The 217,500-nt window shown below is 36.7% G+C and overlaps 2 protein-coding genes across 9 annotated transcripts; one reads left to right on the top strand and one right to left on the bottom strand.

The window, feature by feature from the left end:
* The first annotated feature begins 23,630 nt into the window (after positions 1 to 23,630).
* Positions 23,631 to 63,185, top strand: CD36 (CD36 molecule (CD36 blood group)). 8 transcript variants are annotated; one of them, XM_083807594.1, is made up of 15 exons: positions 24,362 to 24,529; positions 25,607 to 25,650; positions 37,381 to 37,640; positions 46,540 to 46,700; positions 48,926 to 49,070; positions 51,229 to 51,408; positions 51,552 to 51,643; positions 52,077 to 52,123; positions 54,573 to 54,642; positions 56,320 to 56,507; positions 57,220 to 57,338; positions 58,635 to 58,708; positions 59,494 to 59,548; positions 59,742 to 59,906; positions 60,627 to 63,185. In XM_083807594.1, the coding sequence occupies exons 3-14, from the start codon at positions 37,521 to 37,523 to the stop codon at positions 59,904 to 59,906; spliced, it is 1,416 nt and encodes a 471-aa protein (XP_083663720.1). In that variant the 5' UTR covers positions 24,362 to 24,529; positions 25,607 to 25,650; positions 37,381 to 37,520; the 3' UTR covers positions 60,627 to 63,185. The 8 variants fall into 8 exon arrangements, with proteins under 8 accessions (XP_083663723.1, XP_083663720.1, XP_083663721.1 ...); XM_083807596.1 differs by lacking the exon at positions 24,362 to 24,529 and adding an exon at positions 30,098 to 30,218 and having other exon boundaries at positions 25,614 to 25,650; XM_083807597.1 differs by lacking the exons at positions 24,362 to 24,529; positions 25,607 to 25,650 and adding an exon at positions 23,631 to 23,762.
* A 20,511-nt stretch (positions 63,186 to 83,696) lies between these two features.
* SEMA3C (semaphorin 3C) lies at positions 83,697 to 207,215 on the bottom strand. The gene is made up of 18 exons (XM_083807555.1): positions 206,825 to 207,215; positions 203,604 to 203,744; positions 139,576 to 139,736; positions 137,159 to 137,221; positions 132,170 to 132,289; positions 128,209 to 128,299; positions 123,951 to 124,070; positions 122,597 to 122,739; positions 120,462 to 120,576; positions 117,821 to 117,890; positions 114,820 to 114,964; positions 109,718 to 109,940; positions 100,027 to 100,115; positions 97,808 to 97,849; positions 96,409 to 96,566; positions 93,336 to 93,403; positions 90,041 to 90,171; positions 83,697 to 88,094 (listed from the first exon to the last, which is right to left on the bottom strand). The coding sequence occupies exons 2-18, from the start codon at positions 203,704 to 203,706 to the stop codon at positions 87,681 to 87,683; spliced, it is 2,256 nt and encodes a 751-aa protein (XP_083663681.1). The 5' UTR covers positions 203,707 to 203,744; positions 206,825 to 207,215; the 3' UTR covers positions 83,697 to 87,680.
* Positions 207,216 to 217,500: the final 10,285 nt, after the last annotated feature.

Below are 217,500 nucleotides of genomic sequence, written 5' to 3'. Positions count from 1 at the left end.
AATAAATTGTTAAGAATTATTTTCATTTTAATGTTTCAGATAACTATCCATGAAATTACTCTTTTAATAGTAACTGGTCTAGAGTTTTGAAACATTTCTAACATCTCTAACAGATACTGGAGTGTGTAAGGATATGATTTTCTATCCGTTAAGTTGCCAAGTTTAATTGAAAGAATATTCATTTCTGTGGCTTTGAATTTCTCTTCTGTCACATTATACCTGCACTATTACCACTGTGATTTGACAAAAATGAAACAAACAAGTAATAAGTAATCAAACAAGCAAAAACTTATTTTCAGTTGTTAAGTGTATGCTCTGAAGTTATGCTTTCCAAGCTTTATTTACTGTTACTGCTGCAGGATGTTGACCTTTCAGTTTACAGAATGGTGCTAACAGGAGCTGCTAAGATAACAGTACTCTGTAATGTGGCAAGATACATCTGGATATACCTCCCTACATTCCTTAGGAGCCCTCTGACCAAGTAGCCACTTATCCTTTTACTGCTCAGAAAAAAAAAAAAAAAAAAGACTATCTGCCCAACACAACCTGCAACTTTTCAGTTCCCATTGATTTTTGGCTGTTGCTTATTTCCCACAAAAGACCCTGCATAAATGGATCAGACAGACCCAGTAAAAGTTGTTCTCTTTAGAAGTGGACTCTATTGTGTCAGGAAAATCTTAAACTTTTCTGGGGCATCACAAAGTGTGGGGAAGGGATTATACTATTATTAGTTTTTTTTAGGAGCTTTCTGAAAACTGAGACAGTGACAGCTAGGCACCTCTGATATGATTCTTATCTTTTGGCAGTTCATAGTATTATTTGACAGCACTCCTACACACATACACACACAAACAAACAAAAAAACAAAACAAAACAAAACAAAACAACAACAACAACAAAAAACAAAAAAAAAACAGTGATCAACATGAAATTTATAGTTTGAAAGAACTTATTCGTGTGACCTCTATCTATAATGCAAGCAAGAAATCCAGGTCAGGAAATCCAAATATGAAACGATCCAGAAGGAAATATTAGCAGCAGTTTGCCAAAGCTGAAAAATAGGAGTCTTGTCCTGACCTTTGAATTCATGTTATAATGTTATTATTTTACCGGCTCTAGCAAATTTATTCCAAATCTGCTCTGTATCAGAGTACCTTCTGTGTACGTTCTGTGTACTAAAGGAATAAGAACACCAATGAGGCTGCCAGAGGCCCACAGGACTGAAGCAGAGCAACAGAGTGTATTTAATTTTCCTTAACACGCGTATATATATGTAATAAACACAGAGTACTCATTTGCATCTATTTTCTCCCTGGTGCTTTCTAACTGTAAGAGTCAATATGGAATTAAATCCAGCTGGCGACGGGTCATGAGTGGTGCCCCCAGGGAGTATTGGGGCCCATCCTCTTTAATATCTTTATTGATGAATAGGAGGGAATTGAGTGCACCCTCAGTAAGTTTGCAGATAACAGCAAGCTGGGGAAAGTATCAATCTGCCTGAGGGTAGGAAGGCCTTGCAGAAGGATCTGGACAGGATGGGTCAATGAGCAGAGGCCAATGGGATGAGGTTCAACGTGGCTAAGTTCTGGATCCTGCATTTTGGTCACAACAACCCCAAGCAACACTACAGGCTTGGGGAAGAGTGGCTGAAAAGCTGTGCAGAGGAAAAGGATCTGGGGGTGCTGATTGATGTTCATCTGAACATGAGCCAGCAGTGTGCCCAGGTGGCCAAGAAGGCCAATGGCATCCTGGCTTGTATCAGGAACAGTGTAGCCAGCAGGACCAGGGAGGTGATCATCCCCCTTTACTCAGCTCTGGTGAGGCCACACCTTGAGTACTGTGTTCAGTTTTAGACCCCTCAGTACAAGAAGGACATCGAGGCCCTAGAGCGTGTCCAGAGAAGAGCTATGAGGGAGGTGATGGAGTCACTATTCCAGGGGGTGTTGTAAGGAGAGGTTGGACATGGTGCTTAGGGACATGGTTTAATGGGTGATATTGGTGGTCGGGGGATGGTTGGACCAGATGATCTTGGAGATCTTTTCCAACCTTTATGATTCTATGATTCTAATTTGAGAAATGTATTACCCTCTAGATGGATTGAATAAGGGGGCACAAATTCAGATTGTAATTTCTTTACTGCTTAGCATTTCGCTCTTTGTAGTAAACTATTGCTATCCCCTGGTCTCACAGATAGTATTTGAGAGGAGCAGTCACTCTGGTATCCCTGTTTTTCCTACAGCTATAGCTCAGATAAAACTCAGGCATGTTACTGGAGCACAGGTCCTTTCCCTGATTGCTCAGTGATTAGTTTCTACTTCATGACTACTTAAAAATGTGATTATCCTTCAAGATGCAGGAAAGCTGTAATTTAGAGGCAGTTCAAAACTGCAGTGAAACAATGGGGACAAAGTGTTTGTACAAATATTGGCACAAATATTGTTCCCAGCAGCACTACACAAAATGCAGCTGGCTGGCTGGCAGTTCTGTGCTGCTCTGAGGGGTACAGTTAGAGACTTCTTGAAGAAAACCTGTATCTACCAAATACTGAAAAGAAAACAAGCTGTTTTAATGACTACAACAACCACTTCTGTTTTCTTTAAAGACAGTACCACTTTGTGAGGAGAATTTCAGACAAGAGTTCTTTTAGCATAATTCTTATTTTAGATTAAAGTGTGATCTTGTAATTGCTGAATAACACATTTCAAAACCTCTGACTCAGCAGTAAATTCATGTTTCTTTCTCCACAGTTCTTCCTGCAAACAGTAGTACTTACTGGCTATAACCCACTGCAGCCAGGGGAAAATTTACGGGCAAATCTCAATCTCCATGCCTATGGACAGCCTTTCCTAATTGCAGGAAGTCATAGAAGAAGGTTATCATGCTTGGAGGACTGAAGAACTGTAATTTTTAAATTCGCACATTTGTTACTAAATCAGTCACTCAAGAAAATTTGATTTAGGGTATTTCAGTCCATGTAGCAGCACTGAATACCCGTTATAATGTAAAGGGTTCTTCCTGGTTGTGTCCCACTACTGCCAACAAAACATCCAAAGACAAACCTCTGAGTACTCTTGTCTATACATGTCACTTTGCAAGGCAAGCAGTGCACTGGATTAATAATTTAGAGGAACTGGTATGTTGTTCATAACAACTGATAATTTTCTGCTGTAATGAAACACTGGGAAAATGCTGATCATATAAAATGAAATGCTCTCCACTTAGCTAGCAAGTAGGTGAGTGGCTGGGCTTGCTGAGCAGGGAGTGTTCAGGCTGTTCAACTTGCTGACTTCCCTTCTCTCAGCCTAGCTTTTATTTGCAGCAGTTCCTGTCCATTTCACCTACAGGAGATTTTATTTTATTTTATTTTATTTTCAGAAATTTACTATATATACATATTAATTTTATGTATGTATATTTGAGCAAAAATTTTAAGCAAAAATCATTTTTTTCAGTATCATGTTAAATAAACCATAAAATTCCATACCATACGTGTGGTTGTTGACAAAAAATAACATACCAGTTTCTTTCCTTTTTGTTCTTGATGAATATAAAACATATTTCACACACATTACTGGGCAGATACACACTATATGACTCTCATAAAATATTCAATAAAAGAATATAAATAATATTTTTCCTCATAAATGATTTCACTTATCTTTCCTTGATCAATAATGAAATGTCATTTATATGATTAAGCAATAAATGTTATGTAAAAATAACAAGCAGTATTCCAAGTGCACCTTATTCTGTGCCAGTTCTGCTATTTATGATAAGCTTAGTTAAATATTAAAAAGGACTTATTTGAAATTCTCATTGCTAGTTTATTTTTTCTGACCTGAGTTAAAACACAGCAACAGCTAACGTTCTCTTTTCCACTGCAGGATTTAAAAATGCCTATTTTGTCTTCATGCAACAGTGTTTAGTGTAACCACAATCAAAACAAAGGCTGATTAAAACTTTTCTTTTTTTTTTTTTTTAATAGACACTTCCCATGTCACCTCTGTGGGGTGTGTAGGGGTGACTGGTTTCACAGCAAAGCATGGAGTTTGAAGATTTGTCATTGATTACGGTACCAACTCTCTGGGCTTTGGACCAAGAGATCGTGGTAGAAGCTGAGGCACCCTGGTAAGACTAAGCTGTGATTAACCAACCAGCTGACCCCTGCCATGTTGCAAGACAATTCAATATGACTGCTCAGCACAGTAATGTGGGCTTCACTAAAATATATTTGGATTTCACTAAAACTTTTGTATCTTTAAATGTAAATTGCTGGATTGGAGTAGAAGTGAAAGTGAGTAGCATGTGGAGTTGGCATTTCTTTGGCTATAAACCAGCACTGAAGCACACTGCTGAAGGTGCATTAATGAATGATAATTGGTGCAGTTTGGGGCCATCTCACTCAAGAAACTGGAGAGAATCCATCCAACTGTTAAAATGATTAGCGGCCTAGAGAATATGACTTGTGAGGAGAGATTGAGGGCTTTTTTAGTCTAGCAAAGAGGAGGCTAACAGGCAATATAACAACAGCTTAAAACTACTAGAGTGAATTGTAAAGCAAATGCCAAACTTTTCTTGATGGTAGCAGATGGTATAACGAGAGAAAAGAGTCACCAAGTGAACATTTTCAAACACTAGGAAAAGCTTCTTAGTGGGTGGTGGGATAATGCAGCACTGTGTTGACTCTGTGGAGATTCCCTCCTTGGAGATTTTCAAGGCATGGCTAGTCAAAGCCACAAGTGATGTAAAATAACATTGGTTAAACTCTTGCTTCAAGCAGGAAGTTGGACCTGAGGCCTCCAGACACACCCCTTCCAGCTAACATTCTGTGATTAGCTTTTGTTGTAGATCTAAATTCCACTCAAATTTAGGTGAAAGCATTTTTACTTAGTTTATCTAACAACTTTACCAGTGAAGAAAAGGAGTAGGCAGTATATCCTCTGACTTGCATCTAACATCATCTTGCTACCATCTTACTTATTTTGCAACGTGATCTGAAAACACACTATATACTACACTCAAATGCATGCAACAGATAGTAGTGAGAAGGTACTATAAGTTCATAGCTATTTTGAGCTCATCATAAAACAGCATTGGGAACCTCTTCCTATTTCAGTCTATGACAGCCCTACGTGCCTGATGCTTGTGATAAAAAATAAAGTCCAAGATGCACTAGATAGAGTGATATGATTATGATTTTTTCTGCTTGTTTCCAGTAAACAGATATTGAGCCATACACTTCATGATCAAGCAACACAATTAAGTATGGTTACGTAGTACCTGTTGCCCAAATCTCTTCTGTGTCTAAGTAACCCTGTATGTTCTGTCAAAGCTATGAATGAAAAATGTTTCTCATCTGGTATCATGCCACTGTAGTTAAGGAGGTGGACAGTACTGCCAGTAATAATTAAGCTAAAAAGAGCTTACAATATATAAAATTAGCAACTCAACCCTGTTCTCTATGTCAGACTCTTTTTTAAGCTCTATTGTAAATTCTCTAACTTACACTCCCAGTTATTTGACTTCATTTTAACTTTTATTATAAAACCTTGTGCTGTGCAGATAACACAGTTTATTTGGACAACAAAAAAATACAGTTTATTTTTACTATATCAAACTTTGACTCTGGCTCATGTAATTGCATTTCATCTGATTAGTTGTTGCTGAGTCGGTGAAATCCCAAATTCCAACAGATTTAACAGATTATTATTATTATTATTATTTTTTAGCAACCACATGGTGATACCTTGGATATTTTCAGATCCGATACTTAGCTTGGAAAAAAGATTCTGCCCTTAATATGAGCTGTGGTAGATCTACAATTTGATCAATAATGAGCGATGAAGACATGTTTAAAATGAACTGTCAGAACATGGGTAACCTTCGAGCAGACTTCTAGAAACCCCATAATGGTTCTGCTTGACACTGAAGAAACCCTATAAGTATCTGTGTTATCTTTCAAACCCGCCTAAAAGGATGGAGTTAAATTGCCTGTTCAGCTGCTTGAAGCCATGCTTAGATATTTGGCGTAAACATTAGATACGCATTTACAGTAATTAAGTAGAACCTATATTCTTACCATCCTATGTGCTCCCCCTGTTTCATTTGTACGGCTTCATGGTTCACTGTATTAGGGATCATGTCTAGCTGGAAAATAAAAACAGGAGTAAATGTTTTGTTTTTAATGCCACCACAGAAGGGATAGGTCAAGAGCTGAGACCAGTTACCTGCTAATAGATAAGAAATGTTTAAAATAACACAACCGGTGAAGGAATAAATGTTCAGGTCTTCTTTCTATATGTATGTTCTGCAAGGGATTTCCATTCAAAGAGAGACTTCAAGGCCCTCCTCCCCGTGCAGAAGCCTTTTGCTGCCCAGTTAAAGCTCATTTTTCAGTTCTGAATTGCAACAGTCAGTATGCTGAACAGCTGTTGAAGGGACACTCATCACTCAGGAATGGTGTTCAAGCTGACCATCTGACGCAAACAGTCTTACCACTTAATTAACAAATGTGTGGCCATCACCATCTAAATGATTGTAACATACGACGGGATTTAACCACTTGCCTCTGAGACTGATCCTTCATGCCACGGCCTACTTATGCCTGTCATCCCTTAGACTTTGTATTTAGAAGTAAACAATCTTAATATATTCCCTTCAAATAAACTGTTTGTTTTTAAAAGCTCTTAGAATTTCTCTACTGAACCGTCGGCTGAATATATGACACTAATTAATTAGGCAGGCTCTTTTTAAAGATCTCACAGTAGGTTACAAAAGCTTTTAAGAAATTCATCCTTAGAACATTACTGTGTTTTGGGGGAGAGCTTTTCCTTTTCCTTTTCCTTTTCCTTTTCCTTTTCCTTTTCCTTTTCCTTTTCCTTTTCCTTTTCCTTTTCCTTTTCCTTTTCCTTTTCCTTTTCCTTTTCCTTTTCCTCTTTTCCTTTTCTTTTTTCTTTTTTTTTTTCTTCTTCTTAAGAATATTAAACTTTCAGAATAAATCCCTTGTCCAAAACCAAGAGAAAACTTCTTACTGAGTCCAAATTTAGAGTTCCACTGGAAGCAATGAACATAACTGTTTGGTGTTTGTATCAATAAAAATAATAATTATTATTATTATTATTATATATGTATATAAAAAAAAGCTTTCCCAGAGATCTTAACTGAACTGACTTCAATATGTGGGTGGAACTTATTCAAAAACTAGATGCTTAAAGACGTGCAGAAATTCATTTAAGTCTTTCTCTGAGGGCTGTAGTCTTGCTTTGTGAATAAAGAAAACTAGAATTATGCAATGCACAAAGCTGTAGGATTACACAAAGAACAAAGGTAATCCTTTCTTAGGGTGATTCTTTCATCAAGCCGTGAGTTCAGAAGAGTTTTGAGTGAATACGTAACTGTATATTGGGAGTGTGTTCCTTCTAAAACACAACACTGACTGCAAGGTGATCTTCTGCAAATGTGTGTTTAGGGATTTAGAAATGTTTAACTTCCTTGTACACTGTCAGCAATGTAGTGTAGGACAAATTTTCTGGATATGCAAACACTTATATATCTCCTGAAATGAGATGCATTTTCTTTGGTTAAACAAGAACACTGACTGGGGTGTGGGGTCTCCTAAAATATTTCTTATATTTTGCTCTGCTCTGTAGCCTATGGCATGACTATCATAGCCAAGGAACGTACCTAGTAGCCACATGTATACGTTATTTGGGAAGCTGTGCTTCTTTTACTGTTATACAAACAAAACTAGTTATGTTTGGTGAGAGCAGTCACCCTGAAATGAACACTATTCCACGTTACTTAGCCCTTATTCAGAACTGAAATATATGAAATGTGGCCTCAACCAGCTATAGGAAGTGAGATGGGATTTATTCCTTCCATGGGAAGAGCTCCCAGACCTAAGACTGAACAACTGAGGAAAGGAGGAAACATTGAGGTAAAGTGACGGGGTCTTGTAGATCTCTATTTCACCACTATTTCATTCAGCCAAAGCTCAGATATGACAGTGTATAGCTCTAAGTTCTGCTTAGTTTTACTTAGTTCTCATACATGTTTGCTCGAGGGTGGGAAAGAAGCAAGAAAGGAGGAAGAAGTAATAGTGGATAAGTGTTCAGTTCACTGGGGAAATACAGTGAGAACTTTAAACCACAGTAACCAACTATCATAATTTTATCTGAAGGAAACCAAACCAACAGAAAACTACTCTTCACCTTTGAGAGGGTTATAAATACTATAGTAAAAAGAATCAGGGTAAAAAATTCTACTGAACTACAGTAATGATCTGAAATTTTAAAAAGTCAATATAGTGTAACATTGATGAAGGAGAATTTAAATATCACAGTATGACTCCACAATCTGAGTTTTTTGTGACAACAATCTGAGGAAGTTAAAAAATATTCCAGGATGTTTTAAAAATGGGGTTGTATTACAAAGAAAAAAAATATATTATATATACCATTATATACGTATATATATAAAATATATATATATTTAGGTAGTGTTAGAGAAGCTATAAGACTGTAAACAGGATAAGAACAACCAAGAGAAACTGGAGAAAGTCCAGAGGAGAGACTAAGACTGATAAGAGAATGCATGATTACTATGGAAAGACTGAATGCACTTTGTTCAATCAAATATACTAAGAAAGGCATAAAAGTATGGTATTATGCAACATCATAAAGTGTCTTTTCATCAGGTTCTCTCCATGTCAACTGAATGGAAGAGAAAGGAAAAGGGTCTGGAACACAAGTCTTATGAGGAGCAGCTGAGGAAAATGAGGTTGTTTAGTCTGGAAAAGAGGAGGTTCAGGGGAGACCTTATTGCTCTCTACAACTACCTGAAAGGAAGGTGTGGGGAGCTGGGGGTCGGCCTCTTCTAGCAGCTAACTACTGATAGGACTAGAGGGAATGGCCTCAAGTTGCGCCAGAGGAGGTTTAGGTTGGAAATGAGGAGACATTTCTCCTCAGAAAGAGTTGTCAGGAATTGGAACGGGTTGCCCAGGGAATGGTGGAGTCACTCACTGTCCCCGGGGGTGTTTAAGGAAAGGTTGGTGCTTAGGAACATGGTTTAGTGGGTGACATTGGTGGTAGGGGGATGGTTGGATCAAATGATCTTGAAGGTCTTTTCCAACCTTAATGATTTTATGATTCTAACTATTAGAAAAGAAAATTCAGGGTCAATATTCACAGTCAGTGAATATTGTGGAATGTCCTTCCCTGGAGCTTTTTCTGATGCTTCATTTCTGTTTAAAAATGGTAATTTCCAATAAAAAAAGTAACTGATATTTAGAAAATATTTAGGAAAATGGGGATGAAAATTGAAATAAATTACTATTAATTGCTAGTTTACAAATTGCTTTTTAATGAAATCACTACTTATAAATAACAAAATGTATGTACAAGTAAAAGAAGCACCTAAGACTACTATAATTCATTGGTTTTGCAAGATACTGCAAAAATAAAAAATAAAAAATAAAAAATTAACGTTTCTAGGAGACAGATTTTTATTTTATTTTATTTTATTTTATTTTATTTTATTTTATTTTATTTTATTTTATTTTATTTTATTTTATTTTATTTTATATTTTATTTTATTTTATTTTATTTTATTTTATTTTCAGTCCTCATCAATGATAAAAGCCTGAGAAAGAAGAACTGAACACAAGAGGGAAATTCATGATAGAGTAGAGGTTATTGATAAAAAGACTTCTGCAAGTCATGGGCTGTTGTCCTAAGATGGATGAGGAAGAACATCAGAGGACAACAATTTCTCAGCAAATGAAGAGAATTTACATTACACGTGTTTAGATTAGAATCATAGAATACCCCAAGTTGGAAGGGACCCACAAGGATCATCGAGTCCAACTCCTGGCACCACACAGGTCTACCCAAAAATTCAGACCATATGACTAAGAGCACAGTCCAAACACTTCTTAAACTCCGACAGGCTTGGTGCCATGACTACGTCCCTGGGGAGCCTGTTCCACTGTGGGACAAAAATTGATTCCAGTGAAAGAAATTGAGCTGGAAGCTGGAAACCACCATTTGCTTTGGAAGTGGCAAAAAATAAATGGAGCTACCAAAGGTGCAGTCTAGTTTTCTCAGCTTATACACTTGCACTGGACCTACTTTAAAGCATCTATTGATAACAGTCAATAACAGGTATGTATGGGGGGTGACCATGACCAGAAAGGGACTGAGTACCTGAGTTTACATCCATTTATTAGATAGACTAGGGCCTGTTCATGCTAAGATCTGAGCTGTGTAGTCTGAAATTGTAGGCCTTTTGGTGGTCTACAGCTTCCCCACGAAGGGAGTGGAGGGGCAGGTGCTGATCTCTGCTCTCTGGAGACAGCAACAGGACTCAAGGGAACAGCATGGAGCTGCAACAAGGGAGGTTCAGGCTGGTTGTTAAGAAAAGATTCTTCTCCAAGAGGGTTGAGAGGCACTGGAACAGGCTCACCAGGGCAGTGGTCATGGCACCAAAAAGCTTCAAAAAGCTTTTGGACAATGCTCCCAGACATATGGTCTGATTTTTGGTTGGTGTTGTGTAGAGCCAGGAGTTGGACTCGATGATCCTTGAGGCTCCCTTCCAACTCAGGATATTCTATATTCTAATTATGAAGGCTCTACAGAATCAGGAGGAAGAAATTTGAGTGCTGAAACTGTGAGATCTCTGAGGATTTGATTGGAAAAATGGCAAAGCACAAATATTTATATATAAATATAAATATATATATATATATATAGCCTTTTTATGTTAATGCAGATTCTTTTCTCTACAGACTGTGTATTCACTGGAAGTGCACTGTATACCCACTTATTTAATGTCCTCCTCCAAGGGTAGAAATTGGGGCAATCTTAAATATCCACATAACTGTTTGAAAATAAAAGACCATGAAATAGCCCAGCAAGTTCTCAGCATGAGTTGGGAACAATTTTTTCTTTCAAATAGCTGAGCAAGTGACTGCTTGGGCATTACAATTTGCCTCCATTGAAAAGGAGCATACTGCCTGAGAACACAGAGCTAAAAAGCTATCAGCATAACAACTCATCAAAAAACATTGCACTGCTTACTCAGGCGAGGTCACTATCTTATTGCTATTTTATTGCTTTATGAGCTTTAAAATGATAGACAAGACAGCTTAAATCGGTGATTTGTGAAAGAGGCTGGAACAGCAGAGTGTATATAGAAGACCGTAAAACAGTTCTCCACCAACTCAGGAAACTGCTGGATTTAGTCTCATGGCATAATAAAATGTTAGAAAAACTATCAATTACCTAACTGACATTCTTAAATGCATAATAACAAACCACTTAAAGGAAGAGAGTTAAGAATCACAATAAAAGAGCACTATAACTGCATTGTGACCTCTTTAAAAACTATGTGGGAGAGCAGTGAGATAAGCATGATCACAATTATGACTTGCTTTCAAACTAATAATTCAGGCTTTCTTTGTGATGGGTATTTAAACTATTCTTACAGAGATAATTAAATCTACAATTACCACATCCACAGTGAGTACTCATATAATTTATACAGACACCTCTACAAGTGTTTATGAGGAAAAGAACTTATGATGGCTTAGTGTTGAGTTTGGTTTAGGTAGTCTGTAAACACACAAATCCAGGACCTTTCAGGATCACTTAGCCTGTAACAAGCAGGTATGTGTTTATCTTGGGCAGGGCACTTGTGTTTCCAAGCAGGTGAAGCAGTATAGCTTCTGACATCCCAACATATTCCAACAGGCCAGTAGTTTGCCACATATCCTTATATATGAGAGTGTAGAAGTGATATTCTTCTTCCCTGTACAGCTGCATAAAGAGTATCTCTAGGTGACACTGGAATGAAAACTGAATAACTCATTTTATTGCCTTTGTCCATTGGTGTTTAATTTGTTGTTGAGAATAAGTGCCAGCAGGGGCGTGTACCTATCTGTGTCTGTAAGTGTTACATACAGCTACCAGCCACGTGTGTGTGCTTTCTGCCATGGCCCAACTGGCTGAAGGCCAAACACTACGAATATCTCAATCCCTAAAACTAATTTCTGCTTGATTTTAAGCATATATTCCTTTTACAATTGAGCTAGGATATCTAAATGATCAACTCTGTTAAGGATTTCCTTGAATGTGTCTGCAAGTAATTTCGTATTTAAGTGACAGTTGACTAGTGGTTTTCCTGTCACGAGTCTTAGTCATAATGCACAGACTATCTGTGCCTTTTTTGATACTTCCCCTTTCAATGTGTTCTTTGATCATTTACCCTACATTTTTGGTCATTTTTGTAGGCAAATTTACTATTATTTGCTTCTAAAGCTTAATCTCAAATCTGGTTTCTGAAGAACCTCACTCCCCCTTGGTATTGTTGGTGTAGCTTTTCTCTCTTATATATACTAATATTTTGGAAGAAGAGTTCAGTTCCTGCATACTTTAAGAAAAAAATGGACCTTGTGTTCCAGCTCTAAGAAGGAACTTTGTGTGGCAAACAAGCACATTCTAGCACTGGAGTAAATGAAAAATGAAAGAGGAATGATATGTTGATGTCCTTATACAGGCAAAAAGTTCCCAGTGGCTTTTGTCTTTGTTGAAGACACAGAGTAAGACCTCCAAAACTTATTGCCAAACGTTAGTGTTTCATCCTTAAATACACACACAGCCCTCATTGTCTGATCTAGTCCCTTTCACTCTAGGTATACATTCAGCCTCAGCGTTAGCGTGTGGAAGAAAATTACCCCAAGATTTGGGGCCCAAATCCAGAAATTTAGCAGATGCAATGAGATTACATTAGTCTCTTCAGCTCCTCCTGCAGTGTATAGAAAAGAGAAGATATCTGAATTGCTTCTCCAGATTCCTAACTTTCTCCAAGGAGCAGAAAGGGAGATTAATTTATCTAGGCTGGTGATACCTAAATTACTTTAAACAACTATTTAGAGATCATAGGCATCCTAAAAAAAAACAACCAACCAACCAACCAGAAACCTTTTTTCACTTGCCTGAAATGCTAGGACCTCTAGGAGTGTGTGATACTGACACAAAAGGGATCAGAACCAAGTGAAGACTACTGAGGTCAAGTGGCATTAACTGTCCTGTATCCACAGTGCTTAGTGCTGGACCTAGTTGGAGCAGTTCAAAACAGCCAAGAAGTGAACTAAGTAGTGCTAAACATAGACAGTCAGTGCTCACATTCACTATTCAGAGGAAAGACCATTCATTATTCAGAATTAAGTGAAGGATATCTGTATTAATTAAAATTTTTATTTGAAATGGGGGTGATCTTGACTACAATCCCTGTTAGGAGGAACCTAAGTGGAGCTCATGGTTAAACTACCTATGTTTAATGAGACGTGTTTCTTGTAAGAGACATCAGATTAGATATGTAGGTACACCTACATTCCCTTTTTTGCTGCTTTTCTTCTAACCTGTACTTCCTGCCTTTCTTCTAACCTGTACTTGCTGCTTTTCTTCCTTCTGTAGTTTATGCAGCTGTCCCCTTGTCTCTGCTTTATACCAAGGGGATGCAGATCATGCTATGAACTACATGAGATGTTATAAACATGAATTTGGAACATTCCAACACTTAAATACCTTTGAAGGTATGGAGTCAAGCAACTTGAAAATGTCGCTAAAGAGATCCATGGAAAAGCTGGAATTTAATCGTGTTACTGACGGTATAGGGAAGCCTAATTTTCTGTTCCCTTTCCTCCTCAAACTGAGATAATTCTGTACCTGTTTATGTAACTCACACTGGCACTCTTTTCCCTCTTTAGCTCTTCTTCCAGTGTTTGACCCTTCAGTCGTTTGTCTGATATTTCTGGGCTCAGAGTAAGAATCAAAAAACTGGGAACCAGGGAGCTCAAAGGCAGCAACTAGAAGATAGTCTAATGGGAAAAGACCAGAGGATATTTTGCTTAGCCATGGCTTCTGGTGTTCTTGTCACCACATTCTATTATTAATGCCCATACTACATTTATAGCATCTCTCCCATCAGGGACTGATACAGCAGGCAGTTATGTTGGCTTGATATCCTGAGATCCTTCTTGGAAGTTAAAAATGACGGAAACATGACTATGTGAACAAAGGGAGATTCACTGGGGTCAGTGAAAATAAGTAGCAAAATATCATTCCAGTAAGGAGGCAAAGAGGACAAGTAGATTATTATTGTAATACAAAAGAGAATAAAGAAAATATTAGGACAGTTATGCAGAAAAAAAAAAAAAAAAGAAAAAAACACTGGAGAAAGCCAGATTCCTGTGAAGACAGAAAACATGAATACCAGATTACGGAAAGAGAAGCTGTCAGTCTTATGGGAGAAGGATGTTTTTAAAATCACATAGAAGCTCTTTTGACTTTAAAAGGTTAAAGAATGGCTAAGAATAGCTAAAAGGGAAACAAAAGAAATAAATGAAATTGATGGGGATTAGTTGTAAATATTAATGGTTCATTTGAAGGTTAATGGAATATTTCCTGAATATTTCAGTTATTTTTTTAGGATTTTTCCCTTTTCCTTTTAAGAGAATCTTCATAGGAAATCAAATTTTGAATTAATCACAAAAGCAACTCTCTTAGAGCCTTGAGATTCTTGACTAATTGCATTTTTAAGTCCTCTGAAAAATACTATGGGAGTGAAAGTCCTCACTCTACTGTTAAGCATCCCAGTGTAGCTGTTCTGCAATTCCAGAATCAAATGAGAAATCCAGACAAGTAACATGCTCAACTTTCATTCAACCGTGTTCATAGAGAAACTCTTTGTGACTCCTTTAATTAATCCACTTGTCATTTTGAGGATACTTGTTACAGTCCTTAGAGATAGAGCTTCCTGATCTACTACATACATGAAAAGAGGCACACCTACACACCAAATCAATGTTGGAGTGCCAAACTGCCACCAGCAATCATAACATCTGCCCATAATGCCTACTCTGCCAACTATTTCTATCTCATTTTTTTTTTTTAGTCAAACTACTTCTCAGGCTGTCCTGAAGTGAAATGAGTTGAAATGACAGAAGGATATCTGTAGAAGATGTAAGTTCTGTACAGCTTGAAAAGTGTGCAGAAGAGCCAAAAAACATTTCATAAAGGTAATCTTGTTATCAACTTTCTTCCAGAACTGCTCTTCTGTTCTGCTGAACTGCGACATTTTTTTCAAACTGAAGTAACTGCATACACAGGATTTGCCATGTCTGCTTTTGCTTACTTCTTGAAAGAAAACTCTGAGGTATGACTTCCCTTAACAAAGGGGGAGCTTTTATTAACTCTTCCCTGGTACTTACCTACTTCCTTGAGTTATGCTAGAAGAAAGTTCACATCATCTCTCAGCTTCAATTAAGGACATTTTTTGAGTGCTATGTAAGACTGACATATGACTACTCGGTTAGATGTCGGTCTATTTTGCATATGCATTTGAATATGGATCTAGAAGACTGGATATTCAAAAATATGGTCAGCTTCCTAATCAAATTAAAATAATTTCACAATTGAGATAAAGATCATTTCAACTTAAGCTATTTAAACATTAGGTAAGAAGCTAAGAAGAAGTGTAAGTAGTTCCAAAGGCAATTCTTCATAGACTGACATAAAACAAGATTATAAGTAATATTTTGAAACAGTCAGGTTGCAGAGCAGGTTGTAGGACTGGGATAGACTCCTAAAGAAACGTGATGAAATTAAGCACAGGTGCCAGGTCATTCTTGTGCTCTTGGCAAATGTCCTTTTTTATTTTATTTTGTGTGTGCGTGTGTGTCTGTGTGTGTCTGTGTAGGAGACTGATAGCTAAGGATGTAATCTTGGCAACTGGAGATCGAAGTGCATATTCTTTCTCAGCCTGCCCCATTTCACTCCTCTGTGGTCTGAAACACCTTGCTGTTGAACAGCAGGGGAGAAGCTAGGCCTTAACCTTCATATAGCTGAAGTCAAAATGTTCTGAAGGCAAGAATCCAAGATTTTAGAATAGCTGTTAAAATGTTCACCTTGGCAGAAGAAGATATGATTACCAACAGGAGATGACTGCCTACTTTTACCAACTTAACAAACTTTTGCATTGCTGTGGGCTCCCCTTTCATGCATACTTGTTTCCTCCTCTGTCAAGTGATTTGTGCAGCCCTTCCCTTTAAGATGTTTGCTCATACAGCTGTCTTCTTTGGCTGTAAAACCATTGTGCTTCCTTGTAATGGTTGGAGATTCTTGTATTTTTTAATGGAAGTTTTATGAACATCCATGCTTGTGTATTTATGTTACTCTAATAGTGGTAAAGTGCAGAATTTTCCAGTTGATTTTGGAAATTCACAATGCTGAGCCTTTCTGCAGTGCCTTCTCTTTCTTACCACCCTTCTACCTGCCTCTCTGGCCTGCTGCCCAATAACACCTCTTACAGTTTGAAACATGCCCTGTATTGCCAGGGGTGCTGGTACAGTTTCTCAGCAAATGGCCCATCTCCACCAGGAAACTGAGAGGCTTTGCAGATATCAGCAACCAGAAAAGGTCTGCTTTGTGTTTTTAATTTCACCTCTGACGTTGTGATTTTGTTTTTTCTGCATGCTCTCAGCTGTTGGTAGAATTGCTAAAATCATCATATGTCAACAATATTATCTTAATCTACTCCCTGTATAATTTAGTGTAAATTCTAAACAATGGTTTAATCCTCTGATGTTTTGATTTATCTCTAAGACCTGAAGTATAAAATGTAAATGCTCCAGGGTTTTTCTGCATTAAATTTTAACAGCTTCTACCCCACATAAATAAAAATAAGTTAAAAAAACTTTACAATGACATGGAATACTGTACAGTAGTATCCCCATTTTCTGTCTCAGATAGCGTTTTTTTTTGGTTAATCATTTGCCATCATGTTTTCCCAGACTCTCTTTCAAGTCTGAAAGACTTTGAACACTTTTTATTGTATTGTTTCTCAGATAAACTCCCTTTGCCAGAAAGGATTTTAGGACTTTGCCTTACAATCGATCTTTTAAATAATTAAGGCAAGGATTTATCTAAATGTATTAATTTAACATGCTGACTGAACTGGAGAACTCCTAACACGATACTCACGGCACCAGATACTGGACTTACTGTTGTGAATTGAGGTTTCTGCCCCAGCCAACAAGAAGATATTTTCCTGTGTTTTGGGGACAAAAGGATATATTGGTATATTTGACAAAAAGAGAGTGGGTTTATTACACCAGTTTGGGTCTATACTTAAACATGCTTTATGGACTTAGATTTTGTTTTATGTAATTTAACATAAAAATCATAATCTAGACACTCAAATAACAATTTGAACTTCAACAATGGCTCACAGCTCTCACTGAAGTAAAAAATTCTTTAGCTTCTCTTTATAAATCACTCCTGAATACAGAACAGTTCAACTATAGATCCTGTAACTGAGCTTTCAGCTTTCTTTAAAAGTAAGCAAAATATGGAGAATAGAAAAATAACAGTTCTCACCTCCACCTCCAATCTCTTTAACTCATCGATATTCAGAGGTGGCCCCAGCTATAGGTAATAATAATAAAAAAACCACAACAGAAAAAACTGAGTTGGAGCACCCTATTTAACATTAAGATTTCATGCTGACAATGAGAGAAAAAGTATTAAGTCAGTTCTTGTTCCTATCTGCTGAGCCTTGGTTACTTCAGTGCTTTCTTCATCACAGTTATCAGGAAAGCCATCATTTAAAGAGATGTGTGGAGGAGTGAGGGAAGGAAGGATAGGGTTTGTAGTCAACAGTCAGAACTGCCATTTTAGTACTACTCTTATGTTTTGTTGAAGGCATAACTTGAGAAATGACGAGAAGTGGTTTACACAATATGGAAAACTTGGAGTGTAGTAACATTTAATGCTGTTGAACAGTTCAGCCTTGCCTTAATTAAACAAACAGAACAGGAAAATTTGAAAAATAATGACGGTAGTACAGGTGTCCCCTGCTGTTCACCGAAAAAAAAAAAATACTTCTAGAAGCTCTCATGGCATGAGAAAACAAATGTATTTTCAAAATTTTGTTTGTTCCTTTACCCCTTAAAAACACGAGGATTTACAATGCAAATGTGCACATATCTATTTATCACACATGGATGTAAGTCAATGTTTTCAAGACAGTTGCAGACATTTTTATGATCATCAAAATTAGTATTAACTGGCTTGTGATAACTAATACAATTGCTTAATTAAGTCATAAGTAAATACTTGAAAACAACTTTATTACTATTTAAGTTTGTTTGATTTTTTTTTTTTCCCCACATTCAAGCATAGCTTACAATGAAGATGTTTGATTTCAGCTACTGTGTTTATAAGTTTCTTTTTCCATCAGCTGTGATGGAACTATTCTTTTGAAATAGGACTATGTCAAATCACATACATAGTTTGAAGTAATTGCTGATTTAGGCAGCAATTGTGTGTGACAGAATTTATAATTGTTAGATGGGTGACAAGATGCTAGAAATGGGTGATGCATTAAAAAATAAATAAAAAATTGAGAAATCCTCCCTCACATTTAATGACTGAGACAAGGTCAGGCCTGTCTGCTTTGTGATTAAGTGTTGTGTTTCTTGTTTTGTTCACTTACTGACTTCTCTATGCAGAGAAACTGTGCAATATAGCAACAGAATGTTTTTTCTCATAAGTAGTGTTTTTAAATTGGATTTCATTTACTTAGTTCAGAACATTTTAAAAGAATAGCTGTTTCTGTAGATGCTGTTGTAAATAGCTGTAAACTCCAGAACATTTTCTTAAGTTTTCAGCTTGATTAGCAGAAAATCAAGGTTAGAAGAATCAGAAATACCGATCCATCAAAACAAGGCTGTTTATAGAACTGCTATGATAATAATTTCCTGCATTTGTGTGAAGTGAAATCTGCAAGAAAAGGAATTTCTTTTACAAGGACATTCAGAAGGTGTGTCCAAAAGCCTTGTGAGTCAAAAAAAAAGAAAAAAAAAAAAAAAGATGAGATAAACACCCCATGGAAATGTAACAGATCTCTAGTGAAAACAGAGGAGGGAATACATCTCCAGGCACTTATGGAAGTAAAATTGTATTTTAAGTAAACATCTGTACATTATTTAAGAATTTCTAAGACAACCCTGATTCATGCCATTTCTCCTTATTACTATTATTATTTTTTTTTTTTTTTTGAAAGGTGAGTGAATTGAGAATAGCCCTGCAGAGAGGGACTTGGTGGACAAAAAATTGAACATGAGCCAGAAATGTGCACTTGCAGCCCAGAAATCCAACCATATCCTGTGCTGCATCAAAAGCAGCGTGGCAGCAGGTTGAGGGAGTTGATTCTCCCCTTCTGCTGTGTTGTTTTGAGACCCCACCTGGAGCCCGCCGTTCAGCTCTGGGGCCCCCAGCACAAGAAGGCAATGGACATATTAGAGTGAGTCCAGAGCAGGGCCAAGAGGATGATCGGAGGGCTGGAGCAACTCTCTTGTGAAGACAGGCTGAGGGATTTGTGATTCTTCAGCCTGGAGAAGAGAAGGCTCCAGGGAGACCTTATAGTGGCCTTCCAGTACCTAAAGCAGTCCCATAGGAAAGCTGGGGAGGGACTTTTTGTCAGGGAATAAAGTGAGAAGACAAGGGATAACAGCTTTAAACTAAAAGAGGGAAGATTTAGATTAGATATTAGGAAGAAATTCTTTACTCTGAGGATAGTGAGGCACTGGAACATGTTGCCCCATCCCCTGGAAGTGTGAAAGACCAGGCCAGGTGGGGCTGGATGCCCATGACAGGAGGGCAGAAACTAGGTGATCTTTAAGGTCCTTACCATCTCAAACCATTCTATGACTCTATGGAAAAAAAAAAAAAAAGTAAAGTTGGATTCCTTTATGCATATAGTTTTCAAATTATTACAACTCTGTTAGAGTTAGAGAAAAGAGGAACTCTAGCTTAAAATGATAATTTTCTCTAAATAATTATATAAAAATAATAGGTTTTAATATTTAAAACATACTTTTAGAGTTTCCCCAAATGCTGATAACGTTTTACAAAATTGGAAATTTTCAAAACAAACACCTCCAGGCCCCAGGAATTAGAGTGCTGAAGTTAAGAGACTGCTTTCGCTACAAGAACAAAAATACATTTTTCTCTCTGTTTTTTTTTTTTTTCCTATTGCTATAATAACCAGAAACTTACTTTATTTTTCAGAAATGAAATCAGAGATAGTAACAACTCATAGTAACAACTGATCCTATAAACAAGAGTTTAGCCATGCCAAATGTATAGTAAAACAATGAGCCAATTGGGTAATACTGATTTCATAAAAGTCAATTACCTGAAGTATTTCTGTTGGTTTACTGTTTCATATATTCACAGTGCTCTCTATCTCTCTCTCTCTGCTTAGTTTTTCATTTTCTTTGTTATTTTTAGTATCTCTTAAATCTTTACTTTTCTCCTAATTTCCTTCCACATCTCAGTCATGCTTGAGGATTGCTGGTCTATTTTCTTTCTCGTCCCTTGAGGCTGTTCAAATACTACTTCTTCAGCCTCATTCTCCCTTATTAACATCAGAATTTCCTTTACCCTTTTACATACTCTTTATAGCTAAAATTTTCCTCCCAGCTTTCCTACAATTAGGTATTGTTTACATGTGCTTGGAACAAAATGATTAAAATGAAAAGAGAAGCCAAGTATCTTTGGGCTACTGGCCTCTGAATAGTCATTTTTGGCACTTACTTAAGTATGACTTGTGCAATGTCAAGCTCTGTCTCAATCCCAATATGTTTCTTGCTCTTGACTTTCCGGCTTCACATCAGCTGCTGTTCTTCCCACAATTTCTGCCAGAGCCATTAGAGACTAAAACGGTAGTTCCAAGTCCTCACAAAGTGCAAGAAGCATTCTTGTGACATTTTATTCAGTATCTTCCCAGTTTAACAAGTATCAGTGTGCATTACCACTGTCCAGTAGAGCAGATAGTCTTTGAGCACAAGATATACAGATTTCCATTCTTCACACTGGTGTCCACATTCTGACAATGATAATCATGCAAATAGCACAGGATTTTGAACAGAAGTTGTTATTTGGGCTTCTCGTTAATTAGAAAGCCTGCATATTCCGTAAAGGAAAAGGTCATTGAGCTGTTTAAACTTTTAAACTTTGAAAAAACAAAACAAATCAAAACAAAAACAACCAATGTTTATTCAAGTTTTAAATAGATACAAATTCTTAATGCTTGTCAATTCACAGGGGAATGCTGCCTCAAGGAAACAAGGACATTACAGACACTTGTGTATTTCCTTAAGGAAAACTTTATTTCAGAAATGTAACAACGAGATCTGTGGTTCTTATAGCTTTTATATATGTTGTGTTAAAGGGTAAAAAACGTTTGGTAGGAGGTAAACTCGCCTGCATTCCAGCCTGTCCTCAGATATCAGAGGGACTGAGTTGGCTGGGCTTAGATTCTGAATGATGCCTAGTTTGGCCCTGTAAGTCTGGTTGCATTCAACACATTGAACTATCATGGATGCAAAAACAGCACAATGCACCTCCAGACTAGTAGATTAATGACTGATGCATTTTACTGAAGCAACACAGGAGTAGAGGTTCTTTTGGATTGCTGGTTATAAATACACTGTCTGCAAAGTATGTGCAAATACCAAGAATATGACTAATACAGCCAACTACAAATTGCTTTTTTTTTTTTTTTTTTTTTTTTTCCAGTTTTGGGCAATGCTACTCTGTTGTTTTGGGAAACACGTTACTTGCAACTAAAAGAGATCTGATTTTCCAGGGGACTAATAACAATTTTCATAAATCAACTACCTAAATTTGAAGGTATCTAGCATCACTTTTACTTTTGAAAAGAACATTTTTAGGATGTATGTACATTAGTATATTGCAGTGTTTGGTTTACAGAAATAAAGCTGAGATAGTGATTTTAGTCATGCAGAGATTTAATATGAACACAAATGGACTTTATCACAGAAAAATTGAAGAATAGCACAGAACTTCTGGAGCCTGATTTTCTACTTCTGTATATATACTCTTTTAACTGCCTTAATTCACTTATGTAAATTCTTATTAATTCTTATGGCTTGGTGCTTGTTCTGACTCTTTATGGCACCAAATACATCCAGACCCAGCTGGAAAAGAGGACAATTGCTGGTCACCTGTTCTGGGCTCATAGGCAGCAGGTCTAGGCAACCAGCCTAGGGAAAATTAGTACTCTGACATTTTATTTCAATACACGGGAGTGTCCAGTCTCACCACCAAGGCTCCACACTGTTGCCAGCTCTCCCAGCTTCCCTGTGAACTCTATGAGGACTTACTGTGAATGCTCAGTTGTCTGGGTAAATCTTTCAGGGATGAGTTTTAGTTGAACAAGGAACTACATCGCCTTGCTGCTTCTAAATTCAGACTACCATGTAACTCTCGAACATGCAAAGAAAATGTCAGAAGTGTAAAAGTTTCTGTTTACATCTTTACCTATGACTTTTGAGACTGTCAAGGACTCTATTAATAAAAATTAATAAATTACAATGTGAATTATACAAGAAGTATCAAAATAGTACTTAGATGAGGCATAGTTCTAAAGTTGGGAATCTGTTCATGAACAAATTTCATCAGAAGAAAAGGCTACGTAGAAATACAGTAGCCACATTAAAGAAGGCTGTAGCACCTGTGAAAAATTGATTTAAGCAATACACTAAGTGTGGCACATGCCAAAGAAATAGGTCTATATTACTGCCCCATTCTTCAAGTGAGAAACCTGAATGGTATGAAAAGTATAGCATGGCAAAGCCTGTGTGGAGACCCATAACACAGTTTCAAAGGCTTCTGTAGGCACAAACCTGACTAGTGACATGTGTTTCAGTGTGAGGCACACACACGGCATTTTCCAAGGAGAAGGCAGTACTTTTCAGGGTGTTTGCATGATGGAAAATGGCAATAGGCAAGGTTGCAAGAGGCAAGAGAGCTCAGCTACAGACCAAATCTCTGGAGACATGCTTTGAATTTGAAACAATGCACCTTTATACATGTTCATGTATATATGCAGGAATGCATAATGCTTAAATTTTGTTGGGTTAGGAATTTCTCTGTTGCATTAAGGTGCAATGCTGCTATGGTGATTGCAGCCTTCACACCCAAAACTTCTAAAGGTACTGTAGTGACGTGGTGAACATTGATCCCACAAGAGATGGGCAGGCAGCTTGATAGCAAGGTTTAGGTAAGGGGGATGAAGTGTGTGTTAGAATCTGGCAGCTGAATAAAGGAGTTGTGAAGGAAAGACTGGTGAAAACCTAGTTAGAAAGCCACTAACCAAGCAGAGTGCAGGATGGAAGAAATGGTTGCCAGAAGCTGGAGGGAATGAGCACTTATGTGTCTGTAATCCTGTGGCTGCTATTACCCAGAAAGGCTTGGGAGTGTCAGGCTGAATCCTCTCCAATACCATTTTGGGAATCTGATAAGTGACTATTGTTACTTTTTGCCCCAAACAGAGAAGCCTGAGTATAATTAGACAGAGGGTGTGCACTCCACCACAAACATGCCTGGGGTGCTTCATGTTGTGATGGCATGTTTACAATTCTGTAATCTTTATCCTATGTAATTTTAAGAATTGTTTTTAAATGCCTAACACTAACGAGTGCCCCAACTTCTCAAAGCATAAGACAGAGGGGAAGGATACACTCCCTTTCCTTTTTAGCTGTTGTGGGATGGAAGGACACAGCACTGTTTTTGGTAGTCCAAAATTTCTACTCCTGCACTGAATCTGTTTCCACATTCAGAGAAGTCCAAGCTGTTCCCAGCCTCTTCTTCAATCCTGCCTCGGTTCTGGCGCAGGTAAGTGGAGTGTAAAGTTCCTTTTCCTTACCTGGCACATCTGCATCTTTGTGTATGTGTATCAAGAATCATTTTCTTAGGAGTTGGAGGACTTCAAAAAGAGTGCTGAATGACAGCTGAGCAGGGAAAAAGTTGTGGGCAGGAACATCATGAGTTTTATTATTCTGAGGCCTTAGGAAGGAACACAAACAAGAACACATTACAGGATTAAGACACCAATCACTGATCATTATTTATAATTAACCTTTTATTATAAGATTTATCTGTGTACTAAAGAGCACTGATAAAACTGTCTTTCAGTTGCAATCAGCTTTTGATTAAGTGATAGTGTGGGGAGACATATACCAGGACTTCAGGCAGAGGGAAGGGAAGTAAGAGAAGAGAGGAAAAAAAAGTAACATGAGAGATTTGGTAAAATATCATAGAATATCTCTATAATATAAATGCTAATGACAAGGGACAAGGTCGGAATTGATGCAAAGCTGTAAATTCTGGAAGTGGGGAAAGAAAAACTAGAAGATGATTTGGTGAGGGAGGAGACAGATGAGAGGAGATTCTTGATGGAGGAATGAGTGCCGAGATGATAGGGTGGAAGGTGGGAGAGATAGGCAGGGAGCTGGAGGAGGGAGGAGATTATCTGGGAAGGAAACAAGTAAAAGGAATCACATATAGAAAGGAAGACAGAGGGGAAGTCTGGCAACAAACTGGAAGCTGCAGCTGTAAAAGCCACACAGGAAGCCACCAACAGGACTCCAAAAAGACCAAAGGTAGAAAAACAGCATTTACATAAGTGAATAGGTCAGAAAATATCCATGAATGGAAATTTCTGGAATATTTTTTTCCCTTCCTTTCTCTTTTTTCTTCATTTTCTGACTAACTAGAGATAGAGCATCATAGAAAACAAGGTAAAGAGAAGAGTTTTATGCCATTGGGTGCCTCTTGAGGTACTACACGTGGCAAGTAGCTTTATAGTTCTTGTCATACTAACTCACCTCAGGGTGCTGTTAACCCTCTGGAACAGCTTTTGTTTTAATTATGAAGTCCATCGCGGACAGGCTGCCCACTGTTGCTATTTGCTGTAACTGTCTGGAAGGAGGTGCCTCAATCTGTTGTTCAAATCCCAAAATTACTAAAAACCTTAACAATTCATCACTGCTATGATAAAAGGATCTTGCAAGGATCCAAAAAGGAAGGCAGAAGGAAGCAATAACACTGTCACTTGACTTATATGTTCTTTTAGACAACAAAGCTCTGTATCAAAGCCTGCGAAAGTCATTAGAAAATCCCATTAATTCGAACAGCTGCATGCATGGCTGCGATCCCTCATTCTGACCTGTCTCTGTGCTTTATGTAACCAAGTATAATAAGCCCAAATCTGAAGAGTTCTATCTAGTATGAAACTCCTTACCTGGCTTCCACAGTCTTGTGAGGATTAACTAGAATTTAGACTGAGTTTGCAAAGAGTTATTGCAAAGACCAAAGTCAATTAGGCTTGTTCTGGATTGTCAACAGGGACCTGATACATTGCCTCGAAGTGTTGGGTTATTGCAGAGGGTAAGGAGCTCAGAGGCAGAGGCTGATGTTAAAAGGACTTTTTGGAGCTTGTCTTTCTTGCAAAGCAGAAGGGTGAAAGAGTGTTAATTTTGGCTCAGAAATCGTACCACTTTCTTATCACTTGAGACAGTAAGGAGTTTAGAAGGTCTCTGCAACTTTCTTTTTCCCTTTCTGGCTGATCATCAATGTACTCACAGGGCAGCCTAGGTTGCTATCGGGTTGCTACAGCATTTTTTTTTTTTTCCTGTGGATAAGGAGCTAAGTTAGCTGGCTCTTCTGCAACTCTGCAGCTCCTGGTGGCAAGGGTTGTGAGAGCAGGTCTCCCTCCATACAGGTATGTAAACCTACTCTTGAACTAAATGCAGTTTATCAGCACAGAGCTGGGCATTGTATTAGTATCTTGTGAGCATGCTATTGCATCCTATACTCTTATATATTAGAATTATTAAGATCAAAGACAGATATAATTCAGCCTCTATTTCTTGCTTGTTTAAAATTATATGAAGAGCCTATTTACAAAAATTTAGCAAGAGTAAATATAATATTAATCAAAATATTTAATTGTATATTAATATATTGCTAATTACAAGTTACAATTAAAAGGAAAATTGTCAAAGATTAAACTTTATTAGAAGTATATATAATATTTGCCTATGAATCATTGCTTTGTACATAAAAGTCTGTGATACAAAGGACTATATGTATTTATTATACAAATATAAAAGAAAAGAAATATCAAGTGTATGGCTGATCTTAAGTGCATACATTTTATATGTGTTATGAATCGACATGAAAATACTGACATAATTATTAAATACAGGAATAGGCAGTAAATTTACATGTCTGTGTAGATTTAAAATTATAATTCATGACCAGTAAAGATGCTGATGTAACATATCTTAAATTCATTTTGACATGAAGTCCTGAGATCAGCTCAGTAAATATAGAATAATCATAAAACCTTAGAATCATTTAGGTTGGAAAAACCTTCAAGATAAGGTAAATACTAATAACTTGTGCTATTTTAATGATCTGATTCTTTCATAGATGATGTAATCACTATGATATTAACTTAGGTTTAAAAGAAAATAAATTTGGTAAAAATGCCTTATTTATATAAGAAGTGTAGTCTGTAGTTGTCCAGTATTGGGGATTTTTTTTCTGTTCTCAAGTTATACTTCATAAATATTTATATTATGGGCACAGCCATGAAAATGGTCAGAAAAGTAGTTTTTTGGTTTTTTTTTTCCAAGTTAAGTTATTACATTTTGGAACTGCGTTTTGTGTAACTGATAGTTATATGCATATTTCTGTAATGTGGTTTCATCTGAAAGTATAATGTCAGATCTTAGCATTGGAAAAGTATGTAATTGGAGAAGTTCAGGGTATCTGTTAGCTGAGTGTTTCATTCACTGTTAAAGTACAGAAATCACCACTAGAACTTTTTCTACTGATCTGTTCTTCATAGTTGTTAATGTTTCCTAACATGCAATAACTCTTCATATATTTTCCTAATCTCTCTAGATCTTTAACTGCTGCCAAGGTATCTCTTGTAGCAAAGACAATTTTATATTTTCATTTTTTGTGTGTGTGCTTGTGATCTATGTTATATATTTGGATTGTTATAATTAAATATCTTTTCAAGTAAGATATAAAAAAGTTGAAAGATCTTTCATTGCCATGCTCACAAAAGTAGCACATTAATACTTCAAGCAGAAAATAAACAAACAAACAAAAAACCCCACCTCCTTTACTATAAGGAAACATATTAAAAGTTTCTGTTGTATAAAGTTATATAATTGTCCACAGGGAAAGTTTATAAAAGGTAAAAAACTCCTTGACAGTTGGAGAACATTTTCTTGAAAACAGTCTGAGTACTGCTTCTTTACGCAGACTGGTAGGCAAGACCCAGAACTGCTGCTGCCAGCTGAAGTGGAAAATCTGGTTTTCTGAGAGTGTTTCCATTGGTTCTGCACTGGCATTGCTGTAGTCTCTGAGATTTCTCCTTGAGGGACAAAGCTTGATAAGGAAGGGCTTTGTTCTGGACTTTGTCCAAATGACTTTCTGTGTTGCCCTTTCTTTTGGAAGAGTTCCACCTCCCTGGCAGAGGTCTGGATCTCCTGATACTATCCCAATTACTGGTTCTGATTCTCAAAGTGGGACTGGGGAATTGTCCCAGGACATGGGACTGTTTAAATAAAGCTTTCTTCTATTGTTGGCCTGAGGGTTAGCAGGCTTGCCTTTTTTTTTTTTTTTTTTTTTTTTTCTCTCCCCTGGATATGGGCTCGTAATACGGCTTTAATGCCTTGTGTTTGTGGCAGAAGTAAAGTCCTGGGAAAGATTTGTGTGGTGCTCAGATCAAGGATATCTCTCCAGGTCTGGAATATGTCAACTGAAAAAAAAGGATGTCAATTTGACAGGTCTCCATCACTAGAGAAGTCACCAAAAAAATGACCTTAAAATTACCTCTTCATTCATTGGAAGTAACTTCTAAGTATGTTGTCCTTGACTATTACACAGTCAAAATTATAGTGTAGCTGGAAGGGCAAAAGCTAGTATAAGGACTACCCAGTCATTCATCGGAGTCACTGCCACTGCCTGTTTGGGATGATTCATTATGGTGACTATTTCCCAATCAGGTATTGCAGCAGTGAAGGAGTTTTGAATTACTCCATTATTCTGTGACTTCTAAGCCAAGGAGCAGAGTTTTGAAAAAAGTGGAACATGTCCAAGTGGGGACAAGATTTATTAAATTTCTCTTGACTTTCAAAAGATACCTGCTTTCAAAAATTTTCTCCCTTACAATAGAAGCCTCCTCTTGGTGCCCTCCTTAGGTTTCAGAGCGAAAAGTCTCTAGCAATAACAGGATGACATGGTCCTTCGGCTAACAGACCCTGTGCTGCTTCAGACTCACTCAGAAGGTTGAGTTATTATATTACATTTTCTGTATTGGTTCAGTTCTAAAAACTTCCTTCCTGCTTACATTCTGAATGACTCACATGAACCGGTGGGAGTGGAAGAGTAAAAGTTGGCTTTATCATTACCTCTCTTATGCTTCCTTCACCTGATTCTCCTGCTAAAATCACTTAAAGATATTTTTAACTGTAACTTTGAGGACTGAGAAAAGCAGCAGTGTATGCATGCTAAGAAGAGAGCAGAATATGTATTTCTGGGTAAAATGAACTGAAATAGCTGCTGGGTTTTCTATCACTCATTTTGCCCTTAAAGAACTTAGTTACAGTTTTATAGAGACACACATCATTGGCAGGAGCCAAATATATCACACTGTTTCCACTGTACTGCTGCCAAGCTGGCGTGAGTATTAATACCTTCTTAAAATGGTATTTAACATGCCTTCCATATCATCAGGATACATTGAGAATCACAAGGGACAATATCTTAGGTCCTAACACTTTCCACAGAGCTGGGAAAACTGCAGTTAGGACACACTAGTGTATAGCTACATAGCAGTTTAGAATGTTTTTTCCAAGCTCTTGTGATGGGAGATCAGATATTAATGCATCCTTGGGAGGATCTTTTTTTTCATGCGGAAGCAGGCCAAAGGCTACTTGATATCATAGAATGGCTTGGGTTGGAAGGGACCTTGGGGATCATCTAGTTCCAACCCCCATGCCATGGGCAGGGACGCCACCCACTAGATCAGGATGGCCAAGGCCCCATCCAACCTAGCCTTGAACACCTGCAGGGATGGGGCAACCACAGCTTCTCTGGCAATCTGTTCCAGTGCCTCACCACCCTCTGAGTAATGAATTTCTTCCTAGCCTCTATTCTAAATCTATCCTCTTTTAGTTTAAGACTATTCCTGCTTGTCCTATCATTATCTACCCAAAGAAAGAGTCCCTCTCCATCTTTTTTATAAGACTCCTTTAAGTATTGAAAGGCCACAGTGAGGTCTCCCTGGAACCTTCTCTTCAGGCTGAACAGCCCCAGAGCTCTCAGCCTTTCGTCTTTGAAGAGGTGCTCCAGGCTTCTTTGTGGTCCTCCTCTGGACTTGCTCTAACAGCTTCACAACCTTCTTGTGCTGGGGTCCCCAAACCTGGATGCAGTACTCCAGGTGAGGCCTCACGAGGGCAGAGTAGAGGGGGACAATCCTCCCCCTTTCCCTGCTGGTCATGCCTCTTTTGATGCAGCCCAGGACACGGACGGTCTTCTGAGCTGCAAGTGCACATTGCTGATATGAGGTTGGAGTATGCCTTAGGGCATACACTGGAAAACCTTGAAGGACAACACATCTACAGTAAAAGTTTATGATGTGAGGTGGGCGAAAAGCTACAACAGTCTACTTCAGTCTTTTTCAAAACTGCTCACTAATGTCAGGTGGTAAATATTTTGAACTTTTCTCATTACATTTTCTTCTTGTTTTTCAACTAGAACCTTGTATAGCTGGTATAGCACACCGATGAAGGGAGGAACTGAAAACCTTTCTGGGGAGTTTTAAGTGGAATCATTCCAACATTAACCATCTAAAAGTTAGGTGTCTAAGTTGAGTCATCTAGGTTCTCTGGAGTTAAAGATGAAATATCAGTATGTCCAAAGGATATGATGCCTCTTTGCCTAAGATAAGCATTTAAGGTAGACGTTAAAAATCCACTGAAGTTCCCATGCCTCTCCATAGGGAGGACAGGAAAACAATTCATCTTTGTTAAGCTGGATGCCTCCTTTTCACCTGTATAAAGTCATTGCAACAAGTATTTGTAGATAACTTTAAACAAACAAACAAAAAGAATCATCACTATGAAGCTGTCTTTCTTTTCATTTAGGTCCTAAAGAGAGAAGACACTAAAAGCCAAACTGAAAAATCTGAAATATTTTGATATTTCTTTCCTTCAAAATGAAGTCTTTATGCTGCGTACCTCTGATCTCTGCCATGGCTTTTGGAAAGTAAGATGTTACAAAATACCAGTCACAGAGAGAGCACCTGAGACAAAGACAGTGAACATATCATTTAGGAAAAGAAAATTAAGTTCTAAATATTTTTTTTTCTATTGTGTTGGTGTTATATATTCAAGTCCTTTTTAGGCAGTACCTGAATATTGATGATGTTCACTCTAGAAGAGGCTCATAGGCAATAGCAGTGAAGTAAATTGTTGAAGCTGGTCCAGGTGGAAAGCTCACATGCTACTTATGTATTACGTGATTAAGTTATACGCAGAAGGCTTTCATTTCCATAGGAAACCTCATTATCTTTCATAAATACAAAATACTTCATTCTGTTTAAAGGAACATCTCCTAATATCTCCATAAATCTACAAGGGTAAAATTCCCATTCAGATGGTGGCATATTGCACATTTTCTTCTTCAGATGATTCATCTTCCTCGTTGTCTTACTCAGTCAAATTAAGTGCACATGAGAGAGCACAAGTGTGTTGAATTAGAAAGAGCATATTTGGGGATAGGAGACTTTTTTTTTTTGTCATATGAATTCTTAAATCTTTCCCTACTGAGTAAGGTACAACATTTTTTGTAGAACTTCACTTCATGTTAAGGTTAGTTTTTATATTTTTACATGTTTATTATAGATAAATGAAGAAAAGTCCTGTTTTTTTTTTTTCCTGTAATTGTGGAAGTGCAGAATTCAAAGTCATGCCATATCATGTATCAAAGAATTCCTAAAGGAATGTGAAAACATTTATGTGGATACCCCTCAGAAACATAAAGAAAAGTCATCCCCCAACAGGCACAATCTTTCTTAACTTAAAAAAAAAAAAAAAAAGGAAAAAGGGGGTCATTGAGTGTTTAGATTTCATGACATCTATATTTATTCTCATTCACTCTTTCTATATTTAGAAAACAACCCAAAGAGAGTGATTTCCAAAAAGCCTTACTATAAAATCCCTAGAAAAGCCAGGAATTACATTCATCTCATCAGAATTTTCTCATCTGTAGTCTCTTTATTTCTGGAAACAAATATGGATATAGTTCATATGGGGCTGACAAACGCATTTGACCTGTTCTGCTTCCTGTGGTTTTCTGTCTTCATCATGCATGTGACTGTCATTTATATTAGTTCTCTTTCTTGACAATTTCTCTTTGTGTAGGTAGTTTGTCTGTTGTCATATCACTGGGGATTCCAGTGATATACATATTTTTTTCTGTCATTTCTCTGTTTCTCTCTGTCTGTTTTCTCCCCTATAACCTCTGAATTCTGATCTAAAGCCAGAGAAGATAGAAGTATCATTAAGTACTTATGCTTTTTCCTTTTTTTTTTCTGTTTTATAAAACTGAGAAATAACTGACATCTGAAAGTGCACAGCTTCTCCCTTAGCTTCAAATCCCTTTAGCTGTTTCTGCAGTTGAACATGGCTGTCCTCATTTCACCACAGAGCACAGCTTGCCAAAAGTGATTTTGCCTATACATGATGAGTACAGAATATTATGTCACAAAATTAGCTAGTAAAACTCAGCATATATATGTTGCAAACTGAGCCTCATTACATTTGTTTTAGTGCCTTGTAATTTACATTTTAGGTTTCAAAAAAAAAAACACAAAACACCGACAAGAAAAAATGAGCAGTAGATGTTCTCCCTTCTTAATAGTGCATACTGAACCCCATAACCTGCAAATGAAGAAAATAGGCATGGTAGGGAATATCTCCATGGACAGGTGTGAGCAACTGGAATTGCCTTTTCTTAGAAGAGACAAATCAGTAATGAAGAAAGCAGTGTAGCTAAAGAGGAAAGCTGGGAGACTCCTAATGAGCATCCTCATGACAGCATCCTATGAAGACACCTCCAATGGAAATAATTAATAATACTCAGAAAACTAGTTCATGGGAGCCACAGGATGGAGGACTGCTTCTATCCACAGTTAAACCTCACTCTCTAATTAGAAACAGAAGACAATTTTACTGCATTTTTAGGGTGTGAAATTGGAATTAGCTAGGCTCACCAAATTTCCCAGGCCATGAACCTTCTTCAAAGACTGTCCTACAGGTTTCTTTCGAAGGACTAAAGTCACTTTCATTCTTGCCTTCACTACTAGGAGAAAAACTCAAATTCACTAATCTTCATCCCTTTTATACTTAACAGAAGTAGATTAAAAGAGGGGAGCTTCTTCCACAACAGCTTAAGTTTCAAATAAGGCAATATCAAAAACAATAAACAATCAGTCAAAATATGTAAAAAATACCGAACACGTGGATCACAAACTACAGTGCTATACCCTAAAAGTCTGGACCTAAGAATCTATTTTATAAGAATATTTTCTTTCTTGTAATTAAGAAAGCTGCTTGAAATCACTTCCTCTTGCTGCTGCCAAAAGAACCTTTCAGAACAATCCATTCATGTAATTCACCCAGGATGAAAAGGTGAAAAAAAAAAAATCTGATTTGGGCAAACTGCCCAACTGATAATTTTTAATTTTTAGTAGACACTAAATATGGTAGTAGATATCAATGTAAAACTGATTTTTAGATACACTAAGAAAAAGAAGCATGTGGTATTAACTTCATTGACCTTGCAATATAAGAGGAAGTTAGCACTTCATGACAAAATGTTGTAATCCAAATTGTGAGGAAAAAAAAAAAAACCTTTGAAAATATTCTGACATTTCCTGATTTATGTATGTATTTATTTTACTTGAAAATGCACTATCTTGATGATTAAACTGCAAAGGTGTTTATACTGTATTTTGAAACAGAATGATTGCAATAATAAGCCTTTATACAGCAAGGCATGCTGTATAGCAAAGGGTATTTGAAAATGTTCTGTATCTTAAAGAAGCTGTGAGGAACTGGTTAGTGATAACATGCTAATAGAAGCACTTTTAAAGCAAATGGATATTAGAGAAGTGACCACAAACCAAATAAGTAAGTTACCCTTTTGTCTCCTTGACCTTTGACTCACTTGGATCAAAATTTGACAAAGATTGCAGCTGCTAAGTATATTACCATGAGATGTAGGTAGTGGCATTTAGTCAGACTGCAAAAATAGACAGCCCCCCTCAAGCACCAATACAACTTAACTTTTTCTTCTGGCAGGAAGATAAACAGGGAACTGACATCTCTTGGAATATATAAATGCTCCCTTGGCGTTTAGAGGATTTGTCCTTGGTGGGGAGATTTAGCTGCTTGTTTTCTCTTAACTTAATGCAAGTCGTGTGTTAAGTACTTGTACATTCAGCTGAAAAATCAGTTGCCCTTATTCAAGGTGAGTCATATAATACAACATTTAAAAGTGTGTGGGGGGGAAGTTCCTCAGAAAAAAAGACTTTTGAATTCACTTGTTGGAAAAATCTTGAAAGTATTTATTTGTAATATAAAATAAAATGATAGGATTTGGCAACACTGAGTTAAATTGTACATATATTGCTGAAACTCTGCAATGTTAGCAATGGTCCTCTATGATCAGTGTGGCTGAATTTCCCAATATAATTCTGTTTTTTGATATTTAATATTCTTGAAATTACAGTTCGTGGAGTCAGGTGAATATTTAGGAATATTTTGGAATCTTTTAAAAGTGATATTTGTAATATTTACTTTTGCAGATAAAAATTCAGGACTGTAATTGTAAAATGCATAAAACCTTAAAGGAAAAAACAAAACAGAAATAACCTCTTCCTTGCAAATTTTTCTCTTAATAATTTCATGTTTTTTAGTCCCACACTCTGACCTTGGACAGAAGAACTGTAATTATGTTAAATCCCCCCACTGTTTTGGGGCTGAAATTCTCATCAGAATTTTCAAAATCCATTTTCATGTTCATTATGCACATTGCTTCTTCCTCATTTAGTTTCTCTCATTTGGGGCAGCAAATCTGGTTCTATGTCACAATTAAAGAGGTGGATGTCAAACTGTTTAAAAATGACTGTTGGAGCTGGAGAAGTCATTAAGAAAATGCAGATAATGTTTTTCAGTTTTGTGAGGACTTGCTTTAAATTCATACGTTTAAAAAAAAAAAAGTAAAAAAAAAAGTATAGGTAAAGCAGGGAAGAAAAAGTTTAAGAGAACTTTGCATTTTTTCCTTCTATTGTTTATAAATTGTCTTTTCAGATGTTTGAATGGATCATTTCCATTGCTAATATTCTATTAGGTATATTTAAAACAATATTAAATATATGTACCCAATGGTCTAGAATGAGTTATTCTAGAATATTCTCGTTAATCCTATTGTCATGTCTAAGTTTAAATGATATAGTCTATAGACAATATCTAATTTTTATGGTACTTCTGTGTAAGGTAAAATTTTTTTCACTTGAATATGAATTGCCAGATACAACTATATTCTTTCTGGAAATTACTACTTTGGTCTTTATTTTTTTATGTTAAGTTATGATATATAAGAGTAGCTTAATAACATCTGTGTGAAACTGTATAATGTTGTGAGTTCTCTTCTTTGAAATTGTGTAATTGATAATTTGAATTGCATAAATTCAGATATGTCTAGACTGTTATTGCATTGTGTTTGGTGGGAGAAGGGTGAATCTCTTACATTTTACAAAAGCTTGGAAGAGACACAAGTTACTAGCAGCCAGTTGCTTTCTAGCTGTTTATTGCTAGTAATCATGAAGGATACCTAGTCAGTCTAACATAAAAATCCACTGGAACCGCTTATACAAGCTTAGATGGAAACCTATTCCAGTGGAATATGTATTTTTATTGAGTTTGAGAAGTTTCATTACATAAGCCAAAAAAAAATAAAAAATAGCATGACAATGTCTAAAAGCCCTCTTTAAACAATTATGTAATAAATAACTTCCATTTTTAATTTTAAAATGTGTATTTCCACACTTTCTCATTAAAAAAAAAAAGGATGGATAAAAATTCAACCTGAAATATGTATTTTTCAGAATTTTCTTTAATTAAGAATTTCTACTTATGTAGAACAGTCAGATTTTGCCAAACTAAAGACAATGATATGAACATGTCTGCATATGAGAGTTGGTCCTAGTGAAAGTCACTTAAAATTTTTAAGGTCTAACTTGAAATTCTAACTTGAGCATGTTTAGAATTTTGCCATTAACCACATCATCCATCCATCCAGTACATTATAGAGATGTTAATAACTTGCTATTTTTCTATTTTTATAAATCACTCAAGTAATTTTTCAGCTATATTTATGAACAGTGCAACAGGTTGCACAAAAATTTGGGAAAAGGAACTTTTTTCTAAAAAAAAAATAAAAATAAAAAAAATCTTAATGTTACCCCCTTGCAACCACCCAAACCTGTAGTTCAAATAAGGTGCATCTCCTTCTGCAGACAAAAAAAAAAAAAATTACACTTATATAAACATTCTTTTCAGTCTTTAGTGAAATGTAAACACTTTAGCTAAATGTTTTCTTTCCTTGTCCTTTGTAAGTGCTGTAAGTGCTGGTCAGAGTGTAAAGTTTTGATGTGGGAACCCCAGGGAATCACCTGGTAGCAGGTGGATGGACTGGATGACTTTTATAGCCAATGTATTGTCCTGTGATTGCAAGAAGTAGTCACTCAGTCATCCTACCCACAAGTTTCCAAATACAAATGATTAAAATGCCAGCCAAGCTCAAACCTACAGAAATAGTCATTGTTAATGTCAAGGGACCCATGAACTGCTACCCCAAGAGCAGGCAACAGGTAGGTGTCTGGAGCAGATGAAAGGAGCAGACTGGGCACAGGTGCAGACACGATATAATTGTTGTGACAACAGTCACAAGGGGACACAGCCTGCTGACCACGTGCATGGTGTCTTCTTTTTCCCCCATAAAAATTGACCTTATAACTGAATATGGGATTCACAAAAATAAAACATGTGGCTGTTCCTACACTTACTTTACTATTAAGAAATCCAGTAAGTTTTTTAGCCTTTTAATCCTCATGAGTAAGCTGGGAATTCAGGTTGAGTCGTTCTTTCACTACATCCTTCTGTTTTCCTTTGCTCTCTGTGTTTGGCCTTGAATGTGTAATTAACCCTGCAAATAACACCTGCTTTAAAAGTGATTTAGAGATGAGCACAATAATTTGACAAACAAATATTGTTAAGAATAAAAAGGACTATGGGTAATGACACCTAAAATAGAAAAGAGCTGAGTTACTGTTATCTGGAGGTCTAAGGCAAATAAACAAAAAAAATCTGTGGCTGTGTTTAATTCCCAAGCAAGCATAAATTGCAAATTATGAAGCTCTTTGTCTCAGTTATTCATAAACAGTAACAAATAGGACAAAATACCACTGGGAGCTTATGTTTTACTATCTCTCAACACTGGTGTCATTTTGATTTTCTTTATACTGTCTTTCAGTAGGGACCAGATGTCAAAATACTTTACCACATATTACAAGCAACTGTTGTTTCCCAAAGAATAATTGCAAACTTGTTTTTTCCGATACTCAATGACATGTAGGGTATTACAGCCTCCAAAGATCAAAATGTAGACAATGTTTTAAAAAGTCTGACTTTCTGTAGGCAACTGGGATTAATGAAACTTGGTGATGGGGTGTACAACTGAGAGTAAGAATTCAACTTCTACATAGAAAATCCAGTCATGGTTTAGCCATGAAGTTGCTGAAATAACATTTATCCTTTCAGTACTAGAATATGGACTGACAGAGGTCAGGAAAGACAAATTTTTCATAGGTGTCTCTCACTAGAGATTGGCATTACTGCCAAGGTAGAATACATTCACATTCTGGGTAGCTCCCACTAGCAGTGTAAACTCCTGATTTTGCCTGAAGTGGGAGCCATGGGCACTGCAGAGTGTGACAAAAGATGAAGGCTATAACCTCGTGCTTTGGCACAAAGAGATTTCTGAAAATGTATTTGTGTGAAGAAGAGTATCAGCTGAGTAATATTGTGACAGTTTTTTCTAATAAAACAGAGGGGGAAACAAACAAACAAAACCACCAACAACAAAACAACACACTTAATGGTATTTTAGAGAATTCAGGAAAAAAGAGATTACAATATGTAACAAGTGACTATCTTGCCAAGTGTGTATATCATTTTTTTTTTTTTGGCACTGTTTGCCACTGTCTGTTTTTGACCTGTTATCTCCCTACCTGCTTCACCTAATGCACTTTGTATTTTTGACCTTTGGAATGTGATTTTTGTTCACTCTCTCCTTATATTAGCAGCTTCACTCAGGAAGATCAGTGAGTTTGTTGGGACCAAGAAGCAAGAGAAACAAACAAACAAACAAAAAAAACAAACATCGAGGCTTGCAGCAAGGATATTTTTACATTGCCTGTCTGCACCCTGAAGAAGGAGAGGAATGGGCTGTAACCGAAACTGTGGGCTCCTCACTGGGGCTGTCATCGGTGCTGTGCTGGCCATCTTTGGAGGAGTTCTGATACCAGTTGGAGACAACCTTATAGGCAAAGCAATAGAAAAGGTATGAAGTATTTCTTCTTTCAATCCAGATGGTTTGTGGATAGTCAGTATTTCTGAATCTTGTGTTCTGTTTCTGCTTTTTTGCTTTTGTTTTTCTTTTATTATTATTATTATTTAAAAAAAAAAAAAAACTAGTCTTTGTAATGTAAACAATCCAAAATTTCCTAGGACTAGTTGCTGCAGAACTCTTAAAACTATATTAATTACATTACTGTATTTACTTACTTCCTCTCTTTCATGATTTACATGAGAATCTAAAATATTTTTTTCAAGATGGGTTTTTATTAATGTAATTTAGAAGTAATACATATTTTTTATTTTATTGCAATTACGATTATTATTTTATTTTTTATTTTTTCATTTTCCCCCCATGATGATCCACCTATTTTTCTGCATTTTTTTCCCTTATTTTGGAACTCACTCAATGCACTTATGCATTCCCTACTGCACGTAAGTTAAACAAACTTATGATGCAGAATCTAGTTTTAGATTTGTGTGCATTCAGATCATGATCTGTGACTATATAATTCAAACACATCATGGTTCATGAGACTACATGATCTCATCATACACATCTCCTTGGTTCAAGGAGTGTGAAGAGTAATTGAAGCAGTGTTGTAGACCTGGCAGAAACATATCCCTCCCTCCCTCTCTCTCCCTCTCCCTCTCTCCCCTCCCTCTACCCCTCTCCCCCCTTCCTCTCCCACCCTCTCCCTCCCTCCCTCTCTCTCTCTATCCCCCTCTCTGCCCTCCCTCTTCCTCTCTCTCCCTCCCCCCTTTCCTCCTTCCCTCTCTGTCTCTCTCTGTCTTTATAATCTCATTTTGTCTTTAATTAAAAATGAGAAGTTAACTTGCTAAATCTTCAGTGAAAAGGAGTGTATAACCATGGAGTAACGGAAATACCATGGAAGCCATGGGGTATCCACATAGGAGACACAGAGTCTCCTTGGGGTCATTACATTTGACTGCCCTTAATTCATCATCTACATAATTTAAACGAGGAAGTGGAGACCTAAACAATGTTAAACTGTCTCTTGAAGCCTTGCCTAGATTCTAGCATCAATTTGTATAAAAATAAATAAATAAATAAAACCACAACTTCTGCATTTTAATTAATATCACAGTATCACAGATTTCTAGGTTGGAAGAGACCTCAAGATCATCGAGTCCAACCTCTGACCTAACACTAAGTACTCCACTAAACCATATCGCTAAGCTCTACATCTAAACGTCTTTTAAAGACCTCCAGGGATGGTGACTCCACCACCTCCCTGGGCAGCCCATTCCAATGCTTAATAACCCTTTCGGTAAAGAAGTACTTCCTAACATCCAACCTAAAACTCCCCTGTCGCAACTTTCGCCCATTCCCCCTCGTCCTGTCACCAGGCACGTGGGAGAACAGACCAACCCCCACCTCTTTACAGCCTCCTTTAAGGTAACTGTAGAGAGTGATAAGGTCGCCCCTGAGCCTCCTCTTCTCCAGGCTGAACAAGCCCAGCTCCCTCAGCCGCTCCTCGCAAGACTTGTTCTCCAGACCCCTCACCAGCTTGGTCGCCCTTCTCTGGACTCGCTCGAGCACGTCCATGTCCTTCCTGTAGCGAGGGGCCCAAAACTGAACACAGTACTCAAGGTGCGGCCTCACCAGAGCTGAGTACAGGGGCAATATTTGTATATTTCTATTTATATATTATATTATATTCTGCATAACATTTTAATTTTGACAAAGCAGAAGAATTATTCAATTCTTAGTATTGATTGTATTTTTTCATGATATTTTCAGATTCATAGAAAATAAAAATTATTAAAAGAAACATGGGAATATCTCACTAGCTAATGTATCACTCTCCTTCCAATATTTTGAAAAAAAAAAAGTCTATATCCACAAATAATTTTAATTGATTGGCATATTGAGGAAATGGCAGTTTTTTTAGAAAACATGTATTTTTTAAATGTGTATCCCTTTATATTTAAAATTTACTTTGAGTTAATCCAGAACATTTTCTAATGCCATTCAGCGTTTTCAAAGCAAATTATACACACTAGCAATGTTATGTATTCGTCTGCTTACTTATAATAATGAACCAGTTATACAGCATGCTTTGCAAATGTCTACACATTAAATTATACCTGCATCAGTTCCTAGTGGTAAAGTTTTAGACTCTTTATAATTTTGTGCATTGTGATCATGTTTCAGATGCTTATATTTCAAGGCAGCTTGTTTGAAGTATATAAAAAGGAGAATTTGTACCAGTATTCATATGAGTAATACAAGAGTAAATTTGTATAGGTTTTATTTATTTAAGTAAAAGAATGTATTTTTTTTCCTAACCACAAATCAAACTGGATTATTTATTTTCTATTTATCATGATGATTATTCAGTGAGACCATAAGACTGTAAGACAATTCATTTTCTTAACAGATATGTCAAAGTAAACCAGCTGAAATATGTGATCAGTAGATACACAAGAGGGTCTTGAATCTACCTAATTCTTATTTATTTTTGTTGATGAAATGGCTAGCAATAAAAACAAATATTTGCTATTCATTGCAGTTATATTTAATAGAAATATATAGCTGACAGCAAAGGAAACAGGTCTGCTGAGCAGTGAATACTAAAAATGCATTTTTTTCCTGAAATATTTCACTTTTGAAATTGTCATTTTTTAAGGAAATGTTTCATTGAAACAGATCCATTTCAGTGACAGTTTTATCTAGAATTTTTCAAGAACAGAAACTGTAGGATAGAAAGAAAAACAAGCAATAAAACAAACAAAAAATAATAATGAGCAAGACTTTCTTTCAGATATGACCTGTATCGTTCATATTTCCATTTTATCTGATACAAGGCAAAGCCTGAAGTTGGGTTTAATCCACTAGGATGAAAACAAGTGTCAAAATACCAGATTTTTAATAAAAAGGAACAATTATTTGAGACATCACCTTATAAGCCAAATTATGTCTTCACATTCTGCACAATCCAAAGCCTGAAAGAGACTCCACAGTTGTTCTTCTACTTATTCTATTTCAGGGTAAATCCCAGTTCTTTACAGAAGCTGACAGTACAGCAAAACCAAATTTACATTCCTAGCTACAATGAATTTTGCTACAAAAATATTATTGCTAGATTAGAGATAAAAATACTGATTTTTTTTTTCCTGACTGAATATATTTAGGACACTTCATTCTATAATAAGTCAAACTGTCGTAAATTAACTTATCGTCATTTAGTCAAATCACATAATCATCAATTTTCTCTTAAGCAAGTCTGGTTGAACTTCATGGCATTTCACAATAAAGAACAGCTGTAGTATCATCAATACAATCAATAGTTCTTGCCATTCTTGTTCTGCTAGCAGCGGAAGCCTGAGCACATTTCCCTCAAGCATACATTGCTACAGGTGGCCAAACCCTATAAGCCCCATTTCATCTTTATTGCCGTCATTGAAGGATTAGCCTGAGTAAACACTGCAGGTCATACTTTCCTGGAAGACTTCATACTGTTGTTGCAGCACAGAGAAAGCATCTGCAAATGTATATGCAATCTCAGTTGCCCTTAGATATTCGTCAGACAGTCTCAGAGTGTAGGCTGTTATCTCCTAGCAGATAGGTGCTGCTCTCCACCCTTCTCTAAAATGAAGTCCGTATAACATATAATACCAAAATGTCACCTTGTCACGTGTTCCAGTTTATTAACATACATCTGTAGTTCGACACAAAACAGATTATTGTATTTTCCAACTTGACTGCTCTTACTCACATCTCAAATAATTTTTTGGATAAGCTGTTTCAATATTCTCTCTTTCTTACTCTCTCTATTTCTGAATATTTTAAGAGGCCCTTTAAAAATCTGTCACTTGAGGAGCGCACTAAAATGACACCAGCAGCAGCAGCATCTTGGCTGGGATCCATTGAACAAGATTAGTGTTAAAATATTTCAGCTCTGGTACTATACTGGCAAAGGAGATATCCCCCTTAAAAGTTGCTTTGATTTCAGTACCAAAGGACAAAAACTGTAGTTTTCCCAAACACTGCATCTATCCACAGAGTAGGATAGATGACCTCCATTCCATGAAGGTCCTAGAGGTTTAGAAAAGTGACCTTGTTACAGTTAGGAGTGAAGCATGAACTTTTCAGAGCTCGTTACAAAAAAATTTTTTGTTTGAGGCCATCAAAATGTACATTTTTACCTGACTTTACACAATTCTGTTGCACATTGTCATGTCTTATAAGCTAATATTAAAAAAAAAAAAAATAATCAAAAAGAGGAATCAATTCAAAACAACAGATCAGAAAGTTTACATCCAATATTGTTGAAAGGAGATATTTTTTACATGGTCAATTACTGCTATTTGACTTTTTCTCCCTAAGCACAATATTATTACCTTAGACAAAATTCAGTTTATTTTTTCCAGGTCTAACCATTCACAGCCATTGCTAGTTGATTCAATTACCAGAAAAATCTTTATTGCCACTTCTGTGAGAACTTCTGTTGCCTGCCTGAGAGTGTGAACTCAGGAGATTAAGAGAAGACACTTAATATATTAAATTCCCTATTAGTTGATAATAGAGAATATTTTGCCACAATACCTAAGTGCTGCACTATTTCAGTAGAGTCCTCAGGGTTAGTCTCTGTTATTTTTATAAATATAGCTATAAATTTTAGCTATTATTACATTTAGCCATCTCTCTAGATATGTTTTCTATGATTAGCCAGATTATTTCCTCTCAGCTGCTGGAGGCATAGGAAACACTTCTAATTTAAAATTGTTTCTGTGAAAGTCATATGCACCTTCTTTATCTAAACTAATGAACCTAAAGCAACCGCAACTGCTGGCTCCAAGCAGAACATTAGTGATCTGATCATATATATTCCAGCATTATCAGTGATAAGCTTGATTGGCTTCCATAATTTGTTATGACCAAGAAATCTAAAAGGACTAAAAGTTTTGATTCAACAAAGCTTGAATAGCAAGGCTAATACATAAGAGAATCATCATCACTTACAAAGTAATATGTGTCTATTCCTTAACTAACTCAGTTAATTCAGTGGGGGTGGGGGTGAAACTAGATGATATTTAAGGTCCCTTCCAAACCATTCCATGCTTCTATTACTAGGGAGCTGAAAAGTGTTTCACATTATCACTTGCAAATTATTAGTTTCCCAAATTACCCTACCTTTTGTAAAATCATAGTGGACAAAATGTGTCAGTGTTACTACGGTGACCAGTCACAGAGCAGAGTAGTATTTAGGGATGGCCTCACTAGTGATCAGACAGACAAAGCCCCAGGGCTTGTAAGTGTGAGAACATTAGTTTTATTAAATGAAGACATGATTAAGGAGAGAGCTCTAAATTTTCCTCCACTTAAACTCACTATTTGAACTCTTGAAGTATATGGCAGTGAAATACATGCCACCTCCTTTGTTGAGAAATGTTAGTAACAATAATGGCTGACTGCCAACAAAAATAATGGTCTTACTCCCTTCCTCCCCCTCCCTCTTTTGTCCTTCTGCTTCCCTTATTTTAACTGTAGTTCTCATCTGATCCTTCCCCCTACCCACAGCACTGGCAGAAAGGTAACCTGGAAAAAAAAAAAATCTTCTTAAGTCCAGAAAGCAGAAACAGCTTCCTGAGGAATGAGAGACAGCACAAAGGAAGGGAAAAGAGGTTGGGTCAGGTCAGAGGACAGAGGTAGCTGTCTTTCCCCTTTGGCTGCAAAGCTGCAGAACTGTCAGATCAGACTGGCTGTCCCCTCAAAGCTCACCCCCAGGGAGGAAAAAGCACAGAGTAGATGGTGGACTGCAAATCTACATGGTAACTCACTGTTACCTGTCTGCCCCAGTACTTCAGTCCCTGGGGACTCTTCATACAATGCCCAAGGTCCTACTTTCCCATTGGCATTTCCCAGGCATATAATAGGGACATAGTAATCATTCTTGCATAAAAAGTAAGGGAGGGTCACCCCACCTTCGTAGGTGGACAGCAAATTAGTTCTTGATTGATAAGAAAGTACATAGTACAGTACAGTAAGGTGCAGCAAGGAACAGGACATGAAAATGATCATCAATTAGCCTACAGTCTCAGTTGATAAAGGAGGGTATTCCCGGTTGTACTAAAAAGATGGTATAGACTCCTGCATGCTCTTAGATTTCCCTGCATTTTTCCGTCTCTCTTAAATACGTCTAAGGATTGTGACTCCACCATTTCCCTGGGCAGCCCATTACAATGCCTGAGCATGATTTCCATGAAAAAATTCTTTCTGCTATCCAATCTAAATCTCCCTTGGTGCAACTTGAGGGTATTGCCTCACATCCTATCACTTGTCACCTGAGAAAAGAGACAAACACCCTTCTTTCAGGTAGTGGTAGGGTGTGATAAGGTCCCTTCAGCATCCTTTTCTCCAGACTAAACAGCCCCAGTTCCCTCAGCCATGCCTCGTGTCCAGTTTTCTAGTCTTTTCACCAGCTTCATTGCTCTTCTCTGCACGTGCTTGAGCAACTCAGTATCCTTCTTGTAGTGAGGGGCCCAAAACTGAACACTGTACTCAAGGTGCAGTCTTACAGGTGCTGAATACAGGAACAACCACTTCTCTAGTCCAGCTGGCCACACTATTTGTTATACAAACCAGGATGCCGTTGGTTTTCTTGGCTACCTGGGCACACTGCTGTCTTATGTTCAGCTGGCTGTCAGCCAGAACCGCCAAGTCCTTTTCTGCCAGGCAGCTTTCCAGCCAGTCTTCCACAAGCATACACTACTGCATGGGGTTGTTATGACCCAAGTGCAGCACCCAGCATTTAGCCTTGTTGAAGGTTATGTGATTGGCCTCCACCCATTGATCCAGCCTATCCAGATTCCTCTAGATAGCCCTCCTACTCTCAAGCAGATCAACACTCCTGCCTGGCTTGGTGTCATCAGCAAATTTACTGGGGATGCACTCAATCCCTTCATCCAGATCATTGTTAAGGTATTAAACAAAACTGGCCCCAGTACTGAGCTCTGAGGGACACCACTTGTGACCAGCCATCAAGCAGATTTAACTCCATTCACAACTATTCTTTGGGCCCAGCCATCCAGCCATTTTTTTACCCAGTGAACAGTACATCCATCCAAGCCATGAGCAGCCAGTTTTTCTAGGAGAAAATGCTTTGCTAAAAGAGAAATGCTTGCTAGGAGAAATGCTTTGCTAAAGTCCAAGTAAACAACATCCACAGCCTTTTTCTCATCCACTAAGCAGGTGACCTTGTCATAGAAGAAGATCAGGTTAGTCAGATAGGCCCTGTCTTTCATAAACCCTTACTCACCTGGTTGTGCCGTACGTGCTGTGTGATGGCAATTAAGATGACCTGCTCCATGACCTTCCCTGGCATGGAGGTCAGTCTGACAGGCCTGCAATTCTCCAGATCCTCCTCCCTGCCTTTTTTTTTAGATGGGTATCACATTCACCAACTCCCATTCTTTATATCAGCCTGCTTCTCCAAGGTCCTATGAGTAATTCTCTATGAAAACACAAAAGGCGATTTCCAATTCATGGAATCTCTCTTCACAAAGGAAATGGCCTGCTCTACTTAGGATCACAGCTGGGACAGTCCTTGGCCTCTGAAGGTATGCAAAACAAGACTGAAGAGAATTTTATCTGTCAGGTCTGAGTGCAAGCCCTCAAGCTGATAAAACATTTGCTGTGGAAAATTTCCTTCCCCTCTCACACAAATGCACACAAATTATAGCAGATATTCAGACAGCAAGCTCAGCTCTTTACACCACCAACAGCATTTGCTGCTCTACCTTACAAATAGGCTTTCATCCTGTCTGTGCTAGGAGTTCTCTAACACATTTTATTCATTTTTCATGACAGTAGTTCTTAATTGGTATTATCCTTTCTTGGATGGTGCTTGCTAAACAAACTCTAGAGGCAGAAAATTAAGTTAGAAAGAAAATCTAGCAAATCTTGCAACTTAAAATGCCTTTTCTTGCTACATAACTGTCTGGAAGATTCTAGTCTATTGCTTTCTGCATCTCTGTGAGCTATGGAAATTAACTATAATACTGCACAACTCTGCTAAAAAGCATGGTATATGTTGGACCTGGGCAGCCTAGACTTTTCTTCTTATTAAAAAACCTTTTCTAAATTTTTACCACCAGGGGAAAAAGAAAATCTATTTTCCCAAGGATTTGTGAAAATTGTATAGAAACAGGTCGGATGAAGACCAAACAAAACACACGTTCCCCTGACAATATAGGATATGTACCTTCAGACTATCCTTTTCACTGTGAAGTCCCAAGGTAGACATTTATCATAGTACATCTGAGTGCCACGCACATAAAGCTGTTGGTTAGTCTATAATGATTCCCAATGTCCTGTCTGCTCCTTCTCCCTATTTTGTCCTCATTCTCTGACCTGGGAAACCTTCCTAAATAAATGATATTAAAAGCAGAGAGATTTCATAGAAAGTCTTAGTCTTGGTCACAAGAATTTTCTGACAAAAAACAGTCCTGCAAGAGCACTATTCACTTTCTCTGGTGGTGAAATGACTTAGTGCATAAGTAAAGATCAGAGATAGCTCCCATTTCCTCCCCTGGGATACTAGAAAATGCATGAAAATTAGTTTATGGATTCTAAAAACTTCTGGGTATGATTCAGTCATTAACAATTTTTATTCTTAGAAGTAATCCGTAAGTTTAGAGAATGGGAATTACAGTGATGACCAACCACAGCAATAGGAAAGCTTTTCTACTGGCTATGGTAGCAGTTATATCAACTTTGTGATCACTTCTTTTAAGGGGACTCACATTTGCCGTTGCTGCACAGGAATATCAGGCTGCTTTCAAACGTTGGCCAAAATTATGTGCTGTATACCTCATAAAAGTCATCTTTTGTTGTTAATTTTTTTTTTTTTTTTTAGGAAGCTGTTATTGCAAATGGTACCATTGCTTTTGATAATTGGCTTGTGCCAGGAAGCTCAGTTTACAGACAGTTTTGGATCTTTCATGTGCAAAATCCAACAGAGGTGTTAGAAAATGGATCACGTCCAAAACTTGAACAAAGAGGACCTTACACGTACAGGTAACCATAGTTCCTGAATATGTGACATGTCATATCAGAATTTTTGTTAAAGCCAGAAAAAGTTCTGCTGAGTTAAAATTGTTTAAACTGATTTTGGAAAGCCCAGAATCCCATTGTAGTCAGAGTTGTCAAAAATGCCTAAATATTTGCAGCTATGCACTGCAATCACAAACATTTCTTACAGGGTTTCACGTTGGGATACCAGAACAGGTAATCAGATGTGAATCTATTTGTTCTTGTGATAAACTATTGCTCATTAGTAAGATGTTTACCGTAAAAACACACAGGCATGTTGCATTTGTTGCTGTTCAGTGTTTACCAGCCTTTTACTTAGAAAAAATTATGCCAGATACCCCCAAAACATGAGATTGTCCCATCTTACATCGCCCATGTAAGTATAACACTCATATTTATTTTAATAATATGTTTTGTTTTATTGCTCCTTTATTTATTTTATTTTGCTCCGTTTGTTTGTTTTTAATCTATAGCTTTTTCTTTCTCAGATTTCCCTCTGAAAAACTTTTTTTTTTTTTTTTGAATGTATTATCTAAGGCCTAGATGCAACAGTCCATCCCTGTCCAGGAAAGTACCTAGCTGTTACTAGCAGTCTTGTTATGAAATTGCTTTCCTAAAATGATACGACATTTCTTTCTTAATGTCATTGACATGTATATGATATTTGCCAGGTAGTTTTGTATTGCTGTATCTAAACCACAGGCGCCTTAATGCCTAAAAGGTTATTAATTTATCATTGGAATATCTTGGTTCATACAGTACCTGGGAAGACACAGGAGATGGTTATGCAGGAGTCAGGAAACTCAGCAGTTGAGAAATATTGCAGAAGTTGAACTCCCACTAAACAAGCATTTTTTACTCTGGTCATGGTGGTGCATATACTCTCAGGGATAAATCTCTGCTGATAGCCTAGATAAGACTGTTCAAGAAATGATGGCTTCATTTCTTGGGGAAAAAACAAACAAACAACAACAACAAACAGGCTCTTCTCACTGCTGCATTCATGCTCATCTAAGAAGCAAAAGATACCTTACATCCCTTGATCAGAGATATTGGGTGTACCTTAATCACTGCAATGCTGAGTCTCTTTCTCGGTTTCCCTTTGAATGTTTCATTGCTTACTACAGAGTAGAACAACTGTCCTTGAAACTGCAGTTATCCCCAAGACTCTGTTGGGAAGTGGGAAACTTTGTTTAAGCCTTTTGTTTCCAGTTAGAAGTAACGTTACTTAGAAAACAAACCTCCCAACTTCTAGATAGGTGCTCTACACATTAGTCCATTAACTAAAATGGCATGCACACAAACCACTCTTGAGAAGCCAAGATCCAGCTGCTTGTGGGGTAGGTCCCACCCTGCACTGGTTACATCTGTACCATGGAGAAAAGTGCTCTGAAATTTCTGGTCCTCCCATGCCCAGGCTGGATGATCTGATGGAGCACGATGATCCCTTCTGGAACAGAACTGGGATAAACTTTTTAGACCTACAGCATAAACTAATACAACGCTTGCTGGATGCCACCTCCGCAGGGGGGTCAGCAAGAGGATGGGTACATAAAGAGTTGAGCCAAAGCCAGAACTGTAACAGCTCAGAGATTTGTTCCTCAGTGATCCCCTAACAGAAATACAGACACTTACAGGCACGATGGAGAAGGGCTTTTATGTTTCTCAGTGGTGCTGAAAGACTGCTTACAAATCACCGTATTGATGTGAAATATTAATAAAGTAGCTCCCAGTATGGATTTAACCTCTAATCTCTTTTATTAGAACACAGGCCTATCACATCAAATCTTAAGGGCATTTATAAACCATTCCTGAGTCATTCCCTTCTAAGAACATGCAATCATGAAAAAGCTTAGAAAAAAATGTGATGAAACATAACTAATTCAGAAGAGAATACAAAAAGATAAAAGGTCCGTTATTGCTATTAAAAATAAAAAATAAAAATAAATCTTTGTATTTTAGTATCAAGCAAAAAAAATGCATTAGGCATTAAGCAAATGTTTGGAAAAGAAAAATATTTTACATAAAATAGATTTTTTACAAATATTCAAATGAAAAGTTTAGAACCATTTCAGTGATTTTAAAATGTAAAATATTCATCTTCAAAAGTGTCCATCAACATTTCAAAAAAATTCAGTCAGATGTGGTTATGTGTTGACTTGAAAATCAGATTTTAAAATATTCTGTGTTTTATTATTTTGTATTTCAAGGGTGCGATATTTAGCCAAAGAAAATATCACAGAAAACTCTGATGGCACAATATCCTACATGTTGCCTAATGCTGCTCGTTTTGAACCTGATATGTCTGTTGGGACAGAAAATGATACCATCACATGCCTGAACCTCGCTGTTGTTGTAAGTCAAGAAAACAAACCATAATATGCACATTTGAATGTTGAGATATTCAAAAAATAAGGGGAGAAGTAAGCATTAATAACACAGATTCTGAAGACATATTGCATTTACATTGAGGTTTCCTTATACTCCCAGGGTAATCTTAACTGTAAACGAAAATTGACTTGTTCTTGTCAATGGAAGCAAAGTCATCAGCTTGGATGGGATGTATCAAAAGCATCCTTCTAGTCAATTTTAGTGTGGGAATGAATCAAAAGGTTGTGGATGGATTCCTGTTCTACCTGAGGTACAGCATGACCAGTATAATGTGGGTTTTCTATACTCTTTTCATAATATCTTCAGTCCTGCTTTGCAGGGGAGACTGTGTTAAATCAGTGTATGCATGGCCTCACTGCTTCCATGGTGCCCCTCTGCCCCAACGCAACGGCATCACCAGAGCTCTCCAGTCCTCCTGAGACTTTAGTTCTCCTGAGGAAATCACAGGAGACTCCACCTGTACTTCACTCCAGATGTTTTCCTGTTGTCATAGGATTTGAGTGTTTGCCCTTGACCTATGTTTACAGATTTCATATTTGTATTCAGGCCTAGCTGCGTTGCTTGGGTGTCTCATACTAACACTGTGGTGTCTGCATGTGAGCTTTCAGGACTACTGTGAGAGAGAGGGTGGGTGCTAATGGCAGAGTGGAGAGATATTCAGTGTAAAGATGAAAAAAATGTCAATTGCCTCATTCATACCAGATCTATTCTGCCTATGTTCTAATTTAGGCTAGAATTTCCCTTTTAGAAAGATTTTTTTTTTTTTTTCCTCCTGGACTAAGAGTCCTTCATCTCGTGATATTCTTGATATTCTTCTCATGGTATTCACTAACTCTGCTCAGTTGCCACATTTTGGGCCATGTAGCTCTTTACGGATGTAAACATAGGCTCTTGCCTAGAAGCAGCCATGTCAGGGGAAGTAAGAGCAGAGCATCCAAGCCCCGTTTTGGTGTTCAGAACAAAACTTGGATAAGTTTAAATACCCAGAGAGGCTCTGCTTATCTCACTTGACAGTATCAGTAGAGCCCATCTTTGGTATCATAACCTTGTGGTCAAAATACTCACAAGGGAATCAAGAGAGATGTTTTTCACACTTTCTTAACCCTGAGGGGATTGAACCCCCATCTCCTCTATCTCATAACCTTTCCATATCCATGCTTGCCGCTTGCTTTATGTTCAAATTCAGACAGGAATGCATGGACTAAGAGAGATTAAAAAAAAATGAGAGAGAGAGAGAACAAACAAGAGAGCAACTTTGGCTTGGTTGTTTCGACTTTCTGGCTAGCTCTGACTCTTCCACTGTCATTACCATTGCACTGAAGACAAGGAGAGACTACAGTAAAAAGCCTAGGGTAAACACTTGCTCTGAGAGGTACTTTTTCGTTACACAAATTTACTTATCAAAATTGTTACCATTCCCTGCTTCACCACATGGGCCAACATAGATCATTTTTGCTCATTTTCCACAAGATGATCGGTGGCTTTAGGGACTTGACTTTGTGTTTTTGCCTCTGGAAAAGTTCATTACAATCATGGCTGGTAAAATACCACATCATTCTTCATTGAAATAGGAAAAGTTCATCTGTTATGTAGAATTAAAACCGTTTGGAAAGAACATGTTAGTTGCAAAAATGTATTCTTTCTGATTAAAGAAATAATGGAGATCCAGCACTCCATTGGTTTTATGCAGGATAGAATCGTACTGCTGTTAGCATAATTTTATCAATATAGCAAGTCTAAACCACAGCCAATAGGTAACAAGGCATGTATCTTTGTACTTGCATGCTTATGATGTGAGTGAGTCTGCAGTAATGAGATATGAAAAAAAGGAAAATGAAAGTTGTACAGTCCATGTTATATGCACAGAGACTTGAAGTATAAAGACATTAGCTAGTGAACTTGTGGAAACAGTAAAGATAAATTGTCTAGTTTTATATAAGTTATGCTCAGCAACTGTTTCAATAATGAGTTGTAGTTTTAATTAGAAATATAACTTACAGTGAGTAAGGTCTGGAAACAACCTTACTTATCAGCTTTGCCAGAGATTTATTGGAGTTGGTCTGTATTTTTGATCTGCTCATGCAGAATTTTATGCTAAACATTAATTTTATTGCTGTTGTAGGCTGCACCTGCCCTGTATACAAATGCTTTCATACAACTACTATTAAACACTTGGATTAAATCTTCTAAGTCATACATGCTGCAGAACAGAACAGTGAAAGAAATACTATGGGGATACAAAGACCCCTTCTTAAACAAGGTCCCCTTCCCCTTGGACCCAGTTTTGGGAGTCTTCTACCCGGTAAGTGAAACCAATCAGAAGGCAATATTTCAGTTATAATTCTGTGAATTAAAATCAAAACTGAAGCTGCAAGGAAGAAAAATCTGACAAAAATACCTTGGGTCAGTACTTCTAACTGTTATTCCTTCTTGTGTTTGTTACAGTATAATGGGACATATGATGGACTTTACAGAGTGTATACTGGAAAAGAAGATATAAGCAAAACAGCAATAATTGAAAGTTATAAAAACAAAAGGTATAATAGCATTGTATATATGAAAAAAATCATATTTTCAATGTTTGCATATTAAGACCTGGCTCACTGAGAGCTATAGTTAAATGGAAAGTTGTCAACAATTCAAGGAAAGCTAGATCAAGCCCCATGCTGAGCAAAACCATTTCTCTGTTTCAGCTATTTGTGATTCTGTTATGAGCTTGGATTTAAGATAATTTTTTGATTCTTCAATACAAGTAGTTAAATGTCTTCCATACTTAATTAGCTCGATCGCTTTTGCCCTAACCTAATGCATCATATAGTTTATCTGAACATATGAATTAACATCCCTGTCATATGCCTTTGCTAATGAATCATGTTTATACTGGAGCAGTGAGGATTAACACAGGTAGTGAAATGGATTACATAGTACGATATAATTCATGCAGCATGACTTTTTTTTCTTATGTTAAAGGAATCTTTCTTACTGGGAAGGTTACTGTGATTTGGTTAACGGCACAGGTGAGCCTATTAAAGCTTTTTGAAACTTCAACACATTTCTTGATATTGCAAAGGAATAATGAGGTACAACATGTATGTTAATGTTAACTTTTGGGCTTTGAGAGTTCTGTATTCTGCATATTAAATGTCTATATAAATATGAATGTATATATACTGCTGCTACTACACATGCATATATATCTAATATAATATATATTATACACTATTTAAAACACTATTTTTTATACTTATATGCACACTTCAGCTATAGAAGATGCAGAAGACAAGAAAAAAATCTGTCTGTTTCTAATAAATATCCGTATGGCATGGTATAACTAAGATTCTTTTTCTTTGGTACAATGGTTGAAAAATATTATCTTTGCCTTCCAGTAACATATATTCATTTGCACCGTTGAAGGAAAAAAAAAAAAAAACTTTTCTGTCTATTCTCATATATTTATTTTAATTCTTTTTTTTTTTTTTTTCCCTGAGATAGGAAAAGAAATTGAGTTGGCAAGGAAGAAAGCCCTCAGACAAGTGGTAGTAGCAAGTAAAAATGGAAAAAGAAGGGAGATAGATTGGGTTGAATTTTTGAATTTTATTTTGGAATACATATGGAAACAGTTGAGTTGTTTAAAGATATATTTATCCACGGGGATATATTTCTTCTTGGTGACTGAAAATGTCTCTGTGAGAACACTGGAATCTGTTGAGTTGAGGCTGGCAGATATCATGGAGGAGACTTGCAGAGAGCTGCAGGCCTCCAGTGAGCAATTATCAAAACAAACATCTTCCTCCCTTCCTCCCTTCTCTATCTCTCTCTCTTTCTCTCTGCCTTTCTTTTTCTGCCTCTTTCCTTCTTCCCCTTTCTTTCTTTCCTTCTGCCTTTTTGCCTTCTTTTCTTTCTTCCTTCCTTTCTTCTTCCTTTCATTTTCTTTCTTTTTCTTACTGTTTTTTCTTTTTTTTTTTTTCCTCCACATTATGTAGTTTTCCTTAGCATAGATCATTCTCCTTAAAAAAAGCCGTGCTCGTGACAAGTAATTTTGAAGCATTTCAAATACTTCCCAAGAATCTGAGTTTCCAAAAGGTTGTGTATCAGGAAGGATTAGTTATTTTAGTGATTAAGAAGTGATATTTTCTTAGTTTCTGGGACTTACCTTCTTTCTTATGGAGCCCCAAATCTTTTTTTTTTTCTTTTTTTTTTTTTCTTTTTTTCTATCATCAGCTTTTTCTTTGTCTTCCACAGCAGATGGAATGAACACACTCAGGTAACTAGACTAAGTGCTTCAATACAGTGAAAATGGGGAGAATTTCACTGTTAGTAAAGGTCATTACACAGTTTACATGAGCATTCACTGCGACTGCTCAGGAGGGAATGTGTTTAGAGAATGAGCAGGTTTAAAATGTTGTGTAAGTAAATGTGAGAATTCCTTTGTATCTTGTAAACTTTCACAGCAAAGCACGGCATGTTTTCCAAGCAACAGTAAATAACTAGATAGAAAGATTAAACAGTATTCTTGTATGGGGCTTGAAACGAGTCCGTATTTGCAAACACTCCGAGACTGCCAAGATTTACAAATAGAGTGTGTCTCTAGGAAGATCTTGGATTTTCTTTAAGGAAAAGTGCTTCCGTCAGCTGTGGGCAAGTGGCAGTATGTAATTTAGCTTTCTCACTCTTGCCAACTAGATTGAAAGATATCACAGATGTTTTGAATTCCTTGGTTAGGGTTGCTGACTAAGAAACTAAACAGAAATTGTTGCAAGAAGTAACAAATGTACTGGTTAAAGGTTTGTTACAACACCTTGCTTGGAAAAATGGCTGAGACTCCTCTTACTTAACACTAGTTGCATGCAATACAGAAATATGCATCTGAACTGGCAAGCTGCTCTTTTCATAGCAAGTGGGAGAAAAACATCACCAAAGTGCTCTTCCTCTGACTTTCTTTGCTTGTCTACCATAAGCTCCAATTGAGCAGCCTTGGGTGGAAAAAAAAAAAATGTTTAGTGCTGTTTATTAAATAAGTTTTGAAGTCTAAAGCTGCATTTCTTATAAGCGCTGGGTGCCATAACTCCAGGTTAACCAAGCATCTCCAGAAAGCTTTAATTTTTTAGGCTACATAAACCTTGAAGTAGTGGCAGCAGGTATTGGGAATCATATTAAGCAGGAGTGGTATTTTTTTCTGCTGTTTTTAATGGGCTTGATGATATGTAGATTCATGTCTGCGGAAAAAAATAAAATAAAATAAAATAAAATAAATAGCTGCCATCATTTGGCTTGCCTTCAAAATCAATACAAAATCAATCCATGGAGTACCTGTCATTATGCAGTAGCTTATGTAAATATTTTCCCTACAAATGACTCATTGTGTTTACCTTGTTCACAGCTTTATGGGAAAGCACTAAGCACTGAGCTAGAAATTAGTACGTCTTCTAAGTGGAATTACTTTAAAGCACTTAATTTTATTCACAGATGGGGCATCATTTCCTCCATTTGTTAAGAAGGATCAGGTATTGCGCTTCTTCTCCTCTGACATTTGCAGGTACGCCGGTCCCTTCCTTTTGTGCATACGTGTGCTTCTCAAATGCTCTTTTGTTTCAGTAGGCTGCTGCAGTATCTCTGCTGGGGCTTAGGTTGCTGAGGCAGTTCCTCACAACTGCTTCACCTAAACTCAAGTAAATTTGTGAGCTGTGCTTATGATTCAGAGCTTAATTCTATCACTTTCATTTGTGTCAAGTAGCAAGTTATTTATGGTGTGTTTCATTAAAGCAAGTTACAGGTGTGTAATTTAGGAATACCACTGCTTAATTTCACAGAGAGAAACACTGCTATGAGCAGTTACAGACACTGAGGTCCACAGGGTTCAAAGTCTTGAACAATTTCTAGGATCAGGACTCAGCCTCTAACCTGCTTAATTTGGTCTGAGCAGGCAATTTACCCCTCTGCAGGGGCTGTCTGGACCATCTTGGGAATTTCCGCATAACATCATCTATGCAGAACAGGATTTACTGTCAGCCACTAGATGTTCAAAATTGTTTTCCCACAGGATTTTTTTTACATAGTTTATTTTTATGTATTTACAAACAAACCAACCTGCTTAATTCATCCCATACTGATGGCTTTTCAGCCTGCTTCTTCTGCTGTGGTTATCCAGTGTCCCTGAGTTCTCCAGTGAGATAGCTGAAAGCAACATTAAGAGATTTAAAGGGCATCAGAGTGTATTTACTTTGGGAGGTTCGATCCCAGTATTTATTTTGCTGCCTGGAAACAGCTGCTTCTTTTAACTAGGGTTAAAGTGGACCATTTGCTTTGCAGATTGTTTGTTTTCAAAGATCAGTGTTTTTACATGAAGTTAGAGTTCTTTTTCTTGTGAAGCAATTGTATCCCCAAACTGGACAATGTTTCATAACTTATGGAAAAGGGAACTCTACATAGTGGAGAAAAAATAAATTTGAATCAACTGGACAAAGTTTGAGAGATTCCTCAGGCCATCTAATTCTCACAATTAATGAACAATGAAGGGCAATAACAACCTCCGAAACTTCTCAGATGAAACAAGGTCATAGAAAATGGTTCTGACCATGTTGCAAGACCCAGAACCCTTCTTTTGATCGGCTGCGATACAAATTGTTGCTGCCTTGGTTACATTACTTCATACCAACCTTATTTCTTTATCAGTTGATATTGTATCATCAAAAAAAAAAAAAAAGTGGTAAGCTTGAAGTGGTATTCTAAAGCTTGAAGTGGTATTCTGATTCACGTGCAATGGAATAAGTTTATAATAAATATGTCATTTGCACCATAAAGCTTAAATCGGTATCATCAAGTCAGTAAAAACTGTAACCGTATCCACTGATTTTGGTAAGTATCTCTACAGTAGTCAAATGAATTGCAAACATTTCATGATAACAGTTGCTGTAGAAGTGTGTAGAAAAGACCTCTTACTAGTTTACACATTTAGTTTATATTGTTTATTGGTATTAGTATTTTTTTCTGCCTTTTTTGTGTTTTGCTGTGCTCACCTCTGAGCTTGTACATCCCTTTGTGAAAGCACAGAATTGCCTGTGTTACAGGGGAAGGCCCATACAAACTGCTGGGCATGGGCTCTCTGAAGTACTTTTCTTTCAAGAGACAGTCAGAGGATCCTTGGGGAATAAGGCCATGAATTCAGATTTTCAACCTAAGTGACTAAAACATATTTCTCCTCTTTTATATTCAGATCGATCTATGGAGTCTTCCAGGGCAAACAGAATGTGAAGGGAATCCCACTTTACCGTTTCACAGTTCCTCGTGAAGCGTTCGCATCACCAGTTGAAGTTGGAGATAACTACTGCTTCTGTACAGAGGAGGTCATATCCCAGAACTGCACACAAGCTGGAGTCCTAGATATTAGTGCCTGCAAAGGAGGTATAGTGGGGGCATAGTACTGCCAAAGAAGCCATCTAACTGGGGAGAAAGCACGTGTCCTGTAGCTGAGGTGTTGCTCTAGGATCCAGGGCATTAGTGTTTGTCTGCAAATTCTTCCACAGACTGCCTGTGAGAGCTTTCCCTTTTCCGTAGCCTCATTTCCCCCAAATGAGAGCTATAATATTTCTGTATTTTGAATGTCATTATGAAGAAGAAAATCACGATGCTATAGATTGTGTACTGAAATTGCAGGAATGCACATGTAGAGAGGAAAGGAGGGGGATTCTATAGCTACTGTTTAAAGCCAGAAATAGTTACAGTCCTTGTATTTGTGATGGTTCACACCCACAATGTATGTGCATGTGTTTGTGTGTGTGTCTACGCAGCTATATACATATACAGAGACTGAGAGACACCAGTTACTTAACTTAACATCAGTACAATAAAATGCACTCCCAGCTCCACAGTGTAGACACAAACAAAATTTGTAAATACAACTTATTTCACCAGGTAAATTCTCCTGACAGTAAGATCTCAGAAATTCTCAATTTATTTTAAGTTGGAATGAGGGGAGCTATTGACACTTTTTTTCAAGATTGTTTGTGTTTGTATAAAAAATTATGTTTGCATAGAAAATGGATTTAGAAGGTGAGCACTGAAACAAGGCTTAATGATTCAAATGCTTTTTTTCTTTTTTTTCTTTTTCAAATAGGAAGACCCGTGTATATCTCTCTTCCGCATTTTCTTCATGCAAGTGAATCTATACTGAATGATGTTGAAGGCCTGAGCCCAAATGAGAAGGAACATGAGACATTTCTAGATGTAGAGCCTGTAAGTCCAAATATTTAATAAAATTAAATAGTAACTCAGTAAACTTGCGATGTTTAAATTTAATTGCAGTAAAGTAGGTCTTTTACCAGAGGGATGAGCAGAGGACGCAATATTTTTATGCTTGCTTTTTAAGATCTACTCACAAAGGTGTTAAGCTTTTAGCAGGGGAAATTTAGAGCAGAACTTTGTCTTATTCTGACCTTCAAAGTTGGAAAATAAACTTTGATTTTTTCCTCATTGGGAATGCATCATGAAATAGATTCCACAAAGCTTTGAAGTATGCTATAACTTATCTATGGCTTTCAAGTACTTTCTGAAAATTCTTTTCTACGAGATGTCTTCTGTTCCTTCTATACTTACTTATTTTTCATTTTCCATTGTTAATATTTTGTGTATAATTACTATCTCAATTGAATTAAAGTAAATAAATATAGGTTATTTCCAAGAAAATTGTTAAAAAATCTAAAAGTCTGTCACTTGCCTGGCTTTAGAACAGAAGTAATATAGTCTTTATGACTCTGTCCAATAGAGCTCCTAAAAGAATGAATTTATGATAGCTCTGATTTTGTTTGCCTTCAATTTTACATTTACTCTTGTTCTAGTGATTCAGATTAAGATAAACATTCTTAAGTGTGTTAACCAGAATCTTCTGAAGTATGTGGTGAATTCCGAAGTTTCAAAATTTTATTTTCTCTGAATTTAGATGAAAAGACAAAATTCAGGATTTTTCAGCAAAATATTTTTTCTCATGTAATTTAAAAATGAAGCCACATAACTTCAATGAGATCTAAAGTCAAGTCTCATTTGAAATAGAGATATAAACCTAAGTTTCCTAAATCCGAGGTGAAAAGGAGACAAAAAAACAAATAATCTGACCTGTGTTTTGATATTTGTTCTGATAAGAAATGTTTGTTTTCTGCCCTATGCCAATTAAACTTACCCCTCTCATTAAAATAGAACTTTTAGTCAATTTCTGATGAAAGAAAAAAGCTAAAATATACTTTTATATAGAACATATAAATATGACTGGTATAACAATTTTCACTATTATTGTTGCCTTCATTATAAATTTGTAAATTACAAAAGTGACTAAGGTAAAACAATAAAATCATTACTTCTATGAGAAAAAAGAGACCCTTAGAAACGTTCAAAATTCATAAAAATGTAGCTCTTCAAAACATAAAAAGAAAAATAAACCTGAAGTTCCTTTTTTTTTTTTTTACACAGACTGTATTCTAAGCTCATGCAATCAATTCAAAATTTAAATTAATGATTTTTTTTTTTTTCATGTTTTAGACCACTGGTTTTACACTACAGTTTGCCAAAAGGCTGCAAGTAAACCTCCTTGTGAAACCTGCAAAAAAAATTGAGTAAGTGTTGTTTCATTGTTTTGTTTTTAAACACTTTTTTTTTTTTTTCCAGAGGTCTTCCTGGTCTAAAAGAGTGTTGGTAAAAAAGGGAAAAGAACAAATGAAAATACTTGACTAAAGTCTCTTCCTCTCTCTTGCAAAAATTTCAGTCGTGACTTTCCAGAGAATATTAATTTCAGTGAAAGAGCAAGCCTTCTTGTGTAAGGCACTGCCCAACAATTTTAGCACACATTTGATTTCCCCACAACAGCTTACAGTGCAACACGTTCTTAAAAATAACATTGTTACAAAACCCAAATGGAGGCCATAAGGATGAAATAGAAGGGATAATATATTTTCTGCAATAAATCCAATGAGAGAGGTAATTTATGTGTTCCCTGTTACTGGATGGAATTTATGAGAAAGGTTAAGGTTTATCTCACTATTTCTCTTCTCTTCATTGGACGAAATTCACATGTACAGCTCCTGTACACTGGGTACGGGTGAACACCACATAGATTTTCAGACCCTCTCTTCAACACTTGTCTGCGTCCAGCCCTTTGTTCTGACTACCTCTACATGGAAGACTAGACAGAAAGAGATAATTACCTGATTGGTGAAATGGCTGTTCTTAATTGTAGGCTTTTTTCTTTTTTTTTTTTTTTTTTTTTTGATCCAAATCTGCCAAAAGGTACTTCCAGAAGACAGAACTGTTAGTGCAGATGGAAAATTGTTAAGTAGAGACTGGCTTTATGCACAAAACTGAAGGTAACATGCTGTAATTTTTCTTCTTCTTCTCATTTCAGAGCTTTATCAAAAGTTCAAAAACCTTATATCTTCCCCATTCTTTGGCTAAATGAGGTTAGTATAATTTCTGCCTATTAATCTTCACTGTTAAAAAAATACACACGCGCAAAATGACTTAACTTTTTGTGTCTTAATACCCCGAAATTGAACAAATAAGCTCATGTTATGATGTGCACATGACAAGCATGTAAGTAAGTGAGGTCTTGTATGCTTAATGTTCACTGACTTTTTTCTTGCACTGTTTCAGTCTGCTGTTATTGGGGATACAAAAGCAGAAATGTTCAGAAAAAAAGTCTCTGGTCGGGTCCAGATGCTGAGTCTGCTGCAGATGGTGTTGATCATTGCAGGTTCTGTGGTGTTCCTCGCATTCCTGGGTTCTTATTTCATATGCAGATCAAAGAAATTAAAATAAGTAAGTAAACATTAATGGCTCAGTCCTCACCAGTAACTTCTTAAGGTTTAAGTTGTTCAGAATCATTACATATTTAGTTATTGTTATTTTTCAAGTGCTAGTAAAGTTCAGCAGTTATTATGTCAGTTCTGTTGAAAATCGTCTAGATAGCTGTTGTTTTCAAATTCTCTTCCCAGCCTTAATCCTTCAGGATACTCTTAACATACCAGGGAGGGTATTGGGATCTATCTCCAGAAGACCAGCAATTTTTTTATTTTTTTTTTCAAATGAACAATGTAATAATTGTGACTTAATGAAAACAGACATTTTATCCAAAACTGTTAGAACACTTCAGAAGTGTACTCTAATACTTCTTTGGGACAGAGGCCACTCAGCTGCAGATTTCTGCACTTTTCCAGGACATAGCCCTGTTTTGAGGTTCAGAGAATTCACTGTAAATGACATTTCTTATTAAGAGTGTTGGATAGGCTTTCCCACTTTTTTCTCTCAGTCTTGCATAACTATCACATTAGTCAAAACACATCCTGTACACAGCTAGCCTACTAAGGCAAAATACAGTCCTGTCATGGATAGAATAACCAAGTGGTGAATTAATGACATCTAGGGAAACAAGCAGAGATGTAAATGTTATAGTGAAAATATCATGCTGTAGTAAAAATCTGCTTTTAACAAGATGACTTACCTCATAACATGCTGAATTCTGATTTTGTTTCAATACAGGTAACAAAAGACTTCAGACGTAGACAGTGTTTAACTGATGTTTCAGCCAAGCACCATGTTAAAATTCGGTGACAAAAGGCATGATTCAATGCACAGTCAGCCCACGTGCTATGGAATTCAGTGTGCTTTTCCATTTTTAGAAGACCAACTCACTAACCCAAATAAGTTGATGTTTCCAGAGGCCCACACGTATGACATCACTAGAGTGGCCACTGTGGAAATTATTCTTCCAAATAACTGATTACATGAACCTTGTTACAAATTTTAAAAGACATTCAAACAGACTGAAGTTGACATGTAGCTGGAATTTAGTCCACTTTCTGCTATATATGCAACTTGCTACTTTTTTTTTTTTTTTTCTTCTGGGAACTGCAAGACAATTGAAAACCCTTTGCTGATGTTCTAGCTTGGAGCACAGGCTTGGGAATGACAACGTCTGTGAGCTCAAGCCATACTCTAGATACTCTCATTGCAAAGTTTCTTTCTGTTCCTTCAAGGAATGGAAACTGCTGCAGTAGAACTGCTCTCTGTCCTCTATTCAGGGATGCGAATTGTGTTGAATGTGAAGTGTATTATGTAAAGTTACTAACTGTAATACATGAAGTTAATAAATAACTTACTAAAATATATGGTTCATACATTTTATGCAGAGATGGCCCATACACACACCACAGTCATTCATATGTTGATGGCACTAATCAACATTTGACTCTACAGTTGTTTAGTAATCTGAGCTACTCGCTAACTCCCAGCCTCCATTGCTCTTTGTATTGCCTCCTGTGTGCTTCCCTTTCTGGCTGTTGCTCAAATATCAGTCTCTGCTCTGCCTTAGCTCCACTCCACCTAAGGCCTCCCTTAGGGCATGTTCTAATATACCATCTTTAAGACTGAGTGAAAATATTTCAGAACATTTTGGACACAGGAAATACTAAGATAATGGTCAAACATCAGAGCGTTCTACCTTCTTGATATGGAAGAACATAAATTAAAACAGGTAGCCCCAATTCTTCTCTGGTAAGCCATCTGCCACAAGGAAATATGTGCAATCGTGTGGTTAATGAAGTGCATTAACCTTGCTGATGACTGTAGACAGGTAGCTAACATTTCCATCTGTGTAAATGGTTTACTTTTTCACTTAATCTGAATGCCATATCTTAGAAATGAGAGTAAATGGGACAGATATCGAATGTCATGGGGCCTCTCCTTTCTCATGGACTCACTGAATTCAGAACAATAGCCAAAGTTCAGCATTTTATAAAACTTCCCCTTGGATCTTTTTTCCCCTCAAGAGCTGAAAAAAAAAAAAAAAAAAAAAGGAAAATCAAACACAGGTCAGCTTCTCATTGCCTGGTGTTTGGAAAAAGTGTTATAATGGACTTTAAACCAGAAAGGTTTAACTTGCTAGCAAATCTTTGGTCAGGTATCTTTAGCAAGCTGTTTTCACCCTTTGGAAAGAAAGGGAAAAAACGCAAAGACTAAAATGATGTTGTCTTAATCCCTAGTGTTTAATGTTCCTTGTGTAACTATCATTTTACATCAGCGCTGATGAATTACAAAAATCCCCAAAGACTATTCTTGGAGGGAAGTTCTATGTGGTACATTGCTAGTCTTTTTCCAGCCATGGGTTGGAACTCTAAAGTAACAGGGCGGGAGATGTGAAGGAAGCATGACACTCAAGGGAAGTTCTGATCACACTCAGAAAGCTGATTTCTCTTACAATTGAATTTTGCATTGTGCTTGCTAATCAATGGAAAAAAAAAACACACAAACAAACAAACAAAAAACCACTTTTTCTCTTTGCTACATTATTGCTGATGTCATTTTGTAATGCCCTGTTCCCACATTAGCATGGGGACAGTTTGACACAACTGAAGGCATCCCTAGAGTCCTATGGACTGGTCAAAAAAAAAGAGCACAAGTAAATGTATTAAGTCACCTTCTGCTTTGAAGCAAACACAGCTCTGCTGTGCTTCAAGATCTGACACCAAGTTATTATAATAAAACTATTTTGTGTGTGTGTGTGTGTGTGTGTGCTGGAATCTAATGGTGAGATATTTTCACCAAAGGAACAACAACAGCAGTCCTGTTGATTTTGATACAATAGTATTTCAACTTAATTTTCTTTGGCTTGAAGTCCATTGTCAGCACATTGAAGTTTGCTCTATTTGTGTGGTTTAGCGCTGTGATGCTCTAGCATCAGTGATCCAGCAAGTCAGGCCATGATTTTAAATGTCTCAGGGCCCAATTTTGCATACGTACAAATGTACAATGTTCTTATGTATAATCTCATTGATCTAAATGCAAGTTTGGATTTTTAAACTATGTTCAGCACCTAGGCTACACTTGAATTATAATTTTAGTTATTTTGTCCAGAGCATTGGTTCCAGTTATTCTTAACTGATGTTATTAAGGCTAATGTTAATTATTTGCATTTGTTCAGACACGTGTGGGATAAACATTTATTAGGGTTTTAAAGAACTCAATACAAATAAACTAAAGCTCTACCTGTTCTTTCTGAGTTCCATATGTCTAAGTGTAAATAAATTCTTCTGTGTTGGATAATGGACTCCATTTATTTCTGTCCTTGGTATTTTGTGTGTGTTTTATTTTCTTTGAGATTGATTTTATAAATTGATGAATAAATGAGCTTATAGCTAGCCTTTATTATATAACTGTAATTTAGCACGTCCCTGCGGCTTAGAAGTGCATATCACCTTCTGTGTTATACCATGATGTATTATAAATGACAGTGACATTTGTTTATCCTCTGTGTTACAAAAAGAAGGCGGCTTTGGGGGGGAAAGTTTAGCACCAGTATGTCCAAACTGAAGCAATTCTGGGGCCATACCAGGAAACTAAGCTAAGAGAAACCTGCTTTCACACCCCTTGAGCTGGAGATCGTGGCAGTGTGTGGTGGCACATCTGAGAGCACTTCACAACATCCTTTGCTGGCTTTGCTGGCCCAGCTGGTCAGATGGGAGAGGAGCCTGGCTATGCTCACATGCCACGTTCACCACCCATCCCAGGTCATTATGGGTGAAAATCACAGGTGAAAATCAGATCTGACCCAAGATCTACCAGCCCACATACACCCCAGAGCAGGTGTGCCAGCTCTTGATCTCTAATTGTAATTATGCTTTCAAAGCCTTAAAACCTGTTCTTCCTACCAAACCTACCAGTGTCTGTTAAGGTAATATAAACATGACACAACACCCTGAAAAAGAGAAAGCTGATGTTTTGTTTGTCTTTTTAACTGGGAGTCTAGGCAACCACTTGTTTTATTCATGGATGTGCACAGTGTCAGCATTTAATAAGTAAAAGATGTGATAACTATTGAAGTGTACTTTTTTTTTTCAGTAATCACAAAAAAAAAAGAAGAAGAGGCAAATTACTCACCTTTGTCAAATGCAAACTGCATTTATGAATAGATGTCATATATTTTCTTTTCTCTGTCCCTTCTTTGCATACTGGATTTCCCTGGCACTCCATCGTCACACCCACTCTGAGGTGTACCCAAAGCAGCCAACGACCTAGAGCTCAATCAGCCAGTGCCAGGCTGGGGACTTTCTCAGATGTACTATGCAAGAGAAGAAGCTAAATGCTTTGCATTAGGCGCCACCCAAAGGGCATATATTTTTTTTTTCACAAATTCTTGTGCTTCATTTCAGTATAGCCAGTGAAAAATATTACTGGCTAAAACTCATAGTTGCTTTTCCTGCCGGTTGACATCATCCAACATAATTGCATCATTTTAAAAGCAGTGTGAGAAAAATCACATCTTAAGTGTCTACTGAATGCCAGACTATCAGAGGCATCACTAAGACAGAAATTTTAATGCCCATTAATATTCCAGAGTGTTTGTTTAAGTTCATGTTTTCCCCTGAGTTTTGTGAATTTGTGTTTTACAGGATACATGCCTAATGTGACCTGAGCCTTCAGACCTCTATTTCTTGCCCAGCAAGCACTAATGTACCACTAAGGATTTATGGACAAATCAGGATTTACATAGAGCCATCTGCATGCTCTATACCTGACTCAGGTTTTGGATGCACCTAAAACATATTTGCATATTCATTTGCAATAGAATATTTACATGTTAGACTAGGAAAGTTGAATTTTTGTCCCTTCTTAGTCATTTTTTTCCAAATGCAAAGCCCATGTATAAGAATTCTTTTAAAGGTAAATTTCTCCAGTGACACTTTCTTTCATGACAGGAGTTAAAGCATGAATGGCACCTCAAACCAGCAATGGAAGGTATAAGTATGCTGAAGGTGCAAGTATGTCTGTGTACTGATACATAAAGCCAGATTTTTTTTCTGTGTTCTTAGAGCAAATGTGAAAGTACATTCTTCTCTGTGTATTCACTTTACAGATGTAGTTTTTTGTCTTTGCTCTGGTCACACAGTGTGTCCAGTTTGAAGAAGTTAACAAGAAGATAACAAGAAGTTATCACAACAATTAACGCACACACACACATCCCCACACTGACTGTAATGTTGCAGCAACTTCATTTTATTCTGCAGTCTTGATGACTTCAGCCTGTTTATCCTCAGCAGAATAAATTGAAGAATACTGATTACATTCATGGACTCACATTGACAGAAAAAAAAAATCACAAAAGTGGAACCAGGGGCCTATTATTATTAATTATTATTATTATTATTATTATTATTCCTATTAGCAATGTGAAAAAAATGGCAAAGCATAACCTTTAATTCGATAACAAGTCAGTGCAGTTAATTCAGGAAATCTGCCCTAGTTGCCATCTAATCTACCAGGCAGCACTCAGGAACATCACCCACATCACTGAAAGGATGTAGGTACATGCCTCCTGGGTAAGATCATTTGGGATTCAAGTATAATCATGCACACAATGTTTCTAGCAGTATAAGTAAATTAATGAGTATAGGTATCAGCCATAAAGTCAGATATGTGAGTTATGAAAGCACTGATTTTTATGTGAATTATTTTGATTACATTAGCTCAGATTGCAAGCGTGTATTATATTTCAGGTTATGCCTTCAACTGAAGTTGAAGTTGTACAAGAAGGTGTTAATCCACAAAAATGAAGGGGATCTTTGATTTCCTTTGGGTACTGGTTGAGAAATACAGGACTACTTTTATGCTGTATTTAATGCTTACTGGATTAAAACCAGAAGTAATCTAAAAATCAAGGACCAGAATCTCTTGATCTCCCTTTCTAGCCAGGTGCAGTAACAGCAACACAAAAGCTAAATGCACCTTCTTCTTAAGGAAAGAGAAAGATGTAGAGCTTTTTGGAGTTAAAATTTTCTATTACTTTGGACACACTTTTATGAAAACATATGAAGAGTCAGATTTTACCCTGTGCTTCATATGAATTCCTTCCCAGGGCTGAGCACCTCTTGGGCATTGCAGCACAGGCTATCAGAACTAAGTACTTCTGTTCAATACTGCTTCAATCCTCACAAGGGGCTGCTCTGTCTGGAACACATGCGTGAGGAGGCTGGAGGTCCCTGAAGTCTGGCCAAGTGTCACACAAAATAAAGAAAGGTAAGTCTGCACAGAGAGTTTAGCATGGCAAAGCCTCATACCCGTATGGAAAACTTTCAAAAGTATGCTTAGCTCGGCGTCAGCTAAGAGTGCCAGTCCTGCAATCTGCTTCACAGCATCATGAGTGTAAGAGTGGATAGTGGTCCCAGCTGCAGTGGTGGTGGGCAGACAATGTGGAAGACTCCCAAATAGCAGGTAATAGCTGTTATTCTCTGGTATCTAATATAAGTTTATTCATTATTAGCTGAAGATTGAATATTATGAAAATTTTCACATTTGACTAAGATTCAGAACAAGTGGAATAGATGAGTTTAAAACAGCCGTGGTTTCACTACCTTAAACTCATAACTGAGTTTGCATTTCAGCCTCTGTGATGCAGCACACACAGCAGACAGTTAGAGCAACTCTCTGATTAATCATCTCTGAGCTGAGACCTGTTAAATGTTGTTATGATTGTTCAAATCTTTGACAAGTGGTTAAACTTGTGTATTTGTTTTCATCTGAAAGAAAACGGAAATTGTCACTGTAGCACAAAGGATGATGAAAGAGGTTTGCAGACAAAAAGATTTATTTGTGTGGTCCATATGTCATGATGTACAGCAACTGCAACAGAACCTCTTGCATTTGATCAACACAGGGAAAGAATGGGAAAAAGAGAAAGGGGGAGTGGGGTGGAGAATTTTCCAAAGTAGCTGGCCTGGATGAGAAGTGACAGATGTTCCTCCAGATGAGCATCATTTTGGGGACATCCTTTCCAGTGCAACATTACTTGCAAATAGCTAAATAGCTTTTTCAGAGTAACTGCAGTTACATCATGATCTCACCACTGTTTTCTCTCACTCACTGCTCTGATAGAGCTGACATGCATGCTTCAGCCAGGAACAGATTTTGCAGTGCTAATTGGCTGTTAATTCTTATGTCTGTGCATTGCTGGGAAATGTTAAATGTCTATCTGAATAACTCTCATTATTCTCTGTTAGTTCATAATATATGTTTTTAAAGTAAAAATTATGAAGTGAGGAATGAATTGTAGAGGGAGAAAAGAAGGAATGTATGTGGAAATGGCAATGACTTCTGACAAGACCCAACAGAGCAATTTCTGAGTTCCCCTGTGCAAAGCAATGAAGATAAAGAGTATTCGCTAAGATCAGGACAAGAAGAACAGCTACAGACAAAAGCAGGCATGTTCAGGCAGATGGCTACATGCAAGTGCAGTGCTCCATGAGTGGGACTGCAAGGCTGTACCCAAAAAGCTCTGAGCACTGCACAGGCTGGGGAGCCAGAAGCATCATCCCACTAGTGAGTTTGCTTCCCACCAGTCCCCTGTTCACTGCTGATACCCTAGAAAGTGTGTTGTATGCACATGCAAACAAACCAGGGAAAACAGGAATGCTGTGAACATTCTCAGTTGCCTCACTGTATGAAGACAATATATCTAAATATACTTTTTTTTTTATTAAATATATATATATATTTAGCATCTAGTTTAGGAAGGCCTGGGTCTCCCATAGAGTCCATGTCATAATTCTCATCCCTCATGAGTGTTTCAAATATCCCAAAGCATGTAATGTGGGAAGTCTTCCTAGATCATTCTATAATCTCTTTCCATAGATGTGCTCTTCACACCTGAGTCCTTATAAGGAACCTTCTCCAAAGTTCTTTGTGGGCAGAAAAGAGAACTGAATGAAAAGATGTCACAACTAAATAGCTCAGAAGCAGATTTATAATAACTCATCTTGCCAACCTCTTCTAAACTTTTTTACAGACACTTTCTGGATGCTCCAAAATGCACTTAAAAATATATAACCTCTTGCAGCCTGAAACCCTGAATAATAAAAATAAATAGATAAATAAATACTAAATAATAATAAAAAATCCACATTTTACAGTTTTGACTATTGAGTTTTGGGGGGTACATGCACAGAATTACAGAATCACAGAATCACAGAATCAATCACAGAATAGTTGAGGTTGGAAGGGACCTCTGGAGGTCATCTGGTCCAATTCCCCTGCCCAAGTAGGGACACCTTGAGCAGGTCTACTCAGGACCATCTCCAAGTGGCATTTGAAGATCTCTGCCCAGGAAAGTGGTGGAGTCACTGTCCCTGGGAGTGTTCAAGGAAAGGTTTGACCTGGTGCTTAGGGACATGGTTTAGTGGGTGACATTGGTAGTAGGGTGATGGTTGGACCAGATGATCCTGAAGGTCTTTTCCAACCTTAATGATTCTATGATTCTGTGATCTCCAAGGAGAGAGACTCCACAGCCTTTCTGGGCAACCTGTGCCAGTGATCAGTCACCCTCACAACAATGAAATGCTTCTTGATATTCAAATGGAACCTCCTGAGTTTCAGTTTGTGTCCATGACTTCTTGTCCTGTCAGTAGGCACCACTGAAAAGAACCCAGCTTCATTTTCTGTGCCCCCTCCCTTCAGGTATTTGTAGATATTGATGAGATCCCCTGAGCCTCCTCTTTTGAGGCTGAACAGTCCCAGCTCTCTCAGCCTCTCCTCACAGGAGAGGTACTCCTGTCCCTTGGTCACCTTTGTAGTCCTCCATTAGACCCTTTCCAGTATGCCCACGTCTCTCTTGCACTGTGGGGCCCAGGACTGGGCACAACACTCCAGGCATGGCCTCACCAATGCTGAGTTGAGGGGAAGGATCACATCTCTTGACCTGCAGGTGATACTTTTCCCAATGTGATCAAGAATATTCTTAGCCTTCTTAGCAGCAAGGGCACATTGCTGACTCATATTCAACTTGGCGTCCACCAGCACTTCAAGGTTGCTTTCTGTCAAGTGGCTTTCCAACTGGGTGGCCCACAGCATGCCCCGGTGCCTGGAGTTGTTTCTCCCCAAAAGCAGAACTCAGTACTTCTTGTTGAACTTCATGAAATTCTTGTCAGCTCTATCCAGCCTGTTAAGGTCACTATGAATGCCAGTGTGGCCCTCTGGTGAATCAGCCACTCCCCCTGGTTTTGTGTCAACTGTGAATTTACTGAGGGTGCACTCTTACCCCATTGTCCAGATCATTAATGAAGATATTAAGCAGGAGTAGACCTGGTATTGACCCCCGTGGTGCACTGGCCTCCTACTACACTTTGCACCACTGCCCACTAACCTCTAGGCCCAGCTGTTCAGCCAGTTTTCAATCCATCTCCCTGTCTGCTTATCCAGGGAGTGCATCAACAGCTTCTGTGTGAGGATCATAAGGGAGACAGTGCCAAAGGGCTTACTGAAGTTCAGGAAGACAATATCCACTGCTCTCTCCCCATCTATCAGGCAGGTCATTTCATTAAATATGCTTATCGGTTTGGTCAAACGTGACTTTCCTCAGGTGAATCTATGCTGCCTATTCCTGATTATTTTCTTCTCCTACACATGCCTGGAAAAGGTTTCCAGGATTCCATCACCTTCCCAGGGATCAAGGTGAGGCTGACCAGCCTGTAGTTCCCTGAGTCCTCATTCTTGACATTCTTGAAGATTAGAGTGACATTTGCTTTCCCCCGTTCTGTGGGCACTTCTCACACTCGTCATGATCAACCAAAGATTATAGAGATTGGCCTCACACATCTGCCAGCTCCCTCAGCACTTGTGGATGAATCCTATCAGAGCCCAAGGACTTATTTATGTCCAGTTTTCTTAAGTATTATGTGACGCGATCCTTTTCCACCAAGGGTACATCTTCCTTGCTCCAGGCTTTCCCCCTGGTCTCTCAAGGTTACTGAAGACTGGTTGTGCTGATAAAGACAGAGGCAAAGAAGGCAGTCAGTACCTTGACCATTTCATTATCCTGTGTAAATAGGTCTCCTGTTTCATTCAGCAGGGGGGACTGTAGAATAAAACTTGGGAACATAACACACATGCTGCAAGCAGCAGAGGTCAGTGCTTTACAACTCAATGAGTTACTGCTCCCAGTGTAGGAATAAAGTGCAAGCCACAGAGTAATCCCAATAATTCTGAATAATTTTGAACGAGTAATGATATATGTATATATGTATTCTGTTTGCAAGTAAATACTGAGGTAAAAGCAGAAACACTGTTCATTGCTTACCTGTTCCTTCTGTATTTACAAAGGGTACACAAGTCTCTTCCCGGTGTTGTTCTACTCCCAGGAAAGGAAAATGAAAGGGGTAAAGGCTTCAAATTTTTTGCTCTCTCACAAAATTTATTATTGTTCCTTTAGAAAAGTAAGGATGAGACTGGAGATTTCTATTACGAATTTTGTGCTGTCATCACAATATCTTAAAAAGAATATATTATTTAGTTATAAAACTAAAAAAAAAAGTACACTAAAACAAACAAACAAACAAACAAAAAAAAACTAAAATCACCCTTAGATTTATAGATAGCACTGTGCATTTCAACCTCCAGGCCTCGGCCTGCAGTTTGTGAGATGGGCACTAGATGGCAATGCAATATCTAGGCTGGCAGTCCGAATTCTCCAAAACGGGTGTCCAGGGCTACTCACCCTTGCACTTGGATTAAGGTGGATACACTTGGAGATGGTGAGACTTAAACTGGGGGCCCTTTATGCGCACTAATCCGCAGCATAAAATAAGCATTGCATCACCACCTCACACAGCTTGGTAGTGTTGCAACAATTACCTGACTAGTTCATATATGTTAGCATACAGCTTCTAAGAGAACCAGATATAGAGAATGCTTGTTTTACAAAGTTGCATTTCAGCTTCTGAAGAAATAATGAAATATTTGAACTGGGGTCATGTTCTCCCAGGCCTGTGAACAACAATAAATGATGCTCCACTTACTGCTTGACAGCTGCTGCAGGCAGAGCATGGTCCTGGTACCTGCTCAAAGAGCCAGGCTGGCTCCTTCTGATGAAAGACATAACAAAGTATGAAACACCCAATGCTCAGGAACGTCACTCACCACCCCTTGACATCAAAGAAACAACACCCACTTTTCAAGATTCACCTTTTTTAATATCCCCACTCTCCAGCCTGAAAACTCATATTTTCTTATTCCCTCTGCTTCCTGTGCCTGTGAGGACGTGAACATAACCTGCTCAAGCATTTAATTTCAGTTTTACTTACGCTGATGAAATATTTAGAAATGTATCTGTGTAACTGTGTACTTAAAATATTTGCTTAAATACGGTTACAGTATCTGTCCTGGACTTTCAGTTGTAAATCAAGGCTCTAGCCCTTAACCAGTATTATACCTTTATTGTGGGATATGCTTTGGTTTTAGAGAAAAGAGGTCATGTTTCTATTTTACTTTTGTATCTGGGAAGAACACGAATATTACAATGCATGTGGCTAGACAAACAGATATATGTTTAAATAACCTTTAAATATGTTTAAAAATCCATTTTCAAGGTAGTAGTGCTGGCCCTGATGAGAACCAGTACCTCAGCAAGCTTTTTCTAAAAGTTAGATGACAGGTGTAGCTGAAATTATGGTGGTTATGTCGCTATTCACCTGTGGCCATAATTTATGGAAATAAAGCATTTATCCATGTGTGTGTTAATGAGTCTGTTTATTGTCTCTAACTATATAGGAATACCAGAGTTATGAAGACAGAATAGCAGTCGCTTTTATTTAGAAAATCAAGCTTTGCACTTGTTGAGTTGTGGGCTATGATCTCTCATCCCAGTGAGATGATATCCTAATACTCAGGTGGAAGCACTTCTTGTAAGTCTCAAGAGACCCTTTAAAATGATGAATAATCAGTTGATTTTTTTCAAAATCAACTTGAACTATACATACAGATGTTCAGGACTAGACTCTAAGTTACTCTTCAAAGAAATAACAACCAAGACGTTACATCAGAAGTTATCTGTGTTGTAAAACAGACAAAGTGCCAAACGCTGGGCTTGTTCAGGTTTTCCTCTCTGTTTCTATTTGCAAAATACAAGTGTGGATGTCCTGAAGATACAGTTTCTGTTGACCAGAGGAGAATATTTGTTGTCTGTATCTGATCATCACATCAAAATCCATCATGTTATGGAAGTTTCTTATAACAATTTTAGGATTAGGATTTAATCTTAAATGTTACAGTCCTTTGGTATGAAACATTTCTTAAGAACTTTTCATATATATAATTATCAAATTTGTCTTGTCACATGTTTTAAATAAGAAATCTCTACCTTTCACTACTGGATGAATTACTTCCTGGCATACCTGCCTTTTCCTGAAGAACAGAGAGTTTTGAAAAGCTTTACCTGTACAAACTAAACTTGGCATGGAAATGATCCTGTGGGGAGCTGGTACAGTAGTGAAGGCTTTTGTGTTGCTGCATTTTAAATATTGATTTAGAAATTTGTATCCATTATTCAAATTAGCTCTGCAAATATGCTTTGCAGCAAGTCTTGCCTGATTGAAGTTTGGCATGTAGAATCTTGGCTTTCCTTCTGAAGACTAAGCCTTCATGCTGACTGCCTGAAGGGCAGGGAGAGAGTTTACGGGCCTGAGGAGGTAGTGGAGGCGTGTTAAAATGACAGATATGCAACATGTATTAAACCTCCTCCATTACTGGCTTTCCCAAAGTAGATTTCATAGGCAGCTGCTATCACATGATTTCATGTCCAGCTGCTGATTCACCAGGGAGCACATGTAGCTCATATATAAAATACTCTTTTGCTACTTCTGTCCTCGTTGCTCTGCTTCCTCCAGCCCTGAGCAGTGACTGCTGACATTTTCTCCAGACAGGCACTGACAACTAGCAAACAAAACACACAGTACACAAACCTGTAAAAAAACATATTTTGAAGAAGACAGTTGCTGCACACATGGCATGATTACATTATACCCACATAAATAAAAACAAAAAATATAATTGCACCACCTGATAAGGCTGGTGCTCTTCATTACATCATATGCAAACACACTGGATATTGTACACTGCCTCACACCCTCCTCACCCATTTCTTCTGCCTTGATAACCACCCACTGCTTTGTCAATGTCTGCTTTCCATATATGTGCATGACTGTACCTGAAATCCCCAGCTACCTGGAATGGTAAGGTTGGATAACTGGTAGTGATGCAAAAGAAACACATTTGGGAAACAACACGTCCCATGGCACTTCAACTGGGTACTGCCCTGTTCTCTTGATCAACTTTCCCATTGTAAACTCAACAGAATGAAAGTGAGAGCAATAGGGGAAAAACCCTACAAGCATGCATTGGATGCACTCCACCTTTTCCGCCTGTGTGACTCAGCCCTGTATGCAAGATTGGTAATGTCTCTAACTACCCAGCAGGACTTTTGCTTGAAGAACTCCACACTTCATCACAAAAACTTCATGTACAGAGCTTTTCCATTCAGGTTGTTAGTGATTTACTTAATGTATGCCAACAGTGGTGTTGGAGCACTGGCACGGCATGTTGAAAGGGAGAGCTGAAATGCGTGAGAGCGGGTGACCAGGATGCAATTGCAGCCTGATGCACCCTGTGTGAAGGGCACAAGAGTTTTCAGGCGTCATTGGTTTAAGAGCTTTACGGAATTAGGAAAATGATTTGAAAAGATTCACAAATTTCTTGGCAGGATTGAGGCATTTTAATACTTGTGATATCAAAGTATTAAGCCCTTTGACTCATTTTCCAGGCCATGGTCCCCGGTGAAATCAGCTTCTAGTTGTCAAGGTGGGCCTCAGACACACACTTTCCTCAGGCAAAAATCCTGTCTTCCAGAGCTTAAACCTTCACTTACAGGGCTTTCAAAACCCAAATATTCAAAGACATCTGAACTCTGATGTACTGCTTACACGTATGAATCCTAGTCATTTTAAGGGGTGTTAAGTAAGAATTAGTCAGCTGGATCTTGGGCCCAAGGCTCAAGTTGTTCTGGCTGTAAAGAGCACTGAAAATGCAACCCTAGGATGATTGATCATGAGGTCTATCCATACCATCAAACCAAAATGAACAACTAAAAACTATAACCCAAAGCTAGAATATATTGAATGCCATTTAAATAGTACAAGTTTGGATAGCAGATTATGTGTGAGTTAATACAAATGATTAACCAGTCTGCTTTCAAATAGGTTGCCTGCTCCAGCTCCCAAAAATTCACTGGAGATCATTACATTAATACAGTCAATGTTGGTTCAAGACCTTTTTGCCTTAAAGAAAGATTTCTCACAAATAAATAAATAAATAAATAAATAACTTTATCCCATTCTATTTGGAGATTGAATATTGAGAACCAGTAGCTTTTAAGGCGGTAGGCATTAAGTAAAGCTCCAAATAACACCTCTCAATAATTTCTTTTTACTCTTTCTTGTATGCATTTTTCTACTGAAAATAAGTGGTTTGTAGTCAAAGTTAAATAAATGTACCAGCTTTCAACATTTGGAGAAAAAATAAATTGTATGCTTCACATATTGTTTAGCTCTGGTGTGGTCATTTGATTCCTGAGGAATGAACACATTCTGTGTGTGTAGGACAAACTCTTCACCCTAAGAATTCAATATAGCAAACACCAGCTGTTTAAGGTTTTAGCCAATAGAACAGGCAGGAAAAAAAAAAAAAAAAAAAAAGCTAGAAAGCTGTATTTACAGCTGCATTAGCACTTAATACCATGAATTTCTTTCAGACTCAGAAAAAAAATTGACCTTTAAGAGTAGCAAACTTGGACTTCAAATGCAAAACATGGCTTGATTATGAAAGCTTTGATATAAAACAGGTTTTATTCTTATAATGCTTGTCAAGTCCTTGGCTTGGAACTGCAAAGCTCTTTGGTTACTATTCTTTTCCAAGCAGACGATAAATCTGCCTGCTTTGTGTGGCTTAATGTGACAGCATGGCTCGTGCAATTCTTTTAAGCAATGAAAATATGCCTGAGACCACAAGATTGTGTCACAGATAAAGGAGCTCCTTCCTGCATTCTTTTTTTTTTTCTTTTTTTTTTTTTTCACAGTGATGCTGAGGGGATTGAAATGCTCCTGGCCCATGCACATATGGTCACTTATTGATTGGCTCTACAGATCCAGTTACAGCAAATGACATTATGTGTCCTTCTCCCTAGTTAATTAATGAAATCCCCTTGGGCTGCCACAATTTCCATATTGAAGTGGGTGGTTTGTGCATAAGTATAATGACTAGTGCTGAAGCAATCCTTTTAAAAGCAGAGGCATAAGGCCAAAGGCCATTTCCTACAATTAAATTAGATAATTTAAAATCAAGTTTGATCAACTGGGTTACTGTGGTCATAGAGATATGACCTAGGTTACTCTGTAAGAAAAGACATTAAGATTTTACATCGCTTCTGCCTGTAGAGGTCTGGCATCTGGGAAGGGTGGAAAAGGCAGTTCCTGGTAACATCTCCTTGGCAGCACGTAAAGGCTGATGATCCATGTGTATCCTCCAGAGTCAAGTGACTTGGTTCTGACTGCAGCCTTGCCACGGTCCTGCCCTATTACTCCTTCTGCCTCCTATTTGCCTTGCTGACCTACATGGAGGCTGTCACATGTATCTGAACAGTGCCGAGAACAAAGGACTTCTGCTCTTGCCTAGCACCTGTAAATGCGATTTTAGTGCAAGTATGGAGGTGGTTGATACTCTTCAGTCAGAATCCATTGAATTTCATACAGAACTAAGGAAAGAGGAAAAATGAACCTGGTGAATTGCCTGTGTCCGCCCCAGTGCATACCCCTGCATGAGCTGGGACGTATCAAGTCTTTCAGCTGATCCATGGTGTCTATGTCCTTGCTCTTGCTCTCTTCCAGTGCCTGCCACTTTGGTCATCCCAGGAGGCAGCTATACTGAAGTTTATCTCATCTATTGTCCCTACCTTAGCTATTATATTAGCACATTACACCCTCTTGATAACTAATGAACAAAAAGAGATACTTGTGAGTCATGATTCCTCTAAGACGCTTAGGTCTTATTTTGTGATGAAATACACCTGACAAGGGTTTGATTCTAACCCTTTGGCCAAGGAATTGAAAGACATAGCTTATATGGATGTTGTCCCTCAAAATATTTGCTGGGTTTAAGGCTTCCTAGAACTAGAGAGAAACTTTGGGTTTTTATTTTGGAATTAGTATTTCAAGCTTCTATGTGTTTCATGGGATCTAACTTCAGAATTGTCTATTCAGTGTGTTGCATCTGGCTTTAGATGCCTGAATCTGAGTGGTCTCCTGACCAAGTTGATGCCTCATGGCCACAATCAGCTAAGATTCATCTATCCGCATCCAAGCACACCAGTCATCTAAGCCCTTGGAAGTTTTGATGATTTCCACAGCAGATGTTATTCCAATTGCAAAGCATGAGCCTGTAATTATTCTCAGACTATGTGCAACCCCAGGTAAACTCATCCAGAGAAGGAACTTCTCTTTGCGTGGAAAAGAGAAGAAAGGGAAGAGGAAATCTCATGAGCCTTAATAACATAGTGCTCATGATTGTCAATTAGCAGAGAAACCAGCACTCTGCATTCTCTGAGTAGAAGGTGTCCCTGCCCATGGTAGGGGGGTGGAATTTGATGAGCTTTAAGGTCTATTCCAACCCAAACCATTTTATGATTTTATGATTCTATGATTAATACCTTGCTTTTGTACACATACCACTGAAAATTCAATCCAGAGCCTCAGTCTAGTTCTTATAACATGCAGCAGCCCAAAAATGTGGCTTGAGATTTGCTCAACACCTCTCTTGCTAAAGAGGGTGGACTGACAGAAGCAAATACTACATGAATGAATCAAAACATTCTGACAGTTTCTTCTGCAATCGTTTTAAACTTACTCATCCAGAAAGTGTATTAATGTTTATTTGAAAGCCCTTTGACCTTGTGAAGGTATTGTTTTCCTCAATAGACAGGGCAATAAGCAGCTGCAACAATATTTAACTTAACAGAAAAGTGTTTTCTTTGTATCAGTTTCCTTGTGTGTGTGTTTTCTCCAGCCCATGGGCTGCAAAAGACATATATTCATTTCTTTAATTTTCAGATTGGAGTGGAGAGGCATCTTTCTGTTAAACTGCAAACATACAACCACATTCATGGCAATGGCTAAGCTGCAATCGGCTTTCTTGTGGTGCTGAAAGTCATTGTGTGGAGGAAGACATGCTGCTCCTGCAGGATTCTCTGCAGTCAGCTAGCATGTATCAGCAAAGGTCTGGTTTTATCTTCCCCAGACTAGCTATAAAATACCATCAACTGCTTGCTTACAAGCAGACTATGAGGACCGTGTTGGTACACGCTGTCTTCGTTTGCTGTAACTCATTTTTCCAGCAGTTCAAACTCTCTTTTTATCTTTGTGAAAAGGCCAATATGCAATTTGGGGTCAGTGATGATAAGAGAAGTTGAAAATAATTGGAGGTTAAATATCCACTGAGACTTGCATTTTCATTTCAGCTGTTGCTCTGCGTATGTAGCTGTTTGTAGAACAGAGTGGTAGCTCTTTGTAGAATAGAGTGTGAGATCTAGAATGACACATTTATTTTGAATTGCAACCAATTTTCTGACCAGTCAAATGAAAATATAAATTCAGGCTGTACACAAATGTGTCTGCAGCTCTCCCATATTAATTGCATCACATGTTTCTTCAAGTCAATAGACCCAAGTGAGTTGTAAACAAACAAACAGAAAAGTTAGGGAGTTAGGGAGACCAAGATTTGTAGCAGAAAGGAAAATTAAACTACACAACTGATACAAATTCTTATATTAAGAAAGACAAAATAACCTTCAGAGAAACAAACAAACAAACAAAAAAAGGCATATTGTCAAGTAGCAGTACCATATGGCAATGGGGATTTTTAAAATATGTATTAGTTTTAATTTCTGTTCTTAAAAACATCTTAATATTTAGTTATTAGGTCACTGTTAATAGTTTCTGGTCCAGGGATGGACTGTAGAACTGACTCATTTAACAATCTTTAAGCTAAAACTGAGCTTTAAGTACTAACTGATCAACAGTGAGGAGAATATGAGCTATATGCTTGTTAACGTAATACAGAAGTGTATTCTAGCACCATCTAGCCAACTTCAAAGGCAACTTCAAATCAGCAAACAGGTTCCTACTGTCCCATATCATCAAACTGGCAATTAACGTTGTCTGTGTATTGGTGGGTGTGGGTGGACTAAACAGCACAGCTACAGGTCAACCAGGATTGCAGTCATGCACATCTAGTTTGGTTCAGAGCTGTATCCATGCCCGAAAAAATGGGCTCTTTCTATTTAGAGAGAACCTTGAATGAAAGAAGCATTTAGCCATTTTACCTCATTCAGTATGAAGGGAATAATTCACTTATTTGGGAATGTGAGTGTTTTGGTGTATGGGGATGACTGAGAGCAATAACATTATCACAGTCATGACTAAGATTTGTCAAATAATATAAACGCTGCTGTATATATTAATTTCTCTTTTACTGTATAATAATGGAATCTGGAAGGAATCTAATTTCTTTAAATTAATTAAAAATAATTAATTTTCAAAATATATTTTTAAAAATCTTCGTATTACTGTGTTATTTTTCTCTCTTTTTTTTTTTTCTTTTTTAAAAATATTTTCTGAATATTGTCTTATTGCTTTATGTTTGTGATATCCTGACTTTGTATATGGTTACTATAGCTATAGTAACCTAAAATAAATAAAACAGAAACTAAGTGTTCTTATTAATGACTTGGAATGAATTTATAGAGAGGATATAGAGCACCCACAATCAGGTGGTGAGAAAGATTTCAAATGCAAAAGACCCCAGACACAGGAAAAAGGAGGCAAAGAACACTTCTCAGAAAGTCAAATCCCACAAGCCTTATTCAGACCTCACTCTTCGAAGATGAATAACTAACGTCAGTAGGAGTTTTCACCAGAAAACTGGCCTAAGAAACTGAGTAGGGAGTACATTGGACTGGGCTGCAGTTTAGTGTGTCATCAAGGAAATACTTGCTGGATCTTTTCTAAGATACAGGGATGGGAATTGGGCATGTGTTAGACAAGCAGTTTGACATTGCACAAGATGCAGGGTATTTTACACTAAACTGTCGTCTTGACTTGAATTCTGGATCTGTCAAGAATTACATGTTTTCTGCTCCTTTCAAGTAGCTAAATTTCAAGTGCAATATCTGATATATCTGAAGGACTTTCTTGTTGGTGAAATACAGTTGTGCAGCAAGCAGAAAACATTTACAGAAATTCTTCTCCCATTTTACAGTTGAAAGAGGTCACTACCAAGTAAAATGAGCACTCTCCTGGTTATTGCACCACCTCTTCTCATGCTGAGTCTTTCTTTAGGATGTTGATGAGTCCCAAAACCATGCAGCCTAGTTCTTTGTCCTGGTAAATGGACTTACATAATGGCCTAGACACAATGGTTGCTTTGCACAATTCTGGTGATGAAAAGCAGCTGTGAACTGACTTAATCAACCAGTTAAATGGTGTTTATGACTGTTTCAGCTTTCTGGGACAGCACAAAGTAGCTGGAGTGAACCAAAGGAGAGGCCCAGAGTTGCCAGTTTGAGGCAAAGTAAGCAGACTGCATCATCTCCCTTCTCCCCGTACTGACAAGTGAGGCAAAACCTGGTGTAAATGGGACTAGGGAAATGCAGCATCTGGCACAGTGTGACACTGTCTGCCACACTCAACTCTGCCTTCACCAGTCAGTAACAGCATAGTCAACAGCAGTTACTTTAGAGGTTTCCCTCAGAGTGAGATTTATTCTTGGCATTCAAACCTGAGTGCTCTCAATTCAGGAAATCTTGTACCATTTCCAAGATTTCTGCTGGCTGACTTTACAGTTGGCTGGAGGATACAGGGGAAGTTTCTGTTCAGCTTATATGGTTTTCGCCATCGTGTCGTTAGCTCCTTTCAAAATAACAGCTTGCCTTCTTGACAGGAACGAATAAACTGGCAAGGCAATTCTTTCTTTGTTAGTCTCTAACTGGTCTCCAGCAACACTAGAAAATATACTGTCTCTAACTCCATTTAGGGATCCTTGGACAATTTGTACCACACCACAACAGATCCTATGCCGGGAGACAACTAGGCTGCTCCAGAGGGCCATGTGGTCACCAAATGGCAGTAAATATGACCCTTTACTTCTGGAGCCCTGGGAAATCCATCAGGTATGTTATTCTCTGCTTTAACCACTTCTTGATAGCCCACTCCATACATTGCTAGGTGGAGGACACATCACAAGAGAGATCCATACACAGGATAGATCCATACGTAGGTAAATATCTAATTCTAATCCTTAGAAATCTTATGAGAAGAAAACTTGTGAACTCCTTTTGTCTTGAATATATGAAGGAGGCACCTAGCTTTGTTTCTGTGGTAACAAGGGTGATCTTCAACTTCCATGGCAAAGTCCTTTGATCTTTCCACAAACAAAACAAACAAAAAAATCTTAGGAACATTCTTTGTAATCATTTGGATAGATTGGACTAATTATTTTGATTATAAACCTTTCTGAGTTACAAAATAATTTATCTTCATAGAAATTTGACAGAATCTATTTGTGACTGGCAATCTGTCAAATAGATTAAGTCTGTGCAATACCATGTATTGATATTTCACTTCTCCGTCCTCTGTTACCTCAAGTCCCCTAAAACAAAGTCTTTGGGCCTGGATGCTTGTATTGTCAGACATAAAACAGGGAACAGCCTGCAGTACAAATAGTGTACTGGAAAAAAACAAACAGAACAAAACAAACAAACAAACAAACAAAAACACCCAAGAACAAAACTCAATGCAACTCTCAAACCAGAACAAAATAATACACAAATGTCGAGTGTGAACATATACATTCTACTAAGTGATATGTTTCTGGTGTTTGTTCTTAAGCTCGAAAGTCTACTTACATCTTAGAGATTCTTCTTTTCTGTTGTTGTTGTTGTTGTTGTTGTTGTCATTTTGTTTTATTTTTAGCTGACACCATGAAGCAGAGAAGCTTGATGAAACTAACAATATGTGGCATCTGTTGAAGATTATAATAGGCAATATATTTAAGAGTATTAGAGTGAATAGGGTTTGTAACTAAAACAGCTAAGTTAACGTAGCTCTTCTGAGTTTGAGTTTGGCTGAGGAAAGGTAAGGAAATAAAAAGGAGATGATACAGAAAAGGAAGAGAACAGTAGAGAAAGAAAAGCTTTTAGAAGAGGAAGTAGTTGATTTTTCAACAGAAACTGAGAGGAGCATAAAAGCTCTTGAAAGGGCCTAACCAAATTCTCTTTGTGAGCAGTTAAACGACATTAATTTTGGTGAGCTTTAACTTACTAGAGAATCAGGCCTTCAGAGATGAAAGAATAATATTTTCCCATTATCTAACAACGTGCAATAGTAATTCATATTCTATTCACAGCGTTCACTGAAAATGTGTGGCATGTTGCATTGCTGTGTTTCTGGGGTGCTGTTCCTCTCTGTCTGTCATTCTTAGCAAAGTTTAAAAAATGTAAAATTTATTTATTTATTATTTAATATTATATCAACTGCTGAAACTGTTTAGACAAATATCATGGATAGCAGTATATGTAATGTTATTTTTACTGATGTCTTATTAGAGGAAAGGCCTGACAGGATGTCCTGGACATTATGTCCTAAGACGTGAACTTGAAAGGAAGTATAAACCCGATGTCTCCTAGGGATCTTTGAGACAGAGAGAGAGAGAGCAAATATTGGAAACAGAACTACTGTTAAGAGCCAAGGAACAATAACTATCCAAAAGAGTTGTGAACCTAAGGTTAAATAAATGTATTTCTGCTTATTCTTTCCCCATGCTACATGTTGCTGTACAAGTTGCTCAGCTAGAAAACAGTCTTTCTTACCGACTCTCTCATTTCCCACAGATAACAACAGTGACCATTTTTTAATTTGCTCTTTCTAAAATCCTTTAGAAGAGTTTCAGGGCTTTTAAAAATGTTGAATAGTTTGAAACCCCTTGGCCTAAACAGTCTTGAATGTAGAGCTCAGCAAACATTCGGGTTCATTTATAAGGCTGGCATTCAAAACAGCAGTAATGAAGCTGATACAATGCTAAGAATACGTGAATCCTGTTTGCTCTGTACAGCAGTATATAGAATCCAATAATGAGTCCTGGGATACAAGACAGTCTATCACTGTAAAGTAATTATTTGTTGACTGCTGAGCCAGCTGTGTTGAATTTGCATCTTGGAGTGTTCAGAATGCCGAGACATCTTCAAATCTCAGCCTTTAGTTTAGATCAGACATGTTAAATGCCAGCAGGTTTTTATTATTTATGCTATGTTAGTTTCCTGATTGAAAAAAAAAAAAAAAGAAAAAAGAGAGAGAGTGCAGAAGAAGATAATTTAGAAAATGAGTGATTAGAAGATAGGGCTTTTGTGGACCACTTTGGGGTGCAGGAGAATGGGTTTAGCAAGCTGGCTGCAGCTCAAAGAATAAAGAGAGATTGGTCTCCCAAGACCTAGTCTATTGCTTTAGACAAAAGTCACAGTGTCCCAATCTGCTTTTAGTCCCACAGAATTAAAGCCACTGACTTAATTCTAGAGACAACAGTTAATTCCATAGGCATTCTTCAGCATTGGGACCCATCCTGTTGTTAGTGGTGCCTCCTATGCATGCAATATTTTTCACTGGTTCCCTCTGGGCTTTTGTGGATATATAGACGAGGATGTGCCTAGCACTGCTCTTCTGCTCCTCTAGGGATCCTGCACAGTCACACACATCGCAATAGACTGTGTAAGTATAAGTGTGTGGCGTTCGCATTCTGCTTTCAATGAACAGAGCTTGGCATTAGAAGAGAGAAAAGAAAGGCAACTCCCAGATGAAAAAAAAAAAATAAATAAAATAAATTGAACAAATATGAAAGACAAAGAAGAAAGCTTAGGCCTTTTAAAATCTCACATGTGATGTCCTGAGAAGTCATGTGTTTTCCCACTGCCTGGAGCTAAGGAATCAAAGCAATAAGTAGTTGAACCATTATTATACAGAAGGTGGGGAAAAAGAGAAGGGGGAGAGATCATCAAAAGACTGGACAGGGTTTAAAGACAGAGGATTAGATCTGTGAAATGTATATCAGAGTGTTGAACTCTGTAAATGCCTAGCTTTTAAGTCCCTGACTTTTAGAGCCTAATCATTTCCTACAGCACTTGGGAGTGCTCAAAACCTCAGCTTCAGACCCAAACTGGCCTGAGTGCAGGTAACTTATCCAGTGTCAGCATATCTAGGAGCCAGCCTGTACGGAAATCCTGGAGTGAGGTAACCTTATCCTTCTCACACCTCATAAAGCCTTGCAGGAGTCTATCTATTTGGGAAATCAAAATCCAGGTTTAACGATCCAGAACCTCGTTGGGAAGGTCAGTATTTGTGACATTAACTTTTTAATTATTATCCCCGAAAAGCAGGTCCTATGTTTTCTTTTTAAAACCCATCTGGAAAAACTGAAGACAAGAAGACCAATTATAACACTGCTTGGGTGATAGATGCAGGAAAAAGGAGTGTACTGTAGCTGTCAGGCAGGTAATTTTGCTCCAAGGACAAGCCAGGAAACGGGAGAGAACTGCAGCTCCCAAAGGTGCAACCCCACCAGCATACCTCCCCTACAGAGCTGCTTGGCAAATGCCTTGAGTCCCAACTGAAAGAAAGAGCTGAGCAACACAAATTTTCATTTGCAGGATTTCACAAAATGTATTTTGTTGTTGTTGTTTGCTTTATTTTGTTTCCAATTGAAATAAAAGCATAAAGCATTTACATTTCACTCCCCTTTTTAAAAGCCAGACATTTCTTTATGCTTCTTATATGCATTCTTTATAAAGTCATACTTTATACTTCTAGAAGAAAACCATTTTATTTTATTTTATTTTATTTTATTTTATTTTATTTTATTTTATTTTATTTTATTTTTACAATGAAAAACTGTTGACTTGTTTATGTGCAGGGACTTTACAAAAGGTCTTTTCTGAAAGAATTCAACTTTGACTCCTCATATATGCCTGGAAATCACTGTGGCCTAGAGCAGAGCTCAGAACCTATCAGATGTAATACCTTATGCTGCAAGTATTTTCTTTGACTTGTTTAAGAAAGCCTATGGGGTTGTTCTTCAGATAAAGAAGTAAAGTTTCTTATTTTTAAAACATATCTGTAAAGGAGAAAATTAAAAAAAAAAAAAAGTTGTTGCAACACACTTTATTTTGTCAGGCAAATAATATTTTAGATATTCAATTAAATAACACTATGTTAAACTACATTCTGTTCTTTCTTACACACTATATAATGCATATTCACTGTAATGACAGTTTCATCATGCTAGGAACTTTTACACATACCTACAATTTTTAAAAACAGGATTTTCTTAATAAAACACGCATATCTACAGTAACAACAATTGCAAAGAACACATTGTTAGGTCGAGATTTCAGCAAACTTTACAAACTACACAAAATAATAATAACCAAAAAATATCAGTACATGGTGAAGTTCTTAGCAGAGAACATATCTTTACATTTTGTGAAGTTATGCCTAGACGTCTTTTTGCTTTTGTATTTTTTAAGAAATAAAATTATATACATAATTTAGTAATCCTCAAAATAGGAAGTATTAAATAGCACAAACAATATTACAGTCCTAAATTTTGGTGTTACCTACAGTAGAGGGGCTACTTTAAACAAATAAAAATCGAAGTTTGTCTATCCTGTACATTCAGGGCCAAACCCTCAGCTGGTAGAAACCACAGTAGCTAAATGGACAGCAAGGAAGTTACATTAGTTTATACCAGCTGAGCATCTGGCTCCTGACTACTCTATACACAGGGGAAGGCTGCTAAAGCATGGAAGCTTGGACCAGTTATGCACTGACAGCAACTTATTATATATTTGCTGAAGTTTTCATGCAGCAGGAAAAATGTTAGTTTAAGTATAATCCCTTAAACAGTCATACCATAATAATGGTATATGAAGCAGCTTTAAAAATATTATTTTATAATCATATGAAACTGAGTTATGCTGATTGTTTTAACGGAATCCCTTATTGCCAATATTCTATTAGAAAACAGTGTAACTATAATTTCTGAGGCCTAATGGGGGCCTATTAAAATATCACTGTACCTAACCACTTAAGGAGTAAATTGTACCCTTAAATACTTATTAATCACTGTATTCCATCTGGAAGCAATTATGATCCTCACAATAGACATTAATATCACACTGACTCTGCAGTGAATCTGCTGTGGAAATAAGAGTATGGCAGCCTACAGAGCATATGTACTAATGTCATTCTAGGAGGTAGTTTCATTTTGTGGCACTCAATTTTTGGTTTGTAACTTACACACTCCAGAAGTCGGTTATCCTCAGGAAAAAAAAAAACATATATATATATGTATATATATAGAAATATATATATGTATATATATATATATAAAATACATATATATACATACATATATATACGTATTTTTTATATATATATATACATATATATATACATATATATATATATAAAATACATATATATATATATGTATTTTTTTTTTCTCCCCTCAGAAAGTATTTTTTTACCAGTTCTCAAGGCTGGTTCCAAGATCACAGAAATCAAAAATAAAATTTACCCATTGGTTTCCATGTGAAGGACCTCACATACCAACATCTACATACTGCAGAAACTTGCATTTAGGCCTTGACAGAGGAAAACACTTAACTACTTGGTATCATACAATCAGTCATTGCCACCCCCTTTGAAGCAAGCACTAAGCATGTATACAGAAGTCCAAGAGCATCAAAGAAGTCCATCAGCATCAAAGGGTCTTAGGAAGAGTGTTCAAGTAGTTTGATAAATCATGACCCATTTCCCAGCTATTCTGCATCAGGTGGTGACGATCGGACATATCAAACTATGGTATCACCTTAATAACAGAGTTAACTCCATTGCACTGGATCCTAATTCACACTGGCTGAGGTGTCTTCCTACATCCTGTAGAGTTATGCCCAGTGTAGAATCAGAATAATGCCCAAGAGTTTCAACAAGCATCCATTAAATTTTTCAAAACTGTGTTTTAAATACAGTATCCATGTTACTGGCTGGAGCTAACTTTTTCTTACCTTCACTGGGCTCAGAAGTTATTTTCACTAAGTGATTTTTTAGAAAGCGTATTTATTTATTTATTATTCATTTATTTATTGAACTGAACATAGTTAATTAGCTTATATTGTTGCATACCATCATAAAAATATCATGTAATAAAACAGCTTTTCTAAGGTAGTCACACACATTTAATCCCTACTGTCTACTTCCTGTAAACAAACCCAGTGGCTTCCAGAACACTCTTAGAGAATAAAATAATGAACATTTGTCCCTATTTTTTGGCATCAGTGTTGCTCAAAAGGACACGATTGTTTTGCCCAGGATAGATGATGCACATGTAACCAGTTTTCAATAGACATACTTCATTAGACCTGACAGCTGCTTCTTAAACAAAAATATTTCTATTTAAACATGCCCTCCAAATGTTGTAATTTTAGGTTTTTGACCCAAACATTTTTATTTTTATTTTTTATTTTCTATCTTTTTTTCCCCTTTTTCTTCTTTTCAGCAGAAAACCAACCAAAAAAAAAAAAAGGTATAAAGACTGAAAAATGGAAATGCTTTAATTCTAGATAACATATTTGCAACTTTGAGAAACTAGCTGAAAAAATAATGTTTTGAAAATTTTAATGACGTTTCTGACTTGTTTCTATATTGTAGACCAGCTCCAAATAAATTGTGAAGCAGATTAAAGACAATTTTTGAGTAAACACTGTACAGTATACCCACATTCTGACCTTTGAAAAAAATTGGAGTGTAATTCTTTGAAAATAGCTAAAATACCCAAGACACTTAGGTGTTTTTCAAAATTGTACATATAATGAACATTCTCATCTTAGCTTGTGCCACTTATAAAGCTATGTCATGTCATAGGACATCCTATAAAAATCAATATGAGCAGAGATATTTTAAGTTACATTCCAGACTCATAAATTTATTACAACTCATACTATGCACAATAATCAGTGTTTCCTCCGACAAAGTATAAAAAGCTTTTTTCTCTTTGTCTTCTACTCATTCCTTCATTTGACCTCTGAATGAATGAAACATTTCTACTATGTTTGCTTCCTATATGCATGCATTCACATGATTTGAACAATGAGTGAAAGCTGTAAACCCAGTATAGAACAGTAAACAAGTAGAAACTCATGTTCATAAATGCAGTGCAAGGAAATCTTAGTACCATCTTACTTTGAGCTTGCATCTTAACCCAGATTCTTCCACCACCAATCTGTTTAGTACAGTTCCAAAGTTGCAAGATAATGCATTGATTTTGTAATAATTTCTGTTCAACTAATTAAATACTGAGATGTTGAATGTGAATCTGGTTTAAGAATAACACTCAGTTTTGCTTCTAGGACAGAGCATAATCTAGTGCCAGTAAGCATCTAGGAATGAAAATTCTCCACATCTTTTCTTTAGTTAAGTTACACTGCATTTTATTGGGAGGATGATATTTTCTGAAGCTTGTTGTAATATCATTTAATTTTCATCATATTTGCTCAAATTTTTTCTCAACAGACAAATATAAGCCCCCTACAGTGAGGACAAAGATATCTCCTACTACAAAATAAAATTAAGATCCAGGTAACTGATTTCTTCTATTTCTACTTTTTCTGCTATTGATAAGGGCCTTTAGTTTACTGTAGTCGCCTCTCATCTTCTGAGATTCTTCCCTTTGCTGACCTTGCTGTCTACTGTCTTTGCAGTATTGGTTAATCATCTGCATTTCTGAGTGGCTGAAAGCTCCCACAAAGTCCTTTGGGTGGAACTGCAGTGCTCGCACTGAGCTGGCCCAGGTCCAAGGGGACCACTTGTCAGTCATAAAGGCCACCATCTCTGTATCTAGCACTTTGAAATTGATTTTTGCTAAGGTTTGCTTGAAGTTGTTCTCTGTTGCGATGCAGTGATAAAGCCCTCGGTCACTGTCTTGGACAGAGCGAATGAGGAGTCCTTGCTCAGTAGCTATGATCCTCTCATTCAGCTTGACCTAAAGGGAGGAAAGGCAGAATGAACTTTTTCAAGAATGTTACAGAACAACGCAGTATTGGACCTCCTGGCTAAGGCTTCAAATGCCTCTTTCTTTATTAAGGGTTTCTTAAATGTATTATATTTTGCTTTATCATGCATCGCAGTGACCACTATTCCTGCTAATATTAGGAGAGATCTTACCTCAAAGTAGGTTAGGTGTCACTGTAGAAAATAATTTCAATATTGGTATTCATTATGTTACAGTAGATTTGACTGGGATGAAGACAAAAATGTCAATCTGGAGACTACATGAAAGAAAAGTTTTTATAATGTTCAAGTAGAGAAGCTGAGAAAATGTACTTTTATTTGCCAAGGTTATATCCCTGCAACCATTCCTTCCAACATCAGACACTGCTGTTGAAACTTCATGGAAGACAGGTGCAGGATTAGGCCAAAGGCTGATCTGTCATTGAACTGAAGGTAGCTTCTGGTTAAATGTTTTGACTGGTAGAAGGTTTCTGGGGCTATCACCAAAGAACTCTCTTTGAACTGTGGAGTTTAAAGCCAGATAAAAAAGGTTTCTTCAAAGTAGCATCAGCTGGGACTTGGCTCATTGGAAACCTAGACCAGTTTTTCTACTATCCTATTTTCTTTCTGGTTTCAGACTTTGGACAGTCCCAGGAAATAGTAACATCATCTGAATAAAGCAAGTTATGATATTTTGTTGAGTTATATCTGACTATAAATGACACTGCACGTGTCCCTTAGCATATCAGCTGTGAAATAAAAATTAACCCACTGTGAAGAATACCAGTTCTGGCATTTTTATGAATTATTTCTTACTGCACTTCGCATTACCTGACCCTCTTGAAATCCAATGTATTTATTATGCTATTCTGTTATTGTATTTTTTTTTAGATATTGTAGAGGGAAGATTTTCAGCAACCCAAGAGATTCAGTTTAGCTTGAAAAGTAATTAATCTTGTGATTGATTTAGTTTGTTGCTACTTAAAACTGGATTGATTCTAATCCTGTTATTGAACATCACAAAATAAATAAATAAATAAATAGGGAGAGGTTCTTCTGAAGCAACAGGTTAAAGAATTTCACCTAGATTGCCAGGACATGGCTCGAGTCTTTGAAGAGTGCATGAGAGAATCAGCATGAAAGACTCAGCAAGAGGCTTTGTAAGCCTTCTCTGATTTTGGAAAATGGCCTGATATGAGATTAATGCTTTTCAGTATTTATAATCTATCAATAGACACCATATTACTTAATTTTTCCTTACAAAAGACATTCCTTTTTATTCATACAGTAACTGCCTTGGATTTGAAATGATTTTTCCACTTTTATATTACTTAAGGAAGACGCATTCCTCATAAACAATCATACTGTATATTGCAGTGCTGAAACTGGAGAGCCTTACAGAGTGCGGTAATGGAAAATGTGATTGCAGCATGGTGGGGAAATACTTTTGCCAATACGTGTTCTCGCTAAAGAAACCTTTCACATTTCTCCCACTTTTGCCTTTTATCTCTTCAATAACACAGAAAGGCTGCTGCATGCAGACTTCTTCCTGAACTTTATACAGCTTATTGCTTTTATGCCTGTTTCCTCAGATCAATAGTACGTCCCGAGTGCTGCAAACTTTCCATTTGCAATTAGTAAGGTGTGAAGGAAAAGTTCATTAACTGGTTCCCTAACTTTAGGGTATTTTCTGATAACTATTCTGCTTTGATAGAAGTTGGCAGAGCTGAGGAGTTAAGTGCCTTCCAGTAATACTGAAATCTCTGCCTTGACTTATACAAGTAAAGTGCTGGCCAGTGTCCTGCATCCACACACTTTCTCCAAGTTCAGTGTAACTGGGGAGTCTGATGAAGACACAAATACCATTTCGCCTCGGTCTGGGATGTGGATTAGATACTGACTGAGGTCCCTTACAGAGCTATTGCTAACATTACTCACCTCTTTCCTCCTGTCATTATCTTTCTGTAGCAGCCATTTAATAGAAGCCTGAGGAGATTTGGGTGTACATTCAAGAAAGGTGGTGTTGTTTTTCACTCCGTATTGGACTGTTTCTGCTGCATTTCTGTAGGCTAGAAAGGAAAAGAAGGCAGGTCAGGAAAATGTAAATGCTAGTTTTATATAGGAAAAAAAATAACTGTGTTTGCACTATTTGCAAAACAGGTCCAGTGAAGTATATCTGATCCTAAAATTAACAGATAATGAGTATTTTAAGGAACAGAATTTTCTAAGATAATAAATGAAATGTAAAGAATCACAGCTAGTTCCAAATACTGGTGTTTTCACTTGGACATGATCTTTTCTGAGAAAGACAATACCTGTGGGCTGGCAGGCAAATGTATATCTAGATGCTTTCTGTTGAGCTGAGTCCTGCCTGGAAAGCTCTGCTTGCCGATGGGGTAAGTGAGCTCAGGCATATTCTTCCCAGAAATGACCTCATTCTCTACTAAGACAAGACCACCTCTCTGGAACTGTCCAAAGAAAAACAAAGTGTTTTATACACTTCTTCACACTTCACAGTTTACAAATTAGGGTAATGTTGTTGCTGTGACTACAAATACATAATGACCTAAATTAAAGACAGCTCCATCTATTCCAGTGGTCATGCAGTATCACAGAAAGGCAAGAGAGGGCAGACTTGACTGCCAATCATCTACTTCTCTTACAAAGCCTTTCCTTCTAAGAAAGGACCTGGCTCTAAATCTGAAATTCAGTAAATACTTAGGCCAGCAACTGAAAGCAGGTCAAATTTATAGCACTCCAGCAACACCTGGGCAAGTGCTGAGTGTATGTCATCACTTAGACTTGTTGTGGCCCTTTATAATTTTGATAGATGAACAATTGGTAGTCACTGATAGGAACTTTCAGATGTTCATTGTTTGCCCTAAATTATAATATTTGTCCTGAAATCAGTATATTTCCAGATTTAAAAGCTTACATCATATATAAAATAAAGTTCTTATGTATTTATTTATTTAGACAAAGGAGCAATAGTTACAAAATAACGTGAGAAATGCAGATACATAAAATTCTATATGTTTAAAATCAGACTGTGTTTTTGTACAGTCCTAAGACTGATTTTCCTCAGCCTATATCTCCCATTCTTTTCACCTTTTTTTCACGAAATGATATGTGAAATTGTAATGTATGCTACTAAATGAAGGAGGTTTTTTCTGTTTAGTCTTTGCAAGTTCTTAGCACATTTATGAAGTTGTAACAAAATCAGTTGCATTTTTTTTTTTATTAGGAGAATAATATAGAAATATTTTGCATTCAAAGACCATAAACTAGCAAAGAGCTTGTCTGTGGGCTGGCTTGTCTGTAGCTGTGGAACATGGTGAGAATCAGAGTTGTAGCACAACTTTATTTTTATATACACTGGGACTAGGTATAACTTATCAATGCATTTTTTAAAATCTATTTAGTTGATCAATGCATATTTAACTTCTTGTTTAGACCATACTCTTACCACTTATACATGCTAAGAAAAAGAGAGAGAGAATACAAATGCATTTCTCTAGTGGCCATAAGGTATAAAACAAGTGTAAAAGTATTACAGTGTTTCACAGAACATTTGAAAAGTGGTATTACAAACCCTGTAGTTTTTGACAATCTCTTAAAAATAGCAATATGCTAAAAATGTTTTTATACAAGCTGAGAGGTCTAAGGCATGCAACCTATCATGTTTAAAGACTTAGTTTCAAGACTTCGTAATCTTCCTTATGAACTTGTAAGATTTCATCTCATTGTCCAACTCTCTGCCCTTTTGTCTTTTAGGTATGTTTCAATTTTATCCCCAGAAAAATAGTTTTTCTATAAATGGCTTGAATTATATTTTGAAAGATTCCAAGTTGCTGTTTCTTTTTCTGTTTTCCACATGAGAAGATGCTGTCACCTACCTACACTATACTGCTGTCACCAAAACATCCTTTAAAATTGCTAAAACATATAAATCTATAAATATATCCACATTAAAAAAGAAAAAACAAAGTATGGAAAATAAGACTTCTGTGTCAAAATTTAAATGTTTATTTCCTCTCAGCCCAAAAAGCAGACAGTTGACATTCTCACATTTTCCACATGGAAAGAAGAGACACCCATCCTTGGGATAGATAGCAAGTGAGTGGTCACTGCACATGCCCACAAGGTAGGACACACAGATCTAGGTACTTCATGATTCAGAGCCTGAGCTTCAATATAAATATCCCAGAGCTCAGGTGAATACTGAGCAGGTGGGGTCATCTTTTGTAATTAATCTGTTCAAGCAATCAAGCTTCATATAAATGACCTAACACTGAATCATGGGGAAAGATCCAGTGGTGCTGTGGGTTGGCAGCTAGAGCAGAATTAGCCACATTTGGCCTGAAGGTTCTATGCCTGTCTGACTGTTGTGGTCTGTTTTCTTCCAGGAGATTCTTCTGGGACCCAAAAAAAAATATATTTAAGTGGAATTATTATTGACTGAACATTTGACATGTAACTCTTTAAGCATTCTTCTTTTATTCAATTAAAAATGTAATTGAAAATTCAGAGTGAGATCTATTATTTAATCTCCAGCTGGAACAGATGAGAACACACTTACTGAAAACAAGCTCAGAAACAGAGGTGGAAGGAGTATCATTGTCTAATACAGGCCTGTGGTTTGATAGCATAGTTTGCCACTGCCTAGCTCAGACAGGCATGGGATTAAAACGGATTAAGCTTCTTTTATGTGTGTCTGCTCTGACTATGACTTTGGCCATATTTGGCTGGTGACTAGAAATCTGAAGAAAGTGAGAGCTGGGAGGGCAGATCATTGTCTCCACTGTCTATCCACATTGTGCCAGGCTGACAAAAGAGTTGCACAGCTGGAAATAAGGAACTTTATAAGGAGATTTGAAGCAATTTGTTTTTCCATGTAAAGGAAGAAACTTTAAAATGATAACTCAAAATGTAGGTCTAGAACCTCCTGTTTGCTGAAAGATGTGCCCCAAAACATAATATGGCCTCAAATTCACTGTATCTGTTTTTAGTCAACACTATCAGCTTCTCATTTCATGTACGCAGAACTTTATATGTCATAGTTCATCATTTTTTATCATATGTGCAGGTTTCATGTAATTGCAAGGAAAAACTTAGACTTGGAAAATAATTATGCTTTACCAGTAAACCACACAGATAATATGAGCTGTAATGAATCATATAAAGGAAAGCCATATGTTCTTTATATAGCACGAGGATCTCTAAATTATAGTACCTTTCAGGTTGAAACCTCGGCACTGAGTCAGAGGGTTTCCATGTCTCACATCTTGCCTGCGACTCCTCCTGAAATATTTTATAAACACAAACTGTTATTCCAAGATAGGTACACAACAAATAAACTTTTTTTTTTTTTTTTTCAAACAGATTATGTATCAGGGATAGTTCATTACCTACTCTGAGATTACTTTGCTGCTGCCAGGGATGCTAGAGAGAAGATACTGTTTAAGTGAATAATCATTTTGAAGAATTTCATAAAGCAGTTGTACTTTAGGTTGGTAAAGTAGTTTTGCAATGAAGGCATAGAGATGGAAGAGTTAGAGATAATACATAAAAGGTTTAGTGATGCAAGACCTAACATTTAGAGGCAGAAGCCCTGAATGATGCTAGACGTCTTCAAAAAGGCAGGCACGTAAGAATGGGTTGTAGAAGAGTCACAGATCTCATATCTAAAACACCAGCAGAAAATCATAATGTAGGACACGTTCCCTCCTTGATTTTGCCAGGCACCTTATTTTCAGTGCCTTTAGCCACCATGGTAGCAGAGTAACTGAAGTATTCAACCAGAATGGTGGAGAATTAAGATTCAGTTCTGTTCTTTACATGAGGGCACATGACCTCCTTTCTTTCCAAATATATTCAAACTCACCAAGTCTCAAAATACTTTGAAATGGAGCTTTGTTATATTATTTGAATGGTAGATGCAAAAGCATGATTATGTAGTTAAGTAGTTGAGGAGCTTACTAGGATTGGGCATACTGGAATTTTAGACTTCTTTGGCTAGGAGGTCACTGCTCACAGAATTCAATGTGTGAAAACCTAGAACTTGAATTTTTATTCTTAAGATATATTATTTCATTTACTGAAAATTCTGTAAATTAGATCAATATTTATGAAGTTCAGTGAAAAAATATGTTATTGCGAAGGTATGCTGTTGGGGTATGCAACATCCATGCTTTGAACTATCCACTAATGACTCATAAGATAAGAAACCATGAAAAGCCCCTGGAGCTCCAGTATTGCTGGGTGAAGGGTGATGCCTCTTTCGTTACATTATACCATGAACTGCACATACAATGAGAGACAGCCCTTATAATCCTTTGTCACCTGATCTTTCACTGGATTGTTTTAAAAGGAAACATTTGAAAGGTGATCTTTCAAAGGAGTAGTTTCTGACATTCCAAGTATACTTTTGATGGTAAACACCAAAAATATTTCATATTATGCCTTAGGATTTTAACCTGTGTGAACTGCTTATGTGAGTCAGAGGAAACAATGGAAAATTTCTCAGTGAATTTCAGGATTTCTGTGCTACCTTGAGATGCTCCACTCCATCAGAAATTGTATGCTGGTGACATTAAGCAGTTCTGAGAATCTAAACTTTAAGTCTGATATTTATCCAAAAATGGCTGAGATGGTGGTGTTTAGAAAATAAAGATACTCTCCGGTGTCTTGAGGTAAATCAATTTGGATGAGAAAACACAGTAAATCATGGAAGACAGAAGTGTCAAAGGAAGCAAATGAGCAAATGTGTCTAGCAGAAAGATAATACTGTCTAGACAATGGGATTTGGCTCTGATTACCGAAGTTTTCTTCTTCATAATCTCTCTTGTTAGATAACAGGACAACTCATTTGCTTCACATAGTAAAAACAGATATATATATATTTTTTCCCATACAATTTTAGGTGTTTATTTTCATTTGATATAAAAAGCAAACTGAAGACAAAATGTCATCATGGAAGCAAGCCACAGTGGAAATAACCATGCTGTGTACATAGAAATGGCAAGAAATCCACTGGAAACTGTACAGGCTGGGTATACCTGACTGCTCATTATCTTTCAGTGACTATGTCAGTGTAGGAGTTCGGTGACCTGAGACTTGGAGATTTTCCTTTTCTTTCCACCCTTGTCTTCTGACCTTTACTCCATGGAAGAAAACAGTCAGTTCTCAGACTGGAAGCTGAATATAATATGTGAAAGCAGTAAAAACCCAGATATTGTACCATATCTTTTACTGCTGTATGACCATGTTGAACTTTACATTTTTTATGTGAAATGAGGAATGATTCAAGAAAAGTTTGTAATGATAAAAGTAATCGTGTTTAATCCCAAGGGATCCCATTGTCATCAACTGGTTGGGTCACTGGAGCAGAGCCAAGCTTTGCCTGTTTCTGTCTACCAGCTTTCCCCATGTAGGTAACAGTAAAGTATGTCCGCAGCATCTGGGCTTCTGCATCTGCAGCCCAAGTGCAGGGAATGAGCACAGGAACACAAACTAGGCAAAACTCTGACATGTAACTGAAAGGTCTCTCTCCTCTGCGGTAGTACTTCATTGAATATTCTGTAGCTTTGTACATGAAGTGAAATCTTAGGAATACAAAAGCTTAATACAACCCCCTGCTATTAAATATTTCCCTAGGGAGGAGGAAGGAGGCTCCTGTTTTGCATAAGAATTACGAGATGGACTATTAGCTCTGTTGTAAATTAAAGAGAAATTGCTTTCTCTGTCTGCTTTAATAAATCTCATGTCAAAAAAAAAAAAAAAAAAGTCTCCAAGATTGCAGGCATTACATGGAAATCACATTTGCCTGAAATTTCCCTGGAAATATTTCATCTCACTTATGCACAAGTGAGGAACAAAAAGAAAAAAAAAACAACAAAAAAACCACACTTTATCTCTTTGACAACCTCAGAGATACCTGGCTGTATTTAAGTTTATCTTAATTACATCCATAGTAAGCAACTGAATTTAAATAAAGGGAACAAATATTTCACTGATTTTGTGTGTGTGAGATGTAAAGATTAATATTTATAATTAGGAATAGCTTTTTTTTTCTTTTTTTTATTTTTTTTCCATCCATTACTTTAAATATGAAAAGACAAACAAGGCAAGCTCCTAGGTAATAAACAATGCCAAGCACAATAGCTACAGATGTTTTGTTTGTATATGCTTCTGAAAGGAATGACATCTCACTTCTCTATCATATTGCAAGGCTCCAAGCTACACAGCAGCACAAAAAACTTACTCCTACAGAATAGGAACCTTGCAGATTTCACAGGACTGCTCACCTTTTCCCTGTGGGATAAAATCTGGAGCAAGAGTTGCCATCCCAGGCACAGTACGGATCTCGGGCTAGGCAGCAGTCAGCACAGGCAGTCCCATAGATGTGGCAGCGGTGCAAGGATACCTGGGTGACCCCTTCGTCTGAGCTCACATACAGCTGTTGCTGTAGAAGGAAATGGAAAGATTTATTTCAGATGTGGAGGAGCTTCACCCAAGACTCAACTCGTATACCAAAAAGCCTTTGAATTAATTTTGGAATAAACTCAAGACCACAAGAGGAGCCACTAATATATATAAAGCCTAAATAAATAGAAATTTCCCAGGTGAACAGGACTGTTTCCACCTTCCTGTTACAAAACACTTAGAAACACCAGAGAATGTTAATGTTTTTGGACTTTGTTGTTGTTCTGTTCTGGGGCAGGCAGGCTGAATTAATACTGTTCAGACTTTAGAACTTGGTTCTTAATGAGGGAGGGCTATTGGTCTTTTACCTAATTATTTTCTCTGCATATAGTCACATTAATAAATATTATGCAGAGTTCCTAACTGGGTTCTCCAGTTCATACATTTCCAAGGCATAAGTCATAGAAATTATGTTGAGGTTTTGGATCAAATTCTCATAGCCTTAGATACCTGGAAAAATAAGCCAATAGAACTTTTATATTAAATGAGAACTTTTGCAAAGAATGTTCAAAGTTGAATAGGTCATAACTGGAATCTGGACCAAAGTATCTCTTTTATTCAGAACCAATTCATCAATTATTCTTAAAATAAACATTAATATTAAAAACAAGAAACAAACAAAAACTAGGAACTCTTGATCTTTTGGTCATAAAACTATCAAATTGCACTGAATTTAATTCAGTGAATTGTGGATAGTGTTTAATTCTTAGTTTTGTGAAATATTGAGCAACATGTTGTTTGCAAAATCTTGAAATATTTATTTTAAGTTTGGGTGTTTAACATTTCATTAGAAATCTTCTCAACTATTTTTACCATTCCTATTGCAAAATAGATAGATATGTACAATTTCTCTATAGATCTAACACTGCATTTTTCACGTAAGCCAGACTTTCGAAGGAAAAGTTTTATTTAGGACCTATGTAAAACAATGGAGGACAAATTTCATCTTTTAGTACTTTTTTTTTTTTCCTTACTTGCTTTTTTTTTTTTTTTGACACTGTCAATGAATTAGAAATGGTAAATTATTAATATATATTATTTTATCCTAGTGGCTCTGGGGCAGATAAACAGCTCATGAAAGTTTTGGTCATATTTCTCCATATTAATTAGGGAAAATCTTCTGTCTATATTTATTATGATACATTACAACTGATCTTTTAACATCTTTATGTCAATTTGTTTCTCTATTAAGCATTAAGTAAGCATCCCACTTCTCTTTACCTTTTTAGATGAGATCTTCATTGTTGTTATAGGAGAATTACTCTGAAAGAAAAAATTACAAACCACTTTTACGAAGATTAACTTGTTAATACTCTCCCAACATTTATATTTGAAGTTCAATAAAGACGAAGTTGTATCTAATAAAATTATAACTTTCCACATTTCGGAAAACAAAGAAACAAACAAACAAAAAACCACAAACACTCATACAATTTTTTTGCTATTTCAAAACTACAAAAAAAATATTACATAAATACAATGAATGTATCAGTAAAGGTACTAGTTGAAATAAACAGCATTATTATTCATCATGTGTATAGGTGATTTTTTGTACAAGTCTAATTCAACTGCATTTGTGTTACCTCAACAATATAGAAGTAATGTGCTCTGAAGTCATTACTCTCACTTTGCAATAAATAAATAAATAAATAAATAAATAAATAAATTGTCCTTTGAAAATGATGATATGGAAATATCAAACAATAGCTCATGCATATTTACCATGATTCAGATGAATGTCACATTCCTCCTAAACATTATCTACAGTGCATAGAGTTTGGTTGCCAGCCAACACATTCTTTCAGAATATTGACTAGAATATTAAAAATGGCAGGTGTGTTATTCAGTGTTTTGTTCACAGAGACAGTGCTGTATACTACTGTGTGTCATCACTGGAGTCATTTATTGTCTGTGTCCAAACCAAACCTTAAAGAGCTGGAAAAGGAATTATCACATTCATTGCCTTAAGCAAGTGAAGCAATTCGTTATTATCATCCAAACAAATGATAAAAATGATGGTAATAAAAATGTTCAGCATTTTTTTAAGATTTAGCAATTGCTCAGTCAGAAAGGAAAGCCATAATGGTGGGCCTGGATTAACTGTAGATTAAAAGCATAGAGGGGAGGCAGGACAAACAAAAAAATGGCTGTGAATCATGTGAATTGGCAAAGGTTTTTTAGAGCTGCTATAGTATTTTATGACTGCAGTGTCTGGAGACTCAAGTTCCAATGCAACATTGGATCTGATGCCACATTCTCCTTTTCTTGCTTATACTCTGGAAAGGAATCTGTGCTTTGCTTAGTCTCGATATTTACTAGCACATATCTGGTGATCTCATTCCCTCTCTCCTTGTAAGACTCATCAAAAGACTCAACACTGCCCCAGTGCCCACACAGACTGCAACAGCAGAAATTATGATTTTGTGATTTTGTAGGCTCAGGATAAAAAGGTCTGTGCTCAGAGCCTCATAAATGAGGCTTAGGGTCAGGATTCCTCCCACCCCAACAATCTGCTTGCTGTAAATGGAATAAATAATACTTGGGTAAATGGTGCTCTAAGTAATGCTACTCGCACGTATATTTATCAAAGGGAAGTATTCAGCAAAAGGCTAGGAGAGCTAATTATACCTTTTGGGGTGATTGATACAGAAAGCATTTCATTTTTTAAGATAAATTATTATTACTGTCTGTCTAAATAAAAGTCTTACATTTTCCTTTTTGTATCCCCTCAAAGAAACAGAGAAAGGCAATGACAAAACCCTTAACTAAGTTTGTAGCTGCATAATTACCATTTGCCCTAAGACTACTTATTTTAAAGAACAGCCCATTCAAAAATTTGAAAAGGATTCTTCAAATTGGTGGTGAACATTTTCTTTAGGTTATTACAAGCTGCTACATACCAGACTGATTGATATTATTCCCTTATTTTTCCCTGTAGTTGTTTGTGTTTCTTTTTGGTTATGTTGTGTTAAGCTTGTTACTCTAGAGGATGTGAAGAATGGGAGCAAAACCAACACTAGTTTGCTTTAATTCTGCAGCCTGGAATCAGGAAGATTAACAGATAATCAAAGTATAAAAATCTTAGATTTCATCTGCAAGTAGTGACAGTCTCAGTATGTGATACCAATGATAAAAGTTGCCTTCAGGCAGCCACTACCATATTATTACAATATACAATGTTATTATAAAAAATCCTTCTATCTAGTATGACAACTTAAAAAAAAAGAGAGAGAAACAACAGTGAAAAAAAAAAAGTAAAAGATTTAAGCCTAACTACAGTCTTCATAACAGTTGACATTTTATATTGTACTTTGGGTGGGTATCAAGTTGACAGTATGCACATTTGTTTGATCTTTTATCAAGTCATAGTTGCCCTTGCCAAAGCCTATTAGAACAAAGAGTTTGTGCTTGGAAAATATGTATGCAAGAGAAAGACAAACCTGAAAAACCTCCAGCTCTTCTAAAATGAGTTCTCCACTTGCAGAGAAGTTGGTGGGTAAGACAACAACCTTTTGCACGGTTCCTTGGTCTGGAAAAGATAAGACAAAGTCAAACCATGTGACAGAGAGAGAAAGAAAACATTAAACATTATCAGGTATGAAAAGAAACCATCAAAGTAAGCACTATAACATAGAGTAAGATATGAAAAGATGTTCATTAATTTCTTGTGTTTGGGCTGAGAAAACACGAGATGAAACTATGAGATGATTCCTACAGAAGTCACAGATTGTGGATAACTTGGACATGACTGTATATAGTAATGTTCTCATAGAAGAATTTGAAGTCATAGTAAGATTGGAGAAATTGCCATTATTGTTACCATTCTACCCCAAAAGATCAATCAAAATTAATAACTAATAACTATTGTACCAACAGCTGTACAGACACACAGAGGCAGTATCTATCCTAATGACCTTGCAGTAAAAACACGTCACTATCAATAGCTACTGTGTAATTGAAGTACATTCATACTCAGTAATAATATGTAATGACAACTGATGTCAAGAGAGGTAAATATTCCAAAGAATAACTCAATCTCTTTCTAAATTTTTTTTTTCCCAAGAAAGTCAAACAGTACTTAAATTCTTTATATATTAGTAGTCTTTATATATTAGTTGTTTTGGTCCATGTGGAAAAAAAAAAACAAAAAAAAAGAAAATTCAAGGTGATAATATTGTAGCTACTCTTTTATAGTACCTTGTCAAAACACAGTTTCAAACCCCCAAATCCATTCATGTTGAAGGAGTAAGTAAGAAGCAAGATGGACGGGGCAATTATGATGCTTCTACAAGTAGATGTTATGAGTGAGACAATCAATGATTTAGTGGATTTATGTGGAAAGAACATATGGAATTGAGGGGTCATTCTGTGGAGGCTGTTAGAGGCTGAGACATACACTAAAGGATTTCTGATATGGCAGAAAAGGCAGACTGAAGAATCATAAGAACAGGCATGTGGTATTTTTACTGGGAAGAAGTACAACAGAAAAAATTCCTCTTGTCTGAAAGGTCTGGAAATTAGTCTGAGTGCAATAAATTTATTTGCTCAATATTGATTCTGAGGAATGAGAACACATGGTATAAATTCTGTTTGGCCTTCAAAAATTTTACGAGTAGTATAGACTTGTGTGGTTAGTAAAACACTAGCACAGCACAATATAGTTAAGTATCTATGTGTATTTTTATGAATTTGTGAAAGGAAATCTCAGCTTCCTGTTTGACAATCCACGATATAGACTACATAAACTGAAAAAGCGTAATTTTGCTTTTGTTTTTAAGGTCATTGACTAAATTCCATAGCTGGAGCTGTGGGGCAAGTTGGTTGCAGTAAATAATTTACATCTTCTTATTTCCCTGGAGGAAGCTAGAAAATAACATGCATTGTATTTTAAAAATTAAGGTTTATGGCCAGAATATTGACTTGTAATAACCTGACCCCACTTGCAGAAAACATTGCAGTATTCTGTCATTTATAAAAATGGAAAAGAGAAATTGAAAGCCAAGAAGATTTAAATACGTGTAGCTATCAATTGTGCATGCACAGGGCACGTTAGGCATGAATTTTTCATGAGAATTTTCTATGGCAAACATTTATTTTCATTAGACAATGGCATGATAAACCAGTTCCTTCCGAAGAAACTACCGAAACTAAATCTTGTGATAGCACAGCTGTGGTCTAGACTGGGTGCCAGTATTAGCAAAGCTATGAGAACCTGATAGAGATTTACTAACTGCCAAGACACACCAAAGTTTTAAACTGCTGCAGATGCATCTCTTGTTGCAGCTAAGGAGAAGCACGTGCATGCATAAATGTGTGTATTTCTCTTCCTGCTGAAGGGAATAATCCCCACTCAAATTTACAAGCTTTAAGTGCACCTCTACCTCTTTACATCCCTTTATCAATGTCCTCTGTCTAACATTAGATCACACCATCTAAAATATTGCATCAGAATGCAGGAAAGAATAGCAGCCTTTTCTGATTTTTTTTTTTTCCCCAGCTGCCTGCAAAGTATCAACTACCTGTGACCCTGACTTACAGGGTATGCAGTGTGTTGACAATGACCCTACCTGCAAAGGAATGTGAGGCTGAGCCTCCAAAGAACAGAAGAACCGGTTTATTCCAATGATCCATTAGTGCATGCCACACATTTAAAATTCCTAAATTGTCTTTAGTCCTCAAACATTGCCCCAAACTGAAATCAGAACCTGCGGGGAGATTTTATCCACGGTATCGTCACAGAAAGTACTGATAATGCCTGACGCCAAGCCCTTGTGTCCTAATAACCTTTCTCATTTGAAAACTAGGTTCATATCTACCTTTTTGTCACAGCCCAGCAAAATACACAGTTGACTGTTTACCTTAGAATTCATTCCCTTTGACTCACTATTTTACCATTCCTTCTGACTCAGTGTTGTACCATTAGAGACAGATCCTTGCAGAAAGGAATGCACTGTTGTTTTAAAACAATTAGTAAACTTAATACATTTAGAATAAATGGTAATGTGAGGGAAAGTAGGCAACAAAAAGCTATTCATTAAATAAAACCATTTAGAGTTAGGAATTCCAATAGTCTGTACATATATATACACATAATTCTAACAATACATGGCTTGTAGGCCATGTAGTTATAATTCTCCACCCCTTCTGAAAATGGTTTTGCTGCTGTTGCTCAGTATTTTCTTAAATAAATGAAAAGCAAATATTTGTACCTAGAAACCTTTTCTTATTCCTTTTTCAGTAGAACTGAGGTCTCCATTAATACCACAGTAGCTGATATCAAGTCATTTCTATGTGTTTATGTCAGAAAGCTTATGGTACATCTCAATGTTGTTAAAAATGTTATTTGCTTATTTCATTTAATGGCAAGGCTGCAAACTAAATTCCTGGGTCAGAAGGAAGATTGGAAGGGATGAGGTACTGTGCACTGCAGGAGATGTATGCAAAATAGCACTGCCTGAGCTGTTTTCCAGTGTATTTCATGGCAGATAATCTGTATTGTGAGCCAGACACAAGAGGTTACTAAACAACTGTCTTTTTTTTTTTCTTTTTTTTTCTTCCACATTTAAGTCACAATACGAAATTATAAGTAAATTCTGTAAAAATCATAAAAGCGAATGTGATAATTTCCTTCTCTATTTGCTTTTTATTTCCAGAAATCTGCTTGAAAGCAGTTCTACATCGCTGTGATTTCACGCAGTCGTGAAAAAAAACTATTGTGTATCCAGAATATCAACTCACAACTAGAATATTCCAGGTGTAGTGACAGTCACTGCTGCCCTGACTTTTCACCAGGAACTGCTTGCGGCCTCGCTTCATCCCAGCAGCTGGGAGTGGAGAGAAGACTGGCAGCTGAGAAGGAATCCCCTTTGAGCTGACAGCAAGCTGACAAGGGCAACTCATCATGACTGTTTTTCTGTTTCAAACCTGCTTGAACAACTACAGTCTCCCAACTCAACATGGAAGACTATGTCACTGAGGTCACATTCCCTCTGAGAGGACTGAGAAAGTGGGAACGTTAACGCAGGGAAATGTTGATATCCCATAGGCTAAAAGATGGAGTACAGAGTATGCAGAATGGGAAATAAATGGAGAAGGAAGCAACATCCAACAAAGGAAGGAGAGACAAAAAAATATTAATAACAACCACAATAATAGTAATAAGAAGAACAATAATAATAAAAGAACAAAAAAAACTCCCTTGAAACACAGGACATAATTCTGGGCTGGTATTAATCAGTTATGCTTCACTGATACTAGTGAAACTTGGTTATACCACCAATTACTGGTCTGACTGACCATGGGCAACAGAAAAGCAAAGCTTAATGATCAGTGATGAAAAATATGCATGTGTTTGGATGGAATCTGCATTCCAGAAGCTGAATCTGTAGGTCTGAGTTTAAATCTCATTCTCTGAATTCCTACTAGCTTTTCTTTCCATAGATCTAGGTAAACATTACAGTTGTCAGTATTGTGATTATCAAAGAGAGACAGGACCTATCCACCTCTGAGCCACATTACATGCACAAAATGAGCAGCAAATCAAAAAACCTGACTTTTCCACATCATGAAATAATGACTGCAATGGACATTAACTGCTACTCTGCCAGGAGTTTCATGGAGAGACCTCCTGTGGAAACTCACCTCCCCGGTGTGTCAGACACTGTGGGAGGCCCTTTGTAAACTTTTCTCCGTGTTGTACTTGTCAGCCTGCTGGTAGATTAATAATTTTTGGTCTCTAATCTGAGTTGAACCTGATGCAGACAAATGCAATTTTTAAAAAAAAAAAAAAGTAAGAAAAGAATTTGCAGAATGCTTGAAATCTCTCTGAGAGAATGTTCAGGCTCAGCAAAGCACCTGAGATGGTGGTAGGTTAGCAGTGAGGCCTGAGAGCCAGGTCTCCACGGTCTCTGCTGTCCTTTGGTGTTTTAGATAAATCTGGGCTCCCAGCACAGCCACATAACCTCCACCTTAGTTCACCCATCTGTTGTATGGCTGTAATATTTTCGCAGCTCTGAGTATTGCTGTGAAACTTGATAAAGTCATTTCAAGCTGCATCAAAGAACAAAAAGACAGGTACAAGCCACACTCAAGGGCAAAATTTCCACATAGGCCCACGTTGGTCAAACTTCTGGAAACACTGTGAACTTGTTTGAACAAAAAATAGCCAAGGAAACCAAACAGGTGTAGGAAAACCTTCTCTACATATCTTCTTAAGAGGCTGTGAGAAAGCTTTGGATGAGTTGGTTTCTAAAAGGTTTTGAATGACTCATCCAGTGTGAGCAAGAGGAGGAAGGAAACTGTCTGCTGCCTGTTGTGTCACTCTTGTGCAACACCATCTTCCCAAGCTCACAGACATGAAGCTGTAGCCACCACATTTGTGGGAGGCAAGTTTGCCCTTCTTACCACACTATCTCTCTCCGTTAGAATCTGTGGCTCATTATATGATTTTGTCTCTTGTGTTACTGGAGGCTACTCTTGTCAGCACGGGTGGGTTTTCCAAAAAGACATCCATAGTGTGACACCACAGAAACAAGTATTGCCGGGATTAATTCACATCTTTAAGACTATATTACAACCTTATGCTCTGAAAACACTTACTGTTCCAGACTGAAAACAAGTGTTGCATCAGAGAAGAAAAGATAATAAGAAACATTGATCAATCTCATGCCACATCAGATGCATTACATTAATCATTTAAATAAGCCACAGTGAAATCTGAAGTGCCTTTTCATGGCAGTCACTTAGATCTCTTTATACAAAAACATATCCTATCTTGATAGTAAGGAGATGAAAAAAATCCTATTGTTGCCTGTAGCTGTTTAATGTACTCAAGTTTGACCCAGACATTTAAATATTTTCATAACACCATGAGCAATAAAAAGAAAAAAAAAAAAAAAAGCACAATCTTTTGGTTGTGTAATCTGCGTGTACTTTGACCGAAGGCTTTCGTACTGCAAGCAGTAGGTGGCATGCTTAAAAAATAAATATTAATCTCAGGAAAATGTCCTCATGCTGGTTTATGGCTATTCTTAAAACTCAAATGGAAAACAATCTACCAAAGGATAAACTAGGAAAATATTGTATTGTATTGGGTTCTTTACAAATAAGTGAACTGGCTAAAGTACTGACAGTGAAATGCTAGGGTGAATCAAAAACTTCAAGACTGAATCCTGGACTACCACAGAAAAGGGATAACTGAAGCAGAACTCTAACTGAATATGTTATTACTTATCCCGTAGGGAAAAAGCATTATCAGCATTACCCTTGTCAAATATGTAAATAAGTGATTATATTATATCCAAGTAAATTATCCCACTGGTTTCTGTTTGTGAAGACAAGGTACACAGCACTCTTCTCTTGTAGCACTGCCATCTACTTTAAGGACTTGCTCTTTCTTACTCTAAATCAACTCAGAGGACAGTGTAGAGACCGTTTTGGGTGGCAAGTTTTGTTAAGTGCTTTGGGAGTCTTCAGGTTGAAAAGCACAAGAAAAATAGGAGATTGCTATCATTTGAAAAGCGTGTGGAATGCTGCGAGAACAATATCTGTCTGTAGGATTTACTTTTTAGCTACATAAGAGAGAGAGAGAGGGAGAAAAGCAATGTATTAAGTCTCAGCATGGACCAGCCTCCGTAAGCTCAACACTTCTGTCTGGGGACACAAAGGAAACACTACATTTAGTGCATATTAATGTGAAAAAGTAATACAGCTGCCTGTACCCTCCCAAGCCATGGCTACATGATGAAAACCACTGGGGTTCTTTCGGCTTTCTGTTCTGTTATTTCTCACTTGCATTCAGGAACTGATTTATTACTGAGGCTATAGAGGAGGAAGAGAGGAAAAGCTAAACATTTTGTGTGCTCTGCATCTGGCAAGACATAAAACACTCCGATTTCAAGCATGAGACAGGTCACTGACAGTGACAGACATGGCTCGCAACATCTCAGTTCAGCAGCAGTAACTCATCATCCAAGCTGAGTGTAATTGTCACCAGGTGTCAAATCTCATTGTCTCTGGCTGTGGGTCTCCAGTCTCCCAAGGAAATTATCACATGAAATTCTCCTATACAACGTGGTTTTTGCATTTTGCTGGGATGAACTGACACCAAAGCAAATCCCCTCTGCATTCCTTTTGACAGTTAATATCTCTATTGAATCCTCCTGAGTATCATAGAAAGCAGAGAATAAAGAAAACTCCTCTCAGTGGCTGGAACTTGATCACTTTTATTTAAGTGCTGAGAAACCCAGTAACTTTTATTGCACCAGTTTCTTTTGAGGAAGATCTTGGAAGCTATTAGTGTCTCAGGGAGTCAGTGTGTCCTGCTCAGGAAGACTAATATCTACCCCGGCAACTCATTAGAAAGCAGACAATGATCCTTGTCTCCAGTGTACTGCAGAAGTTAAAAACAATGCATATAAAATATCAAGAGCTGCAGGTTGCCTATTTTTTCAAAGTGGACTCTGTGCTGATACACAGAAGAGGTTTAACAAAACATAACTACAATTTGAGGTATGTTAATATTTTAAATGAGTCACAGGTACATGTGTGAGGCCACACTGGTCACTTAAGAATGGTCAACAGCTCATTGAAATATAAATTGAAATGGCTTGTATTTATCTCTTGCAGAATTACTGAGATGCTAAATGTGTATTTTCATTGACATTTAGTATTTTCTATGCATTTCCAGTATTAACTAACACTACTACATTAAGAATCCCACATTGGCTGGAAACTTGTATGTTTTATCTTTTCCTCTAATCTTTAGTGGGATTTTACTCCAATTACAATCAGTTGTTTATAGAACATTTTAAAACAATGGCACAACTATATAAAAAATACTGAAAATGTACATTTGAAAGACCTGTTTTAGCCTGCCAAGCTATTTCTATGGTTAAATACAGTGCTTTGGCAAGGAATAAAGCTAAGAGACAGCCAAACCTCTTCTACTAGAACACAGTTTTTGTGGAGTTGTATAACAATATCTATAGTGACAATATCTATTAATGCTCCTGATATTTCTACTGCAGTGTACAAAAATTGTTTTTCTTTGTTCTGAAGGAAAGGAGGAATATGACCCTAAGGGTCCCAAAAGTTGAGAACTGTAGCTGCACTAATTACACAAAAAGAAAATATGGCTACATGTTAGGGAGAGGGAAATATAACAAGAAGAAAGTCCTGACCTAATTACTTAATTTGGTAGTTTCCAATGACTTTGCAAGTGGGATCAAATAGATTTTTAGGGATGCCTTAAAACTCATTTAGCAACTACCTACCAAGAAAACTAAAATGCCCAGAAAAAAATCTGATGCAATTTCTACTGTAATTCACTACTTAGACCTTTTTCTATCCTAACCATGCCTTACAATATTCTAAGCGTTCACAGTACATTAAATGATAAAGGCATGACATAAGAATGTGAGCCAACTGTTTTTGTTTTCTTATTTCTTTTCATTGAATGATAGAACCCTGCAGGCTTGAAGGGGCCTTTAGAAGTCATCCAGTCTAATACCCCACTTGAAACAGGTCCAATTAGAGTAGGTTACTTGGAGCCATGTCCAGTTGGGTTGTGAATCCTTTGAATCTCTGAAGACAGATAATTCACAGCCTCTCTAGACCCATATTATGTTTGACCACCCCGATGCTGAAAAAATTTTCTTCTATATCTAATTACAATGCCCCATGTTCCAGCTCGTGTCCATTGCCTCTCATCCTGACACTGGGGACTTTGAGAAGAGGCTCTGTGTCTCTGTCTTTTCCCATGAGTTATCTGTACCCTTCCATTAAATAATTGCACATAGCAATAAGGTTTCCCCTTAGCTTTCTCTGAATAAATCCAGTTCTCTCGATGTATCACAGTCCATCTCAATCCATTCTGTGTAAACGTTTTCTTTGTACCAGAGAGCCCACATGGTACTTCTGATAGGAGCCAAATAGAGGGGAAGAATCCCTTTGAGCAACCTGCTGGCTGGATATGCTTTTGCTAATACAGTGCAGTATACATTTGTCCTCTTTTGACCCAAGGGCACCCTGCTGATAGCTGGGGACGTTTTTCTAAGAAGAGTGAAGAGACTTCATTTTAATCCTACACAGTCTTCCTACAGAAGCCTGAAATTCCTGAAAGTTTTTTTTTTTCTTTCCCTTTTTTTTTTTTTTCAGCACAAGTTTCCTAAATCTATTACATCAGGTTGGTTATTTCAGCCCCATGTGAGTTTGCTGGCAGACATAGTTATTCTACAAGGAGAAAACAACCAGGATCCCAACAATATGTGAACCATAAAAGCAATGCAAGCCACCTCCGTAATTATTTTCTGATGCTCAGAGATATATTTGTTCTCCCGGAGTTCTTTTCCTTCTTTGTTCTACTTGAAACCATCTGTAGTAAAAAAGAGCCTTTGTGAATATCAGCCTATAATGCCCAGTTAAGCCAGTAAGCCAGTGCGAGTTTCACATGTGAACGAATCCTAGGGTCTAGACAGACTACCACTCCGGTTGTCTGCTTCAATCAGGGGAACGTGATTCAGATCTGAATATTTTTTAAAAAATCAAATTTGATCAGTACAAGAATCACTCGACCTGCTCCCAGTAGAGTTCAGCAGCATAGCATCAGATTCAAATTTAACGTAACTATTTCTTTTTTTACTTTTTGTTTTGTTTTGTTTTGAAAGCTGTTATTCCTGCATTTGTAACACCCTGTTTACATTGTCTTTTTCTTCAGAAGTAGGTTACACGGCATATATTAAGTTATGGTGATGGTAGTATACAAAACAATTCAAGGCCAGATTTTGGTATTTTTACATGTTAGAGAGCATCACATTCTAATATGGAATCACATTGATGACAAAAGATATTCAAGACAAGTATTATAATTTAGATCAAACACAAAATACACTAATGTTGATTTGTATCTCCAATAAAATTCATGTTGATACATTCTATCTCTTGCACATAATTAAGATCCATAGAAAACACAAAAATGAAAAGAAAGTAAAGAAAAAAAAATGTGGATTTCTGTAGACATTTTAGTAATTAGTAAATACATTTAAGCAAACATTTCTGGAAGCTATCAGTTGTACAGATTGGAGTTGACTGCAAATTAGAATGCAATGGAGGAAATTGTTAATTTTGTCTTACCTGTGCCAAGAAACAAGACATGGTATCTTCCATCTGCTGCATTCACTCGGTCCACAGCAATCTTTGTATACTTGTAGTCCGTTCCTATACGGATGATTAATGGCCTCTTGTGTATTGGGTAAATGGGATTAAACATCAAAGGGTGATTCCTGATGAAGGTCACAACATCATCTGGAAACTCTTTAGTTGTCCGCATATTGGGTGTGAAGGCTCCTCCTGGACACTGCAAGAAACATGCACAGTAATGCTTAAAAATGCTTACCATCTTTCTACTTACTTACTTAAATGCTTACCATCTTTTCTACTTAGAGATTTCCTCTCTAAGTTGTTTACCAATATTGACAGATAGTTGACAAAGTTCCCGAAAGAGCACTTCAGACTCTGACTGAAAGTAATTATGTTCCAGCAACAGGAATTAAATACTTTAATGATTTGAACTCCCATGAGTTCAGATAAGGCAAACACAAACATAAGTTTGCAGTATTAAAATCCAGGTTGATGGCAAAGATCCATATTTCTGGACCTATTATTTCCACATTCCTTATGCTGCGAACACCCTGCTGAAAAAAAATCCAAGCGATTTGTATGGGAATATGCATTTGTTTTTTGTTTGTTTGGTTGTTTGTTTTTAATAGAATTAGTAGTACAAAGGTAAAAGGTAAAGTTTGATACCTAACTGTAATTTGATCAGTACCCTCTAGACATTATTTTGGTTATGAGATGGTGAAAGGGCCTGTGACTCATCTTCATTTGAAAAGGCGATAGCATGGGTTTGAAGCGGGATATCTGATATCTGAGAAAGCTGATCATTCACAGGATCTTGTCTACCCTTTCCTCTACACCCAAGAAATAACAGAGATCCACTGGTGTTCCAGATGCTCCTTTAAATGCAATGAATAACCACCCAAATAATCAGCCCTGAGGCATTCTGGACTTTGTGAGGAAATAAAAGGTCTTAGAAATCTCAAGCGTTTACTGAGAGTGAAGCTAAAATCAGACAGCGTGGGAAGAAGTGAGGAGCTATGTCAGTAACTGGTACTATGTGCCGGATGTACCCCTGATAATTTACACAGCTTCTTCAGCCACTGTTACCTCACTTTTCACTGCTGCTCCCGAGCTTTCATTTTCCCTCTTACAGATTTTTAAGCTGTAAACCATTCCTTGGAGCACTGGAGCTATTCAGAAATGTTTCAATATAATATTTTCCAGTTGTAAAATGTTGATTTGTTCAATACAAAGTATTTTATGGAAACTTGCTTATTTTGATGAGGACAATTCTTAGGTCTAGGATGGAACTTCTGGTCAAAACCACAGACATTAAAATAATTAGTAGTTTAGGGAGACATTCACCTCACCTGACTTCTGCTGTCTCAAAGTCAGGCATTTATTCTTAGTTAGCCATCTAGCTTTCCTCTGTAGTCAGTAATTCAGACTAGATGCCCTGCTTTTATATGGCTAAAATTACATAAGATGAATCATACTTTGAGAGACCAGGAAACTCACCAGGGGTACATGACTCATGTGCCCAGCCTACCTGATGCAGGCAAGCATTAAAATCTGGGTCTTCACATCCCAGGGGATCCCTCTAACCACCACAGAGGAGTTTCAGTTCTACCCTCTGCCAAAAGTTGCTCCATTTTATTCACCTAATTAACTATTCATTGGGTAATACCAGGAATCAAGTACAAAAGGGACTGAAGCCTAATCCCAAGTTTTAGAATCAGCTGCTGGCTCAATTAGGATTTAATTATTTATACACTGTGGAATTCTCTCTGGTAGGATTTGTTAAAAAGAAACCGCTCTGGCATCATTTACCTTCAGCAGGAAGAATTGGAACTCAGCTCAAATATGGGTCTTTTTTCCCATCTGGAGTCCTTAACAATTTATTCTTCTGAACCCTTATTTAACCTTAGGGTTCTCGTTTGGTTCTTACTCCAAATGACACTACATGCTACCCCTCTAAGACTGCTTATTCTTATTATCTTCTTTGCCCTTCTCCTTCCTTCTGTGGTACTTCCATCCACAGTCTTCCAGGAAATGTATTGTGCTATCTGCTATGATTAGCAGCAAATGGTGAAAACAGAAGTGTCTTCATAAACCTGAGGGCCATTAGCAAAATTATTCTTCTTGGCAGTGATCTACCAGTCCCCAGTTCATCTCCAAAGGATTTCTATTTCACCTGCAGTTCAAATTAAACTTTGTCGTCCCATACAGCTCAGTTAAAAGAAGACTTTCTCTAATACTTTCCATCCTTCTTCAGTTCTTGAATTGGAGATCATAAGACTCTTGTCTATGACTTCCTGAAAAAAATGTCTACACTATAGTTCACCCCAGTATGACCCTAAAAACTTAGATTAAATAGTTGTTCTGAGCAAGTCCTTAAAAACATCTTTAATCAATTCATTCTTTTGCTATTCCTCATATAAACCTATACCAAGCAAAAGATGTTACTGAAGAACGCTATAAACTCTCCTTTTCCTTGAGGGATTGAATCTGTATTCTTCACACATCATTCAAGGACTCAGCTACACAATAATTATGTTCACAGTTGATCACTGTGCAGTTAGGTTACAGAGAGAAACATAATTCTTTAATTTACAGTATATTCTTCAACATTCTGTAGGTAAAAAAAACTATTTCTGTAAACTGAAAAATGGAAACTATCCTCAAACATGACTGAATTTAGTAGGAAGCTGCCAATTATGTAGTTTCTTTTTTCCATAAGTAGGTTTTGCTTGTGGAGAAATAAGAAACCATTGGTATTTAGTGAACAGCAGCCAAACTCTGCGGAATTGATTATGACCAAATGAATGTATTGCTTTATTTAATCCTACTGAAGCTATATTGAAGACTTTTCATTGTTTATTCAATGTACTGAAACACAAAAAAAAAATGTTCAGTTCTGTCCAAAGTTTTAGTATGAATATCTCTTTAGGCAACTATAAAGTAGGATTTTCTGAATTATATATATATGTATAAATCATCCATGTCTAGTTCAGCATCCTAGAAGTAGCATATAACTTATGTTCCAGAGGAAAGATGTTCAAGCCCCTTAATCTGCAAGCTTGCAAGCTTGGATATTCAAAGCTAACCCTTTGAATACAATTTCTGAACAGAAAACAAAAACAAAAACCTGATTTTTACAGATGTTTTGACATAATTCAAAAAAGAGTTTGTAGTACACATGTTAAAAAAAAAAAAGTGTTTTGGCAGTATAGAAAACAAAAGCAGAGTAGTCCCAGCTTAGAAAATACAACTCTAGGATACTGTGTTATGGCTGAATTGTGAGGAAACACAGAAAATTCAGTTATCAGAAGAACAGTGGTGATCATCTTAAAAGCTCATTCATCTTTATTTTCAGTGTGAGCTATGATCTAAGAATTTATCTTCAAATTAAAAGCTCACCAGCATGTCTGAAAAAGGAAGATAACTGCTGAGGGTTAAATCCAAATATGATTTTTTCCCTCTCCATTGTGCTACTCAATTCCTTCAGGCCCATCTGAAATACCTCCTAATTCTCCATGATGTGAACCATGGCAGTGGTTGAGGAGTTGAGGAAATACATACAAATACAATACTTTGAAGCAGCAAGAAATTCTAAAATGTGACTATTTGCAAAAGCATGTAACTTCCCATTTAAATGGACCGTTTATTTTGTGGTTTTTAAAGTTTAAGCTTAAAGCCTCAGTGAACTCATGAGATTAGAGCTGTATGAATTAATTGCAAAGAAATACTACTGTTAGCATTAGAACTTAGTGGAACATCACGTACCGATTAGCTAATTTTAGAGATCTGGGGACATGAAATCCTAAATCTTACAACCACTAAAAACTGCAGTAAAATATGAAGAATTGTTCAAACAAAGTTATTCCATATATCTGAGCACCAGTGTACGAGAGAGAAACAAATAGAGAGAACAAGATATGCAGCACAAAGAAGAAAATGAATGAAATGGCAATATGATTAAATGTTCTTGTAGCTACTTGCAAAATTAAAACAAAACTTAATATCCTGTGACAAATGGAAAAGCAAAAAAAAATTCATCTAAATAATAACTACAAATTTGAGAATAGATTTATGATTCTGTGCATTCTTATTAAATTCTGATACTTTATTAAAAATTCTTCATGAGAATCAATGGAAGCCCACATAACCATACTTCTTTTAACAAATATGGATTTAGGGAAGATCCTGGAGAAACTTTATATATTCTTCATTAAATCTGAAAATATTAGATTTCATAGCTCTGCTAAATCTAAATTAAAAAAAAAAAAAAGATAAGTAAATAAAGGCAAAGCTGCATCAACAGGATTTTTTATACACCATTTGGTGTATAAAAATGTATTTTTATATGAATATATTGGATTTAATGGATTATTACCACTAATCCACTAACTGGATTATTGAATTATTACCATTCATGGTGGTATTTATTGGATTATTGGATTGGATTATATTACCACTCATGGTGGTATTTATTAGATTATTACCACTCATGATGGAAGAAGTTACTGAAAAAATTTCAAGGCATACAAAAAGTGTTCTTGCTGAGGAAGACTACTGTGAACTGACTAGCATGAAAACCCAGTACCTGACAGGGTATTAGATCTTGTCAAAGAGCAAGTCCCAGAAGCCCTGTTTTCCCTTACACTTTCCAAGAATCATGGTGGAGCTGCAGAACTTTAGAGAATTATGGAAAAGTCACACTGGCTGAAACCAAAAGTTTGGATCCAGACTGCCAAACACACTCATAATGTTGTCTTTTTACAGTTGCTTATGTAAATATCTTTTGCTAAAACCTACGCACAAAATGAAAATGTACAAGTAAAAAAATTGACTGCCATCTAATGAAATAACTCTTATCACCTTTTGAGCAGAAAGAGCAAGAAAGATAAATATTTTGCATGACTTAATTCCTTCTAGAAGATTTCCAGATACTACCTGATTCAAATGGTAAGCTGAGAAACAAATAAAATTGTTCTGAACTGTAACTAAATGCCATAGTCAGATACAGTCCATTCTCCTGGAATAAATAAGATCTTTTTATGTATTAAACAAAGACAAGTAATTGGCAAGCTTGCATAAACATATCTTGTACTTACGGTGCCAGGCCGCGGGTATGGTATTCTGCCCTGATATGGAATCAGCTGGTGGTTTGGTCCCTCCTTGTGTGCAAATGGCCCGTTGAACACAGTCTGGATGTCAGATAAATGATATACACACACAGCTGAGCCTTTAAATATTGAGCTAGAAGACAGAAGGAAAAAGTTAATATCTTAAGCTACCATCTTTTCTATAGATTTTCCATCTTTTTGCATGTTCCAGTGATGAAAGATACCTCTAAAAATTAATACAGTTTAATACTTCTATAGTGTGCATTTACTGATATTTTAAATCAACTAAACTAGTTTCCCAAAATACACCATTACACCTTAAGCTGGAGAAACTTGTTGAACAGTGAACCGAAAAAAAGAGGGAAGGAGGTACAACCCCAGCGGTAGTATAAGAAAATTTCCAAATTTTGAGTATAAAAAATATATATATATAACCTGGTCCCAGTGAAATCAGTGGCAAAAATATTGCTGACTTCAGTGAGACAAAAGTTCTATAAACTTTGTGCTGCCAAGCTCAGCACAGGTTTCCAGAACTCCCTACCAATATATTAACCACAAAACTTCCATAAGCCTCTTAAAATCCATGGCTAAAATGTTAATCAAAACATCCAGAATGATTGCTATTGGTTAAAATACTACAATAAGTTGCCAACTTTTCTAAGCAAAATGAGGGCAGGTTGTGGCTGTAAGAGAATTTCTTCTATACAGGCCTCAAAATGTCCCACAAAACTAGTTTTAGAGAACTCCTTCAAGGAACTCGAAGTTTGATGTGTCCCAAAGAGAAACAGGGGGCTCGCCTGTTTTTTTCTACTACTCTGGGTCCATGAATGGTCTCACATATCTCCTCTAACAGTGCAAGCCCTGAATGGCCTGTAGCAGCCAGTGACATTGGAAGGCACCAGAGGAATAACTCTCAGTGTGATGCTAAGTCTGACTGCCGTTAATTAATTTTTTTTTTTTTAAGATTTGGGATATTTATCCTAACAAACTTGAAACTCCAGACAGTCTAAAATACATCCGATGTCAATTGAAGGATGGAGACAATCCAAGTAACTCTCTGTTTTTAATTGACAAAGAAAAAAAATCAATCTAGAAGAAAACTGAAAAAAAAAAGAGTTCAAATCTGCAGTTATGAGACATAGTGTCTAAACAAAGTGCTGTAGATTACCCAGCAATCCACATGGCCCTCAGCTATATACGTATTAGCAAGAGGAACCTTTTAGATGGATTATGATATTTGCAGAAATTTTAGTAGGTATTAATAGGTTTATAAAAAAAAATGTACTTAATCTGTCCAGATGTTTTATGGTAGATTTACAGCAGATTATGTCACCAAAATAATTTGCTTCAGTATTGCTTGGTTTCCCTCAGTATGGTTTAGATAAAAGTACTAATAGTTATTATTTGGTGGGATTTTTCTCTCTTGCTACTCTTAAAAGTTGGAGGTGTACAAAGGTGAAGATAAAGGAAAATCCAAGGGATAAAAATCATTATCATCACTGTTTTTAACTATGTAACACATTCAATCAAACAAAAAGAAAGAATCCATAAACTACTGGATCATAAAAACAGAAATGCACAAGTGTAAGAGCTTCAGTAGAGTAAAAACAGTTTAAGAGCCAGGAATAAGTGAACTTTTCTCTTTGTTGTCACCCTATATGGTCTTGCAACTCCAAACCTCATTTCCACTGCAGGAATACCAGGAGAATTAGGTATAAGTGTTTCCAATTCAGGCATGTTGCATCCACAGCCTAATCATAAGTGTGGTTTTACTGCTAAACATAACCTCAGCATTTTTTCTTTTTGTGCAGTAAGAATCATAAAATGTAGACTGCACCAGATGTTTACAAGTTATGGAATTCTGTTTTCCCAGCTTAGCATTATAAAATCATATTTTCCTGGCCAGTTCACACATTTGAAAGTGCAGATCTTTGGATCCACATGAAAAAAATAAATAAAATAAAATAAAATAAAATAAAATAAAATAAAATAAAATAAAATAAAATAAAATAAAATATATATTTTTTTTAATGCAAGGGTTATTTTATTGGAAATTGCCTTTAAAGGAATTAATAGGAATAACTTAAAAATCATGCTGATTCAATCAAATAAATGAAATTAAATTAAAAAGATTAAAAAGACATTTCTCCCCCCGCTCCCCCTCACCCCTTTTTGAACGTACATAATAACAGCTAAAATGACAGGATAGCATATCAGAAATTAATAGGCAGTAACTATTTCTACTCTGTATGCTACCTGTATTTGCTGAAAGAGAGAGAAAAGGGGAAAAAATGTAGAAATGGCAATAGCAGTAGGTACATCTATAGGTCTGCCTTTGTTGGGGATTTCAGCATAGTAAGCTATAACTGGTACTTCCAGTGCCTTTGGGAGTTCACTGAGTACTTTCTAAACCAGGCAGTATGTGAACACTACTGACTAATAATGGTAGCTTGAGGCTGTGAGGATTTCATCAAACATCATATAGGCTTGCCTTTTCACAGCTCGTTGAAGTCAACACTGGTTATTTGCCATCTGTGCAATCATCCACCAGCTGAGAGACTGGAAATGATTTATATGCATTCCTGTAAGAATTCCAGGTTTGATCCTTCAGGGTGCTGGCTGGCCTACGGGAGGTGTTAAGCACTCTTAACACCACACAAGTCCACTGCTTTGAAGTCCTTTAGATTTCTGCTGCTGATCAGCAACAAGTGGCCCTCCACAGAAATGTTTTCCCAGTGCCAACTGCCAGTATGTTTGGGAGCAGCTTGGTTCAAGCAGCACAGGATGTCTACTATTGGTATCCTAATAAGGATACCAAAGATACCAACAGTAATGCTATTAACCGAGACTGTTACTCCTGCATACAAATCCTGGTCACAGGACACATGCACCGTTGCACAGGACAGCTTTGACCACAAACCATTACTTTTGGTCTTCCTACAGAAAACTGGGAAGTTCAGAAAAGTAATTTTTTCAATTTCCCTGTTACCTTGATGTTGTAAAAATTCCATACACAAGCGTTGTTCTGGGGTTATCTGTCTCCAAAAGAAACACATCCTCTGTAAAAAAAAAAAAAAAAAGAAAAAAAAAGAAAAGAAAGAGAATCCCTTTTTTTGAGTACTAATAATTTTTTCATTTTCCAGTTTAAATTATGACTTTATTCCTGCTACTCAATGAGTTTTACCGTAGATTTGAATGGAAAAAAGCATATTTATCACATGAATGGACCACGCACATTGCATTTAAACATTCAGAAACAGAGTTAGAAGTTAACTCCACACCATCTAGCCTTATGAAGACAGAAGGCAAAGATTTTCAAATATGTACACCATCCATGTCTCACATTTCTCTCAGCTGGATCTCATTTCAGCAGGTTGTTTAGCAGTAGGCAAATATTTAAGTGGCAGTAGGTCAAAGACAAAGAGTTCACTTAGATATAATCCAAAGCAGGGTAATGAGGAGTTTTTTTTTTTTTTTTTTTCCCCATCCTGTACACGCCCTAGATGCCCTCCCATTAGCTCATTTTCAACATGATAGGAATGACATACAGTTCTGCAGTAAAGACAATGAGAGATGCGAGCCTTCACTGTGTAGGGATTTATTAACTGCACTATGGAAAACTGTACCTACTTGCTGAATTGAATTTGCTCAAATTTACCTCTGATCTGATGACTTTTAAATGAAAAGTCATTTAAAATAAAAATGCTTACATTTAAATGAAAAATGCTTTAGTCTCTGACATTTTCTCCTTACATATGTTCTTAACTAACTGACTGTAATCAAGTCACTTCTTAAACTTCTCTTACATCGCACAAAAAATGAGCTTTTAAAAAGAAAATACATTCTTTAGCTTGCCATTTAGCTTGTCTTCTTCACTAGCCATCTGAAATTTTTAAAAATTCTTTCAAATATATCAAAAGCAAGACTTCACCATGCAGGACGGGCAATGTTATACTCTTCTGCATTATACATGAAAACAGAAGAATGCACTTCATTGCTCCCAGAGTTTTCTGCATTTCCAGCTGTGGTTGTATTCTTCCTCTCTGCCACAGGATTGTGCTGGAAACTCACACCGAGAATGTTATCTCGTATTCTATATGATCCTGCATTTTGTCATGCAAAAAAATTAAAGCAGTTCTCCTGCTGCTTTGTTGAAGAGAATTAAGCTAATAAATTACATCTCTGAAAGATTAGTGGTTAGGTGTTAAGCACTGAGAAATTCTGAAAGCTACCCCTCAAAGCACCTTGCACAGAGTTATGGAAATTTAGGATCTGCTCTTAGGTATACCACGCTCCATTGTAACCTTGAATCAGAAAAGTACACCAAGCATTTGTAAAGATACCAAGCAAAAAAGACTCTGTACCCTGTTTGTTATTATGAAAATGAGGAATAATGCCAAAGGAGACAGATTACAATGGAAAGAAGGTAAAATTCACATGCAACATGCGTGGAAGGGGGAGTGGGGGTTGGGGACGAAGAGAGATTAGCTATTTATATTATTTTTACACTAATACAGACAGCAAATCTCACAACACCTGAATTTAGAACTATGTCTTTGTAGATCACAGTTATGGACAACATCAAATTTGAATTTTTCCAATATTGTTGTTAGGCACTTAAGTATCAAAATATGCATCTATTAATTCCTCATTGAAAGGAAAGCTCTTGTAACTACTGTATAGATTGTTCACTGAATATTTACAGTGTTTTACATGCTGAACTGAAAATCTAAGTTCTTGAATTATATTTATTCATAGTGTTATTGCTGGTGCCAGTAAAAGCACTTGCTAGCATCATCTGGAACTATCAAATTGAGACCTCTGCCCAATGATCAAAAAAGAGAAACTATTATGAAAAGGCAGTATGCTACACATATGAATAGTTTCAGAGATACATGTTTTAAAACCTCTGTCATAATCCCAGCTAGAAGCAAAATAATGATGAACTTCACTTACATGTTCCTTTCCAAATATTAATTCTTTTCTTATGTGATTCCTTTACATAATCAAGATCAATTACCTTTATTTCAAAGATAATCATAATTACCCAGACAGTTTTAACGAGAAATTTTTCATTTCCCAGCATAAAATTGTCAGGGGAATTTTGCTGTGGCTTTCTACATGGCCAACATTTCAATGTCAATGACTTCACAGAATCACAACGTCATAGAATCACAGAAAGGCTGAGGCGGGTTGGACCCTCTGGAATCCAACTGGTCCAACCCTCTGCTCAAGCAGGGACACTTAGAGCAGGCTGCCCAGATGGCTTTTGAAGATCTCCAAGGAGGGAGACCCCACAACCTCTCTGGACAACCTGTGCCAGTGCCCTGGCTCCCACAGAGTAAAGTGCTTCCTTATGTTTAGACAGAGCCTTTCGTGCTCCAGTTTGTGCCCATTGCTCTTGTCCTGACACTGGGCATCACTGAAAAGAGCCTGGCTATGTTTTCGTTGCATCCTCCCTCCAAGTATTTTTACATATTGATGAGATCCTACCTTAGCTTCCTCTTCTCCAGGTGAACACTCCTAACTCTCTCCTCACTAAGGAGCCATAGGAAATTCTATAATATGTTCAATAATATGCACAGGGTGCAGGATTTAGATGAAACCTTTTAGGAATTTTCTTGCCATACCTAATTCATCAAAGTACGTTTCTGTTCCATCTTCATCCATTACTGAGCACACGAGTCTTGCTTTCAAGAAGGTTGTCCACTTGTTCACAAGACTACGCTGACCACCTGTATCATTCTGGAAAGGAATATCATTTTTAGAAAAACAAAATATAAGACAGCTAACATTTTATTGTGTCTTCCCTCATTTTCCTCACATTAAATTGATCCCATCATCTAGACATTTATACTGTTATATCCAATATAATTTATAGTTAAAACTAACCTTCCCCCCCAAAAAAACAAACACTCAAAAAAACAACAGATAGTTTTCTGAGCAGATTTTCTGTGCTGGGCTAGAAAGCTTGGGATGGTTGGGCAGTAAATTTTGTGCAGAAGTCATGTATGCAGAAGTAAGATTGGAAAAGACTGTAAATGTCTGTATCACTCACTGACACTTAGTGAGGAGAGACATCCATGTTACCTCTAAAAGATCTGATAGGCTTATGGAGGGAAATTTCTTCTAGTTCTGAGAGCAATATAGCTCTATATGATCTAATAAACTATGCTAACCCATGAGGTGGTTGCTCTATAATCAGAATTGATGCTAGCTAGATTTGCACTGTTGCAAGTCCTTCTAACTTTGTCCAGAGCTAGCTTGGTTACATCTCACTCAAGGATGTCTCCATCTCTCTCCAAAACACAGTGGAAATGATAATTGCTGAACCAGATTGTGCAGTGCAGAGGTGACAGCTCCTGCCTCATTCTGCTGATGAACACCTTAGACAAGAGCAGCATCTTCCAAACGGCATAATACAATGTCACCCAAGAAAAGTGATAAAAAGGTAATGTAGAAGCTAGCCAAATGTGATTTTGAAATGCTGTGCTTTTTTCTCTTCCTTGTTTCTTATTCCTATAGCTGGTAATCAGACTTTTTGGGTGACCTATAAGAGATCTTTTGCTGGGTTTCCTTTGGCACTATTTTACTAACATATGTGGCCTGTCTCAAATGTGTTGATATATGAATATGATGGTATACAAGTATACAAGTATGATTGGCTCAGACTTGTTTTCATTGTCTTTGGGATTCTGCCACTGACTTCAGTGTAAGTCTAAACAGGCTGAGGCCTCTCAAAAATCATCTGGGCTTCATTACAACAGTAACAATAACAAATACAGTTATAATAGTGTGAAATGTCTTCTTGCAAAATACCCAAAAAGGCCTCTGGGCACCCTCACAAAAATATAGAAAATGGAGATTATAAAACAGATCACATGCCTCATCAAACTGCCAGAGCTACATTAACTCAACCTTGACCACACCCTCGTGCCCATGCACGACATTACAAAGCATCAAATTTTAAAGAAGATCCATATTAAAGACAGGGAATAAACAAACACAATTATCTTCCCGAACCTTTCCAAATGGAGGAATGAAAAGGCTAGTAGTAACTGTTCATTTTTAATTTTTCTTTCATTAAAAAATCAGTTTCACCAAAGATATTAATAACTGCTTCAATCATTTTTCATACACAGTTGATTACAGATATGAAAAAGGAAATAGGACAATGAAGAGTGCTGTGGTTGAAAATTAATTACGGCACATGAGTAGCCTTACCTCCTGAATTTAATTTTCTTCTGCACATTTTTAAAGTTAGACTCACACATACATCAATAAAAGAACTCAGAAAGGATGGACATTGTAAAAGTGAAAGCAATATCTGAAAGTTAAATCAACACATTTGAAAGCTTGATTCTGGTATTTCCAACATGTTTCGAAGATTTTGTGTGTGCGTGTATGAAAGACTGCTGTTTTATAATTCAGTTTTTCTAAGCAATGGGTGTATCTGATTGTTGCCAAGGATAGCATGTTTAGAAATTCAACACTGGTAACCAATTCTGAGCCAGTAAGAGGAATACACAAATTCCCGAATCTCTATTTTTGCCTATCATTCTATATTTGACCAGATATACATAACAAGTTCAGACCTTAGCTGCATGTTTAATAACATCACTTATGAATGTGGAAGCTAAAACAAGGAATTACTTTAGAATATAAATCAGACGTTTTTCAATCATGTTAACGAACTATAGTCATTTAACTTGTCATGTCTCACTAGCAGCTTGTCCCACAACATGGTGATTAAAATAGTTCTTACTGGGCATATTCTTGCAATCATTGAGTGAATTTGCTTGGTGCTGCCACTGTTGTCTGTCAGTCTCTCTTTGAAGAAGAAGTAGATTTTGGCATCATTGGGGTCAGTGCCATCTGGGATAACATGAGCATCCACAAAAATAGGCTCTGAAATGAAAGTGTGCCAAAAAGATGAAACCAAAAGGTGTATCAGTATAAGCAGTATAAGTTAATGATTTGACAGTTAATGGCTGTTTCAAGGAAACACTATATATAGAGGTACTGCTGTGGCAGGTTAAGGGATATGCTCTAAACCTGTGTCTGTACGTATCATATATCACTAGGTAAATTGTTTCAAGCTGGCAGCCTTAAGTTTCTGCTGCCTCACATTTTATCCCACAGTGAATTTCTGAAAAAGCAGTTCAGATACAGAATCAGGAGTGTTAGCTTTCTACAGCAATTCAAAGGCTTGGAGGACAAAGAGGGAAGAATCAGTGTGCTATCACAGGTACTTCAGGAAAGACTCGTTGAGGTGAAAAAAAAAAAAAGAAAGCTAAAACAAACAATCAAACAAAAAAAACTAATTAGGAAAGGAATAAATAAGGTAATTTAAAAATACATAAATAATAGGAAAACAGCTCTTGTAACAATGAGAAGGAGAGTAGGATATGCAAATGCTTTAACGGCATTTGAGCTCATATCGGAGGCTGATAAACAGTCAAGTGTACATGGAAAACACTGCAAAGGAGAGCTAGTGAGAAAACAAAATAATAGAAAACTGTAATAGCAAGCATATGATTTCTGAAATACATATATACCTAAGAATACAAAGCACACTAGTGCTACTACCAGTATTCTCCTTTAAAATGTATCTTATGACATGCATGGCTGTGCACTAGTTTATTGCAATGCTTTATTTGTCAAACAGTTCTATTGGTGTTAGTACCTGCAGAACACTTTTCTTTGGGGGAATTTCCTATGTTAAAATATAATGGAAAGTGAAGGGAGACCTCAGGAGACTTTCTAATATAAGTCAGAGTCTTATGTATTTAGAAGTGAAGAAGGCACATCCCTAGAAGTCAGATTTTCTAACAACTTGCTGTTTGAAGGTTTTCACACTTTTCCTTGAAGAGTTTGTTTATCCATAATGCAAAATAGGGCATCAGGTAGGGTGGCCCATGAGGTTGGCTCCTGCAGAGGGTCATCTAGAGCTGTGCATTGCCTACAGTACGTACTTACACATATTTCTTCATGGTCCAACTTCAGAAGTTAAATTCAGAGAGGAGCTCTTTAAAAGACAAACTCTTTATTTTTAAATAAAACAAAGCAAAATCTCTGTGAAATACATGAAAAGCCCTAGTAAAACAAAGGCCTCTTACCACTCAGCCACTTGGAGTTGTGTTGGTCTGTTCGCACTGCATTCCGCCTGGTCAGGCTCCGAAAAATGGCTGCATCCGTCCCCATGAAATCAATATACATTCCTGAAAAAAGCTCTTCATCTGCAAAGAATTGAAATGGAGAGGATGCATTGTTGTGGCTTTGGTAAAATATGTATTTACTAACCTATTTTTATTTTAACCTTATCAGCTTTTTATTTACACAGGAGTCTACACTCATAAATATTAGGTCATGAGAGTGGTGTTTCCCTTGATTTATGAAGAAACAATCTAAAATGAGAGAGAATCATCAGTTTTTGATCAAGGACTTTAGGGAACTGCATAGTTTATGCCACAGCTGAACCACGTATGTGGTGAACCTTTCTTTGATAGAAAATTTAGTTACTAAATATTCATTACTAAGGATCACTGGAAAATCAGGCTAATGTTACCAGAAAGCATCACATTCATGTTTTTAAATAAGTACTTAAAAAAGTTTTTTGTTACGGGAGTAGACAAAATGACTGGGCTGGACTTATTGGTGGTGTAAACTGGCACATCGTCTACTGCAGTTAATGGATTGGTGTCAATACTGACCCACACTATTGTCGAGGCTGCCATAGGCACCCTCAAGCTGACTTCAGTATTGCAGAGACTAGACAATCATAGTCTTGAAATTTATGCAGAGCAATATGGAGCAGCAGTTGTCCCCTTTTATGTGCTCGGTTCTAAAAATAGGATCACTATGCATGAAGAGAATTAGGCATGCAACTTCCTATATTACCAGAGCTATGAAATTCTGCTCCCTGTGAATAGCAGAAAACTGTCCATCAGTCAGAATGTATATCTGTTTGTGTGTGTGTGCATAAATATATATATGTATAATTATACTTATAATTACATATACTATCATTTTCCACTCTGTGAATAACCAAGTAATTTCCACTGACTAATGACAACGAAACCCCAGAGTAGAAAACAGTAGCTAAAATAAACCCTACTGTCAGAGTGGGAGTGGTGGCTGAATACATTCCAGTACAACTGGGTCCTTTGACTGATGTTTTTGTCTGAATTCTTGGACTACCCTGAGAGTGTGGTCAAACTGGCAAGAGTCACAGGTTCAGAAGCGCTTGAAGCTATTTTATGCTTCTGTGTGTGTGTGTGTGTGTGTGTGTGTGTGTGCATGTGTGCATCAATATGGAAGAATATTGGCTCATGAGAGAATTAAAACTCTGGAGATTTCATTTTTATATTGCTGGCTAGAGCCTAAACTGCTTCCCTGCAGAGCAGCCAGCGGATATTGCAGCCACTCTTCTGCTCTCCTCTCTCCCAGTGAAGACAGGAGTTATACACATGGGATTTAAAAAAATGCATTTGCTGCATGTTTGTGAAGCATTTAGCTCCTGACCATATACTGATAGAATGATCTTAGAACTATAGTGGTTTATAGCTGATTTGTATATTGGCCTCATGGCCTCAAACCATCAACACTTTATTTTTATTATGAAACAAATTGTCTGAAGGAGATTGGGCTTATGGTACTCACTAACTGTTAAATCCAGGCCTATGAATTTCCACATACACACATTAATAACAGTACTACACAATGAAATTTTAATCCTATTACAAATCAACACTATTAGTTATGTCTTAAGCATTCCTAGCATCTACTTGCTAATCACGTATCAGATATCGGCCAGCTCCACTTCCTTTTGGTTCAACTCTTAAATTCCACACAGCACTAGGTCTGCACAGTAGTTCACACTACTTCTCTTAGTTATTGTGGGAATAACTGAATTGATGAGGTATGTCTGCTTTTATGAATATCAGAACCTTGGTGTGGAGAGAGACCTGCATCATGTACACTAGTTTTGCCAGGCTTCTTCAAAGTGCTTTTTCCACTGCTTTGATGCAAAAGTGTCTTTGTAAAATGGCAAACTGTAGCAAGTTCAAATTTGTTGTTATAGTATCACTTTCCTCTGAAGGGTGAATCAGTTTTCCTGCTGTATTCTAGGGTCATACTTTGTGTTATGGCAGCAGGCTGGTAATACCCAAAATTGTAAAGAAATTGCAGCTATATTTAAAAATGGTTCTTTTGTTGTGGAAAATTTAACCAGTCTGGCAGCATTTACTATCTTTTGCAGCAAGGGGAAGGAATTCCTCCTTCAGAAGAATGCTTAAAGAAGAGTCCAGTACACAGGCTCAGTTCCACATAATAACTCAAACTGTGCCTTCCAAAATCTTCCCTTTTCCAGCATGGACATTGAGGCAAAATTCATTCAAGCTTGAAGCTTCAGAAGTAACTGAGCTTTGCAGTAACAGGGATTTCCAAGAGCAAGAATAAAACAGTCTGTGGGACATTTTTGAAAAAGAATGTGACCTTTGCAGAATAATTTAAACTTTGCAAATGAATTATGTCATGAAAGATAACTAAAACCCTAGGGAAGGTCTCCTCAGTCACATAACTGAGAGATCAAGTAAGAAACTGTAAATTCTACTTCGATGAGCAAAGCTGCCACAGATCTATTGTAAACAAGCAAACAAGCAAACCAAACCAAACTAAACCAAACAGAACCAAACCAAACCAAACCAACAACCAAAAAAAACCAGCATACTGTATATACAGTAATTCAGAAATTCAGAAACAATGTACTTTAATAGGGTTTCATAAAATATAGTAGGAATTTATAAATTATATTTATTCTTTAATGACACTAAAAATTCACTTGACAATACCAAATCAGCAATAAAATGCAGCAGATTAATCCATCACTGGCTTTGAACATATATTTTCTTTACACAGCAAGTGCCTGTAAACAGTGAACATAGATCACTGGGGATAGAAAAAGTGCAGCCAAGGTTCAGGGAGGTACCTAAGGTACCTAGGTAGCATTTTTCTGTCTTTTAAAGGTTCTTAAGTTCATAGCTCAGTAAAGGAAATTATTTGTCTTTTGTATTAAATATATTTGTAATGAGGAATAAAAAAATCATCAATTTATACTTTGAACATACTATGTAGGATAAACTATATGATATTTTCTTTAAGGTTTAGGAGACCCAATATATCCCAAAAGGAAATATCTGCCTCAATATGTTTATATTAGCCTTTAATTTCAGTGGAAGCCAAATGGTACAAACATCATTTGTTGTTCCTTCCTAAACCTTGGGTGAAACATCCAGTATTGTGTGCACAAAGTTGTCTTTTCTAAAAAATGCCTGAAAAATCTGTGTAACTTCCATTCGTAGCCAAAAACGTAGCAAGGATCAGGCACATATTGAAAAATGAAGGTTTTGGAACATGTTGCAAATGTGAAAGGTGGCATGCCAAGTAGAAAGTACCAATGGCAGGGCCAGGGCTCCCCTGCAACAGCAGTAAAATGGGACCAAGGGGACCTGATCCTTTGTTAATTACTGTTTTATCTCCTGACTCCTTTTACAGGTGCTTCACAGTGCCTGAATAGAGCAAAGCACCCAGTATAAACTGAAGGATGGGCTGTACTCTTTAATACACACTTGTCCTTCCATACACAGTGAGCCTTGACCTGAGTTGCACAAAGTCTTTTCTCCCTTGAGGTTTCATTTAGGTGGTCATTAGGCAATGCAGTGATTATTTCTGTGTAGGATATCTCACAGTTGCTGAGCACACCCATGACCAATTCACAAGAATATTTGAGGTGTGTCAGTTGTATCACTTTCTGGCTTCTCATATGGGAGAAAATTGCAAAATTTTGAGGGTAGAGAGCCAACTGAAGAATGAAGAGCCTCGCAATAGCTGGTGGGCTCTACAGCAGAGATGACAGCAAAAATGAAAATCAAACTAACTAAAAAGCCTTCAGACTTTTTTATTTTATTTTTTTCCCTGGCTGTTCTGAGAGTTACAAATGATTAAATGAGACACAAGTGTTGTCTAGGATGAACAAGGTCAGAAATTGTTCAAACATAAAATGTTAGGGTAATAGAAAGTTGAAACTGACCCTGGGAAAATATGTGCAAGCTGGAAAAGAGACAATCTTTTGTTTTCTGTTTTTCTCTCTCTCCCACTCAACAACTTATTTCTGCATTTCATTTTTACATCCATCCTTATTTCATGTAAACCTTGTAATGAGAATGGGCACAACTTTTCTGCTCATCAGCATACATACAAGGGACTCATCTTTGGAGGCTGAATTCTGTGCCCTGGTCATCTCAGTCATCCCACCATTCCACACCATCCACGATCATACAGATTTAGACCTCATCACCTTGGAGTACTTTTACTTACTGATCATAACAGACACCGTGTTCACATTTGGGTTGAAAGAACAGCGTCCCTTCCCTGATTCACACTTGGAGTCGATCTTGAAGATTTGTTCCTGCAATGTAAATTTGTATGTCACTTCTCATTTTAGAAACCATCAGATGTAAAGAGATTTTTCCAGCATTAACAATGCTCAAGGTTGCTGGGCACTTTTTTTGTACTATCAGCAATTCATATTTCCTATGCAGATTCACATCATCTTTTTAGATATTTTTTTTCATTGACACCAAGCTATTTTCAAGTTATAAACTCAAGACACTTACTTAAACAAAGAATTTTTTCCTTAGCTCAATTACTCTTTTCAAAGGTTAACTGATGTCTACAATAATAGCTGTGAAGATTACATCTGAATTTCTGTATTTCTGAATTTATTTATTATTTATTCACCAAATCTGTTGTGATAATTGTAGTAGGCTAGAACATTTTAATAAAAGTACTAGAACAATGGTATATATTAAATACAAATATCTTACGATAACTGCCATTCTGTCATTTGGTAATAGTATAAATTTTTTTACTGAGTTATCAGACCTCCAAAAACACAAAAACACAGCAACAACAAACATAAAAAAATAAAAAAATCACACTTATTTTCTTCAATGACATCTCTTGGATTATGTACACAGCTCCAGTTCCATAGTGACAGATGATTTATTAATATCTATTGCTATAGCCTGAAATCTCTGATTCTTCTGTTCTTTAAGAATCTTGGTAATGAATCTTGTTTATATTTTAGGTGATTCATAAATGGGAAATACATTTGGCAAAGTCAAAGAAACCTGAACTACAGCCTGAAATATGAACAGTCTTTAGAAGATTCTCCCATCTCAGTGCACTTCTTCCCTTCCCAGGTCCCAGTAACCTGGGAATGTTGTATGCTAAGCAAGAAAGGACTTTTGGGCCTGACTCCATTCCTTAAAAACTGCAGTCAGTAATAGCAGAGATACAGACACACAACACATCTTCTTGTGTTACCGCTATTGTATACTACAACAAACAACTTGCTCCTAGCATCCTATAACAATCTTACAATCTTTAATAAAATGCTTAAAGTTAAAATTTCAAAAAAAAAAACGACGACAACAACAACAACCAAACTCAAAATATATCGGTTAGCTGAAGAAAAAACCTCCAAAGAAAGGTTTCTATGATATAGAGGCCAATGTATTAAGTATTTGACTGAGGGCAGAAACTCCTTATATTCTATTTAACAATTAATGTAAATTGCAGTGGAATGGGGAAACTGCACAGATACAGCCATCTGGCAACAGCAAATTGAAGACTACCAACCTGATATGCTAACCTACAGCAGGAAGTTTTCATATCCTTTATCCCCTATCTGCTTTTTCCCTCTTCTGTTTTCCTAATTTAATTACAGAGATCTTATCTATAACTTCTGTAATAAGCCCTCTAAAACAATGTTAAAAATGTAAGTATGAAGTTTCTAATATAATCTTGGGTGGATTTTTTCTGTTGCTGGTTTACTTCTAGATTAATATGGAGCTTGACGTTAATCTCTATTTACTACATTATAACACTACTTACCAATTCAAAATGTACATTACTGCACTATTAAGCTAGCTCCAGGATTGCACTTGATTTTCATATATATTAAACTACTTTTTAGTATATAATTAATTCACATAGTGATTACAGTTGCTTCTGTTTGCATTTACTTTGACATTAAAATATATTTTGGTGACTAACAGAGTCATTATGAAAGACCAAATATCAAGTGTGCCAAGCAAGAAAATGAATTATTTTTTAAGCTCTGTTTCAGGGAAAAGGGCAACATTCTGCATCATCAATGAAACTGCTTTTTCCTTATGTGGAGACAAAAGAGGAAAACAGGCCTAGCTCTTATGATTGTTGGATATTTCTCTTAGTGTCAGTCTTCGTAGTTTCTAGAGAAAAACAGATGTGCATTCTAAAACAGCAGTTTTACACCTGCAAAAACAGCCTTCCGTGCATTTAAAACTGTACTAAATTCAAGGTGAAATGATAAAAGCACAGAAAAAAAAAAAAGAATTCTCTCTAGTCCCATCAGCATTACATAGCTTCTTATTCTGCTGTATTAACTAGGCATGTACTTATGTATACAATTGGTTCAGAAGGAAATGCTTGATTTTAAACCGTTATGCTATTGTTGGCCTGTATAAGTAAGGGCTTTGAGCATGCGATGACTACAGTCAAGTGTCTGACAGATTCCAGACGTCTGAAACAGCAGTTTATTTAATCAATTGATCATAGGCATGTAGCTATACAGACAGGGTAAATTAAGCCAATTCTGCTCTTCCAAGACATGTATCTTTATTTTTAACTTACAAAATTTAACATCTTGTAGTATGGAGAGCTCATGCATATGAAGAACTCGTCTTTGTTTTTTGGTGTTGGTGTTGGTGTTTTTTGTTGTTTTTGTTTGTTTGCGTTTTTCTTTTTTTCCCAGTAGAAATCTTGTTTACAAAATTCCTCACATAAAGAGATTCAAAGTTCTCTGCAGCACTACTACTTAAGCTGATAAATAAGTTTGCATTAATTAATAAAAGATTATTTTCCATGTTTTAAATAATTTTTCAAGAAATAAATTGGGTTAGTGCTGTTACCTGAGGAAAGCAGACCTCAGTTTCAAAACAAAGCTATTGCAGACTATTAGCTAGGAGGATGGATTTATTCACCCCACTCTGCTTGCTTGTACTTTTAAATCCAGGCCTATGAACCTCTACTCTCAGATAATCCATTAGGAATGAAGGTGCAGTGATTCAGACTACATCATCTGCCAAGGAGGTTGGAGCCAGGTGGTCTACCAAAACTCACTGAGATAATTCCATGCAAAACTACCTGGAAAAACAATGATTTATCACCCACCAGCAACCTCTGTATTAGACCTGGGTCCTGGCCAGAATTCCCATCCTACTCCCAGTGAAATCAGTGATGAATTTCCCAGTGTCTTCCCTAAGAGCAAGCCCAGATTTTAAAGCTGCCCTTACATGGCAAAACCCCAGGTAGGACTCTCTGATCTGTCTTCCCAACACATCTGCTTCCCATTCTACTGGAAAATATACTGCACACCCTTGTGCCTGCAGACATGAATCTGACCCAAAAGCTGCAGAGGTGCTGGGTCTTGGTTAAGTACTTTTTTTTTTTTTTTTTTTAACTCTTTCTGGTTGTTTAATTTATTACCTATTACATTTGCACATAAACAATCATTTCACTTGCAAACGATGAAACCTGGACAATATATTTATGAAACTTCTGGTACTTCATATACTTAAGTGTATTAATAGTGAAACTGAATATAGAAAAAAAAATGGAGAGCTACCTACAGAAAATGAGATTTGTACCCTGAAAGATCTCTCAGTGAGGAGTAAACTTACTGGTTTCATCCTGACAGGATCTACTGGGACAAAAATTGTGTGTTAGATGAAAGTTATCTACACTTCGATTGCATCTAATGGATATTAAACTGAAATTCAGTGAACCCTCACATACCTGCAAACTTAGTCCACAAAAGTGCTTCTCCCAGGGATCAGTATCACCCGGGAATTATAAAAAGCTGTTGGACTGCAAGATTTACTTTTTATCTAAACAACTATTTCCTTTCAAGTATTTCTTGACAATTCCAACTACAAGTAGGAATGAATTCACCAGAAAACAACAAATAAAAAGTAACATCAGATTTAGCCCAACATTTGATACAACTAGAATTTTAGACGAATGTCATATTTGTGTGTAGTTTTTGACCATGGCTTTGCTGTTTGATGGTAACAGGACTGTCAGAAAACCATGGATATTTGTTCTTTTTCTGTATTACACAGGTGAAGAAACCTACTTGGTTCATTAATCTTTCTTTCCATATTTAAATTTGTAAGGTTTGCATAATACTAGTAAGATGCAGCACAAAATGAATAGATAGAAAGAGATTTACCTCAGACCTGCGTCCCCTGTTGACGTACACACACACCGGGCTGAAGGCTCCACTGCCACAAACGTATAGGTGTGTGCGATTGTATGACTGTATCACACGCACAAAATTTCCACAGCCATGCTGGAGGGATTACAGAAACAGAAACAAAAACAAATCACATTGGCAACTGTTATTAGGCATTGGGAACTCTAGGGAATAGACACAAATCATATTTTTAGTAGTGTCATGAGAACAGCTACTGAGTTTGGTAGTCTCTGGATTTGAACAGCCATAGACTTCTGCTTTATTTTCTTGTCATTTTCTCTCAGTTGGGAATCAGACATAGACAGGGTACAATAGAGGCGTAATTAGAGGATTGTGTGCAATTCGCCCATCTCTACACAGTAATCTTATTTTCATCTATAGACTTCACTGTATCTTTCATGGGAAGGTGCAGAGGCCTCCACAGAAAAGCAAGAAGTAACCTTACGAAGCTTCCTCAAGGAAACCTCTAAAACAGTCGCTCCCTTCTCTCTCTCTCCGCCCCCCCCCCCCCCTTTTTTCTTTTTTACCCAATACAGCTGGAGATAATTAAAAAACAAAGAAAGCCCAAATCTCAGATCCCATTTCCCATTTCTTGTGTAAACAGTTTCTTTCCAAATAATTAAAACTCTGAACAACACATTACATAACAAAGTTTGCAGCAAATCGTTGCTTCATATTGAAAATCAATGGTAACATCTTCAAATCAGGATCAAAATTGAAACAGAATGTTAAGTAGCACAGAGTTTCACACCATCGGTTCTACAGTTTTCTCCTTCCAACATACTCTTTTCTTCTCTTGCTCTTCCCTTTTCACTATCATCAACTGTTAATGCACTTTAGGTTAAAAATAGACTTTTTTCTTGAACATTTTTCTTACTGAGATCCCAGATCTACTTTCGTATTCACTCATCCAAACCTTCACCAAAGACATGAGAGTGAGAATTGCATGTGTTTTTTGAGCACAGGATGGGAAACTGTCATCAGTCATCTTCATGAAAATCTGTAGAGTTAATTCTTGTTCACTAGACTACACAGTTCATTTATATTTAAAGTATTTCACATTTTTTAGTTCAGTGGGAGCTGGTACTCTAGTACAACATCTGAAAACTGGTGCATAATTGTAGGTAGTTCAGTGTTCATAAAGTTTCTCTGCAGGGAACACTGCATGTCCTCTGTGAAGTGTTAGCTCAATCTATACCAGAAAAATCTTTTAAATCAGTCAAAATCTTTTAAATCAGTCAAAATATATTGGACTAAGGACTGTTCCTAAAAGTTTCTATTTTCTCTTATCTGGTCATCTTAGTTTGGCTCAAAAGTGGTTTTAGCAATATCTTGCTATAGAAAACAGTTTTTTTCTCAGCAGTACCACCAACTTCCATATTACAGCTGTGGAAAAGGAAAAAGGAGAGGTGAAGGTATAGCACTAGCTTACGTAAGCCAGTGTGTAAACTGATGCTTTCTTGCCTTTTGCAGAAAGCTTTTCCAGAAGAACCCTAGATAAAACACTACATTCTGATAAATTTCAGAAGAAAAAGTCCTCAAGGATAAAGGCAATGAGCCAATGGCTAGATGAACGGTACACTTACTATTCTGCTTCAATACTATGTCATGCACTTTCTAAAGTGTTTATAGCAAGAATGCAAGGGTGGTTAGATGAATGATTCTTTTCTTTAGGGACAGCCCTCTGAGGTTATTATCTGACACATACTGTATCTTCATGTCGCTTCTCTGATAATTTATGGACAAGTAACACAAGTTGGCTCAACACCAACATTATCATATTTTAATGCTCACTGTCAGGAAAAACCATTTTATATTCTCTGAGCCCATCTCTCCAGTGCTGAACCACTGAATGTCATTTTCAGTTTGCTATCTGATTAATCTGGGTACTGCACTGTGACTCCACAATCTAACAAGAAATTGTTATTTATTTTTCAAAATATTCTAGAGGACTGCTTTTTAAAAGCTTCTGTTTATTTCTCTTTGTATTGTAGTATTCCTGCTTCTAAATCCGGGAGGACTCAGGTAACGTGAAATCGTCTTTAGGATGGCTGTTTGTCAGAGCTGATGGTTAAGCTCTAGATAGTTGTGTATTACTGATGCTCCTCTTGGAGCTGATACCAACATGCACTCTATAAGAGTCTCGGGAACTGCCTTACTGTCATTATGTCCTAGAATCTCATCACAGTACATTGAAAGAAATAGATGTCAGCCTACTGTAAGCATCCAAGTTATCTTGGTGAACTCACTATCTGGAGGTGACAATTTCTTTTCAGTAATGAAAAAGGTAGCCAAAAATGACAAATGCAGGCACCAATGTTTGTCTGACGATTGGGCAAATGAACCCTTCCCTAATCACCTTTGAAAATAACTTCCTGGTTGTGTCCTTTGCTGCCTGTTTTTCTTTTGTCTTGTGATAATCACTATTCTCTGATAGGCCAAATGTTATCATACATCTACTCTATTATTATTATTATTATTATTATTAATATTAATATTAATATTAATATAGATGTGACAAATTCTATTTGAAACAATTCCTCTGAATTCATTCTCTGCTTATCCTGTTCTTATCAGGAATGAAACTCACAAGAACTATTCAATTGCTCTTCAAATTGGTCTATAAATTTCAGGTTGCAAACACTGATTTATCTCTGGGTTCTCTTTTTCTCATTATTTCAGTGAATTTTCAATAAGGTACAACACTGATTTGAGAGCAACAGCTGTTTATCAGGATCATATATATGTATATCTTCTGAACTTTTGAGGACAAACATTAAGAAACTTCACGTAAATGTGTTTTTTGGAACTTCATTTTATTTCTCTTTGCACAGCCAGGATTCAAAAGAAAAAAGAAATAAAAAAAAAAAAAAAGAAAAAATAAAGAAAAAGCAAGCAAGCAGCCAAAAAAAAATAAAAAAATAAAGTTGGTGCATATGATAGGCTGGACATTCTTAATTAACTACATTACAGGGCATCAGCAGTACCCACAACTAAACTGTTATTGTAAAAACAGAGGTTTTATCCAGAAACCTGTTAACTAAAGCATCAACATTTAACTACTTCAATATGATTAAAAGTTAGGAAAGTCTCACCACTAAATACCCAAGATTAAAAGTTCTCTGGAGCACCCAGGACTTAATAGTGTCCTAAGTATTTTCCCATGGATCCCATTTTGTATACTGCTTTCTGCATGAACCTTTTTTCTGTTCTTGCCTTAGAAAAGTGTTACGTTGGAAACATGAATAAGACTAGTGAACATTTGTATTTCATATAAAAGAAAGTTTCTTAACCAGTCTATCGGGAGCTGTTGCAGTCACTAACCAGGGTAAACATTAATTATCATGAAAAAAGCTATATGCTTTATTCTCACACTTTGTATGACTTAACAAGTTATTAGCTATAAAGTTTACTGCACACTTCAGTAACCAGAATGATGCAAAGATGTATAGAAATGTGGTATTCAATAGGAGAATACTCTTTTTTTTTTTTTTTCCACTACCATAGCTATCAGGAAAGAAAGTAGGTAAGCTGCCATACCAAACATAGAATAATTATTCATAAGCACTCCTTCTGTTGCTTTGGAGACCTGTAATGAATTACCCTCCACAGTTTTGGAAAAGGTGTATTGCAGCTAAGCTCCAAGAGGCCAACCTTCTGGTGTCTTTACATCAGCAGTTGCAATAGATTTAAAACCAAACCAAACCAACAAACAGAAAAACCACCATATTTTTGTTACAAAGTTGGCTCAGCAGAATTATTGAAACATTGCAAGTCATTTGTAGGCTTAGTTAACAATATAAAATATGTAGCTAATATAAATAGAAATATTAGGCCTCACTTTTGTTCCTAGATTTATGCAGAGGAGGATGTTCCAAAGACCTATCTAATATGAGGTTTTCTGATTTCCATAGTTTCTTGCTCAAGTCAAAGTATAAGTAAAATCAAATTATTTTCTTTATAAATTTAACATTGAGAAATTGCAATTTTCTAGCTCAGAATAGATTATGAATTCTAATACTTAAATGGAAATCAGATAAAAAAAAAAAAGCTAAAAAGATAAAAAGAAAACCACATACCTAGGTGCTGCTGAAGAGAGAAACAGACAAAAAGATAACAATAGAATAGAAATGTGACTTTCTGTATTTTTCTTACACTTTAACATTCTTTCATGAATAAAATCTGGGCATATACAGACTGTAAGATCAAATCACTTCAGGAAGATAACTATGTTCATACACAACTCTGCCAAAGACAGGATCTGCTGTATTGTATTCTGCATCTTTCAAAATAGCTAATTTCTACCTATTTTCTATAAAGACAGCATTGGGAAATTATCATCTGATTTAGGTCCTTAGGTAGCTGCATTTAGATGGGAGAATAATCAATTGGGGTGCAAAATGACTCAGTGTGACCTCTTTGTGGTCTGGGTTTCACATGACTCCAGAAACCATCTTTACCTTGCCTAGTAAAGTGTACTAGTTTCCAGATACTCATTAGGGCATTGCTTTACGTAACCTAAAGAGATGGTCAGGATTTTTGTGAGTCTAGGATTTTCAGGCTGTAGACTGTGGGTACCCCCCTCCTGGGGGCCACCAGAGTGCATCCATACACTGAACAAGAGCTTAGTAGACTGTTTGCCATGATTTCCAGGACATATCTGGAAAATTACTATTACCTAATTCACCAGTAACAAGAAAGAGTGAGGCAAGGAATTGGGTAATTCTTCCTTTTTTTTTTTTTTTTTTTTCAATTTGTCGGTCTGAAGGTGCACTCTGTTTACAGTCTTTTTTTTTTTTTTTATATATATATATATAATTTCACTTTATCATTTGGCCTGAAGAGCATTTAAAAAGGAAAACACTTCTTTCATTTTGTTTTTGGCTGCACTCAAGGTGTTCTGACTTTACTGCCAAGTATGTAATTTGTGTATGCGTATGGATGTGCATGTGGAGTACTACTTACTGTAGGATCTTTGCCAGCCATTTTGCACTCCTCTACCTTGTTTGCAGATGCTGGCCAGAAAATCTGTGAGGAAAGAAACATCTTTTCACTAACAAATTTATCACATAATTTATTTTTAAATATCATTATATTGTATAACTTACACTAATAAGTTAATATTTTTATAAATTTTATACCTTTATTATAAGGCCCAAAAGGATTTTCATTGATAAATGAGAACAATTTTTGTCTTAGAGAGCAATAAATTAAATAAAGGACAACACTTGTGGTTGATATAAATGATCATATATTTTGAATATAAGTTAATCAATTTATGTAATATTGTTTCTTCCAAATGAGAGAGATTTTCATCTTTGTATAAATTACCATCCACCTTTATTTATTTATTTTAACCTTTACCAAACTCCTAGAAATTGTTCACACTGGAAACTTGAAGACTAAAATATAGCAAGAAGAACTCTTGTAACAAATTTTCATTTTTAAGGTTTGAATGTCCTATGATAAAACCTGCTCAAACCTTAAAATTTCAGGCTGATTTCTTCATTTATTTCCAAGACTTCTTGCACTAAAGACAGCTTTACCTGAACTATACTTAAACTATGATTTATCTTGATTTTGAAATAGAAAAAAATTAGAAATCTCTTACTGGAAATTTAATAAGTGACATAAATTGATCATATTTAGCCTCAAGATAACATAAATAATAGTGTTAAAAGATCTTTATGTATATATGCATACACATGCAGAGAGTTGTAGGTTCATATGAATATAGCACAAAATTAGCAAAGTAGATCTGTTATAAAAATAAATAAACTAAAGAAAGAACACATGGAATTGCAGAAAGTAATTCTGAGCATAATATTGGGTGATTACAATAGCTGCCAGAAAACTTTGGGTAATTTGATTACTGTTGATTTTGTTTAATTTTATTTTGGGCTTTCCATGCCTAAATGGACTGCTGAAACACCTCACAGCTTTGTACTGCAGAAAGTATTGCCACAGACGTTGTTGTACCTAGCTAACTCTGCAGAGAGCTAGAAAAAAATCTGTTAAGTAAAGGTGTGCAGTGCAGGGACACCACTACTTCCAGACCAGGTTAGCAGAATCACTGTGAGATCTCAATTAGCAAGAAGGTCACACCAGCCCTTTCAGATCAAAGAAGGCAGCCCCATTACAGATCATGATTCCCATACCATTAGGAGGAGGAAGGAGGTGTTCATGCTGTCACACAAGAAACATTTCATTTAAATGTGTAAGTTAGAGAGTTAGTCTGCCCACACTCCCCACACGATCAATTCAGGTAGACAGACATGTCCAGAGGGTGATTCAGAGCAAAGCTTAATTTAAGTACTCTTAATCACCCTCCAGTGGGATCTCTCTCTCTCTGTTGACACATTAAAAGCATTGACTCTTAAGTAAAGCATTGAACTTCGCTGCCACACGCTGGATCTCCCTGCCCCTTGACATGCCTGAGGTACAGTAATAAAGCCCATAGATTAAAGGGTCAGATGAATTTGGTATAATAAGGCATATAGGATACATTTTAAGGTGTTGGTGTAGGTGTAATAATCTAAATTTAGGCAATGCAAGGTCCACACAGGTAACATCTTAATAGTTGAGCTTCTGGGCACAGTATTTCTGCAGGCCACTTATTTTAAAATCAGAGAATCTGGATTTCAATTGGCCCTGGAAAAAAAAAAAAAAAGAGGAATCTAAAAATGTTTAAATATTCACTAATTTGATTATTTTCATATACAGGGTGCCTGCTACAAGCTGGGGAGTTGGAACATAGAGAGACCTTGGAAAATGACATCTCAGTATCTTCAGAGGAGCAGCCACAAAACGAGTGAGATGAGGGTCACAGTGTCCAAAAAAAACCCACGCTGGTTGTGTCTCAGCTATCTAACTGAAGGGCAAGGGCTGATGCAGCCATAACAAAGCTTGACAAACAGATCAGAGACTAGGATTCAGAGTACAAAACAAAAATAAATATAGTCAAAGGTTAAAGTCAGATCTGTCCCTGTTGCTTTTTCTTTTATTTTTCCCCTTTGGTCTGAAAATGATAGCACATATCATATTCTTCCTTATAATCTCTTTTTCAAAGTGCATCTCTGAATTATCTTAAATCTTCAAGAGAATCATCTATATAACTTTTTTTTTTTTTCATATGAATTCTCACTATGAGGCCAAGCCATGCTGTATGTCACTTCAAAACAAGTAAACAGCTCAAACTGAATGTCTGAATCACAGTCACGCTAATAGTTTGTTCATCTTGCATTACACATAAAACAAGTACTAACAGTTCAGTAAGGTGTGGACCTGCAAAATAATGAAATACATATATATATATTTTTCTCTTAAAAAGAAATGCATTCAGTAAAGTAACCTTCGATTCTCAAAATAAATCCCAAACTTACACTGAGAGGGTCTTGGCTTATATTATTAATATTCAAAGACAGAATATGATCTTTGCTGCCCACATAGATCCGATCCTGATCTTCATCCATTAATAATATCCTGTAATCCAGAGGACTGTGTGATATTCTGTGATATTCAGAGGTCTTAGTTTCTTGCAGCTCTGAAATAGTAAATACAAGAAATTAGTAAACTGCTTCTCTTTTTAAATAAATGAATCTTTAAACATAACTGGGACCAATAAGAGATGAAGAACCCCTATTAGACACTTGCAATAGCTGAGTTGAAACAACCTTTTGTTTCCCAGTTTGAATGCAAACTTTTTATACCCTAAGTAACTATACATAGCCCATAAAAATCTGGCATTGCTTTTATTCAGTCATGTAATGAATTGTTATTTTAATGGATGTGATTATTTACAGCTTTGGCTTTTAAGGAAATTAAATTAGTCAATATGTTCAATATATTTTGAAGTTTATGACAGCACAAAATCCACAAGATCAATACAAATTAGATAAGAACAGTTCACTTGCTTTTCTTGACAGGGGGCTTCACCAACAATAGGATTTTATTGTTTCCAAAGTAAATTTTTTTCAGTCCTTCATGACTATACATGGCTTATTAAAAAAAAAAAAAAAAAAAAGGTAATAGAAAATGTGTTCAATCAAGCCTTATTGCCTTATTGCGTGTCTATTTATTCAGTTATCTGTTTATGGGATTTGGAACAAACAATCAGAAGTCTATAACTGTTTGTTTTTGTTTTTTTTTCACACTTAAAACTTTATTCAATGAAATGAACTGAAAAACATCCTTTGATCTCAGTAGTGCAGGATCAGGCCTGTTACAGGAATAGCACAAACATTTTTAATCTAAGTATTACTTGCTGCCCTTGAGAAAGATCAGCCTTCCTGTCTTTGCTTGGCCAATATATTTTGGCCTCAAAACAGATTATTTTTCCTTTCAGTAATAACAGAAGGGATATTTCTTAAGATTTGAGAATGGAAAAACAAAACAAAACAAAACAAAACTTTAATAATCAATTTCTCCATATTCAAGTATTTAACAAAATAGTTTTCTTAACTCATGAGCATTATTATTGGATTGTGTTTCCTGTGATTCAAACAGGGTTGAAAATACAGAGTAAATATGAAAATGAAGCCCTCTTAAAGTCACAGATATAAGAACTGAGTCCATATTTCTTTTCCAAATTGGGTGTCTGGGACAATATGGCTTGTCACTGTTGCTAAAGCCTGTTTTTCTGCTAAAAGCAAGGTCTTTGCTCAATATTCTTCTATAGAAAATGGTAGATATCTTAGCCAAGATAGTCACCTAATATTTTGGGACTTAGATTTCTGTCTACTACAGATCTATTGATTCAAAGAACGCTTGACATAACTTGATTTGCATTGATAAATATGATACACAACCACTTATTTTTTTTATATTGATTTTCAAACAGCTTAATAGAAAGATGAAAAATACCTCTGATTAATGAAAGATATGACATTTTGATTAACTTAGGCATGTGACAGCTTTCAGGAGCAAAGTGTTTTCTATATGCCTTTATTAATGTTAATATTAAAAAGATCAACAAATAATATTTCTATATCATTTTTCTCAAGAAAATTTACACATACAAGCTGTGCTTAAGAGCTTAAACTGAAACAGTACTCCTTGAATATATATGAAAATTGTCCACATCATTTTCAGAAGTCTTTCTTCAGTCCTTGAAAAATCAATTGCTTTACTTCATTTAAAAATTCTCCCTGTAAGCTTTCAGCTGGGAGTTGCAAAGACATCTGGGAGACTCATCAGCACAGTGCCATTAAAATTCAGTCCCTTTGCTCTCGTTGAAATTCTCAGATTGACCTTTCATAACAAGCCTGAGAAGCTAGTGCTCATCCCCTTTCCTGGTGGCCTTATTAACTTTACTGTAATATTTTGCAGCTGTAAGATGAAACTGAACCATCTCATAACTGTATATTTGATATGCTAGAAAAGCACAGATAAATTGGGAGAGGCAGCAGTTTCCCGCACAAGATTGGGTAAAGGTGAGCTTATTGATTTTGCATTATATAATATCCCTCCTTATAGCTTCAGTGTTTTTAGAATAAACATGATAATAAATAAACCATGATGGACATAAAAGATTATAGAGATGCTAATGATTATTTTTAAGGAAGAGACAAAAATAACTACATATCTTTGATTTCCATAACCATTAGTCATAGAAATACATTATTTTCCTGGATTTTTAACCTTTGCAATGGTATTTTTTCTTCCTAAGGCACCTGAAGGGTAATCCGTCTCCATCAAGCTGCTGATTAGGAGAATCAGGACCTTATCACATGCCACTAGCCTACAGAAACTCAGTGACATTCATATGAGGGAAGGAAAGCCCTTGAATACAGAAGAACACTGCCCTAAAACAAGGACTCTTATATAGATTTATTACCTTTATTTGTTTCAGGGCTGAAGCACGCAGTCTATTAGCTTAACAGGGGCACTCAAGCGAGTGGGGAGAGAATTTATAATTGATCAAATTTTCTTTTCACTTAACAAAATTTATCACAAAATCAGGAAAAATTAATTTTCTTAAAGATTCACTAGCTGGATGCTGTTACTTAAAAAGATCAGTGTGTGGAAAGATGCTGTAAGGTCTTCCACATTCTCTTTCATCTCTAAAAGTTTTGGAAAAAGTAAGGCAAATATTTACTGATTTTTAAAGCACATTTTATTCCATGCTTTCAGAATTTAACCAAACTTTCAAGGCAGTAAAGCCTGTGTGGAGAATAATGTCGTGGACAGCTCTCCATGAATATGTTTATTTTTCTTGGGTAATCAAAATAAAGACTAGAATATATTCCATATGCAAATAATTGTTATCACTAATAATACAAGAATAACCTTTGTCCAGCATTCTTTATAGGTCGGTGAACTTAGTTTTGGCTTTCTTAGAGTGATAAAGGCAATACCAATTTAATTTCTAGTGCTAGAAATCTGTCAGGTCAAACAGCTCTCTTCCCTTTTAATGAAAAACAAAAACTTCAAAGAACTCTCTTGCCACAACTATTATTATTATTGACCTGCATGTTTTGGGGATCCCAGTGACTAGGAGTTTTCTGTGAACACCATGTAGAGCTTACTGAAAATTAATTTAACACTTACTCTTTAATTATCTTTATAATCCACCACATAAAAGTTAATACAAGTATTATGGAGAAAATATTGTGCTCTCACAGGAGAAGAAAAAATATATTTGTATAATATCTATTCTTAACATCACAAAAGCCTTTGTAATGCTAAAAAAATAAATAAATAAAAAAAATTCTTTTGGCCAGAACAAAGCAAACTACCGTTATCATAATCTGGAAATTGAAGAATGTGGAGATATCTCCCCTGCTGACAGACACAGTCTGTTATACCCGAACTGTCCAAGCCACTGGTGCATGTATGTATGAGCTACATCCACTCATCAGGTAGTTCTCTGAATATCTTATTTCATCACTTGACATGATGACACTTCCTTATTTTACATTCACTGATGTTTGAAAACACAACCTGACTTTCTCAATATAAGGGATATAATAATCCCCAATATGTAAGATGAAACCTTAATGTAAGTGACTTTCTCAGTATAAATATTATGCTAATATGGATGCTTGATACATAAATACTGAAACTACTGCAATAATTAGTGGTAACTTCCTAAAAAGAAAAGAAAAAAAAATATTACACCCTATTTGCAAACCCACCTAGCCACTTGTTAGTAAAAACTTCAGTATAATCTGCAGATATCTTTACATTGCAGAGTTTGGTAAGCTACAATTATGGGGTGCAAGCATCCCCAGCCCAAGTTCAATGCACTGAACTTATCTACAGATAAGATGTGGATAAACTGTGATATGTCATATGAGTGCACGCAGACATCTCTGCACTAAATCGTCCTTGGGTTTCCAGCCTGGCAGGGCTTCTTTGAGCAAATCTAGGATGATCTGTCAAGCTTTTAATTTAGGATCCCCTGTGGTAAAGTACAAGAAATAATATGTTTTCCTCCTCTTTCCTCCTGCCATAAGGATTCAGCTTCAGAAGGTTTGTTTATGGGGAAGCTCAGAGCAGAAGCACAGATTTGGAGATCAAAAAAAAAAAAAAAAAAAAGAACAAATAAAGTTTTATGCACATAACGACAGTGGAGGGGAGAAAACTAGCTTTCTGGAAAGAGGTTCTCCACAGGGAACCTCTGCTGCCCAAATTGGCACAGATTTTATGTAGCCTTAGTGACTTGGAAGTCAGCAAAAATACTCTCACAAGCTATGGGATTCACCATTAACTGGCCTTGTGTGCATCCCGCAGTAGGCTTGACAATATTAGCCCCTTGTTAATGAAACTGTAAGAGTCTCTTAAGCCTCATTAAACTGTCAGCTTGTGCCAACAAATATGCCAGCCCATGCCAAATGTGAAATTGCAATGTAAAATCTCAGCTTCTAGGAACAGAAATAAAACAAATCCTCTCTCTCTCTCTCTCTCTCTCTCTCTCTCTCTCTCTCTTTCTCTCTCTCAATATTTAAGTAGAATGATGGTTTTGCTTATAATAACTAATGGAAATAGGACAATTTTATTGCTAGCACTGAAAGGAATTGCTAAGTATTTTAAAAATGCAAGTGAAATCAGAAGTATTTGTAAAGTTACAAGAAGATTGTTTTAAAAAGATTAAAGCCACAAGAAAAGCTCTTATTTTATTTTCAATATTTTCATTTGTACTGTTTAGTGAGTAACTTATCTGTTTTGTACCTTACTAAAATAAATGACTGGAAAAGATCTGGTTAAAAGATATCAGATTTCATAAAAATCTAATCATTTTAACTATTGTTTTCTTGGCCTTATTTCTCATTCTTTAAATGTAAAGACTTAGAAGAGACGTATTATTTTTACAGTTCACGTAGCAACTGTGGAAAAGTACCTTATTTATATTCCTCATTTATATTATTGCTTTTCAACTATGAGAGATACATTGTAACTGTTTATATTTGCAAAGAGAACAAGGTGAGTCTGCATATTTCCTTTCAAAATCTTCAGAACATGTCACCTTTGCTCCGTCGATATTCCTCTTCCTTAAAAAAAAAAAAAAAAAAAAGGTATTGATTCCTTCTACTTAAGGTGGTGAGGTAAGAGAGCTGTTAAAGTATTTTTGCTACTGTTCCTGCAGTTTTCAAACTATGAACCAACTCTCAGCCAGCTCCCAAGTGAAGCTGATTATAAATGGGTACATAGTAATTTGGCCAAAGAGCCATAAGCAGCCAGATGTGCTACTTGTCAGTCCCTTGTGTGTCTTAACCACTCAGGGCCCAAAAAGCTCAGGTGGACCTTTGACCTTTTCTTTATCTCTTTATCTTTTCTTCATGCATGAGAAATCTTGACTTTTTTTTTTTTCTAATGTTGTTAGAATGAAATTTGTCCTTTTCTATGAAGAGCCAATAGGCTTAGAAGAACTGTTAGCTTGTGAATCTGTCTGAAAGGGTTTTAATTACATTTTTTTCTAAAAAAAAAAAAAAGTTAATGTGAGGGGAGAAAATAGATTTACAAGTGCTCATAAAATCACAGGCTAACTAATTAACAAGATCACCTAGAGGATAGGGAGGAAGGGAGTTCATACAGTACAGGCTGAAACAGAAGCCCTCATCGCCCAGAGCTAAAACGTGTCATTTGCTAGAAGGAAACTTAATTGCTGTATTTGGAATGAGGGTAAATAACATGAAAATGTCAACAGTATCTAAATGTGATCTGGTTTCACTATACACCTTGAATACTTGTTGGTATATTTGCTAAATGAGCTGAAAATGGAATATACATATTACTGGTTCAAGATAGGGAAGTCTTTTATAAATAGAAATAAAAGTGCCAAGGTGAAATCTTTGAAGAATCAGACCTAGAGGTAGCTATATCACGTTTGAAGAGCAATCTGTCACCTTGGACAGCTTTACATACACATTAGGAGCAGTAAAATGCTCAATAGCTCTTTGTGAAGGCAGACCATGTGTTGAAAGGAAAAGACATACCAGTTAATAGTTAACCTTAAGCAGAGCATTCACGTATGTCAGTATATGATTCCTCTTTTACAATTAACAAGACACACAGAAGTCCTAAAATCCCAGTAATTTGTAGGATTAAAAAAAAAATCACAATGGATTATTAACCAGCTTTTGTTGGGGATCTTCGAATGCTGTTCTAAAAGACACTCCTAACAGAGTTTTATTGTTTTTCTTAATAGTGCTTCAACAACTATCAGAATTTTTTCACCTTCGATTTACTGCTTTGAAGAATGAAGAAGCACAGGCAGACCCTCTGAGGTGTGGGCAGCTGCCAGTTTTGTGCAGGAGGAATGTGCTCTCTAAGCAAAGATACAATGAGAGAAAGTCATTTGTGTGTGGTAAACTGTAGTAGCATGGCAGTGTGGCACATTCGACCTAGCATACTCCATCAGGTTAAGTGCAGTTTTATTGCAGCTTTGCATTATGAAGAACAGACACTATTAAAATACTCATTTTTTTTTTTTGATTTACAGAGATATTGTCATGATGAAATCACACCACATTCCACCATAGAAGCTGTACTCTGAAACAAAGAGGAAAAATATGTCAACATTTTCCAAACTGCAGTTGCATAGCCATTCCAAGACCTTCCAAAGATTCCAGTATTGAGATTCCTTCACTAAGAATTATGCAAGACCACCCACACCTTTCGGCCACACAGTCTTATTTGGCTATAGACACTTCTAGGCATAATTTTCAGATTATTCCTCCATTTACCTTGCAGTAAACCTGGAATAACCCCTCTGAAATCTCTATAGATATTTCAACAAAAATGCTGAAAAGTGGCCTTCTTATTTTTTAATAAGTTGAGTACAGTTATAATTTTATTGGTCATCAACTTCATCCCTCAATATAATTGTAATTTGTGTGTGTGAGAAAGAGAAAGCAAGAGAGAAGATGTCACTAATACTGCCACAATATAGAACTTTCCAGAAGAAGTTATCTAACTTTTCAAGTATTACCTCATCCATTTCTGCCTACTATTAATCTGTCCAGGACTTATTCTCATTTTTGGTCTCCAAACCAAAGAGACAATTTTGACAAGCGTGGAGATCTGTATAAACAAACAAACTGTTTTTAAGATTACTGCAGCTGAGTTAGGCATGTGAGATGGAAGCCAGTTTTCTCCATGTCTCATGTACAAAGTTAACCGCTGTCCAAGAGCTGCATACTCCAGAGTCTGCACATAGTCATGCCTTCTTTACTTCTTTTTGAAAGAAACGGAGGAGAGGCTTTGCCACATTGCCTAGGGCTCCACTAGCTGAACCAGTCTCACCCACTAGCCTGTGTGCACATAGCGGTTTTGCCACTGGCACTTGAGATGTTTTTGTTTTCCAGATTCAGAAGTGAGAAGCTGTTGGCTGCCAAATATAACATTATTTTTGACATGAATTGAGGAAATAAAAACAACACATCCATGGGGAAGTCAGACAAATTCCACATTATTTTACTTCTACTGGGAGCAGTATATCTTTTCATTGTAACCTCTTGTGTTTTCTTGCTCTCTCTCTTTTTTTTTTTTTTTTTTCTCTATTGGACCAGCAATCACATCATTGGAGGAATGGCTGCACTTCCCCCTGTGATGCTCATTCACATAGAGAAATGTTCCAAGTAGCCATCACACTAACTGGCCAGCTGAAGCCCTTGCTGCATGCAGACACCGAAACTCTTTGATCCATATTTAAAAAAGATGTGGGAAAATGAAGAAAATGAATTATTGCAATTGTCTCTCTGAAAAAAAATGAGTTAAAAACTTAAGCTATTCTCCAACTCAGAACTGGCAGCAACATGAGATGCATGTGAGCTGTTCTCCCAATTCATTCATCTTCATCCCTTTTACTGCCAGTAGGTTGAACTCTGGGAGGAGAATGAGGTCTGAATGGACTTACTAGTTTTGCATCTCATTCGGGCTGCTGGTTTTGTGAAAAAAGCAAACTTTTTTAGGCGTAGGTTTGAGTGCTTATTTACTCTCCGTAAACTCAAGATAGCTGATGTCAGCTGGGATATTTTTGAATAGAGGAGCAGGGAGAGTGTATGTGAGGTTGAATGACAGGTAGGACATTTTACTGGTTGAACTGTCTTTTCTTGCAAGTTTATATTTTTGCTTCACTTTAATACTGTACTTTGCAGTTTTACTAAGGTATCTTGTGTATAATGAAGACATGTTTTGTCCTTTACAGAATTGACAATGGCAGCTACTCCCCATATGTACAATTTTGAGGTGTTAATACATTTTCATTGACATGTGAGCTCTATGTACAGAGAGTTGGAATGGAGAATTATCAAATATTACAAAATATCCAATACCTTAAGTGATGATAGTGGTCTGTTAACCTCTTTTCAGACTGAGAAAATTTTCCACTTCAACTCACATGCACAGTCTTTCCTTTTCTTTATGAGTATATTGCTGCTAAGCTGCAGAATTACTCTCGCGGCCAGAGCTAAGGAAAATTTGTTGAGAAAGAACAGCTAAATCACTGAAATATTTAATTATGGGTTCTAATACAGTATGAATCCCCTTCACTGTGAGATAGATGAAGTTTTTTCATTATATACATTTTTCTCCTCCAAAGAGCAACCTCTCCAGAGATTCAGACAATCTCTCCATATCTAGGATTGGCATTACTGCCCATGCTGCAGTAATCCCTGTCTTTATTGATCCAACCAATTTTAGCTGTGTTTTTATCCATGCCACTTTACCTTGCCACAAATCTCCTTAAAATATACTGCTCTTTTCTTCAGCAGTCACCCCTTGCCCTTACTCTAAAAATTAAAAAAAAAAAAAGAAAAAAAGAAAAAAGAAAAAAAAAGAGCTTATTTTATGCAGGCTTGGTTACAGTTTCATTAGTTTTATAATAATTTTAATCAAATTAGGATTAGCTATCAGGCAAACATCAGATCCAGCTAAATCTCAAGTACTTTGCTTTTTTTCACTCTTCAATAAAATAATGTAAAATTTACTCAGGCATGAGCTGAAGAAGATTTGGTGGACAGTATTTCACGTTTTCATGATTTCATCATTTCACAATTTCATTAATATATTAATTTCAATGGACTAGTGAATTAAAGGGTGGTATTTTAGTCTTTAACAATTCTGAATATAGAGGGATGCTTTGTAAAAGAAGCTAAAGTTGTCTATAGCAAAAATACAGAAACAGATATGTGGAATGGTGGATATCACATACAACTATGTAAATTACTGCTTCCTAATTTAGTGTTTTCTTATTTACTATAAACACTGGTATGTCAGTAGATGGTGTGTATTTATCTGGTGTCTGTGTCAGACAATTGCCTCTATATACTAAGTTAAGAAAGTTATCAAGCTACACTTTACATCTGAGAAGGATGAAAGAAGCACATATTCTCCCTCCACTATGTGAGAAAACAAAGAAGCTGGAGGTCAACAAATGGCATTCCCCCACCAGTGAACCTTCAATGAACCCCAATTCCAACATTATGCCAGAATGATCATTATACTAAAGACAACAAACTTTACCAAGACAAAGCCACACTCAATTCCACAGTCTTTTTTCACAGCCGTATTTATCCCAATCTCCTCTTGATATTTCGATCTCTTGAACAGAAATATTAGAATAGTAGAAAATTTCTGCATGATATTCTTCATTATATTTTCTACTGTGTTCTGCATAGTTAAAATATCTTTTGTTGTCTAATTTGGGCTGTTTGATTAGACTTGATTTTGCAGCCAAGAGGCCACCCACCATTCTATATTGACAGGAAGCAAGCTGGATGTGGGTGTTCGAGATGTTTCCTGAAGTCAAGAAAAGTTTAGTTTGTGAAAAGTGCAAAGATCAAGCCTATCCTTAAATATTTTCCTTTTTTTTTTTTCCCCGCCTTGAAATATGTATATATATATTTGTATATTAATATCCATCTACTAGCATCAGAGGAAGATCCAGGTAGTTATATGAGATTGCACATTAAGATTTCTTTTTTCAAAATGACTATGATGCCACAACCTGCTTCACTGGACACAGGACTTGGTCATGTCTCTCAGAGGCTGGACACAACTGGAAGTTATTAATTTTATCATCAATGTCCATTGTGTTGCTGAAGACCTTCAGATTGTTTATGAGTATTTTCAATTGTAAATTAATCAGGACTTATTATTTTTTTCTTAATGTTATCTTTAAAAACAAAATGCTTCCAAACATGCAATTAATATTATTTTATTTATGCTTATGTATACATATGTCTGTATGGATTTGGAAGCTGGAGGTGGGTCTATAACTGTTAGGTGACTTTTACAAGACGTGGCAGTCCCTACTGGTGGCTGTGTGGGAGTAAAAGAGTTCTGCGCCCAAACCCTGCAGAGAGATGTGTTCAGTAGGTAGTATGCTTCCTGTTTAAACACACAGAACATAACCATATTTCACTCTTTTTTTTTTGCACCATGAAGACTGACACAAAGAGTGAATTTAGGAGCACATTCCAGAGCTGCATGCTACCATCAATCTTCAAGTGATCACCAGCTGGTATTTGGGTGGACAATAAAAGTCATGTTTAGTGGGCTGAACATAGCCTGGTGGATTAGAGTCCACTCAACTCTAAATCCTATTCTGATGGTATTTTGCTTTTGACTTAAGACATGTCACATAAACTCTCTGAGTTACATATGTAAAATGGAGGTAATAATTTGTAATATACTTGACTGAGTTGTCTTGGGGTTGCATTTGGTAATGTACAAAAGAGCCTTTGAAATTAAAATGAGATAGCTGCAGGAAGTTATTTCAAGTGTATTTCATATGCAAAAAGAGATTTTTTGTTTGTTTGTTTTAAGTCCAGACTCTTAAGACTTAATAAGCTCAGCCAAAACTCTGGTTTGGATTTAAGAGATAACTTTTATACTTTTCTGTTTAGACTTCATCTGAACGGGAAGCCATTTAAATAAATAAACCTTCTACAGTCACTCACTCTGTGTTTAAACTAGATCTGCCATATTTATTCAGCAGGATGACCATCTAGTATTTGGCCAAAAGTAGGAAAAATTATGCGAATCCCCCCTCTTGCTTGTCCATATATATATATTTAAATAAAAGTTATATATATATATATTTATATATATAAATAGTTAATTAAATAAAAGCTATATGTTTATATTCAGCTCTGAGTTATGAAGTCTCATAAATACAACTCTATCAGTTTTAGACAGTTATTTTTAGCCTCCAATGGGAGCAAGCTATTAATTCATTTGGATATGCTGAACATCAACAAAGTGTAAAAGGAATATAAATGGTTGCTTCAGGTAAAAGAATAAAAGAGTCAAGAAGAGTAACATACTCTGCTAAAGTGCTGCATGGATCACTCGCAGGTTCAGCACCAAAAGAGCAAGTTCAAGGAAGGAAGTTCTCTGTCAGAAATCCAAAAATGAAGGGTATTTAGATTCCTAGAAGGCTAAAATAGGCATGCTGCAGGTATAGGATAAGAGGCAGAGGATAGTATGGAATAGAAGTCAACCATGGTCAGCCACTTAGGTCTGTAGCAAACTATTACTTGTACTAAAAGTTGACTGTACTAAAAGTTGACTACTAAATTGTACTCATATTTTGGGAGCATAAGTAACAAAATACAACTATTCATTTAAAGCAGAGTATACAGATATCTAGAACAAAGGAGATTTGTTTCATGATCAGAACAGGGAACTATAAGTCAGAACTCCTGGGCATTTGCTCTCTGACCTTGAACAAATCTCTCACCCTCCATTTATGTCAGTTTAACCATCTGTTGTATGTTTATAACTACACTTACCTGTTTTTCAGAATCACTATCAAGTTCAGCTAATGCATGTTAAAAAAAATACAAGTGAAAGGCATTTTTATGTTCAAAGTGCTATTCTAACTCATGTTCCTACTAACCGTTTAAGATTAGTGCATAATATATTTAAATCACTCCATTTTATAGGTACACATGCTTTAGTGTTTACATGTCATATAAAGTAATGCTGCTTAATGCACAATCCATTTCAGCTCCATTAAACATATAATGTCATGAATTCTATTGCAGTAGAAAGGAAATCTCCACAAGAGAGAATCATGTGATTATGATAGAGTAAATAGAGAGAGTTCTGAATAGCTTTTAATCAGAATTTATTTAGTAGGCATGTTAACTCCACTAGATTGGCCCATAAGGAAGAATACTAGCCATTCTTTTGAAACCTTTTGAACCCTTAGCTTGAATGAAAAATATTTTTAACAGGTTAAATCTTTTAGTTGGTGTTTTGGGCTTTCACTACTGTATCTATATAGCTTCACCTTCATGGCATTTTACTATATACCTCAACTGTTCATCAGTTAAACAAACAAACAAACAAACAAACAAAAAGCAGCAATTCTAAAAACTTTTACTTTCCTTAAACTACTCCTAACTAATTCTTCATAGCTGTTTCTTTTCCTTGCCTTTTATTTAGTATTCAATGCTGGATTATCTGGGGGTTTACTAGCAATGAGACTTTCAAGAAGCAGGATTTTTTTGCATCAGTTACCTATAGAGAGTAGAATAATTTTTTTTCAGCTTGTTTTTACATATTTTTGGCAGTATTATATGCTAAAGACTAAATATTAACAGCTAAAGACACTGCAGTTTAAAGATATCTGTCTTTCTGATTTGTGGTACAGAAGTTATCAAATCTATTCCTTCTTTGGGAATATCATCATCCTGAGAATTACAGCTCTTTACGCAACCCTGGGTTTTATTGTAACTGGTCAGTAGTCTGTTGACCTCATTTTCCACTACATTGCTCCAAATTTCCAGTCTTGACTGCACTAAAATTAACAGAGATCCACTGGAATAAAATATGATTAAAGCATTAGGAATTAATTCTTAAGTCTCCGAGCAAACTAACTATCAGAAGTGCAGTCTCAAAAATTAGCAAATTTACAAGTTGGCTGCAAGCAAAAATTCAAAAAATTGTTGAATTAAAGCTCATGGTGAGAAACGGCCTAGAAGTACAGACCAGTGGCCTCTGCTCAGGATATTGCGACCAAGCAGGAGAGGGGACAATCCTAGAAATGTGATTCTCAGCTTTGCAAGACTCTTACTTGGGGTACTGCAGCCCCAGGGCAGAGCTGAGGAGAGTGCAAGTGTTCAGCTTCTTAGGGGAATTTTTCAGGCATTAGCCTTCTGCCTTTTTTTTTTTTTTTTTCTTTTTTCTCTCTTTTTCTGGCTATCACAGACCCTTCAGAGCATGTTGGTAAGGCCTGACCATGCATACTAGTATCACCAAAGGATTTAGGCAAAGAAACGCTTTTGTTCTGCCTGCTAATATGCCACCTTCTTAGCTAACCCAGTCCAAAGACACTGCTAAGCACACCCAGTTGTACAGCTTTCATCTGTGAAAATTTCTGTTTACGAGCTAGGATGGATTTTCCTTAATTAATATCATAAATTTAGTCTCTTAATTCCCACCTAGATGTCAGTTTAGGTGCAAAACTGGTGTATTGAATACATTCCATATTATACCTCCTTCCTATACTACACTTTCTTTACTCTAAATTTGGGAATGTCTCAACTATTGTAATCTCTTCTATCATTAAACTTAGTAGAGCAATGCCAGATTATCTACAAAAAGATTCACCAATAGTTGTAGATTTCATAACAAAGAAAATACCCCAGAGTCTGTTGAAATATGTTTTCCCTTTTGTACTTTATCTACTTTTACATGTTCCATACTCAAACAGTCATACAGATATGGTATGGCTACATTCAGAAGTCCAGTGCCTGATCCAAATCACAAGACACAAAGTGGGCTATCCCAGACTTCTCACTGCCTATCAGATGCCCTGTCTGTAGATCATGTCAAATCAATGCATGACATTCCAGAAACTGAATAACATAAAAGAAATCATTAATGATTTACAACTCCTAAGATAAAGCACACACAAAGAAGTTCATCCATTAGTGTTCCAGTATTGAATATAATAGTCACAAGTTCTGCATTGCTAGAAAATCCATCACCTTCTGCAGGCTGAAGAAATAATAAGAAAATTAAGGCAGTGTATTTTAGGCTTCAATTTGAGAAAAAGAAAACCTTAAGAATAAGTGAATATTTGGGAGAGAAATATTTTACTGAGTGAGGAAGAAGTAAACTCATTATTTTCAGGTGTTTTCTGAAATGAAGAACAGTGACACAAGAACCTAACACATTAGTCCACACTGACATCAGTTTGTCCTTGGTCATTTATTTCAGTCTTCTTCAGTAGGCTCCTGTTTCCTCCTCTCTTTCTTTTTCTGTCTAACAATTAGAAAACTGGATGATTAACTCAGACTAGATATCTAACATTAGATGACAACACTAGAAGTATGTGAATCCCCAGACAAGTGTGATGGTAAAAAAAGTAAAATAAAATTTAAAAAAAAAAGAAAACAGGTAACTAGGGATTTTGTTTGATCATTTAATGGTTGAGTTTGGTAATCAAAATTAAAAAGATTTAATCATTTATAAATATATTGAATACAACATTTCACCAAAAACCTCTGAACAGGAAACAAACAAACAAACAAACAAAACCACATACCTGCACAGACAGGAGTGTGACTACCATGATACATTAACTTGCTGGATTTATAAACTTTGAAGCAAGTGACACATGAGGATAGAAAGGAAGTGAAGACAATAAAATATCTGCAATTTGAATACATTTGCATTTATTTTCTGATAACATTATATGCTGTCTAACATCCCTCTGCCTTACACACTAAGCCAATGCAAACCAAATGTCCTAGAAGCCCTATTTATAGAAGCAATCAGAACGGGTCTTTTCATAGAGGCAAAAAATAGTCACGTGAATAAATACTTGTAAGTTCAGTCAGACCATGTGTCACTTATATTTACAAGCTGTTCACAAAGAGCACTGTGCAGATCTTATGTTTAATATTTTCTCTCCATTTCTTTCTCCAGCTCTCTAATAAGGCAAAGGTGATTCTTTTAGCTAGTATGAATTTGTGGGTATCAATTGAGATGACAGACAGTCCAGGTACAAGCATGAACTACAGTATGCTTCCAAAATTGGGGTAGGAATTCTTCTGTGAAATTATACGATGCATTTGTTAAAAGATCATTTTTGTGCTGTGCATCATCCCATAGATTGTTTATATCCTGCAAAAATTCTGTTTAAAGTGGCTGACTTTATCTGTTCAGTTGTTAAAATATGATATTTAAAATATCCAGCAAGGTTATTTATAGCTCTTGTATTGCTCTAATTAAAATAAGCCCTATCAATTACATTAATTAATAACAGTATTGTGTGTGTGTATGCCTATAGTGAATATAGAGTAATTTGTTTGAACTGTTTTTTTTCTGAGGGAATGATATTATTACTTGGGAGACATTCGTAGTTGGCTAGATTTAACTGAACAAAGGAAACTATGTCAATAGCCTTGGGAAGAAAAGCCTTCTAATCAGAAATAAGCAAGCATTTAAACAAGCTTGTCTATGTACTGAGAGGAAAAAAAAAAAAGGAGAAAAGGCATAAAATAACTGTTGATGTCAGATGAAGACAAAAAAAATAAAATACATTATCATTCTGGAATACTGAAAGTATTAAAATATTCTGAAAATCCCATCTCTTCTGTTATATGTCAAGCTAAAAAGCACTTAATTATCATGGGTCTGTATGTCAGAATACCATACTGTGACAAGGGACGGGATATTTCTGATTCCATTTCATGACATGAGAGACAATGTTCTTACATCTTTTCTGTTGGTGAATTTATTAAGACGTCATATTTTTTTCCCTGTGTCTTCCCACTAAAGTGATAACATGTAGTTTTTCAAAGCCCGGCTTTTAGGTGATCTTCCTTGTTTTTTCTTACTGAAAAAAACCACACATTTCTGGCAACAGGATCTTTTAGATTAATATGAGCTCAACTACTAATTGGTTGTGTAACTGTATGTGTATCACTCTACTTCTCTATTTTTCCTTCTGACTTTGATCTCTTCTTTTGATTTAGATTATAACCTCCTCAAGACAGGACCACAGACAGCTTCTGAACTTCTGTGCAGAATGGCAGGGACAACATAGTACATCATTTCAGTTTATTACAATACCAATGCAAAAGGGTTTTACAGTAAAAAAAAGCTTTTACTTTTAAAAGTGTTCATACAAATGTTGTTCTTTTTAAATTAGTTTCTAAACAGTGCTTTTGGCTGAAAGATTTTATGTTCCCAATATGTGTTTCAAACAGTGTCAGAGCAATATTCTCATTAAGAACTTCCCTTCAGGTTGCCTTCATTCTGCTTCACTCTGTTGGGAGATCCAACATAAATACTTTATCATTGCTGTTGAGTCACTCAGCCACATTAATGACTCAAGCCAAAGCCAAATCTTCTGTGGTAGTTAGGATTACAAACAATCTAAGCATCATCTTCTGGAGCAACTAAACAGGCAAGGAATACACAGGAAAGTGATACGTAACAATTGTCTGAATATTAAACAAGGCAGGTCAGTAGAAGGTCAAAAATATTTTCCATGGAAGCAAAAACCACAGACTCAAAATCAGGATTGCCATTAAGTTAAAGGAGGCCTGCAAAGATTACAGTAGGAGGAAAAGCAAGTGCATTCTTTCAAAAACTGATAGTTCTATCATCCTTTCTGACTCAGACAACACATAAGCAATTAAGAGAGGGTTCAGCAGGTCCATTTTAAGATTTCTAGGTTATCTAAAGGCAGGAATATGGCTTGCACTAGTTTTTTGTTTTCTGTCAACAAACTTGAATCCCAAGAAGATATGAATTTGTCCTTACACAGATGAAGTAGTCCGCAGGAAGTCATATAGTCTACTGCAGGCATCTGGTTTGAAGTACTGAATTTGGGGACCAGACTCTATAAGCTTTTTATGTTTTAAATGAGAGAGGAAAAGTAAAAAGTTAAAGAGAGCAAGGAGGGAGCTTTGATTCTCTGAAGCTCTCTCTGAAGGAATCTGCCTTGATCTATTGAGTTGAAAAAAGGTCTAAACACATGAAGTTCCAACTCCAATTTACAAATAATTTTCATAGTTTACTTGATCTGCATAAGGGCGCATATAATGGTGTCAATTCTCCATTAGATATCAGAGCAGGTGGAAAGTACAAAAGATCATGGGCATTTTTTAAAAACACCAGTCTCCATAGGGAAGTGGTTCTAAGTTTTTTTCCCTCGTAAGTGTGTTAAAAAGCTGCAATGGCATGCCTATCTCTTGTTTCATGAAGTTTTACAACTTGACTTTTTAACAACTTTCAAGAGCCATTAGCAACACGAGAGTAACAAACTGTAGCCTTAATTAATAAAACTTCCACCTTCCTTTTATGTCCTTCCAAACTGATTATACATTTTCAGAGTTTGTCCAGCCATTGTAGATTTTTACACCTGTGCTCCCTCGTGTTACAATCAATGGGACTCACAAGATTCCACCATAAGACTGGTCACTGTATTTTCAGCAAGACAAGGTTAAAAGGTTGAAATAAAACAAGAATTCAAGCAGGACACACAAAGAAAATAGGGACAGATTTTCATTTGCTATAGTTGTAATATGGTCTACTCCACGAAAGTATTTAACTTATAGTTTAACTTAGAAGTTCAGCTGGGACTTTGCAGGAATGCAAGTTAAACATCTTTAAATGCGCTGTTTGACCAACCTTCAATTTCAGGTAAAAAGGAAGGTGAAGAAAGACAATCACATAGAAGGAAAACAAGCAAGGAAATAAAAATATTGGGTTAATTACTGCAAGTGGAAATAGTGATGCCAGTGATTAAAAATGCACAGCAGTGTCTTACAGAAAGATAGGAAGCTAAATTTTAGCTGAATATTGTAAATAAATCCTGGGCTGCCACTATTACGTATTACTATCCCAGCAGAGGAAACAATCAACAAGAAACATGAGGGTCATGGGAAAGGAGAGGGAGAAGGGAAAAATACCATTTTAGAAATAAGATTGTCAATACAGCAGAAAATTGGTTTGCATACTTTTTCCTCCTCCTGTCTCTATGAAATCTTGTCTGCAGGCATTTAAGGACAGATTTTCAAGATTCCTTCTGCGTGAAAGAAACGTATAATGATGGTGGAAGGATACTCTTCATACACTCAAGATGCTTATATATCTATCTGATAGTATATTTTTTCTGCCACTATTAATTTACTTGAGGCTCAAAGAAAAATCATAGCTCTGTGCAACATGCTCTACACAAATATAAAGCAATCTCTGAAATAGTTGCACCTTTGTAAGTAAGTCAAAGAAGAGAAATCTGAAATATAAGGAGGGAAAGTGACCTGCCAGAATTCATCCAAGACCATGAGTTTCTGCCAAGCCCACTGACACATCCTGTGAGATCAAGGATAGAATCTTGGTCTTTCCTTAAGCAAAGGGAAAAATCATTTTGGGAATAGTTACCCCCAAGGAGGCTGCATGCAGCAGAGACAGGACCCCTTCTCAAAGCCCCAGTGAAAGCCTCTGAATCCTTTCCGATGTCCTTGGAGGAACCAAGTACTCTGGCTGCCTACTTGCATGTGTAACAAATAAACAGCACATGTATGAGGAGAAAAATGTGGAAACCTCTTCTTTATACAGCCATTAATGGTTTGTAGCTTAACTAAAAATAATGGCTGGAAAGACAATGTGAATTTGTTTTTCTTTATGGATTCAAATTACGTTGTTCAGTGACCAAGACATTTCATGAGATTCAGTCCAAAGAGGTTCAAATTTCACTGTCTGGGGAGGATAGGTTGGTTATATATCCTGGGGAAACCTGTTAGAAGGAAGTTGGCTTTTATAAAGCCCATGTCAATACACTTTACTCCCAGACTCCCACTTCACAGAAAAATGAATTAAAACATCACTCAGCCCATCTGCCTTCCTCTACCTCTACCACTTCTCTTATGTTTTAACAGTACATATGTCATTTGATTAACAGCTAATGATATTTAATGAACAAGGAAAAAAAGGGGAGAAAAGAAAAAAAGAGGATTTGTTTTTGTAAAATTTAAAGAATACAAAAACCAAAAACAAAGAACAAAAAAAAACCACCACAGATATTCTATAAAGAAAGAAGCATGCATTCTAGCAATACAATCTGCAGCACTCAACACCCTCTAAGAACAGCATGTGACATGGCAAAGGTTTATTACTTCAGCACCTCGTCACTGAAATATATACCTGGTTTCAGCCACATAGAAGTCCACTGACCACTCTTTGGTTTTCTGATTTGTCTTATCTAACATTCGTTACTCTTGCTACACTTAATATGCTGTGCAGTGGATGTATACAAAGTCCTTTGTTATCTCTGTTTCCTATTAGTGGAGGATTTATGTCACTGCATTAGAATGCTATTGCAATGAATAAACTCATCGCCACCCTAAAAACAAAACAACAGGAAGAATAGGAAGAAAAGGAAAAGAAAATCCAGATGCATATTCAGAGAGAGAAAAGTTCTAAAGGTTCCTAAAAAAAAAAAAAAAAAAAAAAAAGAGTATATTTTGGCCACGTATGTATTTCTTGGCTAGTCAATGTTCCACGTGCAAAATGTAAGGACTTTGGCCCAAAAGAGAAGAATTATTGAAAGAGCCACTGACATTTCCAATAGCAGAGATGTGCTTCAAAGAAAATTCAGAGTGAAGAAAAATGAACATTTGCCCCTGTGTGCTCAGCAGAAAGTAGCAGAACATACTGATATCCAGTTAAATCTGCCATCTTCTTTAATGTAATCCAAGTACAGTGCAAAATTTTCATTACCCTTATAAATATCACTTCCTATGTGGAATATAACATAAGTCAAAAGTTCAGAGATTTTTTTTTATTATTTATTTTTTTTTTAAATCTCCTTAAAACAAACACTTGGCAGAGAATAAGGTTCATAGGTTCATAGCAATCTGAATAGAGACAAATACAGTCACTTTTGTGAAACATTGGCTTACACCAACAGGAATGAGCAGAAGAATGACGAAACCTAATTCAAGACTATTTCTGCTAAAGAAGATCAAGAGTTGAACATTTAAGAAAACAGTTTCTGGTACTAGAAAAAAAACATAAAGCAGTCATGGAAAATAGCAAATCAGAACTGTCTCATAATAAGAATAGAAGATGACTCAATCTCTATGAAATAAAACAATAAAACTTTCTCTATCCCTCTAAAATGAGGCCAAAATCAAAGAAATTTGTTAATTTATTCCTTGAAATCTTACTGTGAATGTTGATTCCCACTATTCTTCTAAGGCTCAGCTGGCCTGGAAGAAGAGCTAAAATATCACGGGACATATGGCAGTAGCTCCAGTTTGTTCATAAGTAGTGGTTTGATATTTCCTAAAGTCCTGTAACTTTCAGAGTTATTCCTCTGACACAATCTGAAACATGATTTCAAACAAAGATAGTCAATTAGCAATGCTGAGACACACAGGGCTCAGTCCAAGCCCATTAGAGACCTCCCAAGTTTTTTGTTACTTAACACACCAGGCTCCACACACGGGGTCATGTGAACGGTTACATCCCCACACCAGGGCATTTGCAAAGGGCGTGCTAGGCATGCTGGTACAACTCTGAAGCCAAGGACTTCTGCGAGGGAGCATGCCTTCCAGAATGTACTCCTTACTTACTTCTTCCTGTGGTGCAAAGCCCTGGCCGCTGATGTCTGCAAGGTCATATCCCAGCGCAACAGGCCATTCAGCTGGGTATGGCATGCATTGCTTCAGAGGCAACAAAAAGCCACGACACGGAAGGGCTGGATGTAAGGGTGGCCATATGAGTGAGTCTTCTGTATAAAGCATGTGACTGATCAGGTACAGTATTAGTGGCAATAGGAAACCTTACCAAAAAGCTTAATAGAAATGTGATAGAAAAAATAGAAAGTTTTTAATAGGGCAGGGAGATAGTGCATTGATGCACACTTTGTCAAACAAGGCAACCCTAAAGCCACACAGAAGTCTGAGAAAGGTCTTAGTACAGAAGGAATGAAAGTTGGCATGTTTACCAGCAGCAAACAAAATCTTGACTTTATTGAGGCTCTCCCTATTGGTATAATAACTGACTGAGCTGTAAAAATAGGACACATAATAATGAGGTTTTTGATAATGTTTTTGAGCACAAATGTTTCACAGTAGCTTCATTTTCTGCCTAACACTGCAAGGGAAGTCATAAATACTAGTTAGAAATATATAGGTCTTTATGGACTCATAATGTATTTGTTACTATCACAACTAGGATTAAGCTGTATAGAGTTAGACCTGCAGGCTAAATAATAGTAGGTTTAATTAATTTGTTAAAGCCATATAAAGTACTCAACCTTTCTAAGCACAACAATTCTATTCATCTATGCTGACTGAATAGCAATAATTGCCTAACAGCAAATTTAGCTGTGAGACAATGAAAGCATTCAAATAGCAAAAATTAGGTGTAGCAATTAGTTCATATGGTAAAGCTAATAAAGCAAGTGTTCACAGCACTAAAAGAAAATGGAAAAGTGATAGAAAACAGTATATTAAAATAATAAAAGGTACTTATAATTCCACTTGATAAATAAACATTTTGTCTCTCAAAACAACTTCCTTCTCCCTCCAGAAGAACACATGGCCTAATAGCTGGTATCCAGGAAGAGCTCTAATCCTGCTCTCTATGCACTTCCAGGAAACTAACAGTGGAATTGACTTATTTAATTTTTGGAGGTTTTCATCTTAAGTAGGAGAAATGGCCTACTTGACCAGACTGCACTCCACCTCTGTGACCAGACCAGCTGTTTTGGCATGAACTTTAACATCTTTTCTTTTGTATTTCACTTATAAGGAGTATAGAAAGAGCACTATCCATATGTATATTGTTTATTTATTGTTTAGTAGGTTCCACAAAGAAATTTGTTGGAAGGGAAGAAACTGGACTATTTTCTTCAAAGAGTCAGGTTAGTGCTCTTTACTGTCTTATATGTCAATTTGAATATTAGATGTAAAAGTTTAGATCATGTATACAAAGCATTATTTTAAATAGTAAACAGCAGTTATGAATGCAGTGGGTAATAAAATTATAACATACAGTAACACTGACACAAGATCCCAGACCTCTTACAAAACTTGAATTGCATCTTAGTACATGGCCTGCAGACGAACATAGCACAGAGAACACATCATTCAGTAAGCATCTCCAGGTTAAAAGGGAATAGCTGTTTCACACCACACAGCAAATAACACTCAATCTTGGGGATAAGAATAAAAGTGAATACTCAAACCAAACAAAGGTGCAGATGGTAGGTCAAGCACCAAAGTTATAGGTTTAGGTTTTACACCCCTATGTACAGGCTCAAAAGCTATGTCTGAATCTTCAAACTCTACTGACCTGACCTCTGTTTAACTTTTCACCTAAAAGATAATACCTCCAACAGCACAAAACAATAAGACTTTATTCTGGCTGTACTGACTTAGGAGAAGTCGCCCTCTGAATCATCAGCCAAACTGCAGCAGCAGCTGGGTGTGCCTGGGTGATGATCCAGCTCCAATTAACTCCACAGCCCCGAGATTTGGCAGGATCTTGTGCAAACCAGAGCAGCTGCAAAACCTAGGTGGAGTGGTGTCTCATGCTGCCTGTAATGAACATTAATTTGTTAAGTGTGGAAAAATATACTGTGCAATATTTACAATTAAAAATATAACAAACCTATGTCTTTGTGATGAACACTAATTAGATGGCAAAATGTTTAGGAAATCATGTATGCTACAAATAAGCAAAATCAACTTTTAAAAACAACATGTTAAAAGGAAAATTCTATGTTAATGGATCAATTTTAGCTAATGTTTTGGACATCTAGAAATTTCCTTATTTGTTCTCTTTTATTGCCTGGCATTGTAAGAGTTTTAATGAGTGTGTGACATGAAGGCCAAAATGTTTATCTGTATGCTGACAATGCAAAAGATTATCAACAAGCATAACTGCAGACAGATGAGTTTTAAATGTTTTAACCTAAGCATGTGAACACGGACTTCTATTTCACTGTCATGATCCGTCCCCATTAAAGAATATCTCATGGTTCTAAAACACAAATGAAAAGTGGAATCCCCAGAAAGTTAGAGCTCTTGTTATTTGGAAAGGGTCTTCTAATCTTTTGATATTGTATTCTAGTAAAGCAAAGCCCATTCATCGCCCCTGAAAAATGTCATACCATTGAGAACCCTTTTTAACCATCCTATGGAAACAATAATGTCAGAGACATAGAATATTTGTTATTACTCACTGCTCCTTTGTAAGTGAGAATTAGACCAAAAATAGCATGGTAAATCTCCATAACTACTAAGCAATGAGAACCTACAAAAATCTTGAGGTATGTTTGTAATTTTTCCATGTCAGGGTAGGAAAAAGAAAAAAAAAAAAAAGACAAACAAAGATAAAACTCCAAAAGAATCTAGAAAGTCTATAGTTGCACTCTTGACTGCGTTGCAAATATGTTCTGTATCTATGTGAGGAACTTGCTTAAATCTTAACCAACACTGAATGATTTAATGGCCATGTGAGTTTGCTCTGTCATGCACATATTACTGACCCAAGCTGTGTTGCCTGGTGATATAATCAATATAATATCCCCCATTGAAAGACAGAATCTAATCATCACCTGCCAATTCTCACTGATAGTCACAATACTTGCTAATTAGCTATACAGAAAAGGTCAAGGAAGGAGGCACCGGAAATGAGATTCCTGTGGTGAGGTCCTACGTACAGCTCAGTTTGACCAAAACAACTTACATCTGGACAAAATTAGCACTCATACTGCAGATTCTTTGAACACTGAGATAGTGGCCAAAGTGGCTTGGATGCAAATACATGTATGTGTATATATAAACACACACACACGACTCAAAAATACTTCCAACTAAGTTTTCCATAGGGCTGGTCACCAAGATATATGAGAATCTGTGTCACATCTGTTAATGTTACACTCAGTACTTCAACCATAAGCAGAGAAAAAATAAATAAGATTAAGTGGAAGATACATACACGGAAAAGAAGAAAAAAGATGCTACCTTTGAGGGCACATTAAATGGTGAAGAGTACTGAGCTCTTTGATGTAAAACACACAGCTAAGGCTTGTAATGTACAGTACAAGAGTCTAAAAATGTAAAGAATCTCATTATACCAGCCAGGTTAAACATTTAAATTCCAACACAGAAAATGATTCTGTTTCTAGTTTTCCTCAGTGTTTGGAGTTCTGTTAACTCTTCTATCACCATTCTGACTCAGTAGAAATTGCCATGATAGCATACATCAAGTGAGAAAAGATTTATGTAAGTCTTCAAAGCAGATTTCCACTGTTTCCAGTAATATTCTCTCAATGATATTAAAAAATTCTGTTTGACAAGGCCTAGAACTTTAAATCCTAAATATAAAAGACTCTGTCTTCAATATTAGTGGAATAAAACCAGAAAAAAATAAAACTACTACAGTAAAACTGGTATAGTTTCATAGTAACTTTATACAGTTTCTTAAATTCAAAATTTAGGTTTGCAACCAGCAAAAGACTTACTGTTAAAATGCTTGAACACATTTGTCACTCCCCATAAAAGTGTGTGGAGGAAGGACATATGTGACACATGCTCAGATTTCTTGTTTCCATACCCTTTCTTCAAAATATTCTTGCAAAATATGCCACCAACAGCATGATGCCAAGTGTCTTAAGGGTCACACTGGGCTTGCTTCACAGGACTGCAGTGATTATATCATGGTGGCGTTGACATGCAGCCATGTCCAAACAGCTGCTAAAGAGATGACAGGATACCATCTGTCAGGAAAACCATGCCCAGCTGCTTTCTAATCTGAAGATTACTTTGCTGACATGATGCAGATGGCACAAAAAGCTTCATTACCAGGTTAGTTAACCAAGTAAAAAAAATAAATAAAAAAATCCAATGTTACAATTAGCAGAATCCTTTCTACAGATATAACAACGAAGCCTGGGGAAAATAGTATTCACACTATGGCACAGCAGAAGGCAGTACAATCCACCATACAGAATATGAAAGCTAACTAAATGCTAAAAGATCTGACAGCGTCTGCTGTGAGGCTGCTAGCATTCTCTGCCAGGATAATTTGTTCTTATAAACAAATCAGGTCTGGCCTCTAAGCTTTATCATCCTGTTCCCCTGTTATGCAGGAGCCTATCTTGGACCTCTGAGTAAGGAGACTGGACAGCACCTCTGCCAGCCAAGACCTCTGGATTTGGCCCATGGGGCAAAGTTAATTCTAAAGGAGAACAGATCTCCCCCCAGAATACAAGAGAAAATATTCCTACAGCTACCTTCTTCACCCAAGTAAGCAAGGAAAAGTTTTTGTTGGTTTCTGAAACATCAGCCTTTTCAGTCTTATTATTGAACGGGCTTTGAATTTCTTCATCACTGCCTATTAAGGAAAGTGGTAACACCTCCAAGGACTTCAAAGAGCACAGTTAGCTAACGTTAAGAAGCCCACTGCTTTTCCTTCTGTTACTTCCAAGAAAAAAAAAATAATAAAAAAAAATTGTTGTTGTAAGCAAAAAGATGCTGAAGTATACCTTTTAATATGCTTATGGGCTTACATTACCACAATTTTGTTTTCTTTGTGATTCACATCAGATGTCTGCTGATTGGGATAAATTATATAGATGTCATTGGTGTAACATGAAAAGTATGAGTGGAATCTTCCATCTAAAATGTTTAGCAATACAACTCATTTTGAGTAAGATTTGTTCTGTCAAGCCACAAGTGTTTGAGAGCCTCACCCTCTATTAACTTTCAGGAAAAAAGATAATGTCATTTCATAATATAGGCATATGGTATATTGTATTTCATAGATATGTATGTTTTGCAGTCTCTGCCAAAATTCATAAGAAAAAAAAACACATAGGCAGCAATGCTGAATGCTGAAAAGGAACTTTGTTTTAATCATGTAGTTAGTTTATAATTAGCAAACGCAGTAATTCCATTTAAGGTTACAAAATGAAGATACAGAACTCATAAAGAGTGCAGCTAGTAAAGAAGCTGGATGAGTAATGAGTAATGTCTTCCTTTCATGCATTTTCTTTTTTTTAAAGAAAAGATTATAAATAATGGAATACAGGGACAGTATCAAAAGACTTGTTCTGCAATCATTCATTTTTTAGAATGCTTTCTCTACAAGTTATTTTTGGTAGAATTATACGAAATTTAATTGAGTAAATTGTAATCTCTCTCCACAAATACTCTGTTTAAACAACTTGTGTTTAAACAACATTTATAGTTACCATAATACTTGGCAAATTTATAAGCGTCTTTATTTTCTTAGTATATCTGTGATGTAGCTCCCTTGATGGAAAATGACAGACAGAGGACTAAGGTACTTTCTCAAAGCATCACAGAAACTGTTAAGCAGTAGGGGTGAACCTCCATCTGCAGGAGGCATCATAACTGCTCGGTGAGCCTTCTGCCAAAACATATCCTGGCAGAACTGGCAGAAATATAATTTTGCTTCCTTAATCATTAAAACCTGGATCAGGGTGTGTAATAAATTCAGAAAAGCAGAGAGAGTACTGTATCATGTTTATGAGGGTGTCCAATGGAATAATGTAGGCTCTCTTGAACTTGGACAACTGGGATGACTTCTCTGTGCTTCAGTTTACCTACCTGATAATATCCCCTGCAAAGTTTTTGATGCTTCTTTCTCTACAAATATTACTAAAATGCTAAGTATTGTTGTTACTATCTAAGCTTTGGAGTCAGCAGAAAATCTGAATATCTTACAAACAACAACTATGTTGAAATTCTTTATGTACTTTTGTAGTGCAGCTTGGGTAAATCACATTAAATACAATGACTTGGATCAACCTTCTTTCAAGAAAATGGAAAAAAAAAAGTTTCTTGGGGGAAAATACATTTTATATTTTCCATAACAGTGTTTTCCTTTTGAGGGTAACTATGAAATTGTTAAACATATAATAAACTCTTCACTATGTTTTTCACAAAAGCTAGAACTATTGCTTCATTCAAATATTAAAAGCATGTTGTTAGTGTTCCCCTCAGTGAAAGCCCTCCTTTCTTTTCTAATACTGCTGTACTACCAACAGAATCTACCAAGAGTGAGAAACCACACTGCCCACCCAGCACTCACTTCAGCAAAGTCCAGACAGCACTGGTTGTTGTCTCTACAATATGACAAACACAGGAGTGAAAAGCTGCCAGTAGCCATTCCATTTTTATTTTATTTTTTTCCTCTGCATTTTACAAAGAAGCAGCAGCAGTTCCAAGAACAACTCTCTGGCAGGGTGCTGTACATGCTGACTTGGAAACTCATATCTGATTCTAATCCAAACCAGCAGGCTGTGAAGAAAACCATAGTTTCTCAAGTGCAGCAAACATTTCTCCCTCACCAGTAGTCTAGAGACATAGTGTCGTCAAAGATTTTATTGTCGCAGCAGGTGGGGGGTTAGGTACCTCCTAGATACCAGCATTTTCACTTACAATCCAGACGTGACATATATATATTTTTTTTTAAAGGGTCAATTTTCTGTTAAATGGTCTGAAAAGCATTCTGTACAGTTTAAGAACTATATCAAGGCATTTAAACAGCAGGGGGATCAGTATGACAGACCAGAAGCACATCTACAGTCATAGCTATATCTATTGAAAATTTCCTCCTAGAGAACAGAACATTATGCAAACAAGTGCTGAAGCTGTATTTGACTCAAATCCACTGTAATTAAAGCAACTATGAATCCTTCAGACTACTGCTGCTATCCACTAAATCAACTTCAAATACATGCACAACCAGATTAGCTCTGTGTCAGTAGGTGCCTGCTTGTACCATCTTCTCCTTCCACGCTTTGCATTACTGTTGAGTAGTTTATCCTTACAAAAGGTTATGTTGATATTCTAAATATTATGTTGATAAAATTTTCTGTATATCTCTGCACTTACCAGTCAACAAGATAGAAGATATCTCCTGTCATATCCCTAAGAGTATAGTTTTATGTCATTATGTTTCGATGCTTATGCTATTTTTAAAAGCATTAACCCATCTGAAAATGCAACACCTGTACCTTGTTGCATTTCTGGTGTAATGACCCTTCTTGTTATTACCTAGAAGTGTTCGATTATTGGAAGGAAAACTTGGTGTTTTTCTGGAGCACAAGAGAAGATTGAGTTAACAAAAATGATGCTGCTTAAATGTCTGAACACTCTCCACATGGAAGCCCTGGGTAATAGTCTCTCCTTTTTCCTACCTTCCTATGGGTAACTTCAAGTCTAACAATGACATTCAGAATTGCAGGCCTAATTTGGCGTTTCCTCATGTTTCAGTGATTTTTAGAGGTGCACTTGATTCTGGGTTCTGGGGACCTGTCCATTTCTAAAGAACTAAACTGTATAGAAGACACACAATGTTATCTGAACTAAGGCTTTTAGAGTAACTATGGTGGTTTCGGACAGCCAGATAAATATGTTTCTCCTAGGTTCCTAATATTTTAATCATGGAAATATTAAGTGATTTTACAGCTGGAATCCCACCAGAATGCAAATACTATATACACTCAACGCATTAAGTATTCATCATTCCTTAGGGGAGTAACTGATAAGAAATGCTAACAGGCAAGTCGATTTGGCATATGTGTGAGGGAAAGGCTGACCTTCACAAAAAAATGTGATTGATGGAAAAAAAGCTAGTGCGTTTACAACCTGCACTGGGAATGCAGATCCTGCGGCCTTTCTCCATCACTAATGTTTTAACCAGACTCACTACTTTACACCTCTACTAGCCAAACTCACCTCATTATTATTAGTTCTCTGCGGCCTTTATTGTTCCTTATCAGCATAAGAAATCCCACCAATTCAGCATGACAAATGCATCCAGCTTCTGGTTCTGCTGTGCTTACCCCAGGACTGACAGCATGGAGGGGTCAGTCCAAGTAAAACGTAAATGTTGAATCTCAAATAAAAACATAAAACCCAACTACAAACTGCTGAAAGACCAAGTCCTTGCCTTAGCCAGAATCTCTCACATCCTTCCTGTCCTTCTGCCAAAGAACTATCACTGCTTAATAGGTGATGAGGCTCATACTGGCTTTTTCTTTCAAAACCCTTCATCATCATCAGTTGTTTATTCATTCCTCTGCATCTCTGTGGTGATACCATTAATTCAGAACAATGCTTGCCTAAAATGTTACTTACAGGTGCAGTAACATTTACTTTCACATAAATATATTTTGTGTATATGTGAATTAGGTTGGCTAAATGCACCTTGTAGTATTTATCTTCAAAACCTGGCAGATCTGAGTTGGCTCAGTTCTTGGTGAGGAGGCAACCAATGTGTTATTTTCAGAGGCGAAGAAGCCATATTCAAGTAGTCGGTAAATACAAGCCCTTTTAAGACAAATTCACCTAACCAAGTGATTCATTTCTTGTTATATGTCCATAAGTTTTATGCAAATGTGTAATCTAATTTCAGAAATGATAAATATTAGAGATATAGCTTATTCCAGAATCTTGTTGCATGTAAGCATTACTTACAGTTATTAGTGGCTTTTTGTAAAAATGAAGGCCTTTGAGATAATACCAAAGTACCACAACTACATCTGTTATAATCAGAAATAATTATTTTCATGAATTCTGTTGTTCATAATTCTTTTTTTCTTGTTGGCCTGGTAAATGGAGGAAGTAACTTTCTTTTGTATGTATAGACCACGCTGGCAGTAGGAGTTTTCTGATGTAGTTCTAGCCAAATTATTTTTGATAACCATGTTTATGGTTGATAAGAACAAATAACACAAAATCATGTTATTTCTATTTACATTTCTCAAGCTGAAAATGTGATAGATTTTCTTAATTTATTGTACATGGTACAGAAGAGTTTAATCAATATGAAGCAAAGTGAGCCTATTTATTAAATGAATAATGTAAATACACTGGGTAGGACTTAAAAAAAAAAAAAGATAATCCTTCTCGTTTTAGGAAAGATTATGAAATCCATAGAATTTAATGAACTCCAGCTTAAGCTAGGGTGCAAAATTTCTATTTCTTCCTTTAGCACTTTTGTTTCTTAACCTATTAGCAGCTGTTCTTAAAATATGCTGCCCTCTCCTGCCTCGTGTCACTGTCTTCACCCTCAAAGCCCTGCTGCTGCATCCTCACCAGCCTCTGCTTTCTTCCCTTTCCCTCGAGGTGCTGCTGTTAGCTGCAGCTGCACTCAAAGCCCTTGCCTAATGCTCCCAGAGAGCTTACAAGTCTGGACTCTGCTTCACAGTATGCCCCACTTCCAATATTGAAAGTGAACTGGCACACTTTTACAAATGTCTGTGCAGGAGTTCAATTTTCATGTTCATTTAATATTAATGACCACAACAGCTCAAGCTACGGCAAGCAGAGATTAAAGGTGACCAGACACTGGAGTTCACAAAGAATGTCCTAATGCACAAAATCAAGTTATAAAACCATGAAACCAATAGAATTATCCTGGCAAAACTTATTGGAAGTAACAATGAAGTTATATTTCAATTTGCATTTTTCCTTTCTGGTTTATAGGGTTCATTCCAATGGCTCAAGTTGTATTTTCTTTGGGCATACCGTATTGCTCTGTTTAAATTTCTGGCTCAGCTAAAGTCAGGGTAAGAACACGGGACATCCCTAGAGGGATTCCAGAAATGTAAGTAGACATCTGCAGTACAGGAAACTGAACTCAGCACAGTAGGAGATATGGGAAAAAAAAAAAAAAAAAAGTGGGAAATGCCAGGCTTGTAATACTATGCACCACAACACAAAATGATGGCATCATTCATAGATGGCGCACATCCCAGACCTGTATCAGGAAATATGCAATTTTGTACAAGCAACTAAAAAGTGAATTTTGGAGCCACAGTTTGCTCATTAAATATCTCTGTCATATTTCCACTTAAGTTGGTAGCAAAACACTTCTGATTTTTCTGATTTTATGGATCTAAGATGGCAGTTTTTAGATTTGTTCATTTTCACTTTGAAAAAAGGATTCATATTAGAGTCAAAAATTATGACTGTGTGTACATTTCATAGGAAAGGTTTCATTTGTAAGGTTGTAAAGATGCTTACCTAAACTTTTCATTTTTGAATGACCATTCCACACAGACCTAGCATAGACTGTGGATGGAGATACCATAAAAATGGGATAACTTTTATAGCACATATAATATAGAAATATATGCAATACATGGCATATGCAGAAATTTATGGAATATATTTATATTATTTGTTTCTAATCTATGGAAAATATATAATTCATCAGCATCAAACAACAACACCCTGTCCTCCAACAGAACTAGTGGAGATAGAACAGTTTTCATAATAAAAGGTTACAGGTTATAGATTGCTGCCAAAAGGCAAGAAATGCATGTTTTATTTATTATATCATTCACACAGAAGCTAACGTAATGGACCAAATCAAAGTGGAGAAGTAGAATTGGGAAGGATCTGAATGTCATTATGCCATCCTGCTGAGGTGAAAAAGGATCAATATATGCTTTCAATGCTTTTTTTTTTTTTTTTTCCGATAAATGTGTAATTATCTGGGGACCATCACTTCCATTCTTCCAACACAATCTGTTTCAGTCATCAACTGCTTGCCCAGTAAAAGTTTCTCCTGTGTATCCCCATTGCAAATTATGTCAGTAACTTCCAGCCTTGTCCTTAGAGGATGTGGGGAACAACTGATAATTACTATGGAAGTAACAGTTTGAAGACTATTATCAAGTTCTCTTCTCTCACACTGAGTTCTTCTCCTTTCCAGACTAAACAAACCATGTTATTTCTAGCTTTCCTTGCAGGTCATACCTCTTATTTCCTTTCATACCTCTTATCACTCCTGTTGCTGTCCTCCTGACTTCCTTCACTTTGCTTACGTCTTTGCTAAGTGTGTTGACCAAAACTGCACACGTCAGTCTGGAGTAAAATTGCCTCCTGCCATGAAATGGACATTTCCATGAATTTATCTGACACATTTATGTTGTTACTGATTCTGTTTGCAAATTATTATGCCTACCTCCAGTTCTGCAATGCTGCTGCCCAATTATCTTCCATTTTTCATTTGACCATTTCATTTCCTCTCCCTAATTGCACACAGAGACTTTGTAGTTCTCCTGATTTAATTTCATTTTATTGATTTCAGATCACTTGTCAATTCAGTGAGATTATTTTGAGCTCTGACCTTATGTTCCAAAAATCTTGTAAGTCCTCATAGCTTGGTGTCATGTTCAAATGTGGAAATTTTCTGACATCCAATTTGCTGCTGAAAATATTCAATAAAAAGAGATTCCAGGCAGACAATTTGCAATCACTCTAAAGAAGTCTTTCCTCAGTTTGACAGCAAAACAACTATTTTAAAATTATTTTCTACCCACTTAACATATATTAATCTAGGGCTTTAGTTCCATATTTTACTTTTATAAATTTGAAAAGGGGTAGTGTTAAGTGAAAATTTAACAGATGCACTTCTGCACATTCAGGAAGTGCACTTCTTCCCTTCTTCACTGACTCTTCAATTAACAAGAAGAGTTTCTAGGCAAAAGTTAAGCTTTAGTGGGTTTATTATTAAAAACACACATTTTGAAATGGTTTCGCATGAATATAAAAGTTTCTATTTCAGTTCGCTTAAAAGCACTGCAACATACACACACAAAAGATGCAAGGATCTCTGAACTAGCATTTATTTGCACTCTTGGTCAATTTATTTGTAGACCTTTCCTAAATTAAGTAGATAATCAAATTTTTCTAGTAGTTTAATGCCAAAAATGACTACTCTATCAGTCTCATGTGGTCTGTAGATTTTACAAAGGTTACCCAATACTTTTGTTTTCAATTGCTTGAATGAAATTGTTTGGGCTAAAATTTTCCATTCTGGCTGTCTGCCTTGGGCTGAAACCCTGGAAATTTTCAGCTACACATTTTTATTATTCTAAAAAAAGAGTCTAGGAAAAATATATTATTTTGACCATGTTAATGTCAATGAATTTTCGTAACAAAGGCTTGAGCCTCCCTTAAATGATAGACTCAAAATTTTATAAGTGTCCTTTTCTGTCCTGTGGGAAAAAAAAAAAAAAAACACATCAATTTATGCACAAAACGAGCACCTTTGAGAAATGACTGCCTTTGTCCAGCAAACACAGAGTGGGCATATTCCAGCCTGGAACGAATGCTGTATATCAGGCCAAGACACCAGACTAAAAAGAAAGAAACTCTTTTGAGATGAACCCTTCCCACAACCTCAGTCTTATATCTTTTCTGCCCTTCTGATATGAGGCTAGGCAGGATATGGAGGACACCCCTTCAATACAATTGGGAACACCAGGAAAGAGGTTGGCCTATGGTCACAAGTGCCTTCTTCTCCTCCAGGTTTAATCAACAAGGGGCATCTTACTGCTTTTATTCTTGAATGGAAGATGAGTCAAAGACCTCAAAAACTGAATATAACATGATTTTTATGAGTATTAAGATGATGGCAGAGAAGGGAGGCACTCAGAGTGCTTCACTGTTGTGAGGTTTGTCATTCATTCATTCAGCTTTACTTTGAAAGCTTTACTAACATTGCAAATGTAAGCACTCAGAAAATGGAAACTACCTGAATAAAATGTAATTTGACCTCTATGTTATTGTGAATTTTAATATTATGAATTATAACACTTTTCTTAATTACATCAGCATATTTTTCCAAAGAACTCCAATTAACTCATTCAGTACATAAAATATTGAATAACCTTGAAGTAATTCAATATTTTTTCATCTTCATTCCTTGAGGATAGGAATTATTCAACCCCATCTGAACACAATATTTTAAATTCCTCTGGGGGCTTTCAGTGCTGCTAGGTGTAGTATCTGAGTGCCTTTAGAAATGTTAATTGAGTATTATAACATGTATGAATTAATGGACAGAGAATAAAAACTGGGGTAAGCAGTTGAAGAAAAAAAGAAAAATATTTTTAGACTAATATTGCATAGCACTTTGTATGCACATTTACATTTTGCTTATTATCAAGCCTCAAGTTTAAAGATTTGGCACCTCTACAATCAAACTGAGGCATCTCATATCTGATGAAAGAACTTTGTGACCAGCTGAAAATACTACTTAATTGGCTGGTTGAGCATTGTCAAAGAAAACTGTAACACAGAAAAGGAGAGACTCAGTTCCCTCAGAAACATTGAGTTGAAATTTTACTGCCTTTCTCTTTTACCTTAAAAAAAAAAAAAAAAAAAAAAAAAAAGACAGTAGTGATCCACAGCCAAGAACCATATTTCAATTCCTGGTTAATTTCAAAGACGAAGGTAAGCCTGCAAAGAAATGACATGATAATTTCACAATACGTGATCACAAAGAAGCAGAGTTAAATTTAGGATGGATATTATCTAGCCTTTCAGTGATTGACTTGATCCTTCTTCAACAATGTTCTCTTCACATGGCTGAGTTTTGGAAGAGTTTTGTAATGAGTATAATCCTTACCCATGCTCACTCAACAGTTCTATTTCCAGGCTGATGTGAAGGGGGAGCTCTGTGAATAGCTGACCTGATATACTAAAAGGCTTCACATTTCACAAGCTCTTATGCTTGCTGATCTTTAATAATATAGTTTGTCAGTCTTTCACTTTTTATCCAACCTGGAGTCCTATCAGAAAATGCTGGCAAGCTCCCTCTGAGACCAGACCTTCCACAGCAACATTTAGGTCATGGGAATCTTTTCACTGACTTCAACAGACTGTGGAGCAGATTTTAAAACAATGCCAAAACCTGGTGTTTCTCTGAATTTCACAGGGCTACAAATGCTTCAGATCACTGTTCAGACAGCATGCAACACACTGGTGTGTACGCTGACTTGTGACAACAAGTCTTCTGTGACTTCACCTACAAGGCTGATGTTTATATATAGGACCTATTCACACTTCGCAAGAGAGATTCCACGGCTCAGAGCTAAGGTAACTGAGACCTTTGAAGTAGACTATAAATGTACGTAGTGCACAAATAACATAGTGGTTTTGTTTCTTGCTAGAGGAAATTTTCAGTGTATTTATAATGTCCTTTGATGCTCCCTGTAAATTTGCAAACAAGAGGCCACAGGTCCTCTCAATGAAACTTCAGTTTTAAATATATGTAAAACAATCTGCTGGAAGAGTTTGGAAGAGTTTGAAATAAACAAACAGAAAGAGTTACACATACATTACCAAAACATGGCTTAGCTGCATTTTAAAAGATCAACAATGCAAGTTTTGGCTCCCACATGTTACAAAGGGTTGTTTAAATAGCTCTTCTTAACTAGTTATTTAAACTGAGAACACCATGTCTGAACAGGAGATTAAGATATACGCTGGCTGTGTGTTTCAGCACTTTTTAAACAAACCCCTACAAGCTATCCACATTAGAATTAAACAGACACAATTAGGAATGATTGCCCTTTCTCCTGTATACAATTTCTCTCATTTCTAGAGCAGAACTCAAACAGACTTTAACGTGGATCTGAAATGTTCAGATTATTTTATCCTAAACGATGAGAAAGGAGTGTCTCAAGACATCTTTTTGTATTATATGCTCTATACGGAAACAAATCTAGAGAGGAATCATCTTGACATGGTATTTATTGAAAATAAGAGTTAGTTTTGTAGAACGGGCTATGTGCTACATGTTAAGTGAGAATTGAAATAGATTCCAGCTTAACTGGGAAGTCTGGATATCTTGTTGGTAACCATTCATAATTAGAGGGCAGAAAGCGTGCTTGACATGATAAGCATGTAATCTCCAGCCAATCTCATCCTTGCTAACTTGAACAGATACTTTAGGTGAAAAATATTTTATGGTTGTCCCAAGCAACGGAAACAATGAGATTCTGAGCATTACCATATAGCATATGAAAAGAAAGGAAAACTGTATGGTCTTCAAACCATGTGCATATCTACAGCTTTTGTACTTGGCACTGAAGACCGCTTTCCACTCCACGCTATAATAGAAGAGTTTTTTTAATTCCTCTGAGAGACACTAGGGTATGATGTGTTAGCAGCAGTGATTGAAATAATCCTTCTGTGGAAGTAAGCAAGATGTCACCAGCATCACTGAGAATGGCACAATGTGTCAATGGCACACAGAATAGAAATAGTTTGTTTCTGCAGACTTTGATCTATATATATCATAATTGAGGCAACAAACCACACCAAATATATATATGAAGGTAGGATTCTTTTAAAAAAAACCTTTATTTAAGGCCTATCACTTAAACGTTCTCTTTTCAAAGTCTACTCAAATTCAGGTCTTGATTATTGCTGGGCATTTTTGTGAAAGCTATCTTAATTTCACATGCATAGTAAAAACTTTGTTTTTCTGCAGATTTATTTCAGCTCATCCAGAAGGGTTGGTGTTCATGCATGTAAAAGCTCCACTTTAAATTATGCTTTTACACTGATTAGTAAGGGTGTGTCATTTTGCATTCCATAAATATGAAACTATCTTTTAGAAAAAAGAAAGCTCAAACTAGTGCACACTGAAAGTATTCCTTGGTAGGATCTCCAGCGTAGCAACTGTAGACAGCTTGCTCATCAATGAACAAATTACCATTTTGATTAGCTTTTACAAACATTCATCTTTTACTGTCCAAAACATTTGAATGAGACTAGGCAACCCTTTCATCTAAATGAGTTGCTGTTGCACAGTGTCCCATTAGTTTATATAAACCTGATGCTGTAAGCATCCATTACCACAGACTGGTTGTGACATATTGATTTTCAAGCTGGAACTACTTCCCTTGAGACTGGAAAGCATATGGCAGTTTGTTAGACCTGCTGGGTAAAACATGTTGATGGTTAAAAAGGCAAAAGATGGAAAAAGTAGGTGTGAGTGATTATTATTATTAGTAGTAGTATTACAGTTCTGAAAACAATAATAATTCAGTCTTAGTAACTGCCTTTTTAGACCAAATGATCTTCAGACTGGGTTTATTACACAGCTAGTAATAAACACTGGAGCTATAATCAATAGTGATACCATGTTAAAACTATTAGATTTTGAGCTACTAGAAAGTACTGAAGGGCAGCACCAGGGACTTCTGGTGTTTGTGACTAAGATCATAATTAAACACCTGTTGTGCAGAGCCTGGCCAGACAGCTGGACAGCCATGCAAGCTGTAGGAGTCCTGTGAAATATTTAATGAGCTTTATGTTAGAACATAAAGAAAGCTGTTTTAGCTCACACCAGAAGTCTACACAGTGTCTACTCCCAAAATAGCTGTAAGGGAAGAATATGATGGAAATGATTTTTCAAATGAGATTCCATCTTTTCCCCATAAAATGTTTCCACACATGTACAGATCATTATTTGGTGTATCTCAATTGCTATCTTTAGCAGTATAAGAAGACAGACACTGAAACATTTCTGGCTGAACATGTAAAATGAATTATATTAAGTGGAAAATTTAAACACTTTGAAGAGATTTCAACTGAGGCACTTAGAAGGGGTGTGCCAAACTCTTTTTACCTCCCAGCTTCTTAACACATTGATGAGACACAAATGCCTCACTGAACACACTCATAAACTTTTCTCTATGCTGAACAGTAAGCAGCGTTCTGTTCATGGCAGAAACACAAGATATATAAAGGAAATAAAAATCTAAAAGAATTAGGTGAATGCTCAGAAAACAGTATTTAAAAATTGTAGCCTAAAGGCAAAGGTAACATAATTCAAACTGACAACCCTTTCATTGGCTCCATGAATGCAAGCTCCAGTCCTTCCAGATATAAGTGTATTGGATCTTTATTACTTACTGAAAACAGTGTTTTTCTACAGGTTTTCAAAACAGTTTAGACAACTATAAAATCAATACAAAGAAAGGAAGCAGATATATAGTTTCAAGCAGAAAATATGAAGGACCTGTTCCTTTATTGTACACATCCATGGGCTGGCTGTATTCTGCAGTGGCTAAGTGCCACATAGTCCTAGCTCAGAAGACCACGTGATCAGATAAACATTTAGAAAATATTCAGAAGTTTTGTTTCAGTAATGACTAATGACAGCTAAATGGGTAAAGTGATTCCTGAAAGGAGCAGTAGCTTACATATGACCACTATAAGGAATTGTTCCTTTTTCCAACCCTTCATTTAGATCTACAGCACAGAAGATTCTTACACTCAACTGCTTTTCTTCCATACTCATCTTTCTTCACAAATCTGCCTGGATCACATGCAATCCAATCTGTTCCCACTAATACTAATAAAAAACTAATACTAATAATCAATATTTAGACAGAAGTCCATTTTTTACTCAAAGACTCATCCAAATCTTTTTACTTGTCTGGTCTGGACAAAGACTTGCTTATACTGGAAAATGGAATAAACTAACAGAAGAAAAACTGTGGTCATTTATGTCTTATGGAGCTAAATACTTGATACAAACTAAAAATACATCTATTGGATGTATATATGTACAAGTAGACCAGTGACAAATCATTGTTTCAAGATGCTTTAGGAAGTTCTGCTCCAGGCAGAGTTCATTGCAAGTGTTCAGCTGAGAGACTCAACAGTAGCAGAAATGAAATACTGCATTACATTGTTTTAGTGATTTAATGATTTCTGAGCTTCCACCCCACAGGCACAGAGAACTGCAGTCAGTGAAAGCAATACCCAACACTGGAGGGTGTGCACAAACGTTAGAGGCAAAGCAGGAACAGGTACAGTGAAAGAGCAGTGCACATTCAGGGTTTTGTCAGTACCAAAACACACAGAAGAGGGAAAGACCTCCTGAAACCCACTGCAAGGGGACAGCAGGGACTAATTCAAGTTGCCTCATTTTCCTCAGCTCTTATTAGGACCAGAGAATGAGGAACAGAGTTAGAGGCAATGATTTTCTTCCCCCTAACCCCACACATACATCCCAAGTAACCTTTTTGTGATCCCAGCCTTCAAACATTGAAGTCACCATGTTGGCAGCCAGCCCAGGTACCAACAGCCTCAATGTACCTTGGGGGAGAGAGAAACCTGCCAAGCATACTCCAGCTAGCTATGGAGTAAGTTTCCTACTGAAGGTGTTCCTCACAACTTGTTCCCCCAATAAATCTCTTTCTTAGGAGCATTACAGAAATAAAAGGTAGAACACTTGAAGCAGCAGGAAATTTTTATTCATCTTAAACATGATTTAATGGAAACACAGTTCTTCATGCCTTGGAATCCAGTAAGTGGTCCACTGAGGTTAACTAAATTAGACTCCATGACAGACTAAGCAAAGCTTTTCCTTAGTCCTTACTCTGAAACAAACATTTATTTCGCAGTTTAATTCACTTCAGCATTTTCCTGGCTGGTCTGCTCATTCAGCAGCACAGTCCACTTCTTTCTTTCTTCCACTGTCATTCCCCACTCTTCCTCTCATCTTCTCTCAACGCTTGCCACTGCAGCATGCTCATCAGTGGTGTTAAATACTTGCTCAGCCCAAACTACTCTGGAATATATTACAAGTCTCTAATCCCTGGAAAAAATATCTTGTTCTTAAAAAGCTCTCCTGTATGAGGAAGTTAAAAATATACTTTAATCACTTTTAACAAATGGTGAGATTTTCCATTGAGCAGAATTCATTTCTGGATGGAGACAAGAAAACCGAATCAGACTGACCTGCACTTGTAAGTTTGATCCACTTAAATTTGGTTAAAGACAGTCATGATAGTTTTATTAACACTGCCAGACCAGCAGGTTAGACAGCAAGCACTCAAATGCTCAGTGCTGCCTGAACTTTTCCTGACTGCTTCTGGCACATCTTGAACTGTAAAGTTCAGAGACTTCTAAAAATACCCCGGGGAAGCTGCAGCGGCCGGCTGGCAGCGGATCCTCTGCCCAGGGCAGCTGCACCGTGCCACGCCTTGGCTGTGGGGATGGCCATGAGCCTGTACCTGCAATGCCATCTGGGTGAGAAGTCGTGAGATTGACAGCAGCATCGGCAGTGACAGCGGGAACACTGCTGGGATCTCTGCCCTGCTGCAGAGGGTGAGAAGGGGCAGCTAGATTTACCCACACGTTCACTGCCCCCTGAAATCAAATCCCCTGTTGGGATGTTGGGATGTGTAAGGTGTGTGTAAGCACAGGATCAAACCAGCCTGGAGGAGAAAGGTCATTATTGTAGCTGTAGCATTCTTACAAAAAACTATATGTATTTTTGTAAGTCAATAATGGAAAGAGACAGGAGAAAAAATGACATAAAATGCAACTGAAGATTAGAAGGATTGATTTCCCCTGTCTTATTTTCAGTTCTGGCGTCTAATCCACATTTCAATGTGATAGCAAAGAAAGCTTTCTGCTACTCTTTTCCTACAAGTCTTACAGATCCTGATGACATTTGTGCAGATGACTCCATGTCTCTTTTCTGTACAGCCTCCTGATATGCTTAATATTGCGCAATGTTCTCATCCTGCTTTTTTGGCTTTTATGCAAAAAAACTCTTCACAGCAGGTAGTGAAAAACTGCTTTACAATCCAAGGACAAATTCTAATGATTAAAATGAAAATATAAGCATTTTGGGTTTATTTAATACTTATTCCAAAGTGTCTTCCAAAATGTTTTTCATACCTTCAAGGGAATGATGAAGTTAATGGGCTCTAAAGGTACAACCTACATTAATTTACTCTACTTAAAAAACAGCAACATCAAATTAATTAAACACCATTAATTAAACACCATTCCCTATTGCATACCTAAACACTACCGCACTTTAAACCTGCCAGGTGCATTGCACACAAACATTTAACCATAAAGAAAGCAAAAGAACAAACCAGAAATTCTTCTTATTTTGCATACACTATATAACTGATTTTACAATCCTTTGAAAACTCTGCAAACTAAAACTGCCTTCAGGCATCTTATGCACCTAAAATGAATATATATATATATATATATGTTGTTACCTGGATCATGTTTTGCAAGTATACATTTGCTAGAAATGTATCTAAAACATTAGCAAATACACAAGTTTTTCTTGAGCCTCATGGAGAGAGGCTTTCTTGGTTTCTATTGTTCTTTAACAAAGGCCTATTCACTCCCACCAAGTGCTTGTTTCTCTTTGCCCCTTTTAACTCCAGCTCAAAGAACCGAAGGATCAGCTGAACTTTTTCTTCATAAGACTGCAAATTCCTCTGCAGTGCAACTTTTTTTTTTTTTTTTTTACATGGTAAACAACAGGAATAAGGAGATAAATTTACACACATATTTGCACAACAGTAGTAAAGACTCCATTGCTAAACTACGTTTTCATTTCCTTTTCACTGTTATCTTCTTCTGGCATTTGTGAAGGAGATGAATAAATGCTGAGACTGGTTATCCTGTATTCTTGCCTTCTTTCTGCAGAATGTGCCTTCATGCCATAAGAGGGGCCAAAGAAGCAGCAGATTTCTAAGTTGTAGAGTAAGGAGTGTCAGCACAGGTGACAATTATCTGAGTAAACAACATTACATGAAGCCCGAGGCTCACACCAAAGTTTAGACCTAAATATCTACTATGTTGGTTAAGTATGAGGCTGATCAGATCTCTAGACTACAAGGCCAAGTTAAAACCCTGCTTTTGAAGGAAGCCCTCAGCAGAGGAGACAGATTCATACACTTGAGAAATGTATGAAGATGGGGTTCAGAGTAGGCAGCAAGTCTGTTATGAGAAAATCTGATGAAATCTGCTTTCACTGGACTATTCCAACACTGGTAACAATATTGACAATATCATTCATGGAGTAAGAAACATATAACTGGTTCCTACACTATGAGGCCCCTATCCCTGTATAGTAATGTTGGGAATATTCCTGTATTCCATATTGGGAACTCTCTGCTGTTTGCCTCCATTCACCAAACATATCCTTGGTGCCTAAGAATGGAGTCACAAAGTGCTGCAAGGAGAAGTGGGGAGATGAGACCCTGAGATGAGAGCAGCCCAGTGCAACTCTTACCAGCAACCCAACATAGCGTGGCTCTGCTGCATTACACTTGCTAAAGTAATTTTGTCTCACACGTCAGGAAGGAAATTGCTTGAATGACCTTTAGGTACATAATAAGGTATTGTTTCCCTTTGTAGGCTAAACTTGAAATTTTTTCTTCAGTCTAACGGAATGGCAAAACCCAGGATGAAGTAGTCTGAAAACCTCTGGAACTACATACTCTCTAATTCACGCTTCTGTCCTACTGCATATGTGGTCTTTAGAGGGCAAGAATAGACATGTGCCTGAATATATTAAAAAGCTGAGAGAGCAGCCCTATGTATTTGTACAGCTGGTGAGTCAATGTTAAAATGACAGGCTTCAGAAAACAGCATGCGGGCATGTAAAGAGAGTGGTCCGAAGTCTTGGTTCTATTACCTCATTATCACTTGGATCATACTGTGTCGCTGATAATACGTTAGGATGCCTAAGAACTTGCCTAACTGTATCTTTATTATTTCAAATCTAATACCTTAATACACAATTAGGAGGGTGGTGCATATTCACTGACTTCAAAGGAGTTAGTCTGGATTTGCACACATTAAATTAGCATTAGAACAATGCATGCATATACACCTGCAAGAAATAACTTTAACATGCACTAAATTGTATTTAGCATTACTTTGAACCCTACCTGGAGGAAACCCATCATGTTATAGAGTTTTACCACCCCAAGATTATCCATGGAATAATGAACTGAGCTTGCTGAGCTCTTCAGTATTAGTAATGTGAAAGAAAACTGGCACAAGTTGGAACACTGAATTATTCAAGAGACTGAAGAGATTGAATTATGAAGGAAGATCAAGAAAACATGAACAAACAAACAAGCCAAAGCATGGTCAGCAAGGCCAAAAAATGACTGTAAAGAAACATAACAACAGTTCTGTGTATGAGTGCACTATGTTCAGACGGGAGAGGATTAGGATAGTGCACAGAAGTATAATTCACTGTTACAGAGTTACAAAATAGAAAACAAAGGCTCATAGTTAGAAAATAATTCTTCTTCCTGAAATAACAGCTCAGAAAAAGTTTCTGTGCTTAGGACATTCATTACTGAACAAGAGAAAGCACTACAAAAATGTGCTGGAGCAAACACTTTTAAACTAAAATGAGGTGGATTAGAGGAGTTAAAAATTTCTAATATTTCTGATTTCATTATTGCTACACTCATAGGACACATTTTTTTATTAGGACTGAATTTAACTACTGACTGTGTCTATTTCTTAAGACAAAGGTCTCATGATATTTTACACATTTGTCTATGTGTGTGAACATGTAGACAAGAGGACAGAGAAGTGTGCGTACATGTATACATATCAGGAAAAAGAGATATTTTGATACCTTTCTTACCTGGGGCAAAAATTATAAAGTGTTCTGAATTCACATGTATCTTGAATAGATATTTATCCTGTTGCTTGAGGGAATGATACATAAAAGCTCCAAGAAACAAGCAAAGTTAATGAAGGAGAGCCAAATTCTCTACTGCCATAACTTCATTAGAGGTAATCGCAGCTGCCCCCACATACATAGCTGAGAAGGCTATTTGAATGACGAAGAGAGGAGAGGGAGTCAGCCTAAATGTGTGGTTTCAAATTGTATTTTTCATTGTCAGCACAAATTGTAATTGCAACATACGTCAATTTTTATTAATAAGACATTTCAGAATTAGCTTATATGTATGTATATTTTCCTGCATTTTGCAGTTTAGAATGAATATCTTCAGAATTGTTGATATCCATATTCACTGCAAAGTATGCCTTAAATTGAAGAAATGTACTATTTTCTCCCTTACTCATCCCCCCCCTTTATTTTTTTTTTTGTGTGTGTGTGTAAAAATAATGTACAAAACAACAAAATTCACAGTCTTCAACATTTTATAGTTGCTTTGGGGGGTAGTAGTTTCCTCCAAGTCAAAAAGTAGATTGTTCTTACAAAGCACCAAACAGTAACTTAATTAACCTTACCAAAGTTTTAAAGGAGATATGCACTAGGCGTTAAATCCATTACAGAACATAGACATCTCTGTATGTCTGTATGCATTTGGAGATGACTAGAATATAGAAATTACAAGATCTCTTCATTCATAACTGCCAGAACTTAAAACATCCAAGCATGGGAGAACTTTTTAGGGAGATACACAAAATTCACTAAATTTTGCCATGAGTTAACTGTCCTAAAGTCAGGAGGAAATGCTAGTAACCTTCCCAAATTAGATGTTTCCCCACATCCAACTGTGGGGATACCAACCAACAACAAAACTCTGAGGCTTAATCTGTACAGACGACAGTGAAAAAGATTTTGGGGCCAGGTGGTTAATGTTCCTCCATCTTCAGTGGACTACAAAAATCATCTGGTAGATGTGCAGAGAAGAGCTGTGGCTGGCCCACAGCTCTGGTCTTCCACCACCCAAAAGGCTGCTCCTCATGGACAGTTTAGCTACTAGTAAGTATATAATAAAGTTGCAAGTATGAAAACAAGAAACTGCAGCCAGGACTCAGGTCTCACCCACTGCTCCTCAGCCTAGCTGAATTTATTCTGATTTTGTCTTCTGTTTGTCTTTGTGTGTGTATTGTAGAGACAGAGCTTAAAAAAAGGAATGAAAAGTTCTCTTCTCTGATTACCTCTTATCTCCAACTTAATGACAGTTACTTAGGAAACATGGTCTGAACATGGTCTGGAACTGTAACTTCTGCCTCTTTGCTACAAAATTAAGATGAAATTAAACCTTTTATTATTTTTTTTTCCATCACTTTTTACTATATACAATACAGAAAGTAAAGTAACATCTGCTCAGTTCTTTATATGTAAACTATGCAAACATTTCACTTCAGGCTATAACCCTTCATCTGGATTCCAGGCTGATGGAGGTACCTGCAGACCTGAATAAAACTACTAAATACCAAGACTTGTGTCATATTCATGTCCTCAACAATTCTCCACTGGCTAATTCCATGTAATGTTTAAAGAAGTATGATGGGTTTTGGCAGAATTTGTTTATTTGACAGGGTTGCTTCAGCTCCCAGTCTGAGGTTCTTAACTCTCCCCAGGGGCTCAAGTGCAAACAACAGACACTTAACACTGGGTTTGAATCCCACTATAGGAGCCAGGCATATAAGAACTGTTGTTGTTATACAATTTGACACAGCATTCCTTTGTTGTATTAGCCCTCGTTTTGAAATATTATTCGCACAGTCACTATCTAGTATGTTGTGCATTCTACTATGCTGTGCGTTCTAGTATGTTGTGCATATAACACACAGCAAACAGCAACATTCACTAGTAAATTGTTTTTTGAACACCATCCACTATAACTTCATAAAAAGTTTTCAGGTATTGCTATTACAGACCTTTGTACTGGACTGGACCACAGTATTTGAACCATTTTACAGTTCACCAGGGAGTGAAAACATATCTTAAGTCCTCAAATCACAGGTCATTAGTTACCACAGGTATCTATCACTCCGCTGAAATGGTCCCTCCTTTATCCTAGCTAGCAAGGCTCGGAAAAGTAAGCAGCTATAAGGATCGTTTGGTGAGAATTTTATTGTTGCTACAGAAAGCTAATGCCATCTATCCAGACATTAAATGCATTTCTTCTTGTTCTTTTCTGCTGAGCTACTAGTGCATTTACTATTGTACTTAGAATAGTCTAAGTACACATTCTTGTTCTCATTCTTGTTCTTATTTCTTGCTCTAAGGTAAATACTTTATGGACATATTTTTGATTATTTAATGAGAGGTATGTGAGCTTCCACTGGGTGCTTAAGTACATAAAAAAAAAAACATGGTATGTGGCTACCAGGCTTATAAGGTATATAAACCACACAGTGAACAGTGACTGTATTCCTACTCAATGGTTAAAGGCACAAAAGAACCATGGGAACCTTGTTTCAGCCTTTATTTCTGGCTTTAGTAAAACAAACCCTAATTCTTTATTTGTCAAATTGCTATCTGTTACAGTTTGAACTTTCCTTAAGCTTTACTCTCCTAATGAAGTTTAATCTGCCTCAGGTTTAAAGCAAAAGAGCACTGTGTGTTCATGTGTATGCAATGTGAATGTGGTTTTGCAGAAAAGGAAGTCTTCTGAATGTTAGGGGCTAAAATCAATGGAAAATGGAAGCCAGCCTACTGCCCTTGTTTTTCCAGCTGTCAAATTTTACTCTAATAAAGTCGATAGTATTTCTTTACAACCCCATTAGTTTTTCCTAAGCAAACTGACAATACCATTCACTGTTCTGTGAATGCAGCCTCCACAATTTATGCTATTCTTCTGTGAGAAATACCCTGAACACTTGTGTGTAGAAAAAGGAACCTCTCAGCAATGTGTTCAGAGGCCCAAACATCTCGTCTACTTTATTTCACCTTTTTTGGGGGGAGTGGGGTGAGGAATGGGGCAGGGAACTAGATATATAAGGGAATAACTATGAATCAATGAATCAAATTGGAGGAGACAGTGTGAAGAATTGTCAAGGCAATGCACATTTTAGCTTGGCAAAATAGTATGCAGTCTCTTAAAGAGCTTAGAAATAAATAACAATAGATTTTATATAAAGAGAAGGACATTAAAGAGACCAGCACTACAAAATACTTTTATAATTATATTATTCAAAAGACAGCCAAAATGGAAGTGGAAAGGGTGCAGAAAATAGGAACTCCACTAGGTGAGATGATCTATGATTTCACATAGGATCTTCTATTAAAGTTGTACCTGCAGAGCAGACCATCGGGTTTCTTATCCATAGGTCTATAAAGTGCGAACATTTCTTCAACACGCTGCTGAAGAAATTCAATAGGTCTAGCTATTAACAGGAGTCAAAATCAAAGTAGGAAGAAAAACTTCAGAAAAATTTCTGCAGCTGTAGAAATTCTAATTCATATTTGTAGAGGATACAGTCAACCCCTTCTGTACTTCTATGGTCCTCATTACTCAGGTATTTGCAAGCTTCGATCACTAATAAATTTTATTGTTCCAACACCTCCATAAATAAGGAAGCACCATGAGCACAAACGGCCACATATATACTAACAGTATTAAAAAGTTTATAGAAAATTCTAGGTATCTAATGTTTCTTCTGAAATACTGAAGTATTGAGTTTCTTTTCTTTAAATATCTCTGTAGCTGAGTTTTCTTACTCTTTTTTATTTTGAAAAATTGTTATTTGATTTTGACTTTGCGTAATTAAACTCAAACCAGTAAGGCTGGAATTTGGCTTTTACTTGTTCCTTTGTACTAAAGATTCAAAATGCTAGGAGAAATGCTCTTACTCTTAGTCCATTTCAGAAGAATCTTATTATTCTTACCATAATGGAAAAAAGGGCAGGTTTAATCAGCTAGGTATGAGACATATTTAACTGAGTGCAGGAGAGACAGTAATGAATTATTGCTTCCCATCCACCCCCATATTCTTCCCACTGACTAACAAAAGCATTAGCACTGCTCTGCTGAAAGAGATAGTATTCTGCTTTTAATTTCACCCTGTCTTCTGAACTGTAGTGTAACGTTCTCTCAATTAGGAAAATTAAACATTCTCAAACATGAAGATATTAACAAACTATGAGACAATACAATTACAGAGAAGTGCTGTTTCTTTAACCTTTGTCTGAACTTGTAAATTACTGATTTCTTTTTGTGGTAGCTGCTTGACATGCCTCATTGTAGTTACTGCCAGTTGTCATAAGATAGCAAAGTACACAAAAATCTTTAATTCTGCCTCCACCAGACAAACCTCAACAAAAAGCTTGGGTGAAGTTGTGTGGGGTAGTGGCTAAATAGGAAAAGGAGAAAACAAACCTACAAACCAACTCTGTCTCTATAAATAATACATGGCAATTACTGGCAGTGAAGAAAGGACAGCAGGAAACGTGTACCCTTTCCATCATTCCCAAGGGAACAGACAGGGCTGTTCTCAGATCTACAAGTGCCACCCTGTTAATGCAGCCCCACTTCCACAGGCTTGGAAATCTCTGAACAGGATGAATTCTTCATGATGAAGTTGGGGTGTAAGAAAAAAATTATATACAGAAACGCGTATTTTTTTATTTATTTTCATTCTGACTTTCACTAGAAAGTTGAATACTCTCTTACAACAACAACAAAAAAAACACACTGAAAAGCGTCATGCATCACTGTGCTCATAACAACACACCTTCTGTTAGACTAGAGAGTGATTAAATGTAGATCACTGTAGTTGAAATACTGAAACCACTGGAAAATATGATCATGATCCAAAGCTTATTAACATCAATGGACTTCAGAAGAATTTATAGTTTGCTTCTTTTTGCTAAATTAAATGTCTTTTTAGTTGTTGTTCCCTTGTGTTTTGCCAAAATCCAATGGAAACATATAAGGCAGAGAAAGACTGCAGCGGTTCACACTGTATGCTGTGGATAAACCTCTGTGGACCATTTTAAAATTAAAATGCATCAGTTCAAAGTGTATGGAGGCGCAGACATGAATACTGTGTTTGTTTGTTTGTTTTTCACATTTTGTACCATAAGATTTTGTAACACAAAGTTCTGTAAGACAACCTTAGTTTCATTTGTGTGCAATATCCATAAAATTGAACTGAGAATGAAAGCTAGAAGAAGCAGCCTTTCTCTGTCTTTTTTCTTCTCAAGAATTTCCTTGGTTTTGACATTTTTGGCTTGCCTGTTTCTGGAGTCCTGTTGTATCAAGACTGCTCGGGTTGCACTGGAGCAGCAGTTTTCAGGTTTTGCAGCCCTGAATTAACTGTGAAAATAACAATAATAATAATGGAAACTTGCAAGACTTACTCTTGCACTCTGGATCACTATTACATGTCACTGTCTATCTATGACCACACCAGGGGACTGTGCCCTCTTTTCCATGCTGAATACTGATGCACCGTAAATAGGTTAGAATTACTGTCTGGGTGGGATATGTATGTGGAAGCACAAAGTCTTAATCCTATAAAACTGTTTACATTAATTATGGTCTACAAGTAGAGCAGCACTAAGACTGTTATTTCTTCTACCTTTCTTTCAGTCTCTTTATTCATGTGCAGGAGACAAGGCAGAGAAGGTGCAGCAGCTGGGTAAACAGAGGTAGCATATTTTGCTACGAACTGTGACCCCTAGATCCCAAGCATTATCTGAGGAAAAAATCAATTATTTTATCCAAGAGCAATCTTATTGGTATTTTATATCAGTAAGGAAATCATCAAAGGATTTTCTTTTTCTAACAATTTTGAAAGAAAATTGTTTGTTCTTCAACATATCTTCATTGCTTCTTCTCTTCTATATCATCAATATTTATTAGATAGTAGACAACAGCTGCTGAGAGATTTAAATCACAGAGCTTTTGAAGGCTGATGGAAGCATCTAGGTAATATTTTGAAAAGGCTCTGGGATCTGAACAGATATCTTCAGGATTAAGGAAGATGAAAATGAATACCTATTTTCAGAGACAATCCACCTGTCTTTTACCACACAGTGAACAAATTTGTTTGCACAAAGTGGAGTGTAAACTAGTGAATTGAAACGTTTTCTAGTTTATTATTCGTATAAAACCTCTTTTGATCTTATTTTGATATTACCAAAATGATGTACTGCTGTGGGTCCTCCAATGACAAGACTTAATGCCCAACATTATAAATTAATAGGGAGTGGTAATGGATACCTAGGCTTTTCATATTTAATTGCTTATATGGATTGAGTATTGGGCAGGGTTTGAAAAGTATGCTCAGAAATTTACAGGAAAACTTCTGTAAAAATGGCTGGCAGGCAACTTCTTCATGATAGTCTCAAGAAATACTCAGAAACTACCACAGGACTCAACACCCACATATATCCACACTCTCCAAAAAAAATCCTCAATAGTTCCCTCAATAGCTCAGTCTAACTCACTGAAGCCAATGAAAGCCTCCTTTTTCTTCCCCAGCTGAACACTGAACAACTTAATAGTCATTACATACGTACACAGACATATATATAGTCCTGACTCTGATCCTACTCAATTTGAAAGTTCCTGAGTGAAGTTGAAATATTATAATATGAATGAAGTCAGACTCTGTTCATATGATATGTGGAGATCCACCTGGAGAGAAGTGAAGAGATGGTGAGCAGCTCTTGAAAGGAGCAGGTTAACATTAGAATTGAAGAATCATTTTCTAAGACTAAAATCAAATGAAAGAGTAAATAAAGTTCCTAGGGCACATCACATGCAAGGAGAGATTAGAGAACTGGGTTTGTTCAGATTTAAGAAGTGAAGAAAAAGGCATCTTAATACCAGAAAAATGCTATCAAAGTGGGTAAGCACGGATTGTTCCAACAGGCTGTGGGATCTACATCCTTGAATTTATTCAAAACTGAAGTGGAGACATCTCAGAACATCCTGATCTAATCACACCTACTTTGAGAAGAAGGTTGGCCGGAGGCCCCTTTCAGCCCACATAATTCTGTGATTCTATGAAAGACATGGAAAATGTATTTTGTTGTTGTTGCTGTTTGGTTTTGTTTTTGTTAAATAATTCTTAGTAAAAGACCATTACAGCTTTTCTGAGAAGTTAAGGCAGGCTTCCCTGAGCAAGTCTGTACAACCTAACAATCGATACACTTTTTATACCTTTTTCAAATATTCAAAATAATTCCGCAGCATTTACATGACTGAAAAGAATAAGCTCAGAAACACATCATATTACCATATTTTTATATGTGGATGCTGTGTGTGTGTAGTTGTTGTTAAACAACAGAGCTTAAGCTCGTAAGCCACCAAAAAGAAAGAAAATACCACAGCTTGAGCAAATTTAGGATGATATGCATACAAAATGGGATGTGGCCAGGTAGTTTAGAATTTTTTTACTCTGGACTTCGCAGTTTTAGTATTATTTTTCCATATTTTTTGCTACATACCTCTGCCATACATCAGGTAATATAAAACTTGCCCAGTAGCAGACACATTTACCTCCACAAACACAGTATGGACTGTAGAATCTGCTTTACCTGCTATATGTAACATTATACACACGTACACATGCAAAGTCTGAGAATAAACGGGGACCAGATGTCATGGTAAGAAAAGATCTAATACCTTTTCTGAGACCAAAGGTATGCTGTGAAATTTTGTCATAAATGTCACTTATTTAATTTAGCATTAGTTTTAACTTGGTATTAAAGGATTTCAATATAATTTTGAAAAAAATAAAAATAAAATTATGTATCTGCAAATTTACCTACATTCTGCACATTCATATGTAGTGATTTACTCATGAGCTCAATTTAACAATAAGGCAATCTTTTTTGTTGTTAGTTAAAAAGGACAGCAAAGAAGATTGCATGCAGAAAATACAAGCAGAATCATCTGACAGATTGCTTTCATATTATTTCATGCAATACAGCATATCTATGATTTCTACTACTCATTAGAAGGGGTATTTTTATATTCTGCTGTGCAGCCAGAAACGGATACACGTTCTTTCATTCTAGGCCAGGGAACTGTAATGTATTTAACTGTAAGAAATCAATTCATATGACACACGAGATTTCAGACTTGGAAAACCACACTTCAGGCACAATAATGTGCAGTAGACATAAAATAAATAAATAAATAGATAAAAATTCCTGATGTAGAGTGCTTATAGCTTCCATTGTGGGCACACAGGCTGCTAGGTCGTTTGGGTCAGATTTGTGAACTTACTGAGGAGAGTTAACTTTCTTCTTCTGAATTTCCTGATAAGCTGTCCTGGGAAACACTGCCAAAGTTGATACCAATGTCTTAATACTCACACCTGCTGAACAGTGATAAAATCTCAGAACCACAAAGCATGCAGGTTAGAAAGGACGTCTGAAGGTTATGTTGCCCAAACATTTTCTCAAAACAGGACTAACTACTGTGGTGAGATGGGGTTGCATAGGAAATAATCTAGCTGAATTTGGAATATCTGGAGAATCCATAGCCTGCCTGGACATCCTCTTTCAATGTCTAACTACCCCATGGTTTAAAAAAATATATATAATAATAATAATAATAATATGTTATTATCTAATCAGAATTTATTTTTCTAAAACTTGTGACTTTTGTGCCTTGTGCTGTCACTGTGCACCTCTGAGAACTGCCTGGCTCTATCCTCTTGATAATATCCCATCAGATGGTTGAAGACAGCACTGAAATGCTCCTTAGCCTTCTCTTCTCCAGGCTGAAGAAATATAGCTGCCTCAACCTCTCCTTGTCCATCACATGCTCTAGCACCTGTAACAGATTAGTGGCCGCTCATTGGGCTTCTTACATGTTGTCAGTCTCTCTCATGCTGGGGACTGGAAAACAAAACTGTCTCTTTCTGTGATCTCTCCTCTACACAAATTAAAACAAACAAATTGGAATGACTGCAGAAAAATTTAATATAAGAATGTAATAGTAGGTCAAAATGATGCTCTACTTCTGTGTAGAAAATTAATAGTTTGCCTTCTAACTGAGAATGGAGAGATACACATCTGTGCTTTCCCCAGCATGGGAAGATCAAGTATCTATAGATAGCTGAAGTCATCTTCTAAGGAGCTGGAGACTACCTCTGCAGCAGACGTTATGGGTGGATACTCTTGTACAACATGGGCTAAGGTGGAGTAAATTCATCGCAACCCCTTGTGTTTGTGAGTAATCTCTATAAGGTCCCTAACCTCTTGGTGACGGCTACATCAGTCCTTCATTCTCCACAGAGAAATAGTTGCTTTCTCAAAAAGAACCTTTTAAAGCAAAACTATCTCCCAGTCTGCTGTTTCTGTCTCACCCATTTCCACATAGGAATCATACCTATCAGCCAAGAATTAGATCCACTTTGAACAAAACTCACTTTCAGCTGCTCAGCAAACTGGTTGGGGCTATCAGAGACACAGAGCAGTAAAAATAAGCAAAAGGAATGGTAAACAGTGAATGGCCACCTTGTTTATTCAGAGTTCTGAAGTTTGTTGATGTTACAAACAGTCTCAAGTTTAGTTGCACTTAGATGTTAGATGTTTTTTCTCATATGCACCCTGATTTGAAAAGGGAGTTTTATCCTAATGGTTGGGGAAGCTTTCAACAGCCACAAGCAAGGCATGAAGAAAGAGAATAACCTTAAAGCAAAAGCTTACCATGCAGATTCTGAATTAAAATAAATAAATAAATAAATAATAAACACCTTGTCTGTTTGCCTTTTGGGTAAGTACAGGTAGACATTTTTTCACTTCTATAGGGACAAGATAAGTGAGAAACTGAGTATACAAATGAATCTATTACTGGAGAAAAATATTAGGTGGTAACTTATTTCCAAAAAGTCAGAGTTTTACATTTTGTTTTCTATAACTTTGTGGTCTGCAAGCAGAGCAACCACAGAGAAAAATCAGGTGAACATCTCCTTAAGTGTTGCTTTGGTGGCCTGGAGGGAATATACGTTGTGAGAAGGACAGACTGCCTCATAATCAGTATTCACTGTCTGGCTCCAACACCAATACCATTTAAAAACCACTCAGTAGAAGCATGAATATAATAATTTATAATGGAGGGGAATCTCATCACTGTACAGCAGTGCTGGAGTGCTCTTAAAAGAGAGAGTACTTCGGCAATGACACCCTTAGAATCTGGAATGAAATGTATCTCCTCTCCTGTCCCGTCCCCTCCCCCCCCTTTTTTTTTACAGAAGCAAATAATAATTTAAGTCATCATCTATATCTGTGGCACAGTCCTTTATCTGCAAACAAATCCAACTTGAAAAAAGGTGGGGTTTTTTTCTCATTTTTTTTATTATTTAATTCCATTAGAAGACCCCCAAACACACCTAAGTAAATTACTACTCTAGCTATGAATCCTGCCTCGGTATTGATTCAGCTGGCACAACCTTCTTCTATAAAACTCTCTTCAGAGCCCCTGCATCAGGGTGGTCTGTTCTCTCCAGCTGCTGGGGAAGATGCTGAATTCCTGCGCTTGCCCCTCTCCCCCATCATCTGCTGTTATTGAAGTGGACACAGCAACAGCATTTTCCAGTTGCATACATATATACAATAAAGTTAGACTTATGCCCTTTCCCTTCAATAGGCACCCATGCTAGTGCTTCGTAAACTGGCCATTGTCAGGATGTCGAGGCGGGAGGAAGAATTCATCTGCAAAGAAAGCACATGGTGTCCTCCTAAGTCTTAGAGCAAAAGATGGGTCCAGATAAAAGCCCATTGTTTGTTGGACCTGCCTGGTGGGCCAAACCATGGTGGCCAAATTTGTAAGTCTTCTCTTTGTTTCATATCATTCATGAACAATGTCAGTGCAGATAGTGACATACCCTACCACATCTGAAAGTTTCAAATGACTTTTGCAATTTTATGCAGTTTTACCACTTCAGGAACAGCCTTTTTCATCTGCCTTTGTGAGATTAAGAACACATTTGGAGACCTAAGCTCAGGAAATGGTAGCGTGGAGTCTGAAAAATATCCAGTGAAATAAAACTCACTGACATTTGATTCTTCTCCTACTGTGCTTGTAAAAATTATGTTGGAAAAAGTCTCAAGTTTGCAAGTATCCATAAGGAAAACAAGGTTGCTACAGGAGAAAAGAATAGCTGGCACCCTTCTCATTGTTAAGGGAATTACTAATACTATAAAGATGATAAGATATTTAATCTGAAGTAATGGCTTTATAGGTATATTCCTTTTCGTGTTTTATTGCTATGAATGCACAGCTTTATTTCCTTAACACAAAACACCTCATAAGGACTTCAAGTTCTTTTGTCTTTGCTATAAGAGTATCTGCTTTAGGGAAGAAAACAAAACAAAACAAAACAAAAGGGATAGTGCTTTATTTTTAACAGTGGCAGAAAGTGGGTTTTTAACAGAATAAACTTAAAATATTCCAGCTGTGTTCACGTTGAATCCATCAAAAAGTTTAAGCTCAGAATCAGCAACACATGCCAACTAAATACATTTCAGGCCTCAAAAAGTACATTTTTGAAAAAATGCCAGGCCTCTCCCTGAAAATAACATCTTAATTGGTTGATATTTAAAAAATGGAAAGTGCCATTCTGAAGATATAAACGTTCACTTTTTTGTATACTAGTTTGATCTCTTGGTTTGTAAGAACACTCAACATATTAACACAGAGACTATCAACAAACTGCAATGGCAGGTATGCAAGCTGATTATTTCAGAAGAGGAGGAATTTCTAAGAACTGTAGAAACCAAATGTATTATGAACTACCTTGTGCCACTGAAATGCACCGGAATAGTCAGTGTGCGACTGTCTGCCCCAAAGAAAACACCATGTTTCATTCCAAAATGGCTGTGGTTCAGTAGAGTACAAGGAAACTCCAGTCTTGTTCTCTTCTGAGACCAACAGTTGTTTTCAAGGAGTTTTCATATCAGCTTTAGGATCACAGCTTGTAAAATGTTTGAGGTCAAAAATCAGAAAACACCATTGTATGTACTAAGGTATGTATATATATACTGCTTTGAATACACATGCCTTTTTGCTTTAAAAACAAATACCTTCAGGATTATGAGTACATCTATCCTACTGCTTTTCCCCCTTTGTTTTCTGTTGCACTAATAATCTTTGTGTGTGTATATATCGTGAAATTTATCTTCTACTGCTGTTCAAAACTTTACATTCTTGATCTGTTACAAGAGAAGGAAAGAAAATGAACCTCATCATTCCCACCCATTGAAGCGAAGGAGCAATCAGACACTTGCCTCACATATTTCCTTTATCCCTGTAAATCTAATGCTGCAGCTCCTTCAAACTGGGTGTCCAAGATGCATAGGCTGATTTACACAGATGTTAAAAGAGGGAAAATATTTGCTCAATTGAAGTGATTCTAAGCTGACAGAAACTGATTTATTCTGCATAACTTGAAGCTTCTAAGAGCAAAGGTATTTATGTTTTTCATTAAGAAATGTAAAGGAAAATTGTATCATTAAGCAAAATAAAATATATGTATATATGTATGACAACAACAAATGATCGGAAAAACAGGTGACAGAGAAAGTCCATAGAAAGATATACCAGACCTCTTTTTTGTTGTTGTTGTTGTTTTCCCAGTTGCATTTGTAAAGCAATGATGTCACATAAAGGAACTATGAAATTGCAAAGGAAATACTAAAAAGGACATGATAGGAAATATAGCTGAAAGTTAGTTTTAATACATTTAATAGTTTTAATATGTTTACAGTGTGACTCTAAAGAAAAGTCCTTTTTCTTCATTGCAGTATGCCAGCCTGACCCTATTAATGGCTGAAAATGATGCCTTCAATTACAAAAAAAAAAAAAAAAAGCCTTTTAAAAATGCCTTTGACTTTTTATTTTATTTATTTTTTAATAATTGTCAAAACACATTTTGATTTTCCATTAGGCAACCTGGCAACCCAGGATGACTGTGATGTCTCCTCATCCAAATGCTAGAAGATAATTTTTGTGAAGCAATCATTTATCCCAGAGTAGTATGCAAGAATAAGGAGACAGTTCAAAAGTCTGGTTATTTATTCCAGACTATTTCTACATGTTGCAATTCATGAAATCATATTTGCACTTGAAATTTGTACTAAAACTAAAAGCTTCTCATAAAGATAGGGTGTGTTTTTATATGAAGTATCTACTTACAGCCCACAAATAATAATAATAGTAAATAAAAAGTTAGCTTCCTCAAGCTAACTGAGCTCATTAAAAATGTTATATCATGCTCCAGAAGAGCAAAGAAGTGTTATATCCTTAGATGGTTCTATTTTGGAGAGAATTAAGAGATCAGCCCTGAAGGACTCTCACAGACAAACTCTTAGCTTACAGTGATTTGAGGGCTTGTTGGAGTTATGTACTGATGAAATGCTGCTCCTGAGATTTTTCTATCAAGTTGGCTGGGTGAAGGAGGGGTGTGCAACAGAAAAAATATTTGTTTCAGATAACAATGAAATACCACAGATTACAGTTTCTTGTGGACAAGATACATGATGGTAGAAGGAACCTTTTTTTTTTTTCCAAAATGTTGTCTCTCTTTGTATCACTGTCTTGGAACATATAATTATTTTAAGGTCTGTAATTAAAAATATTTATACTGTAATTCTGAAAATAATCTAAACATAATCTGGGGTATTACTTGTGGTAATGGAGGAACCTTTGTAACACACTTGTATGTATAACTGATTTGCTGAGTGAGAGCAGTAGTTCGGAATATCCAAGATACTATATGCTGTTCAAATGGAGAGGAAATGACCTCCACCAACCTTATCCACACAAGCAGCAAGGTACTTTCCTCAACAAGAAAAAAAAATAGCCTTATATTCATATGAGCAAGGAGAAAAATTAATTTCTCTGAATGGTATGATGGTCCTACCTCAAGACAAAGGGTGGTTTCATGGTAGAGACAGAGCTATCACTCTGTATCTTCCTTCTGCTGTGGTACTAGAGCCTTAGTTCCAGGATACCATTAAGCAGGATTTTGCTTCCAGGAAGAAGCCACATCACTGGTGGATAAAATTCCAATGCAAGTGTAACATGTTTACTCAAACTCTAACTGTACCAAGTCTGAACTGAATAAGGATGGAGGTATGAAGGGAACAGGGGAATAACAGAGAGGTGTAAGCCCTCCATTAATCTCTATCTTCTATTTCATTTACTGGAAATGCACGCTTCAAAGTAAGAGAGATCTGACATCTCACTGATTCATGCAAGTAATGGAAAACTATGCATCCTGAGACCCCAACTCTTTAATTGCATGAAGAAGGAAAAACACATAGCCTTCTTCTAAATCTATGGCTGATGCAACCACAGCAGTCTGAATGTAAGACGAGATGTCACACCATGAATCAGAAAATTATGTCCTTATCAAAGGCCTCTCCCCTGACAAAGAGTGCCTAGGCTTTTTATTAAGGAGTGTTATTGAGAACGCTGAAAGGGCAGCACCAAAAGGAACAAAATACACATGTTGAAGAAACATCCAGTTCAAGTGACAGAATAAGGTCTTGGTCTATGTATTTATTCATGACAGGATCTCAGTCAATGCACTTCAATAAAACGAGTAATTATTGTGAGTCACATCAATAATTATATCTGATACACAAAAAGGCTTGTGCAGCACCACATATCGAAGTGTACTGTGAACTCATCCAGTATGGAAATGGCTCACAGAGGAGCTCTTGTTACTGATATGCTGATAATTCTGAAAAAGATAGGGCATTACAAATGTCTATGACACTCTTCTCATTGCATTTTTTTTTTAAACATGAAAGAACTGATGTCTGGTATAATAATCAGTACATAATTGTCTGTGTAGGAACTTCAGGAAACACAAGGAAGGATTGTAACAAGAGAGCAGTGTAATTGGCCAAGATAAGCTCATTTCTTCTACGACAATTGAGACAACCTAAGATGTGTTGAATCTGTAAAAGTGTTCTAAGATAAAGTTTGATTTTTTCCACACTAAAATCAAAGATATGGTTCATATACAGGTCAAACTGACTGAGTTGGGGAACAGAAAGAGACCGAAGTAAGTAATTTCTTAGACAATATATCTACTTTCTAGCATGAAAGTCTTCTCAATCTTTGTGAAATTTGGATGACTACTTCATCCAACAATAGGATTACATTCATAATTTTTTGTCCTAAATCTGGGGCCTGATAATTAACCACCTTGAAGACTATGTATTTATTTATGTTCTCTTGTGCTGACTTCAGAGAACCTACAATCAACTGGGCCAAGTGTTGCCTGTGACTTCAGCTTCATCACATGATAGTTTTCATAACTGAAGTCACAGTACTTACAATCTAACTTTGGATACAGAAACAATACAATCAATTCTTTCACACTCTTTTAACAGTGACAGAGAAGCCAAGTCAGAGACACTGCCACTGGAAAAAGAGTTTGTGTGAAAATAATCAGGCTCAATATCATTTAGCAGTAGTATCTCTACCCGCAAAACTCTAGAAAGAACACTGAGCTTTTTACATTGTGCTTCCTTTAATATCTCTTAGAAAATATTTTGTTACATTTAACTCATAGCTTAGTCAAGTAATTCAATTTATATAAGAGTAAGATTTATTGCATTATGTCTTTATCTGTTGATTTTCAGCAATAGAAATAAAGGCAAAACAAGAAAAAACACTATACAGAGAAGACAAAAATCTAAAAGCTACCCCCAGACTATAATTTGTATATTAGGTATTTGTCTTTAATAACAACCAAAGATTTAGTTATCTAAATGTAACTCCAAGTGTAACAATATCAATTTCATTACTAAAGATAATATATTATTTGTAGTTGACAGTAGTCAAGAATGAGTTAACTTTAGATCTCCATTGTGAGACAATTGCGGGAAAGAAATTACACATGGTTGCTGCTCAGAGCTTTATAAATCAGCATCATTTAAGGTCTATGAAGCTGTGAAAGCCACAAGTCAGTCACTTTTGAGAAAAAGTGACCCATGATTTGGTAAATATTATGCCACTACAAAAATGCTCAAGAGATTTCTGGAATAGTTCTGCATTAAAAATAAATAAATAAATAACGTTTCCCTTCCCCCCACCCCCCAGTACTCCTTTACTTCATTTTGAAAGTAGTTTTCATTGCATGGACACCACCAAGGATTCAATCAACTATTTGAGCATAAACCATTGCCTACTAGATTGTCGTCAGCACAATGTCCCCCAAATAATAAATGAACTTCTTATTAACTGTGGTAACATTAACATTACAATGAGGGATTGTTTAAAAACAAGTTGTACTGCTGTTGCTCAAGAGCTCAAAGAAAATGGTTCTTAGTTCCTTTCTTTCTCCTTGAGGGTAACCACAGGGGTTGCATTAAATCTTTTAAAATATGTTGACAGTTGAATGTGTGCTGCTGTTGCTCTGGTGACATTTTATGCTATTTAATTGTCATTAATGAAGCTGACTGATACTTTCTTAAAAGTGCTTTACGTGTTCTAGTAATTTTATGACAAAGAGAGAAACAAAACCGTCTGCAAATTAGCCTTGATCCACTTCTCATATGGAATTTTCACTGGAGACAATGGGAGAATCTGCATGGGAAATATCTGCTTGGCCAGACTTTTTAGGTAGGAATGCATGAAATGCTCCTGGTAAATTGTGAAATTATCACTTGTTTTTGTGTTTCCATATAAATTCAAAATTCAAAGAAGATGTGTTTGTATATATATTTTCAAAAATAAGAATTGGAATTGCTTTGACCAATTCCGAACCTGGTATTAAAAAGACATGGTTCAGCTCATTTTAGGATTGTAGTAAAACCCGAAATGTAAATGAAAGCTGGAAAAATATGAAAGTTTGACACTATCCTGGAGTCTCATAACTCCTCTCTTATTATGATAATACTCCCACTGGCTTTGAACAAGGCTTTGCCCCTGTAGAGACTGAAAGATACAGCACCCAGTTATCTGTTCAGGAACATGCAGTAACAAGGAGGAATGCATGCACTCTGAGAAAGAACAGGCACTATGCTTAATAGTTCATAAACAGATAAGGTAAGTCTTATGCTATGAGGCGAAAATAAACTATGGGGCTTTAAATTATGATGGGTGATTTAAGTAGATTAAGGAAGATCTATTAAAGGTCAAGGAACCAGAGAGGTAAGAGGAAGGGGAATGGTGTAGAGAGATGTGTCAAGTCCTTCTTCCACCCCAGGTTACTCAGCTCCCACATGCTCAATGTTAATCATGGTAGACAATTCCACATCTCCTGCGTGACAGACTTCACATCTTTGCAATTTTAGAATCAGAAAAAGCTAGTCACCTTTCTTCAACTGCAGCAGCTCTTCAAGTGCAGATGTTGTGCAAAGTTGACAACCTGAGCCATTACACTTAAGCAAGACAATTAGATTACAATAAATCACTCCAAGCAAATTGAGAACCCCCTCACCTCATTCTCTGTAGGCCTGATGTCATTTATAACCATCTATACCTGTGCAAAGCAAGCAGCTCACCTCCAGGGTGACCTTTTTCTTTTATGAATGGCTATGCAAGGTGGAAAGCAAACAGAAATCAGGCCTAGGAGCTGTGTGTGACACAGGAATTGTCAAGATACTCAGGGTGCAGACAGCAATAAGTTCCACACTCACGTCAGATGCACATTTAACAATCTCAGCTAAGTCATGAACTACATTTTAATTAGACAAGAGGCCAGGCTTTTAATTTCAAAAATAGAAATTAGGGTTGCAGTCCTTCACCCATTGAAGTTAATTGCAAAATCCCTATTATCAAGCTCTTGAGGTATTACACAGGCTTACTTTTTAATTACATTTGATTCTTAATGAAGTAGATGGCAAAGAGAAAAGCAGCTCATGATTCAAACGATTCACATTTTTATCTTTACTGATGAACAACAGAATAGGTCAAGATACTTGCTGGATTTTCCCATGAGAAATGCTGTGATGTGAATAAGCTCAATTGACTTGATCCTGAAGGAGCAGGTTAGCTTTGAAAAGCATCACTCATTTTCTCCTCCTGTACACATTCCACCCCCAAAACTTAGGCAATGTAATTACAGATACTAAGCCAAATCCAATTCAGAACTTGAAAAATATCATTTAAGTATCCTAAGCTTGAATGACTTGTCTTTATTGTCTAATGTCATTTAAAACATAAGGAGTCCTAATTATAGTTTTATTTTCAAATGATGCACTTTAAGAGTGACAATTCTCTAACTGACAACTTCTCAGGACATGAAGACAGCAAATTACTTGATATTTCTACATGGTAGAAAAACAACAAACTACGAGACAGCTTATGCAGAAAGAGTATGTTATCATACTTGGCAAGAGAACAATACAAAATTTCACCTTTTTCCTCTTATTTCAGTACCCATGTAAATAAGTGAAGATTTATAGAACAGAAGTTAGTTTTATTGGTAGGACCATTATCTTGCTATACACAACAACCTGCAAACTCTCTTCTCACATAATGAAAACTCTTTCTTACCATCTGGAAATCCGGAGTAAAAAAAGTAAGTTTATTTTTAAATTGTATGAAAGGTTCAGCCCTGTATTTCAAACATTACTTGACATGTTATAAAATGCACATTTAGTTTCTTACTTTTACACCTTTGAAAGACCCATTAAAATCAAATATATATATACACACACACTTTTAGAAAGGCTGAACGTTGAGAAATATTAAGGAAATTAAAATGTCCTTTTTAAGGTAACCAGATATCATCACGCAGCATAGGTAACACTTACTTTCCACTAACTTTTAGTGAAAAAGAGGCTCTCAGTTTTACTTATGCAAACCATTACTTTAAAAATAAAGAACATGGTACAGAACAAGCAACTCCTATATCCTGGCAAGATCAAGCTGTAATCGATGACATCTCTGTGTCACAGTGAGCTGCACAGTCCCTTTCAAAGGAAGGGGAAATAAGCTCTTTTTGAAGCCTTAGTTTCTCTGACCTTCTTTAATTCACCCAGATTTTTTTTTCCTCCACTAAATCCCTAAGCTTTTTTTTTTCCCCCCCTCTTTTGGGTGGCACTATGTTTTGGACTCGCAGGATGATCATTGTGACAAACCAAAGAATGAAAGACAACTCTCTTGAGTCCAAGTTAGAACCACTTGCCCTTATTACGATTCTCTCCCATTAACAACGTTGAATACTGTAAAACCTGAGCTCTTCCTACCTCATACTCATACAGTAGATCAGGGGAAACCTAAGTTACGGTCAAGGCCTCTGTGGACACAATGTGCAAATCTGAACCAGCCTGTTTTGTGTAACTGTGGCATGCCTGCAAGTGTAACACACAACCATGGCCAAATTTGCTTCTATGTTGAGTTCTGTAGAATCAGTACCATCTATGTTATATCAGCATTACTTACACAAGTAAAAGAAATTCCCACCCACTTCTTCATTTGGCAGCTCCCACTTGGAACACCATTTTTGCCATTGCTTTTACTGGAACTATGCCAATTTGTACCTGAACTTGTAAGTTTAGGGCCATAAACTGTACAATATACAATACCTTGCAGTTGTTCAGTCTGCTCTTTGATATTTTCAGAAGATCTAACTTGGCAGGCCTCCTTCTGAATGTCTCTCAGACTCAAGAGTACAAAATTATAATCATTGCTGTGAATAGCAGTTTGAGTTACTTCCTAGCTATAGTTATTCTTAAAAATGATGCTTTAAAGACTGATCAGAGCATGCAGCCTATCCCCATGGCAGGACATGGCAAAGTCAAGAAAACCTTGCACTCAAACCATACAAACCATCCTAACACAGACACTATTGATACAGGGTGCAGGAAGCCTTCATGCCTCAAAGACAATCCCAGAAAAATGAGGGGGTTGAAAAAAGCAAATGCCCTTGTATTTAGTGACAGACAATTTCTGCTCAAATTTAAGAGAATTTAAGGTAAGCCCAAAGAATGGGCTTCTCACATGTTCTCAAGTGGTGGTTAAAATACTACATGATGACTAAAATCTGCATTTAAGATGGGGATTAATACTAGAAGAATAAGCTACCTTGCTATTAAAGTAATATTGAAGTAATTGGATTAATACAGTATTGCTCATCACTTCAGAAGTGTGCCTTTCTCTTGAAAACAATTATTTTGATTGCTTGTTTACAGTATGTAGGCATCAGTGATTATAAAATGCTAAGTACACCTGACCCATTGTATGAAACACACAAGGACTGCTATTTTGCCAAAGGACTCTGTATCTTCTTATCTACCTTGGTAAAACCTTCAAGCACCCTGATTTTCAAAGTATAAAGTTCTCAGCTGGTTATCAAGTAAAAGCAACTAGACCTACCAATAACTTTCACTACATGACATGTACCTCACATGCTATTATCTTTCCAATGAAAAAATCAAGAATAAAAGAAATAAAACCTTTTTGTTGTTATTAAGTCATAATAACTTTCTAAATGAAGAGAAGGGATTATTACTTATGTACCCATAGCTATAGTAGCAATGAACTTCAGGCGATAATCAAATTTAAACAGGTACCTCAGCAACATAAACCAAAAATAACAGTTGTGAACACAAAATAAAAAGATAATTTCTACTCAGTTATTGAATGGAAGGCAGAGATGAAAGTGTTCAGTCATAACATTTGCTTAAGAATGTTTATCTTCTGTCTTACCGTTGAATGATAAAAACACCCTTGCTTGAGGCTGGGAAGATCCTTTTACACTGTTAAAGTAAATAAATATCCCAATCACCAGGTGCAGTGCAAGAAATGCCATCTCTTCAGATTTGCAGCTTAATATCCAAGAAATAAAACCTGAAAGAAAGAGATAACATTACTGTTACACAGTTTGGTGGAGGAAAAGCAACAGAACAATCTGTGCTAGAAGGCTCTTCCGTCTGAAGCCATAATACATGATAATGTGAAGGAGACACAGCACTTCTGTTTTTTTTTCTTTATAGATCTGAAAATGGTTTTCTCTAGCTGTGTTCCATGCTGGAACAAAGAGAGCTTTCTGCCTGTTAGTATGAACCTACAAAACCTTAGTTTTGGCTACAGAAGACTATGACATGAGATTCAGTTTATTTGAATAAGGACAATTCCACCTGCTGGAAAAATAATTATACCAAATGTCAAAGCAGAGCAAAGCAAGGACAGGAGATAAAGTTTCACGAATAAAAAAGCTGGCTGATATTTTTAGACCTCTCTCCTTAGTTTATATCATACTTGATCTCCCCCTCTTTTTTTTTTTTTTAAAAAAACAACATTTGATATCAGCGGTGCTTGGAAATGAGCTATGAGGTTTTGTAAGTTGAGTGCTCTAACAGCCATCTACATCCTCTTTTAAGATGAAATCCTGAATATGCACGTCACTAATTTCAAAAGCATTGAAATCAAAAGTATTTCAACATGCTTGAAACTATTAATTGGCATCTGCTTTTTGGGCTAGCTACTTTCAGTCTGCTTACCTGCTCTCTTAGACTTCTACAGAGCACTGCAGTTACCCTGCATGGGACAGTGTGTAAACTGTTGAGAAGACTGAGCTCTTGAGAGAACCAGAAGATACATCAAAATAAATTTGCATCACTTCTTAGCTCAGGAAGACTTGCAGTGGACTTGAGCTCACTGAAGTCAGGGTCACTTTTCTATCAATGCCAATGGACTTTGGACCAGACCCATAAAATCCAGCAGACATTAGAAACTGAATACTGCATATCTTTGATGTTCCTGAACTGCATCTCTCCAAAAACTGTGAAGTCTAGATTTCATTTTACCTATAACAGCAGCTTTGGTCTTAATAGTGTCAGTGGTATTCCTCAGTTCAGCTGCTAAAGTGAAAATAAAACAGTCTAACTTCAGCCACATTCTCATATATGTATATATTTTCCATTTTGACATCAACAGCCTTTGTACTAGACACCACTTATTGGTTGAACAGGTGGAATACTGGATTCTGTGGTAAATGAGATCACTTTGAAGGACACAGTTCCTAAGGCCAGAAGATAACATTAAAAATAGCATTTATGTATTACACAAAAATGTGTATTTTTTCATGAAGAGTTCTCTTGCCTGTGCAATCAGTTTACACTTCTTTACCTCAGATCTGCTCTAGCACTTCAGTCCCTCCAGTGGAGGACAGTATTTCTACATCCTTGTTCATTTGGTCCCTCTGAGATTCACACCTGCCCTAAAAGAACTGGCTGCAACTACTCCATCATGGCAGGAACCAGCTGTTAGACAGGGATGACTTTAGGTCAGCACCAATTTGGGCTGTATCCACTTCAGTGACTAAGAGGTAAAAGCTCCCTATCTCATTACTAGCTCTGTCACTTCCCTATCCACTCACTGTAAATTGTTTTTAAAGGCTTCTCTCTGCATTAGACTTTCATACTAAGTCGGGGGTGGGATGGAAAGCATGCAAGAGAGCACACGGCTCTGAAGCCCAAACTGTAAACTACCCTGCCCAGTGTGCTCTGGAGTACTGAGAAGTGCATGCGGATCAAGTAATGCTACCACCCTGCTAATTGACAAAAACACTGGTGTCAGAGATTTTCCAGATACAGATCTGGTCTACAGAAGAAACATATCCATTCTGTCCCAGTTCCAAATTATTTTTAAGAGTCTGTTAACTAATAAAATGATAGTTGAAGAGTTTTTGCCAAGAATAATTTTTAAACAAGCTGCGTGAACTTCAATATTAATACTGCTTTGTGGGCTTTAAATTCAAAACCTTGAGACTAGCCCATGGGATATCCTTTAACTTAGCCCTCTTCTAAGACAGAAGTGCCATTAAATCCTGATAAGATTGCTTTGTCAGGCCAAAACAAATAGCCAATCATACTGAACATGTGATTTAACAGATGCAATGGGATTAGTACTTTACAGTAGTAGCACTATGCTTTCTTTGCAATAGAGATGAAAAGTCAGACGAACAAGCATGTGGCTTTCTCTCTCCACTTAAATGACACTGTAAGAAATAATAATTAAAACAACAGAAAAGAACCAAATAGGAAAAAAAAAAAAAAGAAAACCAACCCTTTCAGCACTCTTTCCCTCCCACTCTCATGCCTCCTGCCAATTCTAGTGCAATCAGCTACAGGAGTGAAACATTGCTACATTTCATTGCTCAAATTGCATATCTTCACCATTAACAGAGAAGTGACAGGCAAATGTAAGATTCAAATTGTAAACTGCATGGTTCCTACCCAGCTGTTAGACACATAAATAATACATGCATACGGTGCCACAAAGGTATCACAGGGTGTCTGACATGTGAGTTACCTAATGGAAATAAGTTTAATTTCAGAGATTTACATACCTGGTAACTGAACACAAACTCATTGGAGGTTTGAATCTCTGTTTGGGCTTATATCCCAGTTCCGAATTTATCTCAGTAAGTCATGATACTATATTCAGCATGTCCTGTGCACATGATCTGTGCTGACAACCCACAGACCTAAAATCTTTTCTAGTCCTCTTAAAGAATCCTTTAGGACAGACAAAAAGCAATGTCTAATTCCATTTCTGCTCTTAGACCCTATCCTAGCTGTAAACAAGGTGGCAAACCACTACTGAATTAAAGTGCGGAAGTTTTCCTGCCACGGAGGTCACTTCCAGCATAATGCATTGCTTTGGAAAGTATCATACAGCTTTGCTGTGAAGCGCTGTGCAGGTGTCATCTGCTCCAGGCTCAGTCCTACCCTTAAATCCTGTAAAGAAAATTGTTCAGCAGAAGAAAATAAAGAAAGAAGTGAAAGAAAAGAAAACCCCCAAACCCAGACTATGATAATCTGGAAAATATTGCTTTAACTATCTGTGAACAGAAGGAAAATTCAATCATCAAACACATTTCACATCTATCACGGCAGAGAAAGATAACTTTCAATTATGCTTACCCAGCTATTGGAGGAACCAGTAATACAGCTTTCTATCTGCTTTCTATCAGTTTATGGACTCTTCTGCTGTTAACCAGAACGTTTTAATTCCGAACCTGGCTCATTGTGTGGGGGAAAAATAAAGTAATAATAAAAAGAATAAAAATAAAGGAAAACTCTCTCTTCGTGGTGGTTGCAAAGGTACTCCCGGTTCCTTTATAAAACAATCCTTCCAGCTGGACTCCTAAGGCACCGGGAGCGCTTCTCCCCAGCCCTCAATTAAGCACCTAGGAGTGAATGGAAAGTGACCGGGCGCTGAGGGTGAAGCCTTTGGTTTCCAGTTACCGGCGCTGCCCTGCCCTCGCCGCCGCCGCGCTAGCGAGGCGAGGCACGGCGGCCTCCGGTGCATCATTAGCTGAGCAAATAGGGGCTGGAGCTCATAAATAACGCCGAGGCCACACCCCGCCGGGCTCCGCGGCCGCCGGCCCGGCCCGCCCCAGGCACCGCGGGGCCGCCGGCTCTGCTCAGCTGTGCGGAGCGCCCGCGGGCGCGCAGGCTGCTTGCGCGGCGCTTCGTTCCCCCAGGAGGGGGAGGTTCACAATGTAATAAGAGGGTCTGGGGGGAAGAGGATCTAAAGGGGGGACAGCGGTAGGTTGCTCTCCAAGCCTCACCCGCGCTCCTTGCGCGGGCCCGGAGGGAGAGTCGCGGCCAAAGTTGCCGGCCCGGGGCTCCCGTAGCGCCCCGACGGCGGCGCCGCGGATGCCGCTGCGCGATCCAGGCCGGGGACGGGGGCCAGGAGCCGGGGGGGGTGGAGCGGCGAGGACCCAGGGGGGAGCGGGGCACCGGCGGGGAGAGGCCCCGAGGGGAGCCGGACCCCGAGCTGGGAGCCGACCGGGGCGGGGAGGTGCCGGGGGAGCTTTCGGGGGAGGCCGGTAGATGTCACTATGATGAGAGGGAAAGAGGCAGGGTTGTGGTGAAGGAGGAAAGCAGGTCATATCCAGCCCCGGACACAGGGATTTCTTTCTTTTCCTTTTTTTTTTTCTTTCTCTCTTTTTTTTTTTTCCTGAATTATTTCCCTTATTTGAAACTTAAAAGAAAGCTAGCGAAGAAAGCAGCATTATATCAATAGTTAGATTTGTAGCTTAGTCTCTTGACTGCTCCAGGAGTTTTTTCCACACGCTTTCGGACTCTCTTTTGTGGGTCAGGAGACCTGGAGCAGCATTTGTTCAAGCTCAGCTTTGACCGAGTTACTGAGCTATTAGTTGCTCAAAAGTTTTTCATTGTTTCTTTGTTCTTCATGAGATTAGTGCTCTCATGGCAGTCAGACAACTTTGAAAATTTTACCCAAAACATCTTGAAAATGTGAAGTGCATCACCGCCCTATTAAAGCCACTAGGATGTTCCAAACAATGGTATTTGGGTTCTGGGCCATTTCGTAGACAAGGCCTGTGGAAAGGTTTTCCTAAGTTGTTTTCTGAGTACGTTCTGTTCTGGTTTGACCTGCTGGATGAGCACTTCTTCTGAATCAAGATTTCCACTGTTGCAGGGGAAGATGGTCTGTGAGCCAGCCGACGGTTGCACAGCTGGGTACTGTTGCAGCACTCCTTCGACGGAGCACATCTCTCAGTACTTTTGCAGCCGTGTCCCACAGGCAGAAGTACATTAACATGTAAACAAGTACCCACAATGAATCAGTGCACACGCTCAAGTTACAGTTTTGTTTCCAGGTATTACATGCTCTGGCCATACTAACCAAAACAATCAATAACACTAATGCATTATAGCAAGAGAGCAGGGAGTAGCCTGAAAACACTGCCCTTACTGAATAGATTTTGTCCATGCATGTGGATGTCTTTATGGCTGGTCTACAGGCCAGTTTGCAAAAGTTCACCTGCATGAATTAGGGTCACGTATTTCAAAGACAGTTTCTTACCCAGGCCTCAGTGTCAGCATAGCAAAGTAAATGTTTTCTTCAAGCAAGAAATTACTGTATTATAAAACACCTATAATCCCAGAGAACACAAAAGTAAGGGGTAAAGTCCTTCTCTGAAGTGAAGCATCAGGTCTTCAGCTGATGCCAGAAAAGAAAGAAGTCCAGAATTTTGAAAAGCTTTACTCACTTCAGAGCATAGTTTAAGGACAGACAAATTGCTGCCACCAGATGAACTGAACACTCCAGATCATGAGTCCTTAAAAGTACTGATGCTGTTCCAGTTCTGCTCAACACAAATAAACTACGCAGAAATGCACGAACATTTACTGTCATAGCAGTAAAACTAAGCCATCAGAGAGCTTGTTCATTCAATGGCCAGGCAGTGTGACTGTGAACATGATGCTGCTCATCCTTGAAATGTGGTTATGTCCAAATGCCACTGAGTCTGACAGCAGCACTCTGACAAGAGGAGAAGTCACTTGTCTGCTTTGGAAAATCCCCACAACTAAGTGCAATTAGAGATCACCACACCAAGCAACAGAAGTGAATCAGCTAACTCAATATTCTCTCTCTTACTGTGGTCTGTGCAGGCTGATTCAGAGGAGAACACAGAAAACCACAAAGCAAGTATGAAATAACCTCTCATTTAGGAGATTTCTGGGAGAAGTGTAATAGGTGGCAATGCCAGTCAAAGAGAAAGAACCTTAGTATCACAAAACAACTAACAGTGAAAATGATGTTGATTCTAACTGACCTTCTCAAATATTTTTTGCCTTGGAAAAAGAAAAAAAAAAAAAGATGGTTCTGCTTTTTCAAGTTCAGAAGAAAATCTAGTTAAGATCACAAACACATGCTCCTAATAATGCACCATTAGGAAAAGACAACAAAAGAAATACACTCAAGCATGAATCAACTTCAGTATGAATTCTAGTCAGTTGTGTTTGTCTGTGATTTGGTATATATTTGGTATATATGGACACTAGGGAGCCATCTGGCTATCTGCATTTCTTTTTCATATGTGCTAGCTACATCAGAGATAAAAAGGTAAAATGAAATACTGAAGAAAATTATGGGGATTTCCAACACTCCCTCAAGGACTTGGGGTTTATAAAATAGTAAATGAACTACAAAGAGACAAACACAAAACTTTAATCTGTGAGATACCATCATACTTGTATATCTGTTAAGCAAATCAAGAGTATGCTAATTTTAAAAACAAAAAGCAAATTGAGACATGAATAAGCATGCCATATTGATTTATTTGTTTTTAACATGTGCATATGTGCAGGTCAGAGCAAGATAATTAACTTTAAAAAGCAGTTTGAACTTCACAGCTGGGCTGAGTGAAATGGTTAAAGTTTTACTTTAGATGTTTTGTAATAGCATGTATTAGCTTCAAGCAAAACTCATGGAATGGAAATTACTTTTCCAAACTAGGAGGTGGGGTTTCAGTATTTACTGGCATGAATCAGCCCTATGAGTGAAATGAAAAATATGCAAGACACTTGCTTTCCAGGCTGTGTATTTTAAAGGCTAACACAGGGATGAGGACAAATAAGTTTGACTCAGCTTTGCTGCTGATTTTTAATTATTTGTGTATTACACAAAGCATACGAGGTGCTGTACGATTTGCTTCTAGCAACTTGGTGTGTGTGTGATTTATAACTATGTACAGTTATGCCAGGTGGCATCACATGCGACAGGAGAGTCAGGCCCTTGCTCTCAGCTTCAGAGTCAGAGCAGTTCTGACCCCACAATGTGATTTGAGCAGGCAAAACCCTCATGGCCAAAACAAACAGATGTTGATTTTGTCGTATCTGTGCATGGTGTTTGCTTCTTACCCAAACAAATCATCCTAATGGACCCAGGCCTAAACACTAACTGAAGCCAGGAAGGAAAAAGACAAGGGTGGATCTGAGCTTCTACTTAACATTTTGGTTTGGGGTTTGGCTTTTGGGTTTTGTTTTCTTTTGTGTTTTTCTTCCCCACTTAGATTTTAAGCTCCTGAAAAAGTGAAAAGATTATTGGAGACAGTGGTGAAATAGAATCAGGCAAATTCCTCTGGATTGGCAACAACTGGTCATTAAAAAGATCAACAGTTTCTGCTTTGAATGCAAGCTCAAACTTACTATTCAAGCAAGGTCAGATGCTAGCTATTATAAAGAAAAACGTAGTAAAGATGTTAAAGTGACCATCAAATGTAATCCAGTCCTTGCTTAAATATCAAAGGAATTGCATATACAGTGATGCACAGATTCTAAATGATAATACAGAATGGTATTAACTTCTCTTTCCTCTCTCCTCATGTATGAGTGTCAAATCCCCTTACAGAAATTACAAGGTTATTAGGTAATCCAATCAGTCCCCCTTTGTTTCTTCCACAGTTACGAGAACTGGAGAAACTGTGAAACATATTGGGAGCTTGTTGTGGGAAAGCAATTGGTTTTGTTGTTGCTGCTGTTGTTTTGAGCTAATATGAATAACAATTTATATTCTTATTCACAATAAATAGTCCAAAGATTGCAAGAGACAGGCAAGACAGCTGGCGATATCTCTGTATGATCAGAGATGGCGGAGGGTCCTTGGGCATAGTGTGTCCTAACTGGTCAATGGGCTTATTCACATGGGTCAAACAAGGACTTCTCATGAAGAGTGAGGCTTCATCATAAAGGTCAAAGCCTTAGAAAACCACTGGAATGTAACTAATAATAAGCCATTAAACTGAATTCACCAAACAGTTTGCTTTTTACTACTTTATGTTCATGAAAGTCAATTTGCAGGAGATAAGTTGTCTTTTCATAGCTTAGGAAAAATGTGGTACTTATGAACAGGATCAGCGAAGCCACATTAATGAAGTACTATTATGTGTATGGGGAAGGAGGAAAACATACTCTTAGTTTGATAAAACTCCAGTTGTCTCCAGTCAAATAGACCCAGCACTGAATGGCTTCCCTGGAAGTCAGTGTGCCAGTACTTCACAGTAAGCTCTGTCATTAAACAGATTGTGATTTCTGTAAGGTCATCATCAAATAAGTACTTCAGTGTCTGTACATAAGATGTAAGCTGATTCTGGTATGCTACCAGGCCCTCATGCCATTCCATCCCCACCCCCACCCCCCCTTCAGTGAGGCAACCACATTACTGCTGTTCCTAGGAGAAGCACAGTATTTTGGTCAGTTTTTCCACCTTTTAGCCAGTATGACTAAATGAGGTCAGTGATATAACCAGAGCCACTGTGCTTAGACAAAGCTGGGTTTGAGCTTTTAATAAATAAAACAAGTCATCATTATTTTGCAAGTGGATTAATAAGAATATGTATTAGGAAGTCTTGAATGGAAAGGGATAGGTCCTTGACGCATCAAGAATGGCTTCAGGCCAAAGAAGCTATAAATACAAAAAGTGCAAGTGCATAGAGGATGCAATAATGTGTTATCTGTGTTCTGGAAGTATTTAATTAAAATCCTGTGGTGCAAGGAGCTGTACAAATAGATAGGGAAGTAAAAGAGGAGCTGTTATGGCGAACTTTTTAATCCAAACAGGCAAATAGGAAAGATGGGGAGAAGAGAAGATTACTTCAGGATAGATGGGGACAGTGACACAACCCTGGGCATCATAGTAGCTTCCAGCATGAGATGCCACTTTCCAGCTTGGTGCTTGATCTGTTGCTACATACTAAAGGGATCACATCACTTCCACTCACTTTGTTGGAAGGAGGTTTTGGAAAGGTAACTTTCTGCCTATTATTCAGCTATCTCACTGTTTATAATGCATTATGTGAATCACTAGTTGGCCAAAAACTAGTGTGTGTGATTTTCTATTCATCTTAGGTTAGAAACACAAAGCCCAGTTATATAAACGGTATCTTAGAAGCCTGGTTATATAAAACTACCCACTGCCAGTCTGGTCCCAGATAATAAGATAATATAACAGTGCAGTCTTATTTCTCACTATCCTTCATCTTCAAATGAAAAGTAATGACTGCATACCTTGCAGTCTTCACTTTATTTTATTCTCTGTAAGTACAGCCTAAGCCGTATGGATGGTATTTGTTAGCTAATTACTCGCTGCATCTTGTCTGACTACTGCAAGCTATTACTTTTGAAGAGGAGCCTGCAGGGTACTCTGCATATGCCTTGTCCTGCCCCAAACATGTCCTGTTGACCATTGTCCCTGTTATCTTCCCTAATGAAATTTTTCTCATGCAAAAAATAAAAAATAAATTATAATAATAAAAGTTAAAGACCATGTCTTCAGATGAAAGAAAAGCAAAGCTATTGAAAAAAGTCATAATTGAAACTATGCATGCTAAACTGCATTGATTGGAGCTACCTGAATATTACCTACTGTTCCGTGGAGATGTCATGGATATGTGTGTATGGATCAGAGGACACAGAGGAACAGAACAGGCCCCAGAGATGTTCCTTCTCATGCTCATCAAGGCTGATCCTTTTGCATTACATCCTAGCTATTAATAGAGTCAGGAGTTTACTCTTAAGTGGCCCACTATGACAGTTCTTACCTTTCCTTTAAAAAAACAAAACAAAACAAAACAAAACAACAACAACAACCAGAAGTAAACAGTGGTAATTTTCATGCAAATCCAAAGTTCCCCGTAATGAAAAATGTGGAAAAGATTGAGATGCCATAGGATTTGAGTTCTGCTTCTTTACCGTAGTATTATCTCAGTGTTAAGGAAGACATTCATACTTCCAGCAAAGTGTTCTCCATTCTTGAAGAGGCTGTCGTATTGTCTGCTATGAATGAAGGTTTGTCTCGGGAATCAGCATGAAGCTGTCAGTGTTGTATTGATATTTTAGCTGTAATACTGATTAATTTGTTGCTTTGTTATAGAGATACTACTGCATTCTCCTTAAGTACTAAAGAAGATAAAATGGAAGCTCTGGTCTTTGCTGTGTTTTGTGCTGTATTCTTGATAGTATGAACTCTCTTCTTCCTTTGTCATGAGTATTCATACCATACCTCCAGATGCTAGTGATTCATGGGAACAGGAGTCTATTTTCCTTTTTTTTCACTGTCAATGCAGTTTTGAAAGGCTCTACAAAAATGCCTTTTTTTTTTTTTTTCAGTATAATGAGCTATCATGTTTCAGTCATCAAATCCTTTCTTGAAGGCCAACCCATTGTATTCATTAGAATATGTGGCATAAGAAGTGTGAGCAAACTCTTGGCTTGGATAGTGAAATTCTAGGAGGGCAATGCATGTTCAGTGGAATTTAAGAGAGTCTGTTGACATTTTTGTACATTTTTAGACCCCAGAACAATCAGGATATGGGCTAATTTAAAACAACATTAAGTCATCAAGTTAAAATCAAATTTTATTAGCTAAAAAAAAAAAAAGACTGAGAAGAATCATAGAAAGTCAGAGAATCCGACCTACCTGTTTACTGGTCTTTATGGATTAAAATATGCTTTCTGCTCATTATTTTATTAACCGCCTACTCAAAGTTAGCACAGGCTTTATAGAATCTCCTAATGTAGAATAAAAACAGCATCAGATAATTTAATGTGAATTAGATCTCAGGATTTTCTATTATACTAAAGTTTCTGTTGCTTTAATTTAGTTCTTGGCTCCTCATTGAAAAAATCACAATTTAAAGTGAGTCTGCATTTATTTTTTTTCTCTCACAACATAAACATTCCATTAAATATTTATCTTTTTTTTTTTCCTTTTAATTTGGCTCCCTCCAGAACAGCTGTTAATTGAATCTTTTTTTGAATCTATTAGCAGTAGTTTGTTTTAAGCCAAGAAGACAAAAAACAACAAAAAAAAAATCTATAGCTTGGGTGGCAGCCAGAACACAATATCTTCTCCACAATTATACCTTTATGACTTGAAATCAATTTCTTCATTGTCAATTATTCAAAGTCAATTAGACAGTAAAAGAAAAAAAAAAAGGCAAAAGAAAAACAGAGAATAGATACAAAATGTTTCTGAAGAGCTTTTCTATTTGCTATTGCTGACATTTAAAACACTTAACTTGTATTACTTCACAGAAATTTATGTTAATGTACTTCCAAAGAATTGGGAAATTGGAGATAAACATTTTCAGTAATGTTTCACCACAATGTTGCCTGTTTATTCTTTACAGTTTACTTATATTACAAACATTTCCAGAAATCATTTAAATCCTTTCTTGTCAATATCAATAAATATATACATAATATATATGCATTCTTTTTGCTTTATATACACCCATTTTAATGTAGCAACTGGCTCAAAACATTCATCCAAATATACTAAAAATGTTTCTTATACTAATTATTCAAAAAATGCTTCTAAGGGTGGAAATTTTTTTCAAATGCCAGTGAAATTAAGTGAAAGAATTATAAGGAAAAACAGAAAGTAAGTTGGTTTTGATCATAATATCATGCACAGCATATTTTCCTTATTTTTTCATTCCATGATTTTTTTTTTAATATATATATATGTAACAAATTCATAATGCAAATGACCTTAGATAAGATAAATTTGAGGGAATCTCTAAATTTTGCCATAAGAGGGCATTATTTATGCACTTAGAACAGAAAATGTATTTCAACATAAACGCATATGTTTTAAGAAATGGTAATTCTTTACACTCATGTAGCAAAGGAAGAAAAAACTATGAATACCTCTGTAATTAGGAATACATTAAATGAGTTACTGGGACTGGCATTGTTCTCTATCTTGTTTTTTCTTTCTGAATAGTCTGAAAATACAAGACCAAAGAAGAGGCAAAGTACTATTTTTGCAGTTTAGAAATTACCACAGAAGACACAGCCAAAAGCTGGTGGTTTGACCCATGGACGCAATTGAGAAAGTATGCCTAGGCAGAGTTGATGTTAAGCACTTGTTTATGTTCTCCATGTGAATGGAAGTTAAAGATGCATTCAAATGCTTTCCTTGAAACAAGCAGCAAGAGAGCAAAACCAAGACTTTTATAACTTTATTATGAAAAAAAAAAAAGAACTAATTAAAAGGGAGAGGATGTGTGGGACAGAGGGTATTAATTCTTGAACTTCTGATATGAATTAAAAAACAAAAAAAAAAAGCGCTTAAACCTAAGCCTCTAATATTTTGGATGAGTGATATAGGTTGTGAGAATGGGAGGAATACAGAGATACGCTGTATCAAAATGCAGACATGAGAAAAATTTGGGATGGAAAAGACTTGTCACTTCTCCCCTCCCCACTAAAAAAAATTGAGTAGAAGTTAGAACCCAAAACATGCTGTAATGACTTCTGCTAGTGTTGGTGAATGCTGGAATGTTTCCCAGAAAGATAGAAATTCTTCAGTCTGGAACAACAAAAGTTCTTAATAAACAAATGTGCACTATGTAGGGTTTTCAGAGCCCTGAAAGACTCTAAGCCTCAGTTCTGCATTTCATGAAGAGAGACAGATTCACGACCACCTTTTGGGTGTCTCAGGCAGTGACTGTCTATGTTTTAGCCTGTTCTGTCGGGTATTACAAATGTTTAGTATTATAAATGTCTCTAAACAGAATATTTGATTAAATTATCCTTGTTTTATGGATTCGTTCAATTCTGAGTGTCTAAGAACATTGTTTTTTTGACTTCATACTGTTTACTATATAACAAGGATGCATTTCATTTCCCTGTTTCCCAGAATTATGTAATTTATCACATGAAATCTACCTCTAAATCACTTTCACTAAAAATGTAGAGAAAAAAACAATTTGACAAGCAGAATACAAATCACTTTTGGATAAGTTTTGGATATTCTCCAACTTGTCAGATTTTTTTTTTTTTTTTTTTCCTATTGGCAAATGATGGAAAAGCACTAAAATCCAAAAGTAATCTGTTCTTTGCAAAAATTGGTAGCTGAACTTAAATGTTAAGTTTGGTCTTTTTGTCATCTAGTTAGTTTATGAGGAATGTTAATTATTTTTAATGAATTATGTAGGGGAAAGTTTTAGGGTCTTTGAATTTCAAGCCACTTCAGTGCAGGCCCATTGCATTAAGAACTGAAAAGGCAATGCTGCAGTTGACACTATATATATATATATATATATATATATATATATATATTATGGTGAATCAGTAATTCCACTGAGTTATGAGCTGACAAATAATTTATGTTAATACTTGCATGTATTTAGAAGAACTAGATACGTTCCCCAAGACAATGATACGTCATTGTCTGTTCTGGAAACCCTGCCAGTAGAAATTAAAATAATGAAGATCATATCAATGAAATTCTACATCTGCAACCTCACATTTTTCACCTTTCTTCTCCTTTAGAAAGAATACCAAGATTTTTGTTAAATTAATCAAGTTTCAAATATTTGAAATGATACAGCTGAACTAAACTCCAGTGCACAGACTGAGTCATGAGCAATGTATTTGGCATACTTATTGGGAATAGGTGGGAAGCAGAAATCTCCATGACTGGTATCTTTCATGAGCGCTACATTTGCTCCACTTATGGAATGACCTGTAGTCCTGCTTGAATGGATTCAGTTATGTGCCTCTGTGCCTGAATAAAATCAGAAAATGTTCATTTGTCAAACATAACAGCTAATGGACCTCCAAAATTCTTCCTTCCCCCCTTCCCCCCTCCCCCGCTCCCCCTCTCTCCCCTCCCTCCCGTCATTATTGCTGTGATTATGATTATTAACTACCTACTTGGAGATCTCAAGCAATAGATGGCAAATGAAAATTTTCAGTTACAAGTAAATAATTAGATAATAATAGTCACTATTACGGGGAAATACGCTGATGACTGCTGGGACTTTCTGGTGCAG

The sequence above is a fragment of the Anser anser genome (assembly GCF_964211835.1).
Source record: "Anser anser genome assembly, chromosome: 1".
Classification (NCBI taxonomy): Eukaryota; Metazoa; Chordata; class Aves; order Anseriformes; family Anatidae; genus Anser; species Anser anser.
This window is presented reverse-complemented; position numbering and strand designations above follow the sequence as displayed.

Excerpts from the sequence above, each read along its gene's own strand:
- CD36 (XM_083807597.1), top strand. The coding sequence starts at position 37,521 with ATGGGCTGTAACCGAAACTGTGGGCTCCTCACTGGGGCTGTCATCGGT. Across the intron at positions 46,701-48,925 it reads AGAGGACCTTACACGTACAG|GGTGCGATATTTAGCCAAAG; the intron begins GTAACCATAGTT and ends TTGTATTTCAAG. Across the intron at positions 56,508-57,219 it reads TATTAGTGCCTGCAAAGGAG|GAAGACCCGTGTATATCTCT; the intron begins GTATAGTGGGGG and ends TTTTTCAAATAG.
- SEMA3C (XM_083807555.1), bottom strand. The coding sequence starts at position 203,706 with ATGGCATTTCTTGCACTGCACCTGGTGATTGGGATATTTATTTACTTT. Across the intron at positions 128,300-132,169 it reads ACAGGGGACGCAGGTCTGAG|GAACAAATCTTCAAGATCGA; the intron begins GTAAATCTCTTT and ends TTTACATTGCAG. Across the intron at positions 100,116-109,717 it reads TGTCTTGTTTCTTGGCACAG|ACCAAGGAACCGTGCAAAAG; the intron begins GTAAGACAAAAT and ends TATCTTTTCCAG.